A 282,904-nucleotide genomic window follows, 5' to 3' on the forward strand; every position below is an offset into this window, starting at 1 on the left:
CACACACAGTCATAACCATACCATAAATACATTTATTGTGTTTTTATATCAAGTATTTTTCCATTTTATAATCCTAACAACCAACATTTTATTTATTTTTTTAAACCAACATTTTAAGCATGTTTCATTTTAAAATTCATGTGCTGCTAAATAGAATTTGGAAAATGGGAAACTAAGAAAAAATTTAGCTTCCCCTAAATTGAGTCAGATGGCATCACTGACTCAATGGACATGAGTTTAAGCAAGCTCTGGGAGTTGGTGACAGACAGGGAAGCCTGGCGTGCTGCAGTCCATGGGATCGCAAAGAGTCAGACATGAATGAGCGACTGAACTGAAGAAAAAATATATTCATTTCTCTAACCACACTGAAAAAGCAGGTAATATTTTTGTTAATATAAGTGTTTATACTTAGGTTCCCCCCTGCATAGTTTTATATTTATATATATATGTATATGTATATATATATATATATAGTATGTAGTTATATATATATAGCATGTATCTGATAAGGGAATCAAAGCCAAAATATGCAGAGAAATCCTGAAATTCAACAATAACAAAAATGATTAAAAAACGGACAACAAGCTTGAATAGACATTCCTCCAAAGAAGACATACAAAATGCCAACAGGTACATGAAAAAATGCTCAACATCACTAATCATTAGAGAAATGCAAATCAGAACTACAGTGAGATACCATCTCACACCCACTAGGAAGGCTACTATGAAAAAACAGAAAGTAAGTGTTTGCAAGGTTGTGGACAAATTGGAACTCTTGTACACCACTGATGGTGGTATAAAACAGTGGCTACTGTAGAAAATAGCATGGTGGTTGCTTAAAAAGTTAAAAACATATTTACCATATCATCCGGCAATTTCACTTCTGGATGTATACCCAAAAGAACTGAAAACAGAGTCTTGAAGAGATATTTGTTTTACACGTTCATAGCAGCATTATGAACATAGCCAAAAGGTGAACCTAAGTGTCCGTCAACAGATGAGTGGATAAGCAAAATGTGGAATATATATATTATGAAATATTATTCAGCCTTAAAAGGGAAGGAAATTCTGCAATGTTCTATGACATGGATAAAACTTGAGAACATTATGGTCAATAAAATAAGCCAGTCACAAAAAGTAACTATGAAGTGTCTAGAGTAATCAAAATGATAGTGACGGAAAGTAGAATGGTGGTTTCTGGGGCTGGGGGAAGGAAGACATTAGAAGTTATTATTTAAAGGCTATAGAGTTTCAGTTTTGCAAGTTGAAAAGATTTATGGAGATTGATGGTTGTGATGGTTGCACAACAATATGAATGTACTTAATATCAGTGAACAGTACATATAGAAATGAATGAGATGGTAAATTTTATATATGCTTTAGCACATTTTTTAAAATTGGGGGAAAAACTAACATCACACTTACAGTGATGAAAGTCTGAATGTATTCCCCATATAATGGAGAACAAGAAAGGACATTTGCTTTCACTAGTTCAATTTAAAATTGTACTGTAAGTATTAACTAGTGGAATATGGCAAGAAAAAGCTTATAGATTAGAAATTTTAAAGGTAAAATTTATTTTTGCAAGACATGATCATGTGCACATAAAATCCTAAGAAATGTACAAAATGCTACTAGAATCCATAAGTGAATTTAGTAATATTACAAGGTACACTGCCAATATAAAAAAGAATATGAGTATAAAAAAACTAGCAATGGTTAATTAGTAACTGAAATTTTTAAAAATACCATTTACAATCATGTAGAAAAACATGATACCTTTAAGGATACCTTTAATAAAACATATGCAAGATGTGTATTGAAAACTATAAGATATTTCTGAGAGAAATTAAAGAAGACATAAATAAATGGAAAATACCACTGAAGGCTCAGTACTGTTAAGACGTAAATTATTCCCAAATTCTAATAGATTAATTTATTTATTCCAAATCCATAGATTTATTACAATCAAAGTCAAAATCCAAGCAGGCTTTATGTAGAAATTGACACACTCAGTTATGTATGACTCTTTGTGACCCTATGGATTGTAGACTGCCAGGCTCCTCTGTCCATGGAATTTTCCAGGCAAGAAATACTGGAATGGGTTGCCATTTCCTCTTCCAGGGAATCTTCCCAACCCAGGGATAGAACACTCTATCTTTTATCTCTTGCATTGGCAGGTGGATTTTTTTTATCACTAGCGCCACCTGGGAAGCCCCATAGAAATTGACAGCATTCCAAAATTTATATGGCCATGAAACCAGGTGACTCAGATTGGGACTTGAACCTACTCTTTTAATTGAGATCACACACCTGGTCTCAAGATTTAATGAAACTCAGGTTCTTGATGTCTCATCACAGAAAGAATTCAGTGAGAGAGTGATAGGTAACAAGTGGATTTATTTAGAGAGAAACACACTCCACAGACAGAGTGTAGGCCATCTCAGAAGGTACGAGTGGCCTTACCTTTTACCAAGAAAATTAAGTCTTTCACTGTTCCCATTGTTTCCCCATCTATTTGCCATGAAGTGATGGGACCAGATGCCATGATCTTAATTTTTGAGTGTTGAATTTTAACCCAACTTTTTCACTCTCTTCTTTCACATTCATCAAGAAGCTCTATAATTCCTCTTCACTTTCTGCCATATAAGGGTGGTGTCATCTACATATCTGAAGTTATTGATATTTCTCCTGGCAGTATTGATTCCAACTTGTGCTTCATCCAGCGTGGCATTTCTCATGATGTACTCTGCATATAAGTTAAATAAGCAGGGTGACAATATACAGCCTTGACATACTCCTTTCCCAATTTGGAATAGTCCATTGTTCCATGTCTGTTGCTTCTTGACCTGCATACAGGTTTCTCAGGAGGCAGGTAAGGTGGTCTGGTATTCCCATATCTTTAAGAATTTTCCACAATTTGTTGTGAGCTTCCCTGGTGGTGCAGAGGTTAAAGTGTCTGCCTGCAATGTGGGAGACCTGGGTTCGATCCCTGGGTTGGGAAGATCCCCTGGAGAAGGAAATGGAAATCCACTCCAGTTTTCTTGCCTGGAGAATCCCATGGACGGAGGAGCTTGGTGGGCTACAGTCCACAGGTCCCGAAGAGTCAGACACGAATTCACTTTCACTTTTCTTTCACACAGTCAATGGCTTTCGTGTAGTCAATGAAGCAGATGTTTTTTTTCTAGAATTCTCTAGCTTTTTCTATGGTCCAGCAGATGTTGGCAATTTGATCTCTGGTTCCTCTACCTTTCCTAAATCTAGCTTGTACATCTGAAAGTTCTCAGTTCACACATTGTTGAAGAGTAGCTTGAAGAATTTTGAGCATTACTTTGCTATCATGTGAAATGAGTGCAATTGTGCAGTAGTTTGAACATTTTTTGGCATTGCCATCGTGCTTATCCAGGTCATTAAGATCTTCCTGGTATAGTTCTTCTGTGTATTCTTGCCATTTAAGATTTTTTTTTTTTTTTTTTGCCACACTGCACAGCTCTGGGATCTTTCTTAGATCCCCAACCAGGGATTGAACCCAGGCCCCGGCAGTAAAACCATGGAGTCCTAACCACTGGACAATGAGGAAAGTCCCAATGCTTTCAATATTTTATTTCCCTCTGTTGTCTTCAATGAACTAGAGTATAAACTGGTACATATAGAACAATGGATAAAAGGCATTTAATTGTAACACAAACCAGAAAAGCCAGTAACTTAAGCCCAATGCTGCTGATCTCTCCACAAGGCAACAGTATAGCCTCTCCGGTTTGTATGAGATACTTCCACATTCTGGAGTTCTCAAATTCCCCAAAGAGCATTGCTGTTTATAACTTGAAAGCCACCTGATGGCTAAATAAAAGCTTTGTAATGGAAACACATTCTAAAGAAAACATTCCTTAGGAAGAGCCAAAATGGCAAGTTCCGGGAATGAGGGAGAAAAGGGAAAGAAATTCTCTTCATTATTGTGTAACTTGCTGGGATGCCATCCATAGTTTGCTTTTTAAGAAGCCAATGAAATAGCAAAATCTTGATAGAGGAAAGGAAACTCGTGCTTAATCCTTCTTTCTGAGAAGGAGAACTTAAAAGAAGTAAATTGAAGATATTACATGTATGAATAGCATGTACTCATACTTCCCTTTAAAAAAAAAGATAACACTGAACCATTGCTGTAAAGCTTCCTCTGTGCAGTGTCTCACATAGTAGACTTCATTTGTGCATTCATTTTGGAGCCAGGCACTGGTCTGGTGTTGGGGAATCAGAGATAAAGACACAGTCCCTACTCCCAAAGAACCCAGAGTCTAGTAAGAGAATATTATAATTGAAATATTAGTTATGTTTAAGGTATACCAGTGAATTGATGGTGGGGTTTGAGTTGGAGGAAGCAGAGTAGCCTTGGATAGGAAATAGCACTTGTCCTTGCAATTGTGTTATGTGTCAAAGGGCTTCATAAGAGACAGAGGAAGGGTGCATTTTGGCTAAGAAAACTACAAGGAGTTCACTATTTATAAAAGAGAAAAACATATAGGTTGTAATGGTGAGAGGTAAGGGTGGGAAATAGGGTCCATGCCTCTGTTAGGGTTTTTTGGTCATAAGCAAAAGAACTGACTGGGCTAATGTAAACAAAAAGGATTTATTGGAAAGATGAGTGGCTCATAGTATTGACGGGAAAGCTGGAAACTAGGCTTGGAAATAGAATCAGGGGCAGCTGCAAATTCTAGGCAGCAGGAACTTCTCAACTGTCTGTCAGAGTGAGTGAGTGCCAATACATTTTTTTCTATCTCTGTGTAATTTGATTCAGGACTCAAAATCCTGAGAGGGTATAACTGACTTTATATCATAAATCCATCCATCCAGGGCACCTTGATTTATTTTTTTGCCAACATTGTCCACCATGGGGAAAAGGTAATTTGCAAAAGGAATGTGAGTGCCCTGAGGATTTGTCTTGTTGAGTTTATGTTTTATCCTATAGACTAAAGGAGATCATTGAAGAATTATGAACAAGAAACTAAGATGATCAGAAATGTATATTTTAGATCATCCTGGTTTAAACTGGAGGATGAATTGAAAGGGGGCAAGCATAGTATGAGGGAGACTTGTACAAAAACTCTAGCATTGATTGGGGGAAATGTTGAATGTTTGCATTTAATAGGGATATAGAAGTTGGTAAGCTAATGAGGAATATGCTTTTGAAAGATATTTAATAAGTAGAATAAACTGAAAGACCAATTGAATATGGGTGGTAAACAAGAAGAGTCTTGGTTGATTCCCAGGTTTCTGTTCTGAATATCTATTTGAAAGTTGGTGCCAATTATAGACAGAATCCATTGAGAGGGCAGTTAGAGGAATAGTGCTTCCATAATAAGTTGGATTTTACATGTGTCCCATATAGGGTACATTGGAATTTTGAAATTGATATATCTAATAGGTAGTTGAATATATGGGAATAGAGAGCAGGAAAAAGATCTGTGCTAGAGAGCTTTGGAGGGTATTACTATGTAAATTGTCTTTGAAGTCATCGGACATGTACCATATTTTCTAGGTTTTCAGTATGGAATATAAAAGAAAAGGAGTGAGAATCACATTCTAAAGGAGGGTAAGGAGAACAAGATACTCACAGATACCAAGAAGGAGAAGACAAATAGGAAGAAAATTCATGTACACCAGAAAATAATTCACTTGTGGTTTCAGTTCAGTTCAGTCGCTCAGTCATGTCCCACTCTTTGCGACCCCATGAACTGCAGCACGCCAGGCCTCCCTGTCCATCACCAACTCCTGGAGTTCACTCAAACTCACATCCATCGAGTCGGTGATGCCATCCAGCCATCTCATCCTCTGTCGTCCCCTTCTCCTCCTGCCTCCAGTCCCTCCCAGCATCAGAGTCTTTTCCAGTGAGTCAACTCTTCGCATGAGGTGGCCAAAGTACTGGAGTTTCAGCTTTAGCATCATTCCTTCCAAAGAAATCCCAGGGCTGATCTCCTTCAGAATGGACTGGTTGGATCTCCTTGCAGTCCAAGGGACTCTCAAGAGTCTTCTCCAACACCACAGTTCAAAAGCATCAATTCTTCGGTGCTCAGCTTTCTTCACAGTCCAACTCTCACATCCATACATGACCACTGGAAAAGCCATAGCCTTGGCTAGATGGACCTTAGTCAGCAAAGTAATGTCTCTGCTTTTGAATATGCTATCTAGGTTGGTCATAACTTTCCTTCCAAGGAGTAAGCATCTTTTAATTTCATGGCTGCACTCACCATCTGCAGTGATTTTGGAGCCCCAAAAAATAAAGTCTGATACTGTTTCCACTGTTTCCCCATGTATCTCCCATGAAGTGATAGGACCAGATGCCATGATCTTAGTTTTCTGAATGTTGAGCTTCAAGCCAACTTTTTCACTCTCCTCTTTCACTTTCATCAAGAGGCTTTTTAGTTCCTCTTAACTTTCTGCCATAAGGGTGGTGTCATCTGCATATCTGAGGTTATTGATATTTCCCCAGGCAATCTTGTTTCCAGCCTGTGCTTCTTCTAGCCCAGCGTTTCTCATGATGTACTCTGCATATAAGTTAAATAAGCAGGGTGACAATATACAGCCTTGACATACTCCTTTTCCTATTTGGAACCAATCTGTTGTTCCATGTCCAGTTCTAACTGTTGCTTCCTGACCTGCATATAGATTTCTCAAGAGGCAGGTCAGGTGGTCTGGTATTCCCATCTCTTTCAGAATTTTCCACAGTTTATTGTGATCCACACAGTCAAAGGCTTTGGCATAGTCAATAAAGCAGAAATAGATGTTTTTTCTGGAACTCTCTTGCTTTTTCCATGATCCAGCGGATGTTGGCAATTTGATCTTCAGTTCCTCTGCCTTTTCTAAAACCAGCTTGAACATCTGGAAGTTCACGGTTCACATATTGCTGAAGCCTGGCTTGAAGAATTTTGAGCATTACTTTATTAACGTGTGAGATGAGTACAGGTACAAGAGACAGGGATCAAGAGCATCCCCAAGAAAAAGAAATGCAAAAAAGCAAAATGGCTATCTGGGGAGGCCTTACAAATAGCTGTGAAAAGAAGAGAAGTAAAAAGCAAAGGAAAGATATAAGCATCTGAATGCAGAGTTCCAAAGAATAGCAAGAAGAGATAAGAACGCCTTCCTCAGCGATCAGTGCAAAGAAATAGAGGAAAACAACAGAATGGGAAAGACTAGAGATCTCTTCAAGAAAATTAGAGATACCAAGGGAACATTTCATGCAAAGATGAGCTCGATAAAGGACAGAAATGGTATGGGACCTAACAGAAGCAGAAGATATTAAGAAGAGGTGGCAAGAATACACCGAAGAATTGTACAAAAAAAGATCTTCACAACCAAGGTAATCACGATGGTGATTATCATCTAGAGCCAGACATCCTGGAATGTGAAGTCAAGTGGGCCTTAGAAAGCATCACTACGAACAAAGCTAGTGGAGGGGATGGAATTCTAGTAGAGCTATTTCAAATCCTGAAAGATGATGCTGTGAAAGTGCTGCACTCAATATACCAGCAAATTTGGAAAACTCAGCAGTGGCCACAGGACTGGAAAAGGCCAGTTTTCATTCCAATCCCAAAGAAAGGTAATGCCAAAGAATGTTCAAACTACCGCACAATCGCACTCATCTCACTTCTGGTTTGATGAACCCTTATTGTAAACATATCAATCACAAACAGTTTTTAAGACCTTTACTGAGATATAATTGACATACCATACAATTCACCCATTTAAAGTATACAATTTAGGACATCCCTGGTGGTCCAGTAGTTAAGAATCTGCCTGCTAATGCAGGGGACCTGGTTTGATCCCTGGTCCAGGAAGACTCAATATGCATGGGGCAATTAAGTCCATCTGCTCCAGCTACTGAGCCCACACTCTAGAGCCAGCAAGATGCAAAGACTGAAGCCTGTGCACCCTAGAGCTGATGCTCCACAATGAGAGAAGCCACCATAATGAGAACCCTGTGCATGGAAAGTAGAGAAAGCCAGTACACAGCAGTGAAGACCTAGCACAACCAAAAATAAATAAATAAATATTTTAAGAACGAAAGTATGCAGTTCAGTTTTTAGTATATCCTCAGGGTTCTGTAACCACTACCACATCTAATTTTAGAACATGTTCTCTCCCCTAAAAGAATCACCATACCTGTTAGTTGTTACTCCTCACCTCCCTCACACCTCTCCTCAGACCTAAGCAACCAACAGTCTGTTTCATATAAATGCTATCATATACCGTGTGTTATTTTGTGGCTGGCTTCTTTTAGCATAAATTTTCAAGGGTCATTCATGTTGTAGCAAGTACCAGTACCTCATTCCTTTTTGTTGCTGAATAACCTTTGCCTGGAAAATCCCATGGACGGAGGAGCCTGGTAGGCTGCAGTCCATGGGGTCGCAAAGAGTCAGACACGACTGAGCGACTTCCCTTTCACTTTTCACTTTCATACATTGGAGAAGGAAATGGCAACCCACTCCAGTGTTGTTGCCTAGAGAATCCCAGGGACGGGGAGCCTGGTGGGCTGCCATCTATGGGGTCACACAGAGTCAGACACGACTGAAGTGACTTAGCATTAGCATTAGCAACCCTGTGTTATATAGATATCCCATGTTTTGTTTGTCTATTCATCAGTTGATGGACTTTTAGGTTTTTTTCTGCTTTTTGGCTATTAAGAATAAAACTGCTATGAACTTTCATGTTTAAGTTTTTGTATGGACATGCTTTCATTACCTAGGAGTGGTATTGCTGTAGCATATGGTAACTAAGGGGCTCCCAGGTGGTTCCAGTGGTAAAGAATCCACCTGCCATTGCAGGAGACACAAGAGACATGGGTTGAATCCACACACACCATCCATCCATCCATCCATCCATGTTAACTATACATTTGACTTTTTGAGGAACTGCCAAGCTGTTTTTTCAAGGTGACTGCACCATTAACCACAAATTATCTTAAATATGTCTTTAGTTAATACTTTGGATTTATCATTACTTTTAGGAGATAGGCATTTCAATAGCTTACTAAAATAAGATGAATACCCTTGTAGAAATCACCCAGGTCATGCAATAGGACTTTGCCAGCCATCTTAGTATATCCTTCAGATGCCCCAAATCCATCACAGTTCCTAGCTTCTCTCTAAAAATAGCACCATTCTGATAATTGTATTATATATACAGAAGTTTCAGAATAGTGATCCTAGAACCACTACCAACATCAAATTATGATTACTGAAAATATTTTCTGCCTGTATTGTCTTCATCTTCTGCATATTTTTTGATAATCATGTTATGTCTACATTGTCAGATCATATAGCTGTTACATACTACAATCTATCTCTTATCTTCATTTAGTCTCAGTTTCTACAAGGACCTATGTAATTCATGTTTACCACTGCTTCTTATGTCAGTGACTCTCTAGTCATTTTGACTGTCTGAAGCTCTTCCTCTAGTAGAATCATTAGCAAAGACTCATGGGAGCAATAATGCATGAGTTCCTGTTGTTGTTTGGTTTCTAAGTCGTGTCTGATTCTTTGGGACCCCATGGACTGTAAGAGTTTCTCACGAGGTTGCAATCAATTGGCTGGCAGGGGTTGAGGTAAGAGGACCCCAAGCTCCTCTGTCCATAGGATTTTCTGGGCAAGAATACTAGAGTGGGCTGCCACCTCTTCCTCCAGGGGATCTTCCTTGACCCAGGGATTGAACCCTCATTTCTGGGTCTCCTGATGATGTAAAAAATCAGTTTTTCTGGATATAAAATCCTTGATTCATATATTCTTTTACTGAGTATCTTAAATATATACTCCATTTTCTTCTGGCACAAAATGTTGCTACTAAAGCCAATTATACTAGTCTAATGTTATTTCGAAGTTTATGTCATGTGGTGGTCTTGCCTAGATGCCCAAAGTATTTTTTTTTTCTTTTTCTTTAAAGCCAAATAATTTTACTAGATTATATCTTGGTGTTGGTCACTCTGGATCATCATTTTCAGATACACTGTATACTTCTCCAACATATAGTTTTAAGTTTATTTTTTTAATGTTTCTGCTTTTTATTTATTAAAAAAATTAAATGTTATTATCTATTTATTTTTTTTACTTTACAATATTGTATTGGTTTTGCCATACATCACCATGAATCCACCATGGGTGTACACGTGTTCCCAATCCTGAACCCCCCTCCCAGATCCCTCCCCATACCATCCCTCTGGGTCATCCCAGTGCACCAGCCCCAAGCATCCTGTATCCTACATCGAACCTAGACTGGCGATTCGTTTCTTATTTGATATACATGTTTCACTGCCATTCTCCCCAATCATCCCACCCTCTCCCTCTCCCACAGAGTCCAAAAGAAAGTTCTATACATCTGTTTTTTATTCTAGAATTGTTAGGGGAAGCACACTGATTGAAACCGTCCACCCTGGCCAGGCACCATAGTAACTATTAGCATGAGTTGTTTTACGACAGGAGGTCCTGGCAAGGAACAGGGAACTAATAAGCCTCCACCAACCATAAGAGTTCGGAAAAGGTCAAAAGGAGACATCACCTGTCCAACCACCTCCCAGAATCCTTCTCTTTGGCATCCATCTTGGCTGAACAAGGGATGCACCACCAGGAAGTACTCTGAGTCAGAATGATTGGCTAAGGACAACCCAGAAACTAATCCCATCACCATAAAACCCAAGACTGCAAGCCATGTGGCAGAGCTCTTCTCCTGGGTTCCCTTACCCTACTGTTCTCCACCCAGGTGCCCTTTCCCAATAAAATCTCTTGCTTTGTCAGCACATGTGTCTCCTCGGACTGTTCATTTCCTAGTGTTAGACAAGAGCCCAGAACAGAAATGCTACCTTGAGTAACATTGTTCATATTTATTCTCTTCCCTTGTTTTGTTTTTATTCTTTGAAGACTTCTTTTACCCATGTGTTGGATTTTACTTGCCTGTCTTCAATATTTGTCATTTTCTCTCAAATCTTTTAAATTTCTTCCTTTTTTATTTAAACAATGTTTCACCTTTTCATCTTCCTTTTCTTAAAATATCACTTGTGTTGATTTTTTTCCTGTGTTGCATCTAGTTTAGTCATTTTTTAAATGATTTTTTAAATGGTATTTCTTTTGGGGTGCTTATATCACTTCATTTTTTAATATTTATAATTCTTGTGTTTTTTCATATATAATGTTTAATGCCTTTTATCATTTTATGCATTAGTACATTAGAGTATTGATCTGTTTCTTGACTGTGTCTTTCTGGCACGATTTCATTGGTATGTTATTCTGCTTCTTATTCTCTCTCTCTCTTTCTCTCTCTCTCTCTTTTTACAATAAATTTGTATGGGATTTGAGTGGCACACTTTTCTGTTGCCCTTATTTATGTAAAATTAGTTTTCCTAAAATTTTAGGAGGCTTGGTGCAGTTGTTTTTTTGCCTTCACAGAGCTCCCTGTTTTGTTGTTTTTGTATAATGTTAAATATATGCTGGTTTGCTTTTTGAGATTTTCTGGCTCTTTTTTTCCTACCCCACTTTTATCTGGAGCTTCTCTTTCTTCTTTTTTGTTTTACCTGCCCTGTTCAGTTTTGACTTCATTTCTAGCAATTTCTCTCCAGTGTGGGACTCTGTGCTAGGAAGGAGCCATGGCTGTTTATTTTCTAGAACATGGGAGTCTGAACTTCTCCAGCCTATATCGACTTCATACTGTGAGGTCCTTACACTCACTTGCTATTGGAATGGGCAAAACTCCTCTTGGTTTCAGACATTGTTTTCAAATTGGCCCTTACCACTTTCAAGTGAATACCTATTGGCTATTTTAGGGGTTTCTTCTTAAGTCTGCCAGATGCTCCATTGTTTCCCTCTTTTTTCTCTTCTATGAATGCTAATGGCTCTTAGTAGTTTGTGTCCATCTGCTTGTAGTTTCACCTGCTATATGTTTGAAGTTTTCTTTAATAAAATGTTAGAGAAACATCTGAACTCAACAAGACAGCTAGGTCCACAGTTGGATACTTTGCTATAAATTTTGTTGTAAATATTTTTCAAAGGCTTTGGGTTTTGTTGTCTAATTATTCTGTTTTTGTACGGGAATTGGGGAAGATATAACTGAGCCACTGAGATCTCCCTGGTGGTCCAGTAGTCAGGAATCTGCCTGCCAATGCAGGGGGACACTGTTTCAATCCCTGGTCCAGGAACAAAGATCCCACATACTGCAAAGACAGCTAAGCCTGTGTGCCACAAGTTCTGAAACCTAGGAGCCCTAGAGTCCATGCTTTACAACAGGAGAAGCCACCACAATGAGAAGCCCACGTACTGCAACTAGAGAGTAGCCCCCACTTGATGCAACTACAGAAAGCCCGAGCCCAACAACGAAGAGCCCGTTCGCTGTAAGGAAGACCTCATGCAGCCGAAAATAAATATAAATAAATTAAAAAACATTAAACAAATAAACAGAAACTATGCCACTGTAATCACTGTTGCTATTTTCCCAGAATCTAGGTATATATTTGTATTTTCACTGAGAAGTCTAATCCTGTGGCTTCCTTCTTGGGGATACTCTCTCTCAGATCACTTGTTCTGAGGAAAGTCAGCTGCCATCTTGGGAGAACACTCAGGCAGTCTCATAGAGAGGTCAACCTGGCAACAAACTGAAAACTTCAGTCAATAGCCTGGGAGAGACTATGTCCTGCCAACAGTCACATGAGTGAGTTTGGAAGTGCATCTTCCCCAGTCAGGCATTCAGGTGACCGCAGCCCCTGCCAGCCAATTGATTGCAACCTCGTGAGAAACTCTGAACCATAACCACTCACCTAAACTGATCTGGATTCGCAATCCTCAAAAACTGTGAGATAACAAATATTTGCTGCTTTAGGCAAGTAATTTGGGGGATATTTTTTTACTCAGTAAGCAATGACAAATACAATTATGAACAAATGATCCCACTTTGTGGGCCTAGTTTTCTTACTGAGCTCAGTGATGTTTCTCTAACATTTTATTAAAGAAAATTTCAAACATACAGCAAAATCAAAAGATTTTATAGAGAACACCTATACCCACCACATAGATTTTATCACTATTTTCCTGTGACTTTTAATGACATCATGTAGAGCTTATAGGAAAACATTCTGTTAGTAATATTTTTAAATGTTTACAGAATCATGGACTCCAGGACCACCACTTTCCAAGGCAAAATGTTCCTCCTATTAAGTATTTCTTTTTATTTCAGTTCAGTTCAGTCGCTCAGTCATGTCCGACTCTTTGTGACCCCATGAATTGTAGCATGCAAGGCCTCCTTGTCCATCACCAACTCCTGGAGTTCACTCAAACTCATGTCCATTGAGTTGGTGATGCCATCCAGCCATCTCATCCTCTGTCGTCCCCTTCTCCTCCTACGCCCAATCCCTCCCAGCATCAGGGTCTTTTCCAATGAGTCAACTCTTCGCATGAGGTGGCCAAAGTACTGGAGTTTCAGCTTTAGTATCATTCCTTCCAAAGAAATCCCAGGACTGATCTCCTTTAGAATGGACTGGTTGGATCTCCTTGGAGTCCAAGGGACTCTCAAGAGTCTTCTCCAACACCACAGTTCAAAAGCATCAATTCTTCGGTGCTCAGCTTTCTTCACAGTCCAACTCTCACATCCATACATGACCACTGGAAAAACCATAGCCTTGACTAGACAGACCTTTGTTGGCAAAGTAATGTCTCTGCTTTTGAATATGCTATCTAGGTTGGTCGTAACTTTTCTTCCAAGGAGTAAGTGTCTTTTAATTTCATGGCTGCAGTCACCATCTGCAGTGATTTTGGAGCCCCCCAAAATAAAGTCTGACACTGTTTCCACTGTTTCCCCATCTATTGGCCATGAAGTGATGGGACCAGATGCCATGATCTTAGTTTTCTGAATGTTGAGCTTTAAGCCAACTTTTTCACTCTCCTCTTTCACTTTCATCAAGAGGCTTTTTAGTTCCTCTTCATTTTCTGCCATTAGGGTGGTGTCATCTGGGTATCTGAGGTTATTGATATTTCTCCCAGAAATCTTGATTCCAGCTTGTGCTTCTTCCAGCCCAGTCTTTCTCATGATGTACTCTGCATAGAAGTTAAATAAGCAGGGTGACAATAGATAGCCTTGACGTACTCCTTTTCCTATTTGGAACCAGTCTGTTGTTCCATGTCCAGTTCTAACTGTTGCTTCCTGACCTGCATACAGGTTTCTCAAGAGGCCGGTCAGGTGGTCTGGTGTTCCCTCTTTCAGAGGGAATTTTCTTTCAGAATTTTCCAGTTTGTGGTCATCCACACAAAAGCTTTGGCATAGTCAATAAAGCAGAAATAGATGTTTTTTCTGGAACTCTTTTGCTTTTTCAACGATCCAGCAGATGTTGGCAATTTGACCTCTGGTTCCTCTGCCTTTTCTAAAACCAGCTTGAACATCTGGAAGTTCATGGTTCACGTATTGCTGAAGCCTGGCTTGGAGAATTTTGAGCATTACTTTACTAGCCTGTGAGATGAGTGCAATTGTGCAGTAGTTTGAGCATTCTTTGGCATTGCCTCTCTTTGAGATTGGAATGAAAACTGACCTTTTCCAGTCCTGTGGCCACTGCTGAGCTTTCCAATTTTGCTGGCATATTGAGTGCAGCACTTTCACAGCATCATCTTTCAGGATTTGAAATAGCTCTACTAGAATTCCATCCCCTCCACTAGCTTTGTTCGTAGTGATGCTTCCTAAGGCCCACTTGACTTCACATTCCAGGATGTCTGGCTCTAGGTGAGTGATCACACCATCGTGACATAGTCTTATCTTGAATTGAAATTCATTTTATTGAATTTTCCGTCTGTTAATCCTCCCATCATGCCATGGTGAATAAATCTGTTCCCTTTCCGAAGTGGTAGCCCTTTGACTAGTTGGAGACAAGTGGTAAGACTTCTCTAAATCCCCCTGTCACCCAAGTCCATTTCTTGCCCTTTCCTTATTCTCCTGCTCTGTTGTCTCTCAGCTAGATCTGGCTGATGGGAAGCTCTAGTGGAAGGTTGTAGAGTGAGAAGCAAAGATATTCATCTCTCTTTCTGCCCTGGGTGGTATCTCCAACACTGACTGCATCTATTCCACGGCTTCTTTACCAGACTGACAGGCCTGGCATAGTTTCAGCTTCTACAAGGTGATCCTGGCCCCAGTAATACCACTTCTTCATTTATATATATATATACATATATATATAATTGTATTTATTTATTTGTTTTTGGCTGTGCTAGGTCTTTGTTGCTGTGTGGGCTTTTCTTTAGTTGCAGTGTATGGACTTATTGCAGTGGCTTCTCTTGTTGCGGAGCACAGGCTGTAGGGCACACACGCTTCAGTAGTTGTGGTGTCTGGGCTCAGTAGTTGTGGTTCCCAGGCTTTAAAGCACAGGCTCAATAATTGTGGCACACAGGCTTAGTTGCTCTGTGGCATGTGTGATCTTCGCAGATCAGGGGTTCACCCATGTCTCCTGCGTTGGCAGGTGGATTCTTTACCACTGAGCCACTAGGGAAGCCCACTGCTTCTTCTTTTTGTTCCTCCAGTCTAGGTGTAGTAGAGTCTTCCTGCTGTTAATAATCTCCGGGACTGCCTCACCATCCACTCTTGGCTTATCTCCATTAGCTGTGTAATAAATTTCCTATATTAAATTCCCTCTGTTTCATATACTTAGAATGCTTTCTGCTTTTCTGGTTAGATCCTGACTGACATAGGGGTATACCACATAGTTTTTGAAATATATTCTAAGAGGGTACATGTAGTCCTTACTGCAATCATCTATGATTTCTCCCAGAGACAGGAAATTATATTTCATGGATTTGTGTGGTCATATCTGTGTCCTGCCACCCATGTAATGCCTGGAGGTATAAGAGAAACTTGTTTTCAGAGATGCAGTTGGAATTAGATGAGGATAATTTGCAATGATATTGCAATACCAAGAAAATGTTATTGAATATATTAATGAATTATAACTTTAGGAAGGGAAGTGGTCTTTGGAGTGATATCTAATAAATAAAATTAGACAAAACTTCATAACCAAGGAGGAATTAGAAAATTAAAGTCAGGCAGATGACCAAAAAGCTGAATGACCATTGAAAATTTCCCTTCTGTAAGAAGGGAAAAAGGCCCAGTCATGTTGAACTGTAAACAGCAGTACCATCATATGACTCACTGCAAATGTTTAAAAAACAACATGGAAATCAAAGCATTGCCCATTAATAAATAGTGCTTCTCATTATATGAAATGGGTTAAATATTCCCTTTATTATAATTTTTTGAAAATCTGAACAATGTATCATTTTATTTTCTTTCATCTCCTTCTGTACTGTAGTTGCTGAAAAAATAATAGGAATTAGGGAAGAATGAGGAATAAATACATGAATTTCAAAAAATGTTCCTGGAAATCATCATGCAACAATGATCTCAACCTTAAATAAAATAGTGGAATAAATATTTAAAAAGAAAAAATGTGCAAGCCTTTAAAGGATGAAGGAATTCTGACTAATCAACAGCAGTGATTAATTATAAATAGTGGACACTGCCAGATTGGCAATGGTTTTCTGGGGGGTTTTTGGATTTTAAATTCCAGGAACAAAAAGAAAAGAAGTATTAGATATTCTAGATTGGGCGGTCACTAAAGCATTGTAAGCTAGCATCTTGTGAAATCTCAATTACGAAATTAATTTATAGTGATTTCCAGGTGAGAGTGATAACTGGAAACTTTAAAAGAAGGTTTAGAGGAATAAATGAGCAATGGCAGGGAATTTTTTTACAATTTTTTTTATTGTGAAATAAGGATTTATATAATAGAAATGCACTGTTTAAAGAAGAATCTGAAATGAACACCCAGGTCAAGAATTAGCGCATTGCCAGTAGCATAGAACCTTACCTTGTTTCTAGTTTCCATTACAACTCCCCATCCCCAGAGATAACTATTATTCTGACTTTTACAGCAATCATGTCCTTACTTTTCTTGACAGTGTCACCCTCTACCTATGAATTCTCTAGCAGGCAAGTAGCTTTGCCTGTTTTAGAACTTTATATGTATGAAATCACATTGGATATATTCTTTTGTATATGGTTTTCTTCAGGGGGGAGGGGGCTGTGGGATCTCAGTTGGAAGCACTGAATCCGAACCACTAGATCACCAGGGAACTCACGTGTATCTGGCTTCTTTTTATTCAATATTATTTTGTTGTTATATTGTGTGAGTGTATATCTCATTTTCATTGCTATATGATATCCCATTTTGGTATATACCAGAATTTAGCTATCCCATTGTTGTGTATTACTTTTGTTGTAGTAAACAACCCTTTAATTTCACTGGCTTACAATAACAAATACTTGTTTCATGCTCTTGATATTGTAAACTGTATCAGCTTTGGTTCTTTTCTATGTATTTTTTCATTCCAAGACACAGAATAAAGCAGCAAACTCTGTCTAGGACATGTCTTTTTGTGGAAGAGATAAAAGCAATGGCTCTGAAAGAAACTCATGAGTCTAATACATGTCTACTCTGCCCATAGTCTATTGGCCAAAGCATATCTCATGGCCAAACCAAAAGCTAATTAGGTGGTATGCATAACCCTTCCACAGGAGGCATGGAAGTCACATGGTGGGGAAAGATGTATAGTTTATAGGAAATATGGTACAATTCATCACCACTATCAATGTTCTTGTATTTGGTTATCACAAACCACCTTACTGTGGGTTTCCTTGTATATGTAGCCTTGTACAATTGAGCATGAATTTCTTCAGGAATGGAATTGCTAGTTATGTGTATTTTCTCTTTTTTTAACTTTTTATTTTATATTGTAGTATAGTCAATTAAGAATGTTGTAATAGTTTCAGGTGGTCAGCAAAAGGACTCACTCAATCATACATATACATGTATCCACTCTCCTCCAAACTCCCCTCCTATCCAAGCTGTCACATATCATTGAGCAGAGTTCGCTGTGCTAGATACTAGGACCTTGTAGGTTATCCATTTTAAGTATAGTATGTTGATCCCAAACTCCCTAACTATCCTTTCCCCCAATCCTGCTCTGGAAACCATAATCTTGTTCTCTAAGTCCATGAGCCTGTTTCTGTTTTATAAATTAAGTTCATTTGTATGATTTCTTTTTAGATTCTGCATGTAAAGGATGTCACATGATATTTCTCCTCTGTCTTACTTCACTCACTATGACAATCTCTAGGTCCATCCACGTTGCAGCAAATGGCACTATTTCATTTTTTGTAAATGACTGAATTATATTCTATGATATAAATGTACTAAATCTTCTTATCCATTCCTCTGTCAATGAGCATTTAGGTTGCTTCCATGTCTTGGCTAGTGTAAACAGTATTGCAATGAACATTGGGGTGAATGTATCTTTTTGGACCATGTTTTTCTCTGGGTATATGCCTTGACCCTAATATTTATTTATTTTGGTAGCACCAGGTCTTAATTGGTGGCATGTGGAATCTTTAGTTGCAGTGTGCAGAATCTTAGTTGTGGTATGTGAACACTTAGTGGCGCCATGGGGGATATAGTTCCCTGACCAGGGATCAAACCCAGGCCCCCTGCGCTGGGGGCACAGGGTGTTAGCCACTGGACACCAAGGAAGCCCCTAGATGTGTATTTTCAACTTTACTACACATGCCTGTTTTTCAAAATGGTTTTACATACCAACCAACAGTGTACAAGATTTCCCAATGTGCCACATCCTCACTAACTATAGGCGGAAGTTTTGAATTTTAGGAACATATTCTGGTGAGTAACTGGTTATAGCTTATTGTGATTTTAATTTGTGTTTTCCTAAGTATTAAAGAGATTGAACACTGCTTTACACACTAATTGACTAGGAATTTTTTAAATGCCTATTCAGATCTTTTGCCCATTTTTCTCCCACTCTATTGTTTCCTTTTTCACTTATCAAGGTATCCTTTGATGAGTAGAAATTTTTAACGTTGATGATGTCCAATATAAAATTTTCTTTCAGTCATGCTTCTTTCTCATGTTTAAGAACATTTATACTCCAAATTTCTAAAGATATTTCCATTGCTATGTTCTTTTTGTTTTGCCGCTTACATTTAGGTCTATAATACACCCGGGATTGACGTTTAAATATGAGTATGGATCCAGTTTTACTGGTTTCTCTATACAGATTCCTGATTGTTTGGCACTATTTATTGATAAATTGCATTACTGCTGAAACCATACAACTCAGATTGGGACTTGAACCCATGGTATTTTAATTGAGATCACATACCTGGTCTCAGGATTTAATGAACCTCAGGTTCTTGATGTCTCATCACAGAAAGAATTCAGTGAGAGACAAAGTGATAGGTAACAAGTGGACTTGTTTAGAGAGAAACATACTCCATAGAGTGTGGGCCATCTCAGAAGGCAGGAGGCCCCCAAATATGGCATGGTTAGTTTTTCACAGGCTAATGAATGGGAGAATTATTTTAATTATTTGGGGAAAGGAGCATAGATTTCCAGGAATTGGGCCAATGCCCATTTTTTCCTCTTTGATGGTCAGCCTCAGAGCTGTCGTGGTGTTGGTGGGTGTGTCAGTGTATTACAGTGAATGTATGAGGCTCAAGGTCCACTGGAAGTCAAATATTCTGCCATCTTGGACCTAGTTGGTTCTAACCAGCATTTTTAGAAGTAATTTTATGTATTTATTTTTGAGGCTGCTGCATGGTCTTTTACCTAATTGCAGTGAGTGGGAGGTACTCTCTGGCTATGGTGTGTGGGCTTCTCCTTGCTGTGGTTTTTCTTGTTGCAGAGCATGGGCTGTAGGGTGCATGGGCTTCAGTAGTTGCAGCACACGAGCTCAGTAGTTGTGGCTCGCGGGCTCTAGACCAAAGACTGAATAGTTGTGGCTCACGGGCTTAGCTGCTCTGTGGCAGGTGGGATTTTCCTGGATCAGGGATCGAACCCATGTGCCCTGCATTGGCAGGTGGATTCTTTATCACTGAGTCACCAGAGAAGCCCCAGTTCTAACCAGTTTTTATCAAGTCATATGGCTATGTCATTCTTTTAAAGGTTGTACCCTGTGCTCTTCCCTCCTATTTCACTCCTATTATCCAGCATTGATACACTCTGGCATCCAGTGTCAATGTCTGCTGCAGAGTTCTCTCTTTTGTTGATTGGGTATATGTCAATAACACACTATCTTAATTATTATAGCTTTATAATAGATATTGGTATTCCAGAACAACTCCTTTTTCTTCTTCAAAAGAACCTTGGCTCTCTTTAGCTTTTTGGATATCCCTAAAAATGTTAAGCTTGTAAGTGCCACAAAATTTTTAAGAGTGTTGACTAGGATTGCATTGAATCCATAAATTACTTTAGGGAGAATTGACATTGTTACTAAATAATGAACTCTAAACCACAAACTTGGCATAGTTCTCTATTTATTTAGATTGTTTTAACACCTCTCTCTTTTATACTTTTTCCCATAGAAGTCTTACATATCTTTTATATCTAGAAGATTGTATGGTGTATAAGAGGTACTCCATAAATGTTTGTTGAATAAATGAATAGGTAGATGGATAGAGACCACAAGTAGATTAGTAGCTGCCAAGGGCTGGAGGGAAGAAGAATGAGAGTGGCCAATACTGGACACAGAGTTTCTTTGGTGGGTAATGAAAATGTTCAGGATTTAGATAGTGGTGATGATTGCACAACCTTGTGACTATACTAAAACTCATTGAATTATACATTGTACAAGGGTGAATTTTGTATATAAATTATATCTAGAATTTTTAAAAGGGGTTCACAAAGGAGAATAAGAGGAAACAGCTTCAGTGGAAACATGTGAGAAGTCAACGGTAATGTAAGGGGTATAAAGATGTTTGAGCCCTTTGATTCTGTAATCCTACTTTTAAAAATCAATTCTAAAAATTAAAAATGAAGTGTAGACACATATGTTAACCACAGTGTTATTTTAACAGTGAAAAATATTAGAAATAGCCTAGGCATTATGGGGCTGAAACCGTTTACCTTATTGGGCTTGAACCCATGTTCTGGGACTTGAATCCAGCCGAAACTCAGACTGGGACTTGAACCCATGTGCCTGGAACTCAGACTTGGCCAAAATCCTGCTTGTGACTCAATCCACAACCTTTTAATTAGAATAATTCATCTGATGTCTGGACTTCCTAATGGCCTGGGACATATCTTGGGCTTTTACTTATAGCTTTATAGTTAAGCACGCCTACTTCATTCCAAGACATTCCAGTAGATTTCTTGAGCTATCATTAACTTACAGTGGTCTCCCAAAGTTTCCTAGGTTTCCCTCTCTATCCGTGATCCCCTACTGGGACTTCTACTGCTGCTGCTGCTGCTAAGTCGCTTCAGTTGTGTCTGACTCTGTGTGACCCCATAGATGGCAGCCCACCAGGCTCCTCCGTCCCTGGGATTCTCCAGGCAAGAGTACTGGAGTGGGTTGCCATTTCCTTCTCCAGTGTATGAAAGTGAAAAGTGAAAGTCAAGTTGCTCAGTCGTATCCGACTCTTCGCGACCCCAGGGACTGCAGCCCACTAGGCTCCTCCGTCCATGGGATATTCCAGGCAAGAGTACGGGAGTGGGTTGCCATTGCCTTCTCCGGGACTTCTACAACTACCTGTATAACTGTGCTATTCTATCCTTATCCAAAAGAGTCAAATAAATTATGATAAACCCACATGACGGAGAAGGCAATGGAAACCCACTCCAGTACTCTTGCCTGGAAAATCCCATAGTCGAAGGAGCCTGGTAGGCTGTAGTCTGTGGGGTTGCGAAGAGTCACACACGACTGAGCGACTTCACTTTCACTTTTCACTTTCATGCATTGGAGAAGGAAATGGCAACCCACTCCAGTGTTCTTACCTGGAGAATCCCAGGGATGGGGAGCCTGGTGGGCTGCCATCTATGGGGTCGCACAGAGTCAGACACGACTGAAGCGACTTAGCAGCAGCAGCAGCAAACCTACATGATGCATCATTAAAATATCTTTGAAGAATTTTTAATAATGTGGAAAAATATATATACTACATTATGTTTTAGAAAGCAATGATCAGAATTATAAATCAAATTGTTTTTTAAAATCTATAGTAGGGCTTCCCTGATGACTCAGTGGTAAAGGATCTGCCTGCCAGTGCAGGAGACCTGGGTTCGATCCCTGGTCCAGGAATATCCCACATGCCTCAGAACAGCTAGGCCTGTGTGCCACAACTATTGAGCCTGTGCTCTAGACTCCAGAAACGGCAACTACTGAGCCCATGTAGTACAACTGCTGAAGCCTGTGCACCCAAGATCCCATGCTCTGCAACAAGAGAAGCCACTGCAATGAGAAGCCAGCACACTGCAACCATAGAGTAGCCCCTGCTTGCCACAACTAGAGAAAAAGCCTGCACAACAAAAAAGACCCAGCACAGTTTAGTTCAGTTGAGTCTTTCAGATGTGTCTGACTCTGCAACCCCATGGACTGCAGCATGCCAGGGTTCCATCAGTTCAGTTCAGTCACTCAGTCGTGTCCAACTCTTTGCGACCCCATGAATCGCAGTACGCCAGGCCTCCCTGTCCATCACCAACTCCCGGAGTTCACTCAGACTCACATCCATTGAGTCTGATGCCATCTAGCCATCGCATCGTCTGTCATCCCCTTCTCCTGCCCCCAATCCCTCCCAGCATCAGAGTCTTTTCCAATGAGTCAACTCTTTGCATGAGCTGGCCAAAGTACTGGAGTTTCAGCTTTAGCATCATTCCTTCCAAAGAACACCCAGGACTGATCTTCAGATGGACTGGTTGGATCTCCTTGGAGTCCAAGGGACTCTCAAGAGTCTTCTCCAACACCACAGTTCAAAAGCATCAATTCTCCGGTGCTCAGCCTTCTTCACAGTCCAACTCTCACACCCATACATGACCACAGGAAAAACCATAGCCTTGGCTAGATGGACCTTAGTCAGCAAAGTAATGTCTCTGCTTTTGAATATACTATCTAGGTTGGTCATAACTTTCCTTCCAAGGAGTAAGCGTCTTTTAATTTCATGGCTGCAATCACCATCTGCAGTGATTCTGGAGCCCCAAAAAATAAAGTCTGACACTGTTTCCACGGTTTCCCCATATATCTCCCATGAAGTGATCGGACCGGATGCCATGATCTTAGTTTTCTGAATGTTGAGCTTTAAGCCAACTTTTTCGCTCTCCACTTTTACTTTCATCAAGAGGCTTTTTAGTTCCTCTTCACTTTCTGCCATAAGGGTGGTGTCATCTGCATATCTGAGGTTATTGATATTTCTCCAGGCAATCTTGATTCCAGCTTGTGTTTCTTCCAGTCCAGTGTTTCTCATGATGTACTCTGCATATAAGTTAAATAAGCAGGGTGACAATATACAGCCTTGACATACTCCTTTTCCTATTTGGAACCAGTCTGTTGTTCCATGTCCAGTTCCAACTGTTGCTTCCTGACCTGCATACAGGTTTCTCAAGAGGCAGGTCAGGTGGTCTGGTATTCCCATCTCTTTCAGAATTTTCCACAGTTTATTGTGATCCACACAGTCAAAGGCTTTGGCATAGTCAATAAAGCAGATATAGATGTTTTTCTGGAACTCTCTTGCTTTTTCCATGATCCAGCAGATGTTGGCAATCTGATCTCTGGTTCCTCTGCCTTTTCTAAAACCAGCTTGAACATCTGGAAGTTCATAGTTCACATATTGCTGAAGCCTGGCTTGGAGAATTTTGAGCATTACTTTACTAGCGTGTGAGATGAGTGCAATTGTGCGGTAGTTTGAGCATTCTTCGGCATTGCCTTTCTTTGGATTGGAATGAAAACTGACCTTTTCCAGTCCTGTGGCCACTGCTGAGTTTTCCAAATTTGCTGGCATATTGAGTGCAGCACTTTCACAGCATCATCTTTCAGGATTTGAAATAACTCTACTGGAATTCCATCACCTCCACTAGCTTTGTTCGTGGTGATGCTTCCTAAGGCCCACTTGACTTCACATTCCAAGATGTCTAGTTCTAGATGAGTGATCACACCATCGTGATTATCCGGGTCGTGAAGATCTTTTTTGTACAGTTCTTCTGTGTATTCTTGCCACCTCTTCTTAATATCTTCTGCTTCTGTTAGGTCCATACCATTTCTGTCCTTTATTGAGCCCATCTTTGCATGAAATATTCCCTTGATGTCTCTAATTTTCTTGAAGAGATCTCTAGTCTTTCCCATTCTGTTGTTTTCCTCTATTTCTTTGCATTGATCATTGAAGAAGGCTTTCTTATCTCTTCTTGCTATTCTCTGGAACTCTGCATTCAGATGCTTATATCTTTCCTTTTCTCTTTGGCTTTTCGCCTCTCTTCTTTTCACAGCTATTTGTAAGGCTTCCCCAGACAGCCATTTTGCTTTTTTGCATTTCTTTTCCGTGGGGATGGTCTTAATCCCTGTCTCCTGTACAATGTCACGAACCTCATTCCATAGTTCATCAGGCACTCTATCTATCAGATCTAGGCCCTTAAATCTATTTCTCACTTCCACTGTATAATCATAAGGGATTTGATTTAGGTCATACCTGAATGGTCTAGCGGTTTTCCCTGCTTTCTTCAATTTAAGTCTGAATTTGGTAATAAGGAGTTCATGATCTGAGCCACAGTCAGCTCCTGGTCTTGTTTTTGTTGACTGTATAGAGCGTCTCCATCTTTGGCTGCAGAGAATATAATCAGTCTGATTTCGGTGTTGACCATCTGGTGATGTCCATGTGTAGAGTCTTCTCTTGTGTGGTTGGAAGAGGGTGTTCTTATGACCAGTGCATTATCTTGGCAAAACTCTATTAGTCTTTGCCCTGCTTCATTCCATATTCCAAGGCCAAATTTGCCTGTTACTCCAGGTGTTTCTTGACTTCCTACTTTTGCATTCCAGTCCCCTATAATGAAAAGGACATCTTTTTTGGGTGTTAGTTCTAAAGGTCTTGTAGGTCTTCATAGAACCGTTCAGCTTCAGCTTCTTCAGCGTTACTGGTTGGGGCATAGACTTGGATTACTGCGATATTGAATGGTTTGCCTTGGAGACGAAGAGAGATCATTCTGTCATTTTTGAGATTGCATCCAAGTACTGCATTTCGAACTCTTTTGTTGACCATGATGACTACTCCATTTCTTCTGAGGGATCCCTGCCCGCAGTAGTAGATATAATGGTCATCTGAGTTAAATTCACCCATTCCAGTCCATTTTAATTTGCTGATTCCTAGAATGTCGATGTTCACTCTTGCCATCTCTTGTTTGACCACTTCCAATTTGCCTTGATTCACAGACCTGACATTCCAGGTTCCTATGCAATATTGTTCTTTACAGCATCGGACCTTGCTTCTGTTCTTCACCAAATCCCAGAGCTTGCTCAAACTCATGTCCATTGAGTCAGTGATGCTATCCAACCTCTGTTGCCCCCTTCTCCTCCTGCCTTCAGTCTTTCCCAGCATCATGGTCTTTTCCAATGAGTCAATTCTTCACATCAGGTGGCCAAAGTATTGGAGCTTCAGCACAGCCAAAAGTAAATAAATGAATTTGTTTTTAAAAATCTATAGTAAAACAAGATAGGAAGAAGATGCACCCAAATACTGTCAGTGGTCATCTCTGCATTGTAAGATTGCAGTTTATTTGGGGGGAGAGGGCTGTGCATTGTGGCATCTGAGATCCTAGTTTCTTGGCCAGGGACTGAACCTATGAGCTTAGAGCTGAAGCTCGGAACCACCCAGGAACTACTGAACCACCAGGGAAATCCCATGATTTTAAGGTCTTTATCTAATTTTCTGTAATGAATACATAGTAATACTTTTTGAACCTGAAAAAGAGCAGTGTGTACTGAAAAAAAAAATCATGTATCATGAAGGTAGACAGTGTTAAAAGCTGAAAGGAAGGGTATAATGTCAAGTATGTGTTCTTAGTTCCCCATTTGATTACATTCCAAGAAGGAGTTCTTAAGTCATTGTTGAGTATGTGCCGGAGAGACCTCTGGATTGGAATTGCAGCTGTTATCTTCTACATTTAGGATGTTTGTGATGGCTGAGTTGCTAATGTTTTTCAGGCTGGTATGTCTCATTTATCTGGGTTGATAGAACTGAGGTAGTTCTTGAGTGGGAGTGGTATAGTCTTACAGCGTTTTTTTGTTTTGTTTTGTTTTTTAAGTGATTTCCCTGAGGAAGAGAGAGAACTGATAACTCCTACTCATCCTTCAACTCTTGTTCAGGTATTCTGTCCTTCAGGAAAACTCTGCCCCACCACCCACCCCAGACTGAGTTAGGTATGTTACTTAGCTCCCCATACTTACCACTATCTTTGTATCCACTGCATTGAGTCATAATGATTGGTTTTGGAGTCTGTCTTTATCAAGCCATCCTCTTTAAGGGAGAATCAGGCTTTGCTCAACTTTATACCCAGTCATCATGTGCATGGTTAGCATTTGGTATGTTTGATGAATAAATGGGGAGTGAATGCATGAATAATCAAGAGTTTGTACGAGATGGCAGGCTGGTGAGAGTGGAACAGGATGTGATGGGATATTCAGAGAGGGGATTTGGCAGGTGGTCACACTGGGGAGTTAAGGGAATGTGTATCAGATTTTAGAGGTGAGACACTTGGACAGACCAAACGGCACACTGGGAAAGCCTCCCCTTTGATGATACCTGCCAAGAGGGAATGACAGGGATTTCTATGGTGGAAAGATAGTTTCTTAAGCCAGTGTTTTCACAGTCACAGGGCTGCCAACATCACAACCACTGTGTGCTGACTTATAATACAGATTTCTGGGCCTCTTCTCAAGCCCTTCTAGTTTCTGGTACTGGGTTCAAGGAAGCTGCCTTTGAATAGCTCCCCAGGCGGTATCCTAAAGTGAGGGTCCTCTGGAGTAGGTGATTGAGTGCTAGAATCTAAACCCTCTGTAATAATTTGTTGTGCAAAACTGTGTATGAAGCTCCTACCCATACAACAGACACTGGGACTTTACCCTCATAGATCTGTGCTCAGTAAGTTTAGGATAAATTCTGAGAATACATGTACTTAAAAAGTATGTGTAAGCACAGTAAGCATAGAATCTATTTGGACATACCTAGGTGTCCAGTTTGACTGAGATTGAGAATTTTTTTCTCTAGCGATTGATGAAAATAGTCTTAGAAATCTCCAATTTGTTATATATTTTGGCCACTCTGTGCAGTGTCCTGAGTATTGTGAGAAATTAGACATAGCTTTTATGTTTAGCACTCCTATAGTTAGAAAAAAAAAGATGTGTGAAAATAATTGTTGCAGTGGCACAGCTCTCATATTCACTTGCTGGGACCTTCTAATTGGACCTTAAAATAGGAGAGATCAGGATCCAGCAGTGGGTGGTGGGATGAAGCCCTATCATTGAGTCCAAAGAACATAATCTTGGGATTGGTTTCTGACGGTCCCAAAGTGAGGGGTCAGGACATGGTTGCAGGATTTCTCATCAGGAAACCTCCCCAACCACACATGTGCAGAAAGGCTCCTTAGAGGTCAAAGGAGAGTGATGCTAAGGAATGCTCCACCCATAGGCCTTTTCAGTAGAATCCATCTTGGCTAAGAGATGTGAGTGCACACATGGGAGGATCCAGATATATACCAAATATGGACTCTGAACCAGACAAACCAAATTGATTGGCCAAGGAGACCCAAAAGAAATGCCCCATAAAAGTAATTCAAATTACCACACGGGCACAATTCAGGGCTTCTCCCTGAGTCTGCCCTTGTGTCTATCTACGCATGATGCTTAGTCACTAAGTCGTGTCTGACTCCTTTGCAACCCCATGGACTGTAGCCTGCCAGGTTCCTCAGTCTATGGGGATTCTCCAGACAAGAATACTGGAATGGGTTGCCATGCCCTCCTCCAGCGAATCTTCCCAACGCAGGGACTGAACCCCAGTCTTCTGCACTGGCAGGCAGATTCTTTATCACTGAGCTACCATAGGTAGCCATAGGTAAACACAAACTTCTAATATTAACTCCCTTTGTTGGAGATTTGCTTAACATAGCTATACATTATGGTTTCCTCTGTTACCTTTAGTTTCATCATAGAATCTTGGCTTATTTTATCCGCTCTTGCAACTGGCACATCATCAATGCTAATTAGCTTGGCCTTGTATTTCACATCATCACCTTTGAATCTGGTCAAAAGATATTCATCTGCCTTTTCAGTGCCTTTCTTCTCTTCCTTTCCCTTTTCTTTATCCACACATACTATACTATTTTTCTCTCCGAATAAATACTTTGTTTCACTACTTTCTGTCTTTGTGGAAATTCTTTTCTGCAAAGCTGAAGGGCCAGGGCCTTGTCACTGACCACTGCTCTAGTGACTGGTCTAGTGGCTAGGATTTGGTGCTTTCACCACTTCAATCCAGCCTCAATCTCTGGCCAGGAACCAAAGACCCATTTCATGCTGCTGAAGGCTGAGGCCACCTGAGATCAAGTGCAGAGACTGGCCAACAAGTAGAAGAGAGAGTCATTTGAATCAGTGTAAGCAATACTGCAAGAAAGGGTGGTTTGAAACTGTGTAAGGGGTCAGAGCTTTGGCTGAGAAATAGGCTCCAGGGGCAGGCTGCAATCCTGGAAGGAAACCGGAGTGAGAACCAATAACCTAGGCCAGAAGTCTTAGTCTGGACTGCCCTTGGAGGGGTAAACAAGAAGACTCAATTCGGTGTTCCTGCAGACATCCAAGACTGTTCACGCTAGGCTGAGGGCAGAAGACACATCCTCATTAGAAGAAAAGAAACAGAAATCGTGCCAGGCAAGGTCTTCATTGGAGCTGGTGGGACAACATCTGCAAGAGCATGCTTTCAGTGCCTACAGATGTCTGAGGCAGGTGCTGGAACAAGCAGGAAGCAGTTCATGAAAGAGTGCAATTTCTGCATAAGACAGGTATAGATCCAATTGGATGAGTTAACAAAAGAGTAGGGAGAAACAAAAGTTTCATGGAGGAGTGAGAATTTGAAAAGAGTTTGAGAAATCAATGCTAAGTATGAAAAATGAAACTTACTGGTCTAAGTTAACAAGGTCACATCTGGATCCCTTCTCATGATTCAAATTACGTAAGCAATTCATCAAAATTGTAGCCTAGTGACAGTTATTTTCACTATTTGTATGCAATGGAATCCTAGATTTTTTTTTTTTTAAATCTGAAACCAAGCTGGAACCTTTGGGGGGCCCTCCTGGGTACATATCCTCTCTGTGTTCCCCATTTCTTGTTTATAGGGAATAGGCTTCAGCCCCCTAGACCTTCCCTGAGTTCCAGAGGGCAAATTCAAACAGGTGCTAATCAGGGAAGTGAAAGATTGCAGAAACAAAGGAGGAGCAGCCAAGAAACAATGTGTGCTCAGTGGCTAAATCGCATCCAACTCTTTGTGACCCCAGGGACTATTACCCACCAGGCTCAGACTCTGTCCATGGAATTTCCTAGGCAAGAATACTGGAGTGGGTTGCCATTTCCTTCTCCATGGGATCTTCCTGACCCAGGGATGGAACCCATGTCTCCTTTGTTGGCAGGCATATTCTTTACCACTGAGCCACCTGGGAAATCCAAGAATTCATACAGGGAATCAAAAGAGGGTGAAAATCCTTTTGCGTTTATAGTAGCTGAAACATTAGCAGAACAGGCTGAGATTTCAGCAACATAATTTGCCCCCCTTCCCCCTTGGTACTTTATCCCGGTCATCACAACAGTGTTCTGTTAATTCTAATATGCTGCTTCATAACTGCAAGCTGCACAGCCCGAAGTCCTGTAATTCTTGTCATTGCAATGGGACAAGTCCTGTAAGAGTCAGTAGGCTTAAAAAAGAGAGAGATGACAGAAAGGACAAACTCCCACCCACTTTACTGGGAAAAGTAGGGAAAATGTCAAGTGATATTGTATGTCACTACTATCAATGAACATGGTCATTTGTGCCCACACTTTCTCTTATTCATATTAGTATTGGCCTTTAGGCAGGCATATATCCCAAAGTGATTCTTGGCTTTACTTTTACAACAAATATTTTCAAGTATTTATTCGATCCAGGATCCTTCTACTAGGTGTGTTTACTTCATATATCTTAATTCTCTTAATGGAACACATAAGAACACAAATTAAGTCAGTGACTTACCATGTAAGAAGACTCAGCAAATTGTTCTTGTTTCTTCTTCTGGAGAAGTTTATGTTAAAATTTAAGCAACCACAAAACTGACAAAGGACTTGTATCTAGGATATATAAGGAATTCTCAAACTCAATAGCATAAATCAACTATACTTCAATTTAGGTCAAGGTCCTGGTTCCTCAGGAAGGAATATACATAATAATATGTTTGAGTTTTGCAGGAGCTGAGGCCCCCATCCAGATAGAGGATGATAACACCACCCTGTTATGTCACCTCTAACCAATCAGAAGAAAGCCACAGAGACACACCCTGCAGCCCTCAAATTTTGCCCATAAAAACTCTTGCCTGAAAATTATTGAGGAGTTTGGGTTTTTTGAACCTGAGCCACCCGTTCTCCTTGCTTGGTCCTGAAATAAAATTTTCTCTGCTCCAAATTCTTTGGAATGTTTATTTGGTTTCACTGTGTGACACAAACTTGTGTTTGATAACAATTTCTGAATATATACTATTTTATTTTAGTGACTTTTTTTCCTGGTATAGAGACAGGAAAGAAGGGAGCAGGGCACAACAGTTAAAAGAATGACACAGCTATTGAGGATATGACAAAAATTGGTTAGCACCAACTAGGCCCAAGATGGCAGAAGATTTGACTTCCAGTGGCCCTTGAGCCTCATTATATCCTCATTGTAATACATTAGCATGCTAATTGACTCACCCAAAGGTGCCATGACAGTTTCAAGGCTGTCCATAAAAGGCCAAAAATGTAGGTGGTGCCCGATTCCTGGAAATTACCATCCCTTCCCTGAAATAGTTGAAATAATCCTCCCACTCATTACTGTATGAAATTACCCAGCCCATAAGAACTAACAACCCCAAATGCCAAGGCTTGCTCTCACTGTCTAAGAGAGATTGCATTCTGCCTATAGAATGTGTATCTCTCTAAATAAACTAGCTTTCACTTTACTCTGGCTTGCTCTTGAATTCTTTCCTACATGAAGTCAAGGACTCTCACTTGGCAGCCCATCCCAGGAACTAACCCCAGACCTGGGAAGTGACCATCATCTTGTTTCCCCTTCTCCTGTAACATAATCTTACTATATGTGCACAAATAGCTCAGTTGGTAAAGAATCTGCTTGCAATGTGGAAGACCCCAGTTTGATTCCTGGGTCAGGAAGATCCCCTGGAGAAGGGATAGGCTACCCACTCCAGTGTTCTTGGGCTTCCCTTGTGGCTCAGCTGGTAAAGAATCTGCCTGCAGTGTGGAAGACCTGGGTTTGATCCCTGGGTTGGGAAGATTCTCCTGGAGAAGGGAAAGGCTACCCACTCCAGTATTCTGGCATGGAGAGTTCCATGGACAGTCCATGGGGTCACAAAGAGTGGGACACAACTGAGTGACTTTCACACACACACTACATCCACACCCAGATTCTACAATTGTCACCTTATTTTTTGATGGTTTTCAGAGGAAGTTAAACACAACAGAACACTTCACCCCAAACACTTGAACACTCGTAATATTAAGTGTGGCCCTGACTCCATATTAGGTGCTAGGAGTAAAGAGCATGCCTGCCAATGCAGGAGACTTAAGGGATGCAGGTTTGACCCCTGGGTGGGGAAGATCCCCTGGAAGAGGGCATGGCAACCCACTTCAGTATTCTTGCCTGGAGAATCCCATGGACAGAGGAGCCTGGTGGGCTACAGTCCATGGAGTCTCAAAGAATCAGATATGACTGAAGAGACTTAGAACATACGTACTCGTACTATTAACCACCTGGTAGCATCCTAACCAATCAACTAATGCCACCATTCCAGTAGGAATTTTCTCTTCTCCACCCTCTGGAAGCAACATTTGTTCTGATTTTTTCTGTCATAGTTAGTTTTGCCTATCCTAGAACCTCATGTAAGCATATCATTCAGCATATAGTCTTTTCTGTAATGCCTCTTTCATTTAGTGTAATGTTTTTGAGATTTACCATGTTCTCCCATATAATTTGGTATTTTTTGTTGAAGAATAGCATTTCATTCTGTGTTTATACAAAAGATTTTTTTTGGTTTGAATGTTTTTTATGCAATTATACATAATGTCAGATGATAGAAAAGTTACAAGAATAGCTCAAAGAATTCTAGATACGCTTCATTCAGGCTCTCCAAATGTTAGCATTTACCTACACTTGTTTATCGTCTCTTTCACTCTCTCTACTTCTTTTCTCAATCATGTTGAGTTGCAGAGATATCATCCCTTTACTCTGGAATACTTCGGTGTATATCACCTAATAACAAAAAGAAATTCTCTCATATAACCAGAGTACATTTAACAAAATCAGGAGATGAAAGTGATATAGCACTAAGCTAAAGACTGTGTTCAGATTTTGCCACCTGTTTCAATAATATAAGATGGAGAAGCTCTATACAGTCAACAAAAACAAGACCAGGAGCTGACTGTGGCTCAGATCATGAACTCCTTATTACCAAATTCAGACTTAAATTGAAGAAAGCAGGGAAAACCACTAGACCATTCAGGTATGACCTAAATCAAAACCCTTATGATTATACAGTGGAAGTGAGAAATAGATATAAGGGCCTAGACCTTAAATAGATAGAGTGCCTGATGAACTATGGAATGAGGTTCGTGACATTGTACAGGAGACAGGGATCAAGACCATCCCCATGGAAAAGAAATGCAAAAAAGCAAAATGGCTGTCTGGGGAGGCCTTACAAATAGCTATGAAAAGAAGAGAGGTGAAAAGCAAAGGAGAAAAGGAAAGATATAAGCATCTAAATGCAGAGTTCCAGAGAATAGCAAGAAGAGATAAGAAAGCCTTCTTCAATGATCAATGCAAAGAAATAGAGGAAAACAACAGATTGGGAAAGACTAGAGATCTCTTCAAGAAAATTAGAGATACCAAGGGAACATTTCATGCAAAGATGGGCTCAATAAAGGACAGAAATGGTATGGACCTAACAGAAGCAGAAGATATTAAGAAGAGGTGGCAAGAATACACAGAAGAACTGTACAAAAAAGATCTTCACGACCCGGATAATCACGATAGTGTGATCACTCATATAGAACCAGACATCTTGGAATGTGAAGTCAAGTGGGCCTTAGAAAGCATCACTAGGAACAAAGCTAGTGGAGGGGATGGAATTCCAGTTGAGATATTTCAAATCCTGAAAGATGATGCTGTGAAAGTGCTGCACTCAATATGCCAGCAAATTTGGAAAACTCAGCAGTGGCCACAGGACTGGAAAAGGTCAGTTTTCATTCCAATCCCAAAGAAAGGCAATGCCGAAGAATGCTCAAACTACCGCACAATTGCACTCATCTCACACGCTAGTAAAGTAATGCTCAAAATTCTCCAAGCTAGGCGTCAGCAATACCTGAACTGTGAACTTCCTGATGTTCAAGCTGATTTTAGAAAAGGCAGAGGAACCAGAGATCAAATTGCCAACATCCGCTGGATCATGGAAAAAGCAAGAGAGTTCCAGAAAAACATCTATTTCTGCTTTATTGACTATGCCAAAGCCTTTGACTGTGTGGATCACAATAAACTGTGGAAAATTCTGAAAGAGTTGGGAATACCAGACCACCTGACCTGCCTCTTGAGAAACCTGTATGCAGGTCAGGAAGCAACAGTTAGAACTGGACATGGAACAACAGACTGGTTCCAAATAGGAAAAGGAGTATGTCAAGGCTCTATATTGTCACCCTGCTTATTTAACTTATATGCAGAATACATCATGAGAAACGCTGGACTGGAAGAAACACAAGCTGGAATCATGATTGCGGGGAGAAATATCAATAACCTCAGATATGCAGATGACACCACCCTTATGGCAGAAAGTGAAGAGGAACTAAAAAGCCTCTTGATGAAAATCAAAGAGGAGAGCGAAAAAGTTGGCTTAAAGCTCAACATTCAGAAAATGAAGATCATGGCATCCGGTCCCGTCACTTCATGGGAGATATATGGGGAAACAGTGGAAACAGTGTCAGACTTTATTTTTTTTGGCTCCAGAATCACTGCAGATGGTGAGTGCAGCCATGAAATTAAAAGATGCTTACTCCTTGGAAGAAAAGTTATGACCAACCGAGATGGTATATTCAAAAGCAGAGACATTACTTTGCCGACTAAGGTCCGTCTAGTGAAGGCTATGGTTTTTCCAGTGGTCATGTATGGATGTGAGAGTTGGACTGTGAAGAAGGCTGAGCGCTGAAGAATTGATGCTTTTGAACTGTGGTGTTGGAGAAGACTCTTGAGTGTCCCTTGGACTCCGGGGAGATCCAACCAGTCCATTCTGAAGGAGATCAGTCCTGGGTGTTCTTTGGAAGGAATGATGCTAAAGCTGAAACTCCAGTACTTTGGCCACCTCATGCGAAGAGTTGACTCATTGGAAAAAACTCTGATGCTGGGAGGGATTGGGGGCAGGAGGAGAAGGGGACGACAGAGGATGAGATGGCTGGATGGCATCACTGACTCAATGGACGTGAGTCTGAGTGAACTCCAGGAGATGGTGATGGACAGGGAGGCCTGCGTGCTGCAATTCATGGGGTCGCAGAGAGTCAGACATGACTGAGCGACTGAACTGAACTGAACTGAGCATGAGAAAATCTAAAACTGTCTGTTGCACTCACTGTCATGTCTTTTTAGTCTTCTTTATCCTGGAACAATTCCCAAATCTTTCTTCATATTTCATGAGAATGACATTTTGAAGAATATAGGAAAGTTATTTTTTAAATTAGGTTTTTATTTTGAGATAATTCTAGAGTTGCATGCACTTGTAAAGCATAATACAAAGAGATCTCATATATCCTTCCCCCATCTTCTCCAATGGTAACATCTTGCCAAACAACAGCACACTATCAGAACCAAAATATTGACACTGATAAGTCAAGATTCAGAACATTTCCATCTCCAGAAGGATCCCTCACGTTGCTCTTTTAGAGCCTCCCCCATTTTCCTCCCATCCCTACCCCTCCTTTACTAGCATGTGAGATGAGTGCAATTGTGCAGTAGCTTGAGCATTCTTTGGCATTGCCTTTCTTTGGGATTGGAATGAAAACTGACCTTTTCCAGTCCTGTGGCCACTGCTGAGTTTTCCAAATTTGCTGGCATGTTGAATGCAGCACTTTCACAGCAGCATCTTTCAGGATTTGAGACAGCTCAACTGGAATTCCATCCCCTCCACTAGCTTTGTTCGTAGCGATGCTTTCCAAGGCCCACTTGACTTCACATTTCAGGATGTCTGGTTCTAGATGAGTGATCACATCATCATGATTATCTGGGTTGTGAAGATCTTTTTTGTACAATTCTTCTGTGTATTCTTGCCACCTCTTCTTAATATCTTCTGCTTCTGTTAGGTCCATACCATTACTGTCCTTTATCGAGCCCATCTTTGCATGAAATGTTCCCTTGGTATCTCTAATTTTCTTGAAGAAATCTCTAGTCTTTCCCATTCTGTTGTTTTACTCTATTTCTTTGCACTGATCACCGAGGAAGGCTTTCTTATCTCTTCTTGCTATTCTCTGGAACTCTGCATTCAGATGCTTATATCTTTCCTTTTCTCCTTTGCTTTTCACCTCTCTTCTTTTCGCAGCTATTTGTAAGGCCTCCCCAGACAGCCATTTTGCTTTTTTGCATTTCTTTTCCACGGGGATGGTCTTGATCCCTGTCTCCTGTACAATGTCACGAACCTCATTCCATAGTACATCAGGCACTCTTATCTATCAGATCTAGGCCCTTAAATCTATTTCTCACTTCCACTGTATAATCATAAGGGATTTGATTTAGGTCATACCTGAATGGTCTAGTGGTTTTCCCTACTTTCTTCAATTTAAGTCTGAATTTGGTAATAAGGAGTTCATGATCTGAGCCACAGTCAGCTCCTGGTCTTGTTTTTGTTGACTGTATAGAGCTTCTCCATTTTTTGCTGCAGAGAATATAATCAGTCTGATTTCGGTGTTGACCATCTGGTGATGTCCATGTGTAGAGTCTTCTCTTGTGTTGTTGGAAGAGGGTGTTTGTTATGACCAGTGCATTATCTTGGCAAAACTCTATTAGTCTTTGCCCTGCTTCATTCCGCATTCCAAGGCCAAATTTGCCTGTTAACACCAGGTGTTTCTTGACTTCCTACTTTTGCATTCCAGTCCCCTATAATGAAAAGGACATCTTTTTGGGGTGTTAGTTCTAAAAGGTCTTGTAGGTCTTCATAAAACCGTTCAGCTTCAGCTTCTTCAGCGTTACTGGTTGGGGCATAGACTTGGATAACTGCGATATTGAATGGTTTGCCTTGGAGACGAAGAGAGATCATTCTGTCATTTTTGAGATTGCATCCAAGTACTGCACTTTGGACTCTTCTGTTGACCATGATGGCGACTCCATTTCTTCTGAGGGATTCCTGTCCGCAGTAGTAGATATAATGGTCATCTGAGTTAAAATCACCCATTCCAGTCCATTTTAGTTCGCTGATTCCTAGAATGTCGATGTTCACTCTTGCCATCTCTTGTTTGACCACTTCCAATTTGCCTTGACTCATGGACCTGACATTCCAGGTTCCTATGCAATATTGCTCTTTACAGCATCGGACCTTGCTTTTATCACCAGTCACATCCACAGCTGGGTATTGTTTTTGCTTTGGCTTCATCCCTTCATTCTTTCTGGAATTATTTCTCCACTGATCTCCAGTAGCATATTGGGCACCTACTGACCTGGGGAGTTCCTCTTTCAGTATCCAATCATTTGGCCTTTTCCTACTGTTCATGGGGTTCTCAAGGCAAGAATACTGAAGTGCTTTGCCATTCCCTTCTCCAGTGGACCACATTCTGTCAGACCTCTCCACCATGACCTGCCCATCTTGGGTTGCCCTGCAGGCATGGCTTGGTTTCATTGAGTTAGACAAGGCTGTGGTCCTAGTGTGATTAGATTGACTAGTTTTCTGTGAGTATGGTTTCAGTGTGTATGCCCTCTGATGCCCTCTTGCAACACCTACCATCTTACTTGGGTTTTTCTTACCTTGGGCATGGGGTATCTCTTCACGGCTGCTCCTGCAAAGCACAGCCGCTGTTCCTTACCTTGGAGGAGGGGTATCTCCTTACCGCCGCCCTTCCTGACCTTCAACGTGGGATAGCTCCTCTAGGCCCTACTGTGCCCGTGCAGCCACCGCTTCTCGGGTTGCTCCTCCTGGCCTCCGCCCTTGGCCTCGGGAGCCGCCCCTGGCCTCGGTGCGAGGTGGCTTCTCCCCGGCGCCCCAGACCTCAGACGCAGGGTAGCTCCTCTCTTCCGCTGCCCCTGACCTTGGACGCGGTGTTTCTCCTCCCGGCCGTCACTGACCTCGGACGCAGGGTAGCTCCTCCCGGCCGCCGCCCCTGACCTCGGACGTGGGCAGCTCCTCTCGGCCGTTCCTGCTCTGTCGCAGCCTGGTGCTCTCGGCCGCTGCCCCTGACCTCGGACGTGGGGTAACTCCTTTTGGCTGCGCTTAGTGCGCCCCGTCGCAGCCGCCCACGTTTAGTGCGCTGGGTCGCAGCCGCCTGCGCTTAAGCAATATGTGAACTGTGAACTTCCTGATGTTCAAGCTGGTTTTAGAAAAGGCAGAGGAACCAGAGATCAAATTGCCAACATCCGCTGGATCATGGAAAAAGCAAGAGAGTTCCAGAAAAACATCTATTTCTGCTTTATTGACTATGCCAAAGCCTTTGACTGTGTGGATCACAATAAACTGTGGAAAATTCTGAAAGAGATGGGAATACCAAACCACCTGACCTGCCTCTTGAGAAATCTGTATGCAGGTCAGGAAGCAACAGTTAGAACTGGACATGGAACAACAGACTGGTTCCAAATAGGAAAAGGAGTATGTCAAGGTTGTATATTGTCACCCTGCTTATTTAACTTATATGCAGAGTACATCATGAGAAACGCTATACTGGAAGAAACACAAGCTGGAATCATGATTGCAGGGAGAAATATCAATAACCTCAGATATGCAGATGACACCACCCTTATGGCAGAAAGTGAAGAAGAATTAAAAAGCGTCTTGATGAAAGTGAAAGTGGAGAGTTAAAAAGTTGGCTTAAAGCTCAACATTCAGAAAACGAAGATCATGGCATCCGGTCCGATCACTTCATGGGAGATAGATGGGGAAACAGTGGAAACAGTGTCAGACTTTATTTTTTTTGGCTCCAGAATCACTGCAGATGGTGTTTGCAGCCATGAAATTAAAAGACGCCTTACTCCTTGGAAGAAAAGTTATGACCAACCGAGATGGTATATTCAAAAGCAGAGACATTACTTTGCCGACTAAGGTCCGTCTAGTGAAGGCTATGGTTTTTCCTGTGGTCATGTATGGGTGTGAGAATAGGACTGTGAAGAAGGCTGAGCGCCGAAGAATTGATGCTTTTGAACTGTGGTGTTGGAGAAGACTCTTGAGAGTCCCTTGGACTGCAGGGAGATCCAACTAGTCCATTCTGAAGGAGATCAGCCCTGGGATTTCTTTGGAAGGAATGATGCTAAAGCTGAAACTCCAGTACTTTGGCCACCTCATGTAAAGAGTTGACTCATTAGAAAAGACCCTTATGCTGGGAGGGATTGGGGGCAGGAGGAGAAGGGGACGACAGAGGATGAGATGGCTGGATGGCATCACAGACTCGATGGACATGAGTTTGAGTGAACTCCGGGAGTTGGTGATGGACAGGGAGGCCTGGCGTGCTGCAATTCATGGGGTTGCAAAGAGTCGGACACGACTGAGTGACTGAGCTGAACTGAACTGAACTGATACCCTTTCATGATTAGATTAGGGTTATACTACATTATCCATAGTTCCACAGAAGTGCATCATAACAGAACGCACATGCTTTCAATTAGTATTATTACCAGTGATATTCACTTTGTTAGCTTTGATCAGTTGGTTAAGGTGATGTTTCCCAGGCTTTTTCACTATGAAGTTACTTTTTTACTTTTTACAGTTAATAAGTATTTTGTAAGCGGATATTTTGAGACTATGTAAAGAGTCTGACTTAGCAACTAAACAACAACAAAATATCTTCTTATTCTTCAAACTTTCACCAGCCAGCTTGAACATCATATATTGATGACACTTGCCTGAATCATTTATGATGGCTTTAAAAAATGTTTTTAATTGAAATACAGTTGATTTAAAATGTGTTCATTTCCAAAAAATACATTAGTTTCAGGTGTACAGTAGTGATTTAGTTATACATATATATAAATACAAATATATACATATATTCTTTTTTACATTTTTTTTCCATTATAAGTTATTACAAGATTATAGTTCCCTGTGCTCTACAGCAGGTCCTTGTTGGTTGTCTATTTTATATATAATAGCATGTAATTATGGGTTTCAAGTGATGATTTTCCCGTATTTGACCAGTATTTCCCATATTGACCTTAAGTTACCTCCTGTTTCCCTGTGATATATCTTTATTCAAAGGCAACATGACTGTCTATGTAGAAAGTCCCAAAGAATCTACCAAAATGCTACTAGATCTGTCAGTGAATATTACAGTGTTGTAGGAAGACAAAATTTAGGTATAAAAATCCATCATATTTCTATAAAATAGCAACATGCAACCAGAAATTAAAATGCTAACAATATCATTTATAAGAGCAAAAAACCCATGAAATACTTAGGGGTGAAAGTAAGAAAATATGTACAAGATTGGTCTTAATATTTTGAAATTACAATTGATGACATAAATTTAAAAAGACAAATAAATGGACACACATACTTTGTTTATGTATTGGAAGAGTCAATATTGTTAAGCTGTTAATTCTTCTCAAGTTTATCTGTGGATTCAACACAAATACTATCAGGGTCCCAGTAGCCTTTTCAGATAGAAATTGGTAAGCTGATTCTAAAATTTATATGAAAAAACAAAGGATCTAGAATATTGTGGAAACAATTGGAAATCCATATGTTAAAAAAAATGAATCGACCCTTGCCTTGTAACAGATCAAAACAAACAATCTGATATTAAAAATGGGCAGAGGAGCTGAATAGACATTATTCCAAAGAAGACATACAAATGATCAATAGGTTTATGAAAAGGTGCTCATCATCAGTAATCATCAGGAAAATATAAATCAAAATCATCATTTTATATGTTAAAATAATTATTATGAAAAAGACTAGAGCTAACAAGTCCTGGTGAGGATGTGGAGAAAAGGGAATATTTATGTACTGTTGGTGGGATTAGAAATTGGTACTGCCACTATGAAGGAGCTTCAGACACTTCAAAGTAGAATTACTATATTATCAGTAATCCCGCTTCTGAGTATTCCCAAAGAAAATGAAAATGAGATCTTGAAGAGATGCCTGCATTGCCATGTTCATTGTGGCATTATTCATAATAGTCAAGATATGGAAACAACCTAATTTTGTTTGTCTGATACTTCCTCTTAATTAGCTTAATAGTCAAGTTATGAGCAGAGAAAATTTTAAATGCCTTGAACCTATAATTCAGACTTTTTCAAACGGCTGTGTGTGTGTTTGAGGGGCATGTCTTCAGTGCTATAGCTTGCTTTTTTGTCGTAAATATTGTCACTGGCAAACCCCATTAACAATTCCCAGGGAATAAAAATAGAATCCCAGGGAATAAAAATAGAATAAAATCCCAGGGAATAAAAATAAAAATATAATAAAATAAAATCTTTTTTTTCTCTTTGTGCTTAGTTTAGTCTCACTCAGAGGTTGCCACATGCCTTCATAAATGGAACATATACCTGGATGAACCCTCCTTTTCCTTTGGGGACCTACCTCAGAGGAAGTCCTGCCGGGTTGTTGGACCCTGGTTGGAAATTAGTTGCACAAATACCATAAGATTCAACCCAAATAAGATTTCTGGCTCAGGAAATTTGGAACCAGTGCCGAACTGTTAATGGATTCCTTGAAAGACCAAAATGGGCGGTATCCAATGGGGCAGACTGATGTGACTGGGGGTCCCCCTTGAATTTATAACAACCTGTGCTTAAGATAGTCCTTCCCCAGTCAGAATATCCCACAGGTTAGACAGGACTGCCTCAGAGCCAGAGCCGTTTAGGCATGTAAGTTCTTAACCTACTTGGTCTGTTAGGAAGTGGCACAGCTATCTGAGTCAAGGGTCTTCTCTTTTCTCCTTTCAACCAAAAAGAAGGAGTTTCAGCCTTCACACCATGTGAGTGCTAAAAGCACGATGGAGTCCCATGGGGTGCTCACCAGGTCACTAAGGCACCTGGTATTCTGTGCCGATACCAGGAGGAGAACTTGTGGAACCTCAGTTGATAGTCACCCAAGATTCGCCTGCCAAGCAGAGGGGCCAGGTAGGCAGTGAGTGTTTCTTGTCTGGCCAGCAGCTCACAGGTCTTCCACGTGTTGGGGTTCCTGGTCTTACAAAGGGCTCACAGGGCTCCCCTGCCTACTTCAGAGAAACTCACACCATGCAGCAGGGATTAAAAACAAACAAACAACAACAACAAAAAAAACCTCAATCATAATAAGACAAAGGAAATCATTAGAAGCCAACACAAAACCTTTCCGTATTCCTGGAGTGCCCCAGGGAATATCACCAAATCTATACTACTAGTAGTCCTGAGTGATTAGAAAGGAATGCAATCCTGAGGTCCTGTTTAATTTCCCAAAGTGACCTGGACATAAGGTGAAAACTTCAGAAAGTGGAAGCAGAACCAGATAGCCTTCCCTGCCTCTCACCTCAGCAAGGTTGCCTGAAAGTGAAAGTGAAGTCGCTCAGTCGTGTCCAACTCTTTGTGACCCCGTGGGCTGTAGCCTACCAGGCTCCTCTGCCCATGGGATTTTCCAGGCAATAGTCCTGGAGTGGATTGCCATTTCCTTCTCCAGGGGATCTTCCCAACCCAGGGATCGAACCCGGGTCTCCCGCATTGTAGACAGACACTTTACCTTCTGAGCCACCAGGTGCTTTGTAACCAAGATATAGAGGAGGAAAAGTCAGAGGATAAAAGGGCCTGGGGGTATCAGGAAAGGCCTAAGAATGGGCATTCACAGGACCATTAGAATATAAACTGCATGCACACATTCTCACCCATTCCTTTCTATGTGTCCCTGAATGCCCTGTACCCTGTATATCATACAAACACTGGGGCTACTATCCACCTAATGGGAGACAATCTGGAGATTGGTGTTCCCCTAGACCAAGGCACAAAGAGATAATGGTAATGGCTGGGGAAAACCTTACCTAGGCAGAACAAGTGGACCTCCTAGGATTAAATCCCGAGGTTTGGGCCCAGGGATGAGGGTGTGGGTAGGCTAGCTGCAGGAGCCAGTCCTGTGATAGTCCATCTAAACCCTGGACATACATTGTCCCAGATTTAGCTCAAATATCACAAACTAGGATGTCCTATCTAGGCTTCATTCTCACAGCTCAGAGAAGCCTACCCCAGCAGAGGAAAGAAGCCATTTGCAGCCTTACCTACCCTAAAACTGGAAGATAGCTTAGGAGTTTCCTGAGGATGGCTGGGTTTTGCCACATCTGGATCCCTAAATGTGGTCTAATATCTAGGCCTCTATATGAAAAGTTGAAAGGAAAGGATGATCCTTCTGAATGGGGTTGAAACTGTGTAACTCAGATAGAGTTACAGGGACTCGAAATTAAGGTTGGGACTCGAACCTTAATTCCCTTGAATGGAACAACTCGAGTATGCTCTCCAGGTAGGAGAAACCATGAAAGCTCTCATGGAATATGGTAACCAAGTGCTATTCCTTCCCACCAGGACCTAGCTGTATCTAAAAACCCTCAAGATCAGATCCCTCCTAAGTGGAATGGACCCCACTTAGTGATTCTGAGAGAGGAGGGAAAGTGGCTGGACACAACTGCTAGATAAATGAAGAAGGAGTGCAGCTGTCAGGATGCAATAAAAACTGGCTGCAACCAAAGTGACTTCGCGAATATTTCCGTCATTGATCTTTAACTCATTATGCCTTCATTGTAATACTAAAAATCACTCCCCCTTTTATGCCTTGACAGTTTCAAGGTAGACCATAAAAGGCCAAAAAGTGGGTAGTGGCCCCGTCTGCTGGATAGCCCATTGTGTGTGTGTGCTCTGCTGCCCATTCGTGTCCGACTCTTTGTGACCCTGTGGATTGTAGCCCACCAGGCTTCTCTGTCCATGGAATTCTCCAGGCAAGAATACTGGAATGGGTTGCTATGCTCTCCTCCAGGGGATCTTCCCAGTCCAGGGATCAAACCCACGTCTCCTGCATTGGCAAGTAGATTTCTTTACCACTGAACCATCTGGGAAGTCCTGGATAGCCCATCACTGGCATGAATTCAGCGTCTCCCTGGGCCTCACACTCCAGGCTTGGTTCTCATTGACTGACTCCTTCTCACTAACTTTCTCTCAAATTTACAAGTTGGGTCTTGAAGAAAGAAAACAAAAAACCACAGACATTAGGGAAAAGATGGAGCACATAGATGCTCCCTTCTGGTTAATGTCCCCATCCTCTTTGAACTCTGCTCCAATATGCTTTTACAATCCCAGAGATGGAGTTTGGTAGGGCAAAAGGTACTGTGGAAAGTGTGTTGTTGATGAAATACAACGTAGTGTCTCCTTGAGGTGAGGTGAGACTGAACACTCTGGTGAGGGAAGAGCCTGAAACCCAAAGAGGACTTCTAAGAGTTGACTGTGATGGAGAGGCTGCTGGAAAATTACCTGACTGTTTCACGCTTTTCATAGGATGAGTGAACCTGTCAAGAACCAGCTGGATTTACCCCTCTGGAAGTAAGGGGTTTGCTTTCTCTGAGACTTGCTTTGAGCACATGTCAAAGGGAAATAAGTACATGGGAATTCTTCTAAACCCTGCCCAATATGCTTCTTTTTCTTTTTCCAATATGCTTCTGACATGGAGAAAGCAAATAGGCTGGTTGTAGAAACAACCTAGCTGGCCTGTTTCCTCAGCAGTAAAGAACTTGCTTGCCAATGCAAGAGAGGTCTGATGCCTGGGTATGGAAGATCCCCTGGAGAAGGAAATGGCAACCCTCGCCACTATTCTTGCCTGGAAAATCCCATGGACAGAGGAGCCTGGTGAGCTACATCCATGGGGTCGCAGAGTGGGACACAACTTAGCAACTAAACAACTGAAGCAACAACAGAAACAACCTAGAACCTGTAATTGGGTTTGTCTCTTGCTTTAACTCTTGAGGGTACAAATGAAATTATTTACAGAACAGAAGCAGAGTCACAGATGTAGACAACAAACTTATGGTTACCAGGGGATAAGAGGTGGGGGGAAGGATAAGTTGGGAGATTAGGACTGACATGTACACACTACTACATATAAAACAGATAACTATACCTGCTGTATAGCACAGGGAACTCTACTCAATACTCTGTAATGGCCTACATGGGGAAAAAAAAATCCTAAAAAAAAAAAACCCAAAATGAGCAGAGAGTAGATGTATATACATGTGTAACTGATTCACTTTGCTGTACACCTAAAACTAACACAACGTTGTCAATCAACTATACTCCAATAAAAACAGACAAAAAAGCTGAAACCCAAGAGTCCTCTCTTCCCTTGAGTCCATTGTGCATGCATGGTTCAGCTCCAGCCTTCTTTGTCATGTCACTCCTAGTGCTGGCATGAAGTCAAACTGGTTTCTCCCTTTTTTGAGATCTGACACACAGCAGTCCCCAGGCATTCATTGCCTGTACAGGGAAAGAGAAGAGATGATGAGTAGCTATTCATTCTGTCCCTAACATCTGTCTGGATATGGTCTACACTTATGGGGTATGAATTCAGATTAGGATAGGTGTGGAACATGTACAGGTACTCAGGATTGCTAGGGACCAACTCCGGAATACTCTTCCAGCCTCACAGGACCTTTAGATTTGGGTTAGAACCAGATTGGCCTCTGGGCTGTGCTATTATACAAATCATAACCATGCTTGGATTATTCTGAATAGCTAAAATGTGGACACATCCACTATCAGATTAATTTAAGAACACCTCTAGTTGTTTTTTTTAATTTATTTTTTAACTGAAGGATAATTGCTTTACAGAATTTTGTTTTCTGTCAAACATCACAATGAATCACAGTTATACATATATCTCCTCCCTCTTGAACCTCCCGCCTATCTTCCTTCCCATCCCACCCCTCTAGGTTGATGCAGAGCCCCTGTTTGAGTTCCCTGAGAGATAACGGAAATGCCCATTGCCTATCTATTTAATGTATGGTAATGTAAGTTTCCATGTTGCTCTCTCCAGACATCTCACCCTCTCCACCCCTCTCTCCCTGTGTCCGTAAGTCTGTTCTTTATGTCTGTTTCTCCATTGCTGCCTTGCAGGTAAATTCATCAGTACCACCTTTTTAGATTCCATATATATGTGTTAGTACACGATATTTATCTTTCTATTTCTGACTTACTTCACTCTGTATAATAGGTTCTAGGTTCATCCACCTTATTAGAACTGATTCAAATGTGTTTCTTTTTATGGTTGAGGAATATTCCATTGTGTATATGTACCACAACTTCTTTATCCATTCATCTGTTGAAGGACGTCTAGGTTGCTTCCATGTTCTAACTATTGTAAATAGTGCTGAAATGAACAATGGGGTACATGTGTCTTTTTCAATTTTGGTCTTCTCAGGATATATGCCTAGCAGTGGGATTGCTGGGTCATATGGAGAACACCTCTAGCTTTTTGTTGTTGTTCTGCTTTAAGCATTGTCTAGGGAAAAAAAAGAGGGCCTTTGAGGATGTTGCTGGCAAGATCTGGTCTCTAAGTTCTTCATGCTGGTCCTTTTCTATTTTACAGCATTCTTGAGATATGTTCACATACTCATCAATTTAAAGCGTGCAATTTAGCAGTTTTAGTATATTCACAGGCATATGCAATTATCACCACAATCTGTTTCATTTATTTATTTATGGTCATGCAGCATGGTCTGCGGGATCTTCATTCTCCAACCAGAGATTGAACCCATGCCCCCTGCAGGGGAAGTGCAGAGTCTTAACCACTCGACTGCCAGGTAAATCCCTACAATCAATTTTAGAGTATTTTTATCACCTCAAAAAAGAAACCCCATACACTTTAGCTATTATTGTCTCTTCCTACAACCTCCTCTGCCCTAAGCAACCACTGATCTACATTCTATCTCTAGAACTTTGCCTATTCTGGACATTTCACATGCATAGAGTCATGTAATATGTGTTTTTTTGTGACTGACTTCTTTTACTCAATGTAATGCTTTCAAGGTTCATCCATGTTGCAGCATGTATCAGTACTTCATTCCTTTTTATTACTGAATAATATTGCATTGTGTGAATATACATTTGTATACCCCTTTATTGGCTAATGGACATTTAGGTATACTTTGACTATTATTAATAATGTTGCTATGAACATTTGTATAGAAGTTTTTATGTGGATATATGTTTTCATACGTGTCTATACCTAGGAGTGGAATGCTAGATCAAATGGTAGCAATGTACTTAACTTTATGAAGAACTGCCAGACTGTTTCTACAGTGGCTACACCATTTCACACTGTTTTTGTCCTTTATTTCTAGTGTTCCACTCACCTACCCACATGGTGGTTTTTATAGTCTTCTGACTTCAAGGTAGAAACTCAGAATATCACATCAGATAAGATATTTGAAAGCACAGGCCACCTGAAATATATTATTGGCATCAGAACTATCTACTGCACCTACATTTAAGGCAATATTAAAAATTATCTTTCTATAGATATTTAAATATATCCTCATAACAATCTAACTCTCCCTGTTATATCTTCCCTAGTATAAAATAACCACAAAGGAGAAAAGAAGCTAAACATATAAAGCTATTTATAAAACTTTCTATAGGCCATGTTTAATCACTCATGGCTAAATTTATTTATTTATTTTTACATCCTCCTTCTTGCCAGGCTTCTGACTCTAGCACCAACTTAAAAGGGATCTGTTGTCATTATCATTAAATATATTGAATTTGTTTGGTACTTTGACTGTTTTACATATATCTTAAAATTCCAGCATGCCCTAAGAAGATAAAAATCTCTGCATTGTACCTCAGAGCTTTTCACCACAATGCTCTGAATTTCTTTCAAATGTCTTGAGTCAAATCCTGGATTTACTAATTGACTGGATTTGTGATTTTAGACTTAATCTCCTTGAGGTTCTTTTTTTCATCTGTAAAATGGAAATGCTCATACTATCACCTTTACAGTATCATATGAGATGATGAATGTGAATGGAATATATAACATTAATACCAGATATATGTGGAGGTTTTCTTAATCAGTTTAGCTATGCATGTCTCATCTGTAGATATTAAATGCTGAGAAACTTGCTGTGAAAGATACTATTTACAATTAGTAGTTATTTGCTGTTTCCCTCAGCTTGGCCAGATTGCCTTTCTAGAAAGAAAGTATCTTTAGTAACAAGCTTCTCTAATTAATTCTTTATACTTCTCAAAGGTCCTCCAACAGCTGCTTTGTTTTCCTTCTCAGAGGACGTGAGTTTCCTGCTGACATTCATTCTACAACTGTCAGGACATTTCATTCTCCACTCTGAACAAGATTCTCTTCCAGTATGATTTTGGCTGCTCCATGCTTACCATGTGATAAAACTCATTTCACTGTTTCATTTGGGATAGTTCCTGCATCAAATATTTCCAAGCGTTCACTACCAATCACCACAGATAGTGACTGCAGCCATGAAATTAAAAGATGCTTGCTCCTTGGAAGAAAAGCTATGACAAACCAGTTATGGCCAATAACCATCAGTTTCTGGCCCTTGCTTTAATGTTTCAAGTGTGTACATTACAGATACCAGGCAGGATGCCCTTGTTCTTCACTTCACTGTTTTCCCTGGAATTCTTGTTAGCAGTCAGGATGGTGTGAAGTATCCCTTTTCTGGATGGAGCTGTTGGTTGGTGGGGGCAGTTTCATGGTTATTATTGCTCATATGCTTGCCTTTCTTTTTCTGCTACATCTGAGAAGAGGTTTAGACTTCCAGCTCCTCCCAAGTGAAGTCCCTCTGTGTCTCCTGTGATTTCAAGTTAGGTAATGAATTTGAAAAGAGTATGTCTATTTTTTTAAATTAATTAATTTTTGGCTGCACTGGGTCTTCATTGCTACAAGTGGGCTTTGTTAGTTTTGGAGAGTTGGGGTGGGGGGGTTACTCTCTCGAGTTGCCCTGTGCGGGCTTCTCATTGCGGTGGCTTCTCTTGTTGCGGAGCACAGGCTCTAGAGCACAGGGTTCAGTAATTGTGGCCTAAGGGCTTAGATGCCCCATGGCATGTGGAATCTTATCAGACCAGGGATTGAACCCTTGTCCCCTGCATTGGCAGGTGGATTCTTAACCACTGGACTACAGTCCAGAGTGTGTCTTAAAATAGTTTTGTACTCTCATGTAAGTTCCTGCATATCCCTAATTTTGTTAAGATCGGAATCTATGAACTAGTGGACTAATTGCTGTGGTTGTTAAAAAAACTCTCCAAAGTGAAAAAGAAAACCAGAACATTGTGATTCCAAAGTCAACGGAAGATTATATTTCAATAACAGAGATGAATATAGTTGAAAAATTAAATGGAATTTAAAAGTATTTAACTTTTATTTTGAACTAATGTTAGGCTTACAGATAATGTGGAAAAAAGATTTTCTGTATTTTCTTCACTCAACTTCCCCAATGTTAACATCTTACAGCAACAGTTAGAACTGGACATGGAACAACAGACTGGTTCCAAATAGGAAAAGGAGTACGTCAATGCTGTATATTGTCACCCTGCTTATTTAAGTTATATGCAGAGTACATCATGAGAAATGCTGGGCTGGATGAGGCACAAGCTGGAATCAAGATTGCCAGGAGAAATATCAATAACCTCAGATATGCAGATGACACCACCCTTATGGCAGAAAGTGAAAAAGAACTAAAGAGCCTCTTGATGAAAGTGAAAGAGGAGAGTGAAAAAGTTGGCTTAAAGATCAACATTTAGAAAACTACGATCATGGCATCCAGTTTCATCACTTCATGGCAAATAGATGGGGAAACAGTGACAGACTTTATTTTGGGGGGCTCCAAAATCACTGCAGACGGTGATTGCAGCCATGAAATTAAAAGACACTTACCCCTTGGAAGAAAAGTTATGACCAACCTAGATACCATATTAAAAAGCAGAGACATTACTTTGCCAACAAAGGTCCATCTAGTCAAGGTTATGGTTTTTCCAGTAGTCATATATGGATGTGAGAGTTGGACTATAAAGAAAGCTGAGAGCCGAAGAATTGATGCTTTTGAACTGTGGCATTGGAGAAGACTCTTGAGAGTCCCTTGGACTGCAAGGAGATCCAACTAGTCCATCTTAAAGGAAATCAGCCCTGAATATGCATTGGAAAGACTGATGTTAAAGCTGAAACTCCAATACTTTGGCCACCTGATGCGAAGAACTGACTCATTTGAAAAGACCCTGATTCTGGGAAAGATTGAAGGTGGGAGGAGAAGGGGATAACAGAGGATAAGATGATTGGATGGCATCACCAACTCAACGGACAAGAGTTTGAGTAAACTCCGGGAGTTAGCAATGGACAGGGAGGCCTGGCATGCTGCAGTCTATGGAGTCGCAAAGAGCTGTACACAACTGAGCAACTAAACTGAACTGAACCTTAGCACAGTAATCAAAACAAGGGAATGAACATTAGTACCCAGTGCTGCTGCTGCTGCTGCTGCTAAGTAGCTTCAGTCGTGTCCGACTCTGGGCGACCCCAGATTAGGAGCTAAATTAGAGACCTTATATACGTGTCACCAGTTTTCCCACCAATGTCCCTTTTTCTTTACAGGATACCATATTACATTTAGTTGTTATTTCTTCCTAGTCCCCAGCAGTCTTTAATTGCCCTGAGATCTTTCCTTGTCTTTCATGATCTTGACAGTTTCGAAGAGTATTAAGCAATTATTTTTTGGAACATCCCCCCTTTTCAATTTGTCTAATGTTTTTTTGTGATTGAGTGAGATTATACATTTTCAGCAAGAATACCACAGAAATGATCAGTGATCAGGACTTAGCACTTCCATTTCAGGGGCCAGAGTTCAATCTCTGGTCAGGAACTAGGATCCCACAAGTTGTCCAGTGAGGCAAGAAAAAAGAAAAAAAAGAATGCAAGACTATTAGATTAGAAAAAACTGAACTTTAATGTGAAAGTCATAGATGAAAGATTAGAGTTGTATATCAAAAGTTCTAGGACAGAATGGGGAGGGTGGGGCAGAATAATGTTATCCCCTCAAGGATATCCATGTGAATAAATTAAATAGAATGTGATCAACTATGAGCATGCATGCTCAGTCATGTCTGGCTCTTTGTGACCCCATGGGCTGTAGCCTGCCAGGCTCCTCTGTCCATGGGATTCTCCAGGCAAGAATACCGGAGTGGGTTGCCATTTCCTTCTTCAGGGGATCTTCCCCACCCAGAGATTGAACCTGTGTCTCTTGCATCTACTGCGTTGGCAGGTGGCTTCTTTACCACTACTGCCACCTGAATATATTAGGTTACAGACAAAGGGGAATTAAGGTTGCGGATGAGCTAAAGGTTGCTGCTGCTGCTGCTAAGTCGCTTCAGTCGTGTCCGACTCTGTGTGACCCCATAGATGGCAGCCCACCAGGCTCCTCCGTCCATGGGATTTTCCAGGCAAGAGTACTGGGGTGCCATTGCCTTCTCCGAAAGGTTGCTAATCAGTTGATTTTAAATTAGGAAGATTATCCTAGATTATCTGAGTGGCCCTGTTGTAATCACAGGGATCCTTAAAGGGTTAACAGTTGGTCTGATGTGACATGAGAAGGACCCAAACCGTCATTTCTGCCTTGAGATAAAAAGAAGGGCGGCAGAAGCCAAGGAATCCAAGTAGCCTCTGGAAGTTGGAAAAGGAAACACTTTGCAAGAGCCACCATAAAGTAAGGCACCCCAGCCAACACCTCGATTTTGGTCCAGTTTGAGACTGTCAGACTTCTGACTTACAGAATGTAAGCTAATAAATTGGTGTCAAGCCACTATTCGGAGAAGGCAACGGCAACCCACTCCAGTACTCTTGCCTGGGAAATCCCACGGACGGAGGAGCCTGGTAGGCTACAGTCCATGGGGTCAGGAGGAGTCCGACACGACTGAGCGACTTCACTTTCACTTTTCACTTTCATGCACTGGAGAAGGAAATGGCAACCCACTCCAGTATTCTTGCCTGGAGAATCCCAGGGACGGAGGAGCCTCGTGGGCTGCCGTCTATGGGGTCGTACAGTCGGACATGACTGAGAGGACTTAGCAGCAGCAACAGCAAGCCACTATTCTGTAGTAATTTGTTAGCTTAGACAAAGAAAACAAACTGACTACCTACATCTGAACTTTAAGGGACTCTACATCTTGGTCCCTCCCTAGTTTACTGACTTTTCCCTCTTTATTCTTTTCCTTTTGATTTCGGCTCCAGTCAGTGGGTTGTTGCTTAAATATTATCCCAGTTGATTTTAGGTGTTTATGTTTCTGGGTATGTGAAACATAGGGTTCTAAAAGACAGTCTTATACAAAATTGCCACTCCCCTGTTAATCCTGCAACCTTGTTCCCATTCTCTCCTTCTCCCCACCCTTCTCATACAGGACATAATTCACTTTATCTTCAGGTGTCTCCTCCGACTCCTCCCCCTGACAAATGAGCAGGTGCTGACTCCTCTCCCTGACAAATGAGCAGGTATTTGTGTGTGTTCTTACATCCTCTTGTCTCTTTCACAAAGGGTGTAATTAAAAAAAAAACTTATTAATCTGCATCTTGTCTTAGTTGTATACATGGGATCTTCGTTGCTCCACTACATGCAGGATTTTAGTTTCCCAAAAAGGGATTGAATCCTTCTGCATTGCAACGATTCTTAACCACTGGACCACCAGGAAAGTCCCCAGAAAATGTGTAGAACTTTTGCCTTTAAGCAAATTTAAAGTCCAGCGAATTTGGCACAAGAAGGCTACTTATGACTTTAAGCGAATGTTGTTTTGTTTAAATGCTAAGGGCCAGAATTAAATGAATTAAAACGTGAGACATGAGGGAAATGAAATAGTTAACTTTCAGTAAGTACATCTAATCCTTACCTGCAATTAGACTGTACACTAGCTACTTCTCATCACAGATGCTGTTAACCGAGTTGCATTAATTTTAGTCAATGTGGGCAGCAGAGGGTGCAAACTGTTGAGTTGGCACAGACAGGTCAATTACTCCCTTTTCAGAGGTTCATTGGGTGGGTGTTAGAATACTGAGACACTTCTGATGACGGGTTTGTGTATTCCCAGGTGCTTGAATCCTAAAACCTTCACTTAGGTACCTTGCTCAACTGTGCCACAGCATCGCAGTTTTGGTTGCTGAGCCCAAACTGAAGCCCCAAACTATTGTGTTAAGAGTGGTCCTACAGAGCAGGGCCTTCCCCACATATACAACCTTGCCCAAAGGGACCAAAAACAATGTAAAATATCACACCTGAGCCTATACTTTTCCTCAAGTGAACTGAGCAGTGTTTGGTAGCCGTTAACAAACTAATCACAAGTACCCTCCCACTTCCATCTGCAGCAACAAACATTCCCAGGATCCCGGGCCGTTTGGACTGACGTTACTTCCGGGAAAAGTAACCTTTCTTTGGCGGTTGCAGATCAGAGAGGTCTCGCGACATCTGCTCCCGCGAGATCTGCTTGCTCACTCTAGCGATGACATCCTCCTCCTCCTCCCCGCCGCCTTTCGGCAATCTTCGCCAGTCCCAGCCCCGACCAATCTGCCCTCAGATGGCATAGATCAGGGTCTTTCCCCGAACCCCGGTCAGCGCGGGGCGTCAGGCGGCAGCGGCGGGGTGCGAGCTGCACGAGGCCGACGGCAGCGGCACTGCGGACGGCCACGGGCTGGCGACGAGCAGTGAGCGTGGGCGGGGCGGGGGTAAGCCCACTGAGTAGCGGCTCGATTGTTCTGGCCTGGCTATGGCGCCTCTCCTCCCCCCCGCCATGGCTCCCCGTGTCCCTGCTCCGCTCCTCTCAGTGAGTGAAAGTGGCCGCCGCCGCCGCCGGCCCAGCGCCCGCAGCCGCCTCAGCGCCGCCGCCATCTTGGGGTCCCAGGAGCCGCCGAAGGAGCGAGCTAGGAGCGTCCACGCCCAACGCAGTCACCGTCCCACGGCCTCAGAGAGCGAACCGCGGCTCCACCGTCGGCGGGGCGACCCCCCCCTCCGGACCCCGCCCGCACCCCGCCCCCCCTCCGCCGCCGCCGCGGCGGCGGGGCCCGGCGGCCCGAGGTGAGGCGACTAGACGTGGGCGGACGAACGGAGGGGGGGTTGTGTAGGCCCCGTTGCGCCCCTCTCTGTGGGCGACGACTGGGCCTCGTCTTAAAGGGGCCGTCGCCCCCGGCCCTGGGATTTGTTGGGGTTAGTAGGGAGGATGGGTGTGGACACTCCTCGCAGGGTTGGGACCTCAGGGATCTGGGCCTTGTTCTTACTCTCTCCTACCTCTGGAGACCCGGGGTCACGCGGTGACCTCGGCCAGCCGAGAAAGCCCGTGGGGCGCCCACACGTGAGGAGTGTGTTAGACCTGGTGCACGTGGGACCCGGTGGGGCGGTGTCGGCTAACACGTGTGTGGGTTTGGGGGTGGGGTGGGGCAGGGCGGGGGCTGGTTGGGCTCGAGTGGGAACCCGGTGTGGACTGCTGTATTTGTCCTTTTAAACAGATGAGCTCTAAGGGCTTGATAGTGTGTCAGTTTATGGGAGCGAGTTGGGATCTGGGTGAATGGTCCATTTTGCTTGTTGGTGTTGGCTGGGTGCAGCCTAACACGTGCGCACACTTAGGAGTGTGTAGGTGTCACCCCTTCTAGGCTTTTTGGCCTTTGTAGGGCGTCTAGGCAAGTGTCATCTAATTTGACGTTCCTTCTTGAGGTCGCTGTTGAAAACTACTACTTCCGTAATCAGCGAGGGTGGAAGCCCCCTACAGTTTAGGAGTGAGAGGTTCTAAGAAGGCACTCACTATTTTAGTTTAACAGCCAGCTCTGCTGAATTCTTTTATTCAAACACTGTCTAGTTGTATGTTCGTGTACTTGTTGGTAGAATGGAAGAAGAAATGAGGTGGTTGACTTTGCTAACATCTCAGGTAACCAGCTTACTTTTCCAATCAATGACTTTCATGATTTCCTTTCCCAAAGGGAATTTTCATTGTGGTTTACAAGTGGCGGCTTTTTGTTATTCATTTTTAAAGTAACACCTTTACTGAGATATAATCCGCATACCAAAAGCTCCGACTTTTAAAGTGTACAATTCCATGATTTTTAGCAGACGAGTTGAGTTGTATAGCTAGCACAGTGCACTATCTAACTGATCACTCCAAAAAGAAGCCCCCATAGCAGTTACTCCCTTCTCCTCTTCACCCAACCCCTAGCAATCACTAATCTCTTTTCTGTTTTTGTAGATTTGCCTACTCTGGATATTTCATATAAACAGAATCATACAATATGTGTCCTTTTGTGGATATCGTCTTTCACTTAACCATGGTTTCAAGGCTCTTTCATGTTGTAGCATGTATCAGGACTTTGTTTCTTTTTGTTGCCAATTAGTGTTCCAGTTCTGGTTGTGTTTTATTCTTGAAATTCTCAAGCTCTTCCTATAAAACATTTATTTGGTTATTATATATGGTAAAAGTCACATACTTAACTAGATTGTGAAATAAATTTGTAGTTTTGAGAGTTATATTCCATTGTTTTAGTTTACTATGTTTTTTTCCTCTACAATTTGTTTCAGAAGAATCAGGAATCGATTTTTAAAGGTCTGTGTTTTTTAATAGGAAAAAACTAATGTAACGAGCACAAATATGATTAGAAGTTTTATGACTAATAAAAACATTTTTGAGTACATCAAGGTACAAATGTGATTCAGTCTCAACTACAGACCTAAAGCTGTGATGTTATAATTTCACCTAGTGAAAGTTTGTCATGGTGCTACCAGGGGAAGGTATCCTTAAACAGTTTTTGACCTTAACTTGTGTAGACATAGGACTAGGGAGGGACTAATAGGCATCTTTTCTGCCTACAAGGTTAAAACTGGCTTGGGGATTTAACACGTTAGCGTAAAGTTCACACAAAATACAAATGCTGGGATGCATTGAGTTTTAGAGTGGATAAGATTTGGATAAGATTGGTAGGAATTGGATAAGATTAATAGGAAACTTTGAATTTGTGTAGGAAAATAAGTGAAGTTGGTGACAGGTTTGCTTCCTAAGCACAAGGATTTTGATACACTAGGTCGTAGCCTGCAGAAGACTGAGAAGAGCATACTCGTCAATACTTACTAAACACCTTATATGGGCACTGATCTAATGAGCAGGGCTCCTGTTCTACCTCATACCGTCACCTTGGCAGTTAGGATTTCAGCATGTGAGTTGGGGGAGTGAAGGAACCTAAACATTTGAACTATGGCTGTGCATTAAATGAGAAAGTTGTAGAAGCACTGGATTCGCTTGCTAATTGTAGTACAGTAGGTTTGCTTAGAGTTGAAAAGTTGGTCACAAGTTTAATGCCTGGGTTTTGTAAGTACATAAGAGAGATTTCCATATGTGTTAGGTCAGAAGTAGGATATCAGTAATAGCCAACGTCATTGACAAATTCAATGGGAAAAAAATCACTGGGATTAAATGCTGTCCTTTTTTTTTTTTTCTTTAAAATTTGGTGTGCATCATATGGTATTTTAGTTCCCCAGCCAGGGACTGAACCTGAACCTTTGGCTGTAAAAGCAGAGTCGTAACCACTGGACCGCCAGGGAATTCCCCATATTTTAAACTGATGAACAGACAATGAATAAACTGTGTGACATCCCTTTGTAAACCTTCATTACCAAGGTTTGGTAACTGTGTGATGGTGTCGGAGCAGTATCCTTACATTATTTATGTGCTTTGAACCCCTTTATAGTTTAAAGAAACCTTTGAACCCCTTCTCAGAATTTTATTTTTCAAATGTATAAAATATAGTTTACGTTTTAACAACTAGTGATTGTCCTGCTCATATTGCTGTGGTATGCTACGGGAACTACATTCAGAATAGAAGAAAATGTTAATTTCAGTTATAGGTGAGTGAAAATAAGGATGTACGTTTTTTCCCATCCAATTTCTTGAACCCTAGTTTAAAGAGCCTTTGCCCTAGAGAGTTCGACATGTAGCTAAGTCATTTTATATGTATCAAACCAGTGATTTTTTTTTTTTTTTTTAAGAAGTAGAAGGGTTGTTGGCTCAAATTTGCATTCACATGAACAGGACTTTTTAGAGGAAAAGTGAGTGATAATTTAGCTGAAGAGAAACCTGGTTGTATAATAGAAAGACATTGGTTTTGAACTTAAAAAGACTTAGGTTTGAGTCCTGCTTAGCACTGAACAAGCCAATGAACTTGTTCAGTTCTCCGTATTTGTAAAACAGGTACAATAATTTTCACTTCTGAGATTAAATGACATACCAACTATAAGACAGCATATTGAGAAATGTTAGTTTATTTTCACCTTTGAAGAACATATCAAAAACTTTAACATACCTTTAGTTTTGATTTGGAAGAGGAAACTTACGCAGTAGGAAAGAACATGTATGGCATATAGGGTTTTCTCGGGGTATATGTATAGTGTTCACCTTTTTGTACTGGTACCAAAATGATTCATATTTCTTATGAATATAAACAGATAAGCTGCCTTTGGGTTTGCATGTGACAGCTACCTTTTCTGGGCAAGAAGTTAGTTAACTGAGGAGGATAAACTGGGTAAATCTTTCATTCCTTGTGCATGAACAGAAAAATGGCTAGTGAACATCAGTATGGTAAAAGGAATGCTAGGCCAGGTGGTCAATTTATCTCTGAGATTGTTGTCTGGATATTACTAGAAAGGCTGTCAACATATTTTGTCACTCCTGGAACTTCCCTGTTGGTCCAGTGGTTTAAGACTTAATGATTCATTGCAGGAGGCATGGGTTTGAGTTCTTGGGGAGCTAAGATCCCACATGTCTTATGGTGTGTCTAATAAGTAAATAAATGTTTAAAAAAGTCACTCCTGAGAGAGGTATGAAAAATAAAATTTAGAAATGGACTGTATTTGTATTATCTTGGTAGAAAACCACAGTGCATTCACTCTTAGACTTAAATTATTACACCTCAAAGAAGAACAAATTAAGCAGGAGGGAAGTTTCCAATATAAATAATGAAGGCAACAGTGAGGTTTGCATATGAAGATAAATTTGATTTCACAATGGAGTGATGAAGACTGAGATGGACTATTATTGAATTGTTAATCTGGAAAATTAGAACTAGCTTGAAAGATAAATATTGTTAGATAGGTGTATAATGAGTGGTTTGTTTATGAAACTTAATAACACAGAAAGTGGTTAAAACTCATAAACAGACCAGACCCAGTTTAACCATCACAAAGCCAGAGACTTTTCCATCCCTAGTTCATTTCAGGTCAACAACCATTTAATGATACTTGAACCTAATGTTTAGGAAATTCCTTATTCTGTTCATTCATTCACTCAATATTTATTTATTGAACACATACTGAATGTGCTTTGATCCGCCCAACAGTGAGTTGTTGAGCATCTGCCACACTCAGGGACTGTGGTAAGACTCTGTTGGGTGTGTACAAGTGAGTTAATCCAATTGTATGTATATATATTGGAGAAGGAAATGGCAACCCACTCCAGTCTTCTTGCCTGGGAAATCCTATGGACAGAGGATCCTGGTGGGCTAAAGTCCATGGGGTCGCAAAAGAATTGTACCTGACTTAGATTCTGAACAACATGTTTATGTATGGAGAGTACAGAGGGGCTCTGCAAAGAGAAACAGAATTGTGCGAACTCTTGGGATGCCATTTTTTGTTTGTTGTTTAGTCACTAAGCCGTGTCTGACTCTTCTGCAACCCCATGGACTATAGTCTTCCAGGCTCCTCTGTCCCTGGGATTTCCCAACTAAGAATACTGGAGTGGGTTGCCATTTCCTTCTCCAGAGGATCTTCTTGACCCAGGGATTGAACCCACATCTTCTGCATTGGCAGGTGGATTCTTTACCACTAGTCACCAGGGAAGCCATAGGGTGCCATGGATAAGTGTAAAAGTATAAACCTAAATGTTTCTCTTGACGTGCTGAAATAAATTACTAGTACTTAGGTTATTTTGTTTGTTTTAATATAGTGAAACATTCTTTTCATTTGTTTAAAGGTCCTAATCTGCCTTGTTAACAGAAGCGTTGTCATCCAGTGGCCTTGTAGTATAGCCAGACCCCTTTTAGATGCTAGAGCCAGATGACCTGGGTTCGAATTTTAGCTCTCTTATTAACTGTGTTGCCTCTGGAAAGCTGTTTAAGCCTCAGTTAATTCATCTTTTAAATTAAGATAATAGAAATACCTGCTTCACTCACTCACTTGCTCACAGAGACCTAAAAATTCTTACAGTGGAACCTGGCAAAGGGTGCTCTCAACAAGCGTTAGCTATAATTGTAAGTACCATTTTGTTTTGACAGTTTAATCTAGAGTTTTAGTTTGTAAAGTATTGAAGTCAGAAACTTTTTATTATGAATAGACAATATCTCAAGTCTTTTTTTAGATAACAGGTAAAAATACATCAGTAAAGAAAATCATTGCAATGCATTAACCTGTGTTTATGTAATGAATACTAGTAGATAGAAATATCTTTCTACTTAAAGTTATAGTGCAAAGAGATGAGGTTTTACAACATTAAACTTTATAATTCAGGGTCTAAAATATTTCTGTCTAGGTTGTCATTCTAAGGTTAGTAATAATTTGCCTTTTCTTAGAATCATTCTTAGAAAATAAGAGTAAGCCAGACTCTACAGTAGGGCTTGGGAGAGGTTTTCTGTAGAGTCAAATAATAAGTCTTAGGCTTTGCTGGCCATGTTTCTCTGTCTCAGCCACTCATGTCTGCGATTGCATTGTGAAAGCAGCCAAAGTGAATATGTCCCTGAATGAGTGGGGCTATTTGCCAGTAAAACTCTGGGGACTGAAATTGTAATTTCATATAATTTTCATATGTCCTGAATTTTCCCCAGTTACTTCAAAACTTAAAAACCATTCTTATCTGTCAGGACTTATAAAAATGAGCAGCAGGCTGAGTTTGACACGCGGGGCATGCCAACTCCTGTTCTAGAGTCGTGGCTGTGTAACTCTCTGGCTAGGTGATCTTGTGCTAGTTAATATTAAGCCTTTAATTCCATCATTTCAATAGGGATAATACATAAAAGTATTTGCTTTATATGTAGAGTTGTTAGAAATAAATGAAATAATCCATGTGAAGTGCTTAGCATCATCCCTGACACGAAGTGTTTAATAAATGCTATAAATTATTGTCATCTAGTTGAAACTCCCTCATTTTACACTGAGACTCTTGGGACCCTGAAAGGATAGCTGTTATTCTTAAAGTCTGTATGGCTTGTCAGTAGCATTAAACTTAAAGTTCTTGACTTCACCTTCTCTTTCTACTACCGAACCATGCTGCTTCCATAGAGGAGTGTAATACCATTCGGTTCATTTAAAATACTGCTTGAGAAAATTATTCTGTTGGCTACAGTAGTAGTAGATGCATGACATTATGCATTTGCTAAACTTGCAGGGCCTTTATAGCACAGAGTAAACTTCAGTATGTCCAAATTAAGCGAAAATCATTTCGGAGGTTGAAGGATTCCAGGAAGGAATGCGGATTGTGAAAGGAGAATATAATAATATTATAAATGTATGAAACCGCCTTATTAAAATAAGGAGGAGGGAACTGCTAACCTAAGTAACCTTGAAAATGAGTGGACTCTTAAGGAACTGCATATGAGCACTGTAGTCTAATTGTTACAATTGTGTTCTATGAGATATACCACTTAATTGTGATACTGAAACACAGACAGACTACAATTGAACAATTAAGTAAATGGATGGTGGGAGACCGACTACTTACTGTCAGAGTAAGAATTTACAGATAATCAAGGGAAGGCGGCTAGAATAATCCCTGTGGTGATGGATTAAAGTTGGAGTCATCAGTATGAATCCGTGTTTAGCTTGATACAGGTATAGGTGGTTGCATATACAAATTTTTAGAGGCACATACATAACATGGGTTTATATACACACAGGTATATTTCTGTGCTCTGTGCAGAGAAGGTTAAAAACCTAGGCGCATACCTAGTACCCACATCGTGTTTTCTTATACCATTATGTAATAAAAGGAACTGGAGCTCCTTAGAGAAGTAGCTAACTCTAGGTTTGATACAGGAAATCTACAAGATGAGCCTGGAGCATCAGAAGGTAAGGAAGTACTACAGCTCCCACCACCAGCATTCCACATTGATGAGGATATGTCAGAGGAGCACAGGGACCAACTGAAAAAGCTCCCAGTGGTCAAAACTCAACGATTTGAGCAGCAAAATAAAGCAGCATTGGATTATAACCCATAACATAAAGTCAATATATATGGCTCTATATTAATCTAAATAAATCATTGAATAAATGAATATACTGCTTGGAATACTTCATTAGCATGGCTTTATGCCCTTGGAGCCTCTGCTTGTTGGAGGTCCTTCAGACAATGTTGGAATAGTTAAATATGTGGGAGTTTGGAGTCAGACTTGTTGGATTCCAGTCCTGGCTCTGTCACTTTGGCTGTGTGACCTTAGGGGAGACGTTAAGCTTAACTCTTTTTTTTTTGTTTGTAAAATAAGGGTTATAGTGTTGTCTATGTCATAAAAGAATTAAATATGTGAATGTATATATGAAGTGCATATGCAAATAAAATGGCATCTGGTTCTCAATAGAATGTGTGTACATAGTCTTATTGCATTTGATGCAACAAAATAAAAAATTTGAATTCTCAGTTGGAATTCCTTGTGATGAAGTTCCCTTACCCCCAAGCTTCTTGAATATTTAAAAAAGTGTTTATTGGATGCCTAGTTTGGTGTAAACATACTTGCCTTGTTTATAATATCTGTGTATCTTATAAAATAAAGATAATGAAAGTAATTATATTTGGTGTTAATAAAAATATCATGTCTTAAGCGACTGAAATACAGTTGAAAAGCAAGAGCTGTTTAGTATACAGTTCACCTCATGCTTGTTTATAGATGGTTCATTGCCAGGATGAATTACCTGAACTTTGATTTCTCAGACTTCCTTTGGTGAAGAAAGGCTTCTCTGTTACCACCCACACTGGTTACTGTGTTCAGCCCCAAAATGAAAACTGACTTTTAGTATAGGAAAACTGAGTAGAAAAGTCAGTTTTATAATATTGGCTGGTTATGAATGTCTTTTACCTTTTATTCTCAATAATAAACTCTCACCATTACTTTTGTAATAATGGACAGTTAACTTAGTTATCAGTTCCATATAGTTATCTCAGCTGTTTGTGAGAATCTATTTTTCACAAATATCTATCAAGTAAGTTAATGTTAACTTCCTTTTGATGAGAAATAAACTGAATTGCTCAAGATTTTGGGCCTGTGGATTCAGTTCTGTAATTTCCCTTTTACTGGTGCATATATTTGTCAGCTGTCTCACTCCCTGAAAAAGGTAAGTGTTTTCATGAATTTAGCTGTGAAAGTTGTTAAAGTCAGTAATTCTTCAGTAAGAGGAATCTTTAGTTTTGTTTTCAAATTTTTAATTTGATAAATTGTCATTAATTTAGATTGGGTTCTTTTCACCAGAAGACTTGTGAAATATACTAGGGACCTCTAACATAGCCTAACATAAAACAATTTTTTTTTAAAATTACCATGTGAAAGGTCCACTGGCTACCTCAGGAAGCATTTCCTCCCTTTTGGATTTTTTTTAATTTAGACTCTAATTAATTCTTAATTAACGGGGATTAAACTTGTTTAACCGGATGTCATGTCTGTGGTGTATACTACAGAACTCCTCTATAGGCAGTTGTGCTAGTAATTTATTTTTTATTATTTTGATAAAATGCAGTTTGTTCCCTGTCTTGATGAAGATGCTATTTTAGGAAGCTGAAATGATTCTTTACCTAGAAGAAAGCAAACACATTGTAATTGTCGTCATCCTTGGAAACATAATTCATTTTGATATATATTCTGATTTTATTGAGGAAGAAAAGTAGGGAAAGGTAATCATGGATAAGTACTTTTTCTTTCTCACAATATACCTATAAGATAAGCAAAATATTTTCTCTTTGCCATTTTAGAACTCTCTGGAAGGGCCATGATTTTTTAGCCAGGAATTCTTCATTCCATTTCAAGTGCAGATGTAGGGAGTTCCCTGGCGATCCAGTGGTTAGGAGGTTAGGACTCTGCGCTTTCATCATGGTGGCCCAAGGACGATCCCTCGTTGAGGAACTCAGATTCCGCAAGCTGAGTAGCAAGAACCATCCCCTCCCCCGTCCACCGCCCCGCCCCCCCTCCCCTCTCCCCCTCCCGCCAAAAAAAAGCCCATGCAGGTGTAATTTTTGTCTCAGACTTTGATTTGGGGAAACCCTGGGTTTGTTAAATTATTCCTATGCTCTTACAGTAGGAACTGTTGCTTTGGTGGAGCAGGTGCTTTCTGGCCTTCCTGCCAACCTATGTAGAGGCCACTGTCAGCCTGTGCTCTTTGAGGACAAGGTTTTTCCTTCCTGCTTAGTTCAGTCCTGGGACATAGTGGCTTCTTTAGCTTTTTAGTGCATATTCAGTGGTTTGAATGGAAAGTTTAGGTTCAACTAGAATATTTAAGGAGTACCTAATGAATTATTTTCCTCTTTAACTTGCCATGTGTAGAGTGACCAGATACTGTTCAAACGTGGATACTTTTGGAAGTGAGGAGAGAATGTTGGTAATTATGTTTCAGACAACAGGCATAAAATTGAACTGTCATGGGCAGACCTGCTCATGGGATCACTCTTGTCTCTTTGTTGTTTTATCATAGCAGAGTCTGTGGTGAAGAATTGGGGCTTTTGAGTCACTGGTAATACATCTGAGTTCTACTTCTAGCTCGGGCAAGTTATTTAACCTAACTAAAATGGGAATACAGTTTAAATTACCATGAGGATTAAATGAGCTAGTATTATTAAAGCAAGAGGCCATCTATGGGGTCACACAGAGTCGGACACGACTGAAGTGACTTAGCAGCAGCAGCAGTGGCAGAAAAGCCCCTCACAACTAGTGGGCTCTTATTCAGTGATAGGTCCTTTGTCCTTCTCTCATCAGGCCATAACGAGAGTTATACTTCCAACTGAGGCTGGCTTTGAAAGTTTTTTTAATGGTTGAGGTTATGTGAAAGATTTCAGTGAATGCAGAAATGTTTTTTTGCTGAGCCATTGAGTGTTTTTTTTTTGTTAAAGTTGTATAATTATGGCGGGCAGGAAATAAATGCCTGTAGAACCTAATTACTCTTACTCTTTCAAAGCATTCATGAGAAAAAAATTTTACCCTGATTATTTTTTGTAGAATTGCTAAATGATATTTTAATAGATTTTAATAGTTTATAAAATATAAACTATATAATATTTAATAGTAATGGAAAGAAGTTGCTGGTAGTCTTTATTTCAGCTAAATGGAATGATACAAGATGTTTTATTCGTTAGGGAACAAGTGATTTAAATAAGAATTTTATTAAATTTCTTGTCAGTATATTGTACAGATTATGTATTTTTGAGTTTGGATTATTTCCCCCATGTTTTTTATATTCTGCAAATTTAATCCATTTTAATTATTTGTAAATTTTTAAAAAGGAAACTAAAGAAAAGCAGTTTTTGTTGTACTTTGTACATTAGTACAAGGCTCCACATTGTGAACCAAAGAGGGGCGTATTCAGGCACTAAACTTCCACCTACTTCTGATATTGCATATGATTTCTTACTTAGTAAACAGATAATAAGGTAATACAGAAAGACCTAAGGTAAAGAACAGTCACAGTAATAGCAGATTCAACTAAGAGAACTAAGAGAAATGGGAGTTACTTAGTTGGCCCATTTAAGTATACAGTAAATTGTTGCTGCCTGTAAAATATTGGAGAGTTAGGGAAGATATTTTAACAGTAAGGAATACTGGTTAAGCATAGCATATGTTAATGGGAACTTTTAGTATCTGTGTTATCTGGTACTGCTGCTGCTGCTAAGTCACTTCAGTCGTGTCCGCCTCTGTGTGACCCCCATAGACGGCAGCCCACCAGGCTCCCCCGTCCCTGGGATTCTCCAGACAAGAACACTGGAGTGGGTTGCCATTTCCTTCTCCAACCTGGTACTGGAGAAATACAAAAAAATACTTTAAGGGCACTGGAGAAATATAAAAGTACTTTAAGGGCAGTGGCTAGAAATTGAATCCTGATCTGAAGAGCAAAAGGGAAAGTGTAATAAGGATCTTCTGGAGTAATTCTGAGTGGCCTTGGAACCCAGCAGAATCTTGGTAAGGCTTTTGTGTTAGAGAGAATTTGCACCTTTATTTGGTGTGGATATGGCAAAGAGGGCTACTGCGTCTGATTACATATAGTTTGCAGTAATACCGTTTCTCTGCAGACTGTTAATACTGTTGCAAACTGATAAAGAATGAAACCAAGCAAAGAAGGACTGACTAGTCTTTTTAAATGCAGAAGTTTTTAATTTTGATGAAGTCAGTTTATCAATATTTTCTTTTGTAGTTATTACTTCCTGTCTTTCGTAGTTAGTACGCCCTATCTATTAAATTTTTACCTACTCCAAAATCACAAGGATATGTTCTTATGTTTTCTTTTAGAAGCTTTATCGTTTTAACTTTTTATTTAAGTCTGATTTGTCTCTCACATCACTTTTGTGTATGATATGAAGTGTAGATGTTTGAAGTTCAATCTCTCCTCCATATAAATCTCCAGTTGTTCCAGTACCATTTGTCAAAAAAAACCCTTCCTTTCCCTATTGAATTGTTTAGTGCCTTTGTCAAGAACAGTGTGACTGTGTAAGTATGGATCTCTTTCTGAACTCTCTTCTGTACTGTTGCTTTGTCTATCCTCTACCAATGCAGCACCATCTGATTACACTGATTTCAAGAGTTACTGAAAGTTTCAGTGAACTCCCAACTTTAGCCATCTTTTCTAAACTTGTGTGGACTATTCTGCATCCTCTGTATTTCCATATAAAGCTTAGATTGAGCTTGTCAGTCTCTTCAAAAACTGGGATTTGATTGAGAAATCTATAGATGAACTAGCCAATGTACATGAAGGATGTTATAGTAATACATATATCTGACAAAAGAATTATATCTGTGATATATCAAGGACTTATATAACTCAGTAATAAAAAGACTGAAATTTTCTGAAATGTGGTTGAAAAACTTTAACAGACATTTCACAAAGGAATTTACACAAATGGCCATTAAGCGTATGAAAATGTACTCAACTTTATCAGTCATCAGGGATGTACAAATTAAAACAACAGTGAGATGATATTATAATACAAAGTGTTGACAAAGATGGAAAGCAACTAGAACTCTTATGCATTGTTGGGGGTGGGGAGTGTAAAATAGAACAATTTTGGAAAGTTGTTTGGTGGTTTCTTTTAAGGATAAACATATACCTGCCTGGAGAAGGCAATGGCAGCCCACTTCAGTACTCTTGCCTGGAAAATCCCATGGACGGAGGAGCCTGGTAGGCTGTTGTCCATGGGGTCACAAAGAGTCAGACACTTACTGAGCGACTTCACTTTCACTTTTCACTTTCATGCATTGGAGAAGGAAATGGCAACCCACTCCAGTGTTCTTGCCTGAGGAATCCCAGGGATGGTGGAGCCTGGTGGGCTGCCATCTGTAGGGTCGCACAGAGTCGGACACGACTGAAGCGACTTAGCAGCATATACCTACCTATAACCTAGTAGTTCTATTCCTCAGAATTTACCCAAAGAGAAATGAAAACCCAAATATCCATCAGCAAGTGAATAGATAAATTGTAATTATATTCATTCTTGTAATGGAGTCTGATTCAGTAACAAAAAGGAATGAACGGTATGTAGTAACATGGATGAATCTCAAAAACATACTCAAAACCTCAAAGAATTCAGATACAAAAGTATATATACAGTATTTGTTTAGTCAGTTGTGTCTGTCTCTTTGGGACCCTATGCAGTATGATTCCCTTTATATAATAAATTTCTAGTCTTATAGTGGTTCAAGGATTGTTTGGATTCAAATCCACATTCCCGATTAAAGTGGTATGAACTTGAGCAAGTTACTTAACGTGTAAGCCTTTGGTTCCTTATCTGTAAGTGGGATAATAATAGTAATAATCTTTTTAAACAAAATTATCCAGTAGGTTCTCTGTGCTAGAGGTATTATACTACTGTTAGAATTTTGTAAGAACCCTCCATATGATATTTAAATTTGTATAGTGTTATAAATAATTTTTGTTCATTTTTAAACTTTTTTCCTGTGCAGAAATGGCACCTTGTAACATTTATTGAGATATAATTTCTGGTTGATAAAAGTCACCATTTAAAATGTATATAGTTTTAGTGTATTCATTGGTTTTAATATATTCACAGAGTTGGCAATAGTCACCTCAGTGTCAGAACCTTTTCATCAGCCCCCAAAGAAACCTCTGTTTATTATCAGTCACATTCCATTCACACTTGTTGTTTAGTCACTAGGTGGTATCTGACTCTTTTGAGACCCCATAGACTGTATCCCAGCAGGCTCCTCTATCCATGGAAAAAGCCAGGCAAGAATACTGGAGTGGGTTGCCATTTATTTCTCCAGGGGATCTTCCCGAGCCAGGGATTGAACTTGTGTCTCTCGTGCCTCCTGCTTTGGCTGGTGGATTCTTTACCACTGAGCCACCAGAGAAGCCCCTACTTAACCCTGTCCCAACTTCCTGTCCCACACAACCACTGATCATTTTTTGTTTCCTATGGAGCTGCTGTTCTGGATACCTCATAAGTTAATCAAACAGTATAAGGGCTTTGTTGACTGGCTTGTTTACTTAGTATAATGTTAAAGTTCATCTGTGTTACAGTGTCTGTTAGTAATTATTCCAACTCTTTCTAATGCCAAATAATATTCCATTGTATGGATATACCACATTATATTTATCCATTCATCAGTTGATGGACATTATGTTCTTTCCACCTTTTGGCTGTTATGAATATTACTATGAAAATTTAAGTCTTAACTTTTTTTGCAGACATATATTTTCATTTCTCTTGGGTATACCTAGAAGTGGATTTTCTGGGACAAAGGTAAACATATGTTCAACTACTTGAAAAAGTATCAGACATTTCCTAAATGGCTGCACCATTTTACATTCCAGCTAGCAGTGTACGAAGGTTCTAGTTTCTGTATATCTTTGCCAACACTTGTTACTGTCTGTCTTTTCTATTATAATCATCCTAGTGGGTTTTATTGTGGATTTGCTTTGTATTTTCCTGGTCTCTAATGATGATGAAGAATCTTTTCATGTACTTTTAGCCATTGAAATATCCCCTTGGGAGAAATATTTATTCACATCCTTTTCCCATTTTTAATTAATTAAAAAAACTGTTTTGGGGATTGCCAAACAGCGTGGGGGATCTTAACTAGTTTCCTGACCAGGCATGGAACCTGCCCCCACTGCACTGGAAGTGCAGAGTCTTAACCACTGGACTGCCAGGAAAGTCCCCTTTGTCCATTTTTAATTTGAGTACCTTTTTATTACTGTGTTTTAAGAGCTTTGTAAAATATTCTGGATATCAATCAATTCCTTATCGGATATATGATTTGCAAGTATTTTCTCCTATTAGTGAATTTTCAATTTCTTGAGAGTATCCTTTAAAGCACTAAAGATGATAAGTCCAGTTTATCTGTGTTCCTTTTGTTGCTGTTGCTCTTGGTATATTATCTAAGAAACTGTTACCTCATCCAAGCTCATGATTTTTTTCTCACATTTTCTTCTAAGAGTTTTATACTTTTAGCTCTTAAATTTAGGTTTATGATCTCTTTTGAGTTAATTTTTTGTGTGTAGTGCAAGGAAGAGTTCCAGCTTCATTCTTTTGTATGTTGCTGTACAGTTGTCATTGTGCCATTTGTTCAAAAGGCTGGTCTTTCCCCACTGGATTATCTTGACACCCTTGTTGGACATCAGTTGACTCTAAATGTAAGGGTTTATTTCTGGATTCTCAGTTGTTCCATTGATCAGTGTTTCTCACTTTATGTCAGCACCATATATCTTGATAACTACTTCAGCTGTGTGGATAATTTTAAAATCAAAGTATGAATTCTCCAACTTTGTCATTTCAAAGATTATTTTGGCTGTCCTAGGTCCCTTACATTTCCATATGAATTTTATTTTATTTTTTACTTACTTTTTTCGCTGCACTGTGGCTTACAGGATCTTAGTTCCCTGACCAGCAATGAAACCTGGACAACAGCAGTGAAAGTGTTGAGTCCTAACCACTGGATCACCAGGGAATTCCCTGAATTTTAGAATCAGCTTGTCTATTTCTTCAAAAAAGGCAGCTTGGATTTTTGATGTGTATTGTTGAGATGTTAAAAATGTTAAATCATCTGATCCATGAACTGTGGGATATTGTCATTTTTTTAGTTCTTTTAATTTCTTTCAACAGTGTCTTGCAGTTCTTTGGTTAAGTGTGTATTCTTTTTGATGGTAACGTAAGTGGAATTATTTTCTTAGTTTTTCTTTCAGATTGTTCGTTGCCAGTATATAAAAATATAATTGATTTTTGTATATTGATCTTGTATCCTACAAGATAACTGAGCTTGCTTATTCGTTCTAATCATTTTTTAGAGCACTCCTTAGTGTTATCTACTCTTGTACAAGATCATGTCATCTGTAAATATAGTTTTACTTCTTTCTTTTCAGTCTGGGTGCTTGCCATCGCTCTCTCCCTCCCTTCCTTCCTTTTCCTAATTGCCCTAGCTAGAATTTTCAGTCCAGTTTTGAATAGAGGTTGTGAAAGCAGACAATGTCTTGTTCCTGATCTGAAGGGGGAAGCGTTCTGTCTTTCACTATTAGGTATGGTGTTAGCTCTGTTTTGTGTCAGTGTCCTTTATCAGGTTGAGGGAGTCCCCCCCCACCCTTTTTAAAAGTTTTGTTTATTTTTTGGCAGCACTCTGTGGCCTGTGGGATTTTAGTTCTCCAGCCAGTAATGGAACCTCTGCCCCCTGCAGTGGAAGCATGGAGTCTTAAACACGGCTGTCAGTAGTGAAGACTGTTCATAGTTTGTTGACTGTTTTATTTTGAAATGGTGTTGGATTTTGTCAAATCATTTTTCTGTTTCTGTTGAGATGATGAAGTGGGTTTTGTGCTTTAATGAGGTGTAACACATTGATTTGCAGGTATGACACCAACTTTGCATTCCTAGGATAAATTCTACTTTAGTAATAGTGTCTAATTTGGAGAAGGCAGTGGCACCCCACTCCAGTACTCTTGCCTGGAGAATCCCATGGATTCAGGAGCCTGGTGGGCTGCAGTCCTTGGGGTCGCTAGGAGTCAGACACAACTGAGCGACTTCGCTTTGACTTTTCACTTTCATGCAGTGGAGAAAGAAATGGCAACCCACTCCAGTGTTCTTGTCTGGAGAATCCCAGGAACGGGGGGATCCTGGTGGGCTGCCGTCTATGGAGTCGCACAGAGTCAGACACGACTGAAGCGACTTAGCAGCAGCAGTAATTCTTTTTATATAATGTTGGATTCTGTGTATGATGCAGTTAACCCTTGAAAAACATGGGTTTGAACTGCATGCACTCACTTACATGTAGATTGTTTTTCAATAACTGCATACTGCACCATCTGTAGCTGGTTGAATCCATAGATTCAGAACTGTGGATATGGAACCTTAGGTACAGAACAGCACGACATGAATTTTCAACTGCAAGGAGCGTCGGTGGCCCCAAATCCCCATGTTGTTCATGGGTCAGCTGTATTTTGTTGAGGATTTTGTATCTATATTAAAAGGGTAATTAGTCTTTGTAGTCTTTCCTTGGTACCCGTGGGGGATTGATTCCAAGATCCCCTGCAAATACCAGAATTTGTGGAAGTTAAGTCCCTTCTATAAAATGGTATAGTCAGCCCTCCATATCCGTGGGCTCTGTATCTGGGATATGAAGGGCTGACTTGTACTTTTCTTGTGATATCTTTGCCTGGCTTTAAAAATCAAGGTAATGGAGATGTCATAGAGTTTCCTTTCTGTTAACTGGAAGAGTTTGTGAAGGATTGATAATAATTCTGCTTTAAATGTTTGGAAAAATTCACTGGTGGAGCCATTTGGCCTGGGTTTTTGGAAGCATTAAATTTTAGGTGATTGTATTCATCACACTTTTTGTTTTTTATTCATTAACTCATACAGAAGGATGCATATCCTAAACTCTGCTGTTTCCTCATTCAGAGTTATCAGTTCAGTTCAGTCGCTCAGTTGTGTCCGACACTTTGCGACCCCATGGACTGCAGCATGCCAGGCCTCTCTGTCCATCACCATCTCCCAGAGTTTAGTCAAACTCATGTCCAGCAAGTTGGTGATGCCATCCAACCTCTCATTCTCTGTCATCCCCTTCTCCTCCCACCTTCAATCTTTCCCAGCATCAGGGTCTTTTCAAATGAGTCAGTTCCTCACATCAGGTGGCCAAAGTATTGGAATTTCAGCTTCAACATCAGTCCTTCAATGAACACTCAGGACTGATCTCCTTTAGGATGGACTGGTTGGATCTCCTTGCAGTCCAAGGGACTCTCAAGAGTCTTCTCCAGTACCACAGTTCAAAAGCATCAATTCTTTGGCGCTCAGCTTTCTTCACAGTCCAACTCTCACATCCATACATGACCACTGGAAAAACCATAGCCTTGACTAGATGGACCTTTGTCAGCAAAGTAATGTTTCTGCTTTTGAATATGCTGTCTAGGTTGGTCATAACTTTCCTTCCAAGGAGAAAGCATCTTTTAATTTCATGGCTACAGTCACCATCTGCAGTGATTTTGGAGCCCCAAAAAATAAAGTCTGCCACTGTTTCCCCATCTATTTGCCATGAAGTGAGGGGACTAGATGCCATGTTCTTAGTTTTCTGAATGTTGAGCTTTAAGCCAACTTTTTCATTCTCCTCTTTGACTTTCATCAAGAGGGTCTTTGGTTCTTCACTTTCTGCCATAAGGGTGATATCATCTGCATATCTGAGGTTATTAATATTTTTCCTGGCAATCTTGATTCCAGCCTGTGCTTCATCCAGCCCAGCATTTCTCATGATGTACTCTGCATATAAGTTAAATAAGCAGGGTGACAATATACAGCTTTGACGTACTCCTTTTCCTATTTGGAACCAGTCTGTTGTTCCATGTCTAGTTCTAACTGTTGCTCCTGACCTGCATACAGATTTCTCAAGAGGCAGGTCAAGTGGTCTGGTATTCCCATCTCTTTCAGAATTTTCCAGTTTGTGGTGATCCACACAGTCAAAGGCTTTGGCATAGTCAATAAAGCAGAAATAGATGTTTTTCTGGAACTCTCTTGCTTTTTCGATGATCCAGCGGATGTTGACAATTTGATCTCTGGTTCCTCTGCCTTTTCTAAAATCAGCCTGAACATCTGGAAGTTCACGGTTCGCATATTGCTGAAGCCTGGCTTGGAGAATTTTGAGCATTACTTTACCAGCGTGTGAGATGAGTGCAGTTGTGTGGTAGTTTGAGCATTCTTTGGCATTGCCTTTCTTTGGGATTGGAATGAAAACTGACCTTTTCCAGCCTGTGACCACTGCTCAGTTTTCCAAATTTGCTGACATATTGAGTGCAGCACTTTCACAGCATTATCTTTTAGGATTTGAAATAGCTCAGCTGGAAGTCTATCCCCTCCACTAGTTTTGTTCGTAGTGATGGTTCCTAAGGCCCACTTGACTTCACATTCCAGGATGTCTGGCTCTAGGTGAGTGATCACACCATTGTGATCATCTGGGTCTTGAAGATCTTTTTTGTACATTTCTGTGTATTCTTAATATCTTCTGTGTATTATTAATATCTTCTTAATATCTTCTGCTTCTGTTAGGTCCATACAATTTCTGTCCTTTATTGAGCCCATCTTTTCATGAAATGTTCCCTTGGTATCTCTAATTTTCTTGAAGAGATCTCTAGTCTTTCCCATTCTATTATTTTCCTCTATTTCTTTGCACTGATCACCGAGGAAGGCTTTCTTATCTCTTCTTGCTGTTCTTTGGAACTCTACATTCAAATGGGTATATCTTTCCTTTTCCCCTTTGCTTTTCACTTCTCTTCTTTTCACAGCTCTTTGTGAGGCCTCCTCAGAGAGCAATTTTGGTTTTTTTGCATTTTTTTTTCCTTGGGGATGGTCTTGATCTCTGTCTCCTGTACAGTGTCACGAACCTCCGTCCATAGTTCATCAGTCACTCTGTCTATCAGATCTAGTCTGTTGAATCTATTTGTCACTACCACTGTATAATCAGAAGGGGTTTGATTTAGGTCATACCTGAGTGGTCTAGTGTTTTTCCCTACTTTCTTCAATTTAAGTCTGAATTTGGTAATAAGGAGTTCAGGATCTGAGCCACAGTCAGCTCCCAGGTCTTGTTTTTGCTGACTGTATAGAGCTTCTCCGTCTTTGGCTGCAAAGAATATAATCTATCTGATTTCAGTGTTAACGATCTGGTGATGTCCACGTATAGAGTCTTCTCTTGTGTTGTTGTAATTCAGAGTTATAGATATTTGTAAGTCATCCAGATTCCTTGTTTAGTATTTAATATAGTCTGACACTCATAAGTTCAGGAAGTTTTTTTCCTGAACTTCCATTGCACTTTATCTGTACATTTCTTAAATAAGTTCCCATGTGTGCTTTTTATTCTCTTTTTATTCATTAAATTCTCTGAAGGAAATATCTTTTTCTACACTGAGTTCACCAATTGAATAGCTGAATGAGGGAAATGTGACTTTAATATTCATGTGCAAATAACATCTCCATTCTTTTTTGGTCTATTTCTATCTTTAAAAATATTACAAAGTTTTTTATTTGGCCTGATCCTGCTTGTTTGTGCCATAGCCCTGCAGATTATTAATGTAGCCTGTGGCTCTGAACTCAGTAAATCACATTCAGTCATAATAGGTTTGGATTACAGATTGCCTGAGTTATGGAGGAGTGCAGGTGGGAAATCCAGTTGTTCTGTTACCTTAATATTTGGCCTTTTAGAGCTTTAGCCTATAACCTGCTATAGACTGTCTTCAGTCCTTAAAATGCTTTAAAGCTATAGTTTTCACAAGAGCTGTACTTTAATTCAGCCTCTTCTGTACTAATATAGATAAATTTAGGAATTATTTCTTTTTAAAAATTTATTTTTAACTGGAGGAGGATTACTTTATAGTATTGTGTTGGTTTCTGCCATATATCAACATGAATCAGCCATAGGTATATGTATTTTCCTCTCCCTCTTGAACCTCCCTCCCACCAGGAATTACTTCTGAAAGGCAGTAATGATTGAACTGTCTTTAGATATCTGACTAAGTCAGTGATTCTCATTCTGGTCTTCTCTTAAATATTTTGATGAGTGATTTTGCCATAAAATGGTCAAATAAATTGACAATTCCTCTTGAAAAGAGACTAAGCACATTAGCATATTAGAAATGTGAGGAATCTTAAGTCTGACTTTAATGCATTAATATTTTTAATGAAAGTGAAAGTTGCTCATTCGTGTCCGACTCTTTGCGACCCCATGGACTACACAAGCCATGGAATTCTCCAGGCCAGAATGCTGGAGTGGGCATCCATTCCCTTCTCTAGGGGATATTCCCAACCCAGTGATTGCACCCAGGTCTTCCATGTTGTAGGTGGATTCTTTACCAGCTGAGCCACCAGGGAAAACCCAGGAATGCTGGAGTGAGTTGCCTATCCCTTCTCCAGCAGATCTTCCTGACCCAGGAATCGAACTGGGGTCTTCTTCATTGCAGGCGGATTCTTTACCAGCTGAGCTACCAGGGAAACCTGATATTTTTAATATCCATGGTCATTTATTAATTTCGAGCTAGGACTTAGAGAAGTAAACTTTGGGAAATGGTTCTCTAAATGACTGGTGTGACACTAACTTGGGGCAATATTTATAAAGAGAAATCGGCGGGGGGGAATTACAGAAAATCTAAATGGTTAGATCTTTTGACAAATACTTAATAGCCAGAATTGTAGTATTTTATGAGGTGGTTGTGATATAGCATGTTATTACCATTGCTGTTAAGAAATAAAGATTAGAACTCCCCTCTTTCCCTTAAAAAAATCAAAATTAAAATTAAGCTAAAAACTGTTTCTTGGATTAGGCTACCATTGAACAGAGCCTGTTAGCTCACCCCTATTCAGAAGTAGGGTGGCTTTCCCTGTTAGGTCTTTCATTTGGGGGAGGATGGAAATTCTCAGCTAAGAATTGGCAGTTGGTGCAGGTATCCTTCAGCTTCTTGTCTAGAAGTAACGCCTTGATCTCTTCTATCCCCATATTTATCTAAGCTTGCCTGGGAGACAACTTTATGGAGGATTCCCTGAAAGATATTCATTCAGTTCATGCATTCTTCTGTTGTTCAATGGATAATAAATGATTGAATCCATTCTCCTTGCTTCTGTTACCTGACTTTTGTTATCTTTGATTTGTCTTATTTAAATTTTATCTGCAGGTCTTGTGTCCAGGATGGACGTGGAGGCCTATGGTCATTGACTACAAATTGTCTTTATATAGAAAGTAACATTAGAACTAGAGTTTTGTAGCCTTGACATTTAAGACTATGTTTTGAAAAGCAAATTAATATGGTCATTTTTAAATATCAGAACCAAATAGATTCGTTAGGGATCTTTGCCCAAATATTTTAGCAAGTTTATTTAGTAAGGGAGCTAAGGCATGCATGTATATGTACAGTTAGTCAACTGTAAGATCATGTAAGTGCCATCCTTTCTGTAAATAACCATATAGATGTTCAAAGAAGAGGAAAGTTTTAGCTAAGAATAATCTGAGAGTGTTTCCTGGAACAGGTTATATCATTTTGTCTTTGAGAGATTTCATCTCAGCTTGGTGAGACTTATTACAGAGATGTTATTTATAGGATAAGGGCAAGGTAGTATCCATAAAGGCATAGCAGTGATTAGAGAATGCAGAGCAGTCAGCGTAGGACCATACATGAACATAGGTAGGTAAGTCTGATGTATGTGGGTTTGATTTGAAGGCAGATACTTTACCATGGATATCAAGCTTTATTTGAGAACTAAAGGGTGATCACAGTCCAAGTTGTAGGGTAATCAGGATTAAAGAGCCAGAGTTCAGGGTATGGACCAGGTCACTCAGTGGTGAATTGCTCTGACATCGTGTGTTAATAGTTCTTTCATCCTTTGAAATTGCAGTGAGAGCCTGTGGTTAGATGAATCTTAAAAGGCGCTCTTCACATGTAGATGGAGATGGATCTAACAGGAAGTTTAGAAGTGTTTTCAGGGTGTTCTTAATTCGTGCTTGCTACTGAATTTTCTACTTAACAGTGATTAAAATGGTAAATTTTATGTATATTTTATGACAGAATCTAATCAAGCACTTTAAAAATATTAATTGACTCTCCAGATATCATCATAAAACTTCTTGTGGAGAACTTCATACACATCCTCCTTGAGTCTTGTGGAAATAAGAGAGTGCTGTTTCATGTTTGCCATTTCAGCTGTCAGTGGTGATACGCTACAAAGGCGATTCTGGGAGATCAGACGATAGGACTGGGGTGTCCCAAGGGGCACATTGAGCACTGTAAGACTGTACAAATAACTGATCTTTCCTGGACATAACTGGTTTTGAGTTCATGTTTAGTATGCAGCCTAGATACTAAGGAATTATTTAAGAAATAGTTCCTTTTGAATCACCTAGTGTTTTCTTTGTAGTCATACCTTCACAGTCCCTTAATTAAGGTCATTTTCTATTCAGGCAAATAAAGTAAAGCATAATATCAATTATTTTGTAATAAAACCTTAGGAGGGAGCCAAGCAGCAATTTTTTCTTTTTATATGGAACGATAGATGATTAATCATATTGTGTTAGTTTCAGGTGTACAGAAAAATGGTTCAGTAACAGTAAATCCTTTTTATTTTAATACAGTAATGTGTATCTCTTACTCAGTTCAGTCACTCAGTCGTGTCTGACTCTGCAACCTCAGGAATCGCAGCACGCCAGGCCCCTCTGTCCATCACCATCTCCCGGAGTTCACTCAGACTCACATCCATCGAGTCAGTGATGCCATCCAGCCATCTCATCCTCTGTCTTCCCCTTTTCCTCCTGCCCCCAATCCCTCCCAGCATCAGAGTCTTTTCCAATGAGTCAGCTCTCCCTCTTTCCCCTTTGGTAACCATAAGTTTGTTTTCTCTGTCTGTGAGTCTGTTTCTGTTTTGTAAATAAGTTCATTTGTATGATTTTTTAAATTCCATGTGTGTGATGTCATAATGATACTTGTCCTTCTCTGTTTGCCTTCACTTGGTGATACTCTCTAGGTCCATCCATGTTGCTGCAACATATATCCCACATCTTCTTTATCCATTCATCTGTTGCTTCCATGTCTTGACTATTATGAATAGTGCTATGAACATTGGAGTGCATTTATCTTTTTGAATTAGATTTTTCATCTCTTTTGGGTGTATACCCAACAGTGGCATTGCTGGGTCATACGGTAACTGCATGTTGTTTTTCACAGCGGATAAATCAGTTTACATTCCCACCAGCAGAGTGGAAGTATTCCCTTTCCTCCATACCGTCTTCAGCATTTATTACTTGTAGACTTTTTGATAGTGACCATTCTGATGGGTGTGAGGTGATACCTCATTGTAGTTTTGATTTGCATTTCCCTGATAGTTAGCATTGTTGAGCATATTTTCACATGCCTGTTGGCCATCTATGTCTTCTTTGGAAAAATGACTGTCTAGGTATTCCAAGTAGCAGCTTGATGTGCTTTAATTTGTATGTATATTAAATGTGTTATATTATTATCTAAGATACTTCTGCTTTATTTTTTTAAATAGGTGGGGTTTTTTTTAATGGTTACTTTTATTTATTTGGCTGCACTGGATCTTAGTCACAGCACGTAGGATCTAGTTCCCTGATCTGGGTTTGAACCTGGACCCCCTGCACTGGGAATGCAGAGTCTTAGCCATTGGACAACCAAGGAAATCCCTTGCTTTATTTCATTTATTCGTTTGTTTTTATTTTTGGTTGCACTGTGTCTTTATTACTGCACACCGGCTTTCTCTAATTGTGGCGAGAGGGCGCTACTCTTTGTTGCAGTGCACAGGCTTCTCATTGCAGTGGCTTCTCTTTTGTTGTAGAACACGGGCTCTAGCACCTGCGCTTCAGTAGTTGCAGCGTGTCGGCTCAATAGTTGTGGCCCATGGACTTAGTTGCTCTGCGGCATGTAGAATCTTCCCCAGGCCAGGGATGAAACGCGTGTCCTCTGCATTGCAGGTGAATTCTTACCGACTGTACCGCCAGGGAAGTCCTTTTGCTTATAAACACCAAGTTTCTATGAAATTATCTGGAATGGGTACATGTTAGGCCTCATTTGAAAAGTAGAATGTATTGAAGTTTTTATTAAAAAAAAAAAACTTTCATTTAAAAGTTTTTTATAAAGATTTTGAGAAAAAGTATTTTAAGTATTTTTGACATTGCTTACTTTGTTACCAAGGCTAATATTTTATATACCTTGAAATTCACCTTAAATTACAATTCAGTGATTTTTAGCAAAATTACAGAATTGTGCAACCATCACTACAGTGTTGGTTTAAAACATTTCCAGCGCGCCTGAAAAAAAGATCTCTAGTATCCATTTGTAGTCGCTCCTCCTTTCAGTTCAGTTCAGTTGCTCAGTCGTGTCCAACTCTTTGCGACCCCGTGAATCGCGGCACGCCAGGCCTCCCTGTCCATCACCATCTCCCAGAGTTCCCTCAAACTCACATCCATTGAGTCGGTGATGCCATACAGCCATCTCATCCTCTGTCATCCCCTTCTCTTCCTGCCCCCAATCCCTCCCAGCATCAGAGTCTTTTCCCTGAGTCAACTCTTCGCATGAGGTGGCCAAAGTACTGGAGTTTCAGCTTCAGCATCATTCCTTCCAAAGAACACCCAGGACTTTAGAATGGACTGGTTGGATCTCCTTGCAGTCCAAGGGACTCTCAAGAGTCTTCTCCAACACCACAGTTCAAAAGCATGAATTCTTCAGTGCTCAGCCTTCTTCACAGTCCAATTCTCACATCCATACATGACTACTGGAAAAGCCATAGCCTTGACTAGATGGACCTTTGTTGGCAAAGTAATGTCTCTGCTTTTGAATATGCTATCTAGGTTGGTCATAACTTTTCTTCCAAGGAGTAAGCGTCTTTAAATTTCACTGTCCTTTACCTTGTGTATCTATAGATTTCTTTTTTCTGGGTATTTTATATAAGTGGAATCTTACAGTATGTGGTCTTTGGTATTTCCCTTTTATGTAACAAAATTTTGAGGCTCGTTCATGTTATTGCATATATGAATTGTTTATTCCTTTTTATTGCTGATTAGTATTCCATTGTCCAGGCCACATTTTGTTTATCCATTCACTATCTGATAGACATTTAGATTATTTCAGTTTTTGACTATTATAAATAATATTGCTGTGAGCATTCACATAAAAGCCTTTGAATGGTAGATGTGTGTTTTTATTTCTTTTGAATAGATAACAAAGAGTGGAAGTGCTAGATCACATGGTAGCTCTGTATTCAAATTTTCAAGCAACTGCCTAACTTTTCAGTAGTGGCTATAATATTTTACATTTTCGCCAGCAATGTATCAGGGTTTCAGTTTCTCCACATCTTCCCTAGCAGTTATTATCTTTTTACCAGGACCATTCTAGTGGGTGTAAATGGTATCCTTCTGTAATTTTAATTTGCAGTTTTTGATGTTGAGCATCTCCATGTTCTATTAATCACTTGTATATCTTCTTTGGTAAAATATCTGTTCAAAGTCTTTTGCATATTTTTTACTTGACTTATCTTATTTAGTTGCCAGAGTTCTTTCAGTTCAGTTCAGTCGCTCAGTCGTGTCCGACTCTCTGAGATCTCATGAATTGCAGCACGCCAGGCCTCCCTATCCATCACCAACTCCCAGAGTTCACTCACACTCACGTCCATCGAGTTGGTGATGCCATCCAGCCATCTGATCCTCTGTCGTCCCCTTCTCCTGCCCCCAATCCCTCCCAGCATTGGTCTTTGCCAGTGAGTCAACTCTTCGCATGAGGTGGCCAAAGTATTGGAGTTTCAGCTTCAGCATTAGTCCTTCCAATGAACACCCAGGACTGATCTCCTTTAGGATGGACTGGTTGGATCTCCTTGCAGTCCAAGGGACTCTCAAGAGTCTTCTCCAACACCACAGTTCAAAAGCATCAATTCTTCAGCACTCAGCTTTCTTCACAGTCCAACTCTCACATCCATACATGACCACCGGAAAAACCATAGCCTTGACTAGACAGACCTTTGTTGGCAAAGTATCTGAAATTATGAGGGTTTTTTTTCTTATAGAATGAAGTTTTATAGTTTGAGGTTTTACACCTGGATCTCTGAACCATATTGAATTTTTTTTGCATGGTATGAGGTAAATGGTTTAAATTCAGTTTTTTGTATGTGTTATACATTCAGTTGTCCAGCACAATTTGTTGAAAAGACTATCCTTTCCCTCATTGAAATTACCTTGGCACCTTCATTGAAAATGAATTGCCATAAATATGAGGTTTATTTCTGGATTTTTCAGATCTATTTCATTGGTCTGTGTGGTTATCCTCATACCAGTATCACACTGTCCTAATGACTGTAGCTTTCTTATAAATATGTTTAAAATCAGACAGTATAAATCATTCAGTCCTGTTCTTTTTCAGAATTATTTTGACTATTCTAGGTTCTTTGAGTTTGCATATAAATTTAAGAATCAGCTTGTCAATTTCTGGGTGGGGCCGGGGGGCGGGGAGGAGGAAAAAAGCCTGCTGAGATTTTTATAGGGATTATGTTGAATCTGTAGCACAATCAGGGGAGAATTTTTAACATTCTCTTAAGAAAAAATTAAGGGAGTATAAGAGAAAGATTATATTAGGAAAAATTTTAAATCTATAATAAAAATAAAAAGGCCCCTTCTCTGGTGGCTAAGTGGTAAAAAATTTGTCTGCAATTCACGAAACCTGAGTTTGATATCTGGGTTGGGAAGATCTCCTGGAGAAGGGAATGGTAACCCATTCCAGTATTCTTGCCTGGAGAATCCCATTGACAGAGGAGCCTGGCAGGCTACAGTCCATGGGGTCGCAAAGAGTCCGATATGACTGAGTGACTAATGCTTCATAATAAAAAGAGAAGACAACTCAATATAAAGATACTTTGGTTTCCTTTAAAGATTATACCTGAATTTATTGGATTATCAACTTTACAAAATAATTTATTGTTAATATTTGTTGAGTACTCACTGTGTGTCAGATGGTGGGCTAATTGCTCTGTATTGTCCCATTATTTAATCCTGGCTCAACCCCATAACTCTTTAAAGAGACCCAGTTATGAGGTAGAAGATGTTACATGAAAGAGAGTTGGGGGAAGGTTGTCATGTCGATTCTCTAGTGAAGATGTCCTGACTCTTAACATTCTCCTTAACAACAGAAGGTAGCAAAGAAAATGCTCAGGTTTCTCACTCTCACTTTTATTCTGTTTGCTCCAGTTTTAAAAATCATTTCTAAATCTTTATATTTAATGGCATATTTATAAGAGAGTGTATAGTAAAATACTTTGCCAGTGTATCTAATCCTTTGTAAATGGATTACAATTACTACCTCACACATATGTATGAATGTAAATACAAAATGAAAAAGGAAGTAGCTGTTTGGAAGGGTGATGCTGAGAACAAGTGCTCCTCAATGAGATGTACAACAGTGAATTTATGGTACAGATTTGTATAGTTGTGAGTAGTTATTAAAAGTATCATGAATTTTCATAATGATAGATGACAGTATTTCTATATTTTGATTTTTTTTTTCATCCTTTTAACTTCTGCCTTTGCATTAGGAGGCAGTGCCTTATCATCTGTAGACTTATATTTTGATTTCTCTTCACATTGATAGCAAGCAGGCAAAATAAAGGGAGAGGGAATAGCATTTCATCTTTGTACTGCTTATCTCCATTCTGCAGCTGTGCAGTCGGAAACCCTTGTGCATGAAGACAGATTTGTTCTATGGCCTCGGAGTTGGGTGCCGGGGACGATGGCGGCTGCACTGAGCTGGCAAAGCCCCTCTACCTTCAATACCTGGAGAGGGCCCTCCGATTGGACCATTTCCTGCGACAAACATCAGCCATCTTCAACAGGAATATTTCTAGGTATGGTATTCCATCTTCCCAATGTAATGTTTTACCACAGTTCTGATTCCCATTATTCCTGTAGATTTTAGGGTTAAAATATCTTACTAGTTTTAGAATTTTTTTTTCCCTTCTCTCTTTCAAATAAAATACAGTCAACTTAACCAAAGGATCAATTTCTTCTGTAAAGTGTTTAGTCTACTAATCATAAATTATAATATTTTTCTGGGTCAGTTTTTATTGTGGATTCATCATTCTTTAATTTGTAGTGATGAAAGTGAAGATGGACTGGATGACAGTAATCCTCTATTGCCTCAGTCTGGAGATCCCTTGATACAAGTTAAGGAAGAACCTCCAAACTCATTGCTTGGTGAGACTTCTGGAGCAAGCACTTCTGAAATGTTAAACACATACTCACTGAATGGAGTTCTACAGTCAGGTTAGTGTGGTATGAGATCCCTTTTTGAACTATCAGTTTTCTTGGGTCAGTTGTCCTTTCTTTTTTTTTTATTCTTTGTATTTCTTTACACAGAATCAAAATTTGACAAAGGGAATTTATATAACTTCTCTAAGTTGAAGAAAAGCAGAAAGTGGCTAAAGGTAAGAGAGAAGGTAGAACATTTATAATTTAAATAACCCACTAAAATTACAAATAGAAAAGTAACTGATTAATTCTGGGTGGTGTTTTAAGAGATTATAGAGAAAAGTCTAGAGGACTCAGCAAAGTTCATTTTAACAAAGTTTTTAGGAATAAATCCCTATGCTAAGCAAGGGAGTACAGAAATATATCAGATAAGATCCTTGCCTTTACTGGCTTATAAGGACACTTTATTTTTTATTTGTATCTAAGTAGTTCATTCATTCAGCAGATGTTGATTGAGGCATCCTGCCTTGGGCAACATTGTTGTACATAGATACATAGAGTTCCCACCCTGAGTAGCTTACATTCTAATGGAGGGAGTAAGCCTGTACATAAGTAAATAAATAGTTTCTTTAAAGAGGTAACATTTTAGCTGAATGATCAGAGAGAACTCTCTAAAGGTTTAAGGTAAAAGCATTTCAGTAAGAAGGAAAAATGGCAGAAGTCCTGAGGGACGAAGCAACTTGGTATGTTTGGGGAAGTAATGAAGGCTGATACAGCTGGAGTACAGTAAGAGGATAGTAGAAGCTGAGGTTGGCTTATCATGTTGGGCCTTGTACACTGTGTTGAATTTGTATTTTAACTCTTGTTACAGTGGTAAGCAGTTGGAGTATTTGTAAGCAAGGGAGTGACGTAATCTCATTTACGCTCTTACAGATTACTGTCATTAGCTCAATTCAATTAAGGATAGCCTTTCTTCTAGTGAAACTAATTATTTCTCTGTTTTATACTTTTCTTGTGAAGAGTTCAATGTGGTTTAAAGTTATCCTTTCATTTTTATCACCAGGGCATTTAAAAGACTCACTAAAGTCCTGATTTGCTTCATGTGAGTGAGGTTTTAAACTGTTGGGAGTGCAGTAACCTCTATGCTTCGCCATCATATTTTTAAAAATCAAGATATAATTCACATGCCATTAAATATTCCCTTTTAAAATTTATAATTTAATAATTTTGAGTATATTCATAAAGTTATTGCAGCCATCACCACTGTCTAATTCAAGAGCATTTTCATCACTCCAGAAAGAAATTCTACTCATTAGCAGTTACTCATTCTCTAGTTTTCCCAGCCCTTCACAACCATTAACCTGTTTTCTGTCTCTGTGGATTTGCCTGTTCTAGACATTTCATATAAATGGAAACATTAAATGTGGCCTTTTTTGTCTGGCTTCTTTTACTTAGCATAATGTTTTCAACGATCATTGATGTTACAGCACGTCAGTACTCCTTCCTTCATTTCAGTTGCCAAATAATACTTTGTTATATGGATAATACCACATTTTGTTTATCCATTCGTCTGTTAATGGATTTTGGGGTTGTTTCTCCTTTATCAGCCATCACAGCTAGCATTCTATATTCCTTTTTATGCTATACTAGTTGTTTAGCTTTTGTTTAGTTTTTTGTCTTAGAATTTGACATTTAGTTAAATTATCTTATGTGTAGTATATATACTAAGTGAAACTTAGCCTTGTTGCTTTTGATAGCATTTCTTATGTTTTAGTGCTTTTTACTTGGGGATCAGTAGGTTTCAGTTCAGTTCAGTCACTCAGTCGTGTCCGACTCTTTGCGACCCCTTGAATCACAGCATGCCGGGCCTCCCTGTCCATCACCAACTCCGGAGTTCACTCAAACTCAGGTTCATTGAGTCGGTGATGCCATCCAGCCATCTCATCCTCGGTCGTCCCCTTCTCCTCCTGCCTCCAATCCCTCCCAGCATCAGAGTCTTTTCCAATGAGTCAACTCTTCACACAAGGTGGCCAAAGTACTGGAGTTTCAGCTTTACTGTCATTCCTTCCAAAGAACACCCAGGACCGATCTCCTTTAGAATGGACTGATTGGATCTCCTTGCGGTCCGAGGGACTCTCAAGAGTCTTCAGCACCACAGTTCAAAAGCATCAATTCTTCGGCGCTCAGCTTTCTTCACAGTCCAGCTCTCACATCCATACATGACTACTGGAAAAACCGTAGCCTTGACTAGACGGACCTTTGTTGGCAAAGTAATATCTCTGCTTTTGAATATGCTATCTAGATTGGTCATAAATTTTCTTCCAGGGAGTAAGCGTCTTTTAATTTCATGGCTACAGTCACCATCTGCAGTGATTTTGGAGCCAAAAAAAATAAAGTCTGCCACTGTTTCCCCATCTATTGGCCATGAAGTGATGGGACCAGATGCCATGATCTTCGTTTTCTGAATGTTGAGCTTTAAGCCAGCTTTTTCGATCTCCTCTTTCACTTTCATCAAGAGGCTTTTTAGTTCCTCTTAACTTTCTGCCATAAGGGTGGTGTCATCTGCATATCTGAGGTTATTGATATTTCTCCTGGCAATCTTGATTCCAGCTTGTGCTTCTTCCACCCCAGCATTTCTCATGATGTACTCTGCATATAATTTAAATAAGCAGGGTGACAGTATACAGCCTTGACGTAGTAGGTTTAATTGATTACCTTTTTGTTTTTCAGTTGAATTGGTAAAGAATAGTATAAGGGAAACTAGAATGATTATCCTCCAGCTGTTTTTGTCGTTTTGAAAAGTGGAAAAAAGAATCCTTGGATTATGAAAGTAATTGTTTCATATCAGAGGTTCCATTTCCATTTCCTCCCTTTTTCAGAGCATTTTGCTGAGTGATGAATCCAGTGAGGCAGATTCTCATAGTGAAGACAACGATGAAGGAGAAGAAGATGATGATGACGAAGAGGAAGAACTCAGTCTCAGCAGAGAAGATCTTCATAATATGTTGCGACTGCACAAATATAAGAAACTTCACCAGAATAAGTATAGTAAAGAGAAGGAGGTAAAGAGTTCTAGGAGAAATCTCAGGTTTTCATGCTGGGTGTTTACCCTCTGGTTTATATTAATTGTAACTATATCTTTGTAACTTTATATTTAGATGGTGGTTGTAGTTGTTCTAATAATTGAAAAACATTTCACATGCCAAAAAGTTCAGTGTTTTAATGTATACCGTTCAGTTCTTGGTATATTCTAGAACTTGTAACTGTCATCACTATCTAATTTCAGAATTTTTTCCCCAAAAAGAAGTCTCATTCCACTTAGTTCTTGCTCCTCATTCTGTTATTCAAATTTTTTTTTTAGTTTTGGCTGTTCCTTGTAGCTTAAGGAATCTGTTTCCTGATAAGAGATTGACCTAGACCACGGAAATGAAAGCCTGGAATCTTAACCACTTAGCTACTAGGAAACTTCCCTCTCATTCTCTTCATTCCGCTCTGCTCCAGGCAGCTATCAATCCACCATTTCTCTATAAATTGCCTAGTCTAGACATTTTGTACAACTGGAACATGTGGTGCTTTATGTCCAGCTTCTCTCACTTAGCATATTTTCAGAGTTCATTCATGTTGTAACATGTATTATTAGTACTTCTTTCCTTTTTATTACCAAATGATATTCCATTGTATGGACATACTGTATTTTATTTATCCATGCATCATTTGATGAACTAATTGGATTGCTTCTACTTTTTGAGCTTTATGGATCATAGCTATGAATATTGAGCTGTTTCACTTTTTGGCTCTTACGAATAATACTGCCATGAAGATTTGTGTATAGGTTTTCTGTGTGAGTTAGTTTTATTCTCTTGACCATATACCGAGGAAAAGAATCACTGGGTCATATGGTAACTCTGTGCTTTTGGAGGAACTGTCAGCCTGTTTTCCAAGGCACCATTTAAAATTCTTATGGTTGCTTTTTTAATGCAGTTGTTTTTTTGAAAGTGTTCCTATCTTGGAAAAACTCCCTTTCTTCACATAATAACATTAGATTGATGATTTAAGTGGCAGTTATTTGAATGCTGTTATCAGTGCCTTCTGATTTTTGCCAGAAGTCTCAACACTTTGTACATAATGAGTAATAGGATATTTGAAGACCTAAAAGCTTTCCACCATTAAGGTCCAAAGTTAGTTTAGAAAGCTTTGAATAATATGTTAAAAGTTATAAACCTGTAGAAGTGACAGATAGTGAAATATATGACTTCTGACTTAGACAAGGAGTTCCTTCTTAAAGTACAGTGCTAAGGCAATTGGTATTCAAAATATTGGAGAAGGAAATGACAACCCACTCCAGTATTCTTGCCTGGAGAATCCCAGGGACAGAGGAGCATGGTGGACTACCATCTGTGGGATCAGAGTTGGACATGACTGAAGTAACTTAGCAGCAGCAGCATTCAAAATATTTGTTTTTGTTTTTTTTAAATTGAAGTAAAACGCACATGTGGAAAAGTTCACAGATTTTAAGTGTGCAGTTCGATGAATGTGTTAATAGACCTCGTAGTAGTTCTTCACGGCACTCTCCTATGCTAGCTTCAGTCCTTGAACAATTCATTTGGCTATAATTCAGGAAAGAGATTCAACAATGGACTACCTAATTTTATTTATTTATCATCATGGTTACCCATTGAACTTTGGAAGTCAATTTAAATGAAATGTTTGAAAAGATTACTCTTTGGACAGAAAAAAGTAGATTATTCGTATGTTTGAATTCTGGTAACAAAAACACTATGTATAATGTTGTCAAACTCTTAGTGGGAAATGAAGAGAGAAGACTTCAAACAATGAAGAATTGGATGGCTGGGGACTATTCAAACCAAATATAAAACTAAGAGCTAGAAAAGCAGGTGTTAGGAATCTTAGTAAATCTGAGGACCTATTGGTAATAGAAATATGTTTGTTTCTTGTTGATGAATTCAAGAGGAGACCTTTCGGCAATGACAGATATGTGTCAGAGCAAAGTAAATACTCTGGTGGAGACTCAGAATTATGAAGGATTTTTGTTTGTTTGATTTTTTAAGTTATTTTCAACAACTTGCTGTGTGCATAGCCAGTGAAACCATTTTGTTTTGAAGTTAAGGAAATAATTCACTTTGATGTATTAGATCTTCATTGGTCTCTTTATACTATAAGAATACATATATGGGAAGAACAGTACATGTAGCAACTGTGGTTTTTCCTCTGGAATGGCTTTTTTAAATAGCGATGATTTGAAGACTGAGCTGTAAGAGAGACGGGCCCTTCTAAGCATCATGTCTTTGCCTGTTTTAGTTGCAGCAGTACCAGTACTACAGTGCAGGGCTGCTCTCCACCTATGACCCTTTCTATGAGCAGCAGCGGCACCTTCTAGGACCCAAAAAAAAGAAATTCAAGGAAGAAAAGAAACTTAAAGGTAAGCATATTGACTTGCCTTTTACCTTTACTCATTCTCAGTTTCAGGTGCATTTGGACTTTGAACGTAATCCATGTAGTAGAAATTTGCTTCATCTGAAAAACCCTAGCCTCCTTTATCTCATCACTAATTTTAAATATAACTAAACTTATTTTGTTTGGTTTGTGATCTTTTCTAGAATTATGAAGACATGAGAACTATAGATTCTTTGCTGGAGGTTTAAGCCGATTAGTTTATTCCTTTTTTTTCTTCTACATACTGTCTAAATAGTGAAAGTATTCTGGGAGAGAAAGAAGTTGGTTACATAGGGAGGTATGAGGAGTAACCTGAAGTATTTGGAATAAATATAATTGTTGCTGTATGTAGTGATTTAAAATAGATCACCTCCTGATCTTCAGGAGTATTTGTTTGCATGTTTGCCAGGAAATGTCTCTTTCCTCTCTTGAGTTCCAAGCGTCTGGAAATCAGGAAGGAAATAGGAAAGGAAAGTTTTAGACTATCTGTACTAGGCAGATTTTATTCCCCTAAAAACGCTATTCAGAAAAACTCTTTTTAGCCGCCTTCCCTTGTTTCTTTCACATCCTCCTTGTTTTATCTCTGTAGTCTCTCATCCTTCTACCCTCCCTTTCAAGCTAGGTTTTTCTTTCATGTATAATTTTCTTTTCACAGATCTTAGTGTAATATCAGCAAATGCATTATTTCTTTCTCTGTTATTTTTTTTTAGTCACCTCACATTGCCACCAAATAGAAATTTTTCCTTCCTTCTGATCATTACTTGAGCTCATGATAATTTGTAAGCCTCCCTTCCTATTGTTGGGTTCAAAAGAAATTCAGTTCAACATTCTGTTTTATTTCTCATTCATGTAAACAGGGATATCCAGTGTTCTTTTCCAAGGTAGTGTGATCTTCTTGGAATATTCATGGACCTGGATAGATAAAGGGATAAACATTGCTAGTCTAAGTGGAATGAGAAAAGAATCTTGATTTTTCTTAAAGTGATAAGGTTGTTTTATGACTTTCTCCTGTGGAAGAAAAGAAAGGCAATCTTCTGAGAATCTGTTCCTTTGCAGCTAAGTTGAAAAAAGTGAAGAAGAAAAGGCGAAGAGATGAAGAACTTTCCTCTGAAGAATCCCCTCGTCGCCACCACCACCAGACCAAAGTCTTTGCCAAGTTCTCTCATGATGCACCTCCTCCTGGCACCAAGAAGAAGCACTTATCCATTGAGCAGCTCAATGCCCGTCGCAGGAAAGTGTGGCTCAGCATTGTGAAGAAGGAACTACCAAAGGTCAGTCAGTGCCTCCAGGTAGAATTTTCTCTGCCTGCCCTCCAAAAAGAAGCTGGGGGAGCTGGATTCTTTCACAGGATTCAGGAAGAAACTATCTATTGGAATTAGGAGAATCCTGGATAGTTCTCTCCTTGGTTAATTGATTTTCTAGAATTTGTTCAGGATTTAATTGTTGTGTTATGCTCCTTTGCCAAAAGAATGGAGGGAGACCTCTTTGAGGAAGAAATACAATTTTCTTACATAAAATAATAGAGACTTGACAGCAAAATTTAAAGTGATAATACAGGAGATTAAAACAAAATGATGGAGATGTGTTTTCTTAGACACCGTAAACATGTAGATGTTACTGAATAATCACAGGTATTAGAAGAAAATGTGTATGATTAGGAAAAACATATATAAGCATTCATTTTGCTCTTTTAATTTGTTTGAATGTTTTAGTTTGATTTGCTAATTTCAAACTTAAAAGTTGCAGAAATAATGCGAGGAATGCCTGTATTCCTTAGATTCATCAATGGTTTGCATTTTATTCAATTAATTGCTTCATTATAAATTGAGTGCAACCTTAATTGAAATATGAACAGGATATTTCATGAATTTAGAAGCTGATTCTAAACTCTGTGGAAAAAGTCAGTATGCAAGAATTGCTAGAGAAAAAGTAAAAAAACCTTCCCAAACGTTCAAACACACTGTAAAATCTCTGCAATTAAAATAGCATGATATTGACACATGAATAGGCAGATAGACTAGTACATTTAATAAGTGGTGCTGGACAACTAGATAGCCTTTCAAAAAAAGGTAAAATTAGGTCTGTGTTTCACACATATACTCTAAATGGATTTGGGATGTCAGTGTAAAAAAATGAAATCATACAAATATTAGAATAAAATGATTGCATTTCTAATCTAATTTTTGTGTAGGAAAGAGTTTATAATTCAACATCCAGATGTAATATAAGAAAATACTCTTAAATTTGACCACATAAAAATAAGTTTTTGCCTGACAAAAGACAGCTGACAAATTGTGAGACATTATTTACATTAAATACTATAGTTACAAGGCTGTTGTCTCCAACACAGAAAGAACTTAACAATTGAGGGGAAAAATTACCACAGATTTAGTTCAAAGTGTCTCATAATTGGGGTAATACAAATGAAAAACCGCTTAGGTACCCTTAGACAAAAATAAAACTATTTGTCACCTATTACACTGGCAAAAATTTTAGAATATAACAATTCATTCTATTAAGGAGCCTTTGGGCAAACAGGTGGTCTCATGCATTACTGCTCGGAATACAAATTAGAACTGTATTAGAGGGAAAGTTGGCAACAGATACATTTATCTTTCAAATCAGTACTTCCACTTCTAGGAATCTACCCTAAAGTAAACACACAAAATACATGTAAATGAGGTTATTCATTGTAGCATTATTTGTAATTGCAAAATAATGAAAACAGTCTAAATGTCCATATATGGGGGTTGAATTAAACGATGACAGGTCTACTCAGTGGATTATCATATTGCTGTTAAAGAATGAGGAAGACCTCTCTGAGCTGATATAAAGTAATTTCTAGGACATACAGTTAAATGAAAGAGGCAAAACATTAAAAAGTAAATATACCCTTCATGTGAGAACAAAGGGAATATTAAGAAAATGCACAAATACCTGTTCAAAAGAAATTCAAGAAGGATCAACCAGAAATTAAAGTGATTGATTCCTTATAAAGGGCAGGTGGGAAAAGGATAGAAAGAAGGGAAGGAATGGGAACAGGGTAGCAGGGATGAGGAGGAAGTCTTTGAGTGTATCTTGTACAAGGCTGATTTTCAGAACCATACTAATGTTTTATGTGTCTCTGACATACTTCAAAATAAAATATCAAGCCAGTCAGGATGTGGCTGGAGAGGAAGGTTAGGGGGATGTGTGGGCAAAATGGAATAAAAATAGGAACAAATATACTTAACTGTATTAGAAATGAGTAATATAATCAAGTTACAGGGAGTGTGGAACAAGGAACTCATATAAGTAACTGAGGGAAACAGTATTTTGATCAGATATGAAAGGGTAAGGACTGATGGAGCTATACGTAAATGCCATGATTGACACAGAAAAAGTGTTTCTCCCAGGGGTCTAGATTAACAGTTTTGAAACTACTTTATGTGTATATTGGCATTGAACAAATCAGTAAATACACTGTATGTGAGAGCCAGTTTTCACGTCTGGAGAAAGAAATTAAAAGTAAGAAGGAAGGGGAAAGTTAAAATGAAGCCCATGAAATTTGATTGGAATCAGAGGTATCAGTATAAATTCATGGTTTTATATACACACCCAGATACAGAGATATACTTGGGTGTGTATGTATGTTTTTTTTTCTACCTCTAGTAGCAGTGACACCCTAGTAACAATGAGGATGCCTGGCAACCAGGTCTTGGTTTCTAAACAACTTCTATTCTCTAGTAAAAGGAATCAGGGCTCCTTAAAGAAGTACCATATTCCAGAACTCAGCAAGGAGAATGCAAAATGAACCTTAGGGAATTTTCTTGTGGTCCAATGGTTAGAACTTGGTGCGTCAATCCCTGGTTGGGATATTAAGGTTCCACAAGCCACACAGCATAGCCTTTACTCACCCCTCTGCCCTCTGTCCCCTCCTACCCCCCGCCAAAAAACCAGCAAAATAAACCTTAAAACACTTTTAAGTGCTGCTAGAAAGTAAGGAAGTTCTGAAAAAAGCTGGAGGGGAAGGAGGGGTTTGTCAAAAGAACACAGGAACAAACTTAAAGGACCACTTCATGGCCAAAGTTAGAATAATTTGAGCAACGAAATAATAATGATACTGAATTTTAACCCACAGAATAAAAGAAATAGTTATCAGCCCATACTTCATAAATACCTGAATAGACAAAGGTCTAGATAGAGCATCTCTACCTTTCAGTATGAAATTCAGTTAATATATATAGAAAGAAAGAAGAAAATAAAATTATCCTTATGCAGATACCACAGTAATACTTGTTGCAGACTAGATGCATTTATGAATGCTAAAATTAGAGGGCAGAAGAGGAGAAACAGAATTTGTATAGCCTCAAAACTGGCAGAGTGCACCTTATCCAAATGACCAAAGTAAATATCACAAGTAATATAAATGTTCATACCATGAACTCCTTGATGTGGTGCGCTGGGAGGAGTACATCATCAGTGCTTCATTTCTCTGCTTTTCTTGCTGAAGTGCATAATGTCATTTCAGTTTTGAGGAAACACGAGAAAATCCACACATTTTGGGACACTTTGCAGAATAACTGATTGTGCTTCTCAAAAGTGTCAAGGACATGAAAGAGAAAGATTGAGGAAATGTTACATCCAGGAAGAGATTAAGAAGAGCAACTAAATGAATGCATTCTTGGATCCTGTTCTAGGATCTTGGAACAGTAAGAGGATATTAGTGCAGAAATTCTTGGCATTCAGATAAGACCTGTAATTTAGTCAATACTTTGCTGGTGTTAATTTCCTTTCTTAATAATTGTACTATGATTATATAAATTGCTAAAATTAGGGAAAGCGGGGGTGGGGAGTAGTAAGGGAACTCTATTTTTTGCACCTTTTCCATAACTCTAAAGTTAGTTCAGTTTCCTCACACCCTATACAAAAATAAACTCGAGTTGAAGATCTGATAAGATATGAAACTCATGAAAGAAAACATAGGCAGAACAACCTTTGACATAAATTGTAGCAAGATTTCTTTGGATCTGTCTCTTAAGGCAAAAGAAAAGCAAAAATAAACAAATGGGACCTAATTAAACTTAAAAGCATTTGCACAGCAAAAGAAACCATTGACAGAATGAAAAGAAAACCTACAAAATGGGAGAAAATATTTACAAATGATGTGACTGGCAAAAGGTTAATATACAAAATATATAAACAACTCACACAACTCAGTATAAAAAAAAACATAGTAGTTTGAACCTGTTAATCGCATATCACTATCTTGTTCCCTCTCTTCGCTCTTTCCTCTAGGAACCACTAGTTTGTTCTCTGTATCTACGACACTGTTTTTGTTTTACTATATTCATTTGTTTATATTTTAGATGCCACATAAAAGTGGAATTTATTCCACATATGGTAACTGTCTTGCTCTGATTTATTTCACTAAGCATAATACTCTCTAGGTCCATGCATGTTGTTGCAAATGACACACGTTCATCTGTTGTTGGACACTTAGATTGCTTCCATATCTTGGCTATTGTCAGTAGTGCTGCTGTGAACGTTGGGGTGTATGTATCTTTTTAAATCAATTAATATTTTCATAAAATAATTGATGTATTTGTTTTCCCTGGATATGTACCCAGCAGAGGAATTGCTGGATGATATGCTAGTTCTGTTTTTAGTTTTTGAGACATCTCCATGCTGTTTTCCATTGCACCTGTACCAATTTACATTCCCGCTAACAGTGTGCCTTTTCTCCACATCCTCTCCAACATTTGTTATTTGTGGTCCTCTTGATAGTGACCATTCTGACAGGTGTGAGATGCTATTTCCTTTTTGTTTTGATATGCATTTCTCTGATGACTACTGCTGTTGAGCATCTTTTCATGTGCCCTGTTGACTTGGTATGAATATTCTTAATGGGAAAAGTTATAGAAAAACTCATTTCATACCTGGTGAAGAGCCTTCAGATGATAAGGAATTCAGTGAGAGTATTTTAGATTTTTATCTTTAGAGTGGCAATAGCTGCTTTAGAGAAAGTTTTTGATAAAAGCCCTAAAAAAATTCCCTTAATCAGACAGTCTGAGGTGGGATTATTATAGAAATGACTTTCAGGTCCTTTGTGTAACTTTAAACCTATTGGTTCTTTATAGTCAGGAAAGTTCTTTAATAATCAGAGAGCCACTAGGCTCTGTCTCTTCTTTTCACATCAAATAAATGGGCTCTCATGGGAAATCAGGTTTTTTATTGCAGATGGTTGCTTGGTTTTTTTTCATTGAAGTGGAAGACATAATAAGCAGCTTGAGACTTGGTTGTGGGCTACTGAGTCATCTTGTATTAGGTCTGCCTTGGAATTTATGTTGAAGAAGATGAGGTCAAGTGGTGGTAGAAATTAAGTAATAGTGGCAGTGGGTATTCCTTGGCTGGAGGTAGAACTGGAGTCACAAACTGAGAGGCTAGTTCACCTTTCTCCAAATGATTTCTGTATGTGAGTGCCCTGCTGTCTCAGCTTCTTTGCAGACTGGCCTTAGAAAGCAGTGTCCTAATCAGGGTTAGTATATGTTGTTACATTTTCCTAGTTCAAGCCTTAAATATAACTTAAATTCTTCCCAGAAGTATACAGAAGATTAGATCTAAGGCAGACACAGCACCAGCTTATTCTTTTTAACTTTGCTTTAGGACTTTATGTGTGGTTCTGAGTGGTACATTTGGATAACTCTTGGAAGTGATATGTCTTTTTTAATTGAAAAAGTAATGTACTTTGAATATGCTTGGTTTGACATTTTTAAAATCTTCATAGAGATCAATAAATGACAGTACCAGTCTACACAATCTTTTTTTCAAAAAGGAATCCTAATTGAGATATTGTTTTAAATATTTTAGGCCAACAAGCAGAAGGCTTCAGCTCGTAACTTGTTTCTAACCAATAGCCGCAAGGTAAGATTATAGTTTTATATTTCCCATTTTATGTTTTGCTGGAATATGTTCTTGTTATTTAGATCTATGTTTGCTGTTCTTATCTCTTTTGACCTGTTGATAATCTAATAGTACTTGAGAGAGTTTCTAAATGTTTTCAATCTATTTTATAAATAGAATTGCTCTTCCTTGCCTTTTTGGTTTTCATACCTTTTTGGGTAAGACCATAGCCCACTCTTAAGTCCTTGGTCAAACCATGGCATCATCCTGTGCTCAGACTCTTCATCTAAGAAATGGTGGTATTAATACTTTCTCATAGAAGGAGTTAATACAACTTTGTCACTGACTCAATTGACAAGAGTTTGAGCAAACTTTGGGGGATAGTGATGGACAGGGAAGCCTGGCGTGCTTCAGTCCACAGGGTTGCAAAGAGTTGGATTGGACTGAGCAACTGAGCAACAACAACAACAGTACGACTTTGAGTGTTGTAAGAATTAGATGAGGTTAGCTTACTAGTTGTGTGTCCTTGGGCTACTCATCCTCATTTTCTCATCTATACATAAAATACTAACTTCATAGGGTTTTTATGGAGAATGAATTAGTTACGTTAAACTTAGAATGGTGCCTAGCATATAATAAATATTGTCAACTCTTTTTTTGTTGTTGTTGTTAGTTTTTTGGCCACACCATGTAGCTTGTGGGATTTTGGTTCCCCAAGCAGGAATTGAACCCCCAGGGCCCTTGGCAGTGAGAGCTTGGAGTCCTATCCACTGTGCTGTCAGGGAGTTCCCAACAGCTCTTAATAGTAATGTGTTTAACAATACTTCAAAACTTCCTAGAACATTGTAGGTTACTATATATTTTTTTCATCTTCTAAGGTCTGTAGATTTCTCACAGACCTGGGACTAGCTCACACTCCTGTTCAGGGATGTTAATCAGATTGGAAGAGAAAAAGATAGCCATAGGAGGACGATATATGCACTGGGCAAGTTGAGGGATGCTTGTGGTTTAGAGTCCAGGGAGAACTGGCCCCAGTGTTGGGTCCTCCTCCATTGTCATACTACGTTGTCATCTGCAGCTCGCCCACCAATGCATGAAGGAGGTGCGTCGAGCCGCCTTGCAGGCCCAAAAAAACTGTAAGGAGACTTTACCTCGTGCCCGCCGCCTCACCAAGGAAATGCTTCTATACTGGAAGAAGTATGAGAAAGTGGAGAAGGAACACCGCAAACGTGCAGAGAAGGAAGCCTTGGAGCAGCGGAAGTTGGATGAAGAAATGCGGGAGGTAGGGAAATAGCATGAAAGTTCGAAAATCATGATAGCTGCAGCCATATTGAGAGATTGTTTTACATTTCATACGTTATAAATCTAACCAATGAAACCATCGAAAAAATATTTTAACACATAACTTTGAGGATAGTGATTTTAGTCCAGTAAATCAGTTGTTTTTATTCTTTTAGTAAGGTCTTCTCCCTGGCCTTCACCTCTCTTTTGTGTTAATTTCTTATATTCTTTGTAGCCTTATTCTTTTGTTTATTTCTGGAGGACATTCGTCCCCCTCCCCCCCCCCCGCCCCCCCCCAAAAAAAAAGGAAAGAAAAGGAAGGAATGAAAGAAAAAGAGAACAGCTTATAGTTTAGCTTGGCTTAGTTCCAGGTGCTGGCTGTAATTTCAGTTTGTTGGAAGATCAGGACTGGTTGCAGTTTTCTGAGACCCATTCTCCCACCTACTTTTCTGCTTTAACTTGCAGTCAGTTCTCTTGCTAAGCTTGATATCAAGTGAGCATATTATTCAGGTGAGCAAGAGGAGAGATTAAGAAGACAGAGCCACTGTGTTGCCATTGGTAAACCCATTGGGATGAGTGGAGGGACAGTTGAGGTCTGGAGAAGGAAAAGAATTGGAGGATTGGATATTTTCTTTCAGGTATAAGTAGTACTCCTGTCAAACAGAGCTGTAGAGGGTCTTTTGAGTTCTGCATCTTCCCTCCTGTCTCATGCCTTTGATGGGCAGTATAGATTTTGCCCAGGTTTCTTAAGTCCCTGGGCAATGTGTATTTTTACACACATGTGTTTTGAGTTAGTAAACTTTTGATGCTGTTAGAAATACTTGCTCACTAAGTTTACAGGCATTTGAGTTAGTCATAGATCTTGAAATTTTGAAAGTGACTTGGCTTATAATCTAGGTTTGACATTGTCTCAATATGTTGGTAACTAACTGATAAGAGTTTCATCTGTGATTATGTTGACTTCCATCTTTTTCTGTGAGTTTCTGAATTAAGACAGTTTTGATGGATCCTTGTTCCCTTAATTTGCCTTCTTTATTTAAAACATATAGTAATTTACTTCCTTTCAGTACGAGGGAATGTTGCTTTTTTGTTTTAATTTAGAAAGGTTTTCTTGATGGTACTTTAGCTTTAGTGAAAATCCATATACTTTATGAAAAGAAATCTGTTTTCTCTCAGATTTTTTTCCCTAATCTGAATCTGGCTAAAATGTTTTTTAAAAAAAAAAACCCTGAGGAGAAGTCTGGTTTTATGTCGCATACTTTGGGACTTATATCTTTCCTTGGCCACGTTACTTATTTTAGTACTGTTTTTCTTTTGTACAGGTGGATCAAAGATAACTCAAGTATACTTCATAGGAGTTTTACTATAAAATAGTTCATGCAAAATTAATGACCCTTTGATTTGGTATTATTGTGTGAGCTGTATTTCATGTAATTCAGTCTTTTGGATCATTTGCTTACTCATTTTATTGTTTATCTTGAAGAACGATTTTTACTGACATAATGGTTATTTTTCTTACTAGGTAATTTCAGAGGCACTTTGAATTTATCTTTCTCATTAAAAAAAATTATGTGTTTGTGATATTATATTTAGTCTGTATTCATGATTTGTAGCTCTCATTATCACAGATGAACAATGGGTTGTTCTGGGCAGCATTTTCTTTTTTTCATAGGCTTCTTAGTCTCAGATACCTCCTGCAGAATAATTTATAGCTCTTCATCACTTATTTTGACTTTCAATGTTAAAGTAGAGTTTTGAACACATATGTTTTTAAAAATAAAGCTGTACACATATATTTGTCACCAAAGTTATTAAGTAACATATGTTGTTTGAATTTAGTTGGTATGGTAGTGCTGTTAAAAGTAAAGAAATAAAGAATTAAGCATTTTAGACAGCAGCCTAGTGGAAAAAAGATTTCATTTTTTAAAGGAGAGCAAAATATAGGTTATTATTAGGCTATAAGTGAGGATTATTCCTGGCTTTTAGTGCCACTATCTTGATTATAAATAAAATTTGTTCATTAGCAATTTTTCCCTTTCTTAATGTAAAGAATTTGTAAAGGAGTTGTTTGCAGACTATGTATAGGTTTAGTGAATGCTGTTGACTACCCTGTATATGATTGATGATTTGACTCTTTTCACTTTCAACTTTTTTCCCTTTTAGGCTAAGAGGCAACAGCGAAAACTGAACTTCCTGATCACCCAGACAGAGCTATATGCCCATTTCATGAGTCGTAAACGAGACATGGGTCATGATGGGATCCAGGAAGAAATCTTAAGGAAACTGGAAGATAGTTCTGCACAGAGACAAATTGACATTGGTGGAGGGGTGGTAGTTAACATCACACAGGAGGATTATGGTGAGTCCTGAATCAGAAATTAGAGAAAGGAGATACCCCACATTTTTTTGTATTTCAGGTTATATTCATTATTAATTCTTGTAAGTTTTGTCTTGATCAATAAGTAGTGTTGATCAAAAGGGAACTTTATTTTAACTGGAGTAGCGAAAGTATGAGTGTTTCTATAAAATAAGCATATGAAAAGCTTTTATTGAAGAATTTAAAGAGGAAAAGGTGTGATTATTTGATCTGGCAAATTTGGGAAGATTTTGTGTTTTGATTTGTTAATAGAAATAAAGGATATTTTATCAGAAGAATGCAGTGAATTTGTCTCTCACACAACAGGATTCTTGGTGATGCAAGTAAAACATGAGAAGAGACTATTTTGATACTTTAGTGACCACACAGAGAGGGAGGAATTGGTATAAAGTTTAAGAGGAGTTTCACAGAGAATAGTACTCAAGATCATATTGAGTAAGAGAAAATGAGAGTGCTTCAGATTATCTTGGGATTTAAACATTCTCTATTATTTTATTTTAGAATAGTTTCACCCAGTATAAATATATTACAATTTTGAATCCTCGTTGTCTTGCTTTTCCTGACTTTAGCATTGCTTCGTGCATGAAATGCAGGATTGGAAAACTGGAGCTCAGTCTCCTGGTGGCTTTTGTGAGCTGACTTTGGCTCCTGGAGACCATGGGAGACCCCTGCCTCCATTACCACTTCCAGGTCCTTACGTCTGTCAAATAATTAGATCCTTTTCTTCTCCCTCACCCTCTTTGAATTTAGGGATAAACAGAATGTGGAGTCAGGGATCCACATATGCTTGTATAAATTGCATCCTTGAAAGAGGTCAGTTAATGAGATGTTATAATCAGAGTTTTTCCCTTTTCAGATAGTAACCATTTCAAAGCCCAGGCCCTGAAGAATGCTGAAAATGCTTATCATATTCATCAGGCTCGGGTGAGTCTTAGAAATGAACTGTTGGGTCCTGGAAATACCCTTACAGCCTTTCACTTAGGTAGTCTTCCTTTAAACTTAATCATATTTTCAATTAAAAACATTGTTGAATATGTATATATGTATGAGACTGTATTCGATGGGGATTGTAGCTCTATTTACTTTAGAATAATAGTAGGAATACTTGAGGGAAGATGGGAAACGAGCTTTCGCTTTTCTAAGCTTTAAAAATGTGTTGACTAAAGCTAAGAGAGTTTTTCTATTTTTTTTTCTGTCCTCTCCAGTAAGTATGGATAATACCAAGTGAAGTGCATCATTGTTTAGTGAAAAATACCACACTCTTAATTGTTAAGAAAGCTATATCATGCCTAAAAAATGCTAAGTTAGCACATTCTTTCACTTTAGTAATAAGTTGCTTATTCATGATACAGTGACATACGAAATCAGAAAGAAACAACAGATTAAGTAAAGAATTAAGTAAACATTAATTAAACACAGTTAAGTAAACACCATTTAATATACTGCATAGGAGCCCCTGTGTCACTTTGACAGAATCCAAGTCAGGGATAGAGACAAAAAACCCTGTCCAATCAAATAGATTTTATATCACATTTTAAATAAATTCATTGATGAAGCAAGTAATTATGTAATATGGCTTAGTGCCTGTCTATCAAAAGTGTATGCTTAATACAACTGTTAATTTTGAAATATTAGTAATATACTTTAATGTACGGTTGACCATTAAGTAACTCTGGGAGTTAGTGGTGCCAACACACCCTGACGTCAAAAATCTTTGTACGACTTTACAGTCAGCCTGTCATGTCTATGGAGCCACATCCACAGATTCAACCAATGGCAAGATTATGTAGTACTCTTGTACATATTTAGTGGAAAAAATTTTCATGTCAATTGACCTACACAGTTCAAACCCTTGTTGTTCAAGAGTCAGTTATATCATGCTTTATATGTAATACGATATATTACATTATTGGAAAGTTTGTTCCAGCCAGCACAAGATAGATAAATTGGCATTATGAATTTCATTTGAATTTAATTATTTTCCTCTTATATTTTTCTTCTAATATACTTTTATTTTCCAGACAAGGTCATTTGATGAAGATGCAAAAGAAAGTCGAGCAGCTGCCCTGCGGGCAGCAAACAAGTCTGGCACTGGGTTTGGGGAGAGTTATAGCCTGGCAAACCCATCTATCCGGGCTGGTGAGGATATTCCACAGCCTACAATATTTAATGGCAAATTAAAAGGTTATCAGCTGAAAGGCATGAATTGGTTGGCAAATCTCTATGAACAGGTGAATTTTAGAACTATGTGCTACCCCCTCTGTTTTGTTTGTAAATTATATATTATGAAATGAGCACAAGATGTTTCAGATTTCATCCTTTAAAAAAAAAAAGCGTTGTCTTTTGGCAGGAACCAGAAAGATGTCTCTATTTCTAACCTGGAAGCTTTATTGGGAAATATTTGTATCGTGTATAAAATTTGTCTTAAGTGGTCTTAGTAAGCCTGATTGCTTTTGTACCTGGATTAGATTAGCTGAAAAACTGGGTTTGGCCCATTTGTCTCATGTATCATGATTCAGAGTTATAGCTTGGAATTGACAAAAGGAATCATTACAGTAGTGAGTAATAGTGCTGAAACTGGGTATCTCTAGTCACTTTTGTTTGAACAGGTCTGACATTTTGGGTAGTTCTTTTTGGCAGTAATGAAGCGTGAGAAAAAACTCTGTTATTTTTTTTTCCAGGGTATTAATGGCATTCTTGCAGATGAAATGGGCCTTGGTAAAACAGTACAGAGCATTGCCCTCCTGGCCCATCTGGCTGAGGTGGGTAGATGCATGCAGTCTTTTCATCTTCCTCTCTCTCAATCCTAGGGTTGTTTTCTACTGAGCCATTATCAAGCACTATGCTAGATTCTGTAGCATACCATGACGTTAGGTCTTGGTCCTTGTCTTGAAAGCCTTTACAAGGTGACACAGTGTGGTGAAACTTTCTAGTTTTCAAGAATGTTCTGACAGGTTTTGAGCATATGTGTTTTCACTCCCCATCCCCTGCTTTTGTTGAGAACCACCAGTGTAGTGGCAAAAACACTGCAGTTAGAAGACCTGGTTTCGCATCTCAGCTCTATGCTTACTAGCAGTGTTAATTTGGACAGTTATCTCTTTTGACCTGACTTCCCTTTAACTCTCTGAGGTTTAGTTTCCACTTCTGCAAAGTGGGGCTCATACCTACCTTACAGGAATTTTGTAAGAATTAAATGAGAAAAAATGTGTGAAGTCCTGAAAAAAGCAAAACGCTCTATTCCAATTAAATAATAGTAATATTGTTGTGATCATCTAGTATAAGGAAAAGCAACACATACAAGTCAGTATGTCATAAGTGCTTTGTGAATGATACAGATTAGGACCTGTAAGAGGTGGGAGGAGTGGGAGTAATTGCTTGCTATTTTTTTCTTAAGATGTTACTAGCAACTTCCTTGTTTGTGTTACTGTAACATAGAATATTATTTGTCTTAACATATGATATTATTATTGAGTGTACAGGTATGAGAAATGGGAACCATTTCTTTTGTTACAGTACATTGCCTATTAAACTATTTTTGTTGTTAATTATAATTTTGAGTTAAATCTCTTCAGTTTTTCTGCAGTTGGCTGATGCAGATTTTCTGTTTCAGAGAGAGAACATTTGGGGACCTTTTTTAATAATTTCACCTGCATCCACACTTAACAATTGGCACCAGGAGTTTACTAGATTTGTTCCTAAATTTAAGGTAAAAATCAATAATAATTCTCTTTTTAAAGTAAACATTCTGACTCCATTTTTGCTGCCTTCCTTAATTGCTTATAATAGCTTTTAATTCTTGCATTTTTTTCACATAACCTTGCATACACTTCCTATTGAAGTTACTGATGGGAACGATAAGAGAGCATGTTGCATCCTTCTGTTTTATGAGAAAGCCAAAGTCCAGTTTGAGTGATTTTGCTGTATTGGCCACATGAATTGTAGCTCCCAGTTGTACTGCCGTAATAGAAAGTATCTATGTTGTTGCTGACTTAATGTAGGTTTTGGTAAATCATAATCAGTTTTCTTGACACTCCAAAGCCACCTCTTTGGTCTTGGTCCAGATTATAATGCCCTAAGGTAACAATGTGAAAATTGATTATAACTAATGTAGAGGATGAGATTGACATAGGAAGTGATCAGCAAGGAAGTATGTTACATCAAATATGGACAAGATTTAAATAGGAGTTTAATTATGCAGAGCTGTTGGGATGTAAGAAAGAATGGATAGGATTTATTATCTTATTTGCAAGTAAAAAGAAGGAAATGTTAAATACTTGTCTCTAAAGGAATATAATGATAATGAAGTTGCATGTTAAGAAGGATTTTATGGAGATTATGTATCAAGAGATATTGACATGATCTCTGATCTTGGGTCTCCATAATAAACAGGTTCCACACAATTTAAGAGCATGGGAGGTGTTTTTCTGGCTTATGCTTTGTAAAGAATAGGGACATTTCTGAGATATTCCACTTTGGGGCACTTTTGTGTCTGTGGCCCCACCTTTGTAGCTGAATTAATAGACCTAAGACACATTATCTATATGGCTTTTAGCTTGGCCAGCTCATTCTAAGGAGGTGAGGTCATTCTAAGGCAATTTGTTGAGTATTTTCTCTATAGAGTTTTTTCCCATTGAATATGGAGTGCCTCATCTTTTTCTCTGCTCTTCTGTTGTTACATGGTAAATAATTAGGAGGTCAAAAAGTTAAGTCTTAAAATTTTCTTAGAAACCACCTTCAATATTTCCTTCACAGGCCAATAGATGGCAATGTAGTACCCCTTAACGTCATTGGTGCCTCTCCTTTGAGTTTATACCAGTGCCTGAAACTGAGTTTTCCCTTGTATGTTGAGCTTCCTTTTGAAGCTCTAGTTTAGGGGTCAGTAAAATAGGACTTCTGGGCCAGCTGAAAGTGTGCAGTTGAGTGGTATTAAGTACATTTGTTGTGATAATCACTGCTGTCTGACTGCAGAATTTTATCATCCCAAACAGAAATCTCTTTCCCTATTTCCCTTTCCCTCTGGCCCCTGTCTACCACAAATTGTCTTCATGTCTCTGTGGATTTGCTTATTCTGAATATTGGGCATACCTGGAATGTGACCTTTCATGTGGCTTCTTTTCACTTAGCAGTTTTTTCAAGGTGTTCGTCATGTGCACTTCATTCCTTTTTCTGATTGAATAATATTCAGTCATAACATATATTATAGTGAGGATAATATAGTGAATTTCTGGGTATACTGTATTTTGTTTATCCATTCATCTGTCGATGGATATTTTGATTGTTTCTTCTTTTTGGCTATTGTTAATAATACTGCTGTAAACATTCATGTACAGGTTTCTATTTGAACACTTGTCCTCTTTTCAGTTCTTTTGGATATAACCCAGGGGTGGAAATGCTATCACTTTTTATTAAATTTATTGAGGAATTCACCTCCTATTCTTTGGTACAGCTTAGGAGCTAAGAATAGTTTTGTTTTTTTTTTTACTTTTTAAAATTGTTGCTTATAAAAGAATAATATTTCATTGCAAATGAAATATGAAATTTAAGTACACATATATTGTTTGATATATATATTACATAAATATTAAATTTTATTATTTGTGGCAGCATTAACATCACAACAGCAGAGTTGAGTAGTTGTGGCAGAGATTGGCATACAAAGCTAAAATTACTATCTGGCTATTTATAGAAAAAGTTTGATGACATTTGGTCTATTAATTCATTGTTTCTATTGCCATTATTCCTTTAAATTGTCAGATATGTGTTCACTTCCCTGCAGCACACAGTCAGAAGTAGACATTACTCAAGTTTAAGGTCTGGTTACATTCAAAAGATACTTAGATCTATTATGATAACATCTAAAAGTTCATTTTATTTGGCAACTGTCTGAGTAACACTGGTTTTATGGTTCTAGTATGATTAGTGCCTATGACCTCCCTCCTTTTCCTCATGAAATAAGTTTACATTGTTTCTCTTGACTAATGTACCACTTTTCATTCCTAAAATTCAGTATTCAATGTGTTTTCTATTTCGTTCATTTCTACTCTTTTTTTATTCTTTTCCTACTTTTTTGGGTAAACGTCTTTATCTTTCTGTCATTTTGAGATGGAGCTTAAATGGTTTCTTTTCAGCTTTTTCTAATGTTTATTCAAGGGTATTGTTTTCTTGGCATGACCATAGCCATCCAAAGGTTTGAGGTGTCACATTTTTATTATCTTAACATTCAAAATACTTTCCAGTTTCTACTTCAAGTTCTTATTTGATTCATGGGTTACTTAAAAGTGTTTTTCTTATTTTCTAAACAAAGGATGATTTTCTAGATGTCTTTTTGTTATTTATAGCTTAAATCCACTGATAAGAAAATATGCTTCTTCTTATTAATTTAATCCTTCGAAATTTGTTGAGCTTTGCTTTTTTGGCTCAGCACATGGGCAGTTTTTATAAGTCGTCCTCTGTGTGTGTGGAAATAGTTTTTCTGCACTTGTTAAGTACATTTTTGTGTATATGTTGATTAGGTCAAGTTTGTTAACTTGTTCTTTACTGTTATATCTTTACTGATTTTTTTTTTTTTTGGTCTGCCTGTCCTATTACTGACTGAAAGAAGTGTGTTAATATTGACAACAGTTATGGATTTATGCATTTTTGTTTTCTTGTTTATTTTTACTTTGAGGCAATGAGATGTACACAGATTCACAATTTTATCTTCCTGGTGAATGAACTTTTTATTAATATGAAATTCTTTCTTTAAGAAGGAAAATCTTAAAATCTATTTTCTTTGATATTCACTAACCAAACACTTTTGGTTAGTGTTTGCCTGCTCTCTTTTTTCTTTTGACTATTCTGTATCTTTATATTTAACATGTATTTCTTTTATTTGGAATATCTGTGCTTACTTTTAATGTAATTATTGATATGCTACATTTAAATCTGTTGCCTCTTTGCTTTCTTCTTTCACCTGTTTAACTTTCCTTTTTTCCCTTTGAGTCCTTTTGAATTGATTCAATTTTATCCTTATTTTTTTTCCTTTTATTTATTTTTTAAAAAATATTATTTATTGGGACTTCTCTAGTGATCCACTGGTTGAGAATCTGCCTGATAATGCAGGGGGCATGGGTTCAATCCTTGATCTAGGAAGATTCCACATTCTGCAGGGCACCTGAGCCCTGAGTAGCCTATGAACCACCACTAGAGAAAGCCCATCTGTGGTAAGGAAGACCCTGCACAGCCAAAAATAAAATAATATTTATTTTAAAATAATAAAGTATTATGTATTTATATGGCTGCACTGAGTCTTAGTTGCAGACCGAGGGATCTTTGTTGGATCATGCAGGATCTTTTGTTGTGGCACATGGACCCTCTAGCTGTGGTCTGCAGGCTCAGTAGTTGTGGAGCACAGGCTTCTTGGCTTCACAGTGTGTGGGGTCTTAGTTTCCCAGCCAGGGACTGACCCAAGTTCCCTGCATTGCAAGGTGGATTCTTAGCTACTGGACTACTGGGGAAGTAGTAATATTTCTTACCCCTTTTAAACTTGCTAATTATATATTCATTCTGTTACTCAGTAGATTCCCAGGAAAATACAACATGCATGCTTAACTTTCTCAAAAACAATACAAGTTAATACTGTTAATACTTTTCAGATAATAGAAAGACCTTAGTATAGTACTGTAACTACACTCCCCTTCTCTAGACTTAACACAGTTGTTTTTGTATATATTTTATATTTTAAACCCCAGAAGACATTTTACTATTATTTGTACTTTTGAAATTATTTAGATTTATTCATATTATTCACATTCATTTGTCATTGATGTTCATCCCTTCTTGCATATTTGTGCTTCCATCTCTGAGATATTTCAGAAGAACAAAACATATCAAGCTATGGATTCAAGAAGCACTTTGAATCCCGTAACAATAAAAAGAGAGTTACATCTAGGTACATTACAGAATTGCTGAGTTTTGCATTCTTTTTTTTCTCCATGCTTTGGTCTGGATGTTTCCTTCTGACCTCTCTTGTAGTTCACTAATTTTCTCTTCAACTGATTCAGTCTATTGAACTCATCATTTAATTCTTAATTCTAGTTATTTTTTCAGTTCTAGAAATTGCCTTTGGTTCTTTTGTAATTTCTAGTGTAACACTGAAGTTCTGAATCTCCTCTTTTAATTCTGTGAACAAACAAGCATTTGTTTAAAAGTTTGTTTCTAAAATTTTTGTTTTTGTTTTGTTTTAATGCCAGATGTATAGGAAAAATTCTGGAGATAATTGTGGGCTCTGAATGTTAATTTCTTCTTCCAGAGAGAGGATTAATGTGTGTTTGGGGTTTTGTTGTGGATTTTTTTGTCTACAGTAATTTTTTTCTGGGACAGTAATAATCCAAAGCCCCATTAATCTAAGTCAGGAGTTGGGATGAATTGAAGCTAGATTTCAAAATCTGATAAAACAAGTGTATGTATAGTTTACCTTTACTACCAGTGTATATGTATCTTTTCATTCCCAACTTAAGGCCAGGGAGGCAGGTAGTTATCAGAAACCTTCCTCCTTGAACTACAGTTTTTTGTTTGTGGGTCCTGTGTCCCTTTAGAAAAAGAAAAACAACTTCTCAGTTTCATAGTGTCTCAACTAGTACTTTTGGGAAGGATCAGCACTCTCTAGGGGAACATGTACAATGCCAGGCTTTCTTGTCTTTTCTAGATCTAGACTATAATTCTTCACTGCCCAAGTAGCTCTCTGATGCCTTTTCAAACAGTTGTTTTGCATCTGTGTTTTAACTGGGTCAGTAGAAAGAGTGCTAGTCCAACTCCTAGTGCAGTAATGATAGAAGAGGAATTCCTATACTCATTCTGTTAAGGTTTTTTAAAAAGCCTTTCTGAATAATGTATTGGTGATGATGAAAGTGAAAGTGTTAGTCACTCAGTCATGTCCAACTTTTTGCGACCTCATGGACTGCAGCCCCCCCAGCCTCCTCTGTCCATGAAATTCTCCAGGCAAGAATACTGGAGAGGGTAGCCGTTCTCTTCTCCAGGGGATCCTCCTGACCCAGAGATTGAACCTAGGTCTCCTGAATTACAGTCAGATTCTTTACCATCTGAGCCACCAGAAAATCCTATATTTATGATGATACTTTTAAGATTATCAGTAGAAACTAATAGACATATTGATCCTTTTTCCAGGTGCTACCATATTGGGGAAATCCTCATGACAGAAAAGTCATCAGGAGGTTTTGGAGTCAGGTAACTTTCAGCTTACTGTAAGCATATACACACACACATATACATATTCACACATATATGCATTCATTATTTCTCCAGTTGATTTGAATAATTTCTCTTACATAAAATCTTACATGTTTCTATGCAGATGTAATTTTTTTTCTTTTACAATGTTTTTCCTGTTATAGACAGTCAGTCAGGATTAAGAACTTTTCTCTTTAATAAGCTGTTGACTACTTTTTAACAAGGTTTGTGATTAAGGTGACTACTTTAAAAAACAATTACACTTTAATTCACTACACATCTCCTACATGAGAAACATATCTTTAAGGCTATCTTAAACTTCTTGGCCTTAGGAAATACAGTCCATTCCTCATTGTCTTATTATGAATTGTTTAGGTTTTTCTTTTCACCCTTGCCCTCTTATATTTACAGAAGACCCTCTACACTCAGGATGCCCCCTTCCATGTGGTTATCACCAGTTATCAGCTGGTGGTACAGGATGTAAAGTATTTCCAGCGAGTCAAGTGGCAGTACATGGTATTGGATGAGGCTCAGGCACTCAAGAGTAGCTCCAGGTAATGCAAGTAGTAGAAATAAAGTCTGTAGACTGAGGATGTACGGATACATAGATATGTGTATGACACACGCACATAAGAATGAAGGTCAGAGAGAATTCAAAACGTGGTATCTGCGTAAACCATGTATCTGACCTGAAGGCATAAATTCTTTTTTTGCATTTTCATGGAATATAAATATTAATGTTTAGAGTGTGAGGATTTTTCTCAGCTTCTTCCTCCTCACTCAGTAATTATGGCATTTTAACTGATTTTCATTCTTTTTTTTTTTAAAATTTAAAATGTTTTATTTTTTATTATTTTTTTTAAATTTTAAAATCTTTAATTCTTACATGCGTTCCCAAACATGAACCCCCCTCCCACCTCCCTCCCCATAACATCTCTCTGGGTCATCCCCATGCACCAGCTCCAAGCATGCTGTATCCTGCATCAGACATAGACTGGCGATTCAGTTCTTACATGATAGTATACATGTTAGAATGTCATTCTCCCAAATCATCCCACCCTCTCCCTCTCCCTCTGAGTCCAAAAGTCCATTATACACATCTGTGTCTCTTTCCCTGTCTTGCATACAGGGTCGTCATTGCCATCTTCCTAAATTCCATATATATGTGTTAGTATACTGTATTGGTGTTTTTCTTTCTGGCTTACTTCACTCTGTATAATCGGCTCCAGTTTCATCCATCTCATCAGAACTGATTCAAATGAATTCTTTTTAACGGCTGAGTAATACTCCATTGTGTATATGTACCACAGCTTTCTTATCCATTCATCTGCTGATGGACATCTAGGTTGTTTCCATGTCCTAGCTATTATAAACAGTGCTGCGATGAACATTGGGGTACATGTGTCTCTTTCAATTCTGGTTTCCTCGGTGTGTATGCCCAGCAGTGGAATTGCTGGGTCATAAGGTAGTTCTATTTGCAATTTTTTAAGGAATCTCCACACTGTTCTCCATAGTGGCTGTACTAGTTTGCATTCCCACCAACAGTGTAGGAGGGTTCCCTTTTCTCCACACCCTCTCCAGCATTTATTGCTTGCAGATTTTTGGATCACAGCCATTCTGACTGGTGTGAAGTGGTACCTCATTGTGGTTTTGATTTGCATTTCTCTAATAATGAGTGATGTTGAGCATCTTTTTATGTGTTTGTTAGCCATCCGTATGTCTTCTTTGGAGAAATGTCTATTTAGTTCTTTGGCCCATTTTTTGATTGGGTCGTTTATTTTTCTGGAATTGAGCTGCAGAAGTTGTTTGTATATTTTTGAGATTAGTTGTTTGTCAGTTGCTTCATTTGCTATTATTTTCTCCCATTCAGAAGGCTGTCTTTTCACCTTGCTTATATTTTCCTTTGTTGTGCAGAAGCTTTTAATTTTAATTAGATCCCATTTGTTTATTTTTGCTTTTATTTCCAGAATTCTGGGAGGTGGATCATAGAGGATCCTGCTGTGATTTATGTCAGAGAGTGTTTTGCCTATGTTCTCCTCTAGGAGTTTTATAGTTTCTGGTCTTACATTTAGATCTTTAATCCATTTTGAGTTTATTTTTGTGTGGGGTGTTAGAAAGTGATCTAGTTTCATTCTTTTACAAGTGGTTGACCAGTTTTCCCAGCACCACTTGTTAAAGAGATTGTCTTTACTCCATTGTATATTCTTGCCTCCTTTGTCAAAGATAAGGTGTCCATATGTGTGTGGATTTATCTCTGGGCTTTCTATTTTGTTCCATTGATCTATATGTCTGTCTTTGTGCCAGTACCATACTGTCTTGATGACTGTGGCTTTGTAGTAGAGCCTGAAGTCAGGCAAGTTGATTTCCTCCAGTTCCATTCTTCTTTCTCAAGATTGCTTTGGCTATTCGAGGTTTTTTGTATTTCCATACAAATCTTGAAATTAGTTGTTCTAGTTCTGTGAAAAATGTTGCTGGTAGCTTGATAGGGATTGCATTGAATTTGTAAATTGCTTTGGGTAGTATACTCATTTTCACTATATTGATTCTTTCGATCCATGAACATGGTATATTTCTCCATCTATTAGTGTCCTCTTTGATTTCTTTCATCAGTGTTTTATAGTTTTCTATATATAGGTCTTTAGTTTCTTTAGGTAGATATATTCCTAAGTATTTTATTCTTTTCGTTGCAATGGTGAATGGAATTGTTTCCTTAATTTCTTTTTCTACTTTCTCATTATTCGTGTATAGGAATGCAAGGGATTTCTGTGTGTTGATTTTATATCCTGCAACTTTACTATATTCATTGAATAGCTCTAGTAATTTTCTGGTGGAGTCTTTAGGGTTTTCCATGTAGAGGATCATGTCATCTGCAAACAGTGAGAGTTTTACTTCTTCTTTTCCAATTTGGATTCCTTTTATTTCTTTTTCTGCTCTAATTGCTGTGGCCAAAACTTCCAGAACTATGTTGAATAGTAGCGGTGAAAGTGGACACCCTTGTCTTGTTCCTGACTTTAGCGGAAATGCTTTCAATTTTTCACCATTGAGGATAATGTTTGCTGTGGGTTTGTCATAGATAGCTTTTATTATGTTGAGGTATGTTCCTTCTATTCCTGCTTTCTGGAGAGTTTTTATCATAAATGGATGTTGAATTTTGTCAAAGGCCTTCTCTGCATCTATTGAGATAATCATATGGTTTTTATTTTTCAATTTGTTAATGTGGTGAATTACATTGATTGATTTGCGGATATTGAAGAATCCTTGCATCCCTGGGATAAAGCCCACTTGGTCATGGTGTATGATCTTTTTAATGTGTTGTTGGATTCTGATTGCTAGAATTTTGTTGAGGATTTTTGCATCTATGTTCATCAGTGATATTGGCCTGTAGTTTTCTTTTTTTGTGACATCTTTGTCAGGTTTTGGTATTAGGGTGATGGTGGCCTCATAGAATGAGTTTGGAAGTTTACCTTCCTCTGCAATTTTCTGGAAGAGTTTGAGGAGGATAGGTGTTAGCTCCTCTTGAAATGTTTGGTAGAATTCAGCTGTGAAGCCGTCTGGACCTGGGCTTTTGTTTGCTGGAAGATTTCTGATTACAGTTTCAATTTCCGTGCTTGTGATGGGTCTGTTAAGATTTTCTATTTCTTCCTGGTTCAGTTTTGGAAAATTGTACTTTTCTAAGAATTTGTCCATTTCTTCCACGTTGTCCATTTTATTGGCATACAATTGCTGATAGTAGTCTGTTATGATCCTTTGTATTTCTGTGTTGTCTGTTGTGATCTCTCCATTTTCATTTCTAATTTTATTGATTTGATTTTTCTCTCTTTGTCTCCTGATGAGTCTGGCTAATGGTTTGTCAATTTTATTTATCCTTTCAAAGAACCAGCTTTTGGCTTTGTTGATTTTTGCTATGGTCTCTTTTGTTTCTTTTGCATTTATTTCTGCCCTAATTTTTAAGATTTCTTTCCTTCTACTAACTCTGGGGTTCTCCAGTTCTTCCTTTTCTAGTTGCTTTAGTTGTAGAGTTAGGTTATTTATTTGACTTTTTTCTTGTTTCTTGAGGTATGCCTGTATTGCTATGAATTTTCCTCTTAGCACTGCTTTTATAGTGTCCCACAGGTTTTGGGTTGTTGTGTTTTCATTTTCATTCTTTTCTATGCATATTTTGATTTCTTTTTTGATTTCTTCTGTGATTTGTTGGTTATTCAGAAGTGTGTTGTTCAACCTCCATATGTTGGAATTTTTAATAGTTTTTCTCCTGTAATTGAGATCTAATCTTAATGCATTATGGTCAGAAAAGATGCTTGGAATGATTTCGATTTTTTTGAATTTATCAAGTTTAGATTTATGGCCCAGGATGTGATCTATCCTGGAGAAGGTTCCATGAGCACTTGAAAAAAAGGTGAAATTCATTGTTTTGGGGTGAAATGTCCTATAGATATCAATTAGGTCTAACTGATCTAATGTATCATTTAAAGTTTGCGTTTCTTTGTTAATTTTCTGTTTAGTTGATCTGTCCATAGGTGTGAGTGGGGTATTAAAGTCTCCCACTATTATTGTGTTATTGTTGATTTCCCCTTTCATACTTGTTATCATTTCTCTTTCATATTGCGGTGCTCCTATATTGGGTGCATATATATTTATAATTGTTATATCTTCTTCTTGGATTGTTCCTTTGATCATTATGTAGTGGCCTTCTTTGTCTCTTTTCACAGCCTTTGTTTTAAAGTCTATTTTATCGGATATGAGTATTGCCACTCCTGCTTTCTTTTGGTCTCTGTTTGCGTGGTATATCTTTTTCCAGCCCTTCACTTTCAGTCTGTATGTGTCCCTTGTTTTGAGGTGGGTCTCTTGTAAGCAGCATATAGAGGGGTCTTGTTTTTGTATCCATTCAGCCAGTCTTTGTCTTTTGGTTGGGGCGTTCAACCCATTTACGTTTAAGGTGATTATTGATAAGTATGATCCCGTTACCATTTACTTTATTGTTTTGGGTTCGGGTTTATACACCCTTTTCATGTTTCCTGTCTAGAGGATATCCTTTAGAATTTGTTGGAGAGCTGGTTTGGTGGTGCTGAATTCTCTCAGCTTTTGCTTGTCTGTAAAGCTTTTGATTTCTCCTTCGTATTTGAATGAGATCCTTGCTGGATACAGTAATCTGGGCTGTAGGTTATTGTCTTTCATCACTTTAAGTATGTCTTGCCATTCCCTCCTGGCCTGAAGAGTTTCTATTGAAAGATCAGCTGTTATCCTTACGGGAATCCCCTTGTGTGTTATTTGTTGTTTTTCCCTTGCTGCTTTTAATATTTGTTCTTTGTGTTTGATCTTTGTTAATTTGATTAATATGTGTCTTGGGGTGTTTCGCCTTGGGTTTGTCCTATTTGGAACTCTCTGTGTTTCTTGGACTTGGGTGATTATTTCCTTCCCCATTTTAGGGAAGTTTTCAACTATTATCTCCTCAAGGATTTTCTCATGATCTTTCTTTCTGTCTTCTTCTGGGACTCCTGTAATTTGAATGTTGGAGCATTTCATATTGTCCTGGAGGTCTCTGAGATTGTCCTCGTTTCTTTTAATTCGTTTTTCTTGTTTCCTCTCTGATTCATTTATTTCTACCATTCTATCTTCTATTTCACTAATCCTATCTTCTGCCTCCGTTATTCTACTATTTGTTGCCTCCAGAGTGTTTCTGATCTCATTTATTGCGTTATTCATTATATTTTGACTCTTTTTTATTTCTTCTAGGTCCTTGTTAAACCTTTCTTGCATCTTCTCAATCCTTGTCTCTAGGCTGTTTATCTGTGTTTCCATTTTGATTTCAAGATTTTGGATCATTTTCACTATCAATATTCGGAATTCCTTCTCCGGTAGATTCCCTACTTCTTCCTCTTTTGTTTGGTTTGGTGGGCAACTCTCCTGTTCCTTTACCTGCTGAGTATTCCTCTGTCTCTTCATCTTGGTTATATTGCTGCATTTGGGGTGGCCTTTTTATATTCTGGTAATTTGTGGAGTTCTCTTTATTATGGAGCTTCCTCACTTTGGGTGGGGTTCTATCAGTGGCTTGTCAAGGTTTCCTGGTTAGGGAGGCTTGTGTTGGAGTTCTGGTGGATGTAGCTGGGTTTCTTCTCTCTGGAGTGCAGTGGAGTGACCCGTAATGGGTTATGAGACATCAAAAGTTTTGGGATAATTTTGAGCTGCCTGTATATTGAAGCTCAGGGGAGTGTTCCTGTGTTGCTGGAGAATTTGCGTGGTATGTCTTGTTTTGGAACTTGTTGGCCCTTGGGTGGAGCTTGGTTTCGGTGTAGGTATGAAGGCATTTGATGAGCTCCTATTGCTTAATGTTCCCTGAATTCAAGAGTTCTCTAATGTTTTCAGGCTTTGGATTTAAGCTTCCTACTTCTGGTTTTCAGTTTTATTTTTACAGTAGCCTCTAGACTTCTCCATCTATACAGCACCGATGATAAAACATCATTCTCCATACGCTCTGCTCCGTCTCCTGGTCTTAACTTTGTGAGCATTAGAGTTTCCTGATTTTCATTCTTGAGGGAAATTTTCTGTGGAGGAAGGGGTAGCTGCCCTTTGCTTGAGGGATTACTTTACAGATCTTGGTAGGAAGCAGAATGTTAAATTCTGTGGATTATAGCTTCTACTATTTTATGCAGGTTATCCTAGTCCCTGGATGGTTATTAGACTCCCAAGAATCCTTTAATTGGAAGTTACATGTTTAAAATGTTCTAATACCTTCAAGCTCCCAAACTGAATAGTAAATGAGTGCTTGGCTATGAAGTGTTATTCAGTGGTATTAGACCTTGAGTTTGATGGATTTTATTAACTCCTGGTGAATTCATAGGACTTTCTTAGAAGTCCATGTTAACTGGCAGAATAGTATTTTCCATGGACCTTTCAATTCTCTGAAGAGCATAATTTCCTGTTTCACCCTTTTGAAGTAGGGCATGCTTGTGGCCAGGAGCAATAGATTCATTCACTTTGTATTTTCTGCTCACACCCTTTCTCATTTTCCATTGTTCCCTGCAAACTCACACTAGAAGCATATAGAATAATAATTTTAAAATTTTTCCACTATGCGTTTTCAGTCGCTTAGTTGTGTCTGACTCTTTGCAACCCCATGAATTGTAGCCCACCAGGCTCCTTTGTCCATGGGATTTCCCAGGCAAGAATACAGAAATGGGTTGCCATTTCCTCCTCTAGGGGATCTTCCCAACCCAGGGATTGAACCTGTGACTCCTGGGTCTCCTCCATTGGCAGGCAGATTCTTTACCACTAGTGCCACCAGTTATATGGTTTGTATCAACAAAACTGACTAAAGATAGTGAAGGACTTTATCAAGCCAGAACGGATCCTACTCTGCCTTTTTGGGCTTCCCTGCTGGCGCAGATCATAAAGAAGCTGCCTACAATGTAGAAGACCTGGGTTCGATCCCTGGGTTGGGAAGATCCCCTGGAGAAGAGAATGCCTACTCACTCTAGTATTCTTGCCTGGAAAATTCCATCGACAGAGGAGCTTGCCAGGCTATAGTCCATGGGGTTGCAAACAGTTGAACAATTAACACTTTCACTGCCTATTTGAGGACATTTTAAAACTTTAAAACCTTAATATCATGTTTTCAGTATAGAGAAGTCAATTCCTTTGAAATTTCCTATCCTCAGCTTTGTTGAACAATATTTTTCAGTTGTGCTTATTGCAGATTGCTTGATTCTGAATGTTTGTTATTTTTTGAAAAGCATTTCTAGAAATAAGGGTTCTCAGTAGGGCGAATGAAGATTTACTGCTAACTTGGAATTTATTGCTCATTTTATTGAACAGTGTTCGTTGGAAGATACTCTTGCAGTTTCAGTGTCGGAATCGGCTTTTGCTAACTGGGACCCCCATTCAGAACACCATGGCAGAGGTAGGCACTAGTAACAGATTGGAATTCTTTACCTAGGCCCACCCAGAGTGTTACAGCTGTATACAAATTATAATCCCCCATGTAAAAGGAAGAATTTGCCCTATGTGGTTTTTTGTGGGGAGGTACAGAGGAGGCATCATTCCTATTTTCTTATTCTCTGGCACAAGGCAAGTAAATTTCTTTATTCTTTGGTACTTAAATAATGATCACATTAAGAATGCCACTCATCTGATGCAGAGATATTTTTATACTAGGATGAAAAGGTAATATTCTTTAACACTGAGAGGAGCTAAAATTCTTTCTTATCATCTAAAATAGGAATCAGAAAACTTTCTATAAAGAATCTGATAGTAAATATTTAGACTTTATGGGCCATATAGTCACTGCACAGCTATTCAACCTTCCATTGTAATGTGAAAGCAGTCATAGATGATATATAAAAGAATAGGTATGACTATGTTCCACTATAAAGTTTGATTTATAAAAGTAGATGGCAGACCAGACTTGGCACCAGAAGTCATAATTTACTGATCCCTGATCTAGAGTTATTATTAGCAAGTTTTGCTACCTTATACTGTGTTCAGTTGTGGATGGATCTTTGTATAAATTTTAAAACTGTCTCACTGCAAAATCTGAGCAGGACTTTGAGACTTTGAGTGTAAGATTAATTGAAAAATACCACAATTTGCTACAGTGCCTTGTTAAAGTTGGTTGATGAGACATGTGCTTATACACTCTCACTTAGTCACACATGTGCATGCGCCTAGACACAGGTAAACAAATCTGGAAGTTCACTTTCTCTCTCTCTGAACTCATTATGTCTTCACATCCTGTCATTTCATTGCTCTGTAGCTATTTCACTTTTCATTTGCTTCCAGCTCTGGGCTCTGTTGCATTTCATTATGCCAACATTATTTGATTCACACGAGGAATTTAATGAATGGTTTTCCAAGGACATTGAGAGCCATGCCGAAAACAAATCTGCCATTGATGAGAGTGAGTACTTCTATGAACTTTCATTCTTATTAGTGTAGCCAACACGTAATTGTATCTTTTCTTCTGTGTAAAGAATTTTCTTCTAGTATGCATAAGAGGATCTGAGACAAAAGTTTTTTCTCTTTTAAAATAAAATTTTTTTCTTTTTTATGTGCTTTGTGTGTGTCTAAGAGTCAAAAAAGGACTTATCAAGTGATGCTGCTGTAGTGTTGACTATTTACTCAAGGCAGAACAGGCAAAGTTCCCATTTTGGCTTACAAAATCCTCATTTTCCACATAGATTCTGAAAAACTTTATATTCTTTGTGAAATGGGATAAGACTTTTTGCGTGTAATAAAAACAATATTAGAAGGGTAATTTTTGGTATTTTTCTTTACATATTAGGATTTATTTCTTCTTTGAACATTTTTGAATTTTTATTATAAATTTTTTTGTTTCTTGACTAGTATCTTTTAAGAGAGTTATGGAGTATTTATTACACAATGTGAAGTGATATCTACCATTAGAAAAGTCCTTAAGTAATTTCTTATACTACATGTTGTTAATATGCCGACACACTTTGAAAAATGATTTTGGGGCAACACTGGGAGTCCCATATAGCTTGCATTAAACCTGTTTGAGAACCCTATTATTGATAAAATGTTCTTGAAACATTCTGAAGGTGAATTCTGATAAAAATAAAGTCATCCTTATTGGTCTGAGTAAATGATAGCAAAACGCGTTTGCCCAATTGACTATAGGAAGATGCTGTGGAAAGTTCAGATCCTTGGCTTCCTACCTGGGAAAAATTGTTTCAGTCTTGCAAATAAATCATTATGCCAGAGGTATTTAGTGAGAGATGATCATGATATTTCTTTTGTTTGTGTTAAACTGATATAATGTATTATTTGTCTGGGGGGGTCTCCTGCCATTTCAGATCAACTCTCTCGCTTACACATGATATTGAAGCCATTTATGCTGAGGAGAATCAAGAAAGATGTGGAAAATGAATTGTCTGACAAGGTAAGAAAGTCAGTCTTGTGAGTTTAGGACTTAATAAACACCAACTTAAAATTCCAAGGTAAAAAAAATTTCCTTGGTAAATGTTAAGTTGAAACGTAATTAGTTTGAGAGAAAACCTTTAAACTTGGGAGGGTCAACATAGACTTAAGATGAGTCAAACAATCAAGGCAAGTATAGTTTTTTCTTTTTTGTTTTATACTTTTTATTATGGAGAATTTGAAATATTATAAAAGAAAGAATAGTATAATGAATCCTCCATATAGCCTAAATGATCAACCCATGACCATTCTTCACCCCTTTAGATTATTTTGAAGCAGATCTTGAATGTCTTTTGTTTCATTTATGAATATTTTCATATGTATCTCTAAAAGATTTGGTGTTTTTTAAAATATATAATCACATGTCATTATCATCTACAAAAAAAAAAGAAGTTACTTCATTGCAGTATCACATACCCAGTCAGTGCTTAGATATCCCCAGTTGTCTTTGTGTATGCTTCTTTCTTTCTTCCTTTCTCTTTTAAAGTGTTCACTTTTTGAGGTCAGGATCCAAACAAGGTTCATATGTAGTGTTTGGGTGATATGTCCCTTAGATATCTTTTAGTCCCACCCTTCTTTTTTCCCTTTTGCGATTCTTAGTTGAGGAAACTGGGTGGTTTGTCCAGAGTTTTCCACATATCAAATTTTGCTCAATGCATCATTGTGGTGTTCTCTGACATGTTCCTCTGTCTCCTGTATTTCTGCAGACTGAGAGGTAGGTTTAGAAGTTTACTGTGCTTTGGGTTGTATTACTTTTTCTCATAAAGTCTATAATTATGGTTCATAAATACCTTTTTTGAATTTTTACCCGACCTCTGTAATTTTCTGTTATTGCTTGTGAATCCTCCCAATATTCTCCTTTCGTCTTTTTTTTGCCTCCCAGTTCTTAACTCCTTTGGAGTATTTCCTGCCTCACATAGATTACACCTGTTTCTCACAGTTCTCCTGTCTATATGAAAGGCATCTTTCCAGGTTCTTGATAATGTCAGGTGGTTCTCACTGTCACTGCCAGAGGCTGGATCATTTTGAAATTTAGTAACTCTCATAGGATTGTGGTGGTGACATACACCTTCAAAGAGAGGGAAAGAAGTGTACCTTTGTTTTATTCCTTAAAAAAAAAAAACTTTATGACTGTTTTGTGAAACTGGTTGATTTTGCCTAAATAGAAGTATCACACAGATGTACGTGATAGAAAATACTTCATTTAAAAAAATAGATCTTTGAGGCTTTTATATCAGAAACAGCTTAAAAACAATAGCAGCATCATAATGTCTCTTATTTAGTGGTTATTAGCGAGGTGATGGAGAAGGCAGTGGCACCCCATTCTAGTACTCTTGCCTGGAAAATCCCATGGACAGAGGAGCCTGGTAGGCTGTAGTCCATGGGGTCGCTAAGAGTCGGACACGCCTGAGCAACTTCACTTTCGCTTTTCACTTTCATGCGTTGGAGAAGGAAACGGCAACCCACTCCAGTGTTCTTACCTGGAGAATCCCAGGGACTGGGGAGCCTGGTGGGCTGCCGTCTATGGGGTTGCACAGTGTCAGACACAACTGAAGCGACTTAGCAGCAGCAGCAGCAGCAGCAGCGAGGTGATCAGAAGATGTGTGGTTGTTAACTACTGCGTGTATTATAAATTTCTTAAACATCAGCAATGTTTCTAATCTGAATTAAATAATATATATGTTATTGAACTATTACTGTTTGCGAGCAACTGACATGTAGAGAGATTCAGACTTCCCAGGAAGATGAATATATAGATAGCTGGTACTATATCATAGGATATATAGTGATGATCTATGTGAAGTATAATAGGAACACAGAAAGGGGATAGTTCTGTTAGGGAAGGTTAGAGAAGGTATCAAAGCAGAGGTGACATGTGAGCTAGATCTGGAATAATGAGTTGGCTTTTGCTAGGAAATATGGTGGGAAATGGGTGCTAAGCAACAAGAATGGACAAAGGTAGGTCAGTATTCAAATAGGCAGCGTGTGTGGCAAACATTATTCAGACTGTTGTTGCTGAGAAATACAGGAGAATATCATGAGATTGGGACAGTACGGTATGTTAGACTATGGGAGGCCTCTGCCTACAGGAGAATTTGTAATATTTTACCATAGGCAGTAACTTACACTGAAGGTTTTCCAGCACTTGGGCACTTTAGAAGATTTGCATGGCAGGTTTCTTGGAACCAGGAGAAATTGGGGCAGGAAGCTCCCATAGTAATAGCAGTCTAAGTTAGATATGGTGAGATTCTGTGGTATGTCAGGGTGGTTAGAGAAAAATTTCCAGGTTGAGTTGAGGAACTTAAAAAATGATAGAACATGGGGTATGAAAGAGAAGAGATCGGAGCTGACTTTTTGACTTTTTGAAGTTTCTTTTTGGGCAACTTAGTAAATGACAATGCTGTTAATCAAGTAAATTGTGAAAGAGAAATTTTTTTCTGATACATCAGAAATGCAATTGCTACAGACTGTTTGAGTGATACTATTTTAGTAGGTAGTTGGAAATACAGGACTTAGGGATGTTTGGAAATATATTTTTGCAAGTTACTGTGATTGATGGTAGTTGGTGCTATTAGAAATGGAAGAAGTTGCCCATGGAAAGCATGTAGAGTGAGTGACAAGGGAAGAGGATCAAGAAAAGCTCATATTTTGGATAGTTAGCCACATCATAGGTTTATAGAGATCCTGAGTTTCTTAAATTAGCCATATCACAAGTTTATAGAGATACTGAGTTTCTTGAGATATGTATACTGTTTTCTTTCCAATCATAATCTGCCTTGCATGAGTTTCCAACTTTATGGTAATACTGAGCTTTCTTACAAACTGGTTTTCCAAATATAAATGTCCTTATTAATTTTTAGATTGAGATTCTAATGTATTGCCAACTGACCAGCCGACAGAAACTGCTGTATCAGGCACTAAAGAACAAAATTTCCATTGAAGATTTATTACAGTCTTCTATGGGCTCTACCCAGCAAGCACAGACAACCACCAGCAGCCTCATGAATCTGGTCATGCAGTTTAGGAAGGTAAGAGCTTAGGTCAGCCGCCCTAGAGTCTTTATTAACCCACTTCAAGGAAGAGGCTCTATCTAGCCTTGATGCCAAATAAACAAAGGTTGTTAAAGAATGAAAATGGGAATATATATATTCATAAAGGTAAACCTGCAGGGTTTAGGATTCCCCCATTGCTTCATAGTGATGTCTGCACAGGACACTATTGTCTTATCATTTCCCTCTCTCTCAGGTATGTAATCACCCAGAATTATTTGAACGACAAGAAACTTGGTCTCCATTTCATATTTCCCTAAAGCCATACCAGATTTCAAAGTTTATCTACCGTCATGGACAGATCAGGGTCTTCAACCATTCACGAGACAGGTGAGCACATATTAATTAATATCTGTTTGCTCTAAGAGTGCTTTTGTAATTTGGGGTTTTGTGGCTTAGTAGATAAACCTAATTGAGAATGAGTTCTACAACAGCAAAGTATTTAAGCAATGGGTGGACAACTGTTTGTTGAGGGATCATGTGATAGGGTCTGTGTACTATTAAGAGTTTTAACTGGATGACCTGAAAGGCCCTAACTACTTGCAGTTCCCTTTCTGAATGAGGAATGTTCACCTGTGTGCAAAGATGTACTTTTTATCATTTTATATGGTATCATTTTTGCCTGGCAACAAAATTCTCAAAGGTAGAAACAGTTTTAAACCTTCAAAGATTCTTTTAGTTTGGAGCCTTCAGTTTAGTTAACTTCCTGATATTTATATCTGGGTTTGGATTTATTTTATTTTACTTACTTTACAGGTGGTTAAGGGTTCTTCTTTCTCCATTTGCACCAGACTATATCCAACAGTCTCTCTTTCACAGAAAAGGTAGGTGTTTTGGTCTTTGAGAAGGAAAGTATGCCAAGGATTTATCAGGATGTTCTTTGTTTTGCTGAGTTGGAACTAATAGTGGCTTTGCCTGAACGCTAGGCTTTTGTTTATAGTCTTGATAAGATTTAAGTAAGTTAGTTGTCTTTTATCTGTAGATGCTAGTAGGCTTTGTGGTTATAACAGAAAGTATAAAAAAAATTTTTTTTAATTTCTATCCGTTTCAGTTTACCTTCCATCTTTATTTTATATCTGTCTCTTTAAAATTTCTTACACCTTTGAATAAAGGTGTGATAGAGACAGTGCAGGCTCTTGTTAGTTTGATTCTTTAGGTCCCCTCTGCTTACTCTAAGGAAAGGAAGCTGCTCAACTTTGAGCATTGTCCAAAGTATTGAGGCAGAAGTTCAGAATTCTTCACCTCTGTGCTTTCCTTTTCTTTTCCTTCTCCTGGCACAATAAAAAGAGGAAGGCAGTTAGCCAAGGGTCCGAAACCCCAGAGGTAACTGATGAGCCAGCTCCACTCTGGCCCATGTATGTCATATCTCATGTGTCTGCCTCTTTCACTTGTGATTGTGGTACAAAAATATGACACTGTCTTCTGTCAAAGTGGCTGTATTGGAACCTTAGAATAGTTTTAAATTCTTAAGTCAAAATTCAGCAGTTCAGCAGGCTTTAGTTGAGTGTTGTCTCTTGTTTTCTGTTGGGTTTCACCTTGTTCTTTGATATTCCAGGTGTTAATGAAGAAAGCTGTTTCTCTTTCCTTCGCTTTATTGATGTATCTCCAGCTGAAATGGCAAACCTCATGCTTCAGGGACTTTTAGCCAGGTGAGAAGTTTGTTCATTGTTTAATGAGAGAACAGTTGAGAATAAATAGGGGCAAATGTTGAATACTGTGAAATTAAATATTTAGTATTATATGATCTTACAGAGCCTCTCATTCTTTTTGTATTAAGAATTAAAGTTTTGTAAGGAAATCATAACTTTCTTTTGAAAATTTAATAATTGTACAATGCTTCATGCTGTATCTTAAATAAAAACTGTTTAGGTTCTTCTCCCAAATGCTACCAGAAGGTCTTCAAGTCTTAATTTCTAGGTGGCAATTTGTTTTATTTGTTTCTTCAGGGCAGATGATGGCTGATGATTCCTTTACTTAGTAGGGATTGTAGCATAACCTGCCTTATGTATTCTGGGAAACTTAGTTCTCTGTTCTTATTCTTTGGAATAATGGCTTTTACTTAATTTACTGCTTTGTATTATATTTGTATAAAAAATAATGACCTCATTAGGAGAGGCTTATCTCCTTTATAAGAAAGAGGATGTTTTTATGAGAGGTTTTGCGATAAGAGTTGAATATTCCTTAACACTAAGAGGAGCTTTACAGAGGATTTTCATAGTAGCAAACCCAATTCATGCCAAAGATAGAATTTATAGAACAAAAGTATGAAGCGACTTTGTTTGGAAGCACTGTGTCTAAAATGCCCAAGATTGACAGAAGAGACAGTTAATGAGAGACAAGGTTCCTCGCTGCTATGAACTACCCTCAAACCTCCATGGAGCACTGAATAAGCATGTCTGCTGTGGTTTGTTTCAGATGGTTAGCTCTTTTCCTGTCTCTGAAAGCCTCCTACAGGCTCCATCAGCTGCGCTCCTGGGGAGAGCCGGAAGGGGAGAGCCAGGAGAAATATCTGAGAAACAAGGATTTCCTTCTTGGGGTTAATTTTCCACTCTCCTTTCCCAACCTTTCCAGCTGCCCTTTGTTAAAGGTAAGCAATTATTTCAGCATCAGTTATCTGTGTAGTACTCCCTTCCCTTTTCTTTCAATCAATAAAAGTAATAAAGTAAAAGATGACCTGAGGCAGTCAAAAAAAGTTCCCATAGGAGTGAGAGCAGAATATTGTTACAATTTATTACATATAACTTAATAGACATTTTATGTGTGTATACAGTATATGTGCATTTATATTTTAATATATATGTTATATATAACCTCACGGGGAAGTACACATATTTTAAAGTACACATTTAAAATATGTGAGTTTACGCTTGTGTATGCATTTGTGTAACAACTACCTAGATTAAGGTATAGAATATTTCCAGCACCCAGAAGTCTTTCTCATACTTCTTCCCATTTGAAACCTCAAATTCAGAACAGACCACCAAAAAAAAGATACTCTTTTTTAATGCTGTGAAGTGGTCCATTGCCTGTTTCTAATCACAGTTTATTAGTCTAATGTTGGTGGATATTTAGGTTGGTTCCAATTTGGGGCTATTATGAATAAAAGTGCTGTACATATTCATGTACATGTCTTTTGATAAATGCAAGCACTAATTTCTTTGGCGTTTATATCCAGGAGTGGGATTGCTGTATCATCACACACATGTATGTTTAGATTTAGTACCCATTGCCAATGAGGGTGAAAGAGGAAAGTGGAAAAACTGGCTTAAAACTCAACATTCAAAAAACTCGGATCATGGCCTCCATCATTTCGTGGCAAATAAGTGGAAGCGGTGACGAATTGTATTTTCTTAGGCTCCAAAATCACTGCGGATGATGATTGCAGCCATGAAATTAAAACACTTAATCCTTGGAAAGAAAGCGTGACAAACCTAGACAGTGTATTAAAAAGCCAAGATGTCACTTTGCCAGCAGAGGTTCTTATAGCTCTGGTTTTTCCAGAAGTCTTGTGAGAGTTGGACCATAAAGAAGGCTGAGCGCCAAAGAATTGATGCTTTTGAAATATGGTCCTGGAGAAGATTCTTGAATCCCTTGGATTGCAAGGATGTCAAACCAGTTGTTCCTAAAGGAAATCAACTCCGAATATTCATTGGAAGGACTGATATTGAAGCTGAAGCTCCAGTTTTTGACCACCTGATGCAAAGAGCTGATTCATTGGAACAGACCCTGAAGCTGGGAAAGATTGAAGGCAAAAGGAGAAGAGGGTGGCAGAGGATGAGATGGATGGATAGCATCACCGACTCAGTGGACGTGAATTTGAGCAAACTCAAGGAGATAGTGAAGGACAGGGAAGCTGGGCGTACTGAAGTCCATGGGGTCGCAAAGAGCCAGACACGACTTAGTGACTGAACAACAACCCATTGCCAAATATTTTTCCAAAATGGTATTACAAAGTTAAACTCCCACCAACAGTGTGAGAGATTTACTGTTCATCTTCCTTGCCTACTCCTGGTACTGTCAGTTCATTTTTTGAATTTGTGATTTTCAGTTTCATCTCCATGGAAAATAATGATGTTGAACATTTTTTCATATAATTGTTCACCTTTATATAGTAGGTAAGGGGGAAAGTGATAGGTGATAGGTGCAGGTTCAGATCATGTGGGACCTTATGTGTTTTATTCTGAATGAAATGGATAATGCTGGAGAATTTTGAGAAGCGATATGTATGTTTATATTTTATAGTTCTTTAACTAGATTAAAAGTTTAAAAGGTAGAAATTTTCTTTGTATCCTCTAGAAAATGTAAGGGGTCCTCAGTCACACTGGTGACTGCTATAGAATGTAGGATGTTCTTTGGCTGCATCTGGTATTTGACCGCTGTCCACCGAAGAACCCATGTGGTTTCTTTTTCTTCTCTTTCCCGTTTCTTTCTCAAGTGTTGCTCCATGTACTTTTATGGACTCTGAAGATAAGATCAGTAATGCAGAAGGAGGATAGAATTGGGTTCCAATTCTGTTTGGAATAATATAGTCAGTGGTGGCGAGGTGACTTCCTTCTAGTAAATACTGCTATGTTTAGTAGACAGTTGCTTAATCTCTCTCTCTTATAGTCTGATTTCCTTACATTTGATACTGTGTATTGCTAAAGATACAGATTTTTTTTACTAGTTTTATTTTTGATACAGAAAGCACCATTGCCCCTTGGAGTTTGTTGTGCCCTATTACGTCAGTGCTTCAATCTTACCTAACACTGAAAGAGATGAATCAGTTATCTGTATTCTTCTGCTTTCTGAAAATAGAGTAGTGTGTTCAGAGCACCTGTTCCGTGCTGTCCTTCAGTCAGTGAATTTCTTGAGAAATTTAGATGTGGGCAGCATGCTTTATGTGAAATTGGTTTTTCCGAAGTTAGATTCACTTCCATTTCTTCTTCTTTACTTTTATTTCATGTTGTAAGCAGACATTTGCTTTTGTAGTAGCTTAGCATGTAGAGCTGAGTTACTCAGCCACAGGTAGCTGAAAGCTAATCGTGGACGTGTAGAGATGCTGTTCTGCTTTGGCTCTCATCCTTATCTCCAACATATATATGTTGAAATATCAACCAGGCAGTGTACCTTGCCAGAGTTGGTTGATATATCTTTTCTAAGAAATACTTGCTTTCAATTAAGTAGAATGATCTTTACATGATATCTAGCCTTAAAGGTTAGACTGTGTTCTGATTGAAGAATTATTTTGTTGAAGCTCTATGTGTAACAATTAATAAAGCCCATTATAACTGTGGCTTTTTCAGTCTGGCCATGACTCACAAGAATATTTTATACTACCTGTAGTTATGTAAGAATCAAGACTAGGTGAATAGAATCACCATGTAGAAAGATTCTGGATCATTTTGTGTAATAGTAAGGAAAGAAACTGACATTTTGGGACTAAGGAAAGGTCTTACTTTCTGAATGTGAAAGAGACCATCAGAAATTACTCAGAGAGCAGTATGCATATTTCATTGCAGAGTTACTCTGACATGTAGTTTATGATCAACTACTACTGATGACTGTCTTAGTATATTTGGCAGGTACCTGTTATATTCCTCCTATTCAAAAATCATATAAATAAAGTTAAGTCATTTTGAAAAAAAAAAAAAACCTAATTCAAACCTGAGCAGATAGTTTATTATGGAAAATCTCCCCCAAGAGTGGCTTTGCTAGAATATGCCTCTCAACACCTGTCATGCTGCTTCTCACACTGATTTCTCCAAAGCAAGTTTTTCTTATTCAAGAAATATTTTTTTAGAGAACATGACATTGCCTGTTTTGCAAGAAGAGTAGAGAAGGAAATTTTGAATACTGAATTCTTTAAAACAGATTTCCAAAGTTTATTAGTTAAAAGTATAGAGTAAAAGCTAAAACTTCAGATGCATGATATTTTAGTGTACATACATATATGAAAAACACACTTCCTCTAATCCTGCCAATTTACAGTTTTTTACAAAAAAATGAGTCTTTTGGGGGTGGGGGGAAGGTGACTTGTCAAGTTTGGACAACAGTGGTGAGACTTAAGTCTAATAATTGTCTTGATAATGTTTGGATTTGTTGATAGGATTTAAATACAAGGTCTTGGATTCTTTTCATTTATTTGTGGCTGCATTAGGTCTTAGTTGTCATATGTGGGATCTATCGTTGTGGTGCATGGACTTCTCTCTAGTTGTGGCACGAGGGCTTAGTTGCCCCACAGCATGTGGGATCTTAGTTCCCCGACCAGGGATCAAGCCTGTGTCCCCTACATTGAAAGGTGGATTCTTCACCACCACCAGGGAAGTCCCCTGTCTTGAATTCTTTTTGTTTGTCGTTTGTGTGTGATAAATTCATCATGTATATGCTTTGTGCCTTTTCCTGACGTGACTTGTTTGTTGTCATTGAGATCTACAAAAAAATTCTGGCATTATTAATAAAATTTACAGATCCCCTGAAAGAGCCCTTTGCTTATACAGGGATGCTACTACTGTGGGGTCAGAGAGAAAATTTTTATTTTCACAGGAAGCAAATTTATAACTGTGCTTGCTAGTTTCAGCGTATGTCCTGAAAATATGACTTGAAAGGTATTTGCTGTCATTCCTATGATGGATTAGAACTTCAGGAAGGACAAGAAAAGTCTTGAAAGATTAGAAAAAGACTGGCATATAATTGTGGGTCGTTAAAGCTTGAGAGGGCAGGAAGTAGCCTAGTCAATGATTAGAGAGTTAAAATTTTTTTCCAGTGATATTAATTAATAACCATTTGAATTCATGAACCTAAGAAGTAGCTAAGTAGATCCTGAAAATATGACTGTTTGCTTTCCATTAGTAGATAACAGGCCCAGGTGATTAGAAAAACAGGAAGAAATAATGGGTATAATATATTAAAAATTTTAGCCTTTCTCTTGTTGCCTTGGCTATCCTAGAGATATTAACATACATATAGGGAAATGCACAAGTCGTGTGACATTGTCTTGTCTGCTCATTCTAGTCCTTCTATGTGATAGTATCTCACTGTGGCTTTAAATTACATTTCCCTTGTGAATAATGATATTGAATACCTTTTCTGATGCTCATTGGCCATTTGGATAACCTCCTTTGTGAAATGCTTCTTCAAGACACTTGCATATTTTTCTTTGTTCTACCTATTACTTTTTCACTCTCAGTACTGTCTTCTGTTGAATTGTTAGCATTTTTTGTATCTTGTGAAAGAAATCTTTGTCTTTATCGAGGTCGTGAAGATTATTCTGTTTTTCTCCAAAAATTTTTTTGATTTACCGTTCAAATCTACAAGAAACTGGGTTTTTAGTGTATGTTATGGGTTGTCATTTCTTTACTTATAGATATCCATATCCATTTGACCCAACTTCTTTTGTTGAAAAGACCATCCTTGTTGCACTACAGCTTCCCTTTTGTCAAACAGATGGCTGTATATGTGTAGGCCTGTTTCTCATCATGTTCTGTTCTATTAGCCCATTAGTCTATCCTTGACCAGTACCGGTTATTAATAATTCTTGCTCCATGATAAGACTTGAAACTGGTAGCACAGGTCCTCTGTCTTTGTTTTTCTTCAGTATTACCTTTACTGTTCTTGGCCCTTTGCATTTTCATGTAAATTTAGAATCAGCTCATCTGTCTTAGTTTAAACTCTTTGCAGCAATACCACTAGCCTCATGTGTCTTGATTATGCCCCCCTGTTATTAAAACATTTTATCCAGTACCTGTGTATTATTTCATTTAAAATGATACACAAATAACATTAATATTATTTACATTGTGAAGCTTGCCGTAATTTCTCTGGAGACCACTGACCTAAACAGCAAAAGATGCCTAATTGAGTAAGAAATGTTAATAGAGGAGAGAACTGTTTACAGGAGAAAGTACTTCTTTTTTTGTTTTCCACACACTCTACCCTTTCTCTCCTGCTGTTTTTCACTTGCTTGATCCCAAGGGCCAATGAGATTGAGCATTCGAATGGGTCCATTATTTGTATGTGTATCAGAAGAGCTTGTTGATTGAAAGAATCTCCAGGGGTGGAATGTGATCTTGGCTTAAGGTTGGGTTTTTCTAATGCTCCTTCAGAGTAGCCTTTCCCCAATGGCAGTCTACTCCTACAAAGAGAAAGTACTATAATTAATGTGGTTTTTGAACCTGTCACGCATCACTGCCTCTTGTGGGCGAGGTGTGTTAACAATCATAGTCTCTATTTTCTAGTTTGAAAAATCATTCATGCATATAGTAAAAAGACATGCACAAAATTAAAAGGACTCAAGATCAGCGTTGAAGACATAATTACACTGCCAAAATAATAGTAGATGACTAGTGGTAAAGGTCAGGATAGAAGATCACTTTAGGTTAAAACAGACAAAAATAAACTTATGGAAATAGTATTGTTTAAAATTGGATCTTGAGTGGTAGGGACCTGGATAGGAGGAAGAATATTCCAAGTTAAAGATTTGAGCCAAAATAAAGAGCAGTGGTGAGAAAAAAGGCTGGATAAGTAAGTCACCTTTCTTCCAAAGGAATCTTTGAATGCCAGTCTATTGGGATGTAGATGTTAAACCAGGAGTTTCCCCCTTTTTTGGCTTACCTTCTCCAGCAGATGCTACAGTTGTAATCCTGGGGGGATAAAGTTTTGGTGGCTACTATCAAGCTTTGGGAGGGAATAATCTGGTAGTTGGTTTTAGGAAGGCTGTTAAATCATTCATCATTACAGCTCATCAGTGGAGATCTCTGCCACTGGTATTTGATGACTAATCTTAAGATTATGACAACAGGAAAGACTGGACATGGGGATCTGTGATGAGGAGAGTATTAAACTAAAGTTCCAGGTGAACACTTAAGAGTGAGATTAGGAGCTCTTTGATATTATGAGTACAGGTAGAATAGAGAAGGCCCAGGTGGCAGGGATTTACAAGGAGAGAGATTCTGGTTAGGAAGTGGGTAATGAAGTATGACAATTAAAAAGAATAGGAAGACCTTTCAGGAGAGACTGTTGGGTTAAAGCTGAGGTTTGTAAGAGAAAGGAGACTCAGATTTGAAGATGAAAAAGGAAGAAGGCAGTTAAAAGGGAAATCAAACATACAAGAAAGATGACTGATAAAAGATGCAAAAGTGATTAACTTTCCTTTTTACATGGTAGAGAACCAGTGTTCAGGCAGGTGCTCTTTAATTAATAGAAAGCTACTTCTCAAACACAAAGAATATTTTACAAGATTCAGAAAGACTGAAACCAAGCTGAACATTTTTTTAAAAAATGCTATTAAATAATTCTGCCATTTTTGGTAGACTTCCCTATTGGTCCAATGGTTATGAGTCCATCTTCCAATGGAGGGGTGAATCCCTGGTTGCAGAACTATGATCCACATGCCAAGTGGTGTAGCCAAAAGGAAAAAAACAGCTCAGTTCTGTCTTTTTTTTTTTTTTTTCTTTAATTTATTTGACTGTGCCAGGTCATAGTTGCAGCACTCGGGATCTTTGATCTTTGTTGCAGGTGTGGGATCCTTAGTTGCAGCATGTGAACTTTTTGCTGTGGCATGTGGGATCAAGTTCCTGACCAGAGATTGAACTCGGGCCCCCTGCATTGGGAGCTCATATAGTCTTAGCCACTGGACCACAAGGATGTTTTTTTTCCCCTTTGGAATTTTGTATGTTTTCTTATCTGAGAGAATGTCCTCCAACTTAAAATTAAAAGTATAATCTTCCTCTCTATTTAAAATAAAATTTTCTGAAGGGTTCTAACTTTCCTTGGATGTTGGGAAATACAGGTGGCACTGGTAACTTGTTTGGTCATGCATTGAGTTTATTGCACATTGGTTATTTTTGCCATGCATTTGAGCTGAGATCTAGAGGCATTTCTTGGGAATAAGAAATACACCAGCAGCTGCTGCTGTTGCTGCTAAGTCGTTTCAGTTGTGTCCGACTCTGTGTGACCCCATAGATGGCAGCCCACCAGGCTCCCTCGTCCCTGGGATTCTCCAGGCAAGAATACTGGAGGTGGGTTGCCATTTCCTTCTCCAATGCATGAAAGTGAAAAGTGAAAGTGAAGTCACTCAGTCGTGTCCGACTCTTATCGACCCCATGGACTGGAGCCTACCAGGCTCCTCCGTCCTTGGGGTTTTCCAGGCGAGAGTACTGGAGTCGGGTACCATTGCCTTCTCCATATACCAGCAGAAAGAAGCTAATTTTTAGACATCTCAAAGAGTAATTGTGAAAGGGTATCAATTGTGGATATTACCCCTGTAGTATTAATAGTTATCTATACCTATAAAACAAATTACCCAAAAATGTAGCAGCATAAAACAGTGAACATTTTTAATATCTCATGGTTTCTGTTGGTCATAAACTTGGGAGCAGCTTAGGTAGGTGGTTCCAACTCAGAAAATCTTATGAAGTTGCAGTCAGGATATCAGCTAGGGTTGCAGTTCCCTGAAAGATTGACTGGAGCCATAGTACCACCTCACTTATATGCCTGATACTTTGCTGCCCACTTTGGCTGGAGGACTCAGTTCCTTAAAATGTGGACTTCTCCATGGGGCTGCTTCAGTGTCCTCATGACATGGCAGCTGGCTTCCCCCAGAGTGAGTGATTCAGGAGAGAGAGTACGGAGGAGCCTCAGTGCCTTTTATATTAGTTACTTCATTACCAAGTTTGTTTTGGTGTTCTCTGTTGTGAGATTTTGGCTTAGGTGATAGATGAGTTCTGACTGTGATACCATGAAAGTTCTTAAATTGGAAGGGATGCTGACATCATCACTCCTTGCTCTCCATGTTACCTGTCTGTTCAGTTTTGCTAGCCACAGCAAATGTCAGCTGGGGAAACTGTTAATACGGTGTAATATATGCCATTTATCTTCAGCCCAAAATTCATTGCTCATAAACCCTAACTCTTTGTGAACAATTTTTTTCATTGCAAGCTCTGTTCTTTTTATCTTGCATTTTCATTTTATTTGCCTACTTAGTTCTGATTATGTAACTTTGATTATTTGGAAACAAAATGCTGTAGAGATGCTATTTCTCCAGCTCCATTGTTTTGCTTTTGATTTCTTTTGTGATACTACAAAGTAGAGTGGCCTTGTTTTATATGCATAGTAAATGCAAATTTGTTTCAATGTTTTGATGGGAAAACATGAATTCTGATTTCATGTTCAAAATCAGTCTTAAAAGTTGGGGATTATTCTCAAGCAAACCTGAGAGAAGAGACAAAGGGAAATGCTAAAATTGAAAGTGAGTGCCAGGATACTTATACTATTCAAATAATAACTTTTTTATAATTTTTATTTTTGGCTGTACTGGGTCTTCATTGCTGTGCAGACTCTTCTCTAGTTGCAGAGAGTTGGGACTGCTCTCTAGTTGAGGTGCATAGACTTCTTGTCGCAGTGGCTTCTCTTATTGCAGAGCGCGGGCTCTAGGATGTCTGGACTTCAGTAGTTGTGGCTTCTAGGTTCTAGAGCACAGGCTCAGTAATTGTGGTGTACAGGCTTAGTAGCACCATGACATGTGGGATCCTCCCGGATCAGGGGTCAATCCCTGTCTCCATTATTAGCAGGCGGACTCTCCACCCCTGAGCCACCAAGGAAGCCCTCAGATAATAATTCTGAATAAAATTCCTTTGGAGCTATCAGATTAATTTTGAGTTAATTTTTTCCATATTCACTTTTATCTTATTGCAGAAAACCCTTTATTTTGTTCTCTTCTGTGTCTTCATGTATTTTATGTTATAAATAGTAGCAGGTATTGTTCCAGCAACCTGTCTCCTAAATACAGCTTCCTATCATCAGATCAAGGTGAACGCTTTTTTCTTATTCCTCTGAGGAGGAAGTTATTGAATGTTGACTTACCTACATGTTGTCATCTTTTTCTTGGTAGTCTGTCTTTAAATAACATATTACCTAAGTTATATTCAGCAGTCTAATCCAATCCTCCCATCTTTCTTGCCGCTTGTGGACGTGAATGAATTTTAACAGTGGGAAGCTCTTTTTTTCCCACTGAGTATACCTGTAAAACTCTTCTTCTTACCCAGCAGTGAATGTTAAATTTGAATCCTGTGTTACAGAGTTCGAAGAAGTACCATTCTCATAATACTGGCTTTGGGGGGGTATACAGAAACATCAAGGAACTAAAAACTAGGCTAAGGACACAGATCAGATGACACTTTAGGAGTATTTTGAACAAAGTTAGGGCCTTTTAAAATCTCTTACTTGACGTAAGTGCTTTTCTGATTATCCTTTTCTTGTTTGTTCTTTACCCTGCTTTACTGGTGATGAGTCCAAGAAGGAATAGTATTTAGCTCAAAACTTTTGTGAATTCATTCTCACATACCTCCCTCCCCAGTGTGGGCTCTCACTGGAGCTCCTTGTACAGTTTTGCAAGGATTAGAGTGCAGGTCTCATACACATGAATCTTTTTTTTTTTTTTAATCTTATTTTGCTTTGAAAACTAAAGACAAAAAACAGAATCTGTAGGAAATATACCATTGAGCCATCTTTCAGGGAGGCGGAACAGATTTTATACTATATCCAGTTAAATAATATGTTAAAAATGGTAATTGGCAGAAAGGGTACAGCATCGATTTCATTTCCTATCCTAGTCTCTGAGAAGCTGTTGTCATGGTAATGGTCTGCTTAGGTATTATATGAGTTAACTGGCTCACTACAACTTTAGTGAGCCAGCTAACTCATAGAAATTGAGGGCATTTCAGATTTTGCAGTTTAAAATATACAAAAGAATCTAAACATAAAGAGTTGTTTTGGGAGAAGTGATGTGTTTTTTTGTTTGTTTTGTTTTTAATTTTAAACACTGTACCCTATTAAATGCTTAGAGAGCTTTGAATGGCTATTGATGAAGAATCTCCCAAACAAGAAGTTTCCAAAAACTCCTCCGCTAGATGTTAATTTGCAACTGCAGTATCTATATCATCATTTCCTGAAATCATGAGAGCTGCCAGCACCCTTGTGGAAAGCTCTGGAAAACCATTGTTTTCAGAGTTTTTCTGTATTTCCATCTGTGAAAATAGAATCCATGTAATCTTAGCAATTGGTCTGTAAACACTGTGCCCTTTCATTTTAAGTGAGACAGTTTCTCTATATCTGGGTTTGTGTGTTCTTTAAGAGCAAAAGCAGAAAATTAATTTCTAAGTAATGAAGGCCTAACATTAGCCTAAGTACTGTTTTTAATTCTAAAGAAGACATGGAAAACAAAATATGGCCCCTTGTTAAGTGGGCAAATCTGTATCTGAGGGGAAAATACAGATAACAGTGTGTTCTCTGCTACACTGTGGCACGAAGTATGCCGCTGTGGGGCCTATCATACTGCTTTGTGGTTTTCCCTTGAGGCTTGCATGGTGCCAGAAGACTCTAACGAAGCCTGCCTTCACGTGTGTGCATATTATGGTGCTGGCAGCAGGACTCACAATTGCCAGTGCCTACAGAGTAATGAGATAGTCCAGGACACGAGGAAGGGACAACAGAAGAGCAAGACCTGTGACCACTTTATTACCAGGTCACATCTCTCATTGTGTGGCGTTCTTTTTTCCTAATCTGTTTTAGGCCAAAATAGACTGAAAAAGTAATACACCTTTTTTTCTGTACCACCCACCCGCCCATATCCCACACAGTAGTGTCTAAGGTGTCCTTTATGTTCTTCTGTATTAAGCACTAAATTTTTCTGTATCTAGCGATACCTAGCCCTTCATGTCATTGTGTGGAGGAAATGAGGCAGTTTGGTACCAGGAACTACCTGTACTGGGGAAGATGTAATAAAACCATATTAAGAGAAAATAACCTAGAAAAGTATATAGATGAGTGAAATGTACTAGGAGTAGTCAGGGTTTCTTAAAAGCTAAGGCTTGTGTATGTTGAGCATTTTAAACTAGTGAATTATTTTTTAAATCTGGGATCAGCTGTAGATCACCTTGATTTAGTGACTCCAAATGAGAATCCCATCTTAACCTAGCTGAGATAAGACAAATGAACACATCCTAATTTAGGAATGACGACCCCAGAAATAAAATTATCATTAGACTTTTTTCTAGAAAGGTATCTCAAGCAAAACAGTGTGTTTAAAAGGCTCCCTATAGTGACTGTTGTATCCCTTTCTTATTAATAGGTACAGTGCTGAAGAGAAAATAATTGAAGGAAATAGTCATTCTTTTCATCTCTTACCTGTTGTATTTTGCCATTTAAGAATACTGAAAATGAGGTTGACTTTAAGAGATTCTTGACTGAGATACTGTTTAGATACTGGTCAGTAAAGAGTTCAAAAGTCTTCAGGCCCGCCACTGCTGCCATCTCAGCCACCTGCGTGGTGGTGGACGCTGCAGCTAGCAGCCTTGAAATACTACAGATGAGCAGCAGGTGCTATGCTTATGTCATCTTCACCCGCGGAGGGGCAAGAACTGTTACTAATAGTCAGAAGTGAACTTCAAAAAAAAAAAGGAAATTGGCTATATATATGTGTGTGTATGTGTATATATATACATATATTTCTTTAACCTTCAACTATGTATCAGCAATAAGGTTTGTTGTTTTTTTTTTGTAATTGATCCTAGCTTGTCAGTATTCAGTATTGAAAGAACAGGGTGACACCTGGTCTATTTATCTTCATGACGATCCTCAGGCATTCAGATGTTAATGAAGATAAATATGTAGAAAGGTGGATAAACCTCAGTGCAGATGCTAGCCAACATAAAGAGAGTACAAATATTATTGAAAAATGATATCAGAAGATTAACATTATTTCCTGGTTAATGAATGGACCTCAACATCTGGAGAAAATTAGCAAACTTGTCAAAGCTACCTGAGTCCAGCATCATAATAAAGGGTTGTAAAGACTTCCTAACTGTGTGATTAAAAGTCACTAAAGGCATCCCAACCCTGCAGGAAGCAGTTAAAGCCTTTCAGTTTGTTCGTGATTGATATTTAGAAGATGCTGATTGCTTCTTTAAAGTAGATTATGATGCACATGTCTTACTAGACACTTGAGATGGAGTCTTTCAAACTGTGATCCTGAAGAACCCATGTACTTTAGGAGAAGATACGTACAGAGTCTTTGAGGAGATTTGGCACTGGACACGTGGTACTGGAATTACAACTGTTTTTCTCCTGCAGTGGGTCCTGGTTACTGTTCTTCTTGCAGTATTTTGTATTGTCTTCATTCATATGGTTATTTGTATACTGACTTGCCTTGAGAAACCAATAAGACAGATAAATGAAATAATCAAGAACGAAGATCCAAAGGTAAAGTGTCTAACACTGAGCTGAAGAAGGAACTGCATCTACAATATACACTACTCTAATTCCACTGACTGCTTCTTTGTATGTGAACATTCCATACTTAAAAAATCTTTCATATGAATGACTGCAAACTGAAGTTTTAACATAAGCTTTAAGTCTCTTAAAATGAATTCATACAGTAATGAAAGTAAAGGATTTAATTTTTTTAATGGTAGTTAGAGAAACTAAAGAGACTGTTCCTTGTTCCTGACCACTTGTATTGATGTCTCCAAATAAATAGAACATCTAACCTTGCTAGAACTATACTACATTGTTAGTACAAGCATGTAATACTAAATTCATCTGCCTAAAAGAATTTGGCAGGAAATATTGTTGGTCATCATTTTTTAACTCAAAATATGATTGTATCAACAGTTTAACAATGAACCAATTTTTCCTTGAGATACACGAAATGTTGTTTTGTCTAATGAAAATTTTGCTGTAACTATTGATAATAAACAGTATTCACTTCCAGAAAAAGGTAGAATTAGAGATGACATTTACTTAAAGTACACTGATAAAAGCACATTTTGAAATTAGCATGAACCTTGACTGTGACTTTTTTTTTGGTTTTGCTTACATTAAACAATTGTCAGTAGCACTAATTTGCATCTTTGTTTTGTAGTCTCTGGTTTTCAGCAGCCACTGTAAAGCAGTGAGTGGCTACTCAGACCAGGTCATCCATCAGCGGAGATCAGCTACCTCCTCGCTTCGTTGCTGCCTGCTCACTGAGCTGCCATCTTTTTTGTGTGTGGCCAGTCCACGAGTAAGTGCTACAGTAGAGAAGCAATAAAATAGGTGGTGGTTAAAGAAATAAACTAGTTTTCAGGGGGTCCATGTCTTAACAAGAATGCTCAGTATTTAGAAAGAGGATCTGTGGTCCTAGCTTTTCTAAGACAGTATCCCTCACTTTGAATTGTGTTGGCTTGAGAACCGCTGTATGGCAGCTAGAAGTGGCTTCTTTCTCTGATGTTGCATCTGTGCAGTTCCTCCTATTTAGTCCAGGGTTCTAAACTACCATGGGAGCAGGCCATCTGTCAGGTGGATTACCACCCAGTAGCAGGGACAGGGACAGTGGAATATTTGAAAAGGAGAGGGAGCCATTTGTCAACTGTGTTGAGGTTTTTGAAGGTTTTTCAGAGGCTGGGGCCAGATTGGGATGGAGATTTGATCTGGCCTTATCGCCTTGGTATAGTCTCCATATAACAAAGGGAAACTAATACTCCAGCATCAAGAAACTTCTTAGCTTTCTTCAGCAGCCCTGCCTGGACTGTCCTTCACAAGTATGTTCCCTCTGAAAAGTGACTGTTGTGCCATATCTTCCATTCAGTAGTTGTAGTCTTACTTGTAGATTGGGAGTAATTTCTATTGTGGCTTCAACTTTAAACAGCTGTTAGATTCTTCCTAATACCCTGCTTATCAAAACAGGGCCCTCTGGTGATAGCTGACAGTGTCTCTCCAAAGGCTCTCCTGGAACACTGCAGCTGTTTACTTTGCTTACATCTTCCACTCTTTCATGTCTTTCTGATAAGAGCCAGGCAGAAGCTCTCTTAAACCACAAAGAAGTACATGAAGGGAGAGGGGCAAAGTAGAGATGTGGCCAGACTGCTGTTAGAGCAAAAACTAGCTTCTGTCTTTCCAGCTTGTTTCCATTTGCTTTAAGGGGCAGCTTTCAGTTAGCCCAGGACACACTAAGAGGTTGACTTTTCTAACCTTTCTGTGTTTTTATCTTATTTTCACCACTTATCCTAGCAAGACTACTATTTTCACAGTTCCATTCAAAGAAGATGAAGACTTTAAATCTTGTTTGTGATGTTTCTCTACCACTGTTTATATAAGCTTACATCCTTACTTTATGAAGTTATCAAAGGTCAGAATCTGGCATAAGGTCCAAAGAAAGATGACAGGTGGAAATGAGATGATAGTACTGAGGCCCATTGATTCCTGCCTGCCCGAATTTCTTTGCTGATCCTGTGCTACACAAACGTGATTCCCTTCCCATGATCAACTTTGTTTGATTTATATTGATTATCCAGAAAGTATTTGGGTTTTGTATGTACCCACTTCTTCCAAAGCATTCTTGGTATTTGAAGCTTAAATTGATGTAGGGAAAAGCACTTTTTCTAGGCAAAATTTAAAGCCAAGTGCTTACATAGAAAGCAGCCTTCAGGTTTCATAGTTGTGTAGTTGTTTCCTTTTTTTCTTCTAATCTGTAATGTATACAGAGAGACCTATAAGAGGAAGTCTGGATTTTTGAGAGAGGGTTGTCAGGACATTTTCACTTCTCATATTCCCCATGTTTTATGGAGCCAATAAAGAGTGAACTGCCCTGGATGGTAATTGCATTTATGGACATAAAATTTTTCATTTATACCACTTGGAGCTCTGTAGCCAACTATTCTGAAGAATAACCCCACTTTCCTGACATATTTACACATAAAAATTCCCACTGTTCTACTTAAGTATTATTTCTGAGGAGGCTGAAGTCTGAACTATCATGTCTGATACTGATATCTCCCTAAAAAGCAGTAGTAAATTGAAGACTATAATCGTGTAAAGGTGTGGGGGCAAGCAGGAAGCAAGAGAAAGCTTTTCTCATCTGGCTGAAGGGTTCCTCTCCAGCATCCTTGTCTTTTCTGCCCCTCTCCCTATACTTTTTTGTAGAGTTTCTTCAGTAGCTTGTGCTAAATCTGAAATGGGAGTAATCACACCATAATTAGAAGAAAAGTTTTTAGCATGTCTGAATGTTTTATACACGTCTTCAGATCAGGCCTGGGGTGTGAGTAAGGCAATATTTCATGAGATATTTTAATTATATTGATTTCTAACCTGTCTGTGGTGGAGAGAAACTGATTTCCTTTGAAGCCTCAACCCTGGCCTTGAGTTAAGACAAATTAATTTCCATGGCACATGCTATGAAAACTTTAGGGTCAGTTCAGGAAGAACTGTGTCACTAAGGAAGGAATTATCATTAGCTGAGGAAATCGTTCTACAAGGTTAATAAACTAAGACCCTGGGAATTCATCATACCAAAAAACTAAAGTGCTTGGAGCGGTCACGCTTCTTAGAGCTAGAGCAGGAATCTACATGTCCTCAGGAAGGACGCGCTGAATGCTTGAGGAGGCAGCCCCTAAAGATACTAGAGTTTAGGAAATTAATGAAGCAAGCAACAGGGGTCAGCTCATGTGAGACGAAAGGGAGTGTGCATTTCCATTTGTGGGGAGGCAGGAATGGTATGTCATACTTCATCTCCCCTGCTTCTGAGCAGTTGGGAAGGCTGCTTGGGATGGGCAGAATGGGTGGAGGTGGGCTGTTTAGGGTAGAGCTGACTTGGAAGGCATGATTTAAGTAGAAATGGACATGTTTACCTCCTTTTGGACCTCGTGGGTTTACTGCTTATGTACTTAAAGCATGACATCTGTGATTCTGCATATATCTTGATTCAGGGCTCTTGCCAAGTAAGCTTAACGAAACATTAAAAAATATTTCACTACGAGCTGTGCCTTCAGAACCTCCTAGTTTTTAATCCTGAATTTGGAAGGCTATTAGCAAAATGAAATTGGAAAACAGGCGAACATTTATAACTAAAAAAAGTTGTTTTGTTTTTAAACTGTAAAAGAGTGACTAGAAATGAGTCCAGACAGGAAAAACATTCTTTCCTGTGTCAGCTGTTTTTGCCTTGTTCCTTCATGAATTTCTAGCTCTTGATTTTTCATCTCAAGAACATGGGCCCAAAGTTTTTACATAATTCCAATGTATATTCTGCTTTTCTTAAAAAAAAAAAATAGCAAGGGAGAAGGGGGAGGAAGGAAAGAATTGGGAGTTTGGGATTAGCAGATGCAAATTATTTTATACATAGGACGGATACACAGAAAGGGCCAACTGTAGAGCACAGGAGCTATATTCAATATCCTATGATAAACCATAATGGAAAAGAATATATATATGTATAACTGAGTCACTTTGCTATATAGCAGAAATTAATACAACATTATAATAAATCAACTATACTTCAGTAAAATTTAAAGAAAATTAAAGTGGTCATCCCTGAGTGTAAAATTTTTAATCATCTGCTTTGTGTTTTCAGTCTTTATTTGCCTTTGTTCAACTCAGTGGGAAAAAAAATGAATAACTTGAAAGCAAGAGAACAAACTCCTTTTGGAGAGGGTAAATGTGATATGAGATTACCAAAACCTATTCTTAACACTGTCTAGGTAAATTAATTTATGCTTGTGCCTTCTAGGTTTGGGGGGCTTCCCTGGTAGCTCAGCTGGTAAAGAATCTGCCCTCAATGTGGGAGACCTGGGTTCGATCCCTGGTTTGGGAAAATCCCCTGGAGAAGGGAATGGCTACCCCCCACTCCAGTATTCTGGCCTGGAGAATTCCATGGACTGAATAGTCCATGGGATTGCAAAGAGTTAGACACAGCCGAGCGACTTTCACTTCATACTTCTAGGTTTTGGAGTGCGGGGTCTCAGCCAGCTACCCACTGTACTTTTGCATCTGGACCATAGATGGCACTGCTTCCTAGCAAACTCAGTTTAGCTTCATCTGCAGGCCAGAGTAGTGTTCTCTTTGGTAAATTGGTGAATGATGTTCTTTCTCCAGTTTTGGTACCTCTGGTTTCCACCAGGGCTTCCGTGATGGCTCAGATGGTAAAGAATCTGCCTGCAATGTGAGAGACCTGGGTTCGATCCCTGGATCAGGAAGATCCCCTGGAGAAGGGCATGGCAGCCCACTCTAGTATTCTTGCCTGGAGAATCCCATGGACAGAGGAACCTGGCAGGCTACGGTCATTAGGGTTGCAAAAAGTCGGACACGACTGAACGACTAACACTAGTACTACTAGTTTCCAGCAGAAACTGGTGGCCCCATAGTTAGCTATCTGTTTGTTTATCTGTTCCAAGGCAGTATTTCTCAAGGTTTGGCTTTGTTGTTGTTCAGTTGCTTGCGACCCATAAACTGCACCATGCCAGGCTTCCCTGTCCTTCACCATCTCCTGGAGTTTGCTCAGATGCATGTCCATTGAGTCAGTGAATGCCATCCAACCATTTTGTCTTCCGTTGCCCCCTTCTCCTCCTGCCATAAATAGTATGAGATGCTTGGGTGCGTGTCAAAAACCTAGAACTAGTGACTCCTCCCTTAGACCTGGATCAAAATCTGCACATTAGATAAACTCCCAAGAAGGTTCTTTTGACAACCATTGCCCTAAATATTGATGAGCATAAAAATAGAAAAGTTAGTAGTAAGGTAGATTTTCGTAAATGTCTAACTTCTAAAAAATAATAGAAACAATAAGACTTTATAACTAGGTACAGTACTTCATGTTCTGATCTCTCCCATCTCTCTGCCCTTGTTCCTTCTAGCCACATTCTTCCTATCTCTTGGTCTAGCTCCATGACTCTTCTGAGCAATTTTCTGCTAATAATGAAACTTTAGCCTTTTTATCAACCTGGGCTTACACATAATCAAAACCTCCAAATTTTAACAAAAGGTAACCTCAGACTTCTTATCAACCCAGATGATTCACAGATTGAATGCATAGTTGCTTATTAGAGTGGGAATAGACTCAGGTCATTAAAAAAGAATTAAAGTCGAAGTTTTTAAATTGACAGACTACATTTCTGTTGGGGGGTCAGCATTTGAATGTAGATGCATCTTGTGGTGAGATAAAAATTTGTGCAAAGCCCCTGCCCTAGCCCAGAAATGAATTCACTACTCTCTGGCAACTGCTTTCTCTGTTCCCTATCACCTAGTGCTCCCCACAGCATGTATCCTGAAAGAAAGAGTCTGTTATCTCCCATTGGGTTTGTCAGTCAGCAGCCTGGTCAGGGAAGAGGAAAAACAAATGTTGATAAACTTGGGCGTTGCGCCACAGAAGCATTGAAGACAGCTTCCAATGCGCCAGGAGAACACTCTTCAGTTCTTTAATGATGGCTGTCTCACACTCCCTTTGTGGCCTCACCACACTGTGCATGGCTTATAGAACTTTGCCAGAAGCACTGTGCCAGTGAAGGGAGATGGCAGAGTGACTGTCACTATAGAATTACTCCTGACCTAGTATACCAGTTATCTGCAAACTCCAGCAGTCTCTGGATCCTTAGTTTGTTGCAAGTTCATGTTATGGAGATTGGCCTTTTATCTGGGGAACCTCACTAAGTCAGTTATTAAGTTTGTCAGACCAGGGATGTTAAAACCACTACCTAAGAATTATCCACATAAGTCTCATTTCAAAGTCAAAGTTCCCAAAGGGCTTAGTGCGTGTGGAAAATGTGAAAGAACCGTCTCACATGAATCTTTCCCTGCAGGTCACCGCAGTGCCATTGGATTCTTACTGCAATGACCGAAGTGCAGAATATGAGCGGCGAGTGCTGAAGGAAGGAGGGAGTCTGGCAGCCAAGCAGTGTTTGTTGAATGGGGCCCCTGAACTGGCGGCAGACTGGCTGAATCGACGGTCCCAGTTCTTTCCAGAACCAGCTGGAGGACTGTGGAGCATTAGGCCTCAGAATGGCTGGTCTTTCATCAGAATTCCAGGTAACTTCTCCTTTCTCTTGGCATGTGTTCATTCTTTGGCAAGGGAAGAACCAGGCTGTTAACTTCATGCAGTGATTTCAAATACTTGGAATTCAAGAGTTCTTGGTGTTTCTATTTCCTCTTTTACCCTTAGTGACTATAGGTAACAATACTGAAGTAATTTGTGACTTGACTGGAAAGAGAAATCTATTTTAGATTTCTGCCTAAATACTCTCTTTTGACAAGAGAAAGGAATACCACTCTTTGGTGGCCAGGATCCGGAGTTGGGGTGACGATGGGGCTGCAGTGCAGGGAGTGTAGGAAAATAAATTTGGTAAGAAAGGCTTTAGGTCGAATGAGTACAGTTGTCTTGTGCCCTTGCCAGTGGAATGAATGAGAATGTCGTCACTCGCAGAAAGCCTAGTTTAAGTAGCATAAACAGTGTTCTGCACGAAGCACTAGAGATCTGAATGATAACCAGAAGAAAAACAGTGTTTTGTGCCAAAATGCTAGCAGATTCCCAGACCTCCTAGGGTCAAGGTCGAGGATTGAAAGGAAACTAGGTTTTCATCTTCACTTTAGAGAGACTACTTTAAGGAAACTGAATACAGGGTTCATAGGCTTATGTTCTTTGTTACACCTGCTGGCACACTGAAGTAGTAGCTTAAAGCTTCCACGTTTGTTTCAGTTGTCCAACTTCTCTGCCACTTTGATTGTGTTCATCTTACAGGCATATGAAGGAAGTAAACTAGAGTTAAGTGTTCAAAACAGAGGTTCTGCTGTTTGTAATAGATAACTGGGTTCTAGGCTTTAAGGCTTGGCTTTTCCATTTAATGTTAACTTTGTCAAGTGTTGAGGGACTTTGGGTCAACCTGTTAGTTGCTTTGGGGGTGCTTTGAACTGGAAGATACCATTTTGTGTATATAAGAGCAGTATTTATATGACTTCATATCTGACTTAAATTAGATGAAAGCAGTGGGTGCAGGTCTGTTGTTGGAAAATAAGGGGAAGCTCAGGTACAAAGCAGGCCTGGATGGTAGTAGGAATAGAGGAATAAAATCCAGCAGGTTTGGAAACCACAGAGTCCCAGGCAGAAGATGAGCACAGGTGTTGAAAGCAATAAGATAACACCTTATTTCTCCTTTCTCCCTTCTTCATTCTGACTCCCAAGTTCCCAGTACACAAGGAGAAGGCTTATTGCTGGCGCTGTGGGAATCTCTTGTGGCTTTTCCTGTTCTTTGAAAGAAAAATGGACCTTGTTTAAATAGCAGGAAGTGTCTGAGTTCTTTTCGCATCGATAAAAAGCACCAGCCTCACTGGCTGTTTACTGTGAGAACCAACCAGCTCCTCACTGACCCCATTGTGCTCAGTAGACTGGCTGGGCAGGGCAGTGGGGGGTGGAGGGGGTCACTGGAACCTGTGTTTTATCTCTCTTTCCTCTATACTTTTACATTTTCTGTTTCCCTGGGAAGAGTTGGTTTCATTATATTCCTTGCAAGACTGATCAAGAATCTCCTGGATTTCACACCTTGAATGTTTCTCTGTGTCTCACCAAAAGAAGTATGTACAGTCGCTTCAAAAGTCTCCTCTCCTTGGAAAAAGGAGATTGTCTTTTACCTGTTATCCTAATTTTACCGCCACTGGATACATTCATTTTGTCGGTGACCCAACATCTTATACTGTGGTCAGTAAGAGCTTGTGTCTAAGTGAAATACTATAAGGTTGCATTGCAGGATTGTAGGAAAGACTGCAAGATGGTAGCATAGATCTGTTCATCTCACCATTTTTTGAGCTTCTGTTTTAAAGAAGGAGCTGGGCCCAGGTTTGACTTGGCAGAATCAGCCTAATTTCTTGGGAATTGTGCTCTTCTTGACTCTATGCCCTGCTTAGCTACAGGTGGTATTCTTGTCCAGGGCAACTTTGGTAGCTCCTGAAAACTGAGTAATGGATGTCAGTCCCAGAAGGCACTGGTGTGTGCCATGGAAGAAAACACTTTTCTGCTGAAGTGTTTTAAGGGTGTTGCTGGTCACTTTCTTTTTAGATCTTTTCCTTCAGGCAAGTCCAAAGAAATCAGTCCATCCACTTCCATCTCCCCCACCTAAGCAGTAACAAGCTGACATTAGGTACAGCTTCTTGCTTCTTTTAGGTTCATCAGAGTTCTCTTCTAAGTGTATGTACATCTTCATCTTTGAGTTTTCTTAATCCTAGCATCAGTGTGTTCTGCTTAGCAAAGTAAAGTAGATGTGAGAAGCAGGAATGTGTGAAAATCATCGAATCATGATTTTGAGATGAATTGAAACTTCTCAAAATTCACACACAAGACAGATTTGTATATGCTTAAATATTTGTCTTGAGGGAGTATATGCGAGTGGAAAGAGGAGATAAGCAAGCTGCAGAAATCTGATGCTCTTAGCTTGCCCGCTCTTACTCAGTGACTGAAAAATATATGGGTTTCTTTTTTTTCCCCTTCCTGTGCTTTTAATGAGAAACAAGGAAACTTATTGTCTGAAGCTGATTGGTACCTCTGTGGGGAATGTTTAGGAGCTATCAAAATTGAGGGACCCCAGGGAACCCAATTAAAAGTAGGGTAATTGTGACAAGGAGAAACCCTTGGAGTTGTTATGAAAGCATTGCCTGCCTGATCAGACTGGGAATTTATACAGGCCTCCTTGTCTGGTGCCAGCAAGAGGGCTTAGCAGTCGGTTCTGTCCCAGCTGCAGTCATTTGATTGTGTTGGTTAGGAGACCAACAAAAAGGAGAGCATTTCAATAATCTAAACAGGACCAAACAAAGAGACTGAACAAAGGTGTGTGCCACAGCGTCAGGGAGTGGGGGTAGGGAGAGAAATGCGGCCTGGCAATGTTCCGAAGGTGGGAAAAGGCAGGCAGTAGCGCAGAGGAGTAAACATCCAGGACCTGTGGCTTTGTAGCGAAAACAGAGTGGCTGATGATTTGTTGTGATGCTGTCAGCACATCCGTTCTCATTCAGTTTATACAATCAGTTGTGCACTTGGCAGATAGTGGCGAGAACAGAGAAATGACCATTGAAAACTCTTGGATTGCTCTCAACAGCCAGCTTCTGTAGTTCAGAGGAGAAAAACCATGGGTTCAGACCTAGAAACTAAAAGTAGACAATATGTTTTTCTTAACAGTTTTCTTGTTTTACTTTTAGTAGTTGTATTTCTAGCCTTTCTGTCTCCCTTCTTATGTCCCACAACCACTTCCAGATATACTCTTACCTCTCTCATTCCCCTAAGTTTCATCTCTTCCCCTCCTAATATCAGCAATTGTTAGGGCATGTTTATGGACCAGTCTGCAAACAGGAAACTCTACTTCCTGAAATGTGATGGGAGTTGAATGATACTGAATGGATAAGATGAAAATTTCTGAGTTAAGTGTTCTCTAAAGATCTCTGGCTGAAATGCCTTTTTTTTTTTTTTTAATGGGGGGGGGGAAGGAGAAAGGCACAAATTAGTGAGTGAGAGCAGCTTCTATTTCCCAGAAACCCAAAGTCTTTCTGAAAAAGCTGAATAAGCCCTAGTGCCTTTATTACAGCTTAGGATAATGATATTTACCAGCCAACCTATTTGAAATCATCCGAAAGAGAGTGTTTTTTTGTTTTGTTTTGTTTTTTTAGTGTATTTCTTGGTGTTTAAGTGTCTCTAGGGGCAGGTAAGAACTTTTATTTTCTTGAGCTCCAAAATCACTGCAGATGGTGACTGCAGCCAAGAGATTAAAAGACGCTTACTCCTTGGAAGAAAAGCTATGACCAACCTAGGCAGCATAGACATTACTTTGCCGACAAAGCTCCATCAAGTCAAAGCTATGGTTTTTCCAGTAGTCACTTATGGATGTGAGAATTGGGCCATAAAGAAAACTGAGTGATGAAGAATTGATGCTTTTGAACTGTGGTGTTGGAGAAGACCCTTGAGAGTCCCTTGGACTGCAGAGAGATCAAACCAGTCAATCCTAAAGGAAATCAGTCCTGAATATTCATTGGAATGACTGATGCTGAAGCTGAAACTCCAATACTTTGGCCACTTGATGCGAAGAGCCAACTCATTGGAAAAGACCCTGATGCTGGGAAAGATTGAAGGCAGGAAAAGGGGACGACAGAGGATGAGGTGGTTGGATGGTATCACTGACTCAATGGACATGAGTTTGAGCAAGCTCCGGGACTTGGTGATGGACAGGGCAGCCTGGCGTGCTGCAGTCCATGGGGTTGCAAAAAGTCAGACACAACTGAACTGAACTGAAGAGAAGCCCTTGTTTCTCTACATTCTCATGCCTTCAGGAGGTAAACCTTAATTTAGCCATAGAACTGGCAGAAAGAGATTCCTAGAGATAGAATGAACAAAGGAAAAACAGATTTCTCAGGTCACTTACGGCAGGTATGGCATGGATGTTACTCTTAGATGTCCACATGACCTGCTGTCTCTTGAATAAGAATGTGGAACAGGGAAATTTTCAGGTACCTTAGCTGCTTAGCAGATGTCTTACTGGTAACTGTCAGTTGGGAAGGGGCCTCCCTCCCCCCTTGAGGATATTTCTTCCCGGAACACTACTGGCTATGATTTTAAAGCACTTTGCATTCTTCTCTAGAGTACTTTCCTGCTTTCCTGATGGACAAGCATCCTGGTTGTAGTAATTTTGGCTGCATACAGCTTTGCAGTGAGTGATTTTGCTGCTTAAATTAAATACAATTTTCCACTTCCCCCTTTTCTTCTCCCTAGGCAAGGAGAGCCTCATCACTGACAGTGGAAAGCTGTATGCCCTTGATGTCCTGCTGACTCGGCTCAAGTCTCAAGGACATAGGGTCCTTATCTACTCCCAGATGACCAGGATGATAGACCTGCTGGAGGTAGGAGAAAGAATTGTGGGGACTAGGACACTTTGGCATTTGACTTAAGAATCAGACGGGTATGACTAACGTCAGTGCTGCTTAATGGAAACACCAAACTTGTCTTCATGCTTTTACCATCTGTAAAGGCAGAGAAAGCAGCTTCTGGCGGAGATGAAAGTGTGTAAAGGACTTATTCCTCCTTCTTTATAGCAATGAAATAGAATCCCCTCTTTCCTCCTTTTACTAGGGAAGAAATTCCCTAATTTTCGAGTAGATCAGAGCCTAGGAATTTCTTGAAAGGTCCTGTGAAATTCCATATGGAAAACAAGATTTGGAATTAGTTCTCTATTAGAGACCAGCTGTTCTACCTGAGTTAGTGTAGTAGTTCTCAACCTGATGACATTTTGCAGTCTTCTGGGGGAGCTTTAACAAATATGAATGTCTGGTCCCATCCTCAGAGATTCTTATATTAATATTAAAAGTTGAGAACAAAACCTAGGCATTAGGATATTTAAAAGCTCCCAAGGGGCTTCTAATATATAACCAAAGTTAGCAACCAGTGGATTATGGTGAGAGAGAGAGCTCTGTCTTATTTTGCAGGACATATTTTGTTTCTTTTGTTACCTCTGGGTTGACATTTGCTCTGCTTTCTTGTTGTTAAAGTAGTGGCTTATTATTTGAGGGAGAGAAAGTCATGGACATATAAACAGAGGAGTGAAAATGAGGATAATGATCACAGACCAGTAGAGTTAGTCTTAGTGCAAAAACTTTGGAAAATCATCCGTCAAGAGACTAAAGCACCTGGATGTCAATAGTGTATAAATATTCTCATGTTTTTTTCATGTGTTTTAACTATCTAAGGCTTTAATTTTTAACCCTGCTACTCAGAGACTAGTTGGTAGTAAATAAGTAGAAACTGGACCATGACTATCCCTATCTAGAAATAAGAGAGTTAGAGATTCTGTCAATACAGAAGGAAAGAAGGGTAGCAATAAGAATTTTAGGTTCTTCAGAAGCCAAGGCTGGCTCACTGAATTTTACAGTGAGTTTATCTGAATTCAGTGGCAGGCTCTTACAAAAGCATGCAACTTCTTTTAGCAAGAGACATAACAAATGATATTCAGGGTCAATTTAATCACTGAGTTTTATGTTTAATAAAAAGTGTTTAGCCTCTAGAAAGCTGTCAACAAGGGAAAGTTTCTTGTTTGTATTGTGAGTAGGTCATCTATTTCTTTTTTTAATTAATTTTTATTGAGTATAGTTACTTTACAGTGTTGTGATAGTTTCTGCTGTGCAACAATATGAGTACCTTTCCTTCAGTGGGACTTTTTTTAGATAAAATGTTCTTGCCTTTTCCTGAAGAGTCAGGAAAGTATAGATGAAGTAGTAATGTTTCACTGATTAGAATTATAGAAAAAAGCAGTATGCTGAGGATTTTGTGAGGGAATCATTGATCTTGTTTCCCAAAGGCTATATCAATATGTTATAAAGTCTTAAAAGCTGGTTCACATTAAAGGGAAGTTCCAGGAAAAAGGGAGTGCCACCAAAACATAAGCTAGCTCTGGTAGATGAAGGTGAGTGTAGGTAGGTTAAGTTTGACAGAGTCCTGCATTTTAGTCCCTTATTCTGTATATTGCACATTTCTAGGTATTCATAAATATTACTTATTACTAAGATAAGTAATTCAAAGTATATTCAGATGAGTTTTGTTCAGGATGAGTGCTCTAAACCCTACTCACCAGGGTCCCTCTGTCTCTATGATCCAGCAGGATTTTGAGAGGGGATGGACTATGTGGGTAGGCTTAGCAAATACTGGCAGCTTGAGAAGCTTCTCTAAATGTAGTTGCATCACTCTATGGGGAATTAAAAATTAGGGAAAAGCCGATTCAAACCCTGAATTTCACAACTGCTAACATTCTTTAGCCATGTGTAGAACATGCATCTAGGATGCTGAAGCCAGCAAGTTTTGCAACTGTTTGTACTGAAAAATTAAAGTGAAACTGTTGTCTAGTTTCCTTACCACTATACTATTCCTATTACTACTGTACTCTTTTCCTTCAACATTAAATTTAAAAGTTTCTTTCTTTTTAAGTCTGTTCATTTGTTTTAATACTGTTTACTCAAATGAATTACATTTTGTATTCCAAGAGGTTAATCCTCAAAATTTATTTTGTGGGCATAGAATTACAGTGCCCACAGTGTTTAATACATGTCTAATCATTCATAGTCAGATGGCATCACCAACTCGATGGACATGAGTTTGGGTAAACTCCAGGAGTTGGTGATGGACAAGGAGGCCTGGCGTGCTGCGATTCATGGGGTCGCAGAGTCCGAGACGACTGAGCGGCTGAACTGAACTGAATCATTCATAGAAGTGTAAATGTGTTGTGAATCTTGGGACAATGCAGGATTAGGTTTATTTTTCATTCTTTTCAGAGTATTATGGGTTTTCCAGTCACTTTCATGATGGAAGCTTTCACTATAAAGCCATGTTCCATGTTTCATTAGAGCCATGTTCCACTTTAGAACATGACCAAGTATTAAAAAAGAAAAAATATCTTCACCTTGGCCTTGAGTCTTCATTCTCATGGTATTGTGGTTTTTTTTTTTTAACTTTTTGTACTTTTTAGAGTAAAAAAGTTTTCAGGATTGTCTTTTTCCCTGGATATCTTGCGTCTTGTATATCAAAGAGGGAAGGAAAACTTACAGTAGAGCAGAAATTAGAGCTTGCATGGGGCTGTTGACGCTCTACTGTGTAGCCATGGAGTACGTTAGCATCTCGTTTACCCAACAGCCTTTTTGGGTTTTTTCTTCTGTGCTTTAACCCTGGCTCTGTGTTTGTTTCTGGGATTCAGAAGAACTAAAAGATAGTAAAAATTCACACGCTTTTATATGGCCAGGTTTCCATTTTGGGCAAAATACTAGATTAAGGCACTTTGTGTTTGCTCAGTATTTTCTAAAGTGATTGATAGCCTCCTTCTCTTGGGCAAAAATCTGATTTTAATTTAAATTTCTAGTAAATGTGTCAGATCTTCCAAATAGATTTCTGTTTTCAGAAATATTTTATCTTTTCCCATAGTATCCAAATAGTATTTCTGGATAAGGGATTTAGAAAGGAAAGTAATTTCCAGGGCCAAGAACTTTTAGTGTGCCATGGGTAGAAGTTAAGGACATAGAGGAAGGTATGGCAGGTCACTAAATGTTACGTTATCGGTTTATTTTGTATTTACCGAGTCACATATAGGATCTTGGCTGATGCGGCTTCTATGAACACAGGCATAGCCCTTGTCCAGTTGGGCTGGTGGCATCCAGCTGGATGTCAGAACTTTCCCCGCCACCACCATTTTACCCTGGTTTGTGGCACTCCCCTTCACTCCCCATAGTTGAGAACTTGCAGAGAGCTTTAACTCACTACAGATGACTTACGTTATCTCTGCATCATCTCTGTTGAGATTCATTCCTATTGCATCAAGCAACTGAGTCTAGTTTAAGGAAATAAGTCTCAATATTTTCTGTGCAATGCAAGAATACTTGGGAAGGGTCAGCCAACTGGTGCTGTATGTGTTGTGATTATTAAGTATTGAAACCCAGACAAATCTTGCACTGCACCGATATATGAAAATAATACAACACAGAATTAAATCCAGATAATCCATAGCTAATGATGATATTTGAGACACTGGATCGTATAAGTTGCGTAGTCAGCAAGTACCTCACTGGGGAAGGATTCATCCCAAACAGACATTCTATCATTTATGGGCTGATTTTCTTAGCACTCCAAATAACCTTTGGAACTATGGTTCTGAACATACAGGGAAACTGAATATTTTATAACTGCTCCATGGAATGAAAAGCAAATTGAGGTCACTGTAAACTAACATTTTCATTAGGTCTTAGAAATGATATAAGGAAATTTGTGTTTGCAACCACACTATATGTTTCCTGTTCAGTTCATTTCTCTTTATGAGGGAGGTGTTGTGCCAGGCAGAGGTAAACACCAGTTGAATGTGGTCTTTGACTTCAAGAGATGTGTTGAGTGAAGAATTTATGTGTATGTACATCACACAAATAACTGTCAAGTATACCCTGATACTAATGCCAAAAATAAAGCATGACCAGAGCTGAAGATAGCAGGAGGGATACATTTATTTCTAACTTGGTCACTTCAGGAAGGCTTCACATAAAATGACATAAAACCAAACTTAAATAGAACTTCAACCGTGAGGAAGAAGGGCATTTTCAGACTAAGGAAGCCACATGTAAAAAGGCATGGAGGTTGGAGGGTACGTGACATTGTGTGGGTTGGGAAAGAGGGGTGAGTTCAGTGTAACTGGAGCATATTGTATAGAAGAAAGGGGAATAACAAGTAGGGTGAAGGCAGATTGTGGTGGGCCCTTCAGTGCCTTGTGATCAAGTCTTACTCCATAGGGCTTTATATTAAATGAAGGAAGGATTTCAGTCCCTTGGTATGATTTGCTTGGACAAAAGAGAAATTGTAGACATTGAGAGAAGTCTCACTTTTTGCTGGTGATGAACCTCAAGGATGGGAGGGGGCATGTCTAGAAAAATAAAGTTACACTAGGTCTGCAGTTTTGTGGATAATACTGACTTTCCTTCAGATTGTTTTATGACAGTGAAATTGGGTTAAAATGAACACCAGAGACAACTTTGAAATAAAAAAGAAGTCTCAGAATGGAAGGTTTGTTGTAGGGATATATAAACATTTGCCTTTATTTTTTCAAGTGCCCAATTAACTCTTTCTTTATGTTGATGATGGATGAGAGTTATACAGAGGGTTATGGGGCTTCTCCTGCCCCCTTTTTTCCTCTAATGGTAATGAACTTCTCTTCTGTCTGGAAGCAGTAGGTAGAAGGATTAAGCTAAAGGCTCTGGATCCAGTCTACTTGAATTCTCATCCTAGCTCCATTACCTACTGCCTGTGTCACTTTAGAGATCTTACTTAACATCTGTTAAATATAGGATTGACCATAATAATACCTGTCTGAAATAGCCTTTCTAGATAAGCAAAACCAGGTAAAATACCCAGAATAGTGATTGTTATTTAGTAAATGTTCGGTAAATGCAAACCATCATCGTTATCACTACTCCTTCAAGGTGAACCTAGACCCTTTGTATTACATCACTGGTGTGAATGTTTGCTTTTATTTAGTGTACTTTAAAGGATTGAGAGGCATTCCTGAAACTATTTTGAGTTTTGCTAATACCTCTGTTCACATGCTCCTGCTTAAAAAGTAGGACTTAGGAATGTGTTCCAGAACTGACCTGTCCTCTCAATTTGTATTCTAAGAAAGTGGTTTTGCAACAGATGGGGTTGGGTACAGGAAAGGAGGCTTAAAGTGTAGACATTAAATAGGTGAGGCCCTGGACTCCATACCCTTGTTTGTTAACTAGAATAGTAAATTTTTTAAATCTATTTTCTATTAGAGGGGTTCCATATTAGATTTTTCTTGAAAAAAGTGTTCTGGTGCCTTAGAAATAACATAAGGGTGTATTCTGTAACAGTGTGGATGTACTTACAAGTCACAGCTGTTAAATGCAAATTCTGATTTATTGGATTTATGGGGTATGCTCCTCAGTTCTGCATTTGTAATACACTTCATGTGTTGCTCATCTGAGGGGCATGCTGAGATAGCATGATTCTAAGGGACCCTGCTCTGCCTTCGCTCTGGAGTGGTTGTTCTCAGCTCTGGTTATAACATCTTTGGATGTTTTATATCAGCAAGCACCTTTGGAACTTTTAAAAAATAGACCAGTCTAGGCCCTAATTCAGACCTACAGAGTCAGAATTCCTGGAGTGGGACCCAGGAGTTTTAATCCTGGTTGAAAGTCAGTCCTCAGATGGCAGGAGTACCTCTTGTCCATAACCCCTTTGCCGCCTTCAGTAATTTTTAAAAATAGCATCTACTAGAACTATATAGGTCTAAAGACTTCCTAAATGTTAAAAGCCATAATTTGTATTTTATTAATTCAAGGAGAATTAGAGCTTACTTTGGTTGGTGGTTATTGATCCACTTGAGAATACTGGTGTTCATATTTGTTTAATTAGGGGAGAGTACTAAATTATGAGGCTTTTGGGAGAGGAAGGTCTACATTTGATTTCTGTCTTCTCTTTGCTGCTTTTTTTTGGGGAGGGTGGGCAGCACAGCATGTGGGATCTTGGTTCTCTGATCATGGATTGAACCGTCACCCCCGACATAGTCTTAATCACTGGACTGCCAGAGAAGTGCCTCTCTTTGCTGCTTTAAGTGGAGCAAAAGGAATTTTTGGTTTACAAGGTTCCAAGAAATTCAGTCATACTGATAGATCGTTTTTTTAGCCTTTCCTAAATAACCCAAGTAGACTTGAGTGAGAGAATGCCCTTGGTTTCTCCACAGTGCCAGATGTCAGGAAGAACTGGGTAGTGGTCGTCCTGTCACATGAGTTCTAAGCACTGGACTGCTAACATGACTTGGTTCCTACACAGCATAGTACAGTCATCCAGCAAGCAGTAATCATCCAGCTGTGGTCCTCAGGCATGGGAGTGAATTCAGAGGATTGAGGGGCGAATGGGAATCCTGTGCCATCCGTAAAAGATATTTAACTGCAAAACTCAAAAAATAGTACTGATTAACCAACTCTTAGCTGCTGGCTTTGAAAAGAATATATTAAGCAAGGCACTTAAAATGGATCTTAGAAAACCTTTTGATAGAGATTGTTAAGTGGGGATAGATTTTTAAATTTTATTTTTAATTGGCAAATAATTGCTCTGTGTTTTTTTAAATAGATTTTTAAATTAAATTTTCATAAGTTCTGTGACTACTATCAAATCATTTGTTAGAATTCATCTTTATATTTACAAGAACGGAATTTTATATTAAATCATTAGTTGTTTTTAGGATTATAGGAGAACTAGACTAAGAATGGAGCAGCTCTTGAAATTAATGTTTGGAAAAAATAAGGCTTTTCTTTCCAGATGAATATTTGATTAAATTAAGTATCTTTTCAAACAGCCTAGAGTTCTAAGTGAAGTCGCTCAGTCATGTCGCACTCTTTGTGACCCCGTGGACTATAGCCCACCAGGCTCCTCCATCCATGGGATTCTCCAGGCAAGAATACTGGAGTGGGTTGCCACTTCTTTCTCTAGGAGATCTTCCCAACCCAGGGATTGAACCCGGGTCTCTGGCATTGTAGGCAGACGCTTTACCATCTGTGCCACCAGGGAAATCCTAGAGTTCTAGAGAGATGTCTAAGGTAGCTTTGGGGCTACCTAGCTCACAAACTAGGTAGTTTGGGGGTTTCTAGCTCACAAACCAGAATTTGTGAATGAAAGAAATACTGAGTTGTCTTTTTAGCTCAGCCTTTTAGATGTTTTTCTGTAGTGTGAGAATATAGCTATTCCTCTATTCTGCTTTTAACTGGTGTTTCCATGTCCATGTACTTGTTTTGAAGCTATTTATTGAAATAGGATCTAGACTCATCTAAGCCTTCTGAAATGCCACTATTCCCGTGGGTGAGAGAGCAGAGGCTTAAAGCAGCAAATGGGAAAGATTCAGTTCCGTTGCCTCAGTAACAAGCTGTCTGTAATCAGTGTTGGTTTGGTTATGGTCTAGGATTAATATCTCTGGTGGTGTTCTGACCTTGATATATAAATGATGTGTACAGCAAGATCTACAGGAAGATTCATTCATCACTGCTGTCATTAAAGTTCAGAAGTTCTGGTTCAAAAGGCAAAAGAGTGCCTATGCAGGAAGTCTACTTTTTGGTTAAAATTCAAATCTGTGGGCTTTCTCTCTATAATCTAGATATTTTGTTGTTCATCTTCCATCCTGAATTCCTCCTTATCCAAAACATCCCCTGCTACTCTTTTGCCATTAACCCATTCCCATCATAGGGCTGTATGGGCTGAATGTGAAACTTGCTTTGACTGAATATTTTCTGCCCCTCTTTGATTACCAAAGTCCGTAAAGAATCCCCTGGAGACGGATACAAATAGTGAAAAAAAGAAGACTAAAAAATACATACATATCAGCTTGCTTTAAGAGTGCTGCTGCATACACTACACCAACCATACCAGACTATAACAGCCTTGCATACTAAAGTACCCAGCCAGGTATCAGAGCTGCATAAGGAGAGGATTACAATAAAAGAGCATTTGACCACAGAAAGTTATTTAGCATATATAGCTCCCAAATGTAGAAATGATTAGTCTTTTTCAATAGGAAAAAATTTTATTTGAACTGAAAAAAAAAACCACTGTTTCATGGTATTTCTTATAAATCGGCAGGTATATTAGCTTTTGATACTAGTCCCTCAATGAGTGCACTTGTTGAAATGCAGTCTATATGATTGGATAAAGAAAGAGGAAATCATTACATCATCTGTAAGAAGAATTGCAGCTTCCAAGAATGGGTATATATTCCCTCCATTGCATCTCTTGAAATACCTTCTCTGTTCTTAAAAGTTGTAATTCTTCTTACAGATGACACCAAGAACATACTCAGCCATGGAAAGTTACCCTGTTGCTTAGGTCTCCCTTAACAGTAATGCATGCTGTGCTGAGAGAAGGGAGCTTGGGTTGTAAATTCAAGGACTTTGGTCAGCAAGAATTTGCTGAAGAGAAACCCACTGGGGTGAGTGCTACTCCCTGAAAGAAAACCAGATATTCCATAGCCGTGAGAGGCATCTGGTTGGTGACTGAAAAGCCATTTTGGTTTAGAGATTTTATTTTGTTTCACTTGTTTGTTTTTTCACAAAATCTACAAAAGTCTGCAGGAATAAGATTAGTCTAAGTTGAAATTGAGAGTGGTTGTAATCTTCAGGGTACCCTCTATTTTTACACACTGATAGTAAGCTTATTTACAAATCAAATTCCTGTACTTTTGAGTTTGCTTTGTCTTCATTCTGGATAGAATGACTTACCCTCCATGGATAAGGTGGGTAGATGCTTCTGAGAATTAGAATGTAGTAATTTGCATCAAGCTTATTATATCTTTTTGCTCTGATTGGCAGGAATATATGGTTTACAGGAAGCATACCTACATGAGGCTTGATGGCTCATCTAAGATCTCAGAGAGACGGGACATGGTTGCTGATTTTCAAACCAGGTAATGTTAATAGAAATTACAGAAATTGTCATTTGATTTTTTTCTCTAGTTGAGATGGTAAGTTTCAAAGAAATACCAGTACATCTCAGGTTGTTAAGCAATCATGATACAGTTCCTGCCATTTTAAGAGGTAGCTCCATCTGCTTATGATGGTTCAGATCTGGGTGGCTATGAGAGAGAGAGGAAATGAATAGTTGGTAATTTTGGTATTCTAAATAGTCTTTCTTACTGAATCAGTGCCTGTATCTTTGCACAATAAAAGAAATAATTTCTGAGTATGAACCAGGATCCTTCTTATGTGAATATGTATTAAAAAAAAAAAGTCCACAAGGCTATATTCATAAATGTTAACAGTGGCTATCTCTGGGTATTGACTTATAGTTGATTTTCATTTTGTTTGCTTACCTGTTTTACGTTGTGTGAATTTAAAGAAAAATACCTTCTTTTTTTCCTGCTTTGCCCCTAATATTATAGTGGTACAGTGCACTCTGACAAATTGCAATAGTGTGCAGTCTATTCATCTGGCAGCTCTCACTTACAGTACCTGTCCTACCCGATAATAAGCCTGTGAAATTTCAAATACCGCCTGCTGGATGCTGATGGCCTACAGAGCCATAATTATCCTAAGTGCAGGTTCTCATTGTAATAAGCAGGGTCTAGTTACTGCTTTCTCCAAGGAGAAAGCCAGGCTATACAGGTCTCCTGAACTCAACCCTTAATTTTCCTTGAGAACTAAGGAATAGACTAGGTCTTAATGTTCTGTAAGTCAGAACAGTTCTGAATTTTTGGCCTTTAATTGTGTAGTCTGTTACTATTTAGCTTTTGAATTCTTGGTAAGAAAATTAAGCATATAGCCACTTGTATTTACGTTATAATTTTAAAATTTCTTTTATTTCAGTTTTAAAACATGTTTTACTTCAACATAAAACAGATCTGTAATTCAACATAGCCTGCATGCCCTCTGAGAATTTTTGTTATTCCACAATCCTTTGTAATACAGCGTGGGTAAGGGGGTGTGTCCTGATGTTTTAGTTTACAGTGCATACTCAGACCAATAACTCCTCAGTTGAAACTGCTTCTGAATTCAGGTGGCTGTTTGACCAGCAATGGAGGGGGAGAACTTCTTTGGACCTATTTTAGTTTGTTACCTAGCAGAAGCTTTTGGCCAGTTTGTAAGTTGATTATTTAAGTGGGACATGTATAAGCATAGTAATGCTTCCTAGCACTGCATATTGTTTTGTGCCTCCCCTCACCCCAGAAAAAGTTTACCAGCTGATCTTTATCTTTTCTTGATTTTGAAATCAAATGAAACACATTTCTCTATGTCCTGATCTAATCCAATGTTCAGAGCTCCAACTGATGAGGATCTTACATATAAGATCTATAGACTGTTTTCCCTGGGGTGCCTATATTCTCTCCAGGCATATGTGTTAGAAGAAAAGTCATCAAGTCATCGGTCTTTCACCTACTACTGTTTGTGGTTTTTTCCCCCGCTAATATGTTTGATATTGTACATTTGAGAATCTCCTTTATAGAAAAGCTTTTTTTTTTTCTTTTTCAAGTAACAGTTGTGGCCATTTTGTGTTATATAAAATGCCTTTTGAGGAAAATTTGGGGTTATTTGATAAAGTAAAAAATACCCACAGTCTCATCACTGTTAATATTTTGGTTTATCCCTCTAGGCTCTGATATGTGTGTGTAATTATATTTACATGTTGATACCATGTTGTACAGATGATTATGTGTCCTCATTTCTTCCACTTAACAGTATTTCATAAAGATCTTCATATATCATCAAAAAAGTCATCATAGTCATTTTTAATGACCTATATTCCATTACATTGGATATACCATCTTTCTGTTGTTAAAATGTTGAATATCTTTGTTTATAAAGCTTTGTCGTCATTTTAGATTATTGTCTTCATATGGATTCAAACAAGAGAGATTACTGAGTGAAGGGATATGAGTGTTTAAGACTACATATTTTCATATTACTTTATAGAAAATTCTGTTAATGTCAATAACCAACCAGAGCTGTAATGTGTTGATCTGTAAACAATTTGTGCTTCTGAGTTATAGAGCTACAACTTTTCTTCTAGCTGATCCAATTCCCTAAACTGGGGATTTCATGGGAGAAAAAAATCAGTAGATGTATCTATTTTACTACTTTTAAAATCTCTTACTTGTGATTACTTGGGCAATCCCAGTAGCTTAGCTTTGAAAAAAGGGTATTTTCACCATTAAATTATACTAGATATACTTAGTAAATACTTTGTTTTTTAAACTTTCCTGGAAAACCTTACTTGAGTGTCCAGATTCTGCAACTAAGAATTACTTAGGGAACAGTGAGTTTTATTTAGACTCAACCAACGTGAGTAACAATCATTTTAACACTTGGCATCTAATAGGCAAAATGAAAAAACAGACTTAAGTCTTCTTCCCTTCCTACATGATGAGCTAGACTAGACGATTAGAATTAGGATTATGGCTAGGAAGTAATCTCTCTCTCATGTATAGAATCTGAACTGTATCTATGCTGATCAGAAGCCTGTGAGACAGGTCCCTCCAAAGTTCTCAACTTATAAATTTGAAAGGCTAACCCAATATAGAGAAAAAGACAGGTGTTTTTGAAAACAAGAAAGCATCCTTGCCAAATATTTTCATTGTTATTAATGAAAAGACATCAAAAGAAAAAATTGTAAAAATTTTTCAACTGGAAAGCCCTGTGGCTCGAAGGTCAGCCAGAGTAAACAAGAACTCCTATAAAAAGCCATTTACATTCCCTTCATACAAGATTGATTTATGAGGGATCCTTCCAGGAAAGAGTCTGACTGAGACTAAAGACTGTTTGGCCAGGATGTCCTGACTGGGCAACATTCAGAGCATGTGACCAGTACGTGATCCTAGACTGAGCCATTCACAAGGGCTTTGCTCTGGGGTGCCTTGGCCTTTGCTTCCCTTCCTCCTATCCCATGACATTTCCCAAATGGACCCCGCCCCCCACCACCGTTACCTGATTATTCGGGTGACTAGAAAATATGAGCAAAAGTGAGAGCGTACTCTCACCTTCTTGGTGAGAGTATAAATAAAGCTCCAGGGTCTTTAATTCTAGCTCTTTTCCAGTCATCATCAAGTCTTTCCCAAAGTCAGCTACATGCCCAGCACTATTTCAGTATTTTGGTGCAAAGTGGCCTTATCTAAAAAAGAATTAGAGTGAGATTTAGGCACGTCTTTGCTACATGATTTCATAGGCTGCTTCACAGACCACCCTGAAGCCTGGCTCTAAGGCCCATTCCAATAGAGACCCTGAGTTGAGATTCCTTTTTAGCCCCATAGAGGGCACCCGAACTATCATGTTGCCTTCTGGGATTCTATTTTCTTCCTTTTGGCAGCTTCCAAAACATTAATTTACTTTATCAATGCTAGATTTATTAAGTAGAAAGGAACTTCTCAGCAGTTCATTTTAGATGTTTTGGTTTGCATATGATCCAACAGTGTGATCCGGGATGGACACTAGTTTCTTTGACTTTTAATTATCTAAGACTCCCATAATCCTTATTTTTCCATTAGAGTATGATGAAATTACACTGAGTACAGCCAAACATTGCTGCTTACCATCTCCTTATCACTAAAAGGTATCTTCTTGATATATAGATGACATCCCCAGAAAAGCATTTTTCACCATTAATGTCTCTAAATTTTGTTACTAATTTATTTTTAACTAGATTCCTTTCTCTAGTGTTTTTTTCTGTATATAGTCCCTGTTTGTGAACAATTGCCACATCTGGGGACTTATCTCTCTGGCTGTGCAGGCTATGGAAATGACCCATCTTTCTGCCTCTATTCTTTTTTATAGATCTCAGCTACCTTCTATCTCTCTCCTTGTCCCACCCTTTACCCCATGCCCACATCAACAAAAAGTCCTGGCTGTCAAGTGACTCCATCAGCTCTAACACAGATGTTGGAGAGAAGCTTCTGACTCCTGCCTCTGTACCCACCGGAGCAGGAGAGAGAGATGCATGGGATTGAGCAGTCTTCTTAAGGCCAAAGTAGAGAAGATTATCTTGTAGAGATTAGTATGGCCCTGGAAAGCTACATCAGTGTTTATTTGAAGCATTATTGTGGTTAAATATTCTCTTATGGGCTAGGAGGTATCAAGTTTGCATTTATATCATCCCGTATCTAGGGGAGAATGTGTTTGTAAACTGGCAGATGCCTTTTAACTTTTTGGTTTGCCCTTTATGATTTAACTGTGAAAGACGATAACATATAAATAAAATTATGAAATATTAGGCTTCATGATAAAATTCAAGGATAAATGAGCACAACTTCCAGTATTTTTGGAATCATGCCCTACAAGAAACCTCCAAACATGATCTGTTATCCATGTCTGCCTCTAGGGAAGCTGTGTTTAATGGAATGCAAATTAATGGACAGGTTTCTACTAGGACCTACCCAGCCTAGGGATTTAGCCAGGATACTTACTTCAGAGTAGTTCCTTCACTGGTATTCATATTTGCCATTGATGTGTCATCATTAAGTCGCTTCAGCTATTTTATTCAGAGCATCCTCATTTTACAGTGCAGGAAACAGACCTTTAGCAGTCAAGTGACTTTACCAAGGAAGAACTGCATCAAGGGATGAGAGCATCCTGATGTCAGTGTGTTTGTTTTTTCTCTTAAACTTGAACCCACAGAATAAAATTTATCTTACACTGAGATTTAATACATATCTACCATGTCAGAAAATCAGAAAAAATACTTATGCTTATGACCTGTGATATAATATTTTCTAATCTGTTCTTTTTATTTCTGTAACTTATATGTACCAAACCCACCAGACTGATTTCATGACCAGTGATAGGTATGACCTGCAGTTTTAATAACACTGGTAATGAATTTCTGGTTTTGTTCCTCATTATAGTCATGAAGAAAAGGGATCAGCAGCTTGATTTAGAGGGCTATAAAGTTTGTTCATCAGTATAATACAATCCCTTTCCTGTAGAAATGTTCTGGAAAATAACCTCAGGTGACAGAAACATGAAAATGCAAGATAGTCTTGAATATATTCGTGTTATCTGCAAGAACTGGGCTTGAACTGAGCCCCTAATTGCATGTGTGTACACAGATAAACCTTACAGTCAGTCTGTCCTTTCTGATCCGGCATGGCCTTTGTTCCTAAAAGATATTCAGTGAATATTTACTGCCTGAATGAGTGACAGGCACACCTACTGATTTATTTGTATAATCCTTGGTTTCTTCAAAAGGATATAGGATATAGAGGGGAACTGAGAAAACTATATCTTATCATTTCTGTTAAGGGCAATGTTGGCATCCATCAGAAAAGTGCTTTAATTTTAGCCTGTCTTCATGCCTTAATCCTAAATTCAACTGAATACTTAGAAGTCATAACCTGAGTCTTAATCCTGACCTCTGGTCATTTTTCTGGACTAACTTTTTTCATATGAAGTTGAGTCCTTCGGAGTTATGATCATTAGTTCCCAGATTATTGAAAGTCATGATTCTTTGGGGAAACATCAGGAAATACTGACTTATTTTTCCCCACTGTATGAACTGGGAATAGTTGGACTTGCTAAACAGTTGACTATTACAGAGACGTCTCTACTTCCATGGCATATTTTTCTGTTACTTTTGCCAAATATTTTAAATTATATTGCCTATCAATCAGTATTAGTGGGCAGCAAAAGTTTATCTGCAGATTGGAAGATGACTGCCGTAATTTCGTTTTAGCAACCCAGCACCTTTGTTGACACCTTTCAGTGTGTCAGAGAAACGTGGATCAGGTCTGGGTAACCACCAAAACCTTCTAGGCCTAGACATTGTTCTCTGTCCAGAGATCCCTCTCTTTTGCCACATGCCAGTTTTCATTTTCAGTTTTTCCTCTTAAAATATCTCTCCCTCTCTCTCTTCTGCAGGAATGACATTTTCGTGTTCCTGCTAAGTACACGAGCTGGAGGACTGGGTATCAATCTGACTGCCGCAGATACCGTAAGTAACGAGCTAAAAATATACTGGATATGTAGTTTTTCTACTGTAAATATGTTGTTTGGTTGATACTATCCTTTATTATGTATCACAAACTTTTTATTTCTTTGCCTCTTGTTGTGTTAAAAAGAAGTAGTTGCATTTGCCCTGGAACATTTCAGCTTTCCTTTTTAGACTTTTTTTCTATTTTCTTATTCGAAGTTTCTTACACATTCATTCAACACAGATTTAGTAAAAGTATACTGTGTGTCTGATACTATTCTAAACACTTGGACTGTGTTAGGAAACTCAGCCAACAAGATTTGTTTGTTTTAGGAGCTGTAACTGAGCAAATCAGAAAGGGTTGTTTTATGACTCTTATGTGTTATTCCATCATAGGAAAAACTCATATTTTTATATCCTAAACTTCTAAACATGGTTGGAGAGCAATGAAATTGGTGATTTAAAAAATAAAAAGACATCAAATTATCCCTTTATGCCTACTCTCCTTAGAGGGATGCTTCAGCATCTGAAGTATCTGAAGTATGGGAGAAGAAAAGAACATTCCTTTTGTATCTCAAAACTATTCCCAAGATACAATATATATTTAAAAACAATTTCGGTAACCTTGAGACATAAAAATGCATAAGTGGGAAATTGTTTTGTAGATGGCATGACTCTACAAATACCATTTAATGTGGTCTTTGTGGTACCTCTGTGAAATACAGAACATCAGAATCCCTACAAATAGGAGAAAGATGCAAACTCTGGAGGGTCATGGAGAAATGAAGTCCAAAGGTGAAGAAGCTTGGATAAATTCACAGCAGTAGATCTGAACTAGACCCCCTGTTTCCCAGGTTCCACTTCTAGACTGTCCATTCTTTCTCCTTGTTAACTGCTGCACTGTAGAATTGCTTGCCTTCAAGTATGGAAAAACAGAATCCATAACATCACCGAGTAGAGTCTCAGCCACAGGACTCAGCTGAACTTTCCTCAGCATCTAAACTTCAGCCAGTTAACCTTTTTGGAACTGGGTTCCATGGCCTCAGGTCTGCTGGAGGCATAACTGGGTAGATTCTGTAACTTACCTGTACATCATAAGCCTCAGTCATCTTGAGAGAAGGCAGTCAGTGGTAGTAGTGTTGTTCTGGGGAGTCCTCTAATGAGGTAGCTCACTTGGTGCCATGTTAGCAGAAATTTGCCTTTCCCTTTGCCCCTTGGTTCCCTGCTCTAGTTTTTACGCATACTGGCCCAATTAGTCATAGTCTTTTTCTTTTTCTTTTTTTTTTCTTTTTTCTGATTAATTACTTTGGTTGTAAATTTGTGGGTGGTAGAGGGCAGGTTCCATAGTTTTTAGATTCCTTCAAATTAGAGAAATGAGACATGGGTTTGAATCCCAGCTCTGCTATTCACTATGTGAATGTGAAGCAGTTGCTTGACTGCTCTAAGCCATGGTTTCCTCCTCAATAGAATGAATATAATAATCCTTCCTTCTCCTATAGCTGTGAAATGTTGCCTAGAAAGCATGTGTGCCCAGTGCCTGCACATTAATAGCCCTCAGGGATCCTGCGGCCCTTGTAGCTCCTAATGAGAGAGCCAGGTCCAGAACTTTGTTATTTATACTAGGCCGCAAACAGCCTTCCTTTCCCTTAGGCCTTGTCTGCCTGGCTCTGTGCTCAGCTCTGCTACTAAGGGAAAACTGGGGATGGGAGTCCAGGGAAGGCTTTGGATTCCCAGGGTGGGTAAAAAAAAAGTCACACATGATATGGATTGAAGGGCCAGAGCTGGGACCTGGGAGCCTCAGAGGAGGAAGAGAGATGGATGGGGAGGTGGTACTCCAGAACCCTGCACTGGTGCAGCATTGCTATGTCCTGGAGGCGTGGCTGGAAGAGGGTGGAAACTCTCAGGGTCTTCCCAGGGGCAGGAGCCTCTTCTCCAGCACCTTTGTCCCCTCCAGGGTTGGTAGATAAGCCTCTCCTGGAAGAGTGCTCTGTCACTGCACAGCCCCCCAAAAACTGAGCCTGAGTTTATCTCTAGGTCTCCCGCTTCCCCCTTCTTGCCCTGGTCTCCACATGCCAACTGCAGTTATCCTCAGAGAGTCATGGGTACTTGGGTAAGAATGCCAAGCATGTCTCTTGCCACACTAGGTTCTTCCCTCATACCAAGCAGCGCCTAATGGGGCAGGCCAGGCACAGATTGGAGGATTTGGAGACAAGTAACTTGGTTCTTGGATGGATGTTGAAACACTGTTTAGTGTGTGGGTGGGTCCCAGTTATTATATTTATCTAATCCCCATGCTCCCCCACCCACTCCCCTCCACATCCCGGGCTTTGCTCCAACTAGCCAAAGCCAATGAATATTTGAAATAGAAAATTGAGCTCGTAGGAACTGATCCAGACACAGATTCAGTTCAGCAAAGTGTTAAGTTCTGTCCCGGGTTAAAGGGGATCCTCCGACCGTGGCCTAGGAGTTGACAGCAGTGGGCCCAATTAATCTTACTCTTAATGTGAGTACAAGATTGATCACTTTCTCCTAGCTGATCTTTTGGACTCCACTCTCAGCTCCCCAGCCCCATACCTCCTCAATTTGTTTATACCCTTCTTTATCAGCCATGCTAATCCCTTGCTTAAAACTCTTCAGGGAGTCTCTGTCATCTACAAGATAAAGTGTAAGCTCTTTTACACATACAAGACTGGATGTGAATCATGTGGGTCAAGGAGAAGTCCAAGGTGTTCAATGTGAGGAACTAGGATGATGGAGGTACCAGCTACTGATTAAGGGAAAGTGCACAGAGGAATGGATTTGAGAAAGGAACTCAAGAGTTTGGTTTGGGGTGTATTAAGTTCAAGGTTCTTGGCAGACATTAAGTAGCTGTGTCATGCAGGCAGTAGAGTGTGGTTTTTAGGAAAAAGATTGAGGCTCAAGATATATTTTGGAGTCACCAGGTCATAGGTAATGTTTAAGGCCGTGAGGCTGGATGAGGTCACCTGGGGAGACCTAGCATTGGTTCATTTGATTAAACTATCTTTCCGTTCTCAGCCTGCCTATCTCAGGTTTGAACTATGGTTTCTTAAGGAATGGTTCACCTAGTCATTCATTGGAATAACCAAAAATAAGCAAGTTTGAGGGGGCAGAGCTGCATCATGCTTCTGGTGTTGTGGGTTTTTTGCGCAGGCTTCTCTTATTGTGGACCGCGGACTCTAGGCGGAGATTCAGTAGTTGGAGCGTGTGGGCTCTTGAGCGTATGGCCTCGGTAATTGTGGTGCATGGGCTTCGTTGCTCCATGGCATGTGGAATCTTCCCAGACCAGGGATCGAACCTGTATCCCCTGCATTGCAGGCAGATTCCCATCCACTGAGCCACCAGGGAAGTCCCATGCTTCTAGTTCTCACAGCTTGTCTTTCACAAGTGAACTACTCCTGCTGGTCAGGAAGAACCCTAACCCCACAACTAGAGGAGCAGAAATAGGTATTCTCTTTACATCCTGGGACATAGAGGCTCTGAATATTCTGAGTCTCCCAATTCTGATATAGTTTACATTTAATTTTGAGGGGAAGGCTAAGGGACTCACAGATTAGAACCTCTTAGAATACTCAGGAAAAAAAAAAAAAATAGAACTACACGATTGAAGTGAGTTGCTAAGTAATGGTTTGTGTGGAGTCAAGTTATACTCCCTGTGTGTATTATTAGAGAAACAATAAGTTTAACCACTTGCCTGGCATTTTTCCTTTGCCCTGAGATTATTTAGCTTTGGAAGATCCCCAGAACCATTTATGGACAAGGAAGAGGTTAGTCACCCTAAACTGTCAGGAAAAACTTAATGTTTTATGATTGAGAATGCATATATAAACATGTATTTGTAAACAGTGAGACTCTGACTCACTCTTTTAATAAAAACATGATTTTAGCATGAAATTAATGGCAGCTGCCCCTTACTTTCTGCCTTGTTCTTTGTGTATTCTTCCTAAAGTAGGCATTTGACATTTTTTTTTAAGATTTAAAATGTTTTATTTTTTATTTTTTATTTTTTATTTTTTTAAATTTTAAAATCTTTGATTCTTACATGCGTTCCCAAACATGAACCCCCCTCCCACCTCCCTCCCCATAACATCTCTCTGGGTCATCCCCATGCACCAGCTCCAAGCATGCTGTATCCTACATCAGACATAGACTGGCGATTCAATTCTTACATGATAGTATACATGTTAGAATGTCATTCTCCCAAATCATCCCACTTGACATTTTTTAGTAAGGGATTGTTATAAACTGCACTGTTGGTTTTGTTTTTGTGTTAGACTGTTTTAAATGTTTATGTAGAAAGAGATTGAGGAGCTTTTGTCCCATAGTAGCAAGCAGTGTGAGAAGTCTTATGTCCCATGAGACACCGAGACAGCTTTCAGCCCTCCCAAGGAACTGAACTTCTAACTCATTCTCCCCCCATTCCCTCCAAGTGTTGGTCCAGCTGTTTCCAGTTGTTCCTCTCAATTTTCCCATTTTCACTCCCTCATCCCCTGAAACTCTCTGTCTTTGACTTAGAGAGCCAAGAGCATCCCACACATCTCAGCTCTCACCTTCTTCCTTTGCTTCCCCTTCCCAGTGTCCTCCCAGCTTGCTGTTTACAACTTCATAAAAGTGCTGACAATTAATATATTTCCCCTTAGTCATTGCTGGGCCACGCATTGTGGAGTGGCTCTGATCTTTCCTAGTTAAGTCAGTTGTTGCATTCTTAATTGTTGCTTGTTTTTCTCTAGAATGTCACTGAGCTCCATAAAGACGGGTGTCATAACTGTCCTACTCTGATGGACATTGTCTCCCCTGAGTTTATGTCATTGTTGATTCAGTGTTCATTTTTTATTGTTGAGGTAGATAATAACCATACATCTCATCTGGTGTTTATATCTCTCTTATTTTTATCTTAACTTGCTAGCTTATACATGTTTCATATTATTTTTCTCTGTGTCTTTTTCTAGGTAGAATTTTTTTTTTTAAACATCAACAGCTTATTAGATTAGGGCTAAGTAGAATCTTAGTTTATTCTCTCTTCCTCACCAGTTCTTTACCTCTTCTAATCCATTTGAATGATAAAAGCCACTAAATTGGGGAAAGAGGGCACTTGAAAGTTAAATTGCAAACCTATCTCCTTAGGCTCCAATCTTCTTACTGTTGATGACCTCAAAAGAACCCAAGTTGAGTCAGGTTTGGTTGCCACTGAGACGTCTAGGAAAAATGTGAATATGGAGGAAACACTTGTGAAATGATTCATAATATAGGGTTGCCCATTATGAGTTCATGCTGAACTATTCATTGCCTTAGGCTTGGACTACTGAAGGTACTGTCTTTTGGGTGTGACATCAGCTCTCATTTTCCACATATGCAGTCATGTTAGGTTTGTTGGGCAAATAGTTGCCTCCACCCCAGTTCAGTTGGAGGTCTCACTTTCATTAACTCTGTCCTCTCTTCCTTTGTTCTCCCTGAAAGTTTAAACTGAATTTTCTAGAATTTTGCCTATCCTGTTGACGTTCCAAAATGTCCTGTGGTCAGGTTTTCTGTATTCCTCTAACAAGTGACAAACGTTGTATACTTCCAAATCCTAAATCTGTGGACACTGGCTTAACAATAAGCTTTCATAATGATTTTCTTTCTTTGGCAGGCAGTTTGTAATTTCTTTTTCCTCAAGGATTCTAACTTACACTAAAAGTTGAGGAATTATACCTCATATGAGAGCGTGACAAAAGGAGCTCCATAAGAAAGAGCCAGTGGGGGGTTCTTACTATTAGAGGAAAAAAACATTAAAAATGCTGATGCATTTTATCCATCCTCGCATCAAGTGAGTTCTGCAGAAAATGGCAAAAGAATTGCTTCCATTATTAAATGAGAAAGTAAATTACTTAGGAATAGTGTTAACCATAAGTCATAAGTCGCGTCCAACTCTTTGCGACCCCATGGACCATAACCTACCAGGCTCCTCCGTCCATGAGATTTTCCAGGCAAGAATACTGGAGTGGGTTGCCATTTCCTTCTCCAGGAGATCTTCCCAACCCAGGGATTGAACCCGGGTCTCCGGCATTGTAGGCAGACGCTTTACCATCTGAGCCACCAGGGAAGTAGTGTTAAGCAATGGAAAAAGCATCTAGAGGAACAGTGTCAAGAGAGATGAATTACTCTTTTGCTTACATTTTAGCACTTTTTCTAGTTTGGATCACATCTTAGAGATTCTAGTATCAATTGAGTAGTATTTGTAGAATCCTACTTTGTTCTGGTGGATGGTGTCTGTCCTCCAATAGCACTAGGCAGGAAAATTTGTAAAATACATAATACATACGAAATAATCGGATACCTTTAGAAAATAGTGATTACGTGGGAGCTTGGACCAGGATAGGCAATGCAACATTTTGCTAATAGTGCAGGTTCTTAAAGGAGACTATTAAGACTGTGAACTCAGGCCAGTCTTCCTAATTTATGAGATGAAGGAAATATATCAGGTTTTTATGAAAATTTAGGGAGATATGTATGCACATCTGTTTTAAGTGCTTAACAGGTTTCGACCATTGTAATTTCTAATAGGAATTCATAAGGAATAGGAAAAGGAAACATTGTTACAGGCAAGAGAGATCAGGGAGGTCTTAAGTCAGAAAATCAGCTTGAGCAAGAAGTGGTGCAGTCAAACTAACATAAGTGAGGGATACCAAAGAGAACTATCTGACAAAAGGGAAGAGGTGTGTTTATATTAGGAAAGAATAAAAGTGAAGTTGTCTTGGTATATAGCTGCTGGTGCTGCTAAGTCGCTTCAGTCGTGTCTGACTCTGTGCGACCCCGTAGACGGCAGCCCACCAGGCTCCGCCATCCCTGGGATTCTCCAGGCAAGAACACCGGAGTGGGTTGCCATTTCCTTCTCCAGTGCATGAAAGTGAAAAGTGAAAGTGAAGTCGCTCAGTTGTGCCCAACTCTTAGCGACCCCATGGATTGCAGCCCACCAGGTTCCTCTGTCCATGTGATTTTCCAGGCAAGAGTACTGGAGTGGGGTGCCATTGCCTTCTCCAAAGTAAACTGAAGAAAGAGACTGCGATCTCAGAAACCCACTGATCTTGAAGCAGCAGTGAGCCAGATGTAGGTGGTGAGGTCCTGGCCCAGGAGAAGGACAGTGGGAATATAGAAAGAATGGGTTTATTTCTGAAGAAGTACTGGCTAGATTTGGTGACTTGGTTGAACGTAGAGGAAGACACATGAGCGATGAGGGTAACTTTGAACTGGCTTTCTTTTAAGAGATCCACTGTGTTGATAGTGGCTTCAGGACTGAAGATCCAAGATTCTATTGGTTTTAGGATCACCTATGGTTCAGGGGAGTAGGGAGTACATTTTGTTCTTTGTGTTTGTTGTTTAGCAAACTAGAAGTAGCTTCCAGAGAACCCTTTAAACATTTCTTGCCTGAAATTCAAGAGACAGGAAATGACCCTGTTAGTGGGAACCTGAGAATGCCAGGAAAGCCATGCCTGTCTCTTACCAAGGTAGGCTTAGGGTTAAAAAGAAGAATTTCACATCCCAGGCCCACTGCTTATTTAGTCTGTGTGATCTTGGATAAAGTCTCTTGAGTTCCCTGAGTCTCAGTTTCCTCATCTAATTATATAAAGTAGGGGTTTTTAATAGTGACTAAATCATATGGTAGTGGAATTTAAGTGAGTTAATACACATAAAACATCTAGTGCAATGATTGGCAAATAGTAAGCCCTGGATGTTAAGTGTTAATATTGTTGCCACTCTCTTTTTAACCCTCAGAGTCTTTCACCCAGAGCAGGTGAAGGAATGGCTTGGTTTTATGAGTAGATATCTTTCATCTTTATATCATAGAAAAAAATCTGGTATCAAACTGTTGAAATAGATAATGGCTGGGTTGCCGTCAGAATTCCTGGTGTTGCCCTGAGAGCGCCTCAGTCTTTGCTGTATTCTTGTCCTGCCTGCACAGGTGATTTTTTACGATAGCGATTGGAACCCCACTGTAGACCAGCAGGCCATGGACAGGGCCCACCGCTTGGGGCAGACAAAGCAGGTTACCGTCTACCGACTCATCTGTAAGGGCACCATTGAAGAACGCATTCTGCAGCGAGCCAAGGAGAAGAGCGAGGTAAGGAGAAGGCAAAGGAGGCACTGTGCTGGCAGAGAAAGTAGTTCAGCCACAGTGACTGACTGAGACGCAGACGCTCGGCTTTCCCTGGTCATGAAAGCGCTGAAACTTCTTGTGACTAGAAGATAAAATAAAGTCTGTACAAAAGCAGCGTGCACTGGCCTAGCCATTCCTCACTCCTTTTCTTCTGGAACGGTATCTACACCCTGTATTCTCCCGTCGTTCATTTGAAGAAGACCCCAGTTGTGGCCCTCGTTTTTGACATAGTTTCACGTTCATGGGAAGAAGAAATAGCCTTTATCCTGCCCTAGTATTCTCGGTGTGATCAGCCTCTGAGCTGTATGCTTAATTTGCTAGTTTCTAAAGAAATTATCATTTTTGGTTCTTTTCCTTCTTGATTCAATATAATTGGATCTTACAGATATCAACAGTTTCAAGCAAAGACGTTCTCATTGTCCTTTCTGTTGGCACAAATGACCTGGGTGAGCCTGTCACATGAATGAAAAAAAAAAATAGGAAATCCAGGGGCCTCACCGGAATTACAGATTGAGAAACTTGTTTCTTTCTTTTTGGATATTTTCCATAAGGGAACAGATGCCTATCGGTGATTTTTTTTTTTTTTTTTTTTTGCTTTGGATTAGATTCAACGGATGGTGATTTCTGGTGGAAACTTCAAACCAGATACCTTGAAACCCAAAGAGGTGGTTAGTCTTCTTCTAGACGATGAAGAGTTGGAAAAGAAATGTACGTACTCTAGACCTCTTATTAATGCGCTGTCCTTACAGAGATGATTCCTCTGGCTCCACGTATCTGAAAATGAAAGGGCCCTTAACTATGTCCCAAGGGTAGACAAAGACAGACTGTGTTTGAGGAGAAACACTTTTTTGGTTAATATTTTGTTTTAAAGCTCAAACAAGGATATGTTACGGAGTATAAGGAAATAGGTGTATTTTAAGAGTAATACGACTTCAAATAAATGTGTACAGGAAGGCTATCTCCTAGATTTCCTCAGCAGTAATGAATTTACTCTCTTCTGTCCAGAGAAATAGTTTTGTGAAATTAATGGAAAAGTTGGAAAAGCACACTGCCATATGTAATATTCAGACCCTTCTCCCAGTATTTCTGGCTTTTGAGAAGCCAGAAAGTGGGTTTCAGACTTAACCTTGTAAACTTCTGCAGGCGTGGACAGCATCACATCAGAAAATGTGCTGAAGCACCTTTCTTATGGTGCTCACGTGTGCCACCGCCTTCTGAAAACCTGTCAGGACTCTGTAACCATCTCGATCTGTGCAGTGCACAGATACTAAAAGGCTGAAAAGAAAAGGAAAAAGGAAAGGCATGGAAAGGCCCATGACAATGAGACTGAATCATGGTCTGAACCCCAAAACTGTTTAGAACCCAAGGAACTCTGTTCGTTCTCCAAGTTAGGAAACCACCAGTTATCTGCCTGCCTTAAATGGATAGAAGTCATACCTTGAATCATAATATCCAAAGAATAAGCCCACCTTAGTTTCAGAGAATAAGTATCAACATTGCCACAGGTGCTTCATTAGATCTTAAAATTTTCTTGATAGTGAGACTTCGGCAAGAAGAGAAACGCCAGCAGGAGGAAACCAACCGAGTTAAAGAACGCAAGCGCAAGCGGGAAAAGTACGCAGAGAAGGTATGTCAAGTTGGGGTGGTGGACTGGGGCTGATGGGGGTGCTGAGTGGTCCCTCCAGAAAAGACTGTAGAATACAGGCTTGTCATCTTGGTTGCTGGTTGGTATCCAGCTCCATCTGTGTATGTTGTGTAACAGTTCTGTCCTGACTGACGATCGAGCAGGAGAAATGCAGCCTTGGTAGGGTTATATGGGTCTGTGGTCACATGTAATTGTAGAAACCTTTTGCTGGGACTTTTTTTAAAAGCTTAAGTCCAAATGTGAGTAAGATGAATGTTAGATTATTAGATTCTGCAGAATCTTAAAAAGGGCCTAAGAGGTCATTAGATCCAGCCCTTCTGCCACAATTCTTCTAGTATCATCTACTACTGGAAAATTAAATCACTGTCACGCTATTCATCTTTCTCCAATTCGTGCCAAGGATTTGGGCTGAGCTGTTTTTTGCTTTGTTTTTGTTTTTGTATCCCTTCTGACATTTCCTGCTTGAGCCCACCAGCCTAGCTGCAACATGGGATGTAGTTCCCCTCCATTTCTTCCTGTCTTGCTGTTTCTGCACATGTGCCAGTAATCCTTATCATAACCTAGTCTTTATTGTTGTTTAGTTCCTAAGTCATGTCCGACTCTGCGAACCCGTAGACCGTAGCCCAGCAGGCTCCTCTGACCATGGGATTTCCCAGGCAAGAATACTGGAGTGGGTTGCCATTTCCTTCTTCAGGGGATCTTCCCGATGCAAGGATCGAACCCAGGTCTCCTACATTGCAGGCAGATTCTTTACCATCTGATCCACCAGGGACGCCCCAAAGACATACCATATTATCCCTAATATAGATCTAGATACAAATGCTGTTAGGTGCAGTGGATGAATGTGATTCCCAGAATTTTCTAAGCACACTCTGATTCCACGTCGCTAACCTGTGACAAAGCCCTGCTGAACTTGGCTCTAGCACTGTTTGGTGTAGCTCAGTCATTCAGTGCTTAAGCATTTTCATGTAAATTGAGGAGGTAATGAAAAGCCACCTCAGTATTCCTTGTGTATGAGAAGAACCTTCATTCCCCTTATGCATATTTAAAAAGAAGGCAGAGTGAAAACAGATGTGCAAAAATAAACTAAGAGCAGGGGCTCTCCCGCTTGTGGGGCTGCATTGGTTCAGCCTGATAAGTGCTGCGAGGCTGCCCTGGAAGCTGACCGACCCTCGCCCTGTTCGGATTCTGTTTGGCGCAGCTCCATTCAGTGTGACTGGCCTTTCAGCTCTGTATTATTATGGTAGAATATGCATAAACTTGTACTAAGTGATTCCTTTCCTCCTTCCTTGGGATTTTTTTTTTCTTTTTTAATATGCTAATTGAATAAAGTGAAACTTAGACGTTTACAAAGAGTCAAATATCTGTCATCACTTTCTTCTCCAACCCTACTTTTCTCTCAGTGCCTAGCCTCATGTTTTTTTCTGTATTTCTTGATTTGTGTGTTCTCAGAAGAAAAAAGAAGACGAATTGGATGGCAAAAGGAGAAAGGAGGGTATGAACCTGGTGATCCCATTTGTTCCCTCAGCTGATAACTCCAATCTCTCTGCGGATGGGGACGACTCCTTCATCAGCGTGGACTCAGCCATGCCCAGCCCTTTCAGTGAGGTGAGGCTCCTTTTATTAGTGATGCCTTCATCGCAGCAATGGGGGCTGTGTCCTTACTGGGTAGCTTTTGCTTTTTGGGGGATTTGCCTGCCTTGTAAAGGGGGTTTCACAAGGAATCCATCAGGAGAAAAGCAAATGAAGGCGAATTGCCTTCTTCAGAGCCACAGTAGGGGGTCTGAATCTCAGGAGTGATGCCAGGGAGGAGAGGGAATGGTGGGGAGGCCTAGGAAGTGTGTCCTCACTGAGTCACGAGGGCTGAAGGCTCTGAGAGGAGTGGTGATCATGACCCTTCCGCCTCTAGATCTCCATCAGCAGTGAGCTGCACACCGGCTCCATTCCCCCCGATGAGAGCAGCAGCGACATGCTGGTCATTGTGGACGACCCCGCCTCCTCAGCCCCTCAGTCCCGAGCCACCAACTCTCCTGCTTCCATAACGGGCTCTGTCTCAGACACTGTGAATGGTGAGTGATGCAGCTGTCCCTGCCACTTGGGCGAGGTCCTGGTTCCTTCTCAGATAATGGCATTTTCTGCCTCCTTTTGAAGAGTGGAGTAGAGCAGAAAACATTTGAAGGCTCTTTGTTTTACTAGCCTATTCAAGTGAAAGGGAGAATGAGAAGGCTTAAGGAAAACAAAATAAAAACTTCATAAAGATTTCGAACTTCTTTGTTTTCTAGCCATTCCTGTTCTTCATATTTCACCCGTATTTTGGCTAGTTTTTAGTTATAGTTAACTTCTCCGGGCCTTTCCGCTCTTTGTTCTATGGGGCCCAGTGTTGCTGCTATTTCTTGAGTCCCTCTAGGTTTGCAACTTGGGAGTAAAAGTCGATTCCCCAAGGCAGGAGAGCATTGGATTGTGCAGGTGAATCACGAGTAGCATACCCCCGGAGTTCGTTTAGTAATGACCCAGTTCAAAGAAAAAATCAGGAGCAATGGCGCCACTCTTAGAGAATGAAGAGCAACTTGACGTGTCAGGCCACTGTAGCTACTCACAGTTCTTACTAGTGCTGTGTGACTGTGTGGCTCAGCCATTAGATTGGGACACAGACCTCCCTAGGAGTCCTGAAACAAAACACCCCGAAAGCCATCTTCTGTGTCCAGGAGAAGATTCTCGTCACACATAAGAAATTGACTTTCTTTCCCCTCTTGACCAATTTGTTGCCACAGGGATTTCCATTCAGGAAATGCCAGCCGCAGGACGTGGTCATTCAGCCCGAAGCCGAGGCCGCCCTAAAGGTTCGGGAAGCACAGCCAAAGGAGCCGGGAAGGGCCGGAGCCGGAAGTCCACTGCAGGCAGTGCTGCCGCCATGGCAGGAGCCAAAGCAGGGGCTGCCGCAGCCTCCGCCGCGGCCTATGCTGCATACGGGTACAACGTGTCTAAAGGTGCGGGGGCCCTAGGGACTGAGGCGCCATTCTGGCTGGGGCCAGGCTGGAGGGCTGCTGAGCATTCTGCCAGGTAGAGTAGGCAGGACCCCTGGGCCCAGAGCCCGTGTTGGAGCGCGCCTCTGCACCAAGTGGTCCTGACACTCCCTGTGCTCTTGTGACCTAGTGTAGTGCTGCCTTCAGAGTGGAAGTAACTGAAAAACAAAAAGGTGAATTTCTTGACCATGTTGCTTAAACATTTCTCCTGCTTTGAGAACTGATTTTTTCCCCCAGACTCACATTTTAATAATTACATTTCTGTAGTGCAGACTAATATGGTTAACAGTTACCCAGTAGCTTAGTTGGTAAAGAATCCACCTGCAATGCAGGAGACCCCAGTTTGATTCCTGGGTTGGGAATATCTGCTGGAGAAGGGGTAGGTTACCCACTCCAATATTCTTGGGCTTCCCTTTTGGCTCAGCTGGTAAAGAATCCCCCTGCAATGTGGGAGACCTGGGTTGGAAAGATCCCTTGGAAAAGGGAAAGGCTACCCATTCCAGTATTCTGGCCTGAAGACTTTCATGGACTGTATAGTCCACAGGGTCGAAAAGAGTCGGACACAACTTAGCAACTTTCAGCTTTGTGAGCCACCACCTTAGGATTAAACACCTGCTGTAGGGATTTCCCTAGTGGTCCAGGGGTTAGGTCTCTGCTGTCATTGCTGAGGGCCTGGGTTCAGATCCCACTAAGAGCCCACAAGCCACACTGTGCCAAAACACATACACACACACAAAACCCAACACCTGTGTGCATGGGAGTATAACACATGGACCCCGTACCTGAATATATAATGAAAATGCGACAAGGAAGCCATGCCTGGGATGTGTTTAGCGGCAGTAGAAGGTAGTATGTTAGCATTGAGTGAGAGAAGAGGAAAGACCTTAATTGTAGTAGATCAGAAGGAGGAAGAACTATGTACTTGATGACTAAGTTTCCAGACTCAGAAGGAAAGAGAAGGTTGACAAAGGATATCCACTGGTGACAGAGGGTTTAACGACCTAGGCATATTGGAGGTCACCAAGCAGGTCAGTCAGACTGTGCTGCAAAGGGCCTGTGGGAGTCCAGGTTGGAAAGACCTGATGGGCAGAAGCTCATCAGATGTGTGACCATGGGCTGTCAGAGTGGTGAGAAGGGCAGCACTTGCCGTTTGGGCACTGCTCTCCATTCAGAACACATGCTCAAAATTTAGGGTGTTGCAGCAAGTAAAAGCATTATTGAATAGAAAGTTCTCAGTAAATGTTCATTTATCTCCCCTTTCTCCTCCTTTCTCCTTTGTTCAACAACTGTAAAGTATAATAGCCTAGCCCTGTGTTTCTTAACTTCTTGCCAGCTCATCACATCCTTGGGAAACAGCAGTCCTGGCAACAGTTAAGGCTGCCATGGCAGGGTTTCACCCCCACATGGGGCAAAACATGACACTCATGAGGCTTTCTTCTAGAGGCAGCAGGAGGCAGAGTGTCACAAGAAACATTGGCAGTGCTTGGTGACTGGGCATGGAAAGCAAGGGATTCGGTCATTGCCTACAGCTCCACTGTGGGTGAGAGTATTCACGAGTCTGCCTACCGAGCATGTAGAATTCCTTTTTAGGAATGTTAGAAAGAGTTGCTGTACAGGAGATTTGAACCAGCTCCTTAAAAGCAGTAGGTCTTAGAGAGCAGTGTGGCTGTGTGCAACGCAAGAGCTGTATGTGTAGACATAGGATAGAGTGGGCAGCCTTGTGCCCTCTGGTCAGATGGACTGCAGAGTAGAGGACATCTTCTGAAATTAAGAAGGAAGCAGCTCACAAGTGCTGTCCCAGGAAGGAAGCAGGCCTGTATAAGAAAACACAGAGCTGCCTGTCACAGCTCTTCCTGTAGCCTTGGCTTCCCAACGGGTAACGTGTGCTCTGCTCTTGAGTGCCTCGGTGACATCTGCTCCCTGTAGATGTAGTAATGTGGAGAGGGCTGGGCAGGTATTGGTTTTCTCTTACAGGAAAAAACAGTTGACAGGAACAACAAGTGGTACAGGGTTCCCCACAACCTCATCTCCGGACCTGACTCCAGGAACCAGGGTCGGGCGCTGAGGCAGTTCAGGTGGGATGGGCGCTTACACTCTTCTTGCCTCTCTTTCTCTCCCTGCAGGAATCTCTGCCAGCAGTCCTCTGCAGACGTCCCTCGTTCGGCCCGCTGGCCTTGCTGACTTTGGACCTTCAAGCGCCTCTTCTCCCTTGAGCTCCCCTTTAGGCAAAGGAAATAATCTTCCTGGGACTCCCAAGAGCCTCCACTTGACCAGCAGCCTAGCCCCAGACTCCCTGGTCCGCAAACAGGGCAAAGGCACCAACCCCGCGGGAGGACGGTAACCATCTGGCCCTCCAGCTTCCTTCAGCCACACCGGGGCTCACGCCCTGGCCTGCAGGCGGTCTGTGGATAGCTTGCCCAGTGCAGCATCTTCCATCCCAAGCCACGGGGCAGCAAGGACCAGCTGCAGCAAGGGAAAGACAGGCAGGTGGCTGGTGTGAGCACTTGGATCATCCATGTCTCTAGAGGAATGCTCTGGGGTTGCCTGTAGGAAAAAGGCCCAAGGACAGGGATCAGACCCACAGCCTCTCAAAGGACCTTATAGGCAAGTCTTAAACCTCACACTGGGGAAGGGCTGACAGAGACCCCGTCTCGATGCTCAGGCACATAGTCTCCATCCCCATTCCACTCTTCAGCTCTGGCCATGTCCCTTGCAAAGGCTCTGCAAGTGCTGTGAAGAGCCTTCCACGGTGGAGACTTCTCTTAGGGCTGTGATTTCCTGGGGGGCTCGGAAGGGAGGAAATCATGTAGTTGGCGTTCTCAGTTGAGCAACCCAAGTCTCCAAACCCATTCACCAGAGTGTTACGGCTGAGAGCAGCAAATACAGGACAAGGTGGTGGCTGTGAGGATGGCACAAGGCTAGAGGCAGCAGGCGTGGAGGCAGTTGTTTTCCCAGCATTTCCTCTCCTGCCCTGCATGGTTCGCATCAGAGAACCTTCAGGTCCCACCAGCAACTAGCCGCAGCTCCCACCCCGGGACTCCCAGAAGCCAGTAAGAGACCAGGAGCCACCTCAATCAGCAGGACAGTCTCACTGCCCCTCTTGCAGGCTCCCCTTGCCCCTCCTGAATGCACAGTCTCCCCTCCCTTGCCCTTCGGCCCCCTGCTTGGCTGTATGCACTGTCTGTATTGCACTGAGAAAGGAAGGGATGGTGGAGTGAGATGGAGAGGATGGAGCAAGGGCAGGCTCAGCACCCACCTCCCAGCCTGGCCCCGCCAGCCCAAGCTCGCTTCCCTTCAGGAGCGGCAAAGGGGTGGTGTTCACATGGGAGGTGTTTCTGCCTACCCCCAGCCTGATGTCCCTGGTGGAGCAGGTGCTTCTGGGCGGGTCCGCCTCTAATTTGCACACCTGAAAATCGCGGAATTGAGTTTAGATAGATTGATTTTTTAAACTTTTTTTTTGAGTAGGGGTGGTAGGGGAATCATTTAATTTAAATCATTAAGATTCCCCTGCCCAAACCCAGACTCCTGTGTACAGATGCTATTTAGAGGGAATCAGAAAAATGCCAAGCCTTTTTTCTCTTTGAATGTGCTGTCTATTTTTATAACTGAACCTGTACATATGTATAAAGAGAGACACATCTTTCTTTTACTAACTGGAGAAAAATCTTAAATAAAATGGAGTGAGATAATTTTATGTAAATTGAGGTGTCTGTGGTCTTTGCAGCTGCCTCTCCTTGGGGCCATCATAGGGCTCCTGGGGGAGAGTGGCAGGATGAAGAGGAAGCAGAACCCCGACATCATGATCATTCTTGTCATCAGAGAGGTGGTCAGTGGGACGAGGAGTGCCCTGTAGGCATTGATGGGCATAGGAATGTGCCTCCAGCCATCAGAGGGGTGGCTTGACCAAGTGCCTGACAGGCCAGGGCCCTCGGGGTGTGGGCTCCTTATGACTCTGGACTTTGCCTCCAGGACTTTAATGTCGGCTGATTGACCGGGCCCACCATTAGGCGTTTACACAGTGGCAGTCTAAAAACTGACACATTCTTTCTTCAAAAACCACAAGTGAGAGGTTATCCTGGCAACGTATTATACATAGAATCCCCAACTAATAGGAACTTAAGGGTCCCAGTTTCTAGAAATGTGATGTGTATACAAATATGTGTATATAAACCCCAGAAACCTGCCCCATTTGCAGTTCCAGTACCCACTGTCAGTTAAGCTGGCAGAAATACCGAGGAACTGTGAAATGAACACTGTTCTCAGAGTTAGCTGTCGTAAGAATCGTGGAAGAAAACAGTGAAATATGTAACTAGGGATTCCAGAGACATCCGGGCTTTGAAAACTTAGCGCTCTGATCAGTTGGGAAGAGTGAGCCCTCCAGCCTGTGCTAGCAGTATTTCTCTGATTGAGCTTCATAAGACAGTGATGTACTCTTGTGTCACCATCCAGCGGGGTTTGTGCTGGCTGTGTGGCCGCCTGGGCCTTGGCTCACCCTGCACACCCTTGATAGGGGCGGGCTGGCTCCTGAGCATCTGCTGCTTCCTGGTCGCAAGGGTAAGCCTTTTCCTCCTTTTGCTGATCTTAAGTAGCACTGTCATACGTGCTGGGTCTTGTTTTGTTGCTGGTAAACTTGACCATGGCCTTGCACAGAGCAAACCTGTGTCAGTTTTCCGATGAGCCATACCCTGTAGTCACCACTGTGGCTTCTGGTCAACAAGCCCACTAGGATGGATCCTCTCCAGTTCTCATTACCTAGCCTGCCCCTCAGTGACAAGACTGTTCAAACTGCACCAAGGTTAACGGTGGTCACCTCTCTATAGACCTGACAACTCATCCTCGCATAGCTTTGCCCAGATGTGGATAGGCTAGATAAAGTCTCCTCCTGAAAAGCATGTGAGTTCTAGACCAGAGCTCTCCAGTCATCTCTCTCTCCAGACACACTGCCATGCTCCCCTGTTATGCATTTTCAATCCAGTCCCTGAAGCAGCAGCTAACGTCATATTCAGGGATGCTCATGGCCTTGATGTTTCTCTCACGTGTCCCTCCCTTACCTGAGGGTTCATAGATGGAGCTTGAATCTTAAAAGTGAAGGCTTCAAACTCATTAACAACTTGAGTCCTGTCCCCAACTTACACACTTTATGAACACTTGTCCGCCTCCCACGTGAGAGCCCAACTCACCTATGAACCCAAAGAACCAGTCCCTAAACACAGAAGAGGGCTGTTGAGGGATCCTACTTGCTAGAATCATCCCTCCAGAAGGCCTGGAACACAGGCCATCCTTTCCACTAGAGTCCTCTCTCCAAATGAACCAGTTGTGGGGCCTTAGGTAAGTAGATTTTAAGATTGTGAGTCCCTGTGAACAGCCCTGGAAATGTGGAGACTGCACTGGGCTTTCTAGCAGTCTCCATGCAGGAGTCTCTGGAAACCCCCTGGACCTGGAGTTTTAGAGATCCTCAGATGTCCCTCAAGGGCTTTTGTGAGTGATAGGCGAAAAGGGATGTGGGCCCTCCAATCTGCTTTTACTGCCAGGTTAAGATTTTGTGTGGCGTTAAACTAAAGGGAAAAAAAGGCTTTTTTTTTTTTAAACCTCTGGAACATTTAATAAGTGATAATTATTTAAGTAATACTTATCAAACTTTAATATACATATGAATCACCTTGCATCCTCTTGAAGTGCATATTCAATTTCAGAAGGTCAAGGATGACACCCGAAACCAAATCTCTTAACATGCCTCAGGTGATGGCTGCTTTGCCTTGGACCACACCTGGAATAACAAGGCCTTGGCACCCCCTCCAGCCCTGTCAGAATAAACTCTGATCTCTGCTTGTGTGCCCCACCCCAGCCAGGAAGCCCTGTGCAGGAAATACATTTTATGTTATATTACTCAATCCACCTGAGAAAATGAAAAACTAGCATTTCCAGGAAAATTAGGTCCCATACATGTTTTCTCACTTTTTTGCCTTTAAATCTATCAATTCATGATTATTCTCCATGGCCTTTCTCTCTTGGGTAGACCTCTTTTAAACACGTTAGGTATAAAGGAAGGTCCCTGATCTGCTGCTGCCCTTTCCTGTATAGTCATCACCAAGCTGTAGCTTTTTTCATTGCTGGAAAGTCTGTGATCCCTGGGCCCACTATTTTCAGCTACATCCAGTCAGCTTTCTCAACTAATTCCTAAACCATTCTCAGGGGCATGGAGAAATTTGCCAGGTCTCTCCTGCTGAGTCTGCCAGAGTGTGGTGAAGCCGTGCAGTTTGGGAGGCAGCCCTGGTTGGTGCTGGCTGTCCCAGCCAGCCACCTTCATGGTGCTTTCAGACTACTTGGCTGTGGAGAGCAGGCTCTGTTCTAGAAAACACAGGGCTTCTTGTCTTAAAACTGTGCACCCCAGTGCTTGCTGTATGGTAGCAAATGCTGCTACTAGAGAGGCATCTGCCTGGAGGGGAGGTCCCTGCATGGAAGTTCCTAAGGACTCTAGGGTGGCAGGAGCTTGACCTATGTCAACCCTCAAAAGAATAACCCCTTCTGTCATCCTGGAAGTGTCTGGGGCAAATAGTGCCATGGCTGGATTATAGAGATCCCAGTCCCAGGGGAAAGTCCCAGGGCTGGGTGTAGGGGGAGGCAGAAGGAAAGGAAAAGAGGAGGGATGACATGCCTGAGACCCACTTCCTGGGTCCTTGTGGAAGCTGGGTGCCTCCCTTATCACCAGGCCCCTGAATTCCTGTGCTCCTGTTTTGTCCTTGCATCAGGTCCTGGGACTCAGTCGCCGCCCATTCTCATCCCAGTTACCCTCCTTTACCTCCAGCTGCAGGAGGTGTCCTCTTGGTTCTCTCCTGTTGTGTGCACGCGTGCTAAATCGCTTTAGTCGTGTCCAACTCTTTGCAACCCCATGGACTGTAGCCCACCAGGCTCCTCTGTCCTTTGGATTTCCCAGGCAAGAATACTGGAGGGGGTTGCCTTGCTGCCAAAAATGAGCATCTTGCTTCCTTTTATAGTAAAGGTTTTCTTGTTCATCAAAACAAAGACAGCAGGTAAAAGCAGAACCAGACATTGGGAATTACAAAGCTCAGGATACATTTCACAGTTCTGAGTCCCTGGTCTTTGGTTCTTGGCACCTTGGCTGAGAGAAACACAGATTCCTGAGCATGAGACTCTCTCTTAGAGAGGGAAGAGTGTCTCCCCAAAGGCCCGGGGGCTCTAGGGAGCACCCCTGCAGGGCCTGTGCCTCTCTGCTCTCCTGCCCCTTGGGATTTTGAGGTCCTGGGATCCAAGGGCCAAGAATGAATGCCTGGGCCAAGGGATGAGGTGACCTCTCGGTCTAGTCTGGACTGGAAGTCAGACTGCACAGCCTCTGAAGGGAAAAGGAAGCAGGGGCATAGAGGGTCACAGCTGCAGGAGATGATGGGGAGCTTTCTAAGCCCCCTCCCACCCCATCCCCTACCGCCAGCCCAGCTATTGCTCCTGAGAGCCGCGCTCTGGGAGAACGTCCAAGGACACTCAACATCTCAAACCCTGCACCAGCACCCACCACCCAAAACCCCACCCTGAATCAGGCTTACATGTGGGCTGTTTCTTCACATTTCCCAGGTGAGGGGGCCTAGAAGATGCCAGGCAGCTTCATGCCTTGCCATCATGAAGGCACTTGCCTGGGAAAGTCTGAGGAGGGAGGGCAGTGGAGGGTGTGAGGGGCTGAGGGGTGATGCAGTGGATTAGAAGGGCCATGCAGTTTCAGAGGTCTCGGTCTGTCCTCACCCCGTGGGTGTGGAAAGGGCAGCAGGAGCCCTGTCATGCAGAATCTGAATAGCTTGGTCTTTCAGAGAGCTGATGTGTAACCCTTTAAAGCACCAGAATTTATCTCGGTTAGGGCTTCCCAGGTGGCTCAGTGGTAAAGAACCTGCCTGCAGTGTAGGAGCCGCAGGGAGGCTAGGGTTCAATCCCTGGGTTGGAAAGATCCTCTGAAGGAGGGCATGGCATCCCACTCGAGTATTCTTGCCTGGAGAATCCCATAGAGGAGTCTGGTCGGCTACAGTCTATGGGGTCTCAAAAGGTCAGACATAACTGAAGCAACCTAGCATGCACGCACAGGACTCTTTTTAAGAGATTTTCTGAATACCACAGCTTAACCCTTCTGAACATATCTTCACCCTTCCTGAGGACCTGGGTCACAGAAGCATCTGGTGCCCTTCACTGAGACTGCCATGTGCCCAACACTAAGCCATGCTGGCAGCCACACTGGTATGCTGTTCGAGTCTGCTTTGAACACAACCTGTGCCCCTTGAGTGTCTGTGCCGAAATCTAACTTACCTCCCTTTTCAGAGTTATCTTTTCCAAACTGGAGGCGAGAAGCCATTTAACCTAGCTCAGAACTTCTGAACCAGGGAAAAGTAAATATCCTGAAGGAGGAACTGCCCAGTTTCCTGGGAATAAAGACATTGAGCTTCAGTGCATGTCTGTGGCTTCTGCTGGGCTCTAGTACATGAGTTCTGGATAAACCCAGTATTCTAGGTTGGCTGTTCTGGTTTGAATCAGTTCATTAAAGGTTGTAGTTTTTTTAATCTCTCTTTTAAAACCCCCCCAAAAAAGTTGATTAACTTAAACACCTAGGAACAGCTCTGCCAAGGAAGAGCTGGAGGTAATGCAAACAAATGTATTCTATCACTAGGGTTCAGCCAGAGCAAGAAAAATTAACTGGGTGATCTCAAAGGCCAGTGTAATTGAACCTGATCTCTAATCTCCGTTCCCCCATGCTTCACCTTTATGGGAAAAGTCTGGTCATCCCTAGGGACTGTTCAATTACAGCTCTCCATGGGTTGGACCATAAATTCTCTGAGCAAATAATGTCATCATCTATTTTGGTTAGGGCAGCATACCATCTATAAGAAAGATCCAGAAATGTAATTTCTAAATAAGATGTAAATCCATATCAGTTCAGTTCAGTTCAGTCACTCAGTCCTATCTGACTCTGCAACCCCATGGACTGCAGCATACCAGGCTTTCCTGTCCATTACCAAGCCCCGGAGCTTGCTCAGACTCATGTCCATCACATCAGTGATGCCAACCATCTCATCATCTGTCATCCCCTTCTCCTCCTGCCTTCAATCTTTTCCAGCACCAGGGTCTTTTCTAATGAGTTGGTTCTTCACATCAGGGGGCCAAAGTATTGGAGTTTCAGCTTCAGCATCAGTCCTTCCAATGAATGTTCAGGACTGATTTCCTTTAGGATTGACTTGTTTGATCTTGAATCCACAAGATGGCAGAGTAGAAGGATTTGCGGTCATCTGTGAGAACTCCAAAATTGCAACTAACTGCTGAACAACCATCAACAGGAGAATGTTGGATCCCACCAAAAAAAAAAAAAAAGATACCCCACTTCCAAGGGCAAAGGAGAAGCCCTAACAACATGGTAGGAGAGATGAAATCACATTTAGAATCAAACCCCATACCTACCAGAGATGTTCGGAGGGCTCAAACAAAATCTTGTGTGCACCAGGACCCAGAGACCCCATGGGAGACTGAGCCAGACCTGCCTTTGAGTGTTTGAGTCTCTCCTGTGGAGCCACGGGCCAGCAGTGACTACCTGCAGTGGGGATGAAGGCTCTGGCTGTAGCAGAGAGGCTTGGCATGTGAACCCCACCATAGAGTCACTGAGCAGACAACCCACAAACTGGAGAACAATTATACCAAAGAAGTTCTCGCACTGTTATGAAAGTTCTAGGGCCCACAATAGATTTCCCAACCTGGGGATCCAGCAAAGGGATTGAGAACTCCCAGGGAATTTTGACTTTGAAGGCCAGTGGGATTTGATTACAAAACATCCACAGGACTGGGAAAAGAGACTCGTGGAGGGCACAAACAAAACCTTGTGCAGACCAGGACCCAGGAGAAAGGCGCAGTGGCCACACAAGAGACTGAACCAGACTTGCCTGTGAGCGTCTAGGAGTCTCAGGCAGAGGCACGGGTCCACGGTGGTCTGCCGTGGGGTCAGAGGCACTGAATACAACAGTCCTGGCATAAATCCTTTTGAAGGAGGTCTCCATTACTGCCATTACTCCTACCATTGTTTTGCCTCAGGCCAAACTACATGGAAGGAACACAGCCCCACCTGTCAACAGAAAGAAACCGGATTAAAGATTTACTGAGCATGGCCCTGCCCATCAGAGCAAGACCCAGATTCCCCCACTGTCAGTCTCTCCCATTAGGAAGCTTCCACAAGCCTCTTATCCTTATCCATCAGAGGGCAGACAGAGTGGAAACCACAATTACAGAAAACTAATCACACTGATCACTTGGATCAGAGCCTTGTGTAACTCAGTGAAACTATGAGCCATGCTGTGTAGGGGCACCCAAGATGGACGGGTCATGGTGGAGAGTTCTGACAAAATGTGGTCCACTGGAGAAGGGACTGGCAAACCACTTCAGTATTCTTGCCTTGAGAACCCCATGAACAGTATGAAAAGGAAAATCCATATATCTCTCCCTTAAGAATTTGAGTATGTTCTACACATTTCAGGACTTCCTTCAGGGGATCAGATGGTAAAGAATTTGCCTGCAATGCAGGAGACCCAGGTTTGATCCCTGGGCTGGGAAGATCCTCTGGAGAAGGGCATAGAGACCCAGTATTCTTGCCTGGAGAATCCCATGGACAGAGGAGCCTGATGGGCTTCTGTCCATGGGGTCGCACAGAGTCAGATATAACTGAGCGACTAACACTTTCACTACACATTTAAGGTCCAAGTTTCTCTTCATCCTTTTTCTCTGCCATCTCCATGCTCTGTCCTCATCTACATGGTTAGTGCTGCTTTGCAGAAATATAGGAAGAGGAAAGTCTGGGGACAAGGTGCCGCTACTGTCTTAAAAGTTAGATACTTAATTGAACTTCTCCTGTGATCCTTAACTGACTTGTTGGCCCAATGGTTAAGAACCCGCCTGCTAACACAGGGGACTCCAGCTTGATCCCTGGTCTAGGGAAAGCCCATATGCTGTGTAGCAACTAAGCCTGTTCATTGCAGCTGCTGAGCCCCTGCTCTGGAGCCCTGAGCCACAATTACTGAGGCCTCAAGCTGCTACTTACCGAAGCCCTCAAATCCGAGAGCCTACACTCCGCACCACAACTAAAGGGTGGCCCCCACTTGCTGCAACTTCGTGCGCAGCAACCAAGTCTAGTGTAGCCAAAAATAAAATAAATAAAAAATTTAAAATATATATATATAGTTTACAGTGTAGACACATTTCATAGACTTTCCAAATAAACAGGATTGTAGACATTAAAAAAAGAAGATGGAGCCAAAAACTTAAGAGGAAAAATCTTAGGTTGAAAAGCATGAAACTGCTTTTTAATCTACAAATATGGCAATTTCATATGTTGCAACCTATTTATATATAATAATGTTATTTTATGATTTTTGAGGTATTTTTCTTTTTCTGTTCTAAAGATTCACTTTTGTGCTTAATTTTGTATACTTTTTCTTAAAAGGGGCTTTAGACTTCACACACCCAGTTCCAGGGTGGGAATGAAAAGGGATAGGGCCTTGTGTAGGACAGTTTGACAATCTGTGTCAGGAATTTTAGAAATAGCCATGCCTTTGGCCCAGCCACTCTACTTTTAGGGGTCTATTTTCAGGAATAATCAAGTGTGATGTAGGGCAGGGCTTTGAACCCTAGGGGAATGGAGCAGGAACCCAGAGTGAGTCTTGTCAGAATCTCCCTTCCTCATAACTTTTGAGTTTCACCAATAACTCCTTGGCTTCAGACCGTTTTGTATGCAATTAAAACAAAAGCCTTGTGGCAGCATAATAGAATTTAGCAAAAAAATTGGAAACCACGCAAATGGAAATGACATAGAATTGGTTAAATAAATTTTGTACATCACTACGTTGAACTAGGTGACCATCAAAAATCATATCTTTTAGAGTATCTGATGACATAGGAAAAACGCTTACAATTCAATCTTAGGTTGAAAAAATAGGACACAAAATAGATGAGGTTTATGTTTTTATGTATATATGTAAGTTTTTTTAATAGAGTAGTAAGAAGAACTAGAAGAAAGTAAACTTTCTTGGATGGTGGAATTATGAATGAATTTTAACTCTTCACACCATTCTGTATTTTCCAAACTTCCTATTATGAGCATGTGTTATTTTTTATATAATTATTACAAGTGCTTTAATAAAAGAAGTAGGTTTTTAAGGGAAATTTTAGAAAAAAACTCAAAAGCCAAACGAAAGTAAGATATTTCCCATACAGAAAATTTTCTTACAATTGTCTTCCAATTTCAATTCAGTTCTCCTGATAAAATGATGACAAGTCAGCACCACCCCAACACCTTAATGTTTTCAAGGGGACTTTAGAGAAGCTGAATGTCAGGGAAAAGCATAGACTAGAAATTCAGATACCATGCGGAGATATTTTCAGGCAGGTATGGCTTTTCCCATCCCTCACATTAGATTCTGAGTATCAATATCTGCTCTGGGTTTACAGAACAGGTATTCTGGTTTACCTGGGCATGGGGCCAGCTTTTCCTCTGGGTAGAAAAGGGAGCTCTCTGCATGGCCCATCACCCAAATCAGTGCTCTTAACCTCTGAGAGGATATCCAGGGCCTCTGTGCTCAGGACTTTCGTTTTGCAGCTCTGCATTTTATTATATACTTGACTTATTTATGAATAAGTAATTATTTGTACAGTTCAAAATCAAAAACATACAAAAGGGCATAAGAATAAAAAGTCTCCCTTCCATCCCAGCCCCCGGCCCCCAGCTCCCCTCCTGGGAGACAAACTGTGTTGACAGTTCCTAGTGATTCCTTCCAGACATACTTCTATGCTTTTTAAATACATGATTGTATTCATACTATGTATCTCTTTTTTTCCATTTAACATTATACAGCAATGTTAAGAAAGTACTGCAAAAAGAGTAAAATGTTTTCTGAACAATAATAAATATTCTTCTAAACATTCATAATGACTGCAAATACACCATGGAAGGGAGATGGGCCATTTGGTTGTCTTAGTGCTGGAAAATTTGGATTTTCTCCCCATAAGTCCCAGAGGGACCATCCAAATGAAACCATCTTCCTGGGTTCAGCCAGCAATTGCATTTGGTTTGGGCCCCGATTAGCCTCTGGCTCTCTGGGGACACAGAACTCTGGGGTCAGGAGGAGGCCTGGGGCCCAACCCAGAGGGACAAGCGGGTGGTCCCTGGCCTTCAGGGGCTGGCTGTGTGGTCCAGGCCAGCAGAGGAGATATATTTAGCTGGGCCAGATGCTGCTGGCTGTGTCATGACCCAGAAGGACTGTGCTATTGGTAAACAAACCACCATAGCCCAGCCCTCCTCTGGCCTCCCTTTCCCCATTTGCTGGCAGTGCCGTGAGAGGTGGAGGTGGGCCTTCACCAGGGAGACAGCTGATACAGTGGGGCCACCTGCAAGACATCCAACAGAATTGTATGGCCTTGTCTTATGGCCCTACGTTTGTTTTTTCCCTCATCTCCCCTTCTGCCTTTCTTCACTCACCCTCCCCAACACAGCAAAGTGGGGCAGCCCAGGGAACACCCCCCTTCCTCCTATGCCTCCCCACCCTTTTCCCTCTGCCCATCAACCTGACTTGTCCTCAGGTTGCTAAGTGAACGGAGTTCATTCATACTGTCATTCAACAAACTTCACTTATCCATTTTTCTGTCCAGCAAATATTTTTTGAAGGCCTGAGATAAGCCAGGCTCAAAGCTTGGCCCTAAGAACACAGCAGTGAACAGGGAGGTGCCAGCTCTGGCCCTTGTGCAGCTTACACTCTGGTGAGTAACTAATTAGGTGTTGGTGGAAACTGACAACCTTAAATAATAACCAACACTCAAACATGTTGTTTTAAAGTGTGTAAGGGTCTTCCACCTGATAGCACATCTAATACCAAGAAGCCAGGAGATATGATTATCATTCCTGCTTTAAAGAGGAAGAAAATGCAGCTCAGAGATGCTGAATAACCTGGCCCAGGACCCACAGGGTACATGGAGCCCTGGTTCTTGAACTCAGTCCCTTCAAATGCAAGCCCATGTCTTTCCTGTAAAAGGGAAGACCCTGGAGCTGGATGGGAGCAGGCTTCTCGTGCAGCTCTTCATTTTACATTTGAGGAAATGAAGACCCAGAGAGAAGAAAAGAGCCTCGTCTAAGACACAAGGCTTAAAACAGGACTGGAAACTTTGGACGCCGGCCCAGTTCTCTTCCTTTGCATCTGAACAGTGATTCAATGTCCTGCCCAGGGTGTAAGGCCCTGGCAGATTTGGGGTCGAGGATAATCACTGCAGGTCTGTCTCCTCCTATCCCCTGCACCCCCACTGGCCCACCCACGTCTGCTGCACTGTCCCTTTTGTGAAGATAGAGCCCAGAACGGCCTCCTCAGACCCCATCCTCCCCTTGCCAGGGTCTGCTTCTTACTGAGGGCATGGGCTTTCATTCAGCAAACAAGGTGAGCACCTACTGTGTGCAGGCTCTGGGAAGCTCGTCAAGGGCGCACAGTCCACTGGGGAGGCCAACAAGGAGCACAGTGCCATCAAATGTGCAAGATAAAAAGCACAGATATAAGAGATGCATGTCAGGGCCCCAAAGCCAGGCCATGATGGACAAGTAGAGAAGGTTCAGAGAAGGCTTCCCAGAGAAGGGACATCTCAACTGAGCCCTCAGGTCTGCGTGATGAGGTAGCCAGGCCAGAGCCGGCAGGGATGAGGCTTTAATGGAGAGTGGATTACAAAGTAAGAAGGCACCCTGGACATCGCAGGTGTGTGGCAGGCGTGTCAGGTGTGTGTCACGCCTCTCAGGGCAGCAAGCAACCTGTGAGCAGGAAGTGGGTCTCCCTTCTTCCGGAAATCCCCATGAATGAGGGCCTACTCCTGCGGATGGATGACTCAGGCACCCCGTGTGGGCAGCTTTCACACCATGGACTCCACATCCTCCCAGCCAGGGCCACCCCGCTGACCTGGCAGGGACATGACGGCCTGCCTGGCAGGAGTCTGACCATGGGGGGTGGGGGAGGAGACACAGGTGGGTACATGACTACCGTCCCCTCCTCCACCAGTCACCAACACCCTCAGGTCGTTCCCACGAGGGCCCAGCTCCCCCTCCTGTGGGGACTGGGAGCACTAGCCCAGGAGACAGGACTAACAGCCCTCCAGGTTGGTGCCCAGAGCAGAGAGGACTAGCAAGGGCTCGGAGCCTGCCCTTGACCTGCCTGCAAAGGGCGGCCCTTCCCCTGGTGTGTTTAGGGCCTGACCTCTCTCCGACTGACTGAAGGGGAGAGAGGGGCGGCCCAGGGTAAGTCAGTGCCCTCTGACAGGCACACGCTGGTCTGCCCAAGCGGAGCAGAGCTGGTCCGCCCTGGCCCCAGCAGCTCCTTGTCCCACACTCCTGGCCATGCACAGAAACATTCACTTTGAATGCTAGCCCTAGGAGGCAGCTTGGCCGTCGTTTCCCTTGGCCGTGACCGTGGTGTTCACGGGGCCTTTCCCTCCAAGGGGAAGCGTGACACTGTGCTCAGAAGGGGTGTCTCATTAAACCCCACTCCCCATAGGTCCCCTGAGTTTCTGTGGGGCCCAGAGCTATGCTACGTGCAGGGTGACATTCAGCTCCCACCCTGGGGAAGGGGGATGGGCAGGGCCTAGCGGGGACATCTCTGCAAGCATCACGTCCCTGAGGGTGGGGTCCTGGGCACGAGGTGGGGCCCCAGCCAGCCCCAGCCCAGGTCAACAGCAGCTTCTGCAGGCACGATGCTGGCGCTGAGTTCCGAAGGCTGTGAGAAGGTTGGGCAAAGTGTCGCATGGGCAAAGTAGTAGAAGCAAAGGCATGGTGACCAGAAATAGCACAAGGTGGGAGGAGACAGCAAGCAGGAGCAGGATGGAGGGGCTGGGGGCGGGGACGTTTACCCCAAGGGACACAACACGCTATGGGAAGTCATCCGTGGGCAGAGTGGTGGTCAGAGTTATGTTTGAAATCATGTAGAAGATGAATATCCAGGAGGGCATCGAACTGGGGACATGGATCAGTTTGGAAGGCATGACAGTGGTCTGGGGAAAGAGGCAGTGTTAGGGAGCAGGTGGGAGGGCTGGGAGGGCACCCTTAGGTCAGGGAGGACAGCAGCAGGTCTGAGAAAGGAGACTGGGCCCACGTTTAAGGGTGACAGAGGGGGTGCTCACCCCGGGGCTCTACCTTCCTGGGGGGGTGGTAGTGGAGGAAAATGGTCTACCCTGAAGAGTGTTTGCAGGGCAGGGACGCTGATCAAGTTGGAGGGTGTGGGCGCCCCCGGTATCCTCTCCTTCCTGGAGGGGCAGGGATGGTGATGGTGACGGGGGAGAGTGCCTGGTGGCTGTGCTTTCAGGGTGTGTCTGCTCTCCCTCATGCCCACGGAATGCCCGGGCAACCATGAACCAGGAAGCACAGGCCTGGAGGGACTCTCCAGGGGCACCGGAAAGGGCAGAGAAGAGTGGTGCCCTCGTGCCCCTGGGCAGGGTCCGGGGGTCCAGGGACAGGGCGAAGAGGGCAGGAGGGGACGGGGTGGTCGGGGGCTTCGGTCAACTGCCTCTGACAGGCGCCAGATAAAGCAGCCCTGCTCAAGGACATCCCTAGATGGCCAGGGGTTAAGGCTGGAGGCTTCCATTGCAGGGGACGTGGGCTCAGGCCCTGGTGGGGAGTTAAGATCCTGCATGGCTGAAAAATAGAACTAAACAACAACAAAATAAACCCACAACAACAGCAAAAAACTGCTGGGTCCCAGTTCCCACAGCCAGCATGCAGTTTAAACTACCCAAACCTGGATGTTCTGAGAGTGAAAGTAATAACTACCTCAGAACAACAGGAGCAAACTAGGCCTGTTGACTGTCTACCCAGCACTCTGGGGTATGTGGTCATCCCAGAGCTGGGGCAGGAGGCTGGCGTTCGCGCTCCCACCTAGGCCCACAGCGACACCCTCCCTGTGACCTATCCCCCCAACCTGGCCCCAGAGCGCCCTGACCCTCCTCAGACCCAGGCCCGGGGAGAGACAAGGTGTCCCCCGTTCGAGGCCCAGCTCCTTTCGCGTTTCTGCCATCACTGTCCTCAGAGGAATGGCAGCACGAGCAGGAGCAATCTCCCTCTTGGGACCCAGTCGGGGAGCCACCTGGAGAACCCCCAGAGCCCGTCAGCCCTAGAAAGGCGCTTGTAGGCTGAAGTCGTGTTTGCTCACGTGCCCTTGCAAAGTGAAAGTGAAGTCGCTCAGTCACGTCCGACTCTTTGCGACCCATGGACTGCAGCCCGCCAGGCTCCTCCGTCCACGGGATTCTCCAGGCAAGAATACTGGAGTGGGGTGCCATTTCCTTCTTACGCAGCAAAACCCTGGGATCCCCTCCTGCTTACCCCCATCTCAACTGGCTGCCAGGTGTCCCCACATTCCCTGCTGCTGGTTTCGGCTCAGCCCTTCCCAGCCCGTGCCTGCCTCACGGCCTTCCCCTGCCACAAGCACAAGCCTCCTTAAGCCCAGACCCGAACACAACACTTGTCTGCTTGACAAGCAGACAAAACAAAAAGAACAAAAACAAACAAAGACCCTTCTGTGGGAAAAACAAAAACAGCACCACCGAACTCTACTTCCCTGCAAGATAAAGTCCAACACTTCCTCCAAGGACTGACTCCAAGGTAGCTTGCCACCTTGTCCCCAACACCCGCAGGCTTCCTCCGCGCTGTCCCTCCCTCATCTGCTGACGCCATCCCCACGAACCTGGAGTGAGCCTCCTCTCCGTGGATTCCAGCAGCTTCCTTAAGGCCCTCCCTGACCCAGCTGCCTCTGCCCTATTCCCTGAGCTCGGAGTTGCCCCAGGCTAGGTGTGAGAGAGACTTTGCTAGTCCGGCTCCCCCGCAGCTGGAGGTCCAGGGCCCCTCAGCCTGCTGTAGACACAATAAACTACGAGTGAACTGACTGATCCTTCCTGCTCATCCCCTGTTCTCCAGAAGGATGCCCTTGAGGGATGATGGACAAGATGGTGATTTCTCTGTGTGTGCATTCAGTCGCTCAGTCATGTCGGACTCTTTCAGACCCTACGGGACTCTTTGCGGTGCTATGGATTATAGGCTGCCAGGCTCCTCTGTCCAAGGAATTTTCCGGCAAGAATACTGGAGTGGGTTGCCATTTCCTTCTCCAGGGGATCTTCCCAACCCAGGGATGGAACCGGATGTCTCCTATGTCTCCTGCACTGCAGGCGTATTCTTTACCCCTGAGCCATGATTTCCAAGATCCCTGCTAACTCCTGAATCCCAGAATGCCAGTGGTCTATGGTTGGGCACCCATCCTGCCTAAATCCCTTCAACTAAAAAAGAAAATAAATAAAAATGGCTCACGGACTCCTGGGAGTTCTCAAAACCCTCTCAGGAGGTCTGTGAGGTCAAAACAATTTTCATAACACTACTGAGAGGTTATTAGCCTTTCACTCTCATTTTCTCACAAGGGTACAGGAGAGTCTTCAAGAGCTATACGTGAATTTGGAAAAGAATTCAGCTGCTTCCATTAAAAAAGTAGAATCATTTTTCCTTAAAATATGTTACCATATAATGGATTTTTCTTATTTGATAAAATATGTTTTACACTTCTCAATTCCTAATACACTAAATGTTGTCAATTGCTATATCCCACATCAACAGAAGCTCTTGGGGTCCTCAGACTTCCATGCCTTCTCAGTCACCCGTCAGCTTCTCTCTTCAGAGTCAACTTTCTGGGGAGCTGTCTACTTCCCTCCCACTAGCTTCTCAGCCCCACCCTGTGGTTCCCCACCACTGACACCACTGAGGACCCCCTGGCACTTCATCCAGTGGATATTCCTCTGGTCTCATTTCCCTTGAGATCTCAGCAGTGTGACCCTGGCTCTCAGAAAACCACGCTCTCCTGGTTTCTCCTGCCTCTCCAGCTGCTTGTTCCCAACCCTTCTTGCTTTGCTCACCCTGCCAGGGCCGGAGGCCTCAGGGTTGGCCTGGGGCTTGTTCTTTCTCTCTGCTTCAAGCACTGGCTTGATGGGTGGAGCTCCCAAATCTCTACCTCCAGCCCATGTGACTGTCCTGAGTCCCAGCCCCACATATCCAGCTGCCACCGGAACACCCGCGTGCACGCCACTGCCCACAGGCGCCCCCAAGGCAAACATCTGGGCAGATCTCCACCCCCATCCTTTCCAAGGCTGCCACTGCAGAGAACCCTGGCCCTCTACTCTCTCCTCATCAGCCAGCCACATGCAATCCTGCTGACCTCACTATCTAAACGGCTCTCAAATCTACCGTCCTGTCTTTTCCCACTGCACCCCACAGCTCCAGCCACCTCCCCTCTCCCTGGCCTTTGACCTTCCTCCCCCAGTCTGACACAGCAGCCAGTGTTCCTTTTTAAGTAGCCTCTTCCCCACTCAGAATCCACAGGGGGCCCCCACTAACCCAGGAGGAATTCCACCTCCACAGCACAGCTCACCAGAGCAGCCAGTGAAATGAGGTCTTGCTACCCATCCTTCCCCATGCCCTCTTCCCCACCGCACTGTCCCAGCAGGGCTGATCTTGCACCCCTCTGGTACAAGCTGTTCCTGCCTCTGTTTGCTAGAGACCCCTTCTCAACCTCATAACTTCTCCTCCTGAAAGCCTTCCCTGACCTCCCCTCAACCTCAGGGTCAAGAGCCCTTTCTACACTGAGTACCCTGTTCCCATCATGACACATTTCAGGCTGAATGGTCACCATTCAGAGGTCTTTGAGGAGCAGGATTTCTTCTCTGTTGTATCTCCAGTGTCTAAATTGGTGTGTGGCATGTAGCAGCACCTTAGTAAATACTCGCTGAATGAATGACTTGAAGTATGTGAGACCACGTGCAGCAGGCAAGTGACCTTCCCCACCCCTACACACATTCATATGGAGCAGGCTCTGATGTGAGTATCTGGCTGTCTGGCCCTGCCCTGCCACAGAAGGCAGCTGCCCAGGGTTCCCTGCCTCCCGTCACCTCCTCCTGTTGTGCTGTCCTGACCGAGCTCCCAGAAGAACCTGGCTGGACTTCTTTTCCCATCAATGGCCAAGACACGAGGCTGCCAAGACATGGGCACCCTTCCCAGGCACAATGGCTGCCCAGCTTGGTCAGAGCTGACCCTGCTGGGGACACCAAGACCAAACCAGGGCATCAGCCATAACAAGAGTGGCGGCAACACCCACCACACAGCACCCCAGGGTAAACAGAGGCTCAGAGACGGCTTTTCTGGAGGTCACTGAGCAAGTGAGGGGGAGGCTGGCTTACAGCCAGGCGCTTCTGCTGCAAGAGCCTTATCTGGCCCCTGCACCCATTCCACAGGTCCAGGAGTAAAGGATCAATCCACTGAGGGGCCATTTCCAGTTGAGGAGCCCAGGGTCAGGCTGAGATCTTGGGGTCTGGGACTTGCACCTGGGGGTGGGGGATGGGGGGAGGGCTGGGGGAGGGAAGAGTAGCCAGAGGCAGGCAGATGGCAAACAAACAGCAGACTGGGGGTGCCCAGTCCAAAAGGGGACTCCCTTTTGGATTTGAGTCCTGGCAGGTAGGTCAGGGTGACAGAGAAGGCACAGACCACACCAAGGGCCAGGAGGCAAAAACGAGCTCCTGGACCTCAGAAGTCAAAGGGCCACCAGGTCCTCCAGGCCTGCACTGTCAGCACTGTCTCACAAGTTTTCACCACCTTGCCCTTGAAGCCCTTTGAACCCACATGGCTCCTTCATCAGGAAGCCAGAGATCTAGCTTCCCTGTCAAGAAGAGGCAGCAGCTGACCCTGCAAGTGGAGGGAGACCTGATGTGAACTCCACACCTGTCCACCTCTTCAGAGCAGCTGGGGGAGATGCAGGCTACCAGGCCACTGGCAAGGACTACTCACAGGGCTGCCAAGTGGAGCGGCCCAGGCAGAATCTGCATGCCTTGGGGGGGCATTCTTCGTGTGCACTAAGAACCCCGCAGCCCTGCCTGCTCAGCAGTTCCTCTCTGGGAGAGCCATGGGGGATGAAGAGGGAGCCCTTCCCCCTCTAATGAGTCTTTCGGGGGCACACCCCCTCACTCATCCCAAACCCCCATCTGAAGAAAGAACCATATTCCAGCACAGCACAGATAATGAGGTCAGTTTATGGATTACAGTATGGGACAGACTAGGAAAGGGCCAGGGCCTACCTACAGTGATAAGCTTCCCAGGAATAGACTGACAGACAGAAGTAGCCCAGACAGACAGACTGAGGAACAGGGAAACAAAGCCAAATGGGGAAGAGGCCTTGGCTCAGCCTCAGCAGCTGTGTCTGGGCTGCAGAGCCAGCCTGCCCTGGGGACCCGGAGGATGAACACGCTGCAGGGCCTCAGATCCTACAGGGCTCCCTCTCCTCACTCCCTTCTACACCCTCACCAGCAGGCTGGGACCCTTGGCAGGTGGTGTTTCTGGGGCTGGGAAATGGTTGGTCTGGAGGGGGCAGGCAGACGGTCAAGGCTCTTGGAGGCTCCCTGGGAAGATGGAGGCCTGGGTAGCATGGGGACAGTAGCAGCACTGGGGGGATTCCAGCCAGGGCCCAGGCACCTGGGGTGGGGCACTGCTCAGCAGTTCCCCTGTATCTAGGGCAGGCCCCCCACCCTGCCCACCACACCAACATGGTGCAATAAATAAAGTTTCAAGTAGTAAGTCAGTGTCAAGCAGGAGATCTGGGGGCTGGTGGACAGGCAGGGGGTTAAGAGAGGCCCCTGTCGGCCCACTGAGTCCTCTCAGTGAGCTCCAGCTGTATCAAGTCTGTCTATGTGCATTGGAGTGGGGACCTGGCCCCCGTGTCCATGTAGGCACTCCCTGCAGGGGCTCAGCCCCTCAGACCAGTGCCAAAGCCTGCTCAGTGGGACAGAAGCAGGGCAGCATGGTGCCTACAGCGTCCACGATGGCGGCCAGGTGCTCATCCTGAGCCTGGGGCCCACAGAGCTGCATGAAGTCCGCCAGGCGCAGCAAGTACTCAAGGTTGTGCCCAGAGAAGCCTCGGCAGGCCAAGATCTGTGTAGCGATGGCCTCCTCGGGGGCAGGACCCAGGTAGCCAGGGTTCTGTGGGGTGGCCACGTAGGCCAATGCCTTGAGTGGTTGGTCAGGGGTATCTTGAGGGTAGAAGGTGACCTCCTTGGTATCATAGCCGCCAAGCACTGCCTCCCGCACGTTCAGGTACTTCAGGGCCTCGCTCACCTGCTCGCCTTGCACCTGGTATGCCACACCCCAAGTGCAGCCCTGGGAGAAAATATGGGTACCAGAGTCAGTCACAAAGTTCCTTCTGATCCCACCCAGGCCTGTGCTTGATAAGGGAAGTGGGCAGACTGCTGATGAGCCCTCTACTATTAATAGAGCAAACCCTCACCCTCCCTTAATCAGGGTTGAGAAGGCAGACTAGCCCCAGAGAGAACAAAAATTCGGCTCAGAGTTTGGTCTGAGAAACAATGGCATCACCTGTAAGCTTGTTAGGAATGCGTTTCAGGCCACTCTAAATCTCATATTAAAATCTATGTTTTAAAAAGATCCTCAGGTGATTCTTGTGAGAAGCACTTATCAAGACTCAACCTTCCTCTCAGCCAGAGGGGTATCTATCTAATCTAGCCTGTGGCCAAGGGTCCATGAGCTCTGCCTGTCTGCACCCCTCCATGCTGGATCTCTTTCTTGACTCTGGCACTTACCTCACGATCTTCAAGGAGGGTCACCACACGACCAGGCTAGGGAGGGAAGAGAGATTTTGAAAAAGAAGTTAGAAATGAGTTCAGCCATCACTGGTAGAGAAAACCCTTAGTAACCCTTCTATCCCAGGCCTCAAATAGCCCCACTCTTGGGGGGCTAGGTGGGGGGCGTGGGAGTGGAGGGAGTGATGCATGTATGTAAGAGAGGTAGACACATGGGAGTGGTCCAGATTGGTCATCAGAAATATTCATCAACACGGTGATCCACAGGATCAGGCTCTAGGCATCACACAGTGACCCACTAGGCACACAAATTTAAGTCACAACGCCTTGCAAGGTTCTCCCATTACCCCCATCCTGACGGAGTCACTGTCAGCCCAAATAGGCCCGGATACTCCAGGGCACCAGCGCAGCGCCCACTATCCTGCCCCAACCCCCGTCATTCACCCTGGCAGGGTCGGATGCTCACCATCTTGTCACTGCCGCGATGGAAGGTGTCTCCCTGCCAGAAGCGGCGGCTGTAGCCGCGCACGAAGCCCACACGGCTGTCACTGTAGGCGAAGTCGGGCCTCCACACCAGGGAGCCGTACCCAAAAATCCACAACGCTTGGGGGTCGCCGTCTTCGGAGAGGGGTTGTGAGGAGGGAGGAGAGGCGGGAGGGGAGTTCTGGGCTGCAGTCTCCTGCTTCATGGTGCCGGGCACAGGGACGGGCCCGGGCGGCCTCCGGGGCTGGTCTCCGGCGCGGGCACGGAAGGACCGACCGACGCGCACACCTGGCCTGGCACCGCTTGGTCGCTCCAGCTGCGCGGCCCCGTCCGAGGCGCTCTTTAAACCCTTAGGCCGGGAAGCCCCACCCCTCGCAGCCAGCTTTCGCGTTTATTGGGGCGGGGCAAATTCCCTTTTGGCCAATCACCTTCGGATTTTCCTGTCCAGTTAACCGCGCCGCCCTCTGAGTGGGTAACTACGTGGCCGGCCCCGGGCCCAGCGAGCCCGCTGATTGGTTCGACTCCACCTCTGTAGCAAACCTGGCAGGAGTGATGCAACGGCGGAGGAGGCTTTTCCAGATCAGGCATGCAGCAAGGGCGCTTCAGATTGCGTCAGGCGGCCGGCAGTGGGCACGGACGCGGGCACTGGTTATTTCCCCGGCAGCGCCTTTATGCCTTGGCCCCTTCAAGAATCATGGTGGGCGGGTCTCCGGAGGATGCCTCTTAAGCACTCCTGCCAGTGCACCTGGCCGAGTCACTGCCACCCCAGGCAGCACGGATTCATTACCAGGGTCAGTGCAGGACACGTCAAGAACGAGAGCTCTGGGCGGCGTAAACGCACATCTCTGGGGCTTCGCCTGGTAGCACGTACTCTAGAAAAGCTATCGGAGGCATCTCCGCATTCCGCATAAGTGCCTCATGCTATTGGCGTGCGTGAGCAAATGGAGAAACTGAGTCACGGGGCTGACAAGGTGTTCTGCAGAAGCTACGAGACTGAGTCAGACCCGGCGGCCAGGGCTTGCGGGCATCACGTGGGGGCTACGCCCCAGGCCAGGTGTGAGACGCTCCAAGCCCAAAATAAGATTTGGGAAAGGCCGGTCAGAGCGCTTGGAACAGCAGTCTGGTGGTGGTGGCCAGGCCTGCGGAGAGAAGCCATAAAGCCAGCAAGCCAGGCCAATCCTGCCCCAAGGTGATAGGTTTAGTTTTGTTCGGACAGGAGATTTTGGCAACAATGGTTGGGTTAATCTTAGGCACGGAGGTTCTGGAAGTGGAAGGCAAGGAGGGCCCAGGTGAGGTCTCTAGAGGACCATAAGCAGCTACCAGCCTTTGGCTACTGGCTTCACGACCCAGGGAATGTCGTGCCGCCTGAGGTTAACCCCCTACCCCTAAGTAGCGGCCAGGGTCAAACGGAAACAGGCAGCGGAAGGCCTGCACTTGGCAGAACTGGCTCCAAAGGACTGTTGCCGAGGTCGGGGAACTGCTGATGAGGGGCAGGGTGAGTCCTCTGGCAGGGAAAGGGGACAAAGCAATTAGGTGGTTAAACTAAAAATGATCTGGACACCAAAGGTGCCTAAGATAAAGTCTCCAGTAGGAATGCACTGTGGTGTGTATAGTATGAAGCTAGATCTTTAAAAACAAAGTAAGTTATACATTAATATTAGTAAAAGAAATAATATGGAATAATATATTTAAACTTTTAGCAGAGACTGTCACCAGAGGAGGATTTTCATATTAAACGTAAATATTTATGGAAAAGTTTGGATTTTCTTCGAGGAACATGAATTACTTTTCCAACTGGGGAGGAAAATACAGATGAATGGTTGTTTCTGGTTCTTCCTTTCTCCTTCCCTCCATTTGCCATGTGCACCCTCCCCTCTTCTCGTCTCCTCTCTATCGTGTCCTCTTTGGTCCATATGAGCACCTCCTTTGCTGCTCAGGGGAAATATCCCCCCTCCATCTATCTCCTTTGGTAGTTGGGAGGAAGGTGAAAATGGGATACTAATACATTGCTGAAAGTATCTAAATTGATACAGACAACCCTTTGAAAACAGCTTCATGATACAAATCAAGAATCATAAAATAGCCTGCCCTTTGACCCATTACTTCAACTCAAGGAAATTATTAAAAATATGTGGAAGGCCATATTCCTCAAGGTTTTTCAGTACATTGTTCCTTATTATAGCAAAAGCAAAAGAAGTAAAGCTACTTAAATATCCAAAAATAGCTTAATGTTCAAGTAAATTATGGTCAATCCACAGGTGGAGAAATGCACACACAGAGAGAAAATGACTTAAAATCCTGCAATAGGTGATTCAGTTCAGTTCAGTTTAGTCCAGTCGCTCAGTCGTGTCCGACTCTTTGCGACCCCATGAATCGCAGCATGCCAGGCCCCCCTGTCCATCACCAACTCCCAGAGTTCACTCAGACTCACGTCCATCGAGTCAGTGATGCCATCCAGCCATCTCATCCTCGGTCGTCCCCTTTTCCTCGTGCCCCCAATCCCTCCCAGCATCAAAGTCTTTTCCAATGAGTCAACTCTTCGCATGAGGTGGCCAAAGTACTGGAGTTTCAGCTTTAGTATCATTCCTTCCAAAGAAATCCCAGGGTTGATCTCCTTCAGAATGGACTGGTTGGATCTCCTTGCAGTCCAAGGGACTCTCAAGAGTCTTTTCTAACACCACAGTTCAAAAGCATCAATTCTTCGGCACTCAGCCTTCTTCACAGTCCAACTCTCACATTCATACATGACTACTGGAAAAACCATAGCCTTGACTAGACGGACCTTAGTTGGCAAAGTAGTGTCTCTGCTTTTAAATATGCTATCTAGGTTGGTCATAATTTTTCTTCCAAGAAGTAAGCGTCTTTTAATTTCATGGCTGCAATCACCATCTGCAGTGATTTTGGAGCCAAAAAAAATAAAGTCTGACACTGTTTCCACTGTTTCCCCATCTATTTCCCATGAAGTGATAGGACCAGATGCCATGATCTTCGTTTTCTGAATGTTGAGCTTTAAGCCAACTTTTTCACTCTCCTCTTTCACTTTCATCAAGAGGCTTTTTAGTTCCTCTTAACTTTCTGCCATAAGGGTGGTGTCATCTGCATATCTGAGGTTATTGATATTTCTCCCGGCAATCTTGATTCCAGCTTGTGTTTCTTCCAGTCCAGCGTTTCTCATGATGTACTCTGCATAGAAGTTAAATAAGCAGGGTGACAATATACAGCCTTGACATACTCCTTTTCCTATTTGGAACCAGTCTGTTGTTCCACGTCCACTTTTAACTGTTGCTTCCTGGCCTGCATACAGATTTCTCAAGAGGCAGGTCAAGTGGTCTGGTATTCCCATCTCTCTCAGAATTTTGCACAGTTTATTGTGATCCACACATTCAAAGGCTTTGGCATAGTCAATCAAGCAGAAATAGATGTTTTTCTGGAACTCTCTTGCTTTTTCCATGATCCAGCAGATATTGGCAATTTGATCTCTGGTTCCTCTGCCTTTTCTAAAACCAGCTTGAACATCAGGAAGTTCACGGTTCACGGATTGCTGAAGCCTGGCTTGGAGAATTTTGAGCATTACTTTACTAGCATATGAGATGAATGCAATCGTGTGGTAGTTTGAGCATTCTTTGGCATTGCCTTTCTTTGGGATGATTAGTTACATAAATTTGATATAGACATGAAATTAAATCTGTGCAGTCATTGGGAACAATTATGTATGACTACACTTATGTAATTAAGTGAAAAGCAGATTATAAAATAACCTAAAATAACTTTCTTAACTTAAAAAAATCTATGTGTTCATTTCCATAGGAAAAAATCTAGAAGAACATAAAAATGCTCAGTGATTATCTCTTAGTAGTAGGACTACTGAGATTTGCACTTCCTTTTTTATACCAATTGAGATTGAGAATTTCTCAAGAGAACATAAATTACTCATGTTTAGAAAAAGAAGTTTAAAATAGGAAAACAATGTAGTAAAAATTCTTATGATTGCACAGTAAGACAAAAACAGGAACTATTTCATGCACTATAATTAAAACTATTAAAACAACAAAAACAAGATTCATGAGGAAAAAGATGGGGACACCATATACTAATGTTGGATGGATTTGGGGTATTAAGAGTACAGGTGATTCTTTTCTCTATTTTGCACGGCTTACGAAATGTAACTTGTAACAATACAAAATTACTTTTAAAGAGTAGTTAATGGTTCTCTGTTGGCTAAGTAGTTAATGGTTCTCTGATATAGGATATCAGAATCACCTGGGCAATATCTTCATGATGCTCACTCTCCTAAACTCTCCATGACTTCCTCCTAAAAGCCCCAGGCTTTAATAACTTCCCTGGTGGCTCAGAGGGTAAAGTGTCTGCCTACAATGCAGGAGGCCTGGGTTCGAACCCTGGGTCAGGAAGATCCTCTGGAGAAGAAAATGGCAACCCACTCCAGTACTCTTGCCTGGAAAATCCCATGGACGGAGGAGCTTGGTTAAGCTACAGTGTGTGGGGTTGCAAAGAGTCAGACACGACTGAGCGACTTCACCTTTGAAGAGTTCATCAGTGACCAGCTCTTGCTCCAAGCAGAGTTTGTCACTCCCTCCTCTGTGCTCCCAGACCCCTTACCTCAGTTCTGTCCCTTCCACTTCTGCTTATAACAGAAACATGTATCGAGTGCTTATCTTGAGCTAGGCAGTTTGCTAAGTGATTTTGCTCTGCTGCTTTGTGAGGTAAATATCATTTCACAGATGAGCAGTCTGGAACATAGGAAAGTTAGGTAACCCGCTACAGTGACACAGCAGCAAGATATAGCCTGGGGCCCAAGGCAGGCAGTCCAACCCCAGAGACTCCTTGTTAATGAGCTTTTGACACCCTGCCTCCTACGAACTTGAGAGCTCCCAGAGAGCAGACGTCATTTTTGAAGGCCCAGCAGAACCAGCACAGTCCTGGCTCGTGGAAGGTTCTCTGCAAAAGGAGGTAGAAGAAGTGATGCTCTTGGAAAAGTCCAGGGCACCCTGGAGTTCAGAGGAGGAGGAATCTTGTGACACAGGTTTAACTTTGACCCTCTTAAAATAGTGTGTAAAACTGTCAGTCACTCAGTTGTGTCCAACTCTTGCAAACCTATGGACTGTAGCCTGCTACGCTGCTTTGTCCATGGAATTCTCCAGGGAAGAATACTGGAGTGGGTTGCCATTTCAAAATAGGAACCCCCACAAAAGTTGGCCCAGAGGTCTTGACCACCTTCCCAGGAAATTGTCTCGCCTGTTTCTTCCTTGCTTATCCTTGCCAACATCTGTCTCTTTCCCTCCCAGTGGGACACTCCCAGGCAGTAAACAGCCCACCTCATCCAGTTTCTCTCCAACACTGGCAGCAACTATCCCATCTTTCCTCCTAAAATCCCCTCGGTGGGGCTACAGACGTCATACACACAGAGATGCCAGCTCACAACAGCTGATGAGACTATTGCCTCCACCTTGCAGAGTTGCACATGCTTGGCACATGATGCATACCTGGTGGCTTCCTTCTCTGAATCTTTCCCAAATTAATCCTTCCTTATTGTTCCTCCAAGCGGTCACTTCTAATTTCCTTCTCCTCATTCCAGTCACTGTAATCAACTCCTGGTGTTAGTGGGCACCATTATCTGAAACAAGGGAAGGCTGTACCTTAGGAGCCCAGGGATTGTGTGAATTTATTATGCTAAATGATGAAGTTGCTTTATGAAGCTGTTGATTCCAGAAGAATGAAAAATCTCCCCATACATGAGCTCTAATACTAACTTGTCCAGATTTTAGCCTAGTTCCACCATTTACCATCTGGGTGGTCACCATATATATATATATATATATATATGCCATGAAATTAAAAAACGCTTGCTCCTTGGAAGAAAAGTTATGACCAACCTAGACCGCATATTAAAAAGAAGAGACATTACTTTGCCAACAAAGGTCCATCTAGTCAAAGCTATGGTTTTTCCAGTAGTCATGTATGGATGTGAGAGTTAGACTATAAAGATCTGAGCGCTGAAGAATTGATGCTTTTGAACTGTGGTGTTGGAGAAGACTCTTGAGGGTCCTTTGGACAGCTAGGAGATCCAACCAGTCCATCCTAAAGGAAATCAGTCCTGTATTCATCAGAGGGACTGATGCTGAAGCCAATACTTTGGCCACCTGATGTGAAGAACTGACTCATTTGAAAAGACCCTGATGCTGGGAAAGATTGAAGGTGAGAGAAGGGGAAACAGAGGATGAGATGGTTGGATGGCATCACCAACTCAATGAACGTGAGTTTGAGTAAACTCCGGGAGTTAGTGATGGACAGAGAGGCCTGGCGTGCTGCAGTCCACAATGTCGCAAAGAGTCAGACACGACTGAGTGACTGAACTGAACTGATATATATCTCTCAGATCTTCTTGAATTAGTCATCTGTTGATCAGCAATTGGGTTGTTTCCATGTCTTGGCTATTGTATATAGTGCTACTATTTACATGGGGGTGCATGTATCCTTTCAAAAGAGAGTTTTTGTTTTTTCCAGATATATGCCTGGGAATGGGATGGCTGGATCATATAGTAGCTCTAGTTTTAGTTTTGTAAGGAACCTCCATATTGTTTTCCATAGTGCCTGCACCAATTTACTTCCCCATCAATAGTGTAAAAGTGTTCCTTTACTCCACACCCTCTCCAGCCTTTATTATTTATAGACTTTTTGATGATGGCCATTCTGACCAGTGTGAGGTGACACCTCATTGTAGTTTTGCTTTGCATTTCTCTAACAATTAGTGATGCTGAGCATCTTCTCGTGTGCTGGTTGGCCATTTGTATATCTTCTTTGGAGAAAGGTCTATTTAGGTCTTCTGCCCTTTAATTGATTGAGTTCTCTTTTCATTTTGTTGATGTTTTCCTTTGCTATGCAAACGCTTTTAAGTTTGCTTAGGACCCACTTATTTATGTTTGCTTTTATTTCTTTTAGCCTTGGGAAAATATTCCTATGATTTATGTCCAGAATGTTTTGCCTATGTTCTCTTCTAGGAGTTTTATGATGTCTTGTTTTAGATTTAAGTCTTTAAACCATTTAGAGGTTATTCTTGTGTATGGTGTGAGGGAGTGTTCTAATTTTCTTGGTTGTTGTCTAGCATTCCCAGCACCACTCACTGAAGAGGCTGTCTTTTCTCCATTGTATATTCTTACCTCTTTTGTCATACATTAATTTATTGTAGGTATATGGGTTTATTTCTGACTTTTCTTTTCTGTTCCATTGATCTTCATGTCTATTTTTGCGCCAGTTCTATGCTGTTCTGATTACTGTAGCTTTGTAGTATTTTCTGAAGCCTGAGAGGGTTATGCATCCCACTGTGTTCTTTTCCCTCAAGATTGCTTTAGTAGTTGCTTTGTGGTTCCATATAAATTTTAGGATTATTAATTCTAGTTCTGTGAAAAATATCATGGGTATGTTGATTACAATTGCATTAAATCTGTAGATTGCTTTAAGTAGTATGGCCAGTTTAATAATATTAATTCTTCCAATCCAAGCACATGGGATATCTTTCCATTTCTTTGAACCATCTTTAATTTCCTTTATCAATGTTTTAAAGTTTTCAGCATTTAGGTCTTTCACCTCCTTGATTAAATTTATTCCTAGGTATTTCTTTTGGACACAATTTTACACAAGATTTTTTTTTTTTTTGCTTTCTCTTTCTGATATTTCATCATTAGTGTAAATAAATCCAAGCATGCTATTAACAGAATGGTTTCTTGACCAAAGAGGGAGATTATCTTTGTGTGCTTGGGGGAAGCAGGGTGATGCTTAAATAAATGAATGATTAAATAAATTAAATAATCCACATTCTACTAGGGGCTATATCTCCTGCAAACCTATGAGAGATCAATGTATCCTCAGGTCCTTGGCCCATGTGTTCCCACCAACTCTCAGGCAGGACGGGAAGGAGGAGCTGAAACCCTTGATACAGTCCACCTCAGAAGAGACAAAGAAGTGGAGAAGACAGCTGCTCTGCTGGTTATACCAACTGAATCCAAAGCCAAGAGAAGAAAGGCCACTTGGTCCCCTGCCCACAAAATCGGGGACTGTAAGGGGTCACTCATGCCCTGGCAGAGGGGTGCATGGGTAAGTGGGAAAACCTGGCTCCCTGCCCATTTCTAGTTGCCAAGGAGGAGGGAAGACACAGCTGATAGGATACCCTGGGAGATTCGGATGTGGGGCTTAGTCCTGGAAGGGGAGGGGCCAGGGCTCCAGCAGAGGACTGGGATGGTGGAGTCTCTCTTCCAATTCCAAGGAAAAAGAAAGGTGTAGTTTGTGGGGGCAGGAAGTGGTTGGCTCAGGGCTGGGGAGAACAACAGTGGGGATTACTTCAGTGGAGTGACAGAGCTGCAAAGAGGGGAGACGCTGGGGCCAGAGGCAAACATCAGATCCCACAGAAATGCTGGGGTGTGGGGGCACCAGGCTTTAGAAGTGAACCTAGAAAAGCAGCCCTGACTGTGGGAGTAGACTCTGAGAGCCACGGAAGTAAAGCCTTAAATGACAGCAGCTGGGACAACAACCTGAGGGGCCTACTGAAAAGGGGCAGGAGATCCCAGAACATTGTAGTTCTCTTTTATCAGAGAGCTAGAAGAGGAAGCACTGACGGAAGGGAGTCACTGATGGAACTGAAACTGAACGTCCTACAGTGGTAGGATGGGCCTCGCCCAAATACCTGCCACTATGGGAAAGGGAAAGCAACCCTAGGACGGGTCAAAGGCACACACCTGTCTGCTAACCACCAGGGCCTGCTTTGCCTCCAGCATGAGTCAGGAGGAGGGATCACTGGAGACAGACAGTTCACCCTGCCTGGCAGGGTTTTGGCTCTGCCCTGCAGGGGGTGCCATGACACAGGACAGCCATGGGCCCAGGGCTAAATCCAGACTCCTGAGATGCTAGTTACCCTGGCTCTGACTGTAGCTGCGGCTGGCTTTTTTTGGACCCAGCGTCATGGTCTAAGAGGGTCTTTGGGGATGAAGGGAACATGCTGAGCCCACTCTCGGCCAGAATACTAGCAAGAGCAGGGCTAAAAGCCACTTATGGTAGATCTCCAAGGGGAAAGGGACTCTAGAGGACTCGGGGTCCTGCCGTCACTTCCCACAGCCCAGGTCTCTCTTCCGTTTACTCCCCACGTCAGAGGAGGTTGACCTAGACTAGTGATGCTTCCTTAAAGACAGGGACACAAAGAGAAGAAATGGTGGAGGCAACCTGGCATCTCAGTTGCCTCCTTGGTCCAGGGCTACTGCTGGGACTATCCAACCAGATTCCAAGCTCCTCTCTAGCACCTCTCCTCCATCCTGTGGACTGGGATGGTGAAAGCTCCCAAAGTGGTTTGCTGGCATAAATTTAAAAAAGATTAACCTACCTGGGAGAAATATCAATAACCTCAGATATGCAGATGACACCACCCTTATGGCAGAAAGTGAAGAAGAACTAAAGAGCCTCTTGATGAAAGTGAAAGAGGAGAGTGAAAAAGTTGACTTAAAGCTCAACATTCAGAAAACTAAGATCATGGCATCTGGTCCTATCACTTCATGGGAAATAGATGGGGAAACAGTGGAAACAGTGTCAGACTTTATTTTTTTTGGCTCCAAAATCACTGCAGATGGTGATTGCAGCCATGAAATTAAAAGACGCTTACTCCTTGGAAGGAAAGTTATGACCAACCTGCTGCTGCTGCTGCTAAGTCACTTCAGTCATGTCCAACTCTGTGCGACCCCGTAGACGGCAGCCCACCAGGCTCTCCCGTCCCTGGGATTCTCCAGCCAAGAACACTGGAGTGGGTTGCCATTTCCTTCTCCAATGCATGAAAGTGAAAAGTGAAAGTGAAGTCGTTCAGTCGTGTCTGACTCTTCGCGACCCCATGAACTGCAGCCTACCAGGCTCCTCCATCCATGTGATTTTCCAGGCAAGAGTACTGGAGTGGGGTGCCATTGCCTTCTCCATGTGACCAACCTAGATAGCATATTAAAAAGCAGAGACATTACTTTGCCAACAAAGGTCCATCTAGTCAAGGCTATGGTTTTTCCAGTGGTCACGTATGGATGTGAGATTTGGACCGTGAAGAAAGCTGAGCGCCGAAGAACTGATTGATGCTTTTGAACTGTGGTGTTGGAGAAGACTCTTGAGAGTCCCTTGGGCTGCAAGGAGATCCAACCAGTCCATCCTAAAGGAGATCATTGGGTGTTCATTGGAAGGATTGATGCTGAAGCTGAACTCCAATACTTTGGGCACCTCATGCGAAGAGCTGACTCACTGGAAAAGACCCTGATGCTGGGAGGGATTGGGGGCAGGAGGAGAAGGGGATGACAGAGGATGAGATGGCTGGATGGCATCACCAACTTGATGGACATGAGTTTGGGTAGACTCCGGGAGTTGGTGATGGACAGGGAGGCCTGGTCTTGCTGTGATTCATGGGGTCGCAAAGATTCGGACAGGACTGAGCGACTGAACTGTACTGAACCTACCTGGGGCGGCAGGGGAGGGGGGAACGGACTTGTTGCTCACAAATATTTTCATACACTAACTCATTTCAACCTCATAGTCAGGTACACAAGGTATTGCGATTCTCTGAGAGGTTAAAGATAATTAACTAGACGCCTAGCTTCCTAGGTACAGACCATATTTTATCGCCAATGCCTGGTATATAAAAGGTACTCAATTAGTGTGGAAGGAATGAAGAAATGCATGGATTGTCCCAGGTCACCTGGCAATGACAGGTGGTCCTGGAAGAAGCTTCAGCCTCCCAGCTCAAACCTGGTGTCCTTTCTGGCCGGTCTGTTTCCTTCCACTCAAGATGCAGGCAGGGATGGCCCAGAGGGCAGTGAGGTGGGAAGGGCGCTGGTGGCGAAAATAACTCAAGAATCTGGGGATGGGCTCGCTTCTCAGGCACAGCTGAAGCATAATTAGGGAAAAGCATCGCGCTGAGCTTTCTCCAATCTACTCTCTATGCTTAGGGGGCCGAGGCTTAGGGGGCCGAGGCCTGGAGGGAGCTCTGCGCGACAAAGACGACACTGAGCCCGCGTCGAGCTCCACCCTCCTCCGGCTCGTCCTGGTGACCTCCAGGGCAGAGAAGTGCTGACCCCGAGGCGTGCGAAGCGACCGCGGTCCCGGTCCAGGTGCGGCCCTGCGGCCGCTCAGCGCCCCCTGCTGTCGGGCAACGGGGCCCAGGCAGTCCCGCCCGATGGCCCGCCGGCGACACCGGCTTCCCGCGGCCGCGGCCCGGCGCGGGCTCCCCGGCCGGGGGCGGGATTCGGGGCTGCAGGAGGCGGAGCCGAGCGGGCGGGGAGTCTCCGAGAAACTCGCGGCCTTCGGCGGCTTCCCGGCCCGGGAAGTGAGCCGGGGTCGGGAGGCCGCAAACAGGAAGTCGGGCTGTAACAAAGAGCTCGAGGGGGGCGGGGGGCGCGGAGCCGCGGGACCTCCGGGGCGCCCGGGGCGGCAGGTGCGGCCGCGCCGCACCTGCCTCTTCCGCCGCCGCTCGGGGCTCCAGGCCGGCCGGGATCCAGCAGTGCCGTGCGCCCTGGGCGCGAGGGAGGGCGCGGCCGCTTGGGGAAGGCCACTGGGACCTCCCAGGCGCATCCTCTCCCCGGGAAGGGACACTCACAGTTCCCTGAGTGAATCACTTCCATCCCTTCCCGGAATGCAGCTGGCCACGTGGGGCGGAGGGCTGGGTCGTCATCCTGCGGACCCGCGGGGAGAGAGTGGCAGGGAGGAGGACCCTTGTGGGTCCTCGTAAGAAGTGGAGCAGCCGCACAACCCGAGTTGTCTAGAGGCCTCATCTAGCCCGGGACGGGGCGGGGGAGAGGGGGAAGGAGGGCGAGGTAAGAACCACTGTCCTTTTTTTCTATCCCCTGACCAATCTGGCTCTGAGGCAGAACCACCTTCTGCCTAGCTGAACCACCCTTCTTCACAGCCTCTCTCTACCTCACCTCCCACGGTGATATCCAGGTGGTTACCAGACAGTAAGCCCTGGAAAAGCCACTGTCCTCAGAACTGGAAGTCACCATGGGTTCGGCTTTCCTATAGACGGGGCACTGCCTCCAGGCTAAGGAACTGCTGTGCTCTGAATTCTCTTGCGAAATGCCAGTGCAGATTAAGCATGGGTGTTTTGATAAGCCATGAAGAACACTTCACAGTGAGTCCACAGCTATCATCTGGCTTTGTGTCTGCCAAGCCTGGGGCCTCTCCTGTACACCTGAACACTCCATCAGGAAAAACTTGGGTACCTTACCTATGAGAAGGGGCCAAACCCTCAGGGAGTGACTTGGACATCCCAGAGAAAGAAAGGCTTCCACTGTGGCTTGTTCACACCCCAAGTGCCTGGCACATGGCAGTAGACGTGGAACCTGGCACAAGCTACGGAGTGAAGCTGCCCAGACCAAGTGCATGAAGAGACCCTCTCTTTCCCAGAAAGTGGGCTCGGTATCAGATCGGGTGAGTGGGTTTGACCAGCCAGCTCCCCTCAGGACTCTCTCCTCAGGACCTGGCAGCCCGTGCAGCCCAGCACAACACCGTGGTGTGGACGTGCAGGCCCGCGGGTGTCCTACCTGTCCCCCACATGGGAGCCTCGTCATCTTGCCTTCGTGTCCCAGCCCAGTTTCCCCCGCCCCCCAGGGCCCGGGAGCTGCTTTCCTGTTTCATTTTGGGCAGGAAGAGTGAGGTCGTGTTGTTCTTCCCCCTGCTGCCGGCTCAGGCTGTGGGAACGGTTCCCTGAATGCTTTCCTGTTTGATACCGTGTATGTGCAGTGAGGGGAACAGAGAGAAGTGGTGAGGCGTGGAACGTGTGCACTTGGGTGAGTGTGCACGAGCCTCGGTCTCTTGCTCCCTTGTATCAGGCATAAGTACCCAGATGAGGGGTGAGTATGCTGTGTGTGTCAGGCAGGAGACAAGGGAAGCTCGAAGCGCTGCATGTGCTTGGTCTCCACTGGGAGCATCTGCTGCGTCTATTTTGCTTTACTGGACAGACTGAGAGCTAGGAGCATCTGCTCGGCTTTTTGTCAGTGGCTCATTTTTCATCACTTGCTCTCCAGGGGATATGTTTGTGGCTGTAGAGAGAAGACTGTGGCACCCTAGGGACCACCTTGAGCCTTAGAGAAAGCTAGCCATGAAGTTGAGACTGGAAACTCCGTCAAAAGAGTAGTGCCTCAGCCAGAGAAACCCGGACTCAGGGAAGCCTCCCTCCTCTTCCTCATCCCCTCTCTACAGTCTTCAGGAAACTAGCGGCTCAGGGCAGAACAGGCACAGTGCGCCAGCTCTCTCACCCAGCTGCAAGGAGGACAGACCCAAGGCAAATCCCCTGGCACAAAGACCAGTGCCTGGCCATGGCTTAAAAAAAGAGCAGGGTGCCAGTCCATCTAAAACCCTGCAGCAGCAGGAAGAAGGGCCCAGACATTATCATGGTTCAGAGACCCTGTGCTCTGACAAGAGGCTCCTTTTGTAAAGAGGAAGACTGGCTGGATTGTCTCCTTCCCCTGAATTCCTGTATCTCCTAGGCTGACTAGGGTGTCCATAAGCCTTTTTAGACTTAAAGAGAAAAGAGGGGTAGAGTCAGGTCAGGGGGCATATCCCCCAAGGAATGGCAGGAGCAAAAGGGGGTTGCAGCCAACCTCAAGCCATCAGGTAGAGAAAGCTGGCCCAGGCTGGGGACTAGATGGGTGAAGCCTGGTTCCCCAAGGACTAGAAGAGGATGAGGGCCCGGAGCACAGCAGGCCAATCCCAGGTGCATACACAGGTCCCGGAAGTTCTGCGGGGGAGGTGGGGGGAAGCCGGCAGAAATATGAGAAGAGGAGTCAGAAGGATTCCCACTCTGTCATCACAAAGACAGGACCCAAGAAGTAATAAACTCCTGTACACATCTGTTCCATATTATAAATACACATTATATACAAAATAATGTTATAAAATGTAGAAAGGTCAGTGCTTCTGATTCTTAAATTATTGAAATACTAGACTCCAAAATAAACTACAAAAAAAATAAAAACTCATATTATTGATTTCTGAAGATCGGCTTCAAGGGTAGTCCGGGGGCAGTAGTGGGTGTGGGCAGAGCCCAGGCTCGAAGCCGTTAGAATGGGCTTCAAGGAGGGAAGGATCTGGGTGTCCACAGCACCCAGTTTCTCCCTCAACAGAATTTCTATCATCTCTGCCCAGAGCTCCCCAGTTAGGCCTGGTGCCCCTGGCTGGGAAGAGGCACAGGCCCTCCCCCATCTGCTCACAGGAGCCTGAGGCATCCAGGGCCAGAGGCTGTGGAAGCCAGGGAAGGCTTACCAATATCCATACCCAGAGAGCCCGGGGCACGGAGAGGATGGGGTGGTGTCAGGAGCAAGGCCCACATGCAGTCGTTGGAAGCATGGGGCAGAAAGTGCTCCTCCTCTCTGCTCCGGGAGCTCACCTCACCTGCAGGGACACTCCTGCCAAGAGCTGCACCAGGTGGCTTCCCGGCTGGCGGATGGCCCTGCCCTTACTGGCCTCCTCTCTCCTCTCTGATTTGGACCCAGCTGTTGCCATGGAACCCGGGCCAAGGCACTTTTGGAAACACAGATGCCAGTGGAAGCCAGAGCAGCTCCAGGCCCCATGGGACCACTGCCCCTCCCTCTGGAAAATAGGCTGGAGCCCCAAGGAGCCCTCTGAAGGCCGCTGCTGGCAGGGCGGGTCCAAGTGCCACCTCTCCTCTCCTCTGTTCCCCTGGCTGGTGCGGCTGCCAATCTGATGCCAGACAGACACCCAAACATGTGGGAGGGTACTGCATCCCTTGGCAGGTTCACAGTCTGTCCAGTTCATGCCATTCCCTCTTCCTCCTGAGAGCAGCACGTTGCATATTAAAAATGTCCCATCCAGGATGCAATGTAAACAATGCAGAAGGAAGGTCCAGCTGCTGGGGTGGAGCTGGGATGTCCTGGGGAGGCTCCTGCCTTATACCTGGGGGGCATGTGGAAAAGGAGAAAGTGGGTTACCTTGGGGTACCAGCACTCCCTCCATGGCTGCTCTGGGCCTCCCTGGGAGAAGCCAGTGAGGCAGGTGGTGTGAAGAGCAGGTGGGGCAGCCCTCCTGGTCTTCCGGCCCAACACATACCCATGCCTGGAAGTCTGTGCCCATGAGGGGGCCAGTGAAGGAAGCCAGTGAGTAGGGGCAGGAGGGGCCCAAGGCAACCACCCTCACCCACCAGCAGCTGGGAAGCAGCTCCCGGGAGCTGGCCAGGTGCCACGCCGCCCAGCCCAGCACTAACACAGCAGGAAGAGACCGGGCTGGCTCACCACTGCGGCTCCTGTTTCACACCCTCTGTGGCAACGAAGCCAGCAGAGATCCAAGAGCCACTGAACCAGGCCTGCCAAGGAGGGGTTCCGACCCACCCTTCAGGAGGGGCCCCTGGGGTCAAGAGTGACCAGGCCACTTTCTCACTCCCTAAAGGTAGGAGGGCACATGCTAGAAGGGAAGGCGGGCCCATCACTCACCTCTGTGGCAATGACACATTCATTCCTCTCTTCTGATATCAAACACACAGACTGGTACATGGAGTCCCTGGGGGAGCATATGGCTGATATCCGACACTCTGGCTTTTCACTGAGGGAACACAAGACAGGCCGGTGAGGGAGAGATGAGCAGAGGGCTGGAGGAGGTGGGGCGCTAAGCTGGACCCTGGAGAGCCAAAGGGAACCGGCCAAGGTGGCTCTGGGAGAAGACACACAGGGATTAGGGATACCCAGTGCTAGCCTGGTAGGCAGTTGGGAACAGGCCTTGAGAGAGCCACAGAGGGTCTCAGGCCTGGAAAAGGCCAGTTTGCCACTGGAGGCAAGCCATGCTGGAGGAAAATTGGAGTCACAAGTGACATACTGTGGACATTTGACTTTGTGAATGAATGAATGAGTGAATGGGAAGGAGGGATAAAAGGAGCCTGGAAGAAATCTTATTGGATTTGTAGCCTGTCAGCGGCAAGAGCCCCTATTTGCTTAAAAGCAGTCAAGGGCTTGGGGCCAGCCTCCCACCTCTCCTGGGGGAGCCCAGGCAGGACCACAGGTGTGTCCCTGGGAAGCCCCTGGGCCTCCAGGTGCTGCTTACCTGTGTATCCGCAGTGGTGCCTTCTCCCCTAAGCTCTTATCGCTGTGGGAATACTTCCCAGGCAGGATCCCCCGCCCCAGGAGCCCTGGGGCCAGATTATAGTCCAATGTGTGGTTCTGCTGTTTGCCACAGTTGGACTTGTCCAGGCCACAGTCTACTTCCAGCTCCTTCTTCTGGTTTGTGTTCTTGAGCTGGGCAGTGGGGATCAGGTTGTCCTTTTGGAAGTCCGACAGATTGTTCATGGCCTCCCTGCTGCCGCCGTCAGGCCGCCTGAGCCGCAGCTGCCGCACTGCCACCACTACCATGCACAGTAACACGAGCACCACCACCAGCCCCACGCCCAGGGACACGGCCACCCAGGGGAAGCTGGGGGGCATGCTCATGGGGAACTCGCAGCGGCTGCCCATGAAGCCATAGGGGCAGTTGCAGACGAAGTTGTCAGGAGGGAGGCCGGTGTAGCACGTGGCCCCATTGAAGCAGGGTCCCGAGGCACAGGCTTCGGCAGGCATCCGCACCTCGCAGCGCCGGCCAGAGAAGCCGGCTGGACAGGTGCACACGAACCCATTCTCCAGGTCGTGGCATGTGCCACCATGGACACAAGGGCTGCGGGCACAGTCGCTGATGCTGATCTCACAGTGGGCGCCAGTGAATCCAGGACGACAGCGGCACATGCGGTTCGGACCTCGGTTCAGGCACTGGCCCCCTATATGGGTACACACAGGCCACAAGTCAGCCATCTCCAGGGAACGCCCCCTGGAGCAGAGGGTGCCCCATCCCAGGAACCAGCTCCAAGCTCAGGTCCTCCTGCCTCCAAAACACAGCCAGCATATACAGATCCTGCTACAGAGTTCTTCGCATGAAGGGTCAGGAGACCCTGAGTTAAGGATGACCCTGGTCCTCTATGCCTCAGTGGGCTGATGTATAAAAACCACTGGCTGCTTACAGAGCTTTACAGTAGAATCAAGCAGATATGCTTGGGTTTGAATCTCAGCTGTCTCTCTCTAACTAAGGATTTGGCACCTGCTGCTTTATTTTCTTTCTAAGCCTCAGTTTCCTCACATGTTAAATTGGAGAAGAATGCTATAGGCTGTCTTTTGAAGGTCAGGTAAAATAATGCATGAAGACATGAGCCCATGCCTGGTGTACAGTAAATGCTCAAATAAATTATTGTTTCACTTAAGCATCACAACCACATGAAATACAGAGGACAGGTAGTACATTTTCCCACTTAGTGATGAAGAAACTATGGCTCTGGGGAGTTAACTAGTGACTAGAGAGCAGATTCCACCTCAGCCCTTCCGGTCCCTCTCCAGCCTTCTCCCCTGCACAGCTGTCTGTCCGTCTCCCAGATGGTCACCAGTGGACCAAGGAGACAAAGACCAAAGACAACATACACGGTGCCCCCCAAATGCTGAACATTCCAGACACCTTAAGGTTCCGGGTTCCCCATAGCCATGGGGCAAGATGAGTCCTCCATGAGCCGGGCCCTCACCTGCTAGCCACCTTCAAAGAGGAACATGAGGCCTTCAAAATCCCTTTCTCTAGGACTTCTTGGGGAGGGTCAGAGGCCACCCCAGCCAGGTCAGGACATGGCAACAGGAATGGAAGCCAGGCAGTGTGCATACTGCTTCCTCTCCGATGGCCTGCACCCACTGCTAACCTGCCCTTCTTCCAAAGCCACTCAGATGATCAAACAAGCTCTTCAGCATCCAGAGCAGATGCAGATCCATCTCAGCCTGCCCAGAGTGACACACAAGGCCTCTCTCCTCCTCTTGTGACCCTCCCTCACCAGAAACTTCTCTGGGCCCCAGGGCCGATCCATCAGGTTAGCAAGGCAACAGGACGCACCATTGGCACATGGGTTGCTGGTACACCTGTCCACTTTCTTCTCACAGTTGGAGCCAGTGAAGTTGGGGGGGCATTCACAGGCGTAGCTGGTCCCCTGGTTGCGCTCCCGACAGGAGCCACCGTTGAAGCAGGGGGAGTCAGCACAACTCAAGGTGCTGTGTTCGCAGTGCAGGCCATAGTAGCCCGGTGGACACAGGCAGTGGTAGCCGTCCTCCTGGTCCTGGAATGAGAGCAGGAAGGGGCCAAAGTCAAGCCCTGGGGAGCAGGGATTCATGGCTGGGACCTAGCTCCCACCTGCCCATAGTGCCTGCCCATGGCTGCACCTTCACTGGCCGCCTGGGGTGGGGATGCCCAGGTACCACCCGGCCAGAGCTTTGCCTTTCTGGGCTGGCCTAGGCCTCACCTTACAGCTGCCTCCGTTGCGACAGGGGTTGCTATCACACTCGCTGAGCTCCAGCTCGCAGTCTACACCAGTGTAGCCTGGGCGACAGGTGCAGGTATAGCTCCGCTGCCCACTGTTGGAGCATGTTGCCCCATTCTTGCATGGGGAATGGTGGGTGCAGTAGTTGAGATCTGTGGAGACAGGAACCAGCTGAGCAGAGCCAAAAAATGGTCTCCACCTCCAGGCTCCATGGAGTTCAAGTTCACTGTCCACGGTCAGACCTGGCGCTTCAACCCAAAGTCTTCCAGGTCCAAATACCCTTCTTCTTCCCCCAGTGAAATAATGTATATAGAAGCACCTAGAACCACGTCTGAGGAGTGCAATCAATCAAAGTTGAAAAAACACAGTTGGACACCTGCCTGCAAGTAAGCTCACAAACACATAAAGGTAAAGAGGAGGAGGCGACAGCAAGGCCACATATTGAGGAGGAAGTCAGAAAAGGCTTCATGGAGGAGGGGCAGCTGAGGTAAGCCTGGAAGGGGGCTGCAATTTTAACAGGTGGCAAGAGTAGAGGGAGGGCTAGAGCCACCATAGGTGGTTACCAGGCATGTTTTAAAAGCGGAATGTGTCACGGGGGTATTTTGAAATATAAGTCTTTGTTTTCTTATTCGGGGAGGACAGGGAGGGAGAACCAGACAGAGCAAATACAGGGACTATAAGGGCTATGTTTGAGTAAGACGAGTATATGGCTGTATCACCTGGGAGCAAATGTGGGGAGAGGAAAGAGACATAGCAGGAACCAGGTGTGTGTGTGTGTGTGTGTGTGTGTGTGTTAGAGGGGCGTGGAGGGAGGACAAAGTGACACACACACACATCCACAAAGAAAACAGGGGCTGAATTCCAGGCCCCTTGTTGCCAGCAAGTCAGGGCCCAGGCAAGTTCCTTCTATCCTGGCAAGCGTCCTGCCCACCCTATCCTGGCCTGTGCTGGTGTCTCCATGGCAGCAGCCACCCCATTTGACCCTGAAAATGGGAGGAACGCGCTGCAGCTGGCTATGAGGATGAAGGAGAAAAGGCTCCCTCCCCCACCACTGAGGCTGGCAGACCCCCATACAGCCAGAAGAGTGACCAGCCCCCCAAACACCAGGAAGACTGTGGGCTCAGGCAGCTGCCTGGCAAGTGCTACTGGGGAGAACAAGGGAGGCTGTTTCTGCCTCACCGAGAAGGCGGTTAGATGTCACTCCGCCCAGAGGTCCCCCGCACCCACAGCCTCGGGGCAGCCCGTGGGCACACCCCACCAGACAGCTGTTTAGGGGAGAGCTGCTCAAACAGCCCTGGCAGGTAAGCAAACACTTAGGGGGTTAATAGGTAACTACAAGGTCGAAAGAGGAACTGAGCCTGGCACCCCTCTCTCTGGCCTTGTTGGAATTTATGAGGCCACCTTCAGGCTGCCAACTTGTCACCCTCCTGGCTTCTCCAGCCACCCTCTTTCCCTAGCACCCAAGGAAGAAGGACCCACCAGCTCATGTTAAGCCAGTTGTTAAGATCCTTCCAAGTCCCAAGCTCCTTGAAGGATACTGGGAAAGTTCATCAGTCATCAAGTAGGAAAGGTCCAGGTGACAGCTCTGGTTTCCACCCCCAGCCCAGCCCCTCTCTCTGCCCTGACTCACCTTGGTCACAGAACAGGCCTCCCCAGCCCTCATCACAAGTGCATTGCCAGGGGGTGCTGCAGGTGCCATGGCGACAGCCATTGTGGGGGATGCATTCGTTGCACAGGCGGCCCTGCCAGCCCGGGCGGCAGCTGTAGAACAAAAGACAAGCTGGGGGTGAGGTGAGGGCCTGGCCAGGGGACGGCTCCCCCCTCACAGCTTCCGGCCCCTACTCACATGCACTCTGCAGGCTTGCTGCAGTAGCCATTCTGTTCATGACAGCCAGAAAGACAGATAGCTGAGGAAAGAAAACAGGGCTGGGTGAGGGCGGGTTGCCAATGACTCTGAAGTCCTATTCTCCCTCTCCTGCCCTGGGGGTGCCCCCAGCTCTCCTGGGCTTACTTCCCACTCCTGGCCTCCCAAGGGAGCCATGGATGACTTAAAGAGAAATAATGGTACAGGGAAGGAGAATCCAGTGCAATAACGGGGTGTTTGTGGACTTAGCATGATGGGGAGGAACGCTAAGAAGAGAGAGGGCAGAGTCCAAGCCCGTCCTAAGCATCCCCAGCTGTTCCTGAGGCCCAGTTAGTGGACAGTCCAGACCGCTCTCCAAGGGAGGCAGACTGCAGATGACAAGATGCCACTGTGTTTGTTCTGGGGACCCCCCTCCAGGCAGGTGGGAGTTTGGCTGCTTACGCTGTTCGCAGTACTCCCCCGTCCAGCCGGGCAGGCAAGACAGGCTGCCATCTGGCTGACACACGTAGTGGCCGAAGTGGTCATTGCGCTTCTTGCATAGACGCGAGCAGCTGTCCCCATAGTAGTTGTCACTGCAGATGACCCGGTAAGAGTAGCGCAGCCTTGTGAGAGGGCTGGTCTGCTCATCCAGTAACCAGTTCTGGCCCACAGCTAGCGAGCCCTGGATGGCGATCTTGCTGATGAGCGCGTCTGGTGGCAAGGCCTCTGAAGGGGCAGAGGGCCGGGTCAAGGAAGGGCAGCCAGTCCCCAAGAGTGCCAGCAACTGCTGGATCAAACAAGTTGTCCAGATGACCCCCACCTGCCAGCAAGCACAGGCCAGAAGAACCCAAGGGTCCCACTGCTTAGCTGCTCTGTATGTGCATGTGCAGAGGGCCTGATACCATTCAAAAAGGGGACAATAGAAGGATGTTAAGATATCCCAGTGTTCTGGAGGCAGATAGGCAGGGGAAAGAGGAAAAGAGGTCAAAATGAGGGGATAAAAGGAAAAAAAAAAAGAGAAGTTCTCCAGGCCTTTGAGGACCCTGGGAGCAAAGGGTCCTCTGGTGCCCATTCAGGGGTTCTGCCCTCAAAGATGGTAATGCTTTTCTTTTTCCTTTTCAAAGTGAGAATTGTTGTGCTGCTGAAATATCCTTTTCCTCTGTGTCAGAACAACATCCCAAAGCCATTATTCCCTTTCCAAAGGAGCGGAATTCGCGAAAGGTGTAAAATACAGGAAGGGGCCCGTCAGCGGCGCTGGCAGCTTCGGCCTTTCTCACCGCCGTGCTCCCCGCGTTCCCACGCCAAAAATAACCCGCAGGAAACGCAATTGTGCTCAGAGTCCAGGCAGCGGGCGGAATCCGAGCGTCCAGCGCGGGGCGCAGCTCCCGGCCTAGCTGAGCGTCCTGCCCCCACCCCCCACCCTGCACTTCCCCCGCCTATTACAGATTAACTCTTTCGGCGCTGCGCCGTGTCGCCCCCCTGTGGCCGCGAAGCGAGCTACTCACCTGGCCGCAGGTCATCTCCTGGTGCGTGCCAAGCTTCAATAATGAGTGAGAAGGTACCCTGGGAACAGAAAGGAGGGGGCGGGGGAAGACAGAGAGATGGCGAGATGAACAGGGGATGGTGGGGGTGCCTTTCGGCAGCCGGTTTAATTAATCTAATTGCAGGATACAGTTACAGCACCCGGGTCAACATAACGGGTCTGTGCTCAGCAGCGCGCGCGAGCAGGGAAGGCGAGAGAATCCCGGGTAGCAGGAGAGTTGAAGGAAGGGGTAATGTACGGGGGAGTCTTTCGGAGGTGAGGAATAGCCGGGGTGGCAGGTGATGAAAATCGTATCCCAAGATCTAGGAGAAGATGGGACGTAGAACTGGGAAGAGACAGACTGGTGAGAGAGCCTACAGGAGGGTGAGGTCCCAGGAAAGAGTCGGAAAGAAGGATCAGAAGAGTGCCCCCCCTTTTTTGGAGGGAGTGAGCAAGTCTAGAGAGAGGGTTTGTTCCCAGGGAGCCCCCTTCTCTAGTGACCTCCCAGTGCGCCCAACGCTGTACTCACCGGCCAGGTGAAATTGAAGGGTAGTTGCAGAGGGTTGCGTCCCCCGCCGCTACTGTCGTCTCCGACGGCGAAGGAGTTGGTGCCCAGCACAGGCGTGGAGACGCTGCCGAAGGTGCAGGGCCCGGGAGAGACGACTGCCTGGAAGTGCTTAAGGCAGACGCGGAAGAAGGTTCGGCAGCCAGGTTCGCACGGCCGCCCGCTGGCTAGTACGCCGCGCTCGTTGGCAAACTCCTGCAGCTGCAACTGGAAGACTCCGGAGCCGGCAGCGTGCTGTTGCACAGGGACCAAGAGAAGGAAGAAGGGGAGCGGTCAGCTCGGTGGGCGCCCGGGGGTCAGGCCCCGGGAGCGGTGGGAGAGAGTGGTGGGGACGTTACCTGCTGCCAAAGTGCCACCAGCAGCAGTAGCGCCCAGCCCGAGGCGCGACGGGACGCGACTGCCATCCCCTGGGGCGTCGCGCTCTCCACCCGCGGGCTAGGAAGCTTTCCCGCGCGCCCCACCGCCGGAGGGGTCCCTGAAAAGCCAGGCTCCGCTCGGGGCTTTCCTTCCGCCTCTCCTTCGCGCTAACTGCGCTCCAGCTGCCGCGGTAGGTAATCCAGGTGAGGGCGGCTGGGTGGCAGCAGCTCTGAGGACGTGTCCTCGGGTTAATCCTGGTGCTGTAAGCAGGCTAGTGTCCGGGTACGCGGCACTGAGGCGGCTTGAGCTGCGGCTCTTGGCCTCGCGTTCACTGACCGCGCTCAGCGCCGCTACTGAAACCTGCGCTCTCCCGAGCTTTCCTTATATATATTGGCTCCTCTCTTCACCCGCCTGTCACTCAGACTCGTGGTCACTCTCCCCTCCCCTCCGGCCTCTAGCTGCTACAGTCCCAGCGCCGCCTGGAGGGGCCTCCGCCCCCGCCTTCCCCCCTCCCCGCCAGCCAGTCAGGCACAGGTCCCCGCCCCTCTGGGCCGCTCTCACTCAGCTCCTGGGTCCCCCAGCTCAGAGCGTGCCGAGGTGACCAGTTCTCCGCAATTGCTGGGTTACAGGAGGAGACATTGGCCTCGGGAGGACTAGGGGGAGCATCAGGGGGAATGGGGCGAAAGATGAGCTAGTGGTTTCCGGATGGTAGTGGGGGCGGAGACACTGGGGAGTCCCCGTGGGCGGTGTGTCCAAGGCCAGCGTTAGTTACCTGCAGCCCTCGAGCAGGTAAAGGGAACTTAAGCTCAGAAATCGAAACCAGCGCTGAAGGACTCGGATCTCCTTTACCCTCCCGGAGCTTCGGGAGCCCTGACGTCGTCGGCCCCCAACCTGTGAGCGTCCATCCGCCCCCGCACCCTACCACCACCCTGCGCATCAGGGAAGCCAGAGGACGCATTAACATCTCTGTGGCCAGTGCAGACTAGGCGAGGGGCAAGCGTCCAAGGCTCGGGGGCTCGGTTCCTCCACCTGATGGGCATCTCTCTCCCCAGTTGCAGGGGGCGTGTCCAGCGCGTGCCTCCTCCCTTCTGCTTCCCGCCTGGGCTCGGCGCGTGCCAGTCCCAAGACGCGTGGTCCCTGTGCTGGGGGTAAGGGGGCGTGGTCCCCAACATAGGGGGGCGCGTCTTCAGCTGTATGGTAATAAGGGTCTGGTTCCGCCATCAGCGCCTCTTCTCACCTGGGTTTAGCTTCAGCTCCAGCGCCTACATTCTTCCCCAACGCCAACAGCCTCAAGCCCCGGTCCCCGCGTCCTGTCGCTCGGTTGGGGCAGGGAGGAACTCTCCTGGCTCCAGAGTTGGCTCAAGCCACCAGAGTCCAGATGAGGGGCCGAGGTCCGGCAGACCCGGGTCCTCTCCTCCTTGGGTGACATGTAGGTTGGAACTGGAAGCGCGCGGACTCATTTGAGTTTCAGGCGGCTTCCCACGTCTTTTCTTAGCGTCTTCCCTGGGTGGCCCCACTTCTCAGAGCGGCGGCAGTGCAGCTGCTTTCCCGGAACCGGCGTGATCCCCGGAGGCTTTAGACCCCGGAGGGCCGGCTTCTCCCAGTGTCGGGGGGTACAGAAGAGCTCTCCCTCTGCGACGCTGAGGGCGGCGGGGTCCTGTGGCTTCAGCTGTCAGCCCGCCCGCACAGCTATGGCTGTCTTCGGGCGATAAGATCGGTGCGGGGGGAGCAGGGACGCGGCGCGGGCCCAGGGGAGTCTTGGAGGGGCACGGCGCAGAGCTCAACAGCTGCCTAGATCGAGTATGATCTGATTTTTTTTTTTTTTTAACTTGAGGGTGGTAGTCGGGACTGGGGGAGAAGGATGAGAAACAAGAGGTTGGGAGCGTGGGTTGGGGGAGGGGCGAGGTGAGGAGACGGGCTCGGGGTCCCCCACGCACGGCCACCCCTCCCAGCCACCATCTGGCGCGAGCGGGTTGGCGTGGGGAACCGAGGTGGGGCGGGGGCCGGCAGATGGGCCCAGGCTGCGCTCCAGAGTTAATGTAGGTTATGGACAGGCGGAGTCCCCAGGCCCGAGGGAGGGGGAGCCCAGGGTTGGCCTCCCAGCGATCTTGACAAGTGGGTTCTCCGCCCGTACCCTACGGGTCCCTTAGGCCTGCCTAGGGTGCCAAAGAGTGCCCCTCACTTTCTTCTGAGGTGGTATCCAACCCTATCTAGTTCTGTCCTTTTCAACCCAAAAATCCTAGCCTGAGAGTTCATTAATAAGAAAAACAAACCAACCCAAAAACCTGGCTCCTTTTCTGGCTCTGGCTCTAGCCTGACACTCAAGGGAAACATCCAGTCCCACCGGAGGCATCTTGTTCAGTATCGGAAGAACTGGAACACTCTCCATCCCTCTACACATCCGGACTAATGTGCCTATAAGCACTTTGCAAACAGTCAAGGACCAAACACAAACATCATCATTATCCTCCGAGTCAAGAATCCTTGCAAGGGATCCAAGAAATAGAAATCCTCTGACCTGTAGAGGAAAGGGTTAAATTATCTTCCCCATCAAAAGGCATTCAGGAAGCACCTATTTGCTAAGGGGTGCTGTTCCAGAAATTCATTTACTGCCCTGGGACTCTAGGATATGGTCTTTGGCCCTATACACCCACTCCAGTCTGCTGGGGTCCAGCTTTGCTCACATTTGCTGAGCAGGAGAGGGTTGCTCTGTGGGCAAGAAATAGAAATGTGAAGACTTCACAACTGGAGCTCCTCCACTTGCCTCCCACTTGTGACTTGTGGCCCAAAACGTGTCCTGGAGGCTCCCAGGAGCAAGAGGCTGTGAGGGTGTCAGAGGACGAAAGTCACAGTGGGGTGGGACCCACGAGGACATGTGTGCACCCTGCTCCTATGCAGATGCTGGGCCACGCTCTGGAGAGGGGGCATGGAAGCAAGGCCCCAGGGACCTGGGCTTCCTCGGACTGACTGTGGGCCTTCGAGGGTCCACGGCTCCTCATCCCCACCAGCATCCACAACACTGCCCAACGTCTGGAGCCCAAGGAGGGTCGAGGCCTGGCTTCAGGCAAGGCCCACAGCCTCTACCCCAGGAACCTTTGGCTTCTGATGTCCTCTCCGTTTGGCCCGCTGTACAGTGACCCCAGCAGGCAAGACCCGCACCTGAGGCCCGGAGGGGGCAAAGTTGTCTTGAAGCCTTGCCCCCAAGCTGACCCCCAGTGATTAGGGTGCGACTGGGACCAAGTAGAGCCTCAGGCCCCCTTCCCCTATTCGGTAGCCTTCGCGCCCCCACCCGGTGGGAGGGGGCGGCGCGTCGTCCCGGCTTTCAGCGCCGGATTGCACACCCACCCCCGGGACAGCCTTCTCTGCCAGAAGACCTGCGCCCAGGTAGAAGCGCCATAGGAGCGGGGGGCAGCGCCCGCCGAAGGGGTCCAGGGGTCGGGGAACTAGTCTGGCTTGGGCGGGGCGCTTAAGCCTTGAGGAGCGCCGCTGCGGTCGCTGCGGAGAAGGGGCCACGTGCAGGGAGCGGCGGCCGGGGAGCTGCACAGAAGGCGGGGAGATTTGCAAACTGTTGCTGCCACATGGCTGCTCCATTCGATCCATTCACATTGAAATGAGGCCGGCGCGTGCCTCATCTGCCGCAGGGCGCTGCCACGCGTCAGCCTGGCCCGCCGCGTGCCAACTGGGGCAGTGGGGCTGGCAGGGCCTGGCAGCCGTGGGGGCCCAGCCCGAGCCCCGAGGCCAGGCGGCGGGTGGGGGAGGGGGGCCGAGCTACCCTAGCCGCTCAGGCGCCGCAGTTTCGCGGACCTTGGCCCTGCAGTTGGGAGCGAGCCGACGTGAAAGGACCAGGACCGACGGGTTTCGGAGGGGGGCCGGGATCGATGCCGCCGCTCCCCGCAGATGCGCCCCAGCAGCGCTACTCTCCATCTGCCGCTGCTCGCACCTGCCGGTCAATAAATCGATTTTACAATTTAATGCAGCAGCTTCCCGCCCGCCTGGGACAGATGCCGCCGCAGAACCACCTCCGCCCTCGCCCCTCCCCTCGAGGGGCGCCAGCGGTTAGGGCCGGGATTCCCGCTCGGCAGGCGGCGCCCCGCGGGGCCTCGGTCACCTCTCTCTGGAGTCCCTACAAGGAACTGCCTGCTCTGGGTCTTTCCCGCGGGACAGAGCGGGTTTCCCATAGGACAGGCCTGAAGCTGGTGGAGGAGAGAGGAAGATGATGACTTGGTGGTGGCCTTCAAGACTCATTTGGGGGCTTCACAGGGGGAAGACAATGCAGTGGCTGTTGATAAGATGCGAGAGCCCCTGTGAGAAGGAGGGAGGGATAGCACCTGGGACACCTGTGCTGATAGCCACTGGGTTCTGAAGAATCTCCATGGCAGAGCCCAGGAGGGTTGAGGTGGACTGGGACCTCTTGTCGACCTCTGCCTGAGTGGGGTGAATGAGCATGACGCAGACCTGACTCTTGGCACTTCTCAACCATATGGTCTTGGGCTTATAATTCAACTATGGCTCTACACCTTAGTTTTCCTATTTGTGCAATGGGAATAAAGGATGGGAGGGCAACTGATTATGCATTTGCAAATAAGTTCCAGGAGAAAAGAACAGAAAAAAAGGAGAGCTGAAGGCAGTTATAAAGGATGAGGCAAAAGAGCAGAGGGTGGAAACAAAGAGAGGAAAGCCAGGTGGGGCATGGAAAGGAGACTGCACAACCTCCTCTGGAGAAGGCCCTGTGCAGGCGGGTCTTTTGTGAGAAGAGGATGAGGAGGTTCTCAACTGAAAGAAGTCTGGAGCTTAGAGAATGGGTTTAGACAGAGATGGTTTGGAAGAACCAATTGCCCATGACCACATGACCTCCAGCCAGGGCCCAAGTAGGTCTCAAGCTCCCACCCTTCCTCCTTCACAGTGGGGTTTTTGAGCAGAGGCATTGGGAGGAGAAGTCAACTTCTGAACAGCCCTGGTTATTGAGGGGTCTCAGCCCTCCATGCATCAGCAAGACGGCACACAGACTGGGCTGGGCTGTCAGCTGGTTTATGGCTCATGAGTGATGATCCAAATGTCCCAAGGAAAGGATGTCCAAGTGAGTGAGGCCATTACACATGAGTCAGAGTGCCTGCTCTGGCTCCCCATAAGATCAGGAGGGCTTCCCACCTTCTCTCTGCCAGGCTCCCAGAAGCCTGCAGGCCTGGGCTAGCCCCATTCTCTGTCTCCTTTACCTTCTCAGAAGACTGGGGCAAATGGTGCCTAGGGCTGGGGCAACTGCTCTGGACTGAGCCCTCTCCTTCTCAGCAAGAATAGCTTTGGCCTGAAGAGACAATGGGCCCAAGAGAGAAGCAGCTGAAGGTCCGTCCCTGACCTGAGAAACCTCTTCGTCCCTGACCTGGGAAGCCTCTTCTGACTGTGTAGGAAGGAAGCACTCCCGCTAGTTAGAAGGAAAGAAGGAGAGAGAGGAAGGCAAGGGAGAGACCTGCTGGCTGGAAGCAAGGGCCTTCATTGGTGGTGACCTGGCAGCTGCCCCAGCTTCATTTGCCAAACCCAGGGGAAGCCTGGAGAGCTAGGGCCAGGAGCCATGCCGCGGGTATTTCCAGCCGCAGATGAGTCCAGGGTTTATGGCAGCCTCCACGGCAACTTTCCCAGAGCCCCTGGCTTCCCCTTCCCTAGCTCCTTCCTGTCCCCACCCTACAAATTAGGAGGGAGGCCACTGGGGAAGGGAGGGAAGGCTCAGAGAGCCGCTTCATGGAGACCCTCAGGCTGCAGGCCTTGCCCAGCCTGACCTTGCCTCCTGCTGGGTCTCTCAGGACAGAGGGGACTCTTAGAGGGCTCACAGGGCTAGAGAACAGAGGGCATGGGACAAAAGCATTGCTAAGAACAGGGAACCTTCTGTCAACTATGCTGAAGGACAGGGTGGGATGGGGAGCAGAGCCTGAGTTGAAGGTAAAGGTTCAGGCACCCCTCAGCCCTCTATCTGGGACCAGTTTCTCTGCCCCAAGGATTTTCTTCCGTCTCACTCACTAGCCTCCACCATGAGTGTGCTAGCCTCCACTCTCCTCTGCTCTTGTCCCCTCCCCAGCATACAGCTCACCTGTCCCTGAAACCTCTCTTTTCAGTAACCGTTGACAGGTGGGAAGCTCTCACCTGCCCCACCCCCTGCTCAGCCCTCACTCTCCTCTCCTGGCTCTGGCCTCCCCTTAGCATCAAGGCCCAACATTGCACCTGACCCCTCCATGTCCTCGTGCGCACTTCACCTTGCTCTGCTGAGCAACAACTCATCTCCTGGAAGAAACTCTGACCTCTCTTCAGTTCTCCACATGACCTCTGATCTCTGGGCCCAGACTCCACCCAGGACTTGAAGTGAGGAAGAGATAGGTGCTGGGGTCACAGCTCTCCCTCTCTGCAGCCCCAGAGCCTGGGAGTGGGGACTCCTCAGATGGGCCAGGGTCCCCTCCAGCCTCCCTGGGGGGAAAGGTCGGGCTGGAACCAGGAAGTGCTGTGCCTCACATACTCTCACACACAGAGAAAGAGCCAGGGGCAGGTGCCACCTCCATGAACAGCGACCTGAGCAGGTCCCTGAGGAACAGCTCCCTGAGGAACAGCTCCCTGAGGAAGACTGAGGAGCAATCTGACTGCCATGGTCAAGCAGGTGATGGGTCTTAAGCAGAGAATGGTGACCAACTGACTCCATCTCCCACCACAGTCAGAATGAGAGGAAATGGGCTTCAATTGTGGCAGGAAGGATTTAGGTTAGACATATGGGAGAACTTCCTGTGACAGTGTCTACACTATGTATCCCAGTCATTAATCCAGGTTGAACTTTCCCCTGGAGTTGATGAGAAATGCATGTTGATGCTACTAATGAGTAACTTGTCTTGCCTGTGATTAGTAAAGAGCCTCCAACCGAGAGGATTTTCCTTGTCCAGGAAGAAGTCCAGGGAGGCTTGAGAGGCACTAGGACCTGGGCCTCCTCTCAGCCCTGAGGGGTTTTTGGACAGTGTTAGACCACTGTGAGTCAATGTCCTCTGCCTCTCCTGCCCCCAGTCCTCTGGCTGCTGCTCTCAGATCCAGCCCTGTGGAGCTGTCCAGCCACCTGAACTTTGCAGCAAAGAGGCAGGCTTACTTTAAGGTCTGGGAACTCACAGAGAATTTCCAGAACAATGGTGAATACCTAGGATCTCCAACACCAGGGGCTTCAGCACGAGCCTTAGCTATTTCTGTAAGTTTAGAAATAGACAGGCTTTAGCCTGGTTCTGTGCCCATTCACCCAACTCTCACGAGTCCTGCTCAGGCGGCACGAACATTTCCACTGCTGGAATCATTCTGCACTGAGATCCCTGTGTGTGTCGCCCCGTGGCTATGGTCGTCACCCTTGTCTCTTGCTTCCCTTCCTCTTCTAAGAGGCTTGATCCCCTACCCCTATTACCACCACCCTTCTCCAGGTAAGGAGGAAGCTGGAAAGAGCTAGGATGGGTCTATTGAGTGGGCATCAAAAGAATGCAGGCAAAAGACCTGTTCCATTTGTGGCAGGGCTCTGTGCACCCCCATAATGAGTTTCCCTGGGTCAGGGCCTATGCATGTGGATGCATGTACACTCAGAGTTTGGTCCATCAGTCAACCAGTTGTGAATGGGGTTGACTACATGCCTAGCACTGGGCTATGGTCAGTGAGACTAAAAAGAACATCAGATTCAGCTGCTAATGCCTATGGGACATGCAGATAACACTGAGGGTCCTGAAAAGGAATGTGATATCCTGAAGAACCAGGGTTCAGAGAGGCGTGGGGGACCCCAAGTTCAAGGGAGGCTTTCTGGGTGGACTAGGGGAACATACTGAACCTGGAAAAAAAGAGCAGGACGTAGAAAAAGAGAAGAGAGGGTATTCCTGCCAAGGAGGGTGGAGGGAGGAAAAGGATCAGGTGGAAACGAAGTAGGTATAGCTGGAGTGGACTTTGTATGTGGAGGGTTGGACGTGACATTGGACAGAATATGGAGCTCTATCAGGCAGATTAATTCAGCCTTGATCGATGGGCTTTCCAATTGTGGTGCTGGAGAAGATTCTTGAGAGTCCCTTGGAGAGCAAAGAGATCAAACCAGTCAATACTAAAGGAAATGAACCCTGAATATTTATTGAAAGGACTGATGCTGAAGCTGAGGCTCCAATACTTTGGCCACCTGATGTGAAGAACCAACTCATTAGAAAAGACCCTGATGCTATGAAACATTGAAGGCAGGAATAGAAGGGACGACAGAGGATGAGATGGTTGGATGGCATCACTAACTCAATGGATATTGAATTTGAGCAAGCTCCAGGAGATAGTGAAGGACAGGGAAGCCTGCTGAACTGAATAAAGCGTGTTGCAGTTCATGGGGTTGCAAAGAGCTGTACATGACTTAGCAACTGAACAACAACTACAACGGGGAACCTTTGGGTTCTTGAGCCAAGGAGGGTGTTCTGCCACTATCTGGCAGTGGTATGCAGGTGGTCTGGAATAGGGAGGTGCAGAGGGAGGGCCAGAGACAGCTATGAGCCTTTCTGCATCTGTGGCTGGTGGCCAGGTGTACAGCAATGCCTGGGTCCTATCCTTGAGATGTCTGGGCACCTGAGGTTGCCAGACCCCTGCTGACCTGCTGGGAGAGGCCCCATGCTTTCCTTGCCAGCAGCTGCTCTCTCCTTCCACCCTACCTTAGACAGAGCCCTGTAAACAAGAGCAGCCTCAGGGCATCCCTGACTCCTCTACTGAGCATGGGGACTGCTTTGCCTAAGCCACCTCTCACACCCATCCCGCCCCCTTTCCTCCTTTTTTCCTCAGAGGCCTGAGGCTGTTCCTGGCAGCCTGCCTGAAAGAGGGTAAAGGGTTGGGTCAAGCTTGGGTTCATCCATCTTCAGGCCTGAAACCCACTGCAGGAATCTATAGTTGTCTCAAGGGAATGAGCTGGGGCCTTATATCTAGAAACTCAGGATGAGGTAAGCTCTCAAGGGCACCTAGGCCCACCCCATACTCTACACCCATGTGCTTGAATACCTCTAGAGACCCTCACCTCCTCCTCAGGCTGATCCTGCTCCTTAGGTGGTTCTGGTTATAGAAAGTACATCCTCTGGTTGATCCAAAAGTCTTGCTGTGATCAGAGACTAGTGGTGTGGGAGAGTTCTGTTTGGGCCTCGTTGAGGGGCTTCTGGAGTGGCATCGCTAGAGGGAGGGTCCACCAGCCTCTTGGGTCTAAGGTGGCTCTGCTAGGTCTTGAGGGCCTCCCTGCTGCGCCTGCCTGGCGCCCTGGGCTGGGGCAGTTTAACCGTGAGAAGTGCCAGTCAATTCCCAGCTCGGCTCTGGAGGTGGGGCAGCAAGGGCGAGGCCAGGCCAGCCCTGTCAGCCTTGTCAGCCTCACCGGGAGGCCAGGCTAGGGTCAGGCTGTCGCAAAGGCCGGCCCTCCCCAGGCTGAGATCATCGCCCTCCGGCCTCCATGGCAGCCCCCACCCCCAGCTGAGCTCACTGCCCTGGCCCGCTGGGGGACATTGTTGTCTCCTGGGCCCCTCCCCCGGGCTCAATGAGCTGTTTGTTGGCATGTCCGGCGCGGGCAAGGGGAGGGCGGGCACGGGGCGCCCGCACACAATGGGGATTCCGTCCATTCTGAGGTGGCTGCGGGAACCAGGCTGGCTTTGTCCCTGGGACCCTCATTCCCACCATTTAGCGGAGCCGGAACTCCAGGCGGAAGGCCCCGTATAAGAACAACAATGTCGTCACCCCGTCTGTGGGGGAGGGCACTGTGGGCCAGGCCTCCTGGGGCCCACAGGACCCACAGTTCAGGGCAGCCTGAGGAGCACTCGGGACAGGTCTCAGGGCTGAGGCTGTACCTCAAATCTGAGGGAGACTCAGGAGGCGGGTGACCCCCCCCCCACCACCGCATGCCCTGCTGGTGCATCTGCAGCCCACAAGTGTGGAAGGGGCTTCCCTGGCATCTCTAGCTGTCTGCAGCTCCTCCCTGTGCAAAGATGAGAGCTAAGGTGCAGAAGGGGGCGAATGTACCCTGTACGCCCCGTTTGGGTGATGTGCTGTAGAGGTGCTGAGCTCGAGGCAGCCTGACCCACAGGCCTTTCTGCATGCAACTTGGGCAAAGACCTTTGCTCAAAGCTGGGCTCAAGCCCATTTCCGAGCCTCTAACTCAGCAGGCCTGGCCCTTCGGAAGCGGCGCTGGCTGCTCAGACAACAAGTGTTTATTTTCCAGGGTGAGGGGAACAGGACGTCACCGCGTTTCCCTCCTGCCTGGTGCTGCAGTGGTTCTCACAGTCTGGGCACTGGTGACATCACCAGCCTTTCCTCCTTGGTCCTGGCCTCCTTGCCTCTCCCTTCCCCCACCGCACACTCTGGCCAGGCTACACCGTTCTGAAGCTCCTGCTTCCGGCGAGGGCACTTCTGACCAGGTCCTCATGGAAGGCATGAGGGTGGCCGGGAAATTACTGGATCAGCCCCTCTCACAGCCCTTGGCATTCAGGCCAAGCCTGGGGATAGCCCCTTCTTGATCACCCTCACCAGAGCACTTGGCGTCCCACCGGGCACGCTCCTAGAGTGATGCTGGCCCTTTAAGGGTCTTGGGAAGCCAGAACAACAGGAAATCCAAACGGCCTCATTAGGCAGCTCAGAGCTCAGCACAGTAATTAGTGCCCTGAAAACAAAACAAGGAAAAGCAGGTGGTGGTGCCCCCCCCCAATCTCGGCTGCCCCCGGCGTGGCCTGTTAGTACCCAAAGCTAGGCAGCTGGGACTGGAGCCCCTCCCTTCTAAGCCCCCTCACCCCAAGCTCCTGAAGCCTGCTGCGTGCTGCCCAGGCCAAGGGTCAGAGCCTTAGCTTCTGGGGAGCAGGCAGTGGCTTCTTGGCCAATCATTTCCCCCTGGGAGAGGATGAAGCCCCAGGGACCTGCACTGGGGCTTCCCCTTTCCTGTAGCCAGGTGGCCACTTGTCCACAGCATTTTCCACCTGTTTGGAAAGGGCTGTGATGAAGGTTGGGAGCTGGGGTGGTCTTCTCCAGGGGGGAAGGGAAGACCCCTGGGAATCCCAGGCCAAGAAGGGAGAATCCTGGTCTGTGGTCCAGTCTTTCAAGATCTCTGGTGATTCTGCAGGTGGGCAAGACAACTTGGACAGAGAGAATGGTAACCCACTGGCCCTCTGGACAGACCTTGAGGACTTGTAAGCCCCTCGCCTGGTAAAAGCCTGGCCAGAAGCAAAAAAAGACCCTAGTGAGTTCTCTTCAGTCAGGCCCCAGGCCCCAGCTCATTCTACCCTCCACTGTCCCCCATCTGATGCCACTGGAACCCCACCTTGTCCCAAACCCCTGAGAGATCTTCTTTTATGTGTACCGCTGGGGGAGGTTAGCAGCAGCAGCAGCAGCTAGGGGAGGTACATATTGTGCTCCGCTTAAGAAACAAATAGTCACTCAACAAACATTTCTGGAGTATTCAAAATACTCTATGCACTGTGCTCGTGGGGAATTCATGAGAAGGTTTCAAGGAATTTAGATGGTAGTTACCTTGTGATAGCTCATTACAGTCCCTCCCTCTGTTTTGAGAAAGCCTTTGAGAGGAGGGGCTGTGGCTTTCTGTGTGTGCACATCCCCTTGTAGACAAAGCTCTTAGGAGACTGGGACATGCTTATGAACATTTAAAAATGAACCAAGAAAAAAAAAAGAATCAGAAATAGTCTAACTTTAGAGTAAGCTCAGTATTTGGCATGGCACAGCAGCAGCACTCTGGCAGGGCCCCCCCAGTTGCTGGGGAAAGTCACAAAGGCTCAGAGCAGAGATCTCCCTGAGGACCCTTAAGTTTTGTGCAGAGCAAGGGCTAAGGGCATTGTGGGGAAGGAACCTCGGGTCATCCTGAGAACAAAACTGGAGATGACGCTGGGAGGTAGAGAGGAGCTGTGCTGGGCTTGCCTGGGCTGCAGGCTGTAGGGGGTGGGGTGGGGATGGGGGATCCTGGGCGGGAGAGCTGGGCAGGTTGAGTATGGACCGTGGCCAGCCTATGGCCAGTGAATGGGGCTGTAATTAAGCTGCGGGTAGGTTTCTGGTCACACTCCTGTTGGCTGAGAACAAAGGCCCCAGGCGTCATTGCCCAGGGGGAAGGAGAAGGAGCAGAGGGAGGGGGGCGGGGTAACCCAGAACCTGCTATTGGGTTGGGCAGCTGGCCTCCAGCTGGTCAGGGAACTCTATGGGCACCTCTGGAGCCACCGGCAAGGTGGTAAATTCGGAGGGGCTTGAATCCTGTGAGGCCAGAGCTCATGCTAGAGGTGAAGGGGATCAGCCAGCAAGTGACCAAAGGGTCACAGGTTCATGGAGCAGGGGTTCTCAGCCCTGACTATACATAGGAATCACCTGAGCTGCTCCCTAGGGTTCTGATGTAATTGATCTGGGACGAGGCCTAGGAGGCACTGTTATTTTCCAAAAGATTCCTAAGTGACCCAGAGTGCAGCCAGATTTTGAGAACTATCGCTTGTTAGGAGCACAGGGCCCTGTTTTAAACCCTAGGGTTTCACCTCCCCCTTCCCCGAGCCCATGGCAATCAGAGGTCTTGCCTACTGGACCAAACAGTGCAGGTGCCCTGGGCAGAGAGGGAAATGGCCAACAGAGTCTCCTAGGCCTGGGGGTGGGGCCTTTGGGAAAGTCCTCCTCTTCTTGAAACCCCCTCCCTCAGTGGAAAGTTACCCAGGGAAGCGGCTCTGGGCAGACAAGGCAAGATGGCTGGGGAGGTGCACTCGGGGGTTCCCATGGCCTCTTCAGGCCCCCAGGAAGGGGCCGTCCTACCTCACCCCCAGCCCCCCAGACAACACCAGGAAAACAGGGGAGCAGGAGGGAAGAGAGAGAGACTCAGAGCACCTGAGCTGATGGAGCCCGACCCGGTTCAGGGACGTGTGCTGGTCCTGAATCATTTCCCGGATATAGCTCAACAGCCCAGACTTCAAGGTTTTGGGGGGGAAATCTTTTTTCCAAGTTCCTCGATCTGGCATCCCACTCCCCAACCCCCCCGCCCTGCCGGCCGGATAGGCCTGGACCAGTGTCCTCTCTCGGCTCCCCCTCAGCCTCCCAGCTCGAGCTTCTCCACCGAGCTCCCTGGACATTGTTTCCCGCCTCAGGAAGTCTCTGATGCCCTGCGCTGGATTTTGTTTTCCTTGTTATCGGGACAACTAATATTTTTTCCTGTGCGGAAAAAAAAAGAGATTTTCCCAAGCAGATTACAGCTGTCAGTGAGGGGGGAGGGGGCTGGAGGTTGAGCCCTCCCTCTCTGCCACCCTTCCAGGGCAGGGCTTTTGAACCAAGGAGGAAGTGCTGGCCCAAGAGCCGGCCAGGCCAGCTGGAGCCAGTGACAACTCTGGCCTTGGGAGAAAAGTCAGGCCCCTATCCTCTGCCTGAGGGGGCCCTGCTCCCTGCTAAGGGGGCTGATCCATGGTCGGGGTCAAATGCCCAAGGGCAGGGAGAGGGTCTGGGGCCTGCCTTCCCTCTAGCGGGCCAGGAAGAGCAGGCCACTCAGTAGTGCCCATGGGGCAAGTTCTGTCTGAATGGCACATCCTAGGCGCACAGTCACATATGTGGATATACAACACACACACACACATCCTGGGCTTCTGTATTCTTCCTCAATAAATGCACACTTTCTACATGAGGTGCTGTGGTTCTAGGGAGAGGCCGCCTGCGCTTTGGGGGCAGGGAGCTTCAGCATAACCAGGATTGCAGCAATAAGGCCTTACCTAAGATGACCAAGTCTCTTTTAAGGTTCACAACAACAAACAGAAGGGCTTAAGATGTGGGTTACTCTATTGTTTGTGGTTTGCAAATGTATTAAGAAAAGTAGCCCGCCCCCTCCCGTGCCCTGCACCTTCATGCAAGGTGGATGGTCAGCTCTGAAAAGGACCCTCCTATCTCTATGTGATAGGCTCCACAGTGGGCTGTGTGCAGGGATGGGCAAGGCTATCTGTCCAGGGGGTGGAGGAAATAGGAGAATTTCTATTGAGATTAATTGTTTATCTAAAAAATAAGTTGAACTTTAATAAATAATACTTAATAGGTGTTTTGACTGTACTATATAACCTATACAGAGATATTCATAGTCTAAAAAATTTGGAGACCACCACTCTGGGAGATCAGTGAGAGCTTTCAGACTGGGTGGGGGAAGGGAACTGTGGAGGAGGGGCTGGTGAGCTCTGGGTGCAGAACCATTTGGGCCAGGTGGGACGCCCAGACGTCACCAGCATTGTGGACTTTCCGGGCCATCACTACCCGCTGTGGCCTCCCCTCTCCCTGCCCACCCTCTCAGGCCCCCTGTGTTCCCGCTGGGTTCTGGGACCTTTGGGTGCCGCGCTGCCCACCAGGGAGAAGGTGGTCGTGCGTGATGGTCCCTGTACGCCGGGCTGGCTGAAGTGCGGCTGGGGTCCCTCTAGCTGCCCTGGATGCTGTGTCACCCCAAGAGAAAAGTCCCTGGCGGGAGGCGGCCCTCTGCCGGGAGGCTGTTTCCTCAACCAGCCAAGGTAAGAAGTGGGGGATTTCCAGCCCTGTCCAAGGGCTGACTTAGTGCTGGGGGCTCCTCTCCTTCCTCATGCAGCCCAGGCCCCGGTGAGGACAGAAACCCCAGAGTTGGGCCCGGCTGTAGGCCAAGGGGTGTGGGAGCAGAGTCAGCTAAGCCCGCAAGTCTCCCCAGCTGCGACTCCCTGTTCCATACTGAGCCAAGTCCAAGGCGGAGCCCCAGGGCCACACCTGGGGCCAACAGGGACCCAGTCCTGGAAGACCCCGGCAGGCCTCTTGGTGGGGAGTAGGACCTGGAAATCCAGAGCCACACTTACTCATGGTCCTGTGGGAAATGACTCAAATCAATGAATGCCCCTGCCTAACCCCAGCCTGCCCTGGTTCTGGTGGTCAGGGGAATGGCAGGTCTGTATTTTTCCCTTTTCGGCTCTGCTAACTGGCTGGTCCTTCCAAGGACACTGGAGAATCAGTGGAGCCAATGTGGGCCCCTTGGGAACTGGGAGCCAGGACCCTCACGTCCCAGACGTCTTGCCCCAAAAGCTTGACCCCAGGAAAGGGGAGCCATACCCTAACAGCGTCCCCTTTCTTCCTGCACTGTGGTCAACTGAGTGAGGAGGGTGGGTGTGATCCTGGGGGCTGACTGGAGAGAGAATTAGGCAGATTTGGTGACCTGGTGATGGTGTTACACACAGACGCCCCAGCTCCAATGATGAGTCACTTAGGCCCAAGTAATGGCTTAGGAAACAGCTTGACTCTTCCTCCACTTTCATGAAGATTCTCTCTTGCCTCAGACACTTGTGAGTTTCACTTCATTGCTTGGCTTGTATGTGTTTGCTGGGTGTGTACATACCCAAGCTTGCAGGTTAGTGTGACTGAGGCATGTGAGGTGGCAGAAGAGACAGTGATTCATGCAAGGTCCCTGAGCATGAGAGCATCTGAGAGGTGAAATAATAAATCCAGATATCATCAGTGCAGGCTGGCAACACACCATGATAATGTACATGCATTATCACCAATCTAAATACCAACAAATCCTCTGAGGAAGGTATCATAATCTCCATTTTACAAATCAATAAACTGAGTGAAATCGAGAGAAGCTAAATGACCAGCCTGAGGTCACACGGTAAGCAAATCTAGGTGAGCATTTGAACCCAGGTCAGCCCAAGGCTAAGCCAGAGGTCTGTCAGGCTCTCTCAACATGGTTCTCCAGTTATGCTCCATCTGCTCCTTGTCTCTGAGGCTCTGGCTGCCCTAGTCTGAGGTGACCCACTCTCCCCCTCCTTCCCTCCCCTTTGGTCAAGATGGCCAAGCAGAGCCTGTTCAAGGCTGTGTGGAGCCCAGATGCTGGGCCCAGACCTTCATATATCTAGCCTGTGCCCATTTCAGGGAGGGTCTGGCTGGCCCTGGGCGGGATCAGCTAGGGCAGAGCTGGGGCAGCTGTTTACAGTAAACAGAAAGCTCCCGAGGAAGGAAGGAGGGGAGGGGCTGGGGTCGTCATGGAGACAGGGAAGAGCAGCAGGGCCTCGGCCCTGATCCACAGTTACTAGTAACGCATCCCTGCCCCTTCTAGAGCTGAGAAGGCCCATAGAAGGTCCAGATGGGCAGCCTAGGCAGGAGAGGCAGGGGCAGGTTGGGCCTCAGAGCCATGCCTGCCGAGAACACACTCCCACCTCATTACATATTTCTACTTATTGCTAACAATAACAACCACTGTTTATTGAGCTTTTTTTTAACAGCAGGCCTGACGCTGGGTCCTTGAGCGTATGTTTTCTTATTTAAGCCTAAAAACAACCAGGAGACAGGCAGAATAACACTCTCTAATTAACAGAAGAGGAAATTGAGGTTCAGAAAGATGAAGCCATTTGTCAAGATCACACAGCTTGTGACAGAGCAAAAATTTTTGGATCAAAAAACTCTTTACCAAGGCAGATAGGAGATGAGCTAGCAAGTGAAGCTCTGAGACTCTCAGCTGGTGGGGAAACTGAGTCCCTTGGGTACCAAGGGGACTTTCCCAGGCTTCTGGCATTAGTCAAAGAGATGGCTGGGGACAGAACTCGTGTGTTCCAGCCCTAACCACTAGACCACACGGCTTCTCCATGGCCTGAGCTGGGAAGGTCCAAAGAGAAACTCCCTTTCCAGCCCCAGCCCGGACTGTAGATTCTCTCCCAGCTATCAGCTGCCCCTGTGGAGGCCAAGCCTAGCCAGGGTGCCTGGGGGATGCTGGGGGGTTTCTGCCCACACATATGGTTTCCAGATTCCAGGGGATGAAAAGGAGGCCCTTGGGGGCAGAAATGGGGGATGTGTGATGACAAATTTAGACTGATTGCTTAAAAAAAAAGGCCTAGAAACACTAAAAAATAAAAGCAAAAAGTCCGCTAGAAAAACCAAAGGGAATTATTGGATTGCGGAGCCAAGTGCCGTGAGGTAGAACATGGTGTCAAGTGGAACAGTACCAAGGGTTCTCCTGACTGTGCTCGGAGGATGACGGGGAGGAAGAGGAGCTCCGTCTGCTGTTTCTGGCTTCACCCCCTGGACTTTGGGACAAGGCTAAAAGTTGGGCCTGGCTAAAGTCAGATGTCTGGAGTTCAGAAGCACTTGTTGGGGGGGCTCCCCTGTAAAGACTGGGCCCTTCCAATGCCAAAGGATCATGGCTTGTGGCCAGGGGTCCCTACTGGCTCACAGAGTGAGTTGCCCTGGGGGAGGCTCCAGCTGGTCTGTACTGGGAGCATGTAAAAAGATGAACTGTAAAGTGGGGGTCTGGGGTGTCTCTGAGTCCCAGCCTTAAAGGGAAATCGCCAGGAACAGAAGGTAAAGAGAGGACAGCTGCCTGGAATTCTGGCCTGCAGCAGGCCCAAAAGGTCAAAGGTCAAGGGGGGACAAGGGGGACTTCCTGAGGCTCTCTGGGGAGTGCCAGCCAGCCAGGCTGTTGTGCAAGCTCTGGGCTGGACCAGAAGGGCAAGCTGGCAGAAGAGCCGTGCCTGGCCTAGTCCCCTCAGCCTCTCGTATCTGTTCCCTGGAGCTGGAGTAGTGCCCTCTCTCCTCCAGGAGATCAGACCCCGCCCCCCAACAGCACCCCGTCCCATCTCACTGGCCACACTCTATACGCTTGAGGGCTTCCTCTCTCATACTCATCCTGAACCTCTCCTCCCCAGAACCACCATCTTTTGAGAAGCAGAAAAATCTCAAGTAAGCGTCTTTCTTCCAATTCCACTCCGATTTCCAACGTGATCAGAAGGCTTCGTGAGAGGCATGAGAGGGAGTCACAGGCTCTCAGCTCTAGAGGAACGGGCACAAAGAGAGTGGAGGTGGAGCAAGCATCAGGGGTGTGTGGGCGCCAGGCCCTGGGTTACCACAGATGTGCTGCCCTGCTCTCCCTTAGGCTCACATGAGCCTCTCAAGGTCTGTTATGTTTGAGTTTAACAGGTGAAGAAATTGAGGTTCTGAGGGTGTGATTAAACTGACAGCTGGTAAATAGCAGAGCAAAGAATTGCACTTGCTCTTTCCAGATCGCCTCCCTGTCTCTCAGCTCAACCCACCTGACTGGAGATGGAGAGCGAGCACAGTAAAGGATCTAGGACCGTATCTGGCTCCCAGAAGGTGTGGGATCATTACTGACTGATGCTGAATCTCACAGGGAAGGGACAGGGAAGGCTTCTGGATGGAGCCTGGTGTATCACAAATTTCTCCTCTTAGATTCAGCATCTATAAGAGCAGGAGGTGGGGTTGCCAGCTCAGTGGTTTTCCAGCTTGGATTCTGGGCATCCTGGCAGCTCATAGAAATTGGGATGGGGGAGAAAGGGCAGTGAGTAGGGATGTTCCCTGCCTTCCTCCAGCCCAGATCCCATCATGGAAGCTCAGTATATCAATATAAGGTAGTGGACATCCATAAGGGACACTTTTATTTGAATAAGGGTCCCACAGCACTCTATGACTTCCACCTGAGGTTTCTGCAACTCTGACCTTCTGGGAGCCGTGATCAAGGCAGGTCCTGGGCTGGGCAGAGAAGCCAGAGGATCTAGTGAGGGAAATGCAGGAAGCCATGTCTGGGCTCCTAGCCCTATGGCAGGAAGCAGGTTAAGGTCAGAGCCATGAGATCAGGCCTCGGCAGAGGAGGTGAGCTAGAGACACATGGCACTTGCCTCTCCACCAGGGAAACACAAATAGACCTTTGGCCACAGCAGCCTGGAAACCAGAAGGAGCACCCACCTTCCTGGGGGTCAAACCTATGTCCCTTTCTCCTTTTCTTCCAGGCCTGCTTGGGCTTGTTCTCAGCGGACATCAATTGTGGTCACCAGCCAAGGGCCACCCTAACCTCCCATGACCTCTTGGCTCCTGTTGCTCAGTTCACAGGCTACTTCAAGGTGAAAGCTGAGAAAAGGCAAAGCTGCTCACGGAGAGGAAAGCCCCTAATAGAGGGCATTTAGTAGGCAAGGCTAATCACCTTGAAAGAAGGACCCTACTTGGCGCTCCTTTATGGGCCAGCCCTAGACAGAGTTGTCCCTGTGCCTCCGTTTTCCATTTTGGAAGCTGGGCATAAGAATGGTGTCCCTCTCCTGGTGGCTTCAGCATGTATAGCTCCCAGCATGTATAGTCTCCATGCTCTAGGTGAAGGAGGAAGCAGAGGGTGGCCCTAGAACTAGAACTATCTAGCGTCCTCCTTCTGTCCCACTGCTCATCCTGGGCCTGCCTCTGACCACCACCCTCAACCAGCTGCAGGGCCCAGCCTCGCTCCATGTAAGCAAAGCTTGCCAGCAGGGTCCTTTGTGGGGCTGCTCCCCTGTGGCACTGCCTAGGGGCCCCACCATGGGGCAACAGATGGACCTATGGTCTCTACAGAACAATGGTGGGGGAGGGGCCCTGGCATCGCCTGCCCCAAACAGGAAGCGCTGCATGAGCTTCAAAGAACTGGCAGGGCCAAGGGGCTGAGTGGCTGGAGCCTGTGCCAGGACCGGCGGCTGCCTGAAGAGATGCCTGCCAGCCTCGGGATGCCCAGCCTGCAGTGGGGGTGGGGCTGCAGTGTCAAGGGCAGCTGGGTCTCGGCCGAGGACGCTTTGCACCCTCGGTGCAGCAGCCTCTGACCTGGAAGCAGGCTGAGGGAAGAGCGCTCGCACTCGAGGCTGCTTCCCGGCTCTGCCGCCACCCGCCCGCGGGACTGCAGGTTCTTTCCCAGACCACAGTGGGTCTGGCCCTCCAACAAGTACCCGTGAGGGGCAGGGCTGGCACTAAGCCTGCCGCCCACTCCCTGCCTCCTGCTCCCAGCTGCACTGCTCAGAGCCTTTTCCTCTCCACTTCCTGTTCACACAGGGGGGGGCGGGAAGTGGAGGGAGGAAGTTGGGGGGAGGCGTGTAGGGGGGACCCATTGAATAAAAGGAATTAACCGTTTCCCTCCTCTGACCTCTGGGAATTTCCGCCTGTGAAAGTGTCTCGAAGAATCTGCAGAGTTGAGGGAGTGAGGAGGAGGTGTGCCCCTCTTGGCCCCCTCCCCTGCCCCCTCTCCCGGTGTTAGTGGTGGGGCCAGATAACTCCCTCTGGGCCCCATAACCTTTTGTTTCCCTGGCGCCAGGGGGGCAGCGCCGGGGGCAGCGCCAAGGGCAGGCTGGAGCCTGGTGGGACCCTCCCAACCAATGGGGTTAGGGTGTCCGGCCTGCGACGCGAGTTGGGCGCAGCGGGGCAGGAGGGGGCTGAGCAGAAACTGCTGGGAGTCGGTGGTCCCTGGGGAATGAACTAAATCCCGGGCTGTCCGGGCTCTGAGCCCTGCGCCCTCCCTGCCAGGGTTGGCTTTGGCCAGGAGAAGGGCGGTGGGCAGTCGGCCGAGCCTCAGACGTGGGGCGGGCACACCCTCGGGGGCCACTCCCCCTGGGGCAGAGGAAAGTAGTTGGTGGGTTAGGGAAGCCAGTAGACAGCGCCCCCTAGTGCCCACTGCTGACTCAGCCAGGCGCCCCCCGCAGCCCCTCCCCCAAGGGCCCTCTCAAGGGCGGGCCTCAGGAAGCACCTGCTCCCCAGGACCAGTGGCCGCCCTGCATCTCCCCCAGGTGGCTTCCTTGTTTACAGGCCTCCTGCCCTGATCCCAGCGTCACTGACTGTGGCCACTCCTCCTATTTCCAGTGACCGCTCCAGAAGCAGCTCATTCATCTTGGCCCCTGCCCACGCAGCTGCTCCCCCACCCCGGCCACCCCCGGTCCTCCCCCCAGGCTTAGGGCCAAGGCCCCGAGGGCCTTCTCTCTTCCCTCCACTCCAGGCCTTGCTTGGTTTCCAGGGATCTAAGAGCCGTGGCTTCCCGTTGCCCTGACTCAACGGAACCCCATTCTGCCTGTGCCAAAGATTGGGGCCTTTTTCCAGGAAAGAGGAAGCAGCCTAGGACCAGATGGGCAGGCTTAAGACAGGACAGAAGGGGCAGGGGTGTCCCAGGCTGTCTTAGCCAAGTCTTCTGGGAGGAGGGAGCAGTAGGGCAGCCTTTGCTTAACTAACATGTTATTAGGCACACATTATACGCAAAAACAGAAGCCTCAAGCTGTTCCAAGTAAGCAAGTGACCATGACAGTGGTAGGCCAAGATTTCCCTAGTAGACAGTGGGGAGCAGTACCCTGAGCCCTGGACTGGGCACGTCTAGGTGTGAGGGGAGCCTTAGGCCACATGGAGAAGAAGGGAGCAGGAGGCCCCCCAAATCTTCCTGGGATACTGGAAAGGGAACAGGATTAGGATGGGACCCTACCCCACTTTGTTTCCACTCTTGCTTCAAGGGGAAGATGGGGAGTCTGAGGCTCATCAAAGATGGACAGCTTCTGGCCCTACCCCTTGGCAGGGGCCATGAACAAACCCTGTTGTTCTACTGGTTGGGGAAGAATCAGCAGGACAAGATTCTCCCAGAACTGCAGAGGATAAATATCTTGGGAGAGGATTAGGGTGCACCGGCAAGAGAGAGAAGCCTGCCATCATTAGCCAGGTGACTTGACCCGAGCCTGATTCCAGGAACACTCACTAGTTATTTTGTCTCAGTCTGGGCAGCTGACCGACCACACCCATAAAGCTGGACAGTGGACTGTGAACACCAGTCCATGGAGCAAAGGGTGCTCAGCTGTCACAGGAAGGCCCTGCTTCAGGACTTCCTAGGGCTTAGGCTCAAGCCACAACTAAAGAAGTATAAATTGTTGGGGGGGGATGGGTAGGTCATAGGAGCTACATGGGGAGAAAACATATCTGCCAAATGCTATGGATGGCAGCAGCGGCAGTCTCACCTCCATGGTGGACCTCTGCATTACGGTTAAGGGACTTCCCTGGTGGTCCAGTGGTTAAGACTCCATGAAAAAATGAAACAAACAACAACAACAACAACCTGTTATGATTAAATGCCAAATAGTCATAAGGCAGTATCGAAATTGGGCAGAAGTTGAGAAGGCAGGGTTCCAGGCTGGTGAAGAGATAGGCAAGCAAAATCTAGCATGTGTAAGCCAGTGGAGGGAGGAAGAATGAGGGGCTTAGATTTATGATTAGGCAGTGAGATTAGAAGAAAACTCCTGGGACAACCAGGGAGGGAACAGACCAAGGAAGCACTAGTGGAGAGAGTGACTTGAGAAGTCAGCGCCCCCAGCTGCCCGGGTGTGGAGAGTTCTGTGGGGAGCAGCACCATCTGCTGGTCAAAGGGAAGAACAGACCCTGCTCCTAGACTTGGGAGTGCTGTGCTTAGTCACTCAGTTGAGACTCTGCAACCTCAAGGTGTGTAGCCAGGCTCCTCTGTCCATGGATTCTCCAGGCAAGAATACTGGAGTGGGTTGCCATGCCCTCCTCCAGGGGATCTTCCCAATCCAGGGATCGAACCCAGGTTTCCCGCATTGCAAGCAGATTTTTTACCATCTGAGCCAGCAGGGAAGCCCATGAATACTAGAGTGGGTAGCCTATCCTTTCTCCAGGAGATCTTCCTGATGTAGGAATTGAACTGGGCTCTCCTGCATTGCAGGTGGATTCTTTACCAGCTGAGTTACCAGGGAAGCCCAGACTTGGGAGGGTAGGCCTTAAAGCCCAACCCAAGCTTGGAGTCAGAAAGAACAGAGTGAAGACAAAGAATCAAAAAATCATCCTGTCACATCTCCAGGAGGAGCAAGGGCCAAGGCTTGAAAGTAAGCAGGGCCTTGGCAGCTTCCTGTGGCACCCCAGCCCCTCTTGGAGATCACTCACACAGCACTCTCCCCAGCATCAATACAAAGGCACCAACTCCAGAGTATCAGGGCAATGTAGACAGTTTAATGCTCTCCACCTCATCACCATCTCCCACTGTCCTCCAGGAGGCTCTCTGCCCCAGGGCACCCCTCACACTGGAGCCCCAGACAGTGTGTGCACAAGAGCAGGCCCACCATCAGCCCCACCTCTCACCCCAACCCACGCCCAGGGCTTGGGGGGCTTGTCTTTTCACCTGTGGGACCGAGAGGCAGACAGAAGAGAGCGCTTCTGAGAGAGACGAGCCACAGCAAAAAGGAAGGCTAGGATAGGAGGTAATGCTCCAGAAGGAGAACAGGTGTGTGGAGAGCGAAAAGGAAAGGAGCTGTTAGACGCAGCGGTATAGTGATGGGGTCAGAATTCTGACTTCTCCAGGCTATGGCCCTCTACTGGGAAGCAGGCTTATGGCCTGGGCAAAACAGCAGCTCTAAGGCAGCTCTGAAGACCAGCACAGGCAGCCGGCAGAAAGCATCAGCTGATACCTGAGGGCCACAGGGATAGCTGCACTCCCCCCACCACCGGCCCAGCCCAGCAGCCTCCAGGAGACTGAGCACAGATGATGCTGTGGCTTTCCCAAGGGACAGCCCCCCAACTGCCTCTGCCTGCCTTTCGGGGTTGACATCTTCCTACAACCAACTGAGGTGCTCCTCCTCATAGCGCTGGGGGTCGATGAAGGGCCGGTCAATAGAGCGGATCATCAGCTCCCCACAGTATACGCACTCAGCGGCCACAAGTTCATCCAGGTCAGCCTTGAGCTGTTCCCGGCTGGGCCCCCCAGCAGCAGCGCCCCCCTCAGCCTCCTTAGCCCGGGCAGAGCCCTTGGCAGGGGGTGGAGCAGCCCCCAGCTTTCGTTGCAGCTCCTCGAGCCGGGCCTGCTTGTAGGCCGGCAGGCCGGGCCGCACGGCCTGCAGCAGGCAGTCAGCATGGAACATGTGGCCACAGAGGAAGAGGTAAAAGGGGCGGTTGAGCAGGGGGAAGTCGCAGGTAGCACATTTGTCCTGGGGCTCCACGGTACCATAGCGGCCCCGCAGCTCCTGCAGGTCTCTCCGGATGCGCTGGGCACTGGCTGTGGCCTCTTCCATCTCTCGCTGTAGCTCTTGGATGTGGTGGTTGTAGGCCTTCAGTGAGCTGCAGATGGCCTCCTTGAAGTGGTCAATGGTGACAAAGTCAGGAAAGAAAGGCAGCACGTCTTCAATCTTGAGCAGGGGGCAGCTGGCCAGGCAGGCCATGGCCGTCTGCACATCTTCCTCCTCCTGCACCACGTGCCGTGCAATCTTCAGCCACAGCTTCTTGCGCAGCTCCTCGTCTTCCTCAGGCAGGTCAGCACACTGCTTGGCCAGGTCCACGTCAACCTGTGGGGAAGCTGAGAGTGTTAGGGTCAAGTCCCCTCCCCACTCAGGGCAGAGTCTGTGGGAAAGACAGATGCCTGAGAGAATGGATGCCCAGCACTCCTGGCAACAAGATCGGGCTTCTGGGAGCTGAAATAGGGGCTACTGAAACAGGAAGGAACCTGAAACAGGAAGGCCTGTCAGTAATGGGCCTGTCCCTGTCAGAGCTACGCAAATGCTACTTATTGATGGTGGGCCTGCAATATTAGTGAAGTTAAAAATCACCTGGGCAAATACCCAAAATACAGATTTTAGGGCCCTCATCCAGACATTCTGATTCAGTAAGTCTTGGATTCAAACCCAGGAATTTAATTTTTTTCTTTTGACTGCAATGCATGGCTGGCAAGATCTTAGTTCCCTGACCAGGGATTGAATCTGCGCCCTTGGCAGTGAAAATGTACAGTCCTAACCACTGGACCACCAGGAAATTCCCTCAAATTTTAAATAGCACTTTATACAATCCTAAGGTGATAATTCATGATCTGAGCAATGCAACTCAGCACCTTCCCATTCTGCAATTGTGGCTAGCACGTATGTAGAACTTACCTGTGAGGGAAGTGCTTATTATATTATCCCCATTTTGCAGTGGAATAACCTGAGGCAAAAAGAGGTTCAGAAACCAGTCTGAGGTCACACAGCTTAGTACGAGGCAGAACCAGAATTCAAACCCTGACTTCTGAGTCGTGTTCTTCACCTCTATACAACACCTCCTCTGCGAGAGAGGCCAGCACCCCTTAGCCACGGTCCCACCCCCCCAACTAGAAAGCATGTCATGCTTTCTAGTCCTCTCTCCCAGACGGGGTCAAGGATCACCGGCTCACCTGCAGGGCCAAGTCCACAGCCTCCTCATACAGCTCCAGGACCTTGTAGACGTGGACACAAGCACGGTGGTGGCCATGCTCAGCACAGAGCCGCAGCGCATACTTGAGATCATAGTGCACACGGTGCGGGCTGGCCCCGGCCTGCTCCAGGTAGGCCAGCAGTGAGGCCGGCTGGCCCCGGGCATAGAGCGACAGCAGGTAATTGTGAATGGCCTGCTCGGTCTCGCCTAGCACGTTCACGCAGAACTCCATGTAGCGGATGGCTTGGCTCACCTGCTGGGCCTCGCCACCTTGGCTATAGTTCACCAGGGCAGGGATGAGCTGCCGGGCATCCAGCCGGCTGCCCATCTCAATCCAGGCATCCACCAGCTGGCGAGGGATGTGACGGATGAGGATGGGCGAGAACTTGTAGAAGAGCTGGGGGTCACGGTGGCGGGCCAGCACGGCCAAGGCCTCCTCGTAGGCCTCATGCTGGCAGTGGTAAGCCACCACGCGCTCGTAGTCCTGCATGATCACAGCGAAGTACACCATGTGTTCCGTGTCCCCGTGGCTGGCCAAGAGCTCATGGATGGAGGCCCGGCTGGCGAAAAGCCACTCCTTGTGGCGAGGGCTGCTGAGGAAGGAGCGGAAGCGCTCACGGGTTTCCCGGTAGAGGTTCAGGGCATCGGGGTCACCCTGCAGAGCCCCGAGCCGGCTCAAGTAGAGCTCCGTCAGCCAGGCGGTCAGCAGGGTTGCCTGGGTTCGTTCGGCAGGCTTCAAATTAGCCAGTTTTCGCTGCAGGAACTCGGCCAGCGCCTCCTCCTGTCGGGCCTCCAAGAACTTAAGGGCAATCTCTTCAAAGTAGCTCTGAGTCAGGGCATAGCAGCGGGCGCTCTCCAGGTAGCGACGCTGGCGGAAGCAGAAGTCGGCCTCCCGGGCCAGGACTGTGTCCAGGCAGTCAGGCCGCTCTCGACAATACTCCTTGGCCAGGTCGAAGCGGTTCATGTCTAGGTAGGTGCGCCAGACATCCCGTGCCTCCCGCTGTACGTGGTAGCGGAAGACAGCCCGCTCGGAGTGGGCCCACAGGTGGCCCGTGGAGGGGTCCTTCGCCATGTGCTTCAGCGGCCCGAACTTCTCCAGGAAGCGGTCCCGCAGCACCACCTGCCCCGTCAGCGTGCACACTGCCTCCACCCGGTCTGCCAGCAGCAGCAGGAAGTGGAACTGGGTCAGGACGATGGCCAGGGGCGGGCTGGCCCCGGGGCCCACCCCCTCTGGGTACTCCCAGACCCGCTCCTCACTCAGCAGGGAGTCCGGACGCCCGCAGTCCAACGATCCATACAACACGCCATCTCCCATCATCCAGGCGAAGGCCCGGGGCGCAGAGCGCAACTTGGGGGTGTAAAAGGCCAGCTCGCTGTAGCCCAGACTGCTGGGGAACTCACGGAATGGGGGTGGGTGGTCAGCGTAGGCAGCAAAGAGCCCCGAGAAACCCTGGGCCTCAGCTCCCTCCGCCACTCGGCCTATGAACTGGAAGAGGCGCTGCCTAGTGGTGGCGATGACAAAACCGCGCCCTTCAGGGCCCCGCTCAGCCTCAAGGGAGCACACAGGTGCTGGGCCCCCTTCTTCATTTAGCACGTACAATGGACGGAAGTAGAGATCTGGGGCAGGGCCAAAGAGCCCACCCTCGCTGGCCGAAAGCTCTGCTTCGAAGATCTGCCCTTGGGCGGTGCCGACCAGGATGGGGCCGGTGCTGCTCTCGGTGCCCAGGGCCTTATTCCAGCCCACACTCTCCACCAGCTGCCCCTTCCAGCGTGCCAGGGGCCGAACCTTCTGTCCATTACGATTCACATAGAGGACCTCAGTGCTGCTCAGAGCGATCAGCAGATGAGAGCCTGGAGGGGGGCAAAGCATGGCACCCTAGAGGATGCTGCCTTTCCCGCCCTCAGGTCCCACCCACCCTGGCAGTGACCCACCCTCAACAGTCCCCACCCTCAGAACTCTATCACCACTCACCAGTGGGGTCCAGGAACATCTTGTGAACTTTGGCATCATCCTTGCGCCCCAGCTCCATGTGGTTGGGTTCATTTGCTTTGCCCAAGTCAATGCTGTCAAGACAAGAGTCAGAGCATGACTCCAGAGGAGGGCAGAGCCTTTTTTTTAATCACAGACCTCTTTATGAAGAAGGCAATGGCACCCCACTCCAGTACTCTTGCCTGGAAAATCCCATGGATGGAGGAGCCTGGTTGGCTGCAGTCCATGGGGTCGCTAAGAGTCGGACACAACTGAGCGACTTCACTTTCATTTTTCACTTTCATGCATTGGAGAAGTAAATAGCAACCCACTCCAGTGTTCTTGCCTGGAGAATCCCAGGGATGGGGGAGCTTGGTGGGCTGCGTCTATGGGGTCACACAGAGTCAGACACAATTAAAGTGACTTAGCAGCAGCAGCAGACCTCTTTATAATCAGATGAAAGGCACAACCTTTCCTCCCTGAAATCTACACAGACACATAAAATTCTGAATACAATCCCAAGGGAACTCTGAAACACATATGGGGTCCTTCTTCAGAACCCTCAGCTCTGAGAATCCACTTCATTTTGAAAAGTCACTAAGCAGAAGTCTTTTGCCTCTGCTCAACATAACCCCAGTGCCTTCAAGAAGATGGGCAGGGACATCCCAGAATGCCGGGGTAAAAAGGGAACCACAAATAGTAGCTAATGGTTATTGAGCACTTTCTAGATACCCAGCACCATGCTAACAGCTTGAGCTAGGATGACCTCAATTAATCTTCACGGTAATCTTGAGGGGTATTTCCTTAAGGTTATTCCCTATTTAAGGTATTTCCCTTCTTAAAACCTTTTCAAATGATACGCATTCTAACCAAAGAAGCAATGTAAAATTGTATGAAGGGGAACTTCCCTGGTGGTCCAGTGGTTAAGAATCCACCTTGCAATGCAGGGAATGCGGGTTTGATCCCTGGTCAGCAAACTAAGATCCCACAAACCTCAGGGCAACTGAGCCTGAGACCCGCATTGAAGATCCCATGTGCCACAACTAAGACCCCACACAATCAAATTTAAAAACAAAAAGTATGTATGAAGAAAAAGTTAATGACTTTCCTTCCAAATTCCTGTTATTCCCAGCAGGAAAAACTGATATTAACATCTTTCTCCATGTTCACAACATAAAGTTATTTTATCACTGTTTTTATAAATTTATACCTTACTTTTTGCAATGATATTTCATGAACATTCCACTGGGTCAATAGATACAGCTCTCATTGTCTTAATAACTGCATAATATTTCCTTTTATGGCCAAATCATAACTTAATCATTTTCCTACTGATGGGCATTCAGCTTGGGTCTAGTTTTTCCTACCAGAAACATGGCTGCAGTCAACATCCTTGTATATGTACCTTTCAGACTGGTAGTTTTCTTTCTATTATTTGAATTCCCCAAAGTGGGACTGCCAGGAAATGTCACAGATATTTTAAAGTTTAACAGACATTACTTTTCCAAAAGGTGGTCGCAATTTATACTCTTTCCAGCAATATATGAGTCCATCTCTCTATCTTCACCAGCACCATACATTGCCATTTTAAACTCTTGCTAATCTTATAGGTTAAAAATAATAGTATCTTAGTTTTTTTTTTCTTTTTTTAAATTTTTGGCCATACCGCACAACATGAGGGATCTTAGTTCCCCAATCAGGGGTTGAACCCATGTCCCCTGCATTGGAAGCATAGAGCCTTAATCACCGGACCACCAGGGAAGTCCCTTACTGTTATTTTAATGTGCATTTCCCACAGGTTTAAACTATTTTCAGATGTTTACTGGAAATTTGGAGTTCCTCTTCTGTGAACTGCTTGTTTGTATTGCTTGCCTTTCCTCTTCTACTGAACTGTCTTTTTCTTATTAATTTCAAAGGGCTTTTTAAGGAACAGGACTGTAAATCTTTAAGTCATATATGGAAAAACATTATTTTCTCATCGTCTTTTGTCCTGACCTGCCTCATATGCTTTTCTATTTTTATTCTGTCATAACAGCAATTACTACATAGTCAAATCTATCTTTTCCTTTGTGGATGCTTGATTTTCTAGCTTGAGTAAGAAGGTCTCCCTTAAGCCCAAGGACATAGAAATTTATTAAATATTCTTTAATATTCACACTGCTTATTTTTTTATATATAATTATCCTACTTAGAATTCATTTTTGTGATACAGAGATTCAGCTCTGTTTCATCTCAGATGGTTATTCTGAATAGATAAAAAAATTTTGCTAACACCGTTTATCATGTATTATTTCTATTTACTTGAGATATTTCCAGTTTCATTGAGAGATTTTATTTCTACTTATAGTGAATTTATTTCAGGACTCTAGACAGTTCCACTTATCTACATGACTAACTTTGTGGGTTGGTACTGTTTATAAGGGGCTTCCTTGGTGGCTCAGTGGTAAAGAATTTGCCCACAATACAGGAGACAGAGGTTCAATCCCTAGGTCGAGAAAATCCCCTGGAGAAGGAAATAGCAACCTACTCTAGTATTTTCGCCTGGGAAATCTCATGGACAGAGAAGTCTGGTGGGCTACAGTCCATGGGGTCACAAAGAGTCGGACACAACTTGGTGACTAAACACACACACGGAGTCTGTAACAGATGAAGGGACATGTTCAGAGAGACCAGGTGACTTGCTCAAGATTCCATTGCTGTAAGTGGCAGAGCTGAGCTCTGAGTCCAGGTCTACTACACTACATCAGTTCTCTCTGCGAAAGGATAGGATATTTCCCCAAAACCCCAAATCACTGCCCAGAACAGAAGAAAGGCCTGGTCAGTCAACAGTTCCAAAATACCACCAATCCACTTCCTACACTCCTAAACCTTCTGCGTCTTCATTTACCGGAGTAGTGTATCCTTGCCGAGGCTCATGCAGAGCTGATTGCAGGAGACGACAAGACTGGTGATGCGCTCGGAAGGGGTAAAGTCAATGCGCTGCTTTGTGAAGATGGGTTCTTCCTTCTCTAGCTGGGCATTCACATATCCTAGGCAAGGAGCAAAGGAAAGGTTACCTATGAAACAGAGGAAGGGCAAGAAGAGGCAGATTGCTCCTCTCCACCTTCTAACATATTCCTACCCCAGGATGTTGGTTAGTGACACTTTAAATATCAATATATCAAGCACTTTACTAATCACCTCTACATTAGTCCTATGCTACATTATAGGTTCTGGGCTCTTCCCACACCTCTGAAAGCAGTAAGGGGTTGATTCTTTGAACCCTTGGGATGCTATTACACCACTATGTACCTGCTCCTGGTGGTAATGAGGGAAAGTTTGAGTGTTCTCCCTTATTAGTCTTTGGCCAAGCAATCCCAGCTCAACTAAAGTCTAGTTCCACTTTCTTCCCTCCTCCCTGCCCATGCAATAATGCTCTCAATGAGTCTCCAGAAGAATGAGGGCAGAGGGATCCCTGAGAAACCCTTCCAATCAGTTGGTTAACAAACTGCTGGTACTTTCTCTCTAGCCTTTACTTTCATTTCTCTATCACTACTCAAAATATTCCTGCACTTCAGATGCCTCTACCAACTCTGTACTACTTTCTACAAAAACTTCCCCTCACCATCCAGCTGCAAACAGCTCTACCAAAAGCTTAAGATACTTCATTTTCCCCTGTTCAGTGACAGAGTTCCCTCTAGGCTCACCCCTCCTTCTCCTACAACAGTCCCCTTTCACCAGTTCTTTACTCATTCTTTCTCTTACCTCCAGAAGGGGACTGATGGGAAAAACACTGAATCAGATGAAGCCTAAACCTATTGTCAGTTTTCCCAACTGCTGCCCTCTAAGCAAGTCACTTCCTTATCTGAGTCCCAGTTCCCTCTTAGAAGGACTCTAGTGGCATGGCCTAGATCACGCGGCTGTGCTTGCTGCTCTTTCAAACTTCGACCATCCACCGCCTGGAGGCCATAAGAACCTGAGGAGAACCAAGGGCCTAAATCCAGACAGCAGATCCAGGAGGTGAACCCGAGCTCCTGGAGCCACCCGCTCCGCTCCTCCCATGCAGATGCCAGGAGAGCCGAGAGGTGCAGCGGCGCCCTCACTTCCCTTACCCGAGTGGGGGATGCCCACGCTGGGGCAGCCGGGCTGCAAGACGGTCGAGCGGGACAGGGAGTCCTCGTATTCATCCAGGATAGACGCCATGGTGCCCGGCCTCTGGGTCCTCCGTCCCAGGGATTACAACAGGGCTCCCCCCAGGGATCCCCGTCTCCCCGGATTGGAAGCTGCGACTCCCCAGCCTCGACAGGAATCTGACAGATCCTGGCAATCGGCCACCGCCAACTCCTCCTCTTTAAAATCCTGAGAATCTTTTCACTCTCGCCTTATAGAGTGAGAAGATCGGAGAGCCCGCCTCCTTGAATTTGGCGCAGTCCTGCACCCAACTCACGCCCCCAAGAGAGCACCGGTTCCTCCTAGCCGATCTCAGGTGATCCCAACCTCCCCCGAGCAGCTCAGCTGACTCCCGCCCCTGGGACGCACGCCTATAACGTAACTTCCGGGTTCTCAGAGGCCCACGTTTGCTGGCGCAGGAACTTCGCGGAGCCGGCCCTTGGGAGGTGCGGTGAGGTCTGCGGTAGGCGGGGCCGGATCGTGGTAGGGGCGGAGTCGGGTGGTGGACGGGCGGGGCTATGGGCCTAGCTGGCGCTCCAGCGGAGGAGTGCTGCGTTCTCTGCTGGGGATAGTCCGAGCTGGTGGCGGTGGTTTAGTCATTAAACCATGTTCGACTCTTGCGACCCCATGGACTGTATGTACCCCGCCAGGCTCCTCTGTCCATGGGATTCTCCAGGCAAGGATACTGGAGTGGGTTGCCATTTCCTTCTCCAGGGGATCTTCCTGACCCAGGGATTGAACCCAGGTCTCCTGCACTTCAGGCAGTTTCTTTACCGATTGAGCTACCAAGGAAGCTCCTAGGTGGTGGACGGGTCCCGCTGAACACAAGCCCCACCCTCCTGGACTCTGCTGCAGTTCTAGACTTTGACACCAGGAGGCAACCCTGGCTTTCTCTGTCGCCTTCCCAGACCCGCCCAGCGCAATCCAGCCTCAGCCTCTGAGAAGGTCCCCAGCATTTTTCACGCCCAGGCTTCCCTCCCGCAGAAGACCACTCAACCTCTGGTCAGCTCCCGCTCGCACATTTAAAAATAGTCCATTGCCCTAGGTCCCCAGTGAAGGAAAAGACTACCCACTCCAGTACTCTTGCCTGGGGAATTCCATGGACAGAGGAGCCTGGAGGGCTGCAGTCCGTGAGGTCGCAAAGAGTCGGACACGACTAAGCGACTAACACACACAATTGGTGCCCAGGAGAACATTCCTTTCTTCAATCTAAATGCCATCTAAATCCTGCCTTCACACGCACAGGGAGGCAGTCCTGGCCTCTCTTCTGCCACGTCCAGGGAGCCACCAGTTTCCAGAAAGTGGCAGAGATGGTGGCTCGGCCAGCAGGAAGCTAGTCTCGTCTCTGGTTCGTAGTGGCTCCTCCGTGTTGAGCACTTACTCTCTTCCTGGACTTGAGTTAGGCGCTGGGGTCACAGAGATAAGTACAACAACCGTCCTGAAAGATCATAATCCAGAGGAGCTATGGGCCTATAAATAGGTAGTTAATGCTGATTGTGAGGTGAAAGTCGCTCTTGTCCTACTCTTTGTGACCCCGTGGACTGTAGCCTGTCAGTCTCCTCTGTCCAGGGAATTCTCCAGGCCAGAATACTTGAGTGGGTATAGCTGTTCCTTTCTCCAGGGGATCTTCCCAACCCAGGGATTAAACCCAGGTCTCCTGCATTGCAGGCAGATTCTTTATGGTCTGAGCCATCAGGGAAGCCCTAGTTAATGCTAAAAAAGTAGTTTATGATTTGTTCAGCAGCACACTCATTCCGCAAATGAGCATGCAAGTGCGGGCGCATGTACACACACACACACACACACACACACACTCTCTCTCTCTCTCTCTCTCTCTCTCTCTCTCTCTCTCTCTCTCTCTCTCTCTGTTCCTGGCTCTGGGGACACCACACAGAACAGAACAGAAAAAAGTTTGCCCTCTAGACGTGTACAAGGGACATGGCCACAGCGCTGTTGAAGCACAAATGCCTGAAAAGCCTGGCTGGAACAAGGGATGAGGGATATTGGGGGCGGATGGGGAGTCCAGAGCAATGAAACAGTGAGAGTTTGGGTGCAGCTGCTCTTGGTTTTCCCTCTTCCACCTGCCTGGGCAACCCAGAAAGAATCTGTTCCTTTCCTTGGGCTCATGGGCCTTGCTACCTTGCTAAAGTGGAAGACTCTATCTAGGCAGGGTTACCAATGTCCTGGCTTTAACCAACAGCCCTGCATTAATGACTAAGAGCGCCCTCTTTATTCTCAAAAACGTCCAGATGTGCACCGTACATAGTGCGGTTATGCTTCTCTTGCTAAACTTTCCTGGTAGGCGCAGAGGACTGGACCCTCATCAGCCCTCACCAAAGGTTCTCTGGGCCTGGAGTGTCGCTGACTGCTTCGCGGTCCAACATATTAAATAACTCCCCAGAGCTCCGGGCCGGCCTCTCCCACCTGAAACCTGCTGCCACGATGTGGCTATGCCACCAGGGGCGCTGAGCAGCAGATTAGGTCCCAGGAGGGAAGGTGCCCAAGGTACAAAATAGGGAGGTTTCCGCCCAGAGAAAAGTGATCCCAGCCCCGAAGCTGCTCGTGCGTAAGGCTCCACCCCAGATCCCCTGCCGGCTGCATTTTGATAAACACAAATAGGTCCAGATGAAGGTCAAATAACCAGAAAAGGTACATTTGCTACGGATATGCCAAAAACCACACTAAGTTCCTAATATTCAGTGTTATTTCATCTTACCTCATACTAATGCTATAAAATAGGCACTGCTGTTTTCCCCATGTTAGGAAAGCGGAAACTGAAATTCAGCATGGTGGAGCATTTTGTCCAAGGTCATGTGGCCTGCAAGTGAGGAGACCAGGAAGCAATATTCAAATGCAAGCAAATGCTTAAGAGTTTACCACCGCACCCTCCATGACCCCAGAACAAGCTGAGGGAAGGGTGACACAGCTGAATCCTCACGTCTGGACTGTGCAGGGAGAGTGTGCCCCCTGCATGGAGCTGGTGTCTCAGGGAAACAGAGTTCTTCCAGCCACCTCACTGTCCCCAGAGGCTCCCTCTCAGTTCCACTGCTCTCTGGGATGTATGGGGTGGAGCCTAAGTGGGCCTACACACTCAATACTACTCCCTGTTGAGCTGATTACAGCAGTTTTCCCCCACGTACTGGGTCTTCAACCTTAGGCTGGGCTTTGGAGTAAGAGTCAGAGACCAGCCTTCTTATTCATGCCTAGTCACTCGGTAGCTGTGACACTGGGTACATTTGATGCTCTTAGCATTGATCTTCTCATCTACAGAAATAGGTGTAATGATACCTAGTAGGTCTGTGTGGAAGAGTAAATGAGGTGATCTAGGTGAAAGCTCATTTGGATAGCACAACGTTCAACGTAGAGCATGTGCTCAATAAACTCTAAATGTGGCTGTAACCTGAGAGTCTCTCAAGTCCACCTCCTCCATGAAGTCTCCCTTGACCACAATGCCTCCCTCAGAACTGCTATGGATTTCCTTGTATTGACCTCTACTGGCATCTATTTATGAAGCATGGGCATTTGGCTTTGATATAACGAATGTGATTGTGGGGAATACCTGAAATATTCCTGAGCACCTGAATACAGAAATGCCTTAGGGAACCTACAGCTGGAGATGCAGATCCACTCACTCCTACCCAAAAAACCCCTGTGGGAAACTTCCCTGGTGGTCCAGTGGCTAAGACACAGAGCTTCCAATGCAGGGGGCCCAGGTTCGATCCCTCGTCAGGGAAGTAGATCCCACATTCTACAGCTAAGAGTTCTTATGCCCCAACTAAAAGATCCTGCATGCTACAACTAAGACATGGTGCAACCAAATAAATAAATATCAAGAAAAGAAATATGGTAGTTGCCATGAAACAGGTAAGGGCTGACTGCTGGGCCAGGGAGAGAGAGGATTGGTGTATGAAAACTGGTAACTCTGAGCTAAGACTTGAAGTGCATGTGTGATTTCCAAGGGCCAAAAACGGAAAGCAGCAGGTGGATCTGCAAAGACCTGCAAATAGTGTGATGCTGGTGGGGAGGTGGGGGAACTGGCAGGGGGTGGCTGAGGAGCATTGGGAGTAGGGCAGTGGGTGAAATGGGACTGGTGGTGGCCAGTTTGGGAAAGCTATTGAATGGGCCATCAGAAGGTTTTGGCTGGGGATGAAACCGCCTGATGTGGGTTCTGGAAAGATGGGTGGTGGCTTGGGTGGAGTCCACATCAGAAAGGATGAGCTCTGAGGCAAAAACAGAGGAGAAGTGGAGAGGGCCCAGCCTGGAAAAGAGAGAGTAGACTGGGAAGACGTTTCTGTGGAAGGGCCACTGGGCTTAGTGTCAGGTTAGGCACTGGCGGGGGCGCGGAGAGCCAGCAAGGAAGCGTGCAGGACAGCTGCTGGGAGACCTAGCAGGTGGTCCAGTGACAGCTTTGTCTGGGAGGAGGACGAGCTGGGTTGGGGTGGGGCAGAGATCACGTGATTGAGCTCAATCTGGATGATTGCATTTGAGGCCCCTGCAGGGCATTTACTCCAAGAGACCCAGCACCTGTTGGAATTCCCTAACTCACTGCTGCTGCTGCTGCTGAGTCGCTTCTGTCGTGTCTGACTCTGTGTGACCCCATAGATGGCAGCCCACCAGGCTCCCCCGTCCCTGGGATTCTCCAGGCAAGAACACTGGAGTGGGTTGCCATTTCCTTCTCCAATGCATGAAAGTGAAAAGTGAAAGTGAAATTGCTTAGTCGTGTCTGACTCTTATCGACTTCAGGACTGCAGCCTACCAGGCTCCTCAGCCCATGGGATTTTCCAGGCAAGAGTATTGGAGTGGGTTGCCGTTGCCTTCTCCACCCTAACTCACTAATAAATATTTATTAAACAATTGCATGAATGAGTTTTCTCATGCTTTAGTTTCTACATTTGTTAAAGGAGAAAAATCTACCTTGCAGTGTGTTTTGCGTTAAAATTAGTGAACCAGTATTGATATATTATTATTCACTGAAACCCATACTTTATTCAGATTTCCTGGAAACTTTCTGTTCCAGGACCCCATTCGGCAGATGACCTTGCATTTATTTTATAATGATTTTTTAATGTTTGTTTTTATTTATTTGGCTGTGCTGGGTCTTTTTTTTCATTAGGGTCATTTTTAAGCTCTAAAATTATCTGGTTTTATTTCTAAGAATATGTTTCAGTTATATCTAATTGTCTTTAAGAGTCCAGGCACTTTTCATATTTGAAATGTGGACCTGTTTGCTTCTCTATCTTTAATCTTTGTGAATTATCTGACTTTAAAATTACTGCCCACTTCTCTCCTGTTTAGTCTGAACCCCAGTGGACATCCTACTCTTCACCACAGTGTTCAGATGCGCAGCCAGGAGATGACTCTTGACTCCACGGGGGCTCTCAGTCCTGCCCCAGGATTCTGTGGCGTTTCCCTACTCTGATCTTTCACCTACTTTCTTAGGTAACTATTTCACATCTTTCTGTCTTCCTTGACACCATTCAAATCTTTCCCCTCCTCCTAACTCTCAGCTAATAAATCTGTGTCCTATCTTCCTGAGAAGAAAGAAGCAGGAGAGGATTTATATAAGATCCATTGCCTCATCTACCCACTTATTTGCTCCTTTGCCTTTATTTATTTTTTTAATTGGAGGATAATTGCTTTACAATATTGCACTGGTTTCTGCCATACATCAACATGAATCAGCCATAGGTATGCCTGAACCTCCCACCCACCTCCCTGTGCTGGGTCTTAATTGCTGCATGCAGGATCTTCAATCTTTGTTGCATCATGCAGGATCTTTTAGTTGTGGCTTGTGGGATCTAGTTCCCCAAGCAGGGATCAAACCCAGGTCCCCAGCATTGGGAGCACAGAGTCTTAGCCAGTGGACCGCTAGGCAAGTCCCTGACCTTGTATTTAGTTATCATTTCTCCTTAGGCTCCTCTTGACTGTGGTAGTTTTTTCAGACTTTCCTTCAAGGTCCTTTAGGTAACCTTGACAATTTTGAGGAACACTGGGCAGGTAGAATGTTCTCTATTGGAATTTGTCTGTTATCTTTTTTTCATGATTAGGCTGGTGTTGTTGGGTTTTAAGAAGTAAAGTAGCATTATCATCACCTCATATCAAGGGTACATATCATCAACACTGCTTATCACTGTTGATGTTGATCCCTGACTGAGGTTTGCCAGACTTCTCCACTGTGCAGTTGCTTTTATCCTCCTTTCTAGACTGTACCCTTTGGATGGAAGTCACTATACACAGCCTACACCTAACGAGTGGAGATTTTTGCTTCCTTGAGGGTTAAGCATTATACAAATGGTTTGGAATTCTTCTACATGGGAGATTTAGGAATTTATTTATAAATTTAACTTTTTATTTTAATCATATATTTGAATTGTTGATACATTTTTTCCCAACTGTCTAAGTGGGAAATGAAGGCATCCTAGGTCAGCGGTCCTCAAACTGGGGTTCACAGGTCCTTATGGGGTATGGAAGTCTCTCCCAAGGAAACCACACCAAGTAGTTTTATGAGAATCAGTGCCCAGAGCATGTGTGGTTAAAAGTGACCAGCAAGAGAGAAGATGCCTGGGAGCAAGATCACGTCCCCTTCCACTTCTGCTGCTCCTGACTCTTCGGAAGAAAAGCGCACCACACACCCGCCTGGATGGTGAAACAGAAACCTCATCCCTTGGTACATTGCTTCAGAGCTTAAAAAATCTGCAGGGAGCCCAGAAAGAGACCTCTGGAATTGTTGGTTCTCCCACAAAGAGAATAAAGACAAGAAAACATTGAATAGGACTTTCCTGGTGGTCTGATGGTTAAGAATCTGCCTCCTAATGCCGTGGACATAGGTTCAATCATGGGTCGGGGACATAACCTCTCACATGCTGTGAGGCAACTAAGCCCCTGTGCCTCAACCACTGAGGCTGGGCACCTGGGGAGAAGCGCGTGCACCTCTACGAAGAGCCCACATGCCGCAACTAAGACCCGACACAGCCAAAAATAATAAATAACTATCGTGAAAGGAGATGTGTGTAAACAAGGTTTCTCCGCATTTACATTAAACAGAACAAGACAGTAAGAGAACTGATGATGAATTTTGTCACGTTCAAGCATTCTATCCATGAATATATAAACTAATTGAAAACAAACCCCCCAAAAGCCTGATGCATTTCATCAAAAGATGTATTTATAGTATAATTTTACTTTTCATATATAACTTTATCAAAATGTGTAATACATTTGTGCTTTGATGTTGAATGATTGTAATGACAATTTAATTCAAATTTAAAAGAAAGCAAGTAAATACTTAGAGCCTCACAGTCACAAGACATATGAGGGCTTCCCCGGTGGCTCAGACGGTAAAGCGTCTGCCCGCAATGCGGGAGACCCGGGTTTGATCCCTGGATTGGGAAGATCCCCTGGAGAAGGAAATGGCAACCCACTCCAGTATTCTTGCCTGGAAAATCCCATGGTTATCAAAATGTGTAATATATTTGTGCTTTGATATTGAATGATTGTAATGATAATTTAATTCAAATTTAAAAGAAAACAAGTAAAGACTTAGAGCCTCACAGCCACAAGATATATAACATAATGTTAAAAAACATATGTATACTAATTACACCCAGTTAGGATACAATACCAATAAAAATTCCAATCATAACATACATGAGAGGAAGACTGAAATATTGAAAGAGAAAATGAATAACATAAATTTTCCAGCTGTTAAAGTGGGGTTTGTTTACATTATTCTTTGTGTGTGTGTGTGTCACAGAGTTTTATTAAAGTGAAAAAGAGACAGAGAAAGCTTCTGACATAGACATCAGAAGGGGGACGAGAGAGTGCCCCCCACGTTATTTTAAACGGATGCGGTAGGATATCAAACGAGTTTGGTATTTTAGTTTCCAATGTGCGGATGTAAATGTCAATATTCACAGTGTACTAGAAGTGGCATTCTCTGCAGCTGCTTGGTCTTAAGGTGAAAAGTTTTGGTTGTCAGTACCTATAGTTTGGGGCTTCCCAGGTGGCACTAGTAGTAAAGAACCTGCCTGCCAATGCAGGAGACATAACAGATAAGGGTTTGATCCCTGGGTCAGGAAGATCCCCTGGAGGAGGACACGGCAACCCACCTCAGTATTCTTGCCTGGAGAGTCAGAGGACAGAGGAGCCTGGTGGGCTGCAGCCTGTAAGGTCGCAAAGAGTCAGACACCACTGAAGCGACTTAGCACGCAGGCACCTATAGTTTTATTCATTTTTAGGGAGTTTGGGAGTCTTAGGGGGGAGGCAGATGCTTTGTCCCAGCACCACCTCGCCAGGCGCCACTCCCAGGCTGACTGTTGCTCTCGCTACCACCACCCTCCTGCGCTGTTTCTCCAGAAGCTCTTCTTCTCAGTATGTGGAACCTAACTTAGTCAGATGCTGCTGGACGAGTCGCTGGCTCCTCTGAACGCCTCTCATTTCCTCATCTGTAAATGGTGAAGGTAGAACGAGATTATCTCTTAACAGTCTGTGGTTCTCTGAAACCCAAACCCTTCTCACAGTTCCTTTGGAGACACGTGGGGACAGCTCCCAGGGAATAATGGTTTTCACGTCACTGCCTCCAAGCCAGTTTCTATGCTTCTTATCTATCCCTTATTCTAGGATACATTTTAAAAGATGCTTCAGCCAAGAAGCCTTCTCTGATTATGTGGAACCAAATAAAATCTAACAACCAGTCCTCATCCTGCCTCCAATCTTTTAGGTCATAAGACCTGACACACTGTAAGCACTTGGGAAGTGCCTGCTGTATTAATGCATGACTTGACACACTAATGTGTATTTACATGCATACCATCACACTACGTATGTCTATGTATTCACCCACATGTCCTCTTGCAGAAACTGTTTTCAAACTTAAAAATAATGAGATCTTCGTATTAAGAATAAAAATAATAACACAACAAAAACAGTAAAATCCAAATTGTTCAAGAAGACCAGTAATATGTAGTGTTGTGAGGCTGTAAAGCAACTGGAACTCATTGCTGGTGGGAAAGTAAAATGGTGCAACTGTTCATAGCCACTTAACATGCACTGACTTTATGATTCAGCACTTCCATGCCTGGGTATTTACCTGAGAGGAAGAAAACATATACCCACTTAAAGATTTGGACCAAAAGTTTATAGCAGCTTTATTCATAATAGCCCCAAGCTGGAAACAACTCAAATGTCTATCAATAAGAGAATAAACAAATAGTAGTACATTCATTCAATACTATTCAGAATTTAAAAAGAAAAAAATTATGCTTACACACAGGGCTTCCCTAGTAGCTCAGTGGTAAAGAATCAGCCTGCAGTTCAGGAGATGCATGTTCCATCCCTGGGTCAGGAAGATCCCCTGGAGAAAGAAATGGCAACCCACTTTAGTATTCTTGCCTGGAAAATCTCATAGACGGGAGGAGCCTGGCAGGCTACAATCCATAGAATGGCAAAAGAATCAGACACGACTTAGTTACTAAATAACAACAACCCTTACATACAACAGCATGAATGAATTTCAAAAGTATGCTGAGTTTTAAGAGGTCAGACATAAGACAGTAGACAGAGCCTGATTCTGTTTATTTAAAACTATAATAGGCAAAAATAAAACTTAATCAACAGAAAACTGTTCAGTGTTTGCTTGGGAACTGGCATAGGGTGGAGGACTGACTAGAAAGAGGCAAGAAGGAACTTTATAGAGGAAATGGAAATGTTTTGTATCTTGATTGTGGTGGTGGTGAATACATTGGTTGAAACTCCTTAAACTATACAGTCAAAATGGGTGTATCTTAGATGTAAATGATATCTCAATAGAGTTGATTGTTATACCAAATGTAATTTTATTTTTTAATAATTTTATTTACTTATTTTTATTATTTATATTTGGCTGTGCAGGATCTTCGTTGCCATGCAAGCTTTTCTCTAGCTGCGGAGAGTGAGGGCTACTCTTCGTTGTGATGCACAGACTTCTCACTGTGGTGGCTTCTCAAGTTGTGGAGCATGGGCACTCTGCGGGCTTCAGGAGTTGTGGATTTGGGCTCAGTAGATGTGGCTCCTCGACTCTAGAGCACAGGCTCAACAGTTGTGGCGCTCAGGCTAAGTTGCTCCTCAGCATGTGGGATTTTCTCGGATCAGGGATCAAGCCCGTGTCTCCTGCATTAGCAGGCAGATTCTTTACCACTGAGCCACCAGAGAAGCCTTGCAATAGCAAAATTTTAAAAAGATCTCTGCCCAAATGTCAGAATGGATAGAGTTTATAAGATAAAAGATAAAATGCCTTGTAGCCCATAATTATTTTTCTTTACATTTTTTAAAAAACTGAAGTATAGTTGGTTTACAATATTGTGTTAGTTTCAGGCGGATAGCAAAGTGATTCAGTTATATATTTTTTTCATATATTTCTGAAGATAATCTTCAGATTATCTTCCATTATAGGTTACTGCAAGATATTGAATATATTTCCCTATGTTATAAATAAGTCCTTGTTGCTTATCTATTTTAGGCATAGTAGTCTGTATCTGTTAATCCCATATTCCTAGTTTATCCCTCCCTGCACCTTCCCTTTTCATAACTGTAAGCCTGTTTTCCGTATCTGTTTCTGTTTTGTATATAGATTCATTTGTACCATTTTTTAGATTCCACATATAAGTGATACCGTATAATATTTGTCTGACTTACTTCACCAAGTATAATATTCTCTAGGTCCATCGATGCTGTAAATGGTGATATTTCATTTTTTATGGCTGAGTAATATTCCATTCTGTGTGTGATGTCTCTATCTATCTATCGTGTTTTCCTAAACTGTACCTCTTGACGGGATAGCCCATCATCCTTAAGGGGTGGACTGAAAAGTAGGTGGTGGTGGAGCAATAAATGGGGCTCTGTAATCCTGGCTGTATCTTAGGTGTGAGGCCTTGGGCAAGTCATGTAACTTCTATGAAGACTCAGTTTCCCCATCTGTAAAGTAAAGATAATAACAATACCAGTATATTAGAATGATGACTTTTTGTGTTCCCTATCTGAGTCACAGAAGACAAAATTCTGAACCTATCTGGTTTTAAAATTAATTTTTATTATATATTTTTGGTGGTGCCAGTTCTTCATGGCTGCTGCCTGAGGGCTTTCTCTGGCTGAGGTGAGCTGGAGCTCCTCTCCAGTTGTGCTGTCCCAGCGTCTCATTACAGCGGCTGCTCTTGTCGCAGAGCGCAGGCTTTAGGTGCACAGGCTTTAGTAGCTGAGGGTCATGGGCTCTAGCCCGTGGCCTCAGTTATTGTGGCCCAGGGCCTTAGTTACTCCCAGACATGTGGGATCATCCCGTACCAGGGATTTAAACTGTGTCCACTGCACTGACAGGTGGATTCTTAACCACTGGACCACCAGGGAAGCCCCCGAACCTATCTTATCTGACACGTGTGTATTGTTCACTCTTAGGCAGGGTTGTGACTTCATCTGAAAAAAACATGACCTGACCCAGGGGAAGATGATTATAATACTAGTGCACCCTTGCAGAGTACTCTCTCTGTACAGACACTATTCCAAGCCTTCTCTATAATTCATTTAATCCCCACAACATTCTATGAGGCAGGCACTATCTTAATCCCATTTTACAGACAAGCAAACTGAGGCCCAGAAAAAAAGGCAACAGCTAGTAAGGGATACAACCTGGATACCAATCCAAGTGCTGTGACCCAGAATCTGTGCTCTTAACCATCAAGGTAGCTTATCTCTTGTTGACAAAAGCATAATTTGTAATAAAGGCAGGGAAAAGAACTTGATTTAGAAATACTAACTTTATACAAACAAATGTGAACAAAACGCAGTACCTTTCATATCAACACTTTTATAAAAAATAGTGAAAGCTAATTTTATGTTGGTGTAGAAAATCCTGCTCTGTTTCTAGTTTCAATTGCTGTGGTTTAGCTAAAAAGCAGGCTACCCTACTAACAGGATTAGGGAGACCAACCCTCATGGTTTTAGAGCTGAAAGTTTTGTATCCTGTGGAGGTATCTCTAGGTCTAACTGTTTCCTGGTGAAATAACCTGAAGGAAAAGAAAAGCTGTGATGTGACCTGGATTGGGCTCTCGCCTCCCTTCCCAACTCATTTCTCACCACTCACTTCCTTGCTGAGCTGAGCTAGTTTTAGCTACAAAATGGACCAGAGTCTTTCCCTTCTGGGCCGGATTTCTGCTATTCCTTCAGCCTGTTTCCAAGCCCTCTTTGCTTGGTTCACACTCACTCCAAACCCAACCAGACTGATGAAATTCGGCAGGTACACACCTATGTGGTCACGCCAGCGATTAAAATATCCACTTCTGTGAGTGTGTCTCTCACCATCACTCCTCCCCAGGAGCCAGCCATTAAAGGTTTAATCTCCGGCATACTAGAGATTTTCTAAAAAGCTGCTCCAGCCCAAGGACCAGCATCTCTCTGTGGGCCAAACCAGCTGTTAAATAATGTAAATGCCATCCTTGGTTCAAACTATATAAAATGCAGTTTATATAAGCAATGCCAAGGAGAGCATTTGGCTATCATTATTAACTGAATGCTTCTTTACTGGGTCCTCTTTTTTGTAAAGCTGCTAATGTTCATCTTGATTATCAAAGGAAAACACATGCTCTAGGGTTAACCGCAGAAGGTTGAGTGGACCTTGGTGGTCTCAGGCCCCAATTCCTATCCACGGAGACTTTGGACCAGTGGAGCCAGTCTTTGGGGAGAAGCAAGTGAGGATTGGCTGAGCCATTTGGACAAGTGCTTGTGACATCAAGGAACATGGGGCTAATCTCTTTATCATTTGGCAAATCATGCCTCACCATTCATTTATTCATTCCACAAAGAGTTAATAAGCTCCTCTTAAGTGGGATGCTACTGGGCTAGGGCAGTAAGAGCCAGAAGTTGTATGAGCCCCTCCTTGTCCCCTATCCTGTGTATGAGATATGCACACAGGAAACACGGAATGTTCTCAAAGTGAGTGAGACAGACCTTGGGTTCAGAGAAGGAGGGTTGCCATAGGATAAAGCAAGGTGGAGGAACACATGAGCCCCGATTTGTTCATCGTTGTGCACTGAGCACTTTCCACAGTGCTTACACCACAGTGGGTTTGGAAAGAACCTCATGGAATTGAAGGGGTGAATGAGAACATAATCATAATTCACGATGCTGCCATTCCGACATTGTTGACATGTTGGTGTGCTTCCTTTTTTTCTAAATATACAATGAATGCGTATTTTTAAAAATATTTATTTATTTGGCTCTTCGCAGTTTTAGTTGTGGCATGTGGGATCTAGTTCACTGACCAGGGATCGAACCTGGGCCCCATGTGTTGGGAACTTGGATTCTTAGCCACGGGACCACCAGGGAAGTCCCTGAACATGTATTTTTTTATTTCAGTTTTTTTTTTTTTGCATAAAAGTAACTTGTTCATTGTTGAAAAGGGAGATAAAATGATGATAAAGCAACATAATATTAATAGCTAACTTGTGCTTAGTGTTCATTACATATCAGGCAAAATCAGCTTCCCAGCCAGTAGCAATGACTGTCTACATTTTGGTCTATGCCCTTCTTATAGGACTTTTTTATTCTAACTGTACACTTAAAAAAAATACTTGGCTAAAACTGTTTATATAATTCTGTATCATTTTACATTATTTTTTAAAACACTTTCCTACATCATTGGAAGTTCTCTTAAGGATTGTTTTAGTGGTTGTTTACCCCATCCTGGGAGTGTACTGTAATCAGAAGCTGCGGATGACAGCAGAGATTCATATACTATCCGGCAGTGAACAGGGATTCACTGTAGTGTTTTGAATGGGAGAATAACAGAATAAACTTGTTGTCTTAGGAAGCTTGAGCGCACTAGAAATGAGAAAAACAAAGTCAGGGAGGCAGGCAGGAGGTGATTCTTTGGGCAAGGGATGCCAAAAGGAAGAGGAGTGTCAAGTACTTCACAAAAAGGACTGAAGATGGAGAGGAAGGAGTCCAAGCACATTGTGAGGTTTGAAGACTAGTCGGCTCCAACTCTTTCCAATCCATTAGCTGGAGAGAATTGGGTTAGCATTTTCAGAAATGAGGAAGTTAGGAGGAGAGCTCTATTAATGAAATGAGAGAAGAGTACTTTTATATGAATATTTTTAGCTGGAACTCCTGCAGGAGGTTAAAAACAAACAAAAATACTGGGCAGGGCTTGAGAGCAAAGTCTGAGCATAAGTGAGAGGTTTGAGGAGGTAGAAGCAGTGGGATCGAGTGGGTAGAGAAGAGGTGGAGAGAAAGGCAGGGAGAAGAAAAGACTAAGGCTGGATGTTGGGAGAAGGGCAGGGCTGGGCAGAAGCCAAGGAGGTAGGCCAGATCCTTGGGACAGATGGCATGGAGAAGCTGGAGGGGAGATGAACAAGATCTGTTCCCCTGGTACCAGGAGGCTAACTCAGCACAGGCCACTGAAATTTGCTTCTAACACCCTCCCAGGATGCATCTAGGGAGTTGAGAAAAATCCAATTATTGTCTTATAATCATCAGTATGTAGGTAAATAAGTAGTTTTTCCCAGGTTTATTAAGTGTTGGATATAAAATTATTTTTCTTGCATCCCCTTTTTATTTCAAAGCTTTCTGACCTACTCATTGAGTCTCTGGGCTCCTTCTGAGCAGCAGGCCTGATTCAGAAGTCTCAGAGTGGAGTATGCAGAGAATATAGCAAAAGATTACAAGAGGCACGTTTCACTGACAAAGGGCCTCAGCACTGAACTTTTTGGGCAAACTCTTCCTTTTTTGCTAATCCTTTTTTCAACAATAGGAGAATCTTAGTGGTGGATATGGGTAGATTTCTTTTGGTTTATTGAGTTGAGGTTTTGCTGGAGGTATTCCAATGTATGCAGTAATTTTAAATAAGATCAGGGCTTAACAGAAATGCCTAGGAATTTGACTACACCTGCTGCTGCTGCTAAGTCGCTTCAGTTGTGTCCAACTCTGTGTGACCCCATAGATGGCAGTCCACGAGACTCCCCTGTCCCTGGGATTCTCCAAGCAAGAATACTGGAATGGGTTGCCGTTTCCTTCTCCAGTGCATGACAGTGAAAAGTGAAAGTGAAGTCACTCAGTTGTGTCCAACTCTTAGCGACCCCATGGACTGAAGCCTGCCAGGCTCCTCTGTCCATGGGATTTTCCAAGCAAAAGAGTAACTGGAGTGGGGTGCCATTGCCTTCTGGCGAACCTATTGATTGCTAGTTTTGGGATGGTCTGCCACTTAGGAGCCTCTTTGATCTTGAGGCTAGTTTCCTAACTTCCCCCGTATACTCCGCCCACATCACTCAAACAGCTCAGCAATTGCACTTGGATATCTCATGAGATAGAGCAAACTAAAGAAGCTTCACAAGTCTAAAGCTCCATACACCTTGTGTTGGACACTTTGGAAACAAAACTTCATGACTGCCGTGATTCAATGTCAGGACCACGTTTCAGTTTTTTTGTGTGTGTTTGTTTTTTCACTAAATACAACTATTTTATTAATCTTACACTCTGCCTAAGCTAGCTAATTTTTTTTTAACTTAAGGCTTAGGTTTTTTTTTAATACAGTTGACTTAAAATATTAGTTTCAGATGTACTACATAGTGATTTGACATTTGCATACATTATGAGATGATCACCATAAGTCTGGTAACCATCTGTCACCACACAAAGTTATTACAATATTATGGACCATATACCTTATGCTATGCTGTATATTACATCCTCATGGTTTATTTTATAACTTGAGGTTTGTACCTCTTAATCTCCTAAGTATTTCACCCCCATCCTCCTTCCTTCTGGCATCTACCTGTTTGTTCTCTGTAGAACTCATAGATGAGTCTGTTTTTATTTTGTTTTGTCTTTTAAACATTTTAATTCATTTTTTTTAGGCTGTGCCACACTGCATCTGAGATCTTAGTCCCCCAACCAAGGATTGAAACTGAAACCCCTGCAATGGAAAGGTGGAGTCTTAACCACTGAATTGCCTGAGAAGTCCCAAATTGTTTTGTTTTTTAGAGTCTACACATAAGTCAGGTCATAGAGTATTTGTCTTTCTCTGTCAGATTTAGTTCACTTAACATAATACCCTCTAGATCCATCCATGTTGTAACAAATGGCAAAATTTCACTGGTTATGGCTGAGTAATATTCCTTGGTACATGTATACAACATCTTTTTCCATTCATCTATTGATGGACACTTAAGTTGTTTCTTGGCTATTGTAAATAATACTACAATGAATACTGGAGTGCATATATCTTTTTGAATTACTGTTTTTTGTTTTCTTCAGATAAATACCCAGAAGTGAAATTGCTGGATCATAGGGTAGCTCTTCTTTACCGTCTGAGCCACCAGGGAAGCAGAAATGCAGGAGACCTGGGTTTGATCCTTGGGCTAGGAAAATCCCCTGGGGAAGGGAATGGCTACCTGCTCCAGTATTCTTGCCTGGAGCATTTTATGGACAGGGGAGCCTGGCAGGTTACAGTCCATGAAGTCACAAAGAGTTGGACATGACTGAGTGACTAACACCTGGTAGTTCTATTTTTAATATTTTGAGGCAACTTCATACTCTTTTCCATAGTGACTGCATCAATTTACACTCCCACCAATAATGTGCAAGTGTTCTCTTCTCTCCACATTCTCACCAACACATTGTTCTTTTTGATGATAGCCATTCTCACAGCTGTGCTTTTAACTTGCATTTCCCTGGTGATGAACATCTTTTCATATGCCTGTTGGCCATCTGCGTGTCTTATTTAGAAAAACGTCTATTCAGGTCCTCTGCCATTTTTAAATCAAGTGTTTTGTCATTGTTGTTGTTGAACTGTATGAGTTCTTTGCGCATTTTGGATATAGTTTCTATATAGTTCCTTTATTGAGTATATTGTTTGCAAATATCTTCCCCATTCAGTAGGCTGTCTTTTTGTTTTGTTGATAGTTTCTTTCCATGTGCAAAATCTTTTTAGTTTGATGTAGTCCTGTTTGCTTATTTTTGCTTTTATTTTCCTTTCTAGGAGACAGACCCCCCAAAAAATATTGCTAAGATTGATGTCAGAGAGCATACTGCTTATGTATTCTTCTAGGAGTTTTATGGTTTCGGGTCTTACCTTTAAGTCTTAATCCATTTTGAGTTTATTTCGGGATATGGTGTGAGAAAGTAGTCCAGATTTGATACTTTTGCATGTAGCTGTCCAGGGTCACCCACAGCATTTATTGAAGAGCCTGTCTTTTCCCCATTCTATATTCTTGCCGCCTTTATTGTAGATTAATGGATCATATTAGCGTGGGTTTATTTCTGGGTTCTATATTCTGTTCCATTGATCTATGTGTCTTTTTTTGTGTTAATACCATGCTTTTAAAATTAGGGTTTTTTTTTTTTAATAAACTTTAGGACAGTTTAGACTTATAGAAAAATCAAGAAGATAGCACAGAGTTTCCCTGTCTTTCACACTCAGGTTCCCCTATTATAAATATTTTACATTATATTGTACATATTTTCCAGTAGTCATGTACAGATGTGAGAGTTGGACTATAAAGAAAGCTGAGCGCTGAAGAATTGATGTTTTTGAACTGTGGTGTTGGAAAAGACTCTTGAGAGGTCCTTGGACTGCAAGGAGATCCAGCCAGTCCATCCTAAAGGAGATCGGTCCTGAGTGTTCATTGGAAGGACTGATGTTGAAGCTGAAACTCCAATACTTTGGCCACCTGATGTGAAGAGCTGACTGATTTGAAAAGACCCTGATGCTGGGAAAGATTGAAGGCAGGAGGAGAAGGGGACGACAGAGGATACAATAGTTGCATGGCATCACCGACTCAATGGACATGAGTTTGAGTGAACTCCGGGAGTGGGTGATGGACAGGGAGGCCTGGTGTGCTGCAGTCCATGGGGTCTCAAAGAGTCGGACATGACTGAGTGACTGAACTGAACTGATTGTACATTTTGATGTCACTGATTGTCACAATTAATGAACCAGAATTAGTCCATTATTATTATTATTATTTTTAGTCCATTATTATTAGCTCAGGTTTACATTCTACTCAGAATTCCTTAGTTTTTACCTAATGTCCTGTTTCTCTTCCAAACTCCCACTCAGAATACCACATTACATTTAGTTGTCATGTCTCCTTGGGCTCCTCTTGTCTGGGGCCGTTTTCCATACTTTCCTTGTTTGATGACCTTGACAGTTTTGAGAAGTACTGGACCACCTTTTGGTAGAGTGTCTCTCAGTTGGAATTTCCTGTTTTCCTCATGATTAGACTGGGATTCTTGAGAGGAAGGCCACAGAGGTAAATGTCATTCTCTGCATCAAATCAAAGGTACATACCATCAACTAGACTTATCAATGTTGATCTTAATCTTGATCACCTGCTTGAGGTGGTGTTTGTCTGGATTTTCCACTGTAAAGTTGTTTTCTCCCCTACCCTTTTAAGTCTTTGCAAGAAAGTCACTATGCACGGCCCACAAGAGTGGTGGTTTACTCTCTTAAAGGTAGAATATCTACATACAGTATTTGGGATCATTCACGAGAAGTTTTATATATTATCCCCCATTTACACCAGAATAGATATGCTATTTATTTTATATTTGGGGTTATAATCCAATACTGGTTTATTTTATTGCTCAAACTGTCCCAGGTTTGGCCTGTGGAAGCTCTTTCAGTTGGCTCCTGGGTCCTCTAATGTATCTCCAGCTTCCTGTTGCTTTGTTTGTTTGGCACTTCCTTACTTTCTGTACTACAAAATGTCCCAGGCTCATCTTGTATATTTCCTGCTCCAGTCCTAAATTCGATCATCCCTCCAAGGAGAAAGTCAAGGCAACATTTTAATCTTAGCAAATGTGTATCTGACGGAAGTTGGGACAATTTCTCAGGTGGACAGGAATAAGACTCAGGCCACCCTCAGGAGGGGACTTTCCCAGCAGCAGCAGCAACCAGAATTGCAAGTCTTTAGTGAGAAATAGATGACTCATCAGCTCCCCAGGTTGTCTCCTCCTCCCATCTCTTGCTGACAAGACTGTCCCTAAACCAGCTCAGGTTAGAAAGTGTCCCCATCCACAGGGCCAGCAAAGAATGGCCTGTTGCAGGCCAAGTGGGGTTTAACCATGACCAGCTGATACCTCCCCCATTCGTATTATTTATATTCCCTTCTACCTGCAGAAAGAATTAAACATGATTACTCTCAAATTTACAGCTACAATAAAACTATTTTTAATAATAGTTTGGGTAAAAGGATAAGAGCATGGTGAAGAAGAGTGTGTGTGTAGTAATTTTGTCTCAGACACCCAGACTGGGGCAATTTCGCTAGGTTCCCTGAATCACAGATTGCTAGCACCAGAAATAAGAAATATTTAAGAAATAAATATGAAATAAGGAAGCTTCACCTAGCATGTTACAGCTGAGATGGAGCAAGTGATTTCTCAGGAATTACATAGCTAATGAGTTGAAGAAGTGGGAATCCTGGGGCAGGTCTCTTGATGTCTAGGTCCTTTCAAATCCCCATTCTTGGCTCCCTTTCCAGGAGAGCAAAAAGAATAGCTTTCAGACCTTCTGAGTGCCACAGTGTGAAGGCAGCACTTTTAGGCTTCTTTCACTTGCCGGATGTCTTGTGTGGATGTGTCTGAGAAGTCACAGGGGCTATCAGTTCAGTTCAGTTCATTTCAGTCGCTCAGTCATGTCCGACTCTTTGCGACCCCATGAATCACAGCACACCAGCCCTCCCTGTCCATCACCAGGGGGTTATTAGCATCCACAGATACTTGGAGGTAAGAAATGTAGGATGTAGACACTGGGATACAGAAGTGAATACTGGGGATCCTACCATTTCCCCACAGTCAAGTTTTTAATGGTTAAATCAGCAACTTTCTAGTTGTTGTCCTCAACATTTGATCAACAGTTGCGGGGGGGGGGTAAGGAATAAAAATCAGAAATCTTGAAACTTTTTTCAAGAGATTTTGAAATTTGGACTTAGGGATTTTTATACTACCTACTGCTTGAAAAATACAATTATTTCTTTTCTTCAATTTCCACTGACCTACTCCCAACACTCTCTTTTCAACAACTCGTGAAGGAGGTGTTTTCAATGAGCTTTATATAGGCTGAGATCTTTGTATAGGCTTGGAATTCAGAGAAAGGATTCTGGGCCTGGTGTCACTTGGTGTGGCTACAATAAAGAGATGAAATTAGCATCAGGCTATTCTTCGCTTGCTCTCTTGGTGACCTTTCTAGGGCTGCATGAGATATCATGTCTCTATCTATAAACACCTTCTAGGGCAAGGACAATGGGTGGCCCAGGACAGCATCAGCAAACAGGTAATTATTATTTGCTTTTGATGATGATGAAGATAATATTAGAGACTTTGGGGATATAGAAAATATTCAATTGGAGAATTGTCCTTGAAGATCCCCAGCTAGCTTCTCCAGCATCCCGAGGTCCTTCAAAGGAGCAGAGTGAAGGTGTTTAAAGCCTGCCTTCAGGCTGAATCTAGAGGAAGCTCTTCTGTGGAAGAGGTACAATATATTCTTGCCGGCCATGTTCCCTCTTGAGTTTATCTTCTGCCTCTTCATGATCTCTTTATTTTTAAAAAGTAATTCATTAATAAAATTATTATCCAGCCTTTTTAATACTCAAACATGTCTTTTTTTTATTGTTTTCATTTGAATAAACGTTTAATTTGAACATGTTGCAGTGTGTGTTCTGCAATTTGCTTCTTCTTCCTAACAATAAATCCTGGATATCTGTCTCTGCCAGGATACCGAGATCTGCCTCATCTGGGCAATTCTTTGTTCTCGAACTTGTGTGATTCCCTGAGCATCCGTTTTCGGCCCGCGTCTCTACCTCCTGGTATTAGAGACTGCCTGACCTTTTGCGGCGTGCTGTAGAGGGAGTTCCTGGAGGAGGCTCGGAGGGTGGGCGGGGTCCGAGGCCGCTTGGGGTATGCAGATGAGGTGGGCGGGGTCCACATATACCCACGGGTAGCGGCTGGCGGTTGAGCTGGGTCTCCGCGGCTTCAGTCAGAGGCAAGCTACGGAACGTGCTTCACCGATCACAGCGGAGCCTGGTCCCCGGCTGTCCCCGGAGCGGGCCATGCCCCCGCGGGAGCTAAGCGAAGCCGAGTCGTCCCCTCTCCGATCCCCGACCCCTCCCCCGGGACGGGGCAGCGCGTCCCCCGAGCTGGGCATAAAGTGTGTGCTGGTGGGCGACGGCGCGGTGGGCAAGAGCAGCCTCATCGTCAGCTACACCTGCAATGGGTACCCCGCGCGCTACCGGCCCACAGCGCTGGACACCTTCTCCGGTATGTTCAACGGCCGCGTGGCTGGGGTGGGGTTGTGCACTCGGGGGCTGCGTCTGGAGCAGAGGAACCAGTGCACCGAAGCCCCCGGGGAGGCTGGCGGGAGCAGGCCCCGAGGTGGCGCTGCTGAGGCTTGGTGGGATCCAGGACGCTCTTTCTTTTTCTTTAAAAAAAATTTTTTTTTTCACTTATCTTTAGCTGTGCTGGGTCTTCGTTGCTGCGCGCGTTTTTCTCTAGTTTCGGCGAGTGGGGACTACTGCTGGTTGTAGTTCTCTGCTTCTCGCTGCGGCGGCTTCACTTGTTGCGGAGCACCGGCTCTAGAGCGTCCCGGCTTCAGTAGTTACCGCATGTTTAGTTTCGGTTCCAGGGCTCTAGAGCACAGGCTCAATAGTTGTGGTCATGGGCTCAGCTGCTCTGAGGCAGGTGGGATCTTCCTGGACCAGGGCTCGAACCAGTGTCTCCTGCACTGGCAGATGGATTCCTACCACTGAGCCACCAGGGAAGCCTCTTTTTCTTTTCTTTATTCGAGTATAATTTCTTTACAATGTTGTATTAGTTTCTGCTCTGCAACGAAGTGAATCAGCCATATGTATACCTATGCCTCCCTCTTGAACATTCGCCTCCCCCCATACCACTCATCACAGAGCACAGAGCTGAGCTCTCTGGGCTGTACTGTAGGTTCCCACTAACTGTTTTATACACGGTAGTGTATCTACATCAAACCTAATCTCAGAACGCTCTTTCTAACTCAGTCTTTCCCCTGCCTCTCCCCTGCAGTGCAAGTCCTGGTTGATGGAGCGCCGGTGCGCATTGAGCTCTGGGACACAGCGGGACAGGTGAGAAGTAGGAGCATCCTCTACTGATCTGGGGTGAGGTGGGTTGGAGGCTGGGAGGATCCCGGGTCCATCAGGAATGGAGAAGGCCTTGAGCCCTTAGTTATGAGTCTCAGTCTCTAAACCCAGGTGACAAGGGATTACCTGCATCCTGTGGCAGGGAATAATGGCCTGGACTTTCCATCCTAGGAAGACTTTGACCGCCTTCGCTCCCTCTGCTACCCGGATACAGATGTCTTCCTGGCCTGCTTCAGTGTGGTGCAGCCCAGCTCCTTCCAAAACATCACAGAGAAATGGCTGCCAGAGATTCGCACTCACAATCCCCAGGCGCCCGTGCTGCTGGTGGGTACCCAGGCCGACCTGAGGGATGATGTCAATGTACTGATTCAGCTGGACCAGGGGGGCCGGGAAGGCCCGGTGCCTCAACCCCAGGCTCAGGGTCTGGCCGAGAAGATCCGGGCCTGCTGCTACCTGGAGTGCTCTGCCTTGACGCAGAAGAACTTGAAGGAGGTGTTTGACTCGGCCATTCTCAGTGCCATTGAGCACAAAGCCCGGCTGGAGAAGAAGCTGAATGCCAAAGGTGTGCGCACCCTCTCCCGCTGCCGCTGGAAGAAGTTCTTCTGTTTTGTTTGAACAGCTGTGGCAGCAAAATGATCAGCAGGCCAGTGGCCACAGACTTCTAGAACCTGAGGTGTGGGGCCTTTGAGGGGCTCTGCCGGCAGGGCCAGGCCACCCCCCTGGGACTCAGTTCCCATCTGAACGCTGTGGAAACATGGGCCTTTCACTGCCCGCTCTTAGATGCCAGGGTGAGCCTAGGGCCTGGAGGAGGGAAGGCTCTGACTTGGATTTCTGTGGTCAAGGCTGACAGAGAAATGCCAGTACTTTGATTTTCATGGGGTGATCCTGACAGCATCAGCTGCCTCCAAGCAGCTTGGGATCCAATTTCCAGTTTCTTATTATGGGCCCTCAAGCCAGCCTGGCTGAATTAGGACCACTTTTGGTGGTCCCCACCCCTTCCTTGGCCCAGGGGTGAGGAAGAGCCTGAAGAATAGCTGGGCATCTCAGAAGGCTGGAAGGTATCCAGCCCTGATTTGGAGAGTTTAGAATGAATTGAATAAGACAGAGGTCTGTGAGAGATTCAGAAGGAGCAGAAAGTACAGCCTTGGAGCCTTAGGACTAGAGGCAGGCTGGGGAGAAGACAGATCAGAGGGCTTCTCTTGGAACGAAGAAGAGAAAGGAGAGAAGAGAAGTGGGGCAGCTGAAGAGCAAGGCTGACACTTGGGCTGTCCTCAAAGCCTCAAGGCCAGGGAGGGCGGGGCTGGTGCCTGAGAAGAACTGGGTCTCAGGGCTCCCTAAGCACTGCCCAAACTGGCTGGACAGGAGTGGGGCAGGAAGTGAGAGGCAAGGCCCAGCAAGAGGAGGGGGAGGAGCTGCAAATCGGAGCCTAAAGGAAGAAGGGGCTTTCTCCAAAGTCATAGCCTAGAAGACAGGGCAATGTGGAATCTGCAAATAAAGCCTTAAGTTTCTGAAGCTGCTGTCTCTGTGTCTTTTTCTGGAGAGGTCAGCATGTTGGTCCCTCAAGACCCAACAGTTTGGATAGACAGCTTGGGTACCAAAAGACAGGCTAGATTGAAAGGTGAGGGCTGGTCTACATGGAACAGTGATGGGAACTGGCCTGCGGGGAGGGGTTTGGGGCGCCCCGTTTGGGGCTTAGCTGGTTCCCAGGAGAGCTAGCGTGGGAAGCAGCCTGGAAACGGGTTTCCCCAGGTGTCAGCGCCAGAGCTGCTTTCCCATGACCTCACCGGGCGGGTGGTGCCCCTCCCCTCTCCCCCTCCCTTCTGGAGCACAGTGCTCAGCCCTGGGCTCTGGGGCAATCCTGAGCCCTCTAACCTTCCTGCTCTGATCCTTCCAACAGTCTACAGTGCCCAAGGGTTTCAGATTGGGGAGGGCCTCTCTGGTTCAGACCCCAGACACGAAGGGACCCTCATACAACTTAAACCTCAACCACTGGCCAAACTTCTTGGACTTGGGTTGGTTGAACTCAGTCTTTAGACTTAGCACTCAAAGGCTACATAAGGACCTAGTGAAGGTCAGGATGCCAGTGTCAACAATTTATATTGCTTTTTATTGTTTTTTTGGCCTCTTCTGTGCAGGTTGTGGGATCTTAGTTCCCCAACCAGGGATTGAACCTGCCCTCAGCAGTAAGAGTGAAGTGTCCTAACCAGTGGGCCACAAGGGAACTCTGGTCAACAATTTAAATAGAAGTTTGGTCCCAGAAATCCTTTGAGAGTGAAGGTTCATTGATTGAGGACTTGGAGAGGAGCAGGGATTCAGAGAACATTCCCTGGACTTGGAGCTGGAAGGACGTTTAACAGGTGAATTTGGAGTGGGAGGGGCACTTTACCTGTAAGGAAAGGGAGGCTCAGAGAAAAAAGGTAATATCCCAGGTAATATACTATTATAAGTGGCCATAAGAGCACTTTGCAAACTCTAGAGTTGGTATATGGTAAGTGTTGTTCGTGTGGAGAGGTATTTCTAAGGAAAACCTGGGACGCTTGCTAGGCAACTAATGGGCCAGGTGAGCCCTCTGTCCCAGCCCAGCTCCCTCTGCAGGAAGTTGTGTGTGTGTGAGAAAGAACGTGGCTGTGGGACAAAAATCCTAGCCAAGTGAAACCTCAGATAATCCCCAAGTTTAGTTTTGGCCAAGACTGTCCACCTTCTGCCCTACCTGGGCTCTTCCCCCAGAGCTCCAGCCAGCTGTCCCCCCTTGCCCCTTGCCCCCTCAGGTGGATGGAGTCTCACGCCCCTGCTCCATGGCCGGCTGTTACCTCAACCCAGCCTGACACACTCCCTTTCCTGGGGGCAGAGACCCCAGTTCAAGTTCAGGGCCTGGCATCAACCATGACCTTAGGCAATTTTTTTTTTTCCTTCCTTGTGCCTCAGTTTCCTCATTTGCAAAAAGAAACATTCAAGTCTCCGGATTAGAGATTTTCAAACCGCTCCAAGGTGACTTAAGGCGCTGTGGGTTGGGGGAGGAAGCCTAATCAAGTGATCTTCGGGGTCTCTCCCACCTCCAGCTTCTTCCCTAATTCTCTGATGGTACCAGTATACCCGTGTCACTTTGTCTTCTCTCCTGCTGGGTCACTGAGCCTTGTCAGCCTCGCACCTGCATCTCTGCCGCTGCCGCTTCCCACCCCGGACCCCGAGTGCTGCTGCTTTTCTCCTGGCGCTTCCCTGACTCAAGACTCTTCCTAGATCTCAGTGCCTGCAATGAACTCCCAGCTTCTCACTTCAGCACTCAAGACCACAAACCTGACACCAACCTGGACAAGTCCAGATTGTGCCAGTGATCCCCACTCCCTGATCCCCATTTTTTACTTCTGACTCCAAGTCTTTGCTTTTGCCAAATCCTCTAGAAAGTGCCCCCCACCTCCTCTCCCAACCAAATGCCCAATTTCTCCTTTAACCATCTTCTAGTCACTACTCAAGTCAATACTTCCAGTCAATACTCTCCAGGACCTGGATCATTAATGTCTGTACTGCTGTCTTAAATTTAGTCCTTTGCTCAGGCTACACCACCGCCCCCCACCCACCATCACCAGCTAAATGGAGAAGGAACAAGTCCCATTCATGCCCCTGTGTTCCCACAGGATCATGGGCCCAGGCAACATTTGCTGCTGGCCAGTTAGTGCTTGGGGCTTCCCTTGTGGCTCTGATGGTAAAGAATCTGCCTGCAATGTGAGAGACTTGGATTTGATCCTTGGGTTGGAAAGATCCCCTAGAGAAGGGAAGGGCTACCCAGTCCAGTATTTTGGCCTGGAGAATTCCAGGGTCTGTATAGTCCATGGGGTTGCAAAGAATTGGACACAACTGAGTGACTTTCAGTTTCGTTAAGTGCTTGAGATAAAAAGCCAAGCAGTGAGCCCTGCAGGAGATCCCAAGGATAAAGTTCATCTCCAGGTCTTTGCCCAGGGGCCTTACCACAGGCCTAAAGAGTAATGGAATGGCTTGGGATTTCCCTGGTGGTCCAGTGGTTAAGGCTCCTTAATGCCACTGCAGGGGGCCTGGGTTTGATCCCTGGTGAGGGGACTAGATCTCACATGCTACAGCTAGGAGTTCGAATGCTGCTACTAAAGATCTCGCATGCATCAGCTAAATGATCCTGCATGCTACCATGAAGATCTCACATGATGCAACTAAGACCTGGATACAGTAGAGATAAATATTTTTTTTAAAAGAGCGATGGCTTGCTGGAAAGGCCTTCTGAGGCACTGGGGCCCATGCCTGTACAGAGCAAAAGGGGATTTACCTCTTGTTCCAAACCCACCATCTCACTCACTGTGTCTCTACCATGTGACCTCTCTCTACTTTTCTGGGACTGTTTTTATCTCTTTATCTCTCTCATTTACCTCTTTTCCCCTCTTTTCTCTGCTCTTGAATCTAAAGGAACATTGAATATATTAACTGGAAAGGAATGTATGTTTCTTACATATACAGTCTTAAATTAGTGCTTATTGATGTAAAATTATTTTTAATATCTGTGGAACCAACCCTTAGTTGATGTTTTTAAATCTCTATTTTCTTTTTTCACAATAAATGCTTCTCTTACAGAAAAAAAGCACTAGAAGATTGAAATGTACCGATAGTCTTAATTCCCAAAGATAATCCATAGTAACAATTTGATGTTACTTCCTTTTGGTTTTCTCTGTATATTTTTGAACTATTTCTTGTGATTATGCTCGATATAATTTTGTATTTTCTGTTTAAAATTTTAACAGCTTTTTCATGTTATTACAAACTCTGTTTAGAATCTGTAACCACTTATGTATGTTTGTTTACTATTTCACTCTGATCATAATTTCTTCAACTAGATCCCCATTTGGGTGCATTAAGGTTGTTTTCCTTTAAATATTTTTTTCCTTTTATAAATGAGATTAAATCCACAGTTGATTATTTTTTCCACCATGGATTGGTGACCATCTACAGAAAAAACATCCTTCAATTTTGGCTTGGAGACTGGGCCACCATATGGTCGTGAATGGGGCCTATGAGGGAGCTTTGCCTGTTGACTTGTCAGAGGCTCTTTCTGTTGAAGCATGACTAGCAGATTGTGGGTGTTCAATAAATACTACATGATGACAAGGTATGTATATATGACATATTGGTGTTCATGTACATCCCTCTGCATCCCTGTTTTTGCTCTTGTGTATTTCAAGTGGCTATTACCTTTGTGCAGACTTCTGAACCCTTCCATGCATGTGCAAGTCTGTGTATCTACATGTGTAAACGTGGATGTCTGTCTTCATGTGACATGTGTGTAGCTCCACATGTGTACGTTTGTGTAACCACACAATACCTGCCCTTAGGAGTGTGTATTATACACAATTCTATGTGTGTAACTGGCTGTGTGTTGGGCTTCCCAGTTGGCTCAGTAGTAAAGAATCCTGCTGACTTGGACACCTGGGTTCAGTTCCTGGTTTGGAAGGATCCCGTGGAGGAGGGCATGGCAACCCACTCCAGTATTCTTGCCTGGAGAATCCCCATGGACTGAAGAACCTGGTAAGCTACAGTCCATGGGGTCGCAAAGACTTAGCACGTATGCATGGGTGTGTTGGATGTGTGTTGGTCTCTGTGCCTGTGTTTGTACATCTAGGTTTGGGCCTTGTTTCTTTGGGACAGTATGTCTATGTGTCTGTGTGTGCCCAGGCTCAATTCTGAGTGGGTCTGTGTGTGTGTGGGGGGGTGGGGTTTCTCCACGAGCATCTTTTTGCTGGGTGTGTGTGCTGGGCTGGTGTGTGAGTGCACACTTGAGGGAGCTGGGCCTTACTCGCCTTCCCCCGGGTGGCAGAGCGGTGCCCAGGGCAGAGGTGACACACCCTCCGATCTCCTCATTCTCCTGGGAACCAGCTTGGGAGAGTGAGTGAGACCGAGAGCAGACTGCGTCAGGAGTACCGGCCCCTTTTGCAACCAGCCCAAGCCCCAGGCGGTAACCAGGCTCTCACAGGTCAGACCTGCCCACTGTGCCCGGCTGCCAGGAAACCCCGCTCCCAGCAGGGCTGCGCTGTCAGCGCCCTCCCTGGGCCTGGGCCAAATCCTCTGGCGAGCGGAACTCAGCCAGCCGAGAGGCCACATTAGTCACACTGTGGCAACAGTAGGGAGTGACTTCCCAGGCCTAGGCAGTGCTGACTGTCCCAGGAAACCACTGTTTTCTGTCCCTGGCTGTGGCGATGCTTAGGCAGCCTGGTCTGCTCCAGTATTGCCTTCCATTCTTACAACTGAACTTCCAGATGGGCCAGAGGGCTCTTATTAGCTCTGATTTTCAGATGAGACTGAAGCCAAGGCCAAGATGGCGCTTGGACCTGGGCCCTGACCCTGCGTCCAGGCTTCTTTCTAGTGTGCCACCTGGAGGCTCTGCCCCCTAGAAATAGACCTCTCAGAGGGCAGGGATGGGAGGCATGGTTGATGGGACAGACAGATTAGGTTGTCCTAGGCTCAGAGTGGGACAGAGGGAGACAGGGTTGGAGTGGAGTGTGAGAAGGGATGTTGGCACTGAAGCGGGCCTGCCCTCCTACTGGAATGTTCTCGATGCTTCCTCCACTGAACAGATTTGTCCCCTAACTGGGATGACCATGGAATTCATCATCAGACTCAGGATATTTCTGAGATTGAATGGGAACTCTATTAATAACCTGGGCGTATGGTCACCCTGCTCATACCCTTCTGGAAGGCAGAGCCAGTCAGTGGTCTCCTTGCCTGGGCAGCTTCTTGGCTTCCTTGACCCTTGCCTGTACCAGTCTGTACCAGACTCTCTGGCCCCTGGGCGATGAGGGGCAGCAGGGGGGCCTTTGGGCCAGGTGGGGCACAGTGATTCCCTGGGGCCCCTTGAAACTGGCAGAAAAGCGAGGAGCCCAGCCCCCAACCAGGGACGCTTGACCCATTGTGTGTTTCCCCCTCAGATCTGTACTCGCTGTGGTCGTGTTGCACTGCTTCTGCCCATCTTCTCTCCCTCCCCAGCACCCCATACCTGCTGGAGATGGCGAGATCATCCCCCTGGTGAGACAGGGACCCTCTATTCCCCAGGACATGTGTGTTTTTCTGCCTATGGCACTGTTCCACCCCTGCCCAACAGGCCATGTGTCGGGCCGACCACCCCATCTCCCATGGGTTCTCCAGTCTCAGTTCTATCCCCAACTCACTGGGTGACTTTGGCCAAATTACTGCCTTCTTCCTTGTCTGAGTTTCTCCCAGTTGTGAAGCGGGATTAGTACTCTCTGCCCCTCCCTGGCTCCCAGGGGACATTCAGGGAGAAGCACGAGAAGAGTGGGGAACTGATTTGGAGGAAGCTGTCCAGTGTGTGAAGCAGCGGTTCTGGCCTGTGTTTACAGGGGTGTGTGGGCCTTGGGATCCCAGCCTCCTGAGGCTTGGGAACAGCCCTGACTGCTCCTTGGCCTGGCTCCTTTGTCCCACTTCCAGAGAAATGACAGACACTTAACCCAGGAGCCTGGGCATCTGGAGAAGATGAGACCTCAGAGCAAAAAGTTTGGGGTTCAGACTTCCTGGCCTATTCTGTCCCCAGACACTGGCTATGTGACCATGGGCAAGTCACTGCCCATCTCTGGGCCTCAACAACTTGGCTCTGACAGCCTCCACCAGTCGTGTATTCAGGCGGCCCCAGAATCTGTAACCTGTAACCATAGTTTAGGAATTAGAAAGGATTTGCCACCTAGTCCAGGTCCTTCACTTTTCATAGAGCACTATGGATTTTCTGGGGGCCACAGACTAGTCCTAGTTAACCTAAGATCATAAACTGGTTACAAAGAGGATCGAGCAGGAGAGGGTAAGTGGATCAGAGAAAATCCACTGGCAAGACAACTCCAAGTGGGTTGGTGAGTCAACAATGTAATCTTTTGTACTCCATCAGTGTTCAATCGTCCCCAGTCCTCTCAGCCTCTCTGTCCATGCCTGAAACCCAGCCTGGGCCTCTCCTCCCCTTCCCCACTATTTCATTCTGACTCTGCTCTCTGCCACCTGCTAGGAGTCCACCTGGCTCCTCAACCATTCATGAAGATCAGCTGGCAACTCATTCCCAGCATCCTCCTTTCCTGACCCTGGCAGACTTTGAAACCCCTCACCTTCGAGCCTCTTTCTTCCTGCTGCCCCTCCGACTGCTCCTCCTCAGCTGCTTTTTCCTCACTTCCTGCTCTCCCCTCTAGGTTTACTCTCTCTCCATAAGTAGTCTCCTCCTTCCTCTCATTCACCCTTACATGGGTTATTCTCTCCACCAGGCCCACACACTCACCTCCAGGGTGTTGGGGGCCTCACCAGGAGGCACCCACAGCTGGGACACAGAGCTAAGTGCGTGGCCCAAAGACTACAAGACTTGTATGTTTTTGCCTTATTCCTAGCCCTATCTTATGTTCCTTCTTAGGTTTCTTTTTAAATCTTGTTCCTTTGTACTCATCTCATAGTTTATAGACCCTTTTAAGTTGCCTTTAAATCTTTCCCCAGTAAGGCTAGACAAAAGCAAACAAAAACTAAGACCAACAATAAGAGCCACAAAGACCCACAATAAGATCAACAAAACCAGTCTCCATCTGGTCCCTGACAGCCCTCACCTTCTGCCTGGTTCTCCTGAAGCTGCCTTTCTCCCCTGGGCCCTGTTTCTATTGGTGGCACTGCCAGATTCCTGGCACAGAAAACCTGAAGGCCCCGCTGACTCAGCTTCTCTGTCTGCACGAGCCAGTCAGTCACCAAGTCTCAGAGCTTCTCTGTCCTTTACCAGCCCCTCATTCTCTATCCAATCTCAGAGACTCCTGATCTAATGATTTGTTTTTTTTCTGAAACAGACCTCAGTATCTCTTCGGAAACCATTAGCTATTCATTGTAGAAAAGCAATAGATATTCATTGTAGAAAATTTTCAAAAATGCAAGTCAACAAAAAGAAGAATGTGAAAACCACCTATAATTTTATCAAAAAGAAAACACTGTAGACGTTTGGGTAAAAATCTTTTTCAGTTTTATGTAAAAGAGTTTTGTGTGTGTGTGTGTATGTTTAAGCTCTTCTTAGTTTCTTTCCCAGTGTATTTTCTTGGTCTTCCTGGTTCTGGGCTCAGCTGATGGAACCCCAGGAGCTACTGCAGGTAAGGGAGGAGAGTACTGTGGGGGAGTTTCGGCCACCCCCGGGGCTGAAGCCAGCTTCTGGGTTTGCGGTTTCCAGGTGTCACTCTTGACCTTGGGGGTGGGGGGTGGGGGTGGGCTGAGAAGTGCCTTCCTGTTCTCAGTCTAGCTGAAGCCTGGGAAGGTGGGGAAGGGAGTGGTCTTGTGCAATAGGACAAACCACTCCTCATTCAGAGCTGTTTGTTTAAAGGGGCAGGGATGGGTTCCAAAGAAACAATCCTGTTTTGTTTTCTTTTTAAAAATCTATTTATTTGCTTATTGGCTGTGCTGGGTCTTCACTGTTGTGCAAGAACAGCGCGCTAGTTGCCCCGAGTGGGGGCCGCTCTTGGAGTGTGTGGGCTCTTTCACTGCAGCGGCTTCTCTTGT

At 43.8% G+C, this 282,904-nt stretch overlaps 5 protein-coding genes across 5 annotated transcripts; 2 read left to right on the forward strand and 3 right to left on the reverse strand.

The window, feature by feature from the left end:
* INO80 (INO80 complex subunit) lies at positions 53,097-178,129 on the forward strand. Its single transcript, XM_018054429.1, has 36 exons — positions 53,097-53,345; positions 81,157-81,342; positions 81,591-81,760; positions 81,854-81,921; positions 84,565-84,747; positions 87,005-87,125; positions 88,196-88,410; positions 93,989-94,042; positions 95,100-95,303; positions 97,466-97,661; positions 98,536-98,603; positions 99,701-99,910; positions 100,361-100,441; positions 101,290-101,385; positions 106,845-106,904; positions 107,319-107,461; positions 114,720-114,804; positions 115,683-115,800; positions 116,717-116,802; positions 119,702-119,869; positions 120,087-120,220; positions 120,647-120,714; positions 121,446-121,539; positions 122,306-122,477; positions 135,789-135,929; positions 141,472-141,697; positions 146,409-146,536; positions 155,528-155,622; positions 161,558-161,630; positions 169,567-169,725; positions 170,367-170,469; positions 171,300-171,388; positions 172,859-173,014; positions 173,316-173,475; positions 174,178-174,393; positions 176,553-178,129. Exons 2-36 carry the CDS (start codon positions 81,200-81,202, stop codon positions 176,768-176,770), a joined length of 4,701 nt encoding a protein of 1,566 aa, XP_017909918.1. The 5' UTR covers positions 53,097-53,345; positions 81,157-81,199; the 3' UTR covers positions 176,771-178,129.
* On the reverse strand, positions 193,687-197,949 carry CHAC1 (ChaC glutathione specific gamma-glutamylcyclotransferase 1). The gene is made up of 3 exons (XM_013966985.2): positions 197,558-197,949; positions 197,092-197,127; positions 193,687-196,651 (listed from the first exon to the last, which is right to left on the reverse strand). The coding sequence occupies exons 1-3, from the start codon at positions 197,777-197,779 to the stop codon at positions 196,250-196,252; spliced, it is 660 nt and encodes a 219-aa protein (XP_013822439.1). The 5' UTR covers positions 197,780-197,949; the 3' UTR covers positions 193,687-196,249.
* DLL4 (delta like canonical Notch ligand 4) lies at positions 211,429-220,636 on the reverse strand. Its single transcript, XM_018054430.1, has 11 exons — positions 220,186-220,636; positions 219,812-220,081; positions 219,266-219,323; positions 218,223-218,486; positions 217,764-217,824; positions 217,548-217,678; positions 215,900-216,069; positions 215,497-215,716; positions 213,649-214,351; positions 213,045-213,153; positions 211,429-212,511 (listed from the first exon to the last, which is right to left on the reverse strand). Exons 1-11 carry the CDS (start codon positions 220,249-220,251, stop codon positions 212,506-212,508), a joined length of 2,058 nt encoding a protein of 685 aa, XP_017909919.1. The 5' UTR covers positions 220,252-220,636; the 3' UTR covers positions 211,429-212,505.
* On the reverse strand, positions 242,911-251,928 carry VPS18 (VPS18, CORVET/HOPS core subunit). Its single transcript, XM_005685499.3, has 5 exons — positions 251,195-251,928; positions 249,991-250,132; positions 247,107-247,198; positions 245,115-246,985; positions 242,911-244,257 (listed from the first exon to the last, which is right to left on the reverse strand). The coding sequence occupies exons 1-5, from the start codon at positions 251,283-251,285 to the stop codon at positions 243,532-243,534; spliced, it is 2,922 nt and encodes a 973-aa protein (XP_005685556.1). The 5' UTR covers positions 251,286-251,928; the 3' UTR covers positions 242,911-243,531.
* On the forward strand, positions 272,222-274,891 carry RHOV (ras homolog family member V). The gene is made up of 3 exons (XM_018054431.1): positions 272,222-272,531; positions 273,306-273,364; positions 273,551-274,891. The coding sequence occupies exons 1-3, from the start codon at positions 272,324-272,326 to the stop codon at positions 273,992-273,994; spliced, it is 711 nt and encodes a 236-aa protein (XP_017909920.1). The 5' UTR covers positions 272,222-272,323; the 3' UTR covers positions 273,995-274,891.

The sequence above is a fragment of the Capra hircus genome, chromosome 10 (assembly GCF_001704415.2).
Source record: "Capra hircus breed San Clemente chromosome 10, ASM170441v1, whole genome shotgun sequence".
Taxonomy (NCBI): Eukaryota; Metazoa; Chordata; class Mammalia; order Artiodactyla; family Bovidae; genus Capra; species Capra hircus.

Bases quoted from the DNA above. Each gene is read 5' to 3' on its own strand.
- DLL4 (XM_018054430.1), bottom strand. From the start codon at position 220,251: ATGGCAGTCGCGTCCCGTCGCGCCTCGGGCTGGGCGCTACTGCTGCTG. The intron at 216,070-217,547 runs GTGAGTCAGGGC...CTGTCTCCACAG, and splicing joins AGGCCTGTTCTGTGACCAAG to ATCTCAACTACTGCACCCAC. The intron at 214,352-215,496 runs GTGCGTCCTGTT...GTACCCATATAG, and splicing joins CAGCAACCCATGTGCCAATG to GGGGCCAGTGCCTGAACCGA.
- INO80 (XM_018054429.1), top strand. From the start codon at position 81,200: ATGGCCTCGGAGTTGGGTGCCGGGGACGATGGCGGCTGCACTGAGCTG. The intron at 100,442-101,289 runs GTGGGTAGATGC...TTTCTGTTTCAG, and splicing joins TCCTGGCCCATCTGGCTGAG to AGAGAGAACATTTGGGGACC. The intron at 174,394-176,552 runs GTGCGGGGGCCC...CTCTCCCTGCAG, and splicing joins CGGGTACAACGTGTCTAAAG to GAATCTCTGCCAGCAGTCCT.
- CHAC1 (XM_013966985.2), bottom strand. From the start codon at position 197,779: ATGAAGCAGGAGACTGCAGCCCAGAACTCCCCTCCCGCCTCTCCTCCC. The intron at 197,128-197,557 runs GTGAGCATCCGA...TTCCCTCCCTAG, and splicing joins ATCGCGGCAGTGACAAGATG to CCTGGTCGTGTGGTGACCCT. The intron at 196,652-197,091 runs GTAAGTGCCAGA...ATTTTCTCCCAG, and splicing joins CCCTCCTTGAAGATCGTGAG to GGCTGCACTTGGGGTGTGGC.
- RHOV (XM_018054431.1), top strand. From the start codon at position 272,324: ATGCCCCCGCGGGAGCTAAGCGAAGCCGAGTCGTCCCCTCTCCGATCC. The intron at 272,532-273,305 runs GTATGTTCAACG...TCTCCCCTGCAG, and splicing joins AGCGCTGGACACCTTCTCCG to TGCAAGTCCTGGTTGATGGA. The intron at 273,365-273,550 runs GTGAGAAGTAGG...TTTCCATCCTAG, and splicing joins TCTGGGACACAGCGGGACAG to GAAGACTTTGACCGCCTTCG.
- VPS18 (XM_005685499.3), bottom strand. From the start codon at position 251,285: ATGGCGTCTATCCTGGATGAATACGAGGACTCCCTGTCCCGCTCGACC. The intron at 250,133-251,194 runs GTAAGGGAAGTG...CTCCTTGCCTAG, and splicing joins CGTGGGCATCCCCCACTCGG to GATATGTGAATGCCCAGCTA. The intron at 247,199-249,990 runs GTAAATGAAGAC...TTGTCTTGACAG, and splicing joins GGCAAGGATACACTACTCCG to CATTGACTTGGGCAAAGCAA.